The following is a 285746-nucleotide window of genomic DNA, read 5'->3' as shown; positions in this document are numbered from 1 at the left end:
CAACTATTATGTTTTCTGTAATTAAACAAAACTTCATTATTTTTCTAATTAATATTAAAAATACAAATACGTTTTGATTATTAGGTGTGGGCGGTACAAGAGCTTAAGCTAGTGGTGTTTGTTAAACATACTTATATATATTCATTGTTTGTTCAGTGTTTTTATTTTCTCTCCATGTATCATTCTTAAAATAAAAACAGTTATTAGATTACTTTGTCACTTCTATGTTTACTACAGTTCTTGTTTTCTCCTCCTCACTCTCATATTTTGGCCAAAACATGAGATCACCTGGCAGTGCAACATGAGGGTTCAAGTTCCCTTCAGCATCCTCTGGCATACTGACTGAGGGTGTGTGTGAACCCGGTTTTTATATTCTTGTGGGGACCTATATCTGTCTGCAATGTGGGATTGTGGGGACCACGGCTCCTTGTGGGGACATTTTCTTGGTCCCCAAGCAGACTAATGCTGTTTTTGGGTTAGGGTTTAGGGCTAAGGTGTGAATTGACTTTTAGTTAGGGGTAGGGTAAAGGTTAGTTTGTAGAAAATGAATGGAAGTCAATGTAAAGTCCCCATAAGACATGAAAACACAACTGTGTGTGTGGGGAGAGGGGCGTGTGTGTGTGTGTGTGTGTGGGCATCATCAAACTTTATCTCTTGTTTGGGTTTCAGCAGGCTGCACATGGCTGCCAGGAGGAGGTTCTATGACCAGAATCATTCATAGTGCTACAATGAGCTCATCTGATTTCACACACACACACACACACCCACGCACGCACGCATATGCATACACAAAACATGCGTCTAGCAGAGCATAGATGCAGTTGCTTAAAATCAGGATAAAACATGTAACCTTCTGTTTGCAGACCACAAAATGGCTGTAATAACACAAACAAGGTGAGCTCAGCTGCAGTTTACAATCTTTAAGATTGTATGACCTCAATTCAAGTTCTGCTCACAATTGGTGTTTGAAATTTGTTGAACAGGCAACAGTTGTTAGTGAATGGAGGCTTTGTTGAAAACATAAACATTTGCCGGCGGATCTTTAGAAATGGATGGTGTATTAAGTCATACTTTCTTTTTGTACTATAGTTAACGTAACATACCTTATCTTTACAAAATATCTGCAAGAAATTGAGGCAAATTGCATATTTTCCCAAATGTAACCCTTAATCTTTAAAGGCCAATGTGGTAAATTACTACAGGCTGTAAATGACATTTAAGATTCTTGACCTCTATAATAAGTCAAGTTTATTTGTGTAGAACATTTCAGGAAGAAGGCAGTTCAAAGTGCTTTACACCATAAAAGAACCAGCACGTAGATATTTAATAAGAGGGATCCCAGGATTGAACCCTGCGGTACTCCATATTACATTTTCCAGAAGTCCCAGTTCTTTAGGTAAAATCTGAAACAATTAAGTACTGGATCAATAATAATAAGAATTCTATTTCAAGTTGTGATTCAGCAAAAATATGGTAATTTTGGTTTAGTTCTTTTCAGATACATGAAAACCAACGATAACATTTTATTTGATGGGTTGTGAATAAGACTAGGGACAAGGGTGTTAGAAAATGGATGGATGGATGGATGTGAATAAGACGGTCATGACACAGTCATAAACATGACATAACACCTGTCATTAACATGAGTAAGTCTTCATTAATATTTATAACTGTTGTCATAAAGTGTCATTCGGTAATTAATGACAATTTTAATACAAAGTTGACATTATTTAAAATGTCTTTGTTATGACAACTTGACATTATCCAAGAAATCATGATCTGACATAAATTTGTTACAAAAGTGATACTGATAAAACTTTAGCTTTAATAACATTAAGCTACATCATTTCTGAAAGTTTAATCAGTAATACTTTTATAACAAATTTATGTCAGATCATAATTTTTGGTTAATGTCAAGTTGTCATAACAAAGACATTTTGAATAATGTCAACTTTGTATTAAAAGTGTCATTATTTACGGAATGACACTTTATGACAACAGTCATAAATATTCATGAACACTTACTCATGTTAATAACAGGTGTTATGTCATGTTTATGACAGTGTCATAACAGTCTTATTCACAACCCGTCAAATAAAGTGTTACCAAACCAACTGGCCACATTTAAAGGGAATAAATGTGAAATATGATGTACTGGGAGTAAATACTAGAAGCAACATTTAAAGAAAACATTGAAAAGACACAATAAAACCCAAATAAAAGAAACATAAGAGCTTTATGAGTTTTATGACACACTATCAACACTTGGTGTATTTATTTTGTACTTTGTTGTTTTATGTAGTTTTCTATATTGTAATATTATACATTTCTTTCATTGTAAGGCAACATAACTTTTAAGCAACCTGTTCTTCATTTAAGCCATAATTATTGTACTTTAAGAATCTGTTATTGCTATACATTTTTAATATATCTTTTATTCATTGCTTTATGTAGATAAATTCTTTTGCTTTCCCTTTTTCTTCATGATATTCATGTTGTGACTCCTATATGTCCCAGTCTCTTAGGTATGCTAAAATTGACAATCTATGAATGAAGTTAAAAAAAAAGCTAAATAACAAAATAGAAGAATAACTCAGAATAAACAAAATGTAAACTGATCACGCATATTTGATTATTTGTACCTTTTTTATTGTTTAAGTTTTATTTTGATCATTCTAATGTGATGATTGATTTTATTTGTCTTACTTTGTTAGATGTTAGCTCATATTTCTGCCTTAAAAGTGAGATATACATAAAATCGAAGTGAAAGAAACTGATTTCCACATCTAAGTTGAACATTTTCAGACCAAGCCGTATCTTTTGACCTTTTTCCAACTAGATAAAGTTAAGCAAACTGTGAGTCACTTTCGAAGGGCTTCGCTTGACTGCCACATTCCTTTTAGCCACGTTTTGTATATGTAGTAAATAATCAGGGCATGACTAAACCATAAAAGTCATTAGTGAATGTCATTTGGACCTGGTCAGAGAGAAATTCACATGAAAACTGGGAGGGCTGGGCTTAAAATGTCAATCAAATCCAACATGTTATGTTGGCATAGCAACTGTGCACCTCTGCCATAGTAGCAGAGCGTGAAACACTGTGACCTGATAATTATCGGACCACATAGACCCAAGATAGACAGACCAACTGCACCACTATCTACTGTCTGATAAGACATAAGGAAATACCTCTACTGGTGTTTTTATTTACAAACTGCTGAACTGGAAGAGTGATTCAGAAAACGACAGCAGAAACATCACATAAAGACATACAGGAAGGAGAAACGTATGGATACTGTGATAAAAATAGTTCTCAAAAATTTAACTCAAGTAAGAGTAGAACTAGTTCAACATATTTTTACTCAAGTAAGTATCTGTCCAAGGAACTACGTTAGAGTAAAAAAAGTATTTGGTAAAAAGTCTACTCGAGTGACTGATTAAATTATCAATCATTTAATAATTAAAAATTACATAATCAGATGGATCAAAATAAAGGGGAAATTTTTGTAGTTTTTTGACAAAAATGACAATAATTCATAGAAGAAACAAAATAATGGGAGAGATTTTTTTTTTCCAAATCTGTTTCTTTCAATGAAACCCAGAAAAACTAATAAAAACTGCAGTTGTGCGTCTGTGTCTGGTGAATTTTTGGTTAAAACATGTTTGTTTTTCATTCAGTGGGTTAAAAAATCTATAAACTTAATTCAACAGTAGAGGTACTAAAATAATAAAATAATAAATTTACTCAAGTAAAAGTAAAAAGTACAGCATAGTTAGAATAGAATAGAATTAGAATAGAATTAAACTTTATTGTCATTGCACTGTCACAAGTACAAGCAACGAGATGTAGTTTGCATCTATCCAGAAGTGCTCTACGAGATATAAATATTTATTTACAGATGTACAAGACTATGTATGTATGGACTATAAGGGGTTATAGCAAGAGATATAGATATTGTGTATAAATATAAATATGGGAGCTATATGCACAGATTATACAGATTATACAGAATATACAAGAATGTTAGGGAATGGATTATCCATCCATCCATCCATCCATCCATCCATCCATCCATCTTCTTCCGCTTATCCGGGGTCGGTTTTTTTTAACAAATAGAACGCCTTCTTACAAATAACTACAGTAAAATAATCATTGTAATCATCAATACGAAATACAGTAGGAGAAATTGTGACTGGCGTATTTCACTGTTCCTCTGACTGTGACGCTGCGGCCTGACGCCACTCTCTACTGGCTTTTTCTCCTGAAGCCTGTGGTGCAGGTGTGTTCTTTTCGAGAGAAGAACATAGTTATCGGTAGTTGTTGTCGCTCTTTTTACTTCTGGGCAAAAATATTTGCCAAAATTTACCAAGCTGTATATTTAAATACCGTAACGTTATTGGCACACAGGTAGAGAAGAAGCGCGGAGACTGTTTAGCCAATCAGGACGCAGAACACAATGCACTGTGAAAAAAAATGAACAAAAAACTCCGCGAAGCAGCGAGGCCGTGAAAGGTGAACCGCGTTATAGCGAGGGTTCACTGTATCTGAAATGTGAGATTGAGGTTTTGCGTTCTATTTCCCCCGCCCCTTCACTCTCCTTCCCCTCTTCTTTCCCCTCACACACACACACACACCTGTGTTAGTGTTTTCAGGTGTATTTGGTTTGGTTTAGTTGGGAGGGAGGGAGTGGAGCTTGCTGTATTATCGCCCTGAGAAACCTCTGATCTCTAAATGTACTCACTTAAACCCTGCTGCTTGGAGGAGGGTTTGTTCTGCTGCAGACGTTCACACTCATGCACACACACCAACAGGTGTGCTGTGACCAGCGTGAGCTCTGATTTGTTTGTGTGGAGAGTCGGGCAGTGCAGGAAAACGGTCTTGATGAGGAGTAATAAAAAGGTTCTTATTGTAGCTGCCTCGCTCTAATCCTGCGCTCTGACAGAGATTCAGCCGCACTACTTCCGCATTTACAAACACCAACTATCAGCTGCTGGCCTGGATAAAAACATTCAACCATTAATTACCAAAGTATAGGCTTCTTGAGTTATTGAATAGTTGTAAAAACTGTCGTCTTTTAGAAAAAATATGTCAAGTAAACAGAGACAAATTTGTTTACTGTGTTTATCTTTTCAAAAGAATTGACCCAAAATAATATTTGAGTTTCCCTTGATAACATAATTGGTCAAATTGGGATTATGACAATAATTGTTTAATGTAAACCCAATTTTGAAAACACTCACATTGTTCATTAAAAAAGCTTTTGCGTTAGGATGAGGTGGTCTTTCAGCTGTGTTGAAATTAGTGTTTTTTTACATCACACAATTCATGTGAATAGCTGGATGTTAATACTGGCAGAAAATATGAAGAAGATTACTCAGTGTATTTCTGTAACTTTTTATAAGGTTCAAGCTTACAGAGTAAGAAACCCTTGACAATTTCTCGAATATTCAGTCTTGGTTACTTTCTTCTTTTTATCTTATTCACTGTTTTTTTATAGAAAGCAAGTTTGAGGACTGAGGCTCAGTTTGCTAAACCATTTCCCTAACTACCAGTAGGAAACGTCTCCATGGCAACCATTGGATAGTGTCTAACGGTTGTTACGGAGACTTCATGACCCCAACATGCCACTCTTTGTTACTGTGATCGATTATTTCCTTGCCTTTCTATTCTGCTCTCTGTGAATGGTGCCAGTTTAAACTAGGCTCCTTATCCAACTTTGTTTCTCCCAGTTTCAGTTGGTTTAAATTGTTGCAGCACTTATAGATAATCTTACATTTAGGAGAGTCACTATTTTCTGTTAGAAAGTCACATCTGACTTGCATATATGCAATGTTCTCTTGTCTTTCCTGTTTTGACTTAGTATTTTTATCTAGTTTCTAGTGTAAATATTTTCAGCAAGAAATAGGGGCTACTTATAATTACATAATTTCTTAACATTGATTAATAAAACTACTAGTTCTACTGGCAGACTAATTTACTTAAAATATGAAAAGATGTCTTGTAAGTTCAAATAAAGTCAGAGTAACACTGAATGCAACAAAAAACAATGGTGCTTGAATTTAAATGCACAATGTCAGCAATTAAAGTTGAACATGCATCAATTCACCATCTTCTGCTTTATCTAAAATCAATTCACAAGGGAAACTGAATCTAGTATAGAAATTAAACAAAGCCCTGTTTAATGCACTTTAGTCAAACTAGAAGTTGTTTTTCTAGAACATCTAGTTTGTTTATAGAGGTGTGAATGTGTAATTGACCTCTGATCCGCCTAAAACCCTAGATCTCGGTTCGACTGAAGTGAATCCTTTAGAAGTTCAAAAGCATATGTGAACGCCAAGCGGACTAAAGCCCGCTCCAAAAACAGGAAGTATACTACAGTGCAGGGCATTCTGGGTAAATACAACCAAAACAAATGTGCGAGTCTATCGAAGACCAGAAATGGCTCCTGGTCTTTTACCAAAGACCACAGGGAAAACTTACAACCACTAAAATCTACCGCTACTCCATTTTTGTTTACATTTTATGAAGAAGGAAGTTGTGCTATGTGTCTTCTTCAAAAGTTTTTATTTAATTTCCTTCTGTGGTTGTTAGTGCAGCGCCCCAACAGGCAAGGAGGGGAACAAATTTTTCAAATTATTTGGTTTGTTCAATGAAGTGTGAATGAGGCTTGTTCAGTAAGCTGCAGCAGCTGAAAATGGAACAAATGTTGCAATTTTGGTCCCTCATCAAACAAAGTCTAGCAGACTATCATGTGTGAAGACAACCCGAGATGTTGATTTCCCCAGTCATTCTGGGAAAAGTCTTGTTTTCAGGAAATGTGTTTGAATAAACAACCAATGAAAGCAAAAAGTTTGTATCCTTAAGTAACTCAGAAGCATTTTGTGAGCAGATTCTCAAGCTAATGTGAGAAAGGATTTTTCTTGTACACAGTAGTGAAGTCTGTATCTCTGTGCATAAGTATATTCAAGGTCAATTTTTGTGTGTTTTATGTTACATGAAAGGTTTTTTCTACTATTCAGAATAAAATGTTAAGAAACCTTCCATCAACAGTAAGAAAAACAGATTATTAAAGTAGTTCCAGTAGACAATAACTCAGAGAAATTATATTTGCCTCAGAAATCAAAGTTATGGAGCTCAAACATTTTTTTAAAATTAAGTAATTAAAACTGGACGTTCTCTTTCAATCAAGCGTATGCTGATATTGATTCACAACTGGAAAGTTTATTTAAGAAAAATAATCTGCTTTCATACTCGGATAGTGTAAAAAAAATTTATCCTTCCTTCCTCTAGAGATCCTTCTTAAATATGTGCAAGCTTGCATGTCCCCCGATAATTCTCATTTTATAGTTTGGCATGTGTTGAAATGTATGGGTGTGTGTGTGGGGGGGGGGGCGTGTGTGTGTATGTGTAGGCCCACAGTACTGTAAGGCTGAGGTGACGACAGAGGAGGAAGGTAACAGTCGTAGAGCTTTCCATATGACTGCACACACAGATGTCTCAGACTGATATAATACAATAATCACCAGACTGAACGGGTCAGACAACAAGCTGTGTCACCGCAGATAAAAAAAATTCATCAAAGAAAGGCCTTGTTGTTAACACTACAGTGTATAACTTTTTGAAGATGTAGGAAACATTTATATTTTATTTCACCTGACAGCTTCACTGTGTTATAAATTTGTGCTCAGCTTCTGTTTATGCATGAACTTCTCTAAATTTAATGTTTTCAATTGTTGACTGTCTTCTGTGATTTTGTATTTTTGTCTCGTTTTTATGATGTAAAAATTTTTGAAATGATTTGTTGCTGAAATGTGCAATACAAAATAAACTTGATTTGATTTTGATTTAGCAACCCCAACAAAGCCTACCCTGTTACCTAGCAACCCCAGTGGAGTTTTGCCCATTACCTGGCAACCCAAGCTGAGCTCCAGAACATTTGGTCAGCTGGTTTTACCGCTGTACATTGACTGCTGGAAAAGACAAGTGCTTTGTTGTTGACTTCCCATCTAGAAACCACTTGCTGTGTTGGTGGTTGTGCAGGAGGCTTTACTAATGCTTTTTAAAGATGTACGGTTGTATAATCGCACATCTGTTTGCAGCCATTTTCACGGGAGTGTAAACTTTGAGGGGGCGTGATTTTGTGCAAAAAAAAATGTAGTGAACATGTTTTGCATCCTAACTTGTTCAAGGAAGTATTATTGTAGCCTTATAAGGAGATTTTCTAAGTTTGTAGAGTGGAGTCCAACTAATTGATTCCCTCCTCCATATTACTCACTTTGTAATTTGGAGACTGATATTAATTGCAACAATTCCCATTATTTTTTTAGCAAAACTGGTTTCTGCGTTGGATAAAACATTTCACTTTTCACTTCATATATCCAACACAGAGACATCTATTCTGGTGCAATTATCTTCAAGGCTACATTTTATTCATCATACGATTAAAACTAGTCTGTTGCAATAAATTTCTCAGTCTCTATTGTAAAGAGCAACAGTCTGCATGTACGGTTTGCTTTTATTAAACATAAGATCATAGGACGGCCAGTGCGTCTAGCCTGTTCATAGCTGTGATATGTTTTAAAGAGGAAGAGAAGTTGGAAAATTCCATTGGTGGGAGATAAAGTGAAGGCTTAGCTGAATCAGCAGGGCACACAAACAAGCCATGAGCCCACATATACACAAACACACTTTAGTGTGCATACAGACAACTTAAGTGTTGACTAAGGCATTGGGAAATACTGGAGAGAGTGAGCAAGCAAACCAGTTCAAATGGGAAGTTTCACTTTGGATGGCAAGGCTTAAAACCGCTATCCATGGGAATAATTAAATCAGCTTTTCTAAATGTTTGCATTTAGAAAATGTTTGTTAAAAATAAAGTGAGTAGCTTTCTTACTTTAAGTCATTTTTATATGTATTTCACTTAGATAATTCAAATATACATCTTTAATTATGGTGATATTTTCAAATATATTTATGATATTTTTTCATAAATATCACTGAAAAAATTATAAAAAAATATATTTCTGGTCTAGTTTCTACTGAAAATATCTTAGTAAATTTGAAATAACAGAAAACTAACTTGCATGTGATTTTTCAACAAGGTATGGAAGTGTGTTTGAAGTCAATAGTCCCTAATTATTAACTGTTTTATTGACAGATTATTTCATTTTTAACATGGGAAAAATATCTTCATCAGTGAAAGTAGTATTTAAAAAAAACATTTTTAAAAATGATCTTGAACTACTTCTGTAGTTATGCTGCCACTTTTTCTCACTTTGTTCTACTACTTTCCAGTTTGCATTATTTGCTGCTATTTCAACTGTTAACTTCATAATTTCTCAGTTATTATTCTCTGCATAGAAGCTATTGACCATTTGCAACTACATCACTAAATCATTCCATGCACCATGACGGACGTCGGAAGTGAAGGACTGGAGTGTTGAACAAAGCAACTGAAATTGTTTTCCAAAGTTGTTTTTGCCAGTTTATTCGTGGCTTATTCTTGTTCCAGTCGAGCTAATTTGTCTGAAAGTAACACACCTGGTTGGGCCTCATAGACAGCGCGATTTACAAAAGATGAAAATAGCTAGTATAGAGACCGACTCATGCCTTATTTCTAATCAGGGTAAAATTCTAATCAAAATGACTTTCTTACAATAGAAAATGTTAAGTGCAACACAAAGTATTTGTCTTTTTATAACCAAACTTTGTGAATTGGGACTACATAAATAATCTGAATTGAATTTGTTGTTTTTTGTCTTTTATTCTTTAGACTGTTTTAGCAAAGACTGAATTCAAATATACAGAAAATCAATGTTTTATGAGCATTCAAGGTTTCTCTTTATTAATATGCCATTTTTATAGCCTTTAGGAGATTCAACCACCTTCTTGCCTCCATATCAGAGAAAATTAGGCATGAAGGTGAAAGTCTGAATGTTGAAACTATTTACAGAACAGAAGGTTTTTCTTTTTAAATATCCTTTTAATCGTTGTAATGAAAACACAAGCAGAACACAACCACAAGCTGTACTATAGTAAGCCATTAAATATGGATTATAGAGGAACTACCCTGAGGTTCTCTCTCTCATGTGTTTTAATGTTGGGTTGTTCAGTCAGTGAGAGTGAGAGTTCACACACACAGCTGTAATTAGCAGCTTAGGCAGCCAGCCAGCTCTGGAAATGCACTGTGATATCTGTGTATTTATGTGTGTGTGTGCAGGTTGTTGATGATGTATGCATGTTTTTCTCCTTTCAGTGTGTGTGTGTGTGTGTGTGTGTGTGTGTGTGGACAGTGGATGGTGATTCACACATTCATGCGTGGGTTTTCTGTTTGTCTTACCTGCGCTGATGGAGCTGAGAGGTGCCTGGAGACAGGCTGTGACGTGTGCGTGTGTGTGTGCGTGTATGGGTTGGCTGATTGCTCTCTAACACCTGGTATTAGCTCTAGTAATCCTTGCACCACATCGTACTCACGCACCAGTCCCATGCAGATCATATTTAGCTCGTCCTCTGTTCTGTTTTTAAGTGTTTCACAACAGCTTTTTGGTGTGTGTGTGTGCGTGTGAGAACCAGGTTTTTATATGCTCGTGGGGACCTAATTCTGTCTACGATACGGGGTTGTGGGGACCACTGCTCCCTATGGGGACATTTTCTTGGTCCCCATGAGGCGAAATGCTGTGTATGGGTTAGGAGTTAGGTCTGTGATGGTCAAGGTTAGGCTTAGGGTTAGGATAGGGGTTAGGCTGCAGAAAGTGAAGGGAAGTGAATGTAAAGTCCCCACAGGTTATGGCTGGGTGTGTGTATGTGGCAGAGGGAAAAAAACATAGAAGTCCTTCACTTCAAAGATAAATCCGTTCATTGTTCTCTGACAATATTTCAAGCTTTTAAAAGATTCAATTCAACAATTGAACTTTTTGATGGTCAGTGATGGCACAGTGACTGATTACTCCTTGAATAAGTAACTTAGTTACTTTACTGATTACTTGATTTGGAAAGTAACTAAGTTAGATTAGAAGTTACTTTATTAGTTACTTTCAGCAGTTTTATATATAAAGTGCCAAGTTATACATAAAGTGCTGTGGCTGTTGTCAGCTACATTGAGTTTTGCCAATACTTACCATTAAAGTGCATTTTAATGCATCATTAAACATTAATACTTGTTATAAAAACAACAAAATGTTTTTTTCTTAAGTATGAAAAACCAATCACAGGTGCTGATAACGTTATTGAGTTGCCACTTCCCCATACGCATAAATTAAATAAAATAAAATTATTAGAGAAAATAACAGAAGTGGTAATGCACAGTGATTTGGAAAAGTAACTTTAATCTGATTACTGGATTTGAAATAACAAAATGTTAGATTAGTCGATACTGAAAGAAGTGGTCTGATTACTGACATCACTGTTGATGATATTCTAATTTACTGACGTGTGCCTCTACTGTTCAATATGCATTGCATGATAAAAGTAGCTGCCTATAGGGGCATTTTTCTACCATAAGTCAAGAGCACACATTTTCAGTTTAAAAGCAGGACTTCATGTCTTTCTTCTCAAAACTTGTAATGCTTGTACTCAAAACATCTGCCCTCTTTCAAATATTCACTGTGCTTTCTCAAACATTTCTCCTCGTGCTCAAAACTTGTCTCTGCTTGGATCAAATCTTTGCTCGCAAACTTCTCTGCTCGCTTGCAAATCATTTTCTGCTCGCACGTGGAATGAAAAAGTACCGTCGCCTGGCAACTTCTCAGTCAAAACAATGAAAGTGTTATTATGGATAATCTACAGAAATTGCTCCTGGCTCAGTTTTTGTGTGCTTAGCTTGTCTCTTTCCTGGGTAAAGTTTAATAGAAAACTTTCAAAAGAAAAAATAGAGCAGACATAGTACTTTCTTTTTCTTTTTTAATAGAAAGTACTCCTGAGTAAGTATCTCTGTTCAACTGTTTTTGTAGGAAAAATAATGGTGGATCTATAGTTCTTGTTAACTTAGTATATCATTTTTGATTTTCTTTTCCATTGAAAGTGCTCCTGGCTCTGTGTGTTTAGCAAAGTCTCTTTCATGGATAAAACAACTGATGGAGAAACTCCTGCCATTAACTTTGGGTACTTTCTATGTTTTTATTTTGTTTGTTTGCCTAGTAAGTATTACTGACTTAGTTTTTGTGTTTAGTTTGTCTCGTACCTAGATGAAATAAAACTATAGTTACTCATCCTTTAATAGAAAGTACCCCTGAGTAAGTATTTGTGTTTAACTGTTTTCTCAGACAAATCTATCTCTGTATATTCATTTTGATTTTCTTCTCCATTGAAAGTGCTCCTGGCTCTGTGTTTGTGTGCTAGCAAGATATCTTTTTTAACAATTCCTGCCATTAACTTTGGGTACTTTTTATGTTTTGTGTTGGAGGGTTTTTTTGCATAGAAAGTACTCCTGTCTCGGGTTTTGTGTGGTTAGCTTGTGTCTTTCCTGGATGAAACAATTGCTGGAAGTAAACATTGTGAATTATCTTTAATAAAAGAAAGTATTCCTGACCCAGTGCCTGTGTTAAACTGTGTTGTTTTCTCAGACAAAACCAACAGTTTCTATCATTTTTGGTAACCTTGTATACTCTCTTTGATTTTCTTTTCCTTTAAAAGTGATCCTGGCTCTGTGTTTGTGTGTTTAGCAAAATCTCTTTCATGGACATTAATAATGTTTTGCTGCTTAGTTACTTTTCATAAAAGTACTCTTTGCTCAGTGTCTGCACTCAGGATTCCTTCATCTGGACGAGGGATTGCTGTAAAGACAATGATTTTTTTTCTGGATTTAGAGATAATTTAGCAGGTAATGTTGAGAAATCAACTCAATTTCACTGCAGTGGATCATAATATTGATTAAACTAAACTTAGTTGATAATTTGGGTTGAATTAGATTCAAACCCAGCTTATTGGGATTTAGTTATTAAAAAAAGCATTTAATTATGTATTTTACATTCTTTGATGTTCTTTAAAGAATAATATTTTGGATGAGTGAATTAAGATCCTGCTCCATCTTTCTGGTTTTACAGCAGAAAATCAAAAATACAAGTGAAGCTAAGAGAGAAAAATCATAAGAGCTGCATTATATCTATTTTTAATCTTTTTTGTTTTCTCTCTTCTAATTAAATGATTATCTTACCAAACTTGCTTGGGGGTTAGCTACACAACAGGATAGAATACCAGCAGGTTGTTATTTGATGCTCACCTGATTTTACAAGTCAGTCAATGTGATATTTGATGCACGGTTTTAATTCATAATTTATGTCACCACATAGTTTTTGCTCAGATTGCCTCAGCTGGGTAATAGTGCTACTGACTGTGTTTTGTCCAAACATTTGATATGTAACGTTGTAAAAACACATTCAAATAGTAAAATATTAATAAATAAATGCTCGTTGTTTGTAAGATACACCAATTTTTTTCTGTAAAATGTCGAGTAATTGATTTAAATCATAAAAAGTAGCAAAAGATAACCTAACTATTGCAGCTCACCACAATGATTCTGATAAAATAAAACTGAAAACGATCCAAACTTCATGTTCTCTCGTTTTATTTTTCCATTATGAATCAGTTGAAATCCATAAAAGTCCGTTTTGGTTCTGGGCTGCTCCGCATCTCTTCATGCAGCCTTGCGCTCCCGTATTGGATTTGCTCTCTGAATAATTGATGGAGGAGGTGTTTTGTAAAGCAAAAGGCCGGTAATCCTTGGTGTCAAATTCAAAATTAGTTCTTTTTCTATTATTGATGGCCCAGAGGGCATGAGGTTAATAAGAGGAACTCTGTAACCATAGATAGATTGATAGATAGACAGATACGCTGTTAGGTTCAGTCTAGATGAGATATCAGCACTCAGCTGGATGAAGAAAGAAATTAAATTATTTAACTTTGGGAAGGAAGCAGCATGAACCATCTTAGCAAATATAAATGTTTTGGAAAGAGTAGAAAGTATCAAATTAATTAAAAATAAAATACTATCTCTTTGTAATAAAGTCAGGTTGGGAAGAATCCTGCATATCTGCCCAGTTTAATTATATTTTGTCCTTTTTCTAGATTACAATAAAAATTAACATTGTAACATTTTTACAAATAATCTGAAAAGTGTTACTGACTTTAAACTAATAATTCTGTTTTAAAACTCGGAATGAGTCTGAATTTTCTTATAATTTTTGCATTTTGTCTTAGAATTCAGACTTAACCTCAGAATATTCAAATAAGAAATCTGAAAAAATGAGAAATCTGAGATTGAAGTCAGAATTCAGAGGAAAAAATGTCAAAATTCTGAGAAAAAAGTAAGAATTTTGATTTTAAAGTCAAAATTCTCTCTTTTCAGTGGCCCTAGTAATCATCTGTATCAGTCCGTTTGTATTAAGACTAATGGAGTAAATAGTTTATAGAAACATGTTTTACTGCGATGATAGCTGTAGGTATTGTGATATATATGTATATTCCAATTTAACTGAGGTAGAGAATTCAATTAGAAGTCTGCTCGACTTGGGGCAAAATAGAAAAATTTGAAAACTCTTCATCAGTTGTTAGAGGTGAAGTGGTTCTGCTGGATCTTCAATTGTTATTGTCTTCGATAAATTATCTGAAACAGTCAGTGGTTACATTTAAACAAAAATATGAAAAGGTATGTGTAGTTTGCTAAATCTTTACACAGCATTTTTGGTGCAGTTTCTACTGCAAATATCTTACAATTGAAATAAACTTTTCATCAAAATATGGGAGATTGTTTTAAGTGAATAATTCTTTAATATTGATGAAAAAGTACTAGTTTTGTTGACATAATATTTCAATTGTAACATGGGGAAAATGTCTTATTAAAAGTGAAATAATATGCCAGTGAAACTTTTTCATCATTTTTAAGGATTTCTTGTCTTTATACAAGCTCCTATATTTTGCTGAAAAGTTATTTGCAAGCTAGTTTTGTCTTATTTAAAGTGTACTGAGATATTTAGACTACAAACTAAAGCAAACATACTTGGTAAGATTTTGTCTTTTTGCAGTTTAAGAGACGATTAATGCAATCACCTGCTTCACAGTAGCTATTTTAATGATGCAAACATACAAGATATTGGTAAACGACGGTAAACACCGTTACCACCCGTTTATGGCTAAATCCAAACATTTACAGCATATTTTCCACTCCAGCGTTTTGTGTTGCATGCATAAAATAACATATAACATCTCAGACACTGTGTAATCACTCGGGATTTACCTCACAAATCTGAAGCAAACGGTTGACTCAGTATTTTGACTAAATTTTATTTTTGCTGTATGCTGGAAAATCTTTTTTTCTGCAGCGCCACCTTGTTCCGAGAGCAGCCTAATCTAATCTGGGTTCTGCTGGCTTGTGCGTTTGACGAAGACATTTAAGAATTAAGCAGGAGATTAAGGTGTGTGGAGTAATCTATGAGGATGTGTTGATTTGGAAGGTGGAAACATGGATAAGGATGACTCTGTGTGTCTTTGTGTGTGTGTATTCTAGTTACAGAGTTTCAGAAGTAATCTGTGTAAGTTAAGTTGTTTACAGACACACCCACACACACACGTTGACAGTGACGTACAGTCACATGCATATTAAGACATACCCAGATGCTCCGTGATACTCAGCCATTTATTCTTACCGCGATCCGTCTTGGCCGTTAAAATTGGCTGTCACTCTCTTTGTTGAAAAGGTGATTAATGTTGTTAGTTGTAAAGCCTGTTTGGTAGATGTGATAGTGTGTGTGCGTGTAGGGGTGTGTGTGTTTGGGTGCAGCCTCAGGGTGTTCGACAGCTGCAAGAGGCCCCAAATTCACAAAATCATCCAGTCTGAAGGTCTTTTAGTCTATAAATGTGTTTCTATTAACCAGTAAATTATGTAATTTGGCTAGGTTCACTCTGCTTCCTGATTTGACCCAAAACCGATTTTTTTGTCACACCGGATTTTTCTTGCGTGGTCGTTCACATTTTCAAATATATGCGACTTGTATGTTATCTCCAGTGTGAACTGGAAACGACCTGAAAATGTCCCACATGCGCAGTAGAGGGCGCAATAACGTCACACAGAGAGTGTGCTCAGTGTTTTACCAAATGTCACAAAAAAAGGAAGAAGAAGAAATGCTCAGAGTTTGTGGAAGTAAACATGGATGCTAACAGCAGAGCTTATCAGAGGCTGCGTTTACACTGCAGCCTGGAGTGACCCAGTTCTGATGTTTCTGCCTTAATGTGACCCAGGCCACCTGGATATGTGGTTCTAAATCCATTACGTATCAGATCTTTTCATGACAACAAAAAAAATCAGAATTGGGTGACTTCAGGGTGCAGTGTGAATGTAGCTTTTTACATTTCAAAAATAAATTTGCTTAATTGAAATATGTTGATTAAAAAGAAAAAAAAATTGATCAAATAAACCATTGCCTGAACCATTGCAGTTTTGCAGTTTTATTTTACAAAACTGCAATGGAAACAATTGTTTTACATCACACAAGTCACATGATCAACAACAGGATGTTACTACTGCAAGAACCACAAAGAAGACGACGACAGAAAGTGGTGGGAGGATGATGGAGTGGGATGGTTTTTAATCACTTATGACTTGAACAAATTTATTCATGTGTGATTTTAATTCCTTATTTAATGGAAACACAGGAATTGCCAAAGTATGTTTTTTTGACATTAATGGAATATTGGTCAACATTTTTCATGGAAACACAGCTTGTTCTCATCACCAGTTTAATTTTGTTTTGCCAGTGTTTCCAGTTGAGCAGCCTGTACTGTAACAGGTGGAGGTGAAAGGGGGGCAGCGTGAAGGATTGATGGCTTCATGGCTGATGCCAGCTTCACTTCGACACAGAGAGGCAGCTGAAACAGACGTCTCACTCCCCTTTATTTATTTGTGTGTGTGTGTGTAGCTTGTTATGCTGCTTTGGCAGGGGTGGCACAACCATCTGCCTGGCCAGAGCAGGGTGTGTGTGTGGGGGGGTGTGTGTGGTAAGACAGGCAGAGATAAACGGATGATTGAGTGTTTGAGGCTGCCTGAAGTAAATAAATAACGCACAGCAACAGTCGGACATTAGGCTGCAGTTGACCTGCTTGGACATAAAACAACTGTCTCATTTCTTCACACTGATTTTCTTTGTTTATTTTTTATTTTTGTACTAACATAAAACTGATACAAGATGTAGAGTTTTCTTCCTTCCTTAGTATGATCAAAACTTTTTGTCTAAGAGGATAAACTAATGAATTTCACTCATTACTTAAAAACAAATATAAAGTTTCATTCTCACTGAAGTCCAGATGAGGGTAAAATTCCCCAAATTATACTCTAGCCAGAGTAGCACTAATTCAACATATTTCTACTTCAGTAAAAGTAAAAAGTAGCTGTCCATGAAATTACTCAAGTAAGAGTAAAACAGTATTTGGTAAAAAGTACTGAGCAATTGATCAAATTATCAATCATCTAATATTTAAAAATTGCATCATCAGATGGGCCCTGCGACAGACTGGCGACCTGTCCAGGGTGACCCGGAACGTCTCACCTGGAACGTCTCACCTGGACAGGCAGCAGCGCCTCCTGACCCCACTAAAGACCAGGGGGTTAGAAAATAGATGGATGGATCATCAAATCGACCAAAATATAAAGTTAAGTGGAAATTTTGGTATTTTAAGAACTAAACTGACAATAATTCATGTAGTAACAAAAAATAACAAATACAAGGAAAATAAAGTTTTTCCAAATCAGTACTCAAGTAAGAGTAGAGATACTTCAAAAAGTAAATGTTTTTCAAAAAGTTACTCAGGCAAATGTAATTGGGTAAATATAACCAGTTACTACAACTCTGCTGAAGTCGCTTCATCTTCCTAAATATCAGTAAAGATTGGTTTTCTACAATGGATTATAAGAAAATAAAAATTGTAAGTAAAAATTATGAGGAAAAAAAGTAAAAACTACATGAATAAAGTCATAGTATTAAGAAAATAAAGTTGTACGAGAATGGAAGATAAAAACTCAACCTACTACTGAAGCCAAAATAAGATGCAAGTTTAACCTTCTGCAAGTTTTTGCAGTTGAATATAAAAATAAATAGATATCATGAATCAAAATACAGATTAATACACGGAGACATTTTAAAAACCAAAACGTGATAAAAAAGTGATTCAAAGAGCGCCGCATGTCATTGTGTGAAGAGACGATCCAAGATGAAACCTCTGGTCTGTTCTGTCGTCTCTTTTTAACAGCCTTCATTTTCCCCTCAGACACAGAAAGTGAAGCTGCTAAATAGTGAGAGCAATAGTATCTCCTGTAATCACACTTGTCTGTCTGCAGGCTATTGACTTTGGTTAACTGAGACCTACCGTGTGTGTGTGTGTGTGTGTGTGTGTGTGTGTGTGTGTGTGTGTGTGTGTGAGAGAGAAAGACAGACTCAGCGGGAAAAAGGGACAGAGTTTCATGTGTGTCAGATTATCATTTTATGCATTAATGTACCTTTGATAATTTCTTATCTGTCTTTTCATGGACTAAATATTAGCAGTCACACTATCACATATCTAAAAATCTTCAATCTTTCTCTTAAATCTGAAATATTAGTAGCTGAACATGCAGTCAACATGTTAAGGTAAAAAGTTTCCATCCTGCACTTTGTGTCCTTCCCTCTTACCTTTCTTCAGCCTGTCGTCTGTACGCCGCCCCCTCTTTTCCTCTCTACTTCCTTCTCTCCCTCCCTCTCTTCCTACCTGCCAGCTGTTGCTCCGGGGCCTCCTGGCTCCTGCAGTTTGCCCCCAGACAAAAGAAGGGATGAAACAACTACAAAAACGAAAGAAAACCCAACGACAGCCATGAACTCCTTTGTTCCCTCTCCCATCGTTGTTACCTTGTTGGGTCCCGTTGTCTGACTGCCTGATTTCCTGGGGGAGATTTCCTGGATGCTTGTGTCTGCGTTTTATAACGGTCACTTGATCTGCATTCAGGATAAAAATGAACAACAACGAGAAAAACATCTTCAGTTTTTCTGTGAGGGCTCAACAGATCGGCTTTTCTTGGTTAAGCTTCTGTGTTAAAATGTCAGGATTGAAAATTGTAACACGTAAAAACGACTTTAGAGGGATTATTTGTTTATAAACACAGCAGATTTGTAACATGACTGCAGAAGGAGCCGGGTGGCCTTTAAACTCTCAGTGGTTGCCAAATTCAGAAGTCAGAGACGAGTAAAGGACCCAAAACCTCGTCAAGTAAGAACAGCACAACTTCAACACATTTTTACTCAAGTAAAAGTAACAAGTAAAAGTAACAAGTAGCCATCTAAGAAATTATTAAAGTAAGAATAAACAAAGTATTTGGTAAAAAAAAAAAAAAAAAAGACTACTCAAATATTAACTGATCATTTAATATTTAAAAATTACAATTATCAGACAGTACATGAAATAAAATTGTGTGGAAAGTTTGGCATTTTAAAGGTCAAATTTATATAAATATCAGGCAAAATAAACATTTTTCCAAATCAATTTCCATGTTATAAGTGAAATAATCTGCCACTAGAGCTAGTACTTTGTCACCAATATTATTATTATTTTTTTTTTTTTTTAAATTGCCCCGCAAGGGGTCTTTTTGTGGGCTCTAGTGTCCCTTTTTTCAAAGTAGGCTGACAGGAAAGGGGGAAGACATGCGGTAAACGCCGTCAGGAGTCGAACCCGTGACGGCCGCGTCGAGGCCATGTTGCCTCTGAATGTGGGTCGCGCTAACCCCTCTGCCACCACGGCACGCCCTTTGTCACCAATATTAAGGAATTATTGACTAGTTCCTGTATCTTGCTGAAAAGTTACTTGTAAGTTACTTTTGTCTTGTTTCAATCGTGCCAAAATATCTACACTAGAAACTAGATCACAAATACTTGGTAAGATGCATTCAGTGACTCATATTGAGTAGAGAATACAGACATTTTGCTCAAGCAGGAGTAGCGATACTTCATAATAGTTACTCAAGTAAAGGATAAAAATTACAGCGGAGCAAACATACTCCTAAAAGTATATATTTTTCAAAATGTTCCTCAATTAAATGTAACAGAGTAAAGGTAACTAGTTACTACCCAACTTTCTAGGAATATTACAGCAGTTTTGTTCACCGAGGTGGATTAGATTAGCAGTGCCTGTTAATGGTGTCATCCAGTGTCGTCTCTGCAGTCCAGACCTTGAACTCTTGGCAGCAAGTTTCCCTCCATATTTATTTGCCTTGTTATTTTGCTGGCAGCCGTTTACATTCCACCCTCAGCTGTTGCCGATAGTGCATGTGATGTCATCAGTTCCGCTGTTGCTAGGATACGGACACAACACCCCAATGCATTTGTGGCAATATCTGGCGATTTTAATCATGCCTCACTCTCTGCTACACTGCCAACCTTTCAACAGTTCGTCAGCTGCTCCACCTGAGAAAACAAGACTTTGGGTTTGTTTTTCCACAAATGTCAAGGACTGATATGTCCAAAGCAAGACCTACGCTGGTCTCAAATCATAACCTCGTGTTTCTCTGTTCAGCATACAAGTCCTTTGTTCAGAGATGGCCCGTAACAAAAACCGCTGAAAGAAAGTCGAAGCAGAAGAAGCCTTACAGAGTTGTTTTGAGGCTACGGATTGGATTGCTCTTTGCCAGCCACATGGAGATGACATCAGTGCCATGGCTGAGTGTGTGGGCAGCGCCTGAACAGTGAGATGCTTCTCACCAGTGAACTAAGGAAACTGCAAAACAAGAAGAAAGCCTTTAGGGAGCGAGACAGGGAGTTATTAAAGACTATATAGCTTTATAAAGATTAGAGACAGTAAGGAGAAAAGATAGAATAAACTGCAGAGGAACAATATCAGGGATGTGTGGTCAGGGATGAAGATCTCATGCTTCAAGCAAAAGGAGGATCAGATAGATGGAAGTCAGAACAGAGCAAATGAGCTAAATACATTCACCAGATTTAGTTTTTTTGTGTGTTTTTTTTATTCAATAAAGTATTTTTGAATTAGAATTTATGCACAAATGTATTCATACGAGCAAGTTGATCAGCATGGGTTTCTCAGCAAGATATACTGTAGCTCCAAAATATCAAGCAAGTTCATGCAAAACTGACTCTTAAGACACAAAATCAACCCTCTTTTTCTTAGCCTACATATGTAGCTTAAAAGAAAGTTGACTTCACAATTAGACGCCTTGAAATCGGGCCTGTCTCTTTAAGAATCTCCTGCTCTTTTAGACACTGCCTTCAGCAAGTCAAACAATGTTTCTTCATTAAGTAAACATTCTTAGGAGCGTTGGACTGAAAAGCAGTTGGTCTGATAAGCTCAACCAGGTGTTTGCTAATTGCTGCTGCCCTAGTCTGTAGGAGCTGAGTGTGGCAGTGAAGATCTGAGGAGAGTCTCTGTAGAAATAGGGGCGTTTTGTGAGAGCAGGTTGTTAGGTATTCCTGAATGGTTGCCATGGGAGATTCAAAGTACTCCAGGTATGTTTTTGATGACAGAAAAACATTATAACATGATTTATTTTTTTTTAAAAGCTAAAAAAAGGATCAATTTTACATAACACCCTCTGTGAAAAATAAAAAAATATACATAAATTTTAAAGCTTTTTATACAGCTTTGCCAGAGGTGCCAATAAGTGTATGAAGCTAGACAACAGCTTTACACCTCAAGCCACATTCAAACATACATTCATTTCAGCTTCTTAGACTGTGGAGTGCAGCGAGTTTTATGTCACAACATCACATCAAAGCATCCAGAGACAACGTTTCACCCAAGGACACTCCAGCATGCGGAGCGAGACGCTGCTAACCTTGAGAAGAGCTACTCTCTTCTGAGCGCAGTGTGTAGAAAAGCTGATGCTTATTTGTTCCTGGCAGCTCTTCGAAGTTCACATCATGATAAAGTCAACATTTGTTACGAGTGTCTCCTTTCTGCAACTTTCTAAACTGTTACCACAACAGAACTGAAGAAATCAACTTTAAAAGTGTCTCTTATGATGACGAAAAAAAAAATCTGAAATCAAATATTGCAATAAAAAACTAACTTCAATGCAAAACTTTAAAGGAATCTTGTTCTGAAATGAATTTGTGCTCAACATGTATACATGAAGATAAAATGACCAGTTTTTACAGTAATCAATGATTCTAGTAAAATGTGATTTCTTAAACATATAGAACTTTTAAAAAGATTTTTTAAAGAACATGTTGGCCTAAAATGTTGTAATTTTCCTTTTAGACAAAAAGCTGTTTGTGATGCACAAAAACTCATCCTTTAATATTGATGACAGAATATTTTTCATCAATATTAAGGAATTACTGACTTGGACAAGCCAGTTTTCAGTGGGGTTGCCAGGTAACAGCCTGGGTTTCAGTGGGGTTGCTAGGTAACGGAGAGGTGCCTGCTGATGTTTGATGTTACATTCAGAAGGCTTTTGGAACGGCTCACTTTCCAGACACCGAAAAACTTTTACTTATTTTACTAAAAAAAAACGGTAAATGGACTGAACTTTTTCTTTTTTATTTGTTTTTTTATCGCCCCACAAGGGGTCTTTTTTTGTGGGCTCTAGTGTCCCTTTTTCAAAGTAGGCTGACAGGAAAGGGGGAAAGAGAGGGAGGAAGACATGCAGTAAACGTCGTCGGGTCTGGGAGTCGAACCCGCGACAGCCGCGTCGAGGCCACGTTGCCTCTGAATGTGGGTCGCGCCAACCCCTCCGCCACCACAGCACGCCCCATAAAGCGCTTTTTCAATCATTTTGACCAGTCAAAGCCTTTTACACAAGAGTCACATTCACATTTATTTAATTCAATTAAAAAATACATTTAATTTCCCAAATGAAAATTAACATGGAAAAATGTTGTAACTCATCAGTTCAGATTCTTCAAAAAGTCATTGAAGATGGTGAAGATGGTTCCTGTTGGCCGGAAAGATCTCCTGTAGCAGTCTGTATTACAACAAATCTGAAGACCACTCTGACTGAAGATCCTCCGTTTTCCCAAGATAGTGTCGTAAAGAGGAAGGTAGGGGTTGTCCATCATTTTCTTGATCTTATGAAGAATCCTTCTGTGCATGATCATCACTAGTGGTTCCACAGTCATCATCAGAACAGAACAGAACCAGAACCAGAACCAGCCTTCTTTATCAGGCTGTTGAGCCTCTGCAGGTGCCTTGCTCTGATGCTGCTGCCCCACCAGATGATGGCAGAAGAGATGACGCTCTCATCAACAGATTCTGGGTGTAGTGATGGACTCTGACCTGAACCTTCAGAGCCACATAGAGACAGTTACAAAGTCGGCCTTCTGTCAGCTGAGGAACATTTCCAGGATTAAAGAACTAATGTCTCAGAAAGATCTAGAGAAACTCATCCATGTTTTTCTTTAAATCTAGACTAAAACCCACCTGTTGCTTCCGAAACACAATCAATGAAACATTAAGCAACAATCCGGTGTGGCAAAATGTAGTGTTTCAACTGTTGAAGCATTACATTCCATAACTTTGTATTTTTGTGTTTTAATAATGTGAAGCACTTTGAAATGCCTTGTTGCTGAAATGTGCTATGAAAATAAAATTTGATTTGATGGAAGTAGAAATTAAACCTACAAACTTCTGATCACAAGATGTCTACTCCAGTTCAGTCCATTAATTGCTAAAAAAAACAACATTTGGGCGCTTGGCTTGTTTTTATAAGCAGTAGTGACCCAAATGAAAGTCCAAAAACATGCAAAATGTGAGTTCTGTATGATATTTCCCCCTTTAAAGGCAGCCTTTCCTCTACATCCACAGTGTGCAACAACAGGCACGACACGAGGCGTCTAAAGTGTGTTTCTGTGTGTGTCTGTCAAAGGCAGGACCACTAAGCCTGTCAACAAAGGGGTCCGGTGCTGCTGGTGTGGTCTTCCCCGTCTATCTCAGGTGGAGTATGTTACTGCTAATGCCTCCTAAGATTCCTCTGACGCTCTCCCAGAAGCCCCTCTCTTCTCCACAATCCTCTTTGCTCCCGGTGTCCCTAAGCACCTCGGCGCGGTGAAGGTGGCTCGCTGAGGATTGTCTTAATCTCTCCTTTTCCTTCAGAAAATGGCTAAGCCAACCCGAATGTCACTCCAAAAACCAATTGGTTACAAGCGTATATGTTTTCTCCATGCTTGCTTTTCTCTGTGTCTCTTCATGTAACCTTGTCACTTCTTCTTTTCTTATTTTCACTGCAAAAACACAAAATCTTAACTTAATTTGGTCTAGATTCTAAGTTTGTCTTGAAATAAGACAAACCAACTTAAAAGTAATTTTTCAGCAAGATATAGAAGCTTGTTTTAAGTAAACAATTCCTTAATTATAACATAAACTATGTTATAACATCATTTTAAATTAGCTTATAACATGGGACAAATGTCTTGTTATAAGTTTAATAATCTGCCAATACAACTAGTACTTTGTGAAGTATTTACTTAAAACAAACTATATTTTGCTGAAAAGTTATTTGTAATTTACTTTTGTCTTATTTCAAGTTTGCACTAGAAACTAGACCAAAAATACTTGATAAGATTTTGTGTTTTTGCAGCGTTACAAAGAAAGTTGGGACAACTTCCTGAAAAAATCCAATAAAAAATCACTGAAATTTGAATCTATTCTGTCTATGTGGGAGGAGGAAAGTGAATAATATCTTTGCTACTCTGAAACAGAAGACCCCCAGGGCTCCAACATGAAAAAGGCCCTTAACTGTTATTACTGAGGACAAAGACACACAAACTGAAAAGATACAAAACGACCACAAACCGCAAACGTAATTTGTGGTTTCTCTGTTTCCCCAGCTGTGTATTTTACCTGTGATTTTGCCTGTTTCACAACACTTTGTGTTCGCTTTACATGTTTTGTTTAGTGTTTTTCATTCCAGTTTAGTAATTGTGCTTCTCCTTTTGATCTTTTTAGTTTAACGGTTTGGCTCTTATAAGCAGTTATTTTGTTTTTTACTGCATGGCTGACTCTGTGTGTCCTTGTGATCATTTGAGATCTTAAGGTTTGTCACCATTGTGGAAAAAAATGTCTTTGTCTTTTAAGCCTTTTTAGGTCCGTTTTGTTTTATTTGGGGGTTTTTTAGAATCTCTAAATTTAATTTTGCACGTGTCTTCCTGCTGAGGAAACATTTCAATTCAAATCTAACCTCATATTAGTGCTGTTATAGAATAATAGAATAGAATAGAATAGAAGTACTTTATTCATCCCAGCAGGGAAATTACTTCGCAGTTACAGCATAGAGACAAGACACAATAACAACTACCACTGAGTAGTAGTTGTAGACAAAATAAAAATTAAAAATAAAATGCTATAAATTGTAAAAATATGAAATGCTGTTAATATAAAAGCAACTTAAGAGCAGTCCTTGCAAAGATAAAAAAAAAAAAAGCAGATATGTATATGTAAATATATGTACAGCAAGTGTGCCACAGTGCAGTTGTGCAAAATCGGACTGATTAGTGCAGAACAATGATTTAGCTTTTATTGTACAGTGAGAAAGTGAACTGTTTTTATTTTGCTCCATATGCTGACTGAGAACAGTTGAACATCTCTTTTTGCTGCAGTGCTGCCAAGCAGAGTTGAGGTCATTTCAAGGTTGAGGAAGTTCATAATAAACAAAATAAGGAGTGAAAAACAAGAGCAGCAACACGTTTTTGTTTTTTCTGCTGAAGCAGTAAATCCCGAGCCTGCCTTTTTGTCTCCAGTGTTTTGGGTTTTTTGGGATGTTTTTAGCAGAGCTGCTATTAGCCTTCATGTTAATCCCCTCAGAGAATAAACTCATTAGAACATTAATCACTGGATTCTAATTACCTCTCTCTCTGTGTGTCTCTAATTCAGGTACTTAGACAAGCCACCCCTCTCTGAACCCATGGGGGAGAAGTTACAGTAAAATGAAAAAATAAATCAGTCAAGCGAGGTCCTTGGCTACAGGACGGATGTATTGGCTTGTTTTCTTTAAATTTTTAATCTAAACTTTGCACAGCTGAGCATTGAGGCTGATGATTTGAGAGTTTTTTAGCAGTTTTATTCATGTTGCCTAAACATTTTAAGGACTTCTGCATCATCAAAATGCACATATTGAGAACTATCATGAAACGTTTAGATCCGATTATTATTATTATGAGTTACAAATTAAATATGCCCATTTAAACTGTTTACTAAAAGGGATCTATTAGAAAAATTTCACTTTTTTGCACATTTTATACTTCCATTTCAGCCTCAACAGTTTCTAAAAACAGATCAAGCACAAAAAGCAAAAAACATGTTTTGTGCCGTTTCAAAAACCGACAAGAACTGCACCGTTACCTAGCAACCCCAGATGAGCCTGACCTGTTACCTAGCAACCAAATGGGAGTTCCAGCACGTTTGGTCAGCTGTGTTCATGTTTTGTTGTTGACTTAACATTCAGAAACCTCTTGCTGCATTGTTGTTGGTTGCACAGGAGGCTCCACTTCTACTTTTCAAAGATGTACGGTTGTATAATTGCGCATCTCTTTGCAGCCATTTACAAGTCAGAGAGCGAACATAGGGTTGGGGGGCGTGGCCAGCAGCAGCTTATCTGGGTTTAAAATGACAAGATGCCCCAAAACAGCTGCTTCTGAAAGGAGCTAAAAAAAACTCAAAATCTCGTTACCAAGAATGATTTTGTGCAAAAAAATGTAATGAAGATGTTCAAGGAAGTATGTCACCTTAAACCAGTTATAAATAATGCTACCTTCGATATCTGAACAGCAATCTGACTTCTAGGAGGGTTTTCTTCAGGTGGTTCATGGAAAATGTTTTTATTCAAGTGACTGCTGTTTTTAAAACTTTAAAAACTGAAAATCTTCCTTTCAGTCTTTAATAGTAGCTACAACTACTGATGGAAAGCTACAGTTAAAAAAAGGAAGAGAAACACTAATTTAAACTAGTTTACCGATATAAACGTTTTTTTACTCTCACTTCAGATGGTTTTGCAGTTGAAGTGTTTAGTGATGTTTTATTTGAAATGATTTGAGTGATCAATTGTCTACGATGGCGATGAATCAGAAGAGCAATCAGCTTGAATTAAACAACTTTAGAGGCTTTTTTCTGTTTTTCTATAGCTATGGCTTTTTGTTTTTCCTGTCAAAGTCTTTTTTAAAATGTTCTTCAGATTTCTGTGATAGTTGAATTATACCAGAAGGGATTTAATCATGCAGGTCAAAGCGACTATTAAACAGAAATACAGCTCTCATAAGACACAGATCTCACCTTATTATTATTATTATTAAAACTCTATTTAAATTGTGTGACAGGTTGTAAACTTTTGTTTTAATTAATGCCTCTTTTGTCTGATTTTTTTTTTTAAACTGAGAGTGCTTGGGTTTAATTTCCAGCTTGTTTTTGTTGATTAAAACTAAGAAAACAATCAAGTCTGAATGAACGTAATTAAAATGATATTTGGTTCCAAGGTTAACGTTGAATAGGCGTTCTCACTTTGTCTGTCAGCACCAGCTAACCTGCTGCAGCTCCTTACTGGGAGCAGAAGTGGAATACCTCTTAGTGTTTTAACCTTTTGTTTCAGCTGAATATTTCTGCAAACATGTTTACTTCCTGCACAGGAAAACTGTTATTTTTTGATGTTCACCAATGTTTTGCAGTCAAATCCAGAAGGAAGAGCGCCACCTGCTGAAAGTCACTTCTGTCTGTTACTTTGGATGTCATGTTATCAGAAGTGGGTAGAGTTCCCAAAAAGTTTACTCAACTAAGAGTAGAAATACTTCATAATAAAATTACTCAAGTAAAAGTAAAAAGTACAGCGTAGTAAAATACTCCTAAATGTATATTTTTCCAAAACGTTACTCAAGTAAATGTAGTTGAATAAGTTTAACTAGTTAGTACCCAATTCTTGAAATGGGTGACCTTTCAGTAAGATCTACTAGCTTGATTTAAGAAAATAATTCCTTAAAATTGATTTTTTAAAAGTTCTTGTTCCACCTATAATGAGACATTTTCCCATAAATTAAATCTGCCAGTTGGACTAGAACTTTTTCATCAATATTAAGGAATTATTGATTTGAAACAGGATCCTATATCTTGCTGAAAAGTTATGTGTAAGTTAGTTTGTCTTATTTTGATATTTGCACTAGAAACTAGACCAAAAATAGTTGGTGGTATTTTTGCAGTTGGGTAGTAACTTTAATTTAACTTTATATTTTGGTTCATCTGATGATGTAATTTTTAAATATTAGATGATTTATAATTTGATCAGTTACTCAGTACTTAAGTAGACTTTTTACCAAAAATACTTATTTACTTTTACTTGAGTAAAAACACGTTGAAGTTCTGCTGCTCATTCTGATCATTTTTATTTCCTCTGGTCCTCTTCCTGATCGGACTCGGACACGGCGGAGCGTCTTTAATTTAGAGGTTCTGGTTGCGTTCTGTGGTGTCATGGGGCGGGACAGGGGGGCATTTTGCCAGCTTTTTTGTGAGGATGTGTGTGTTTGTGACTGAGTGTGTTTTTGTCAGCTGGGAGGACACTTCCTGCCAACAGGCCAGAGCAGGCTCCGGCAGCTCAGGGAGGAAGGAGGATGGCAGTGAGCCGTGGAGGTGCAGCTCCTTCTCGTCACACGGGACCACACACACACACACACACACACACACACACACACACACACACACACACTTCCTCCCCCCACCCCCCTCCGGCCCTGTTCTCCACATCTTCTCCTCTCAACTTAAGTGGAAACAGAAAATTAAAAGCGGCGTCAGGTTTTCATATTCTGAGTGCATCGCAGGCTCACAGGATCCGAAACCCCGATGCATTTAGTCGGCTTAAGCGTCACTTTAAACCTTAGGGGTGTGTGTGTGTGTGTGTGTTCTGGGTGTGACTCTTTAGCTGTCACCTACACACAACCTATGATGCAGGGTCTTAGCGGTAGCTTCTCATGGCTGAGTGCTCAGGACACACGCACACGCACACACACGCAGCCGGCGTTGACAGGTGAAGGTAAACGAAGCAGAACTCTGCTAATCCGCCTCTGCCTGGGAGACGCAGAACGAGAGGTGAAGCACGGAGAGAGCGACGTCAAGGGTAGCTGTGTTTTCTTAAACGCTAAAATCTCACTGACCGACGTCAGAAACAGGCCGCAGTAAAGCAAAGTCTGCTGCTGCAAAGCTGCACAGCCACAGAAACAATCTGTTTTTAGAAAAATATTCTGGGGTTTCATGAAAACTGCAGGAAAATATGTTTAATCAGAGGATCCAAAAGTTGTACTCAAGTCAGAGTAGGACTACTTCAACATGATTTTACTCAAGAAAAAAGTATCCGTCCAAGGAAATACTTGATAAGAGTAAAAAAAAGTATTTGGTAAAAAGTCTACTCAATTACTGAGTAACTGATCAAATTATCAATCATTTAATATTTAAAAATGACAGTCAGACAAAAATATAAAGTTAAGTGGAAATTTTGTTGTTTAGAGGATGGAAATGATAAATTATATAAAAACTAACAAAAATCAGGCAAAAGAAAGTTTTTTCAAATCAGTTTCTTTCAATAAAAATCTTATGAAACTAACAAAAACTTCAGGTGTGTGTCTGTCTGGTGATTTTTTGGTTAAAACATGTTCGTTTTTCCTTCAGTTGGTAAAAGAACTTAAATTTTACTCTAGTAAACGAAGAAATACTTCATAAAATTACTCAAGAAAAAAGTACAGCCTGGTAAAAAATACTTCTAAAAGTACTTAAAAAAAAAGTACCTCATTCATCTTCAGATTATTTATATTTTCTGGATTAATTTGTGCATTAGGACATAAACTTTCTTCACTAAAGGGATTAGTATAAAAACAGGAATTTGATTATTTCTGAAACTATAAATCTTTCTGATTTCCATACAGACTTCTAGAGTGACGAGATATTAAAGATATTTCCTTTTCCATGATGCGCTGCACCTTTTAACCAGGTTTTGTTGACGTAACTGTGTATTGTAGAGGTTTTATAAACTAATCCTTTGCCCATGCCGTAGTATCCGCTGCTGGTGAAAGATGGTTATTGATGCTGCATTGTCTGAGGAATCAGCCTAAGCTCGCATCCTCTCCCTTTAAGAGCAACATTTCCTCCTGATGGCTGCAGGAATCTTCAAATGAGATGGAGTAAAATACCTCACACTCTACAGTAAATTACATTTCACTCTCAACACACTTTCTGATCTAAAGGATCTTTCACAAACTGGCAGATTACTTTTATTCTTCCCAGCATTGAAAATGATGGGTTCACTGGAGGACAAACTGCATTAAGAATGAAATAATTACATAATCAGGTCCTACATAAATAAACAGGTGTACTTAGCAGACATTTCATTGATTCTAACTGTCCAACTGCTTAATAGCAAATAGCAGGTTTGAAATGACAGCAAACTTCCAGTAAAGATCCACTTCATACCACAACTGCATTTCAAAATGATGAAGATGAGCTACAGCAGCAGAGGACCATACTAGGTAATCAGAAAATCATTTACACAGAATAGATGTAATAAAGTTTTTATTTTAGCTGCAGAACTAAGATGGAAGGGTCATAAATAAAATATTTATCAACAGTTTGGACTGGTGATGTAGAGATGGAGTGAAACCGGAACATAGGGTGTGTTCACATGCAATAGTCTGGTAGAATCAGTTCGATTTGGGACCAAACATCACAACACTTGTTATATTTTCAGCTGCTGCTGTTCTCTTTCACACCGAGTCTAACGGACCAAACTTTTTGTAAAACCTGTTCCCCTCCTGGCCTGTGGGGGTGCTGCACCAAGAACCACTGAATGAAACGACACAAAAACCTCTGAAGACACTGAGCGCAACTTCCTTCTTCACAAAATGTAAACAAAAACAAATAAAAAGTTAAATTAGAAGAAAGCAAAGAGAACTGGCTCAGCGATTGATGAGACTTGAAAATTGGTGGTGAATTTATGTAGATTTTGTGAATAATTTAATGAGATGATAGTTGGGATCACAACTTCCTGGAAGCACTGACTACAGCAGGGGTGTTGAAAGTGCAGCCGATGGCCCATTTGTGGCCCTTGGGCTGACTGTGTGTGGCCCCTAGCTGCAACTCAAAAATTATAGAAATCTGGCTGACAGATGCAGATAATTTGTAAAAAGGGTAAAATTATTATGGACATAATGAAAATGTGAAGTACAGCACAAAGTGTTTGTGTTTTTACAACCAAGCTTAACAAAAGGTAAAATCAAGTTTATACAGAAACTTTTACTGAAAAGGCGACTTTGAAATCAACTTTCATTTAATTTATTAGACTGGACCAAATATAGCAAATGTCTTTGAATGATAGTGACCCAAATCATGTTATTACTGAAAATAAATTTATTCAGTCGAGCCCAAAAGAAACTGAAAATTGGATGTTTTTCTTTAAATACAGCAAACGTGAAAAATCTGCTAAACTTTTGGCAAATTCCAAAAGTCGAAAGTCCAAGCTTAATCTCAAAATTCCTGACAGTTTTTCAGCAAATTAAAAAAATTTCAAACAGAAATTTCCCCTTTTTTTTTCAGAACATTTATGGGTTTCTTAAAGTTTATTACTTTCCCTATTTACAAACGCTTAATCTACAAATGTTCATTCATATTTTCTTTATCAGCATATTTATGAACATTTCTGAGATCTTAATTAAAATAAACATCTAGAAACTTAAATCTATCTCAGTGCTAAACAAACGTATAAAATCAGCTGAAATCAAACAAACGTGTTGCTCCTGTGACAAAGTGCTGAATAAAAACGCAAAAGAAAACCAGAAGAAGCTGTTAAGACTACAAACTGCATTTGGGGATGAACATAATAAACAGAGAAGTAAATAATTCTACAGCGATCATAAACATAACTTTCCAAAGAGGAGTACTGTCATGCAGGTCTGAGAAAACAGCAGAAATCTGCATGTCAAAGCCGGCGTGTTGGTATAAATTTAGAAGCATATGGAGCCTGACAGGCAGGCAGGGGAGATGTTATCATGCCAGCCTCGTGTTGTTTCTTCAGGTGCTTTTAAAGCAAGTTGGACCATGCAGCTCACCTGCCCTGTCTGCCCCTCACACACACATACACACACACATGTTTGCGCAGCTACCTTTGCGGGGACTTTCCATTGACTTCCATTCATTTCTACACCCTAAACCTTATCCTTACCCTTATTCTAACCCTAACCATTACATACCTAACCCTAACCAAAACTCAATTCACACCTTAGTCCTAAATCTGACCCCTGACCCAAAAACAGCGTTTCCCCTTGTGGGGACCAGGCTTCGGTCCCCACAAGGGGCAGTGGGGCCCCACAACATAGTATATGTCAGGAAAATGGTCCTCACAAAGTATTAGAAACAAACACGCGCACACACACACACACACCCATACACACACACAGAAATACCTCACATCTCTTCCTTCACGTTCGCAATTCTTGAGTATCTTTCAGCTTCACCATGCGTCTCTCCTTCCTTTCAAATACCTGTATACATTTTTTCCTCCATCTTCCTCCCCCTCTACCAGCTCTCTTCCATCTTCCTCCTTTTCTTCCTTCAATCACACCGCCCTCACGCCTCTCAAGCCGTTGTTTTAAGTGTCATCAAGCTCACAGATGTTTAGCACCATTTTACCGTCGCTCTATCACACACACACACTTACACGCAACCCAGACACACACACAAAGAGCAGGGCTGCTGCAGTAATCATGTCATGTAAATTACCCAGCATACCAAGAGGCCTCTTCACCTGCAATCAGGCTCTCAGTGCTGCAGAGCAACCCGCATTCAGCAACGCAAAAAATTTAAAAATGAAACTTTTTCCCCGAAATTAAAGTGCAAGTAGGGGGGAATTTCCTCGTCTTCCAGGAATGTAATTTGAGAAAAAGAATACATTTTGTTTGATATCTGCAGTATTACTGTAAAGAAATGTGAGCGATAACCTGAGTTTACATTGACCATAAAGTTGCACAAATTTGGTATTACGTAAATAAATTTGCTTAATGGAAACACAAAACTCACGTTTTTCTGCTTCTCAACTGTATCGAAATTAATGTATTTTGAAAAAGTGCAATGAAAACATTTTCACATCACATGATCAACAACAGGATGTTACTCCTGGCGGAAACGATGAAGAAGATGACAGGAAGTGGTCGTAGGATGATGGCGCTGCGTTTTTTTTACTTATCCCATTAATAAACTTATTCAGATGTAATTTTAATTGCATTTCTCATTTATTGGATACACTGCAACTGCAAAGTTACAGAATAATGACAAAGTTTTGTACATATTTGTGATGGAGTAATGCAGTAGAGTGGGAAAGTAGCGTTTTTATGACTTTTAGATCCTCCATGTGTCCCAATAACAGAATCAATAAAGAAACAAATATCCTGCACATAGTTTTAACTTAAAGTTAAAAACTTTTATTTAAAATTATCTTTGTAGGTTGTGATATATTAGATGTTTGGTCATCAAAGGAAGTGAAACTGTAAGGTTTGGTTTCTAATTGGCCCAGATGCACACAGAACTAGTTTCAGAAAAGTCAAGAGGTTTTAAAAATAAAGCACTATAATGCCGTCAAAAAGGAAATTTTAAACATCCACTTAAATGGGTTCTGTATACTGACTTGAGAAATATTCAAATTGCAAATACCTGCTTATCTGCTCTGTATTTTGACCCAAACAGATCAATATTTTTGTTATTTTGTATTCTAATAAAGAGCAAAACTGAAGTGTGTTAGAATTAAATTTGCTTTCAGATGGCGACCTGTGACTACCAGGCGTTTTTCTGGGATTAGATTTGTGTTGTCTCCCTCTGCAGTTTGCAGAAATACTTGTCCTTACATGTACAGACACTCATAAACCGACTCTGAAACACGGTTGAGTTTTTGTCTCACAGAGAAATAAATCTTTTCTGCAGCTAAATTTGGCACAGAATAGAAGGACACATATGAAGAGTAATAATTGCCAAACTCATTCACAGCTCAATAGTACCCATTACAAAAAAAATAGATTATTTTCTCTGTCATTGTTGGCCTCACAGATTGTGAAAAGCATCAGAAAATGACAAAAACAGATCAATTTACAACAAAATGACTTTAGGTTTGTCTTGATAATCATATTTTCTGGATCCCTTGTTGTTTTCTTTGATAATAACTTAGAAACGAGGATGTGGATTTTCTTTTGCACGTTAGGCTGATTAAATCTTTGTTCAGGTGTGTTTGGAGGAAGTAAGCCTTCTGTCAGACTTTATAGAAAATTAGCTGCAACTGGTTTAAAGGTGACCTTTTATGCATCGTGGAGAGGTTTGAATAGGTCTAGGGTCTACACAAAACATGCTCATCACATTTTTTTGCACAAAAATAATTCTGAGAAGATTAGATTTTACTCTGCTCAGTCTGCCTATTTTGAGCTTGTTAGGGCCTCTGTCACTGTAAATTCAGATAAGCTGCTGCTGGCCACGCCCATTAACTCAACCTTAACGCTCACATGTAAAAATGGCTGCAAACAGATACGCAATTATATAACTGTACATATTTGAAAACCAGACGTGGAGCCTCCTACACAACAAGCAAGAATGCAGCAAGTGATCTCTAAGGGTGTTTTCGGCTGATAGTCCGGTAAGCTCGGTTTGATTTGCTACATCGACTGCTGCAGTTTGTTTCCACTGTATCAACCAAACCAAACTAACTACAAAACCTGTTCTCCTCCTCGCCTGTGGGGGCGCTGCACCAAAAGACATTGAAGGAAACGACACAAAACCTCAGAAGACACTGAGTGCAACGTCCTTCTCCACAAAATGTAAATAGAACTAAAGTAGTGTGAGATTTTAGCAGCTGTAGGATTTCTCTTTAGGCGTTCCTAAAAGGTCTCACCTCTCTCTAGCGCTAGCACTAGCTTAGCACATTTGTTTTGGTTGTGTTTACCTAGAATTCCCTTGCTGTAGTCCACTCCCTGCTTCTGGAGCGGTTTCCGGTCCGCTTGGCGTTCACATATGCATTGAATTCACTTCAAAAGAACTGAGACCAAGGTTCTGTTTTTTGGTCCACATCAGTTTGACTGATGACGTTCACACCTCCCCAAACAAACCAAACTGTGTAGACAAACAGAATGGAGTTTGATTAAAGCAAAAATAATAAACAGGGCTGGTGTGAACGCACACTGACGGGTACGTCAACAACTTAACACTCGTCTTTTCCAGCAGCCATTGTACAGCACATACATTCGTAAAACCATCTGACCAAAGCTGCTGGAGCTCAGCTTGGGTTGTTAGGTAATGGGCTGGACTTTGCTGGGGTTGCTAGGTAACAGGGCAGTGCCTGCTGTTTTGTGATGTTACATTCTGAAAGGTTTTGAAACCGCTCATTTTCTAGACACCAAAAAGCATTAACTTGCTGCCTAAAATCACCTGTGTGGGCATGCTGTGGTGGCGCAGGGGGTTAGCACGCCCCACATTTGGAGGCCTTAGACCCGCGGACGTCGCGGGTTTCACTCCCGGTCCCGACGACCTTTGCCGCATGTCCTCCTTCAAAAATGGCGCCGGCTCAGCTGGCTGCCTGCAGACGCAGCTCCCGTCGTGTGTGTTAATCTGTGTATAAAAAAAACCTTGCTGTAACTGCGAAATAATTTCCCTGCTGGGATGAATAAAGTAATTCTTCTTATTATTATTTATTTATTTATTTATTGTTTTGGGTGTTCGTAGAAGCAGTTCAAACCCAAATGGAAGCACAGGTAAAAATTTTATTTTGCATGTATGTCAATTCTTGATCAATTATAGATTTCCACTATTTTGTATGTCTGCTCTTCCTATTAATTATGAATATGGTGGATATGCAGGGGTTTTTTTAATTAAAGCTTTACTTTCTAGATGTGAATTTTTTACACATGGTCATCTTTATTTTGAAGTTAGCAGCAGGTTTTACTTCAGTGAACATTATCAGAGCTGCACCTCGGCTGAAGTCCTCAGATGGTTTCTAACTTTTTGCTCCTCTGTAAGAAGCTCTACTTTTCTGGCGACAATCGCAAGAGAAGGTGTCAGTTTTCAAGTGGGGGATATCTTTCATTTTTGAAGGAAACACTAAGGTCTGTGTCTCACACTGCTGCCAAATCCAGTCAGGCTTACTGCACTTTACCTGCCACTGGCCATAATGCAACCGCAGCTTAAATTGTGACAGGCTTGGCAAGGCACAAATAAGGATTAGCTGTTTGTCATATGTGGTATATAGAATTGTAGCTGCATGTCTTAGTTAATATAAAATGCAACTCAGCTTTTAATGTCAGCCGGGAACGGTGAAGACATGGATTAAATTAGGAGAAATCTTCAAAGTTATACAGTGATGCTTTTTCCTACATGTGTGAGTGTTTAAACATTTGACACCGTATAATTAGGAGCATTTTTGTATTGTATGTTTCTTAAACATAAGGTTTCTCTCTTGAACTTGAACTAATGTTTAGTTAGTAGATGTAATGCTGGTCTTAATCTGCTTCCTTCGTTTTTTGGGGTATCAATCTGGTTTGACATTTTTGGAAATCACAAAACTGTGATTCTCTTCTCAGTTTTAGGATATTTTAAAAATTTCTCCATTCTTTGATTTAGGTAGCATATATTAAAGGTCAGACCTAAAGTACTGTGAAATGAGACCAACATCAGATACTTACTGTCACATGTAAAATAACACATAATGGTTCGTTTTGCAGTTTCAATGCTAATTATTATCCAAAAAGAAAAAGTTATTCTTCCCAAAACTCCTCAGCAACCTGCCACAGTGTTGTAAAAAATATTCTTCATTGCTTTTCAATGGATCTGATTATGAAGCTCCATCCTGACAGTGCTGTTATTTTTTCACCCTTCATCCCAAATGCACTACATAAAGTGGACAATATCTAAAATGACTGAAGCTCCACATGTTGCCCTCTCTTTGCACATATCTTTGCACATCCTGTATCCTTCCCGGATACAGGATTACCAGATGAAATTCCAACTTTAAAAAATCTGAGTTCAACATTCATAATCACACAAATAAATGTAGCTTCGAACTATTTCCTTGCAGTCTGACCATTTGTGTAACATTTAAGGGGACCTGTGGTGCAAAATTCACTTTTTGTAGGTTTTTTAAAATTCTATTTGTGTCTCAACTCTGTTCTTTGACACTAAGTTAAACTTCTTTGGTGTCTGGAAAATGAGCCATTCTAAAATTCTCATGATTGTTACGTCACATTTGACGTGCGCTGCTGTGTTACCTGGCAACCCAAGCCAAGCTCTCTTTGGTGGTTGTGCAGGAGGTCACACTTCTGCTTATCAAAGATGCACGATTGTATAATTGCACATCTGCTTGCAGCCATTTTCACAAATAAAAGAATATGAATGATAGGGAAGTGATCAGTTTTATAAGTTCAGAACAAGACCTGTAAAACCTAATTCATACCATCCAAATGGCTCTTCTATCTGGCAAACAGTGAATTTTCTGGGATGTAAATTTTATCAATTTTATCAACTGACCCCCATCTCTACAAACGTCCATGAACAGCTTTCAGATTTCTGTGATCATGCTGGCTGTTTGTGATGTTTCAGACAATCAAGAAGCATAAAGAAACGGAGAGGTCAGGTCATAAGCAGAGGAAGAAATAAACAACAATGATGCTTGTTTTTAAGTGTAGATAATTTATCCGTCAAGGGCACAAAATCTCTATTGATATTCTGGGGAGAAATGGCTTTATTCATTCTCTTCAGGCTTTCTGCTCCTTTTCTGAGAAGACAGTGTGTAAAGCATTTTGGTTTGAAATGTATGCAGCAATTAATTTCTTGCCTTCATATCCAGGGCTGCTGTCAGCAACAAGCTTACCAGGACCAGGTCTTAAGTCCATGAAATCCGCCTGATTCATCCAACTCATCAGACCACCTACAGTTGTTGTGCTGACACTGTATTTATCAAACCTATGCCATGGTCACACAAAAACAAATTAATCTGCATGTCTCTGTGAAATCTTTGATCTTTGGCGGCTCGGTGATGTAGTCACCAACCGCTGACACGCTATCCAGTCAGAAACATGCTTCTGCTAGTCGACCTGAAAGTTTGTTGATCTCTTACGCCATTTCCTCCCCAAGGCGTTGGTTTAGTCCTGCTGCACGCTGCGGCGCAGGAGGCCAAACGGTACAGGAGGAAAAGAAAACTGAAAATTGTGTTTTCTGCTACTCATCTTTCATACATTTAGACTAATGCTCCTTTGTGGAAAATGTCACACTTTTGCAAAATCTAAATCTGTGTAAATGAACATTAATTTTAATGTCAAAGTTTAATTAGAGCTTCAATGGTTGTAGTTTGTTTTTTTAAAGTTTTTTATGTCAACTGCAGTTTGCATTGCTTTAGCGCCTTAGCGTTAGCCTAAATTTGGACATTATTTACAGCTGAAATCAGAAATTTACAAATACTTTTTTCTTTTTTGCTGTCAGGAGTTAAATCAAACTAAACTTTTCTTGTTTTTGGTAAGCTGGAATTTCCAAAATTATTTCTATTTGCCAAATACTGAAAAACTTAGTTTTTAGAGGGTTTTTTGTGAGTTTCTTTGTAAATTGTGTTTGAAACATTTCAACAAAGTTAAGCAGGAACATTCTTTATCTTACACCATTTGTATGGATTCCTTAAATGTAATGAATATTTATTACTGCTAACAGCTCAATGACTTTTTGATCTGTGTAAATGAAATGAAGGTTGGCTTATATTTTATACGTTCAAATTATTGAAATTGGGGAATTTTTCTCTTCTGTTTCTGGTCTGCATCTCCATATGGAAGCTGCATTCAGCTTCTATATGCCTCAAAATCTGGAACAAACTTCCAGAAAACTGCAAAACAGCCGAAACACTGAGTGCTGATAAATCTGGACTAAAAACCCAGCTGGTTAAAGCTGCTTTTGAGACACAATAAATGAAACATTGACCAACATTTTTGATGTGTATCGCTGATTTTAACAAAATGTAATGTTTGTTACTGGTTTTAACTGGTTGTGACTGTGATGCGTTTATGATGTTTTCATGAAGTAAAACAGTTTGAATTGTTGCTGAAATGTGTTACACAAATAAACTTCACTGAGTGAGTTTAGTGTTTTATCCTTGGACCGGTCACTTTTCAAAGTTTAGTTTTTTAAGTTTATTTTATCCCTTCTGTAAAATGTAGAATACTATCAGTACATTATTAACAGTAATAAATGAAATAATGTAATAATGAATTACATGTTTTGTGTTTTGTAGTTTAATTGAATTGTTTTATCTCCAAAGTGTGGTGCTGAAAAAGCGTAAAACTACCTTGAATAGTCCTTGAAAGTGCTTGATTTTTACAATATGAAGAGTATGAACCCTGGAACATTGAGGTGAGACTAAGAAAAGCAAAAACCAAAGAGATCACTTTCTATAATTTAACCTAAAACCTCCACCAGCTGTTTGTTTGTCTGTGAGCGCAATCACGGTCATGCACACACACTCGTAGCTGGGTTCAGGCTCGCTCACCTGGGTGGGCCTGTCTGTCTGGCAGCAGTGTGAGGATTAGAACCCAGATTAGGCTGACAAAACACACACAACAACAGGAGGAAGTCAGGGTTGTGCATGCATGTGAGTGAAAGAGAAACAGGGAGGAGAGGCAGAATGCGTGCACTTTTCATGCACTTTCATTTGCGTGTGCGCCGCTTATTTTTGCAGGAACATCCCAGACGAGTTATCCTCACGCTCTCTTCTCAGTCACCCGACCGTTCAAGGTAAATCTCGCATTAATCCTTTCAGTTAACAGTGCGTTCCATTCAAACCTGGCTTTATCGCCGCATGCTGACAGTGGATGCCATTCGCGTCGACTCATTCAGAATGATATTACTTTGAAACCAGACAGGAAGTGATAATTGTTTTTTTTTTTTCCACCAGCTTCAGACTTACCTGAACCTGCCCTCAGCCTAATATTAGACGCTAATCCAGGTTCAGCACGCCCAATCCTGACGCACCCTGAGTTTGACATTTCCCTCGGGTTCAGCAGTGACAGCAACGCTTCAGATGGCTTCCTCCAAGTTGTTTAACCACTTTAGATTATTGCTTTCTCAGTCAAAACAGGAAGCTGCAGCTGGCAACAGATCTAAAGATTGAAATCGGAGTGCGACCAGAAGTAATTCTGAACAGGCAACGTGTTAATAAGCAACAGGATGTAATCAGGAGCCACATCGCAGGAATTGGCCTTTTGCCTGCGTTTCATGTTATAGAACAAAAGTTTCACCAAGTGACAACTTCCACTAAATGAATCAAGTCTCACTCTGCAAAAAACAAAATCATAAGTATTTCTGTTCTAGTTTCTGTTGTAAATGTTTTAGTACATTTGAAATAAGACAAAACTAATAGATGACTTTTCAGCAAGACACAGGAGCTTGTTTAAGGTCAATATTTACTTAACTTTGATTTAAAAAAATACTTGTTCCAATGGCAGATTATTTCACTTGTAACATGGGAAAAATATCATGTGATAAATGAAATAATCTGCCAGTGAAACTAAACCTTTTTCACCAATATTAAGAAATTATTAACTTTAAATAACCTCCTATATGTTGCTAAAACGTTACCTGTAAGTTAGTTTTAACATATTTTCATGAAAAACTAGAACAGAGGTGTCCAAATCTTTTTGTCAAATGGGTCAAAGATGTTGCTTTTTGTTGTTTTTTTACCAACTCAACAATAAAGCACTCAGACTTGTTGCAGGAAATTATTCTAGTTCCAAAACTTTAAAAGGTTTATGCAAATTTGCCTAATCAAAAATCTATCCATCCATCCATCTTCTTCCACTTTATCCGGGGTCGGGTCGCGGGGGTAGCAGCTTCAGAAGGGAGGCCCAGACTTCCCTCCCCAGCCACTTGTTCTGGCTCCTCCGGGGGAATCCCAAGCCGTTCCCAAGCCAGCCATTCCCTCATTCGTGAACAAGATCCCGAGATACTTGAACTCCTCCACTTGGGGCAGGACACCCCCCACCCCCGACCCGGAGAAGGCACTCTACCCTTTTTGGCTCCAGACCATGGCCTCGGATCTGGAGGCACTGATCCTCGTCCCGGCCGCTTCACACTCGGCTGCCAACCGCTCCAGCGAGAGCTGCAGATCACAGCCTGATGAAGCCAACAGAACCACATCGTCTGCAAAAAGCAGAGACGCGATCCTAAGGGGATCTCTACGCTGCGCCTAGAGATTCTGTCCATGAAAGTAATGAACAGAATCCACCAGGGCTAAATTATTTTTAGTAAAAATAATTTTACTAAATTTCTAGGCATCAATTGGGGGAAAAAATACAACACAATTTAACTACCTAAGTACCTGAACTAGGGGCTCAAATTTGCATCGTTATTGAGCTTAAGTCAGTCCAGGGGCCGAAATGGCCCCCGGGCCACACTTTGGACACCCCTAAACTAGACCAAAAAAAATACTTCAATAAATAAGATTTTGCTTTTTTGCAGTGCATATTTGACGTTTGCAGGTTGGAAAACTAAATAATTAGACTGTAAAGCTTGTCAATATTCTACCAGCATTTCCAGAAGCAAAGAAAACATCAGTCTGGATTATTTGGATGGTAATAATTTGTTCTGAATCCTCTATTCTCTCCATGTGAAGTTTATTTTTTCAAAAAGGAGACGTGATCATTTTGATTCCAGCTGTGACAGTGAATGGACGGCCATTGAAAATTACATGACACTCTGTAGTATTTGATACTGGAAACCTTCTTTTCTCATATGTAAGGAAATTCTTTGCTTTGCCGTTTAAACTACATAAATCAACAGTGATCATCTGTCACCAATTATCTGACACATTTCTCTCTAGACTGTTGAAGATTTCACACTTGTGAGAAGATAAGGGCGGCTCAGGGTTGTTTATGTTTCCTTTTTTTAATTCCAGCTCAACCAGAATGTATTTTTCACTCCTTATTGTTGTTTCTTCTTCTTCACCATGTATTACTGCATAGCTGGCAGCAATTTAGCTGCGAGCTGCAGTTTAGACAGGCAGCAACAATGACAGTGTTAGTTTGACTATGGATGCAACTAAGGAATAATTGATCAATTATTCTGATCAGTAATATGGATTTTTCCTTTAACCACTTAAGCTTTTTTCATACTATTTTAGAAGTACATTAAAAGATGCAAATGAACATTTCAGTTCATTTTTTAAATAAGAAAATAAACATTGTATTGCATAAATTGCAATAACTTAGCATTCCTTTAGTAAATCTGAACCAGGTGAAGCTAAAACTGCCACTTGGTGTTTTGGCTAAAACATTAACAGACAAAGGTGTTTTTGTCTGTTAATATACATATATATATATATATATATATATAGTACAGTTTGGGCTAAATTACTGCTCTCAATATGTTGGGGTTTTTTTTTTATCAGCAAACGGCCTATCAAGTTTTTTTTCTAATTTTTTATTTTTCCATCATTTTGTACAGTTTAATTCAGATTTCATAACCAAACTGTAACTCTGCTTGCGAAATCTGTTTATGTTTTCACAGCGACTTGTGGCTTCTCTACCCACCTCTGCTTGTTTTTCTTTCAGCCGCATTAATAGCTCTGTAAGCTCTGCAATCAGAATTTCCTTTAAACATCATAATTGATGCTAATCTTACGTCTTATGACTTTCTCCACCCTAATAAATGAAATCCCAACAGCTCCCCAGTGACTGACTGATGCTTGCGAGCGTGTCTTGATTCGTAGGGTCACGGCGAGGGTCAGCGCTGTCAGTCAAGACGGATGTCGGCGTAAAGCTTCGCCTGTCACTGCAGTCATTGTCAACAAGCCACACTGGACCAGGTTCATTCCAGCAGTCTGGTTTGTAGGCGTGTGTGTGTGTGTGTGTGTGTGTGTGTGTGTGTGTGTGTGTGTGTGTGTGTGTGGGAACAGCCCGGCGGATGAGGGGTGTGGGAGGGATCTGCCATGTTTACCTTGAACATTTAGTTGCCTTGTAAAGGCCGGTAAACACATTCCTGACTTTCTCCTTCTCCTGGGTGTGTGTTCATGCGTGTGTTTCTACAATTACAAACGAAATGATAAATAAAGATACAAGTGAGTGACTGTAATTGCAGGGTTTACCGTCAACATGGCATAAGCTCCTGTAATTTTATTTTATTTTTTTGGGGATGAAGGCCTCCAGTCAATTCTATAGTTAACCTTTTAAACTCCAAAACGCTGCAGAATAAAGACATTTTGAGTAATAAACCAGGAATTTATTTAAGTGTGCATTCAATGCAAAATCCTACCAAATATTTTTGGTTTAGTTTCTAGTCTAAATATTTTAGTGCATTTGAAATAAGACTAAACTAACTTACAGGTAACTTTTCAGCAAGAAATAAGGTATTTTAAGTTAATATTGATGAAGTTCTAGTTCCACTGGCAGATTATTTCACTTATTTCACAAAGGACAGGCACTGCGCCGTTACCTAGCAACCACAGCCAAGCCCAGCCCGTTACCTAGCAACCCAGTTCTAGTTCCAATGACAGATTATTTTACTTCTAACAAAACATTTCCCCCATTTTATAAGTGAAATAATCTACAAATGGACCTAGAACGTCTTTATAACTTATATATAACACAAACTAGAAACCGGACAAGTTTACTTTGAACAATCTTGTGTTTTTACAGTGTATAGGAATATAATACTGAAATATACACTGCAAAAATCAAAAATTATTTTGATTTGTTTGTAATTTGAAAAAATAGCAATATAAAACATTTTGAAAAGTTGAAAAAAGAATTTATGATGTTCTAAATTGATTTTTAGCCCTTAATTTAAAATGACTCAGTGTTTCGGCTGTTTTGCAGTTTTCTTCCAGTTTGTTCCAGATTTTCGGAGCATAAAAACTGAATGCTGCTTCTCCATGTTTGGTTCTGGTTCTGGAGAGGCCAGAACCAGACGGCCTGAGAGGTCTGAAAGGTCTGTAATGTATTGTGGTGCCAAGCTGTACAGTGATTTATAAACCAACACATTTTTTAAAGTTTATTCTCTGGAAGGACTTTAGAACTGTGGTAATGAATGTACGAGTTTCTCTAAAGGTTTTTGGGACTTCAGTCCTTTAATCCTATAAATTTTCTTCAGGTGATAAAAGACAGACTTTGTAATTATGTTTTAGACAATTACAAAGTCTGCCTTTTCACCCTTTGTTAGGATTAGGTGACAGTGTAGTATGTCATAAAATACAAATGCTAGAAAGGAGAACAAGATTTTTCAGCGAGCTAAAGTAAACATCCAATAAAATATATATATATATAAAAATGTAAACATGCAAAATTCAATAACAAAAGTGACCTTAAGGATCTGTTTTTCACTTTAAAGACTACCAAGAAAGTCACAATATAAAGAGTTAGGAGTTCTCCAAAATATTTACATATGGTAAAAATTTAATATTTCAAAATATGGCCCAAATAAGCATCGATTTTTAGTCTGATGCCAACATAAACATGGAAATAACGTTGTGAAGGTCTACCAACATATGAACTCCTGCCCATGCTCACAGCCACGTCCTCTTGCTTTTGTGTAACTCCGTCCTTTTCAAGTCATTGTTGGTTTGTATTGTCTGTCTGAGTGATAGAAGTGGTTTAAGGAAAAGATTCCCAGAAGGCATTTCTCTCCACAGTGACGCCGTTTCAGACAAAGCAGCTTCTCAGGCAAACGCTCAGACTGAAACATCCCATTTACAATACCGCAACACTAATAAAATACATTAGTTTTGTAAATTAAACTGCTGATCAGCTTTAAAATCAAACATAGCTTTATCATTTTAAGGATTTCACTGCAAAAACACAAAATCTTTGTAAATATGTTTGGTTTAGAGTCTAGTTCAAATATCCTTGTTCACCTGGAATAAGACAAAACTAACTAAAAAGTAACTTTTTTTTAGCAAATATAGGAGTTTATTTCAGCATAGAATCGCTTAATATTGATGAAAAGGTTCTGGTGGCAAATTATTTCTCTTACAACAAGACATTTTATAAATAATTAAAATTAAGTTATTGACTAAAAGTAACTTTCTGTATGTTTTTGAAAAGTTACTTTTTAATTAGTTTTGTCTTATCTCCAGTGTACTAAGATGTTTGCACTGGAAACCAGACCAAAAATACTCGGTAGGATTTTCTGTTTTTGGAGTGTAGATTTGTATACTATTCTCCCTTACACTGCAAAAACACGAAGTTGTACCAAGTAAATTTGTTTCTATTTCCATTTGCAATAGTTTGCTACTGGTAGATTTGTTTTTCACATGGGGAAGAAATCTTCTCGTGTTGTAAGTTTCATAATCTGCCAGTGGAAATATAACTAGTTTTTTTATCTTTATCAATAAGTTGTTGACTTAAAATAATCTCTTATATGTCGTTTAAAAGTTATCTTTAAGTTTTGTTTTATTTCAGGTGTACTGAGAAAACCAGACAAATTTACTTTGAACAATTTTGTGTTTTTGCAGTGTATAGGAAATAATTATTAAATATACACTACAAATTCCCCAAATCCAAGTTAAATTGTATTTTTTCAAATGTACTAAGACATTTGCACAAGAAACTAAACCATAGCTACTCTGTGAGACTTTGTGTTTTTGCAGTGAACTGATTGGATTTGAAATGCAGCGGCTGCATCTCACAGCTGAGGCTTCCAGCCTGAATGGAAACGACGCCTAAAAACAGAATATTGGATTTTATATTGTTGCTGCAGGGTGAACAGGTCAAGGAATGTTTTTTCTTTCATTGCTGCTCTTTCAGTGGCTCTCAAGCCCCTTCCTACCCATTAATAACCAACAAGAAATGTTTCGTCACTGTGAGGAAGACCTTGACTTGTTGAATATGTTCCATCGTTTATTGTATCTTCTCCAAAGCATTTGTCCTGTAACATCCAAAATAAAACTTTTTGTGCATAAAAAAAACTTTTAGCACTGCATGCAACAGAAAGTTGAGCTTTAATCAACATATTTGAAATAGTTTTCTTTCTCTTCCTGCCTTCTGGGGTGGTCTGCGCTGATCTCTTAACTCTGACATACCAGTCAAAACACCACAGCCTGTGTGTGTAAGCGTGCGTGTAGCTGTGAGGGTATGATTCAGAACCTGAGCAAAGGTTTTAACATGCCACTATTTAGGGTTTCTGCAGCATTAGGAGTGGAAAGGGTAATGAGGAAACAACCACTTTGTTGGGGCAAGAGGATTTCTGCTCTACTATTTGAGCTTAAACCTTCACTCATAGGAAAGAGAAGATGAGTGACACTTTCTAACCTCATAAAATAAAAACTGCTTGTGGTGTTAGGAAAACTGGTCTACAAGTAGCGGCACATTTTCTGTGAGCAAAAATTACATTTTATCCTCCAGATTAATCTTTCCATTTAACTTTATGGACGGCATTTTAAGGGAGAAAAGAAGCATCACTTAAAAATAACGCCATCAATCAAATTTTGGATCTGGTTCAAGTTCCTACACTGCAAAACTGAAAAATCTTTTCAAGAATTTTTGCTTAGCTTCTAATGGAAACATTTTAGTACACTTCAAATGAGACAAAACTGGTTTACAAGTAACGTTTTGTAAGACATAAGAGCCTGTTTAGGTCACCAGTTCATTAATATTTAGGAAACGTGCTAGTTCCACTGGCAGATTATTTCACTTTTTTCCCCAATATTACGGAATTATGTACTTAAAATAAATTATTTCTTGCTACTTTCTTTCTTGTTATTTATAAGTCAGTTTTGTCTTATTTCAGGTGTACTAAGATATTTTCACTAAAAAATAAACTAACATTTTCTGTTTTGAAGAGTCGACAGGTTTTTGCTGCTCCATACCGATTTCCTGGTAGAAGACCTGAGCTCCAGTCTCCTTTTTTAAGAGTATAAGACATAAGAAACACCTTTTTATAACTTAAAAAAAAACAGAAAAAAAACGAACAGTTAAATACAATTTTTAACCATAATAGGAAAATGTGCTACAAGTCCTTTGAAGATGTCAAAGGTTGGGAGTAATATTCATAGGGCTGCAACTAAAAATTATTGTAATAATCGATTATTCTGTTAGTTGATTAATTGTATACATGGTCACATTTTGCAGATTTTTTAAATGTAACCTCACAGGCCATTTTATACAATATTAAGACACATTAAAAGATGTATAATAAATAACTCAACACATCTTTTAAGTAAGATAATACACATTTTTGTTTGAGGAGGTGTGAATGATAATCAACCAAAAAGTGAATTCTAAAAAAAATACGTGTGACATTCGGCTACTAAATAAATCATTTCTATCAACTAGAAACATTTTGCCCAAGTCCAATCATTGAAAGCTATCATCCTTAGAGAGTGAAATGACTGAAAATTTAGACCAAAATAGTTTGCTGATTTGTCAGAGATATTTTCTTTCTTCTTTCCTACGACTGGATCGTTGAATGTAAAATGGTTTTCAAAGGTTTTTACGACCCCTAGGGCCAAATAACTCGAAGCACCTTGATGACTATGCAAACTAAAAATTCAGTTCAAGTGGGAAAAACCATCAAAGGAAATATCATTGTAATATCAATAATGTATCATAGGAAACCGGATTTGATGTTTTAATCTCTTCCCTGGATCATTTCCAGCACACCTGGCTGGGCTCAAACAAACACACAAACAGGATCAGAAACAAATTGGCAGTGAGGATCGGCAAACAGTCGCATCCGAAGGAAGTGACAGAGCAGAGCTTTACACAACTTTCTGCGGTCGCCGCTTTCTCTCGACTCCTGAATGGGAGGAAGAAAAGGGAGGACCGCAGCGGGAATAAACACAGAGAAAATATGGCCGAGGTAGGAACTGGGAGATTTAAACGCAGACAAAAGGCGGCCAAAAATCAAAGCTCTCGCTGAAAGACAAAGATAATGAGGCGGAGAATACATGAACGGATAAAAGAGAGAGAGAAGACGTGTTCTCCCTCCCCCCAGTTTGTTGACATGGTGTCAGCTGTGACTACTGGGTTAAGAAAACACTCCGGAGATTTGTTTGCTCTGTGAGTAAACTAGCCGCTGCTACGCCCTGAGCCGGCGCTGCGTTCTCACAGACACACACGCACACAAATCGCTCATGTTGAGAAAAACAACGTTCAGGGGGCAGGTCGGCTCTTGCAGCAGTTTGGAGAGCGAGAGGCATTAGGTTGATCCAAGGCGTGGCGCACACTCACTCACCTGGTCAGGTAGGCAGGGCTGCAGGGAGCGCAGCTTTTCAACATACTTTTGTAAAATCCTGCATCTTCTTTTAATCATTTTTCTGCTGATTTCATTGTAACTTATCAGATAATCGCCCTCAAGAAGCACGACTGATCACAGCAATGATCAAAATACTAACTGGCAACAACTAAGAAAGAATAATAGCAAAAAACTGTCTCGTAAATACAGAGTATTAGAGCCACCCTAAGAAACTTCTTTAAAATTTACAAGAATAAACTTGTAGTTTTTCGAGAATGAAGTTGTATTAGGAGAAAGTCACTAATATACAAAACTAACGCAAAGCATCTTTAATAATAAAATATAAATGGCAGGACTTGGACGTTTCCACGTTATTGAAATGGTTAAGGAGGTAGATTGTGTATTTGCCTTTTTATAGCTCAATAAAGTAATTATGTCACCTTCAGTTGTTAGAAAAATGCTGTTTATATCAAATATATTTTCAATCATTGACTGTATGGAGGGTTTTTTTTTATATATATAATTTTGTGTTTTCATTATGTAAAGAACCTTGCTGCTGAAATGTGCTATACAAATAAACTTTATTGATTAACTGAAATATGATTTAAAATAAATTTGACTTTGTAATTTAATGCCTTGAAATTGGGTCTCTGTCTCTTTAAAGACTCCTGCTCTTTCTGAAACTCCGCCTTCAGGAAGTCATCCCAACATGGCTCCTCTGTTATCCCTCCAGCAACGTTTTTACCAGAGTTTCACTGAGATGTTTGCTAATTGCTGCTGGCTAGTCTGAAGGAGCTGAGTGAGGGAGCCGAAGGGACATCACAGAAACATAGAAACTGCAGCTCTGAGGAGGAGCTGCGCCTCGAAGGCGGAGCTAGGTCCACCCAGGCGTCTTGTACAGCTGAATGGTTGCCATGTAGACTAAAGGATTTCTCAATCATGCATGAAAGAATCAAAGCAACACTCCAGGTTTGTTTTTGATGAGGGAATAAACATTATAACATGATGAAAAATTTTGATTTTACAGTAACTTGTCCCTTTAATAAACTAAAATCTGTGCTAAAATGTGATTCTTTTGTTGTTGTTTTAGTAAGTTTTACCTAGCTTTATTTTTAAAAAAGTATGTTTTAGTAAAATTATTCAGAAAAAAAACAACAAACAATTGAAAATAAATGTGCGTCTCACCCCTCACATTTGCGTGACGTTCCGTAAAACTTCAACAAAATATGTTAATGTGAAGGCTGGATGATGGGCAGCTAAATTTATTTTTAGGACATGAATATGTCAGGGATTTCCGTTTCATGTCGGTAATTAGATTAGCTAGTTCAACACGTGCTGAATTTTTTATGTTTGTGAGACTGTTTAACATCCTTTAACCCGTTAATAAGCTTCTGCATGTCGTTAATAACATTTGAGAGGCATTAAAACACTGATCTGCTGGTGTCTGCATGCAGCAGGCAGAGCTGTCATCGGTTTAATGCAGAACTCGTCTGTCTGACATTAGCATTGAACCCTTTTTAAAATGCCGATAATCCCTTCCCATGACATGCGACCTGCCTTTACAAACAAAAATTCAGACACAAACACAAGTCTGTTATTACAGCAGAAAGTGTCATTAGGTGACTTTATCAACAGTCTGTGAAAATGTATCAGTACAAATTACTGACACTCAGAAATAGATATAACTATTTATAAAAATATTAGTGTTTTTATTGTATTTGTTAATGCTGTGGCTTGAAAAGGTATTCATACCTCTTGAACTTTTCCATATATTTCATTGGAAATTAATGTGAAAAACCAGCATAAAATGGAATAGACACGCTGCATGTTACCATTTACAATGTGCCACAACAAGGGGAAAAGTAAAGAAAAACCATCGAAAAATATCTCAAAACCACTTTTTTTTCACTCTCACACTCGTTGTCATAGCAACTGACAAGAAACGCACTAATGCATCATGATCCAACACCAAAAAGCACGCAAACATTTCCCACACAAAGAACAGTCCGTTACAGTTCTATGTTTATTTTGTGATTATTAATAAGTGATCACTGTGGTGGATTAGCTACTGCTATTAGCCAAGCTAACACTGCAGTTGTTGATTAGCTAATTTAAACAACTGCTCTACTGATGATCTGTGGGTCAAATGTTTTTTAATTTTAACTGAACCAAAACACACATAATTCCACAGCACATCTACATGGTAAGATTGTCAAAGTCAAGCTAGCATACCTGAGCTACTTCCCTCTCCCTCACTACTTTTCTTAAATTAATGTTTTCCTGACCTCGTTATCTAGTTGTCATAGTGTTGACAATTAGCAGAAAAGTACTGAATCCCTTTTTTTATATATCAGCCATATATTTAAGATTTAGTGCATTATGTTGACAACTTGACAGCTAAAACCAACGCTAGTCATTGTTGGCAAGGAGCTTTTTACCCTTCAGCATGGAGATGGGGGGAGATCATGTGTGACATCACTTTCCATCTTGTCTATACATAAACCAAAAGATTTTTTTACAGAGAAGAAAACTGGAAAGTTTCAGGGGGTAAGAATACTTTTTCAAGTATATTAAAGTTTTGCTATTCAATCACTTTAAACAATAGGCCAAAATAGATTTTTCTACAAGTCAGTGAAATAAAGGATTATTTATCCTATTTTAATACGTTAGCCTTGTGCTAATGTCTTGGTGGAACGTTAGCACGCCTGATATCAGTAAATCAAATTGTTTTACAAAATTTCTTCAGTCACATCAGTTTTCATACATTTATACACATAGAGCAAAAGAAAACAACAGAATTTCAAAGTTTTACTTCCTACAGTAAATTTAGTTTCTTAATGCTAATTTGTTCATCCAGCTTCACTGAAACTTCAACATTCAAACATGACATGTTGTGATTTGTTGTGTGCAAAGCATATTTTGGTATTCAGAGAGCGCTCTGTCTCTCTCTCTCGCTACTTTAGAAATGAACATATGGAAAGGCGGTGTGAACACGAGAAGAAAAATGGTAGAAGGGGAGTGCCCAGCCTGCTATCTGTCATGCAGAGGGATATATTTATCAGAGCCGCTTTTAAAAAAAGAAAAACATCTCACTCTGGAAGCCGCTATTTGGCTCCCGCCGGGCAATTGCAGCAGTGAGATACATTAGACCTGGTTTGGTTTGTTTTGGTTGTTTGGAGATGCTACAATTATGAGATACAGGGGGGGTTGAGTCTGAATACGGCCAGTTTGCCATTTTTTATTTTATTTTTTTCATACAGCAGAGCCTACATATCATCTCCTTTGCTTTTGCTTCCTTTTTCCATGTTTTGTTTTCTTCTCCCTGATCTTCATTTTACAGTTTAACCCCATTTTTAACGCGAAGCTATGAGTCTGATGAGCCATTAGCTCTGTTTCTATTACAGATGTGAGCAAATCTTTGTCTATATTCTGCTGATGTCGAAAAAACACTATTTCTAAATAATAATTTAAATTAAAATCACATGTGAATAAGTCGTTAAAAATCATGGCAGTAACAGGTCGTAAACAGTTACATGAGATTATATTCCTAATTCAGCCAATCAGAACAGACTTTGGGTCTATTCAGTACAATTTCCCCAAAAGTAGGCGGGGCTTAGTTGGGAGCACCGCCCACTTTGGGGGAAATTGTAGTTGGCGGTTTTAAAGAAGAGCTAATAAAAATAATAAAAAAATTAAATTATATGAGAATTAAGTCAAAATAATACAATAGAGTTGTATTATGAGAAAAAGTTATAATAGTATGAGAAGTCATAGTATGAATATAAAGTTGAAGTATTACAAGAACAAAGTTATATTACGACTTTATTCTTGTGTTATTTTGCCGGTATTCTCATGCAACTTTACGTTATAACTTTATTCCCCTAATACTATGACTTTATTCATGTATCATTTCATCTTTTTCTTGTACGAGTTTGTTCTCATAATATACAATATATTGAAAATGTTCATTATAACGTCATTTATGATGAGAATAATTCTCATTCTCATTTATTCATGAGGATAAATGACTTTATAAATGATTTTATTCTAATAGTCATTTGAGTCATTTATAATATTACAAAGTATTTTGTTCTAATGTTTTGTAATATTTGAACAAAATATGTTATGAGAATAAAATTATTTTAATTTTTAATTTTTTAGTAGTATGGCTATACTACTACATCATAGATTTAGAAAACTTATGTTAAAATCATTTTGCTTCTGATACAAATCAGTCATTTAAGATTGCTATTATGTATCTAAAACTTGGATTCTCCTGCAGAACTAAAACTAAAAACACACAAAAAATTTAAAGACATAGATAATTTTATATCTATATCAAATCACATTTTAAATCTTCCTTTCTAAGCATGAAGTCGGTTTTAAAAAGAAAAACTGAAGCAGGAGGATAACAGTGAATGCTCTGAAGTAAAGTCAGGGTGTAGTTTCTCTAATCCTCTCTCCCTGTAGAGCAGGCAGATGGTTATGACAAATAAAAGGATGCAACAGAAGTGTCAGAGTGTGTGGGTGTGTGTGTGTGTGTGTGTGTGTGTGTGTGTGTGTGTGTGTGTGTGTGTGTGTAGGGGGGGGGGGGGGGGGGTGCGCGCATGTGTGTGTGTCCGTTTCAAAGGCTCTCCTTTAATTCTGCAGCCCAGCAGGACACATTCTCTGGCACACAGTTGCACAGAAATAACCCAGAAGAAGCTAATCTGGAGGAGTGTGAACAGTGGCGTCTCTTCAGGCTGCTGCGACTGACATGCTGAGGTTCAACCTTTAATCACTAATATCACTCTGGTTTTTCTTTTTTTTAAAAGACAGCGATTTACGTCACAGGTTGAAAAGTTCAAACATTCAGAGATTCAGTGACTCATCACTGCAACAAGGATGATTCAGCAAATCACAAAAGGTCAACAGAGACATTTAAATCCAAATGAGTGCTACTTAGCTAGCTAGCATTTAGCCGCTACACACCACAATCTGGAACAGACTTCCAGAAAACTGAACAACTGCTTCAGACTGGTTTCTAGCCTTTCTTTGCATCCTGGATGTGCAGCTGACAAATCTGTAGCAACTGCGTGATGCTATCATGTCAATATGGACCAGACTCTGAGGAATGTTTCCAGAATCTACGCCGTGAAGGATTAAGGCAGTTCTGAAGGCAAAAGAAGGTCCAACCCAGTACCAGCCAGGTGAACCTAATAAAGTGGCCGGTGGGTGCATCTTCTTATGTGGCTGTTTTGACTCCAAAGACAAGGATAAATGAATAACAGTCGTGTGCTTCAATATTATTTCAACAATAAAGTCAAAGCAGTTTTTCTCTGCAAACTGGGAAACAAAGATCAACAGATGTTTTAACGCTAATGCATAATTATGAGTTTATTGCAAATTATCTGCAAAAATAGTCAAGAATATTGAGTTTAAGTGATTCTAGCTACTTCTACTTTGATGCCAAGTTGATCTGTGATCAATGTGGCGAGTAACAAAAATCAACACGAACTTAATTAGCTTTGAAAATATTAAATTGTCAAATGTTAAATTGTAAAGAGACTGGGAACATTTGTTATTTCTCAGGAAAATGTCTGTCTGGACAGTAAAGTCAATATTTCCCATTTACACAAAAGAACATTGTGAATTCCCCAGTTTACTCCTATATACACACACACACACACACACACACACACACACACACACGCCCACACACACAGGAGAGCAGACACAAACACAGGCTTAGGCAGATGTAGGCACAGGCAAACACACACAGAGCAGCTGTTTAAACTCTGTAGAGAATCCACTTCGCTGAGTGACGGCCTCGATGCAAACATGGACAAAAACAAACAAGCATCAACAAAAAGACAAGATTGAGGTCAAAAGTATTAGAAATTACAAAAAACTCTTTTGTTTTTGCATCACAACAGTAATCAAGCTTGTTGATTCTGTAAAATAAAAACAGAAAATCTTTTGGATGAACACTTAGAGTCATTTCAGAAATGTTTAATGTCTAGTTGAATACAAACTGATAGTTTTGTTTTTATTTTAAACGTAGAAGTGATTAAAAGAGAAGATGCTGCTGCAGGTGAGAAACATGCAGGAACACGAACACAACCCAAATAAATAAAAACATTCTTCTGAATGTATTGTCAAGGTTATTTCCTACAGTGGGACACTGAAAAAAACACCTCAGTCAATTAAAAATAATTAAATTTCTAATTTAATCTGCTTGATTCACCTTTGTAGACATAAATTAATGAGAGATGAGGGAATAATCAAATGATAGGAGATGAAAAAAATCACATTCATTAAAGTTAGTCACAAACATTTGCTATTATACATTTATAATCTCTCGTTAATTTATTACTTTCCTGTTATTTTATGACGACTTGGTAACTTTATGTGAAGGGCTGAGAATATGACTCATATGACACGGTCATAAACATGACTTCATGAATGTTGATGACTGTTGTCATGAAGTGTCATCCTGTAAATAATGCAACTTTTAATGCAACGTTGCACTAAAAGTTCAGTATTTACCAAATAATGCAAAGTTGCCCTTAGGCCTGTCAAAATAAATTTTACTGGATGATAAATTGTTCCACAAGTTATTGCGATACACAACAATATTTTTATTTTGAAAGCATTTTCAAGTAATTTAGTTGTAATTATATAATAATTCAAGAACATTCTCAAATATCAATAAACTTTAAATTCTAAAGGAAATTTAACACTGGAACCGGAAGACATTTAAATATCCAAAAAACCTAAAACAAACAATAAAATTAATCATGAAGTCTGTAAACAAAATGATCCTAGTTGTGACCAAAACACTTTTATCATCCAGTTTTGATAGAAAAGAGAAAATCAATAAATTATGCAAATGGAAATTATTGAGTTTGTTCTAATTTATCTTGCAATTGATTGATTTGTTGCTTATTGCAACAGGCCAAGGCACTAAAACTTGCATCAAAAGTCCATAAAAAGTGTCAACATTGCATTATTCGGTGAATAACACACTTGTAATGGATTTATAATTCAAGTTTTAATTGAACTTTGCATTAAAAGTCTCATTATTTCCTGAAAAACACTTCATACATTCATAAAGACTCCCTCATGTTCCTGACGGTGTCATTTTTATGCACATCTCTTCAAATAAAGCGTTGACCTTTATTCTCATAATTTTATTTATTTTTTTGATACTTGGTCCTAGTAAACTGCTTCTTTCTTTAATCAGCTATTTTTAAACTTTTCTTTCTTTACTCAGCACATAATTTATTTAAAAAATGTTTTCACTTTACGTTGAAAAGGCTTGGATAAAGAAACGAGTCACTGATGAACAAAGTAAAACGTAATGAGCCATCGGACTGTAAAAACGTGTGTGTGTGTGTGTGTGTGTGTGTGTGTGAACGCGGCTGCGGTTCAGTGTGCTTTATCTGGTTTTATCTTTCCACCCCTCCTCTCTTTCTCTCTCTCAGGATTAAACATGTTTATCAATTATCACTCCATCTTGCCTCCAGCTCTCAGTACGCCACGCAGCTAATTGAATCATTTAACAATCGCTGCTCCTCTGGGAGTGTGTGTGTGTGAGTGTGTGTGTGTGCGCTAGGGGTGAAAGTGGGGAGTTGTTTGCAAACATGATAATGCCCTCGGGTGCCTGCAATGCACTTGTCAGATATGTTTATTAATTTATGACACACACACTCACAGATGGGTCCTGGCGGTGTGTGTTGGAGCACCATGTGTTGGTCACGGCTGGGGGCCTCCCCTGTTGTCTCACCAGCAACTGGTTGTTGGACGGCTCTTGTATCCAGGATCTGTGGAGGCGTCTGTTGCAAAGGAGCAGAAAAATTTGTCTTTATACATTTTGGGTATGCACAAGCAGCTGCAGGTGGTTCAATTTAATCTATAACCTGATGCTGCATTACAAAAATCTTTGGAAATGTAACTTTCATTTCACCCTGGTAGAATTGGGATTAAAAAACAAAATTTTAAGTCTTTGTGACATCATTTCCTCATCAGATATGTTGGTATGATAAAAGAAAAATGTCATACTGTGGGTGTAAGAAGAAAAGATTAAGTTTATGAAACGTATTAAACAGATTAAAGTCCTAATATTGCAAGAAAAGCTTTAAAATTACAGGAAAAAAGTCAAAATAATATTCAATATTCACAATATAACTATTCTCAAAATGTTCCGACTGTTCTTGTAATACTGTGGAAACAATATGACAAAAAAGCATTTCTCCAAACTTTTTTTATTTTTTTTTTACTTCTTGTGTTATTTTTTTTTTCTTTTTACAGGAACTTGTGCGTTTGAGTGCATCAGATGCAGGAAGCTCATCCTCAGCCCTGTTCGTTTCCTTTCCCGTTGCTCCGTCTGACCATCACATCTCAACGCCATCATTGACTACAGCTGATCCACTTCCCAGCAGCTAGCCTAGCATTAAGCGTTCTCAGGTGAAGTGTGGACACATTAATTGATCGCTGTCGGTGATTGTGAACGCATGAACCCGTTATTAACGGCAGGCTTCATCAACTCTCGAGCAAACACACAATCAGAACTGCTTTCAGTGTCGCTGCACCCTTTAGCTGGAGTTTCACTTTTTTACTCCACAAGAGGGAAAAAAGAAATAATTGTAATTGTTTTTGTGTGATTTGGAGATTCATTCGGCTGCATCATCAGACTCAAACCTACATTTAAAATGCCTGTGGTTTAAATTCTCATGCACATCTACAGTATGTGGGTTTATTTTTTATTAGAAACGTCTGTCACAGTGAAATGAACTATCAAATACTGATACTTTCAGAAAAAACTAAAATCACATTCAATCTGAGTTTTAAATCCGTTTTTTATGACAAACAGGCCGAACTCTGATACCAACATCCCAGAAGTTTCTGTTTCTACTATATTTTTATTTTTGATATATACTGTACATATCATTGTTACTTTTATTCTATTATGTGACTTTCTTTCGAGAGTTGCCATTTCTAAACATTTTTCATTTTGTTGTGCTTTCTTCTATCCACAATGACAATAAAAGAAATTCTGATTGGGACGGAAAAGCAAACTCTGTTCCTCCTACAAACCTCGGTCTCCGTTCGGTTGATGTGAACTCTGGTGCTGTTCAAATGCATATGAAAATGGCAAACGGACCGGAAACCGCTCCAAAAACAGGAAGAGGAATACAGCGCAGGGCATTCTGGGTAAATAAAACTAAACAAACCCATGAATCCAACGGTAGTTAGAGAAATCCTACAACCGCTAAAATCTGACCCTACTCCATCTAGTGAAGGAGGAAGTTGTGCTCAGTGGATGCATTGTCATTATAAATGTGCACAAAACTTTGATAGTTTGCTAATGTCAAAAAACACAATTTCGCAATATCAGTGTTTCCATTAAATAAAATATCCAATTAAAATCACACGCGAATAAGTTTGTTCACGTGATAAGTCATTAAAAATATGTCGCATCATCGTCTTCCGACTACTTCCTGACATCCTCTTTGTCATTTCTGACAGAAGTAACGTCCAGTTGTTGATCAGGTGACTCAAAAAAAGTGTTTCAATCACAGTTTTACAAAATACATGCAAAAACTTTAATGAAAAACATGTTTTTTCCAAAATTGAAAATTTATTTGCATAATTTCCATTTGAGAAATTATATGATCAATGGAAACGTAGATAGTTTCTTCTTCAGAGGTTTTCATGCCGTTTCTGTCAGTGGTTCTTGTTGCAGCGCCCCTACAGGCGAGGAGGGGAACAGGTTTTTCAAAGCGTTTGATTTGTTTGGGACAGTGCAGTGTGAAAGACAACCACAGCAGCTGAGAATGTAACAAATGTTGCATTTTTGTTCCTAACTGAACAGAATTTACCGGACTATCAGGTGTGAAAACGGCATAAAACATTTACAGCTTTGGACATTTTGACCAAGCCTGAAGGTCTTTGGTTTGTTTTGGTCTTCTTGTTGTTGCACCTATTTTGTTAAGCAAAAAAAAAAAAAAAAAAAACACAAAAATGAAAGAAAGCAACTTAAATCTTGTGCTAAATTCTTTCAGTACATAGAGTACGTGTTGAAGTGTCGGCCTGAACGCTGTCCCAATGTGAATCATGAAGAGAATCAGCAGAACTGAAAGAAACCCCCACCCGACCACCTTCTTCATCGTCACCATGACAACCTTCTCCCCACCTTATTCTGGGATGTCCTGTAGTTATGTTCTTCAATTATGTCTCGCTCTTTAATGTTGGTGCTGCACATTGATATTTAGTCAACCGCTGCAATTTTAGCTGCTGCGTTGAAATGTAACTGTCTCACCCGGAAATCAAAGGACTGATAGATTCTCCTGAGGCGACGAGAGGCAGAGATGAACATTTATTCCTGCTTCCTTTCAGGCTACTTCTGCAATTTGATTCGAAACACGAAGGGTTTTTCAGCATGCCAAGCAACTTTCAAGGAAAATGTTTTGTATGGTAATTTATCCCCCATCTGTAAGATATAACATTTTTATCCTCATTTTAACTCCATGAGAATATTTAGAGACAAGAATCTACACTAGATATAATGTGTAGCGTGTACAGAGAAAATATGTGTTGTCATGATATTCATTTACTGTAAGCCCTTTAATAGGAAAATATAAAAAAATAATCATTTAGACTTTAAACATGGGTTAAAATGGGCCCCATGTGAGACTGTCTTTAGGCCCAATCATGGCCCTTTATTAAATGCCAATATAATTTTAAGCAGATTCATTCTGGCTGTAATTTGGGACCCATAATGGTGTTGCACAATTTTAAATAATTTTATTAACTCCCATTTCAGTGATATTTGACCTCTGTGGGGGTCAAATATCACCCCAATATTCGCAGATTTTTTGTAAAACGTAACTCCAAAGTATTCATGAAAAATTAGCCAATTCGCAGACTTTTCTTATTGTACATATCTAAAATAATCAAAATAAATGCAGTTGTGAAGCTATAACACATTGAGACAATGCCACTGGCTGGTGTTTGCAAATCCAGGAACACCATTTATTTTAGTTGGTGCTGATTGGCTGAGATAAAGATAAGGAAGACTGTAGATATTGGTTTCCACAGTTTCTTCAAGATGGTTTCTACTGTATATATTAATGAATATTGAGGTAGATTTGTTGTTCGGTCTATTAAAAATAAGTTGTTGTAAGAGTTTTTGAGAGGGAGGCTCGAGTATTTGTTGAGTTCAGCTCTTTGCTGGTAGTTGTGGTCCATAAAACAACAAATATTGGTGGTCATTATATTTACAAAGTAAGTTCCAGACATGAATCCCAGGGGCACATGGCACAACCCCCTCCAGATGATTGGGTGGTTACCCAATAATCTAGTCTACTAGATGACTGGATAGTCTAGATGATTTGAGTTTATCCACAAATTGCTTAAAAACTGATCAGGCATTTAATTGATATGAATTCTGACCTTTTAAGCAGGATCTTGATATTGTTGCCAATTTTGTGGTAGATTTGTTGCAATGTAAGGCGTAAAATCTAGCCATCCAAATTCACTAGCCTGAGGTGAACTTTTGAAGATGCTCCTTCTTAATTGCCTTGAACACTTTTGTTGATTTAATTTCTCCACTGCAGAAAATGAGCTGGAAATTCTTTGCCTTTCATACTAAACATAAATCAATCTGTAGCTAACATGGTAAAGGATGCTTGCCATGTTCCTAGAAAAGATATGAAAACCAGACACGCACACACTCCACCCACACAAAGGAATCTCCCTCAGCCCGAGGTGGCCACCACCCAACACAGGTTCGCAAATGTTGCATTGTGCGCTGAAGGCGGTCCACAGGTGCGATAGGATGACCTTTCAATCACACGCACACCTTGTAAGACCGACGAAATGAGAGAGATAAAAAGAGTGAGTTCATGCAGAATAGGCCCAGAGCCAGAAAATCCATTTATCTTATCCGGTGAACATGTGTATGTCTCCTCAGTCTGACAAGCTTTGATTTACTGTTTGGCACGTTAGGCGGACAAAAGTTGGCTTGAGATAAATCGAGTCATCATGTCAGAGAGGGAAAGACCCACCAACGTGTCAATTGCAATTTTTTTGGTCACAGCGGCTTTGTTCACCCTGTCATTATCCGCCTTCTTTGTCTTTTGTAACTTAACTGACTTAATATCAAAGTTTATAAACAACATGACATTCATGGTGAATTTAGTTTTATAGCAAATCAAACCTGAATGAAAATAATGTTTATGTGCAACAGCTGTCAGAACAGTGGAGTAATAAAATTCTGCGTAAACTGGATTAGTGATTGAGCTTCGGTCCAACAAGTTACGACCAGCATGTCTGCATGTGCTGAAAGACACAGCGTACCTTGTTAAGCTATGTTAAAATATTTTAATCAGTCACACCATCTATCAAAAATCAGTCAGGCTCATAACCACAACATCAATATGAAGGATGAATTATTTTCTTTGAGGGAGATTTTTCTATATTTTTCAGTATTAAAAACCAAAACACAATCAAGCAAAAATAATACATTTAATTCGACTCTACAAACGTCTACTAAAAGAAAAAGTTTAAGGCTAGGTAAATAAATGTTTGACATTTTTAGCAATAAGTTAACTCCAGCTTACAATAAATACACTGAAGTTTCTTTACAAAAAAGCAGTTCAATCATCCAAACAAATCAGTCTATAATTCAAATTGGTAAAAAAGAAATTGCTGAGTTAACAGCAATTCCTCATGCTTAGCAACCATGGTGCTTCATTTCCGAGGGAAACGGAGAAAGGAGGATGAATCTGAAATCTTACAACACCAGAAACACTGGATCAAAATCTTAAAAAGAAACTAAGACAGACCAAACCTATCGACAAACTATAAGTATAAATCAAAATGCTTCCTAATCACTGAGGCAGTTTTCACATTCAAAGTTTCAAATATACTGTCATCCAAGGGGCAAAAATAACAATATTCTGTCTAAATAGTTACATTTAAAGTGATGAGTTATCATTGTTTTCTTCAAAGCTTTCTTAGTTAGCAAAATAACATCATTCATAGGAGAGAAACTAACATCTATATATTCAAACAGTGTACCACAGGGCTCCGTTCTTGGTCCTCTTATTTTAAATAAATAAATTGTGCTAATTTCTCAAATGCTTTTTTCATATTTTTATGCTGATGATTTAGTAATCTACTACTGTTGTTCTTCACTTTTACAGGCCGTTTAGTTCTCAGTCTGGTTTTAATGTAGCTCAGACTTGCTAACATACTGTGAAGCTGGTTTTGAATGTGGATCAAATGAAACCAATTTATCCAATGCTCTAGGTGCACAAATTGAGTTTGTCAGCAATTAAAATATCTTGATTTTATTTTAGGTAATGAGCTTTCTTTTAAAAAGCACAAAATTTGTCACAAACACTGAAAATGAAGACTGGGTTTTGTTACCGTTTTCTCTCTCTAAGCTAGAAATTGGGATCAGCAACATTCTTACCACTGCTGGATTACGGAGACGTTTTAAACACGAATGCTTTGACTTATCGTTGTGCTTTGAGGTTTGTAGCAGGTAGCAGGCGTCTTACGCATCATTGTGATTATGCAAAAGCTGAATGGCACAAAACATGGTCAACTTGTTTGGTCATGCAGGACATAATGAAGTGGAGAAATAACGTGTTTATTTTTGTGGTTTTATGATGTACAGCACTTTGAACTGCCTTGTTGCTGAAATGTGCTAAACAAATAAACTTGATTGCAGGAAAATTATTGGATGGTTTTTATCAACATAACTGACATTTATGATCACACAGAAAATACAATTACAGCATTTATGGCCTTATGTGTCTCAAAACTACAGTTTTAGCTGAGATTAACGTCCTCACATGGTGAATACGGAGTTGCTGGCTTGATGCCTGTCAAACACACCGTCTTGTCCTCAGGCAAGACACCGAACCCAAAAACGAAACGTTGTGAAGGACTTTGAGTCTAACTGAAGGTGGTCTGGAAGTGAACATGTCTGAAACGAATGAAGCTGGTGGAACCTGAGTGATGATGACAAGTTTTGACAGTGGAAAGATTTATTTCTTTTTAAAAAGAGCACTTATTTCATGAAGTGTTTTACAGCCGTATCGTCCAGCCTTAGCTGCAAATTTTTGGACCCGGGTGCAGAAAGGAGAACAGGACGTTTTTATTGAAAATTATATTTATTGAAAATAATATAACGGTATGATATGTCAACAAAACCCTTGTTTTTCCCAGCAGTCTTTGTACAGTGAATACAGCTGTTAAACCAGCTGGAACTCCACTGGGGTTGCTAGGAGACAGTCTGGGCTTGGCTGTGGTTGCTAGGTAACAGGGCAGTGTCAGCTGAATGTGATATTGGGAGGTTTTTGAAACGACTCATTTTCTAGACATTATGAAATATTAACTTATTGCCAAAAAAATAGCAGGGTGTTTTATTTAAGAGCTCTGGCTGCTTTTAGAAGCGGAGGAAACACAAATCGGAGTATAAATGTGCAGAAATATTGACAGAAAATGAATGAAAATGAAATTATGGCAAATTTGTCAAGAGAAATGTAGGAAATCGTTACGCTCAACTAGATAGTCCTACGTTCAATTCTCCCACTAATTTGAGCTGAAAGTGACAAACCAAAACTATCTTGTCCACCCTGAGTGCGTGGGACAGACGTGTCTGCAGACGACATTCAGCTTGTCCATGTGAACATCTGAACGTGTCGGTTGAGCTTAAAGAGTTTGATTTTAAGGCAAAGAACCAATTTCCTGCCAATGGCAGACTTTAGCTTCGATGGTTCTTCAACATCTGAATGAATTTCTTTAATTAAAATCTTAATTGTTTTAGCCTCTTAGATTTTTAGAAACTTTCTCCAAAGGATTTTCCAACTTATGTAAATCTACAGTTCTTCTAAGAGAGTGCTTAAAAAAACTATTTATGTTGGCAAAGTACCAACTCAAGGCAATAATCAACAATAAAGAGCAGTTAATAGGCCTTGGCAAGTAATGAAAAAAACGAACAACACTACTTGTAGGTAAATGTAGGTAAAGGTATGTGTATATTTTAGCCTACATGACATTGGAACATTTTCATGTTGTGTGAATTGGAGAAAAATCTTTAAAAATCTAACCTGTGCACTCAGCGTTTAAAAATCAAGCCAAAAATAATACATTCTATGTTGGTAAAAACAAAAGTACCAACTCAAAACACTATTGATCAAGAAAGACAAATTAATAAGCCTGGGTCTTAATAACACTCCTGAACAATACTTAAAGTACTTAATCTATAAGGTATGTATATACATATTAGCGTACGTAACATTTTTCATGTGTGAATTTGAGAAAATCCATAAAAAGCATCAAGTTGTGCACCAAGTTTTTGAAAATCAGACCAAAAACAATCAAGTTCATTGTTGGTAAAAACAAAAAATACAAACTCAAGACATTAATAATCCATAAAGAGAAAGTAGGACTTGCTTTTAAGAAGAAAAAAAAATACTCCTGAACTGCTTATATATGTAGGTAAAGTATGTACATATATATTAGCCGCAAAATGTTGCCGCAACTAGCAGTCTAGCCGCAACATTTTGTTGTGTGAATTAGAGAAAATCCATAATTCACAAACTTTTGCACACAGATTATAAAAAACATTGAATTTTATTCAAAATTGTGCTTGGAAAACGAGCCAAAACAAAAAAGTCAATGGTTTTCGTTTATGGTTATGTCCAAATTCTAATTTGTGTTAATTATTTATTGATCACATATTTTTTTAATCAACAGTAATCAGAGCTGCTGCGTGTTGGACCCACAGCTAAGATGAAAACATGCGGGCTGCTCCAGCTGAGGTCAGGTTCTTGTTTATTTTTGCTCCAGTTCAGCAGAAGAAATGAGTTAATTTTCAATTTGGTGATACGACAAAAGTTTGAAACATACACCTGACAGCTGAATGCAAAGTGCGGCTAATCAAGTCTGGTTTAAACACACCTGCTGCACAGTGGCTCCTCCCTCAGGGCAGCGAGTGGGGCTGGAAACCGACACTGTCGGATGGCGGTAATTCTGCCCTGTGGCTGCAATCCTTCTGCCAGCTCCACTGGCACAAAGCCAGCCTGCACTCATTCAGCTCCATGTATTGTGTAACCGCTTTGCAAAATCCCAGGTTCTGAATCAACTTGCTCGACAAAAAAAAAAAAGAAGCAATAATAACCCTTTAATATGCTGTAGCAGCAGCAACACAGTTGACATTTCTGCTCACTCACATCCTCAAAGATCAAAGTTACGGGATTAACTTGAACTGTAGTGGTTACTTCAAAAGACAACAGACAATCACACAGACTGAAGGCTGCATATCAAAGACTGATTTGTGAAAGCCTGATAAGAAACAGAGAAAGCAGAAGGTAATTGATCAGTTTGTAGGCATGTTGGAGGAAGAAGAGTCGCTTCGTCTCCTTCCTCTCTGCAGCACCTGGACCTCAAATGTCAGCAGTTTCACCTGAAATTCTGAAATTAAAGATACTTAGGAATTTCTAAATTTAATTAGCACTGATTTAACCAAGTAAATGTGCAGTTTTTGTCATCCTATACAGCAAAATCTGAGCAGAGTATCCAAACATTGTACTTAAGTAAAAGTATTCCTACCTCAACATATTTTTCCTCAAGTAAAAGTAAAACGCTGCCGTCCAAGAAATTACTCAAGAGTAAAAACATATTTGGTGAAAGTCTACTCAAGTACTGAGTAACTGATGAAATTATCAATCATTTAATATTTAAAAATTATATCAGATGGACCAAAATATAAATATAAGTGGAAATTATGGTATGTTTAGGACCAAAATGAAAACAATTAATATAATGAACAAAAAATAAGATCAGGCAAAATAAAAATGTTTCCAAATCAGTTCCTTTCAATAAAATAAAAAAAACTTATTAAACTAACAAAAACTGCAGGTGTGTTTGTGTCTGGTGAACTTTCTGTTAAAACATGTTTGTTTTTCATTCAGTCAGTAGAAAATTCAGAAATTTTACTCAAGAGTAGAGATAATTAATATTAAAATTACTCAAGTAAAAAGTACAGCGCAGTACAAAATTATTCTAAAAGTAAATGTAACTAGTTACTACAGAAAATCTGCAATTAGCCAAACCCAAGTTTTCTAATTTATACAGGAATAATTATAAAATAGTAGCAAATAAGATTTTAAAAAAGCAACAAATTTCTAGAGTATCATCGGTCAAATTTCAGAAAATGGGCATTTGATGATCAATATTGGAATAGGTTGATTGATATGATCATTCTTTCTGTTAACAGTGTCATGTGGTCTGTAGTTAATATTAGGACAATAGAGTCAGGAAGAGGGTGTTAGCGCTGTCAATCATGTCTGCGTACGCGGCACTCAAACCCTCCTTGTTAGCATAGCCACCAATGACCATTGGTCATAATTAATGCCCATCTCTAATTAATAATAACTAAAACATCATCAGTTTTAGTCTGGATTGTAACTTAAAGCTTCTCTTTCTTTTGCTGCTGTGATATAATGTTTTCAGTTCCTTTATTCTGTTATGTTTTAATCATGTAAAGCACTTTGAATTGTCTTGTTGAATAAATGTTCTATTAAACAACTTTACACCTTTAATGTCCTCCATCATCACCAAATAACCTTGAAATTTAGTGGCACAAAAGGTTCATAATGTTGATGTTGGGTGATGATGCCTTCATGTCAGTACGGACCAGAAGGTTTCCGACACCTTGCGGTCTTTACTGGTTCATTAAGATATTAACTTTCAAGTCTCTTCAATCAGATGTTTGTGTAATAATTCACATTTATATTGTGCTCTGCTAAAGCGTTTTCATATTTAGGCTTGCAGCATTAGCAGGGTTTGTTGTCCCATTAGGAGGCGTTTGGTCCTGGGGCTGACAGGCCATTAATCATCAGGGTTTGCTCAGTTGTCTGATCTGCAAAAACACAACTTATGCTAGAAGCAGCCTAACTGGAAACATGAAGATGCATGGATTTCCAATCACATGAAAATACACATCAGATTAAATATTATTCACCAAATGTTTATTCTGATGAATAAAGGCAAATATTTTCACACCAATTAATCAAAATGAGCAGTTATTAACTTAATGTACAGTTCATATCGTCATTAAATTTGGTTTAGCCAATTAGTTATTAAATACAAATGTCATGTTAGGACTTAGAAGGGGAAAAAAAGAGATATATTCAACTGAACGGATGGAGAATGGATTTTCTTGAGTGATTTTTATTTAATAATTAAAGGCCGTTTTGTAAGTTGTCCATCAGACCCTTCGGCTCAACTCATTTAGTTTTCTTCTTCGTCTCTTTACACAAGAAACAAATGTTTCTACCAATTTTAGGAAGCATTCCATGAACCCACCTGATCATTGGCAGAAATTATAAACATCATAACTTTGATCAAGGACAAACTTTGAGGTTATTGATGGCCCTGTTTTAAAACCCATAATAAGGACAAATCAATAGCAACTTGCACTTTTTAAACTTTCTTGTAAATCAAATAATATTCTAAAAAATATTTAAGAAAAATCACAATATAAGTTTAAGAATGTTCCAAATCTTTTGACATGCAACTGTCGACAGAAGCTTTCTCTGAATTAAGTTGACCCCTAAGTACATAAAATCATTCCTTTCACCGTGAATGCTTTATTCTGTGGTTTTACTGAAGCATTGTTGTATGAAACATCACAGTTTTAAACAAAAAGAAAAGTGAAACATTAATACAAATGTCATGGCTCTCTTAGAATATCATCAGAAATAAAAGTCCTTCACTTAAACAGATTAAATGTCAAAGAAAAGACCGTAAGACCTTTGATCATAATCAAAATCATTAATAAAACTTTCATACACCCCATTTCTGCTTCACCTTAGATACAGAGAAAAATTCATGGTTCCTTGCCAAGAAATAAATGTTGGGATCAAATTGCAAAATCAGGGTAAAAAGACGAAGAGCAACAACATATTACAGGTAAAAGCCAGTAAATTAGAATATTTTGAAAAACTTGATTTATTTCAGTAATTGCATTCAAAAGGTGTAACTTGTACATCGTATTTATTCATTGCACACAGACTGATGCATTCAAATGTTTATTTCATTTAATTTTGATGATTTGAAGTGGCAACAAATGAAAATCCAAAATTCCGTGTGTCACAAAATTAGAATATTGTGTAAGGGTTAAATTTTGAAGACACCTGGTGCCACAAACTAATCAGCTGATTAACTCAAAACACCTGCAAAGGGCTTTAAATGGTCTCTCAGTCCAGTTCTGAAGCCTACACAAACATGGGGAAGACTTCAGATTTGACAGCTGTCCAAAAGGCGACCATCGACACATTGCACAAGGAGGGAAAGACACAAAAGGTTATTGCTGAAGAGGCTGGCTGTTCTCAGAGCTCTGTGTCCAAACACATTAATAGAGAGGCAAAGGGAAGGAAAAACTGTGGTCAGAAAAACTGTACAAGCGATAGGGATCACCGCGCCCTAGTCAAGATTGTGAAAAAAAACCCATTCAAAAATGTGGGGGAGATTCACAAGGAGTGGACAGCTGCTGGAGTCAGTGCTTCAAGATCCACCACCAAGAGACGCTTGAAAGACATGGGTTTCAACTGCCGCATACCTCGTGTCAAGCCACTGTTGACCAAGAAACAGCGCGAAAAGCGTCTCACCTGGGCTAAGGGAAAAAAAGAGCTGGACTGCTGCTGAGTGGTCCAAAGTCATGTTTTCTGACGAAAGCAAATTTTGCATTTCCTTTGGAAATCGAGGTCCCAGAGTCTGGAGGAAGACAGGAGAGGCACAGGATCCACGTTGCCTGAAGTCTAGTGTAAAGTTTTCACCATCAGTGATGGTTTGGGGTGCCATGTCATCTGCTGGTGTCGGTCCACTCTGTTTCCTGAGATCCAGGGTCAACGCAGCCGTCTACCAGCAAGTTTTAGAGCACTTCATGCTTCCTGCTGCTGACCTGCTCTATGGAGATGGAGATTTCAGGTTCCAACAGGACTTGGCGCCTGCACACAGCGCAAAATCTACCCGTGCCTGGTTTACGGACCATGGTATTTCTGTTCTAAATTGGCCAGCCAACTCCCCTGACCTTAGCCCCATAGAAAATCTGTGGGGTATTGTGAAAAGGAAGATGCAAAATGCCAGACCCAAAAACGCAGAAGAGTTGAAGGCCACTATCAGAGCAACCTGGGCTCTCATAACACCTGAGCAGTGCCAGAAACTCATCGACTCCATGCCACGCCGCATTAATGCAGTAATTGAGGCAAAAGGAGCTCCAACCAAGTATTGAGTATTGTACATGCTCATATTTTTCATTTTCATACTTTTCAGTTGGCCAACATTTCTAAAATATCCCTTTTTTGTATTAGCCTTAAGTAATATTCTAATTTTGTGACACACGGAATTTTGGATTTTCATTTGTTGCCACTTCAAATCATCAAAATTAAATGAAATAAACATTTGAATGCATCAGTCTGTGTGCAATGAATAAATATAATGTACAAGTTACACCTTTTGAATGCAATTACTGTAATAAATCAAGTTTTTCAAAATATTCTAATTTACTGGCTTTTACCTGTACTGTATGTGAAACAAAGCGTCCAGAGATTTACAGAAACAAAATTTATTTTTTGGGATAAAATACAGACAGGTTTTGCAGTATTTGTATAAATCATAATGTATATACAGTGTTTGCCTCTCCTTTTGCTTTAAATTGGCCTAAAATCCCGTTAGCTTCTCTTTAAACAACAATCTAAACTGAAGCCTAATGTTTAAACAGTTTAAACTATTAGCTTAAACTGTTTGTTTGCATCTGGATTGTAATAATAATGTAGAAGTGACAACAAAGGTCAACAAAGGAAGCTTCAGCTACATTCAACAACAGTCTTATTGTAAAAAAAACATTAAAAATCCTTCCAGCATCTAAAACCAGAGGAAATAATGGTTCAAAAATACAATGTCACTTCCAAAAATAAATAAAAAACAACAAACGGAGTTACTTCAATGTGCTGCCACCAGCACATTTATCTGGAAATTTGTTTTTCTAGAGAAAAACTAAATTTTTAAGAAAAGTGCAACTACTCTGCAACTCAGCGGTTCCAGTGGCTTCTGCCAAAGATTAGGCCAGGATTTGTTTCCTGTTTGAACAAACCTGAATAATCCATAATATTGTCATTAGCAGGACTCCGTAGGTCATGGTGGCATCCAGAGGACAATATTTAGCTAGTTAGCTCAGGTGTAAAAACAACAAAATAACTCGTAGCTGCTCCTTTCTAACAGTGAAAAACGACCTGTTGAGTAACTTGTGTAGCAGCAGTTTGTTTCGCCACTGATTCTTATAACTGCATAAAAATAGAAAATAACATGGAGTGAAAACTGGATAAAACAGGAAAGGTCATATCACCAGTTTGGCAATATTTCAGATATTTAAAACACACAACTAATCAATAATTATCAATACTGACTGACAAAATTGTTATATATTGCTTATATTGAGTTACGTTTTTCAGCCATAAGACTGAAAAATGTCTATTTTCGTTCTCTTTTACGTTTTTCATACCACAAACAAGCAAAGCTGGTATGACAATTTAAAAAAAAAAAAAATCAATCCTTGTTTAATATGTTGCGACGGCAGTAAAGTTTCAAAACTAAACATTTAAGAATTAAGGCTTTTTCGCAGCTTTTACATGTATGATCTTGTGAACATTTTCAAAATTCAAATAAGCTTTTGAAAGGTTAGACTTTTTGAGAAGGAGGAAAAGAAATAGCCGCACTCTACTTCCTGAAATCATTTAATTTAATATTTGGCCCGTTGCCCGGCTCTATTGATTAGAAGTTGTCTTTCATGTTAGATGTTGACGTTAGCATGATGAACAAGATACAGACACAATGAAAACACGGCGCGCGGCAACTGAATGGTGCAACCGTGACAATGAGCCCAACGTGCAAATGTTTGCCACCAGATAGCGGAAAAATAAATGGCTTGAGATGACGAGAAATATGACACAGAGATAGTTTATTTGTTTGAACACACATTCACACTATCTCTCCCCCACAGACTCTCACATATGAGCAGCAAACACTTGATGAGAACGAACACGAGATGAATGCTTCCTCACTCTTCTCAATTAATAGCATCGCTTCAAATCCATCATGCAATTACCAAACGCAATATCACTGCCCTTTAAAGATACGGTAATGGTGACTACAGGCTCTTCTAAAAACAGATAGCAGCATTCTCTTGATAGATGCTGGGGAACAATACCCAAATCATTTTCTTAATTATCTCCTCTGGAACTAATGTCGCAGATATGTGTGTGAATTAATTATTTTAGCTTGATATAACAGGGGGGAAGCAAGAAAGGGAGGAGCATTATCCACAAAATCTTTATTTTTTTTACGCAGCGCTCATTAAGGCAAAGGCAACTGCCAGTCAGTCGATGAGACAAAACCCTGATTTCTAGAAATCAAATTAGTGCCTAAGAAAGAGATGGGGATGTCAACAAAAGGCGGCAGAGATTTTATTGTGAATGTCGATGAGAGGAACATTGCTGCAGAGAATGCATCTTTCATTTTTGCAGTTGTATTTCCATGTTTTCTGGCGTTTTTCTGAAAGAAGCTCTTTCTGTGGTTGGGCCAAATTCCAAAAGCTTTGCCCTCGTCTGGCTGAACTAACATTTACATCAACACATTCATATGGAGTCTCTCTCATTGCTTGTTTTCTTGTCACTTCAAAACCAAGTAGACACATAAGAAGCTCAGAGCTTATAGAAATGATGCAGCGTGACGTCATGCGCACAAGATCCTGCTGCATAGCTTCCTGCTGGAGGACAAAAAGCTGCTTGCTAACGATGACTAGCATTGGGTTTAGCTGACAGTTGTCAACATAAGGCGCTAAATCTTAAATTCAAATGTGATATATAAAAGAAAAAGGGACGCAGCGCTTTGCTACCAACTGTCAACACTAGATAACAAGGTCAGAAAAAGGTTTTAATTTAAAAACACAAATAGAGGGAGACAAGGAAGTAGTTCAGTTATGCTAGCTTGACTTTGACAACCTTAACATGTAGATGTGCTGTGAAATTCTGTGTTTAGGTTCAGTAAAAAAAAAAAATTTAAATTGAAAAATTAAAAAAAGAAACAAGGCGACCCACACCAACTCTGACAGATAATCAATAATCAGGTGTGTAAATTAGGTAATCAACCACCGCAGTGTTCAGACAATCACTTATTAATAATCACAGAATAAACATCGAGTTTGAAAGCATAAAACTGTAACTGACTGAATGTTTTTTTCTCTGTGTGGGAAATGTTTGCGTGGTTTTGGTGGTGAATCCTGATGCACAAGTAGAGCTGTCGTTAGTCAGTTGCTATGCCAACGAGCCTGCGTGGAGCATAACCGACACAGAGAGTAACAAAAAGGAAGAATAGGAGGGTTTTGACTTGTTCAACGGTTTTTCTGTGTTATCATTGGTAAGCTGAAAATACACACTTTCAGAATCCGAAAATAACTCAAAACGCCCAGAGTGGACGTGTTCATGGCTTTGTCATGGCCATTCACATTTACAAAACAGCATGAACAAAGAAAATAACAATAAGTGTCTTAAGAGACTAATATTTTCATTTCAGGTTAAGATGTTCTGGTACTGCGGGACAACTTCGAATTAGGTGGTCCATCAGTCTTTGTTAAATGGGTTAAGTGCTCCTCACCTGAAAAAGTTTGAGAAATACTGTTCTAGACAAACTAGAGTTTAACTAAGCCAGACTAAACAGGGTTGGTGTGAATGCACCAAAAATAAAAAATACAGGCGAGGGAGTTTTGACATTAACAAAAGACCCAAAACCCATATTTCCATATTCGCACCATCACAAAATGAAACGTAACCCAAATCCCTACCAGCCCACCCTTCGCACACATTTAAGCAGCACTCCACCTTATAAATACCTTCATCTGCACGTGAAGGCACCTTCCACCTTCTATCCCACCCCTTCGTTATTACTTCCCTCTCGAAAGCGAAGGAGAAAGCCCTCCAATTATCTGCGGCTGCTCAGAAGACGGGCTCAGCGCTGCATTTATTAGGAGCTCATTTGGCTAAGCAGGGCTAAACACAGCACATCTCCAAAAGCCATGCGCTAAGGTGGCGACGGTGGCGGTGGAGGGGTACGGGGGCATAAGAGGTAGAAGCCGCATCCGCTCTGTGCGTCTCCGAGACATTAAAAGGGAATATTCCCATATTTTGTCCTAATCCAAACTGATTTGAATTGGTGTAGAGGAGGACAGGGGGGGGTAGAGAAGCAGAGCTCGCTTATTTGTTTATGACTGTGTTAGGTTGGGGTTGCTTACTTCCCCAGATTTACCGTCTTATACCGTCTCGCAGCAGTTAATCGCCTCTCTTCCTCCAAACACAACCCCATTTACAGTTCAAAGCGGCACAGCCTGTATCTCTCGCCAGCTATATTACGATTAGTGTTAATATCATCACCATATTCAAGGCGGAGGAGTCTCTGAGGAGAGCGAGGGGAGATGATCACAACGCGGCTGTTGCTTCCCAAATACAGCGTCCTGTTCTGTGAGAGGTTGACCTTAGAGGGGAAATCTCCTACTTTAACCATGAGTGCAGCTTCAGAGGCGTTACTCAGCACATTCAGTGACTCATTTGTCTCCAGTTTTAGAAATTATAATTAATTTGTGTTTATATAGATTTGTTATCCTTGAAAAGGCATAAGTTTTATTGTTCACCTTAAGTTTAGGTGTGACTTTGTAACCTTGCTGTGGTTTGATATGTCTGGATAAATAAGATTTTAGATTCACTAGATTCATAAAAATTCTGAGAATAATAAGATTACACTCTTGATTGATGGTGATTTGACTGCAAAGCCTTACTGTAAGGGTGTTTTATCACCTAATCCATTTGGTTCAATTTGGGACCAAAATTACAACATTTGATACATTTTGAGATGTTACAATTCTCTTTCACAAACTCTGTGAAAAACTTGTTCCCTCCCTGCCTGTGGGGGCGCTGTACCAAGAACTAGTGAAGAAAATGACGTAAAAACCTCTGAAGATACCGAGCACAACTTCCTTCTTCACGAAACATAAACAAAAATGGAGTGGCGTCAGATTTTAGTGATTGTAGGATTTATCTTTGGTAAAAAACAATGAGTCATTTCTCCTGCTAGCGATAGGCTATGTTTGTTTTGATGGCATTTACCCAGAATGCCCTGCTCTGAAGTCCACTTCTTGTTTTTAAAGCAGTCTCCAGTCCGCTTGGGGTTCATATATGCATTCAAACAGCACCAGAGTTTGCTTCAACCGAACCAAAACCGAGGTTTGTAGGCGGACCAGAGTGCCTGGTTTTGGTCCAAAGTTAAATTCACACTTCCACAAATGAACCGGACTTGCTAGGCTAATGGACTGGAGCAAGAGTAAAGCGAAATAAACAGGGCTGGCGTGAATCCACTCTAAAGTGGTTAACACGGTACAGTTGTTTTGCTTTAACCTTTCTTAATCGGTATGAGTTTTAAAAACTAAAGAACAGCCTTAAATTCCTTCAAAATCTTTCAGAAGATACATTTAGGTGGATGAAGAGAAGGTAGAGAAAACACGACTGTAAGAAGCAAAAATCCACATGGTTACCTCCAGTATGCATGAACATAAAATAAGAGATGTGAAACTTTATTACATTTGCTGTTTTTCTATTAGCCCAATTGATTCAAAGTGTTTCACATACCCCCCTGTTTAAATGCTAAAACCAATGTTTTTAGAACTAAAACTCAGCATAGACATGAGTAATTTTCTGTTTGCTGTTATCACACCCAACAGTTAGATCAGGATTTAATTTAAAAGATGACAAAAACTTAGAAAAAGGGCAGAGAGAAAAGAATGAAAACAGATTCATACAAAAGTGCAACATTTTCAGAGCCACATACAGAGTTGGATAAGAGGGGGGAAAACATGGATAATTACCCTCCCTCTGTGTAGCGCTGGTTTTAAAAGCGTGTTTTTACATTTCTGCGTTGTCGCGCGGCACAGCAGGAAACCCTGGCGTGACGCCAATCTCCATATCTCCTCAACAGGCCCAATAAGTACCCAGCTATCTGCACCTGCGCCAATTATTATCCTATTAGCAACAAATACAGCACAATTACCGCCAGAAACCCTCACACCGAAGCTGCCGCAGGCTGTGAAAAATTAGCAGGGAGCAGCAGCAGCGATCAGACAGCAATTAATCGGCACAGGCGAATCTCTGAGGCTGGAGAACATCAACGGAGACCCAACCTATTTAGCTGTGATGAATGGAGGAACTGCAGTGGCGTTTCTTACATGATGTCAAGGATAAAACCTCAGTTTGCACTGATTAGCAAAAATATCTACTCACCTTCCTTCAGATATTTACACTTGAGAATCGGGTTCACAAGTCAGTGAAAAATATTAAATTTACTTTTTTAGTAAATAAACTGACCTATTGACCTTTTGCACGTGACATCAGAACTCCGCCCGCGCCACCATGACGGATGTCAAACAACCAATGCCTCCTTTAAAGCCTGTCTAGAAACAGACAGCTGGTAGTGTAAAATGGTCATACTATGCTGCGCGGCCGGCTGCTCCTAATTTAGTTTTGATATTGCTGAAACCGTTTGTGAGGTAATGTATTTTTGTAATGTTTACAAGACGTTACAACTGCTGAATAGGTTGATTTGAATTTTGTGTTTAATTTAATTTGTTTTATGTCTTAAGGAAGACAATGACGTCTTTTTCATAATGTCTGTAAAGGATGAATTAATTGTAATGTTTGGTGTGGATCCCAGGAATCCTTAAATTGTATTACAAAAATAGTCATAATAAGACTTAAAACTCATTGTTTCAACTTCATTCTCGTAATATCATGACTTTATTCTCATAATATTAATTTTGCAATTTTTTTTATTTTTTCTCGCCGCCCACAAACAGAATGGTGTCCTGAGTAGGAAGCCCCATCACTCACATCAAAAGCACCAGTGATCATATATCATTACTTCTTTACACTAACAATACTCAGGAAGTTCCTGTGATTAAAGTTCAAAACTAAGATGTTTTGATTTATTTTTAAATCTAAATTTAACGTTTTATTTGTTTTGTAAAGCCAATGCAAACTTCTGATCAAATCGCCATTTTTGTCATTTGATTTCTGCACGTTTTCATTTCTGTGATTTTTTTTTTTCTCCTTCAGTGATGCGTTTCCATTTCAGACTTTGACATCCTGGTGGAAAAAGATTACAGGCACAAGAATAACAGATCACCTAACAACAACATGGTCACCGCTGATTGGCTGATAAGTCCAGCTGCTACAAAAGCAAAAACTTGATGGAGAGAAAATGCTCCCAGCATGCAAACACACACACACACACACAAAACCAACTTGTATTCATATTCAGATGGAAAAATCTTATCTTTGAAATTGTGGCTCTTCCCTTCATTTGGGTTTTAATGCATGTCGGGAAGATTGAAAAGTAGAGGAAGAGGCAGAGGGGAGAATTTGGGTGAGTCCGAAGCCTCATCACCCCCCCAACAATTTATCAGCCGAAAATTTGACAGACACACCGTCTGATCGACAGACAAATTTCTTTAGCTGCCTTTTTTTTTGGCCACGCCCACAATAGCTGTCAAAACAGCAGTTAGGAGGAGAGAGAGAGATGGGCGAGCGAGATAAAGAGAACATTGAGAACCAAAATAAGAGATGTGTTCCCCTGCCGTCTTTAATGAAACAGTGCTGTGTGCCGTGGGAGACAGTTCAAGCTGACAGAAGCACTCAAGTTCTGGCTAAGAGGTCTCACACACACTCACACACACACACACAAATCATTTTTGGAGGCATGTCATGTAGCAAACAAGTAGGGCTCTTTGAGTTTGGGAGATACACTGGGTTCTTTGATATTTCCCTCCCTCTATTTGAGTGTGTGTGTGTGTGTGTATCGGTGAACTCGGTTTTTATATCCCTGTGGGGACCTGTTTCTGTCAACAATGTGGGGTAATGGGGACCACGGCTCCTTATGGGGACATTTTAGGTTAGGTTTAGGACTAAGGTGTGAATTGACTTTTGGTTACAGGTAGGGTTACATTCGTGATGGTTACGGGAAAAGTTAGGCTGTAGAAAATGAATGGAAGTCGATGTAAAGTCCACACAAGACACAAACACACAACGGGGTGTGTGTGTGTGTGTGTGTGAGAATACTGCAGCCTAAGGCTAGACCATCCAGCCATTCTCCAAATTGATTAACACAAGAAAAGGTCACCAGAATTCCTGTAAGGCCTCTGCTTTCCAGTTTGAGCTCTGATAAGTCGGGTTTTTCAAATCCATGTTGTTCTTCTATGTTTTTATTTCCTCCCTTTTTGCACTAGCAGAACATTTTTAGAAATGTTGAGTGTGAAATCATGCTTCAACTGTGTTTTCTATCTTCAAAACACATGGGTGGGTCATGTAAATCCATCATCACCAAGTTTCTGCAGAACTTGATGTTTTGTATCAGTTATAATACAGTAGAAAAATATCTAAAACTCAAATGATAAGTATTTTGGGAGCTGCTATAAGTCAGTTCCTTTTCCTAAATGCATTTCTACATCTCCCTCCGCATTTCTTGTGGAAAGAAAAAACTGCCAAAGTTCACTTTTAGGGTGTTTTTCCATCTGATAGTTTGGTAGATTTGGTCCAATTTTGGTTCCAAAATTGCAACATTTGTTACATTTTCAGCTGCTCTTTCTCACTGTGCCAAACCAAACACTTTGAAAAACATCTTCCCCTCTTAGCCTGTGAGGGCGCTGCACCAACTACTATACAAGGAAACAACATAAAAACCTCTGAAGAAGACATTGAGTGCAACTCCCTTCATCACAAAAATTGAGTGGTGTCAGATTTTAACAATTGTAGGATTTTTCTTTTGTCTTTGGTAAGAGCCTATGAGCCATACAGCGCTAGTTGTTTCGGTTGTATTTACCCAGAATGCCCTGCTGGGTAAATCCACTTCCTGCTTTTGGAGCAATCTTCGGTTCACTTGGTGTTCACATATTCACTCAAACTGCACCAGAGTTCACTTCAACTGAACGGAGACCAAGGTTTGGAGGACAACTAGCATCAGAGCTTAGTTCACACCTCGCCAAATGAATCAGACTTTCTACGCAAATGAAAGAAAGAAATAATTTTTGATTTAACTATTTTAATACGTCTTGTTCCAGTGGCAGATTATTTCACTTATAACTAGTACTTTATCATCAATATTAAAAAGGCAGTATTATGCGTTTTCTAGGCGCATCGTGCCATTTTATAGCATAATCAAGTAACTGTTAACTTCAGTTATAAAAATGCTGTATAAATCAAATATGACTTAAAAGAAATTTGATTTTATGATTTAACACCTTGAAATTAAATCTGTCTCTTAACTCTTTCTGAAACTTCCACCAGGTGTTTGCTAAATGCTGCTGGCTAATCTGAAGGAGCTGAGTGGGGGGAGGAGCTGGGCCTCGTAGGCAGGGCTACGTCCACCCAGGCGTTTTGCTCAGCTGAATGGTTGTCATGGAGATTAGGGGATTTCTTAATCAACAAAAGAATAAAAGCAACACTTCAGGTCTGGTTCTGATGAAGGAACAACATTATAATATGATGGAAGGTTTGAAAAGGTTGATTTTACATGATACTGCCTCTTTAAGGAGCTATTGACTTAAAATAAGCTCATATCTTGCTGACAATTCACTTGTAAGTTAGTTTTGTCTCATTTCAAGTGTATAAGTAAGTAGACCAAAAATATTTGCAGATTTTGTGTTTTCGCAGAGCGTTTTTTCCTGCTTCGTTTGTCTTTTCTGACCTTTATCTTGTACTTTACACTATCCTCTTTCCTGTCACAGAACGAGACCTTTCTGTTGTTTGTAATGCAAATTTGAATCGGAGTCGCAAAAGTCTTGAACAATGTAACTGTGTTCATAAGTGGATCGTTCACACACAATAGAAGAAATGTTGTATTTTATGGAAACACAATGGCTCTCTGGCAGCTTTTGTCCCCTCTCAGCTTCCCTCCCCATCCTAAGCAAAAAAAAAAAAAAAAAACAACTCTAAAAAGTACATCCCAAAATGTTCAAGAACTCTCATTATTATTAGTCGTCATGCGGAGGCGACCCCTTCCATGTGCATCATGGGAAATGAGGGAGGTGTCATGAGAGGCAACCTCTGTCTTGTTCTGTGTGAGTGAGTGGATAAGTGCTACATGTCAGCTTCATGTTTAAAGACGCTCTGCATGATATCTTTGTCATCAGAGCCGACAGAAATCACGGCTGGAGACGAGCGGCGAGCTCGCCTGTCACAACAAACCACTGCAAGCAGAGCGCGCAGCACCACAGAAAGCTGTAATTTGGAATCAAATGAATTATCTATGACTACAGTAAGTTTGTCAGACAGAGACAGAAAATGTGACGGCTTGGGATGGGAAAATGCCAATGTGCAGTAAATTAATGCAGCTCCCAAAATTATTTCGGCTGTTTGTGGAATGCAACAAGATGGGAAGCAGGGCTTAATTAAATTTGCAAAGTGCATGTGAAGATGAAAAGCCGGGATAAGTTAATGAAAATGCATTAATGCAAATCACAATGATGGAGATAGAAAACGTGCATCCAGGTAGAGAAGAGCTGGTATCATGTAACGCCTTAGGGTTTTGATCCAGGCGTTATTGGACCGATTAGTAGGTTAGCTAGTTTTAATATAAGGTATCTGTAAAATAATGTGTAAAACATTCAGAAACAGAATATAACCAATATTTTGTAGGCTACATGTCCATCTTAGCTAGCTAGTTGCTAGTTCAGCAGTAAGTACTACAGTAAATATCACCGATATTTATCTTAGTATTACACAGAGGTGGGTAAAGTATTCAAAAATTGTAAAGAGTAATAGCTGTAATGTATTTATATTGTTCATAAGTTAGATAGGAACAAGGCGAGAGCTTGTTCTAAGCTTCTGAATTGTTCATTGTTGTCATAGCAACTCCACAGCAACTGCCTGAATTTTAAAATCTGTTCTTTTGCGAAGGCAGAAAAACTTTTAGTTTCATATTTTAATTCTAGCGATTCTTGATTCACAAAAATTTCACAGCTCGTTCCTGAAATAAAAAAATATTGTGTGTAAATGTTAAACATGTAAAAGACAGTTAAATATTAGTAAATTTATTTGTTGAAACCTGAGTTTTACCACATAAAACTCAGAGCACAGTTTCAAGCTCTCAGGTACGATTTAAGACTTTTTCCTGAACATCTACTGGTAACTAAACAAAAGTTCACTCCACTGAACTATTAATATTAAAAGAAAATCCTTCTCACGCAGGTGCATACACACATATGCACACAAACTACAGTGTTTAGCATAAAGCTCCCCCTGTTGTATTGCTCCTATAAGAGACATCTCAGGTGGAAAATAGTACATAAAATTTTTTTTTTTAAACTTGTTTTCAATTCAGAGGGAGGCTCAAGCTTGAGTGAAGATTGTCAGAAAGCGAGCGAGATGGAGAGGGTTAGACTGGGAAATTAAAAGAAAAGGAAGGATAGAATGACAAAGAGAAGGAACGAGAGGCAGAGCAAGAGAGATTTGGAGGAGGTTTTAATTGTTTTCCCATGATGCTTTGAGGGGAGCTCAGAGCTCAAAGCGTCGGAGCAGAAAGCTGTTGGAGTGCCTATCGTCCTGGCAACCAAGCCTGACCCAGTCGCACACACGAACACGCGCACGAACACGCAGACGCGCGCATGTTCATTTAGAGTCTGACATCAGCAGGGAGGTATGCAGAGGGGGCCCGGGGGGGGCTTACTCAGATCAGGAGGCTTTAAGTTTTGGAGAAGTGATGATGAGGAGATGATGAAGGAGCAAAAAGAGGACAACAAAAAGCAAGCAAGGAAATAGTTGAGTGAGAAAAGCAAAAAACATAGTATTTTAAGTTCAAATATCTTAGTTCACTTGAAATAAGAGAAAACTAACTTATAAGTAACTTTTTAACAAGAAATAAGAGCTTGTTTTAAATCAATGATTTCTTAATATTGATGAAAAATTATTAGTTCCACTGGCAGATTATTTCACTTATAACAAAAGATTTTCCCATGTTATAAATGAAATAATCTGCCAGTGGAACTGGTACTTTTCCATCAATATTAAAAATTTATTTACTTAAAACAGGGGTGTCCAAAGTGCCATTTGTGGTCTTGGACTGATTTTTTGTGGCCCTGAGCTGCTACTCCAAAATGATACAATTTTGGCCAGTAGGTGCAGATGGAGACTTTTAAATTATAATAAGGATAAAATTATTATGGATATATTATGGATTTCTTACAATGGAAAATGTAAAGTACAGATATTTGCACCAGAAACTAAACAATACTTTGTTAGATATTCTGCTTTTCCAGTGAATTAAAGGTTAACATTTAAGGTTTGCTTCCCCAGCAAGATTATCTTATAACTTTGCATTTTTTTATTATTATTTTTAAACAACCTAGCAAGTTTCCATTTCCCAAGATTTTAAAACTGGTTGCTTTTAAAATCCTGGTTATATTCTGATTCCTAAAAGTCTAATAAGTAAATTAAATTGTCATTTTTCCCTCTTAGTACAGTGTAGGAAGAAGATGACTAATCCTGTAAAAAAGAAAAAGAGACTGATGGACGTAGGAAGAAATTTGTGGAAATTGAAACTTCAGTCACTCACATCGTGACAGTACAACAAAGATAACTTCCATTGTAATTTGAAATAGCTGTTATTAGTGCCACGGGAGTAGTAATTTTTTATTGTCATTGTTGGAAAAAAAATCACTATTGTCAGCAAAAAGTTATTCTCAGCTGACATTAAATGTGGTTGTAGCTCCAAGTAAGTAAAAAGTGCAGCAAATAAAGTGACTTACAAAAGTATTTACACCGCTTGAACTTGGAGTCACATTTTAATGTTGTTTTCAGGAATTTCACGTGATAAACCATTTAGCATCCCAGCTAAACAAAAGACTTCCCACATTATGATACCACCACCTCCATGCTTCACAACAAGGATTGTGTTTCCAGACTGATATGTAGCGTTTGGTTTCTGCTACACATAATATTTCATATGCGGGGCAAAAAGTTTACATTTTCTGAATCTCAACTGACAAATGCCATCTAGTGACAAAATAGATTTAACTATTTAAATCTATTTTTAGTTTGAAAATGGTCTTCCTGCCTTGTTTAAAAAAATACAAAAACAAAAATACTTTATTGATCCTTTAAGGCTCAATAAAGGGTTAATAAGCTTCCTAATAAGGGTTAACAAGTTTCTCTCATTGAAGTCTAGAAGTCTAAAACAACAGTGGTAGCTAACTAAAAAAAATTAGCTGTGCTATCCCTAAAGCACTAATAACCATTAATTCCAATACCGCTACAGCGCTACACCAGCGTGTAATTTAGCAGAAGCTAGTGCTAAAGCTCTACAGTATACAACACAAAATGTAGTCCAAGCTAATGCTAAAGCGCTACACCAACACAGAATTTAGCAGAAGCTAATGCTAAATCTCTACACCAACACAGAATTTAGCAGAAGCTAATGTTGTAGCGCTAATTGAAATTATATTTGCCCTTGGAAGACTACAACCCTCACCAATATAATTTAAACACTGTAATTTACATGTTCTAAAATGCCATCAGATATTATATTTAAGCTTTTATCTTGTTCTCTACTGTCCATGTTTTATTTTGTGCCGGTATTGTTGGAAATGAAGTTTTTGGGGGGTGAGGAGGGGAAGCCAGAAACGGAACTGCTGTGGAAACCGTTTCCACCGCCTTCAAAATAAGAGCATGAATATAAATGTCTAACTACTTGAATTCTTAAAAGTCAATAAAAACACAGATGTTGAACTTTGTTCAACTTCAAGTTTACAAAACAAGCAAAAATATTACCACTAACGCACTTAGCTTAGGGGGAAGCTAAGTGCGCTAAACTTTTTCAAAATTAGCAAAAGCACAAACAATTTCAATAAAATACATTCAGCCTTAAGTTTTCAATGTGACAACATGTAGCAAAGTTTAAAAATATTGGATATTTACAGAGGCCAGTGCTACCATACAATCAAACTGGATGAAACTTTATTGTGGGCATTTTTTTAACACTTCTGGCTTCAGCAGGTCAGCTAAAACCTGACTGTTTTCAGGTATCAAAAATACATTGATAGCTGCTGATTTTATTGCTTTGACAACGTGAATCATCCTTCATGCAGAAAGGTGAAAATGTGGATTAAAAAATTTTTTTTAATGCATAGATCTGCTTTGAAAAATATATGACCAAAGTTTTACATTCAGCTTATAAAACTTTCAGAAAAGGTGTTCAAAAGTGAGTAGCTGCTTTTACGCCATGTAAAGCTTAAATATGCAAATATTTTGAGTCAATATAATTCCAGTGCCGTTTTTCAGAAACCTTCACTTTTAAATGGCTGAAGGTTTGGCACAAATTTTATTTAAAAGACCATCAAGAGAACAATTTATGTGGAAACCTCAATGAATCATCTGGATTTGTAGCATGATGATGCATTTTAAGCTAATTCTTACTTTTAGCTCTTTTGTTCTTCCAATCAGTCAATAAATATCAACTAAAACTTTGTATCTGATACTGTTCATCTGTCACATCTGAAGTTTCATTTCAACTAATAAAATACATTTTATTATTAACTACAGAGAATATTTTAATACCTTACAATTCTGCTCTACACTTTGTACCAAAAGGACATAGTTTACTAATAAACACTGATCAAACGACCAATAATTTGCCATTCACAGCTTATTTTACCTAAAACTAAACATTTGACAGTTGAATGGCATGAAGAGTTTAGGAATGTTTTTAAACGTATGTTAGGCAAAATTGTTTGAAAATTGTCAATGCAAATTCTAAAATCTTAAGTTTTAGTGGTCTAGTTTCTAATGCAAATATCTTAAAGATATAGCAGCTTGTAGTAAATAATTCATTAATATTAATTTTAGAAGTACTAGTACACTTATAACAAGACATTTTCCAGTCTTATAAATGAAATAATCTGAACTTTTTAAAATCAATGTTAAGGAATCCTTGACTTGAAACAAGCTACTATATCTTGCTGAAATGTTACTTGTAAGTTTCATTTTAAGTGTAGTAAGATATTTGCAATAAAAACTACCCCAAAATGCTTTTGTGTTTTTGCAGTGTAAGTTCAGAGTTGTGCAGTAACTAGTTACATTTACTGGAGCAACTTTTTTTTTTAATTTATTTACTTTTAGGAGTATTTTTACTACGCTGTACTTTTTACTTTTACTAGAGTAATTTTATTATGAAGTATTTTTACTCTTACTTGAGCAAACTTTTGGATTTTCTTCCCACTGAATGAAAAACAAACATGTTTTAACCAAATATTCACCGGATACAGACACACAACTGCAGTTTCTGTTAAAGTTTGATGAGTTTTTTATTGAAAGAAACTGATTTGGAAAAATTTTATTGACCTGATTTTGTTACTTATATGAATTATTGTCATTTTGGTTCTTGAACTTCCAAAATGTCCACTTAACTTTATATTTTGGCCCATCTGACGATGTAATTTTTAAATATTAAGTGATTTATAATTTCATCGGTTACTCAGTACTTGAGTCAACTTTTTACCAAATACTTTTTTACTCTAATTTCTTGGACGGATACTTTTTACTCTTACTTGTTGAACTAGTTCTACTCTTAGTTCAGTATAATTTTTAGTTACTAAACTCACATTTGTATATAATTCTGTAAAATATCACAGTTCATCTTAGATTTGTAGTCTTTTGAAACACTTATACTGTATCTGTCGCCTATCCTGCCCCAGATCTTTGCAGGTTTGGAAACTTCCTCTTCCTATTGGAGGACAATCTTGTTTTTGTGGACAAAAAAAGGAGAGAAAGTTTGGCCGTCTGTTTCCAGACCTTGATGTTTGCCCTCTTTTCTCCATCGCTCACTCAGCCTAACTTCTCTCCTCGTTTCCCCTCTTCCTTTCTTTCACTCTCTTTTCACCTCTCCAATCACCTCTCTTTTTTTCAACCTGCTGTCCTTCTGCTCTTTCACTTTCAAGATTTCCTGTCCACTCTTCATCTCTCTTTTTTTTGTGCACCGTTTTCCGTCTCTTCCTCCTCCTCTGCCCACCCATACTGTCTCTGCAGGGAGCCGCTTCACACTGAGAACGAATCAAAAGGCATAGGGGAGAAATATCCTTTCAACACACACACACACACACACACCAGAGGACTGTGTGGGAATGAACCAAGGGGCCTCGCTCAAATCCCTGTCTCTAGGCAACCAGCAGGGATATGCTGAGGGAATAGCATTAAAGTTGTAGAAAAACACACACAGAGAGACTCACACACTTTCAGGCTTACTCTCTTTCTCTCGGTATTTGCGAAACCAATCAGAGATGCTGAATGATAGAGAAAAAAGAAAAAAAGAAGGTGAGCAATGCACGTTGCCAGATTGTGTTTAAAGGACGCGGCGCTGGATGTGGAGGTGAGCAGCAGCGCTGGGCGTGTGTTGGGAGAGCGGTGCATGCGTGCAAATTTCATCACAACAAATAGTCACTTGTGCTTATTTTAGATGTGTGTGTGAAAGGGTGACTGCTTGTCTTTGCTTAATGTGTGTGTGTGTGTGTAAATGTGAGTGTGTGTGTGTGTGTCTTCCACCTCTGCAGCTGGCCCTCCATCAGCAGATTAATAAGCTTTGTTGCCACGCCGACCGGAACCTACTGACAACCATCCAGGCCCAAAGCACTCTGGGTAACGGTCTGACTGGCCGCAAGCTGGTCCTGTTTTTACAGCTCTGTTTTATCCCACACCATGCTCCGGCGTGTGTGTGTGTGTGTGTATGCGTGTGTGTGATGGTTAATTGCTCTTCTTTTGCCAATGACATCACTGTGACCACAGATGGTTTTATTTGTTTTTTTCCTGAACGGACGCACAACACGAACACGTAGATTTAAATAAAAGCTCAGGAAACACTTTCAGGTTTTTGACTCGTGTCTCTGTTCCTGTTTTCAGCTTCTCTTCATCTTTCCTTCAGCTCTTTTTTTCCAGGTTAGAAACACCAGAAAAGAGTAAGACAAGATCTTGTCTTGTCATAGTTAGCTAAACTTTTATTGAATAAAAATATATATTTTTATAAGTTCAGTCTCAATATCTTTATCACCAACTCTAATCGACGGTGCTTTCAGATTTGGTTCGATTGAGGACAAAACTCACAACATTTGTTTCATTTTCAGCTGTTGTGGTTCGTTTTCTCACTGCTCTGACTCAAACCAACCAAACTAATTTAAAAACCTGTTCCCCTCTTTGCCTATGGGAATGTTGCACAAAGAACCACTGAAGGAAACACTGAGCGCAATTTCTTTCTTCACAAAATGTAAATAAAAATGGTGGTTGTAGAATAAATATTTTAAGGGTTGTAGGATTTTTCTACGTATCTCTGGTAAAAGATCACAAGTCATTTCTCCCGCTAGCGCTAACATGTAGTCCACTTCCTACTTTTGAAGTGGTTTCCATTCCACTTAGTGTTCACATATGCATTCAAACCGTACCAGAGTTCACAAACTAAGACTGAGGTTTGAAATCGGACCAGAGTTTGTTTTCTTGATTAAAATCAGAATTCGATTCACACCTTCACAAACAAACCGGAAATAAATAAAATCAATCCCAATTCATATACAGTGAACCCTCGTTTTTCTCGGGGGTTATGTTCTACAAAGAACCTACGATAGGCGAAATCCGCGAAGTAATAACCTTCTATTTTTTTTACAATTATTATACAATAAATTACTCCATAATACATTGAAACCAAAGAACAAAACCTTTTACAGGCCCAAACATTTGTTTAACAAATAAAAGTACTGTATAAATGTTTTGGTTTTTTTTTTACAAATAACTACTGTACTGTAAAATAATAGTTTTAATGATCAATACGAACTGAAGGCGGATTCCCGTGCCCGAAATGCGGAGATCAGCGCCGCCCCACCACGACCCGAGTCATTGGATTAGAACGGGAGAAAATAAAAATGATTATGAAAAAAACAAAACAAAGTACAGTAGGACAAATAGTGACTCACGTGTATTTCACTGCTCTTCTGACTGAGCCGCTGCATCCTGACTCCGCTCTGTAATGGGTTTTTTTTTCTTCTAAAGCCCGCGGTGCAGGTGGGTTTTATCGAGAGAAGAACATAGTTATCGGTAGTTGTTGTCGCTCTTTTTTCGTCTGTGCAAAAAGATTCTTATAAACCGACATGCCACCATCAATTATGTTAAATATGGCAAGCTGTTTGGCGTACGTGTACATATTAAACCGCAAAGTTATTGACACAGGTAGAGAAGAAGCAGAGAGACTGTTTAGCCAATCAGAATGCAGAACACAATGCACGATGCAAATCCACGAAGCAGCGAGACCATGAAAGGTGAACCGCGATATAGCGAGGGTTCACTGTATTAATACAATCCCAATTCACAGTTATTGTTGCCTAACAGCACCTACAAAACAAACTGATTCACTTTACAGGAAGAAGTAGGGTTTTGTAATCAGATTATTCCAATAATCTAGATTCAGATTAAATCAAATGCTTTCAAATGCAGTGAATTTTTAGTCAACCTTCCAGATCAATCTGGTTCTGGTCAGCTCTGCATCCCAAACCAGAACCAAACATGGAGAAGCAGAATTCAGCTTCTATTTCCAGAAAACTGGAAACAGCCGAAACACAGATTAAAAAACCTGTTCAGAGTTGCCTTTGATTAAAAACAGCTGAATAATTTATTTAGTGGTGATTACTCTTGGTGTTGGCATTTAACAAAATGTAATATTTGTTACGTTAGGTTTCATAAAAAAAGTCCTGCCTTGTTGCTGAAACGTGCAACACAAATAAACTTGACTTTTTAAACACCAACTACTAAAACGTTTTCTATAATCCCGCTGATGATATTGCTGATGCACATGGCGACAGTGGAAAGGAACAATTCCCTTTGTGACCAGTTGGGGATTTGAAAAGAGAGAAACAACACAGAAGAACTGGTCTTTCTATAAATAAACTTTTCTGTTAGTAAAGTGAAATTACAACTGGAAAAAGAACAAATGAAGAAAATAATCTGAGACAGAAAGTCAAGAACTCAGATGAAATCTGTCATTTACAACAAAAAGAGCAAAATAATCTCAGTTGATTTAGTCAATTTGATTCAATCTCACTGTTTCAAAACTTACTGAAATCATTGGTTACAGAATAACATCTAAACTTCTGCATGTTTCAGTTTAACAAACTGATTCAAACGAACAAAACGTTAAAATAACAGATGCGTTCCTATTTGACATAAAACTGTGCACATCAGAATTACAAAAATGAATTGGAGGTCAATGCCTCCAAACACAGCCAAAGAAACTTTTAAATGGATAAAAAGGAAGACATTGAGTCTGCTAGAATCATCCAACAATCAGTGAAAGTATCCAGGGAGGAGATAGACAGAGTAAATTAAAAAGGCCCTAAAAACCTTTAAGATTTTCTTAAAAAGTTAAAGTTGTTACCAATATCCGCTGTGATTTCATGTCAATTGCTTTGTTATAATAATATTTAAAATAAATTTTCTAGAATGTATACTTCTGGCAAAAACTATTAAAAGCAAAGAGTAAAACAATCTTTTTGGGATTAGACATATCTTAAACCATCATCTGAAAATTGAGCAACTGTTTTCTAATTATTCTTTGTATGAAGCAACTTTAACTTTCTATAAACTCTTTTTTTCTCTCATGTTTACTTTCAGACTTTTAAAGTCACTTCTACCTCATTTTACGCAGTTTTTAACTTTTTAGTTATACATATTAATTCCTACAGCAAACTGTTGACTTTTCTAGATTTTTTTTCCCTTTAGGCTTTGTGTTTCTGACCTCTGACCTCCCTTGCAGTGGGCCACAAAGTTGATGTTCTCGCTTTTTCAGCTCATTGTGCAGTCTTACCCATTGTTAGTCATTGTTGTTGCTGCAGCAGCAGCATGCGGTTTTTTCTTTTTTGTTCGCTCATAAATGAGAGCTGAGGTTACTCAGAGCTGAGAAAGCAACTTAGAGGTCAAGTCCAAGGTAAAATCCTGAGAAATCATTAAAAATCGCATTAGAAAAATAAGCTTTCAAAGTGGAGGCAACTTTGTTTTGATGCTAAACTCTCAAAGATCACTAAAAGAAAAATTTAAATTTATTATGCCATGCAGCTTGATACCTCTATCAAAAAGTTTGTGGATTGAAAAAAATAAAAATAAAAGTGTGTATTTATAAAGACAGTGACCAAAGACGATGACATTGCCCCACAGCGAATAAAAAAGTTATTTTTTTATGTCTCCAAGAGAAGTTAACATCTTGTGTTTGTGTACCTCAGTTTTCTTTACAGACTTGTCTTTTCTTCGTCCCACATTTTATTTCCCGTCAATCACAGTTTTTGTTTTGTGTCAGAAACTGTCACCACACTCAGCCGTTTCTTCCGCGCTGCATCAGGAGCGCATGCAGTAGCAGTGCCCCCTGGTGGCAGGCCAGCGCTACAGCAGCGGTTTGAAGCAACAACTAGCTAATCAATGTTTCATCTTTCAATAACTTATTATTTGTAGCTGAAAACAGACTGAGGACCTCCAGCTTTCACAGAAAGGAGAGAAAATGTCTAGAAGTGTCTATTTGGAATTTTAATTCTAAAAATAATCCAGGATAAGAAAGAGAAGCGCAGAAAAAATTTATTTTTTACATTTGAATTAATGTTGCAGGAGGAAAATTACTTTTGAATTAATATAATTCGTCTTATTATACAGTAATTACACTCATTTAAAACCTCTTCAGTCTGTTTTAATGTCCTGCCAGAAAGCAAAGCCACATTAAAGCAACCACACCGACAAAAAATACTGACTCCTGTCAAGTCACGAGGCGTTTTTCTGACAGATCATTTCCCTCAGCTCCAAGTTCTGACGGCTTTCCCGTCTTCAATCAGCCTCTCCTCAGGTGGAAAAGTCATGTGAAACCACTGGCAGAGTACTTTTTGTGCTCAGGTGTGATTTAAACACATCCCTGTCAGCACATTTTCACTCCAACTGCGTCATATTTATATGATAATTGTTGGCATTATGGAGCAGAGGCAGAGAAAGAACAGAGCAGAATCAGAGTAAAAGTTGAAAATGACTTGACATTTGGTCCGAGTTAAATTAAGCATGACCAAACGGCGCAGACCTCAGTGAAAGCGACTTTGTCTGACCGAGCTCCGTCTGCCTTAATGAAGCTAAAAGAGTCTTAAACAGCTTAACACAGCGTTCAGGTTTCTACCTGTGTAAGGCTATACAGTGAGTGTAATGATGCACAGAGCAATAACGTGTGTGTGGATGTGCACAAAAACTTTACTGTATGGGTGTATGCGTGTGTGTGAGGGGGAAACGGAGACGACATCAGAGTCCATATTAGAGGATAATTACAACTAAAAAAAGAGAGAGCCTGTTCCCATGAAGGATCCTGGAGGATTATCAGCGTTTATTGCTCCTTTACGTTGTCCGTTTTTTTTCCTCTGTGTGTGTGGATGTGAGCCCGATTGTTTAGCTAGCCTTAAATGGTCTCTGCATGGTCTGGATGAACCTGTTTGGAGGTCTCTGCCAATTCAAAACTTGAAATTTGACTTATTTTTGTCAAACAGTCTGATTTAATAACAGACTGGGACTGTGCAGAACTTGAACTCAAAACATTTCAAGTCACAGAAAACTGTTTTCTCCATCTTTAATCAAAATAACTACAGATATTTACCTACACTGTGAAAGAAAGGCACCAAATCTTTTCCCCTGACTGTTAAATCAAATAAAACTTTGCTTTTAGTCAGTAAAGGTTAAAGAAAGTATTATTTGCACAATGAATTTTTTTTTACATATTTAGCTTGCAATGCCGACATCTAAACGGTTTGTTGTTTGAGCTAAATGCAAACACAACACTTATTATGCTTCCTTGAAATAGTTATACGATTCATAGGTCTATGGCCTATACAAAACATGTTCATTACATTTATTTTCACAGAATCATTCTTAGATAATAAGATTTTGAGTTCCTTTGAGAATGAGCCATTTTAGGGCCTCTGTCACTTTAAATCCAAATAAGCTGCTGCTGGACAAACTCCTCACCCCCTTCAACTCAACACTTACACTCGCACATGAAAATGGCCTCAAACAGATGCGTAATTATACAACTCACATTTTTGAAAAGCAAAAGTGGAGCCTCCTGCCCAACCAACAAGAATGCAGCAAGTGGTTACTGGATGAAAATCAGTTGTCTTTTTCAGCAGCCATTATACAGCACAACCAGCTGACCAAATGCGCTGGAGCTCAATTGGGGTTGCTAGGTAACGGGCAGAGTTCCGCTGAGCTTGCTAGGTAGCAGGCAGAGTTCCGTTGGGGTTGCTAGGTAACAGGCAGAGTTCCATTTGGATTAAAAATATAGATGATTTGTTCTTGATATGGAAAAAAGTTTGACCTTAAATTGATACACTCTCCTGCCAAAATATTGACTAATCACCTTTCAGGTGTACAAAATCCAGAACCCTCAGTGTTTCTAAAAACATTTGTGAAAAAATGGGTCACTTCCAGGAGTTTGGTGAAGTCCAACATGGTTCCATTACTGGACAATTAGCTTAGTTTTCAATTTTCTACTGAACTAAAAATACCACGGTCGATTTTCTGTAGTTTTATAACCGAATATTGGGATTCGGGCTAGAAAAAGCTGAAGTTTGTGATTCAAAGAGGTTGCCAGGTTTCTGAAGCATCAGTGGTGAAATAACTTTAACCTTCAGATTTGCTCAACTACCAACTGCAGTGCAAAGCATCAATGCAGTGGAGTCTAGTGTGTTTCTGCGCTGCCTTGTAATGGACTGGCCAACTATGCAGGGTGTACTCCGCTGAGATTGCAAGTAGGCCTGTCGCAGCAAATCAGTTAATCGCATAATAAATTAAAACAAGCTCAATAATTACCATCTGCATGATTTATCATTTTCCTCTTTTCTCTCTTTCCACTAAACACTGGATGACAAATGTCTTCAGTCTGGTAATATTTTTGTTTTGAAGAGATTTCATAATTTATTTTATTTGTCGATTCCAGTTTTTTTTGTTTGTTTGGTACAAAAAAGTGTATTAATCTTTGAAGATGTGTTAATTGCATTATTATGCCATTACGTCATCTGAAAATGGTTTCACAGCAAAAATGCACTGCAAAAACACAAAGCCTTGAAAAGTGTTTTTTCTAGTGAAAATATCTTCGTACACTTGAAACAAAACCAAGCTAACTTAAACGCAGCTTAACATTGTGGAAAAAGTACTAGTTCCACTGGTATATTATTTCACTTATAAAATGGGGAAAATGTCTTGTTTTATGAATAATTAAAATTATTGACCCAAAAAATCTCCTATATCTTACCGAAAAGTTACTTGTAAGCAAGGTTTGCCAAGTCAAGTGTGTTCTAAGATATTTGCCAAAGAAACTAGACCAAAATTACATCGTAAGATTGTGTTCTTGCAGCGTATTGCCGTTTACCGCAAAGTGACGGGTCTAAATGTAAGCAACAAGAACAGCAGCACTTAAAATAAAACATTCTGTGAAATATTTCCCTTTAATTTTGAGCTTGCTCATGTGTTTGCCGATGTTTGATAGCGATCCGTCAACACGGCGCCCCCTCAGGCAGGGGAATCACTGAAGATAATGAGATAAAGTGTTGTCAGTGTCAGGGAAAGTTCTGGTCTTTTTGCTTCTGTTAGGAAGAGAAAGTCCTGAGATGGCAAGAAATGAAAGAAGTACTTTGTTGTCGTGCACTATAATTTGCAGGATCTCTGCTACGCTGTCAGTCAGAATGTCAAATAAAATCTGGGCTTTCTATTATGTAATTAAGCCATTTATTTACCAGAGTGGAAAAAGTATTTGCTAGAATTGCTTTTAAAACTGTATCAACTGCGTTAAATGTAATGGAAATAAAATCTTTTGACAATGTTTAGCTGAAATTTTGGATCGTTTTCACGTTGAGTTGGGGTCGTGGCCAGCAGGGTGGGCAGAGTACACAAAGATTTTACTCAAATAAAAGTGGCACCACTTTAATGTATGTTTACACAAGTAAAGGTGAAAAAGCATTTGGTAAAAAGTCTCAAGTAATGAGTAACTGATCAAATTATCAATCATTTAATATTTAAAAATGACATCGGACAGAGCAAAATATAAAGTTAGGTGGAAATTTTGGTATTTTAAAGACCAAAATGACAATTTATATAAATAATGAAAATCGGGCAAAAGAAAATTTTTCCAAATCAGTTTTGTCATTAATAAAACATATGAAACCTTAACAGAAACTGCAGGTGTGTGTCTGGTGAGTTCTTGGTTAAAACATGTTTGTTTTTATTCAGTGGGTAGAAACTCCAGAAATTTTACTCACGAGTAGAGATACCTCATAATACAATTACTCAAGTAAAAGTACAATGTATAGTATAGCAAAAATACTCCAAAAAGTATTTTTTTTCCAAAAAGATACTCAAGTAAATGTAATTGAGTAAATGTAACTAGTTACTAACCGACTCTCTCCAGGATTAATGAAGACAGTTATTTTCCTCACAGCAAAAACACAAAATGTTGAAGTATTTTTGGTCTAGATTCGACTGTAAACATCCTAAATATAATATACTGTAAATATCTTGGCAGATTATTTCACTTATAACAAGACATTTTCCCATTTTATAAGTAAAATAATCTGCCAGTGGAACGAGAACTTCAATATTAAGAAATTATTTACTTAAAATAAGCTCCTATATCTTGCTGAAAACTTACTTGTAAGTTAATTTAAGTGTACCAACAGACAAATATACTTGGTGATATTTTGTGTATTGTAAAATTAGCTTTTTAGATTTAATACGATGCTTTGATTAGGTTTTTGGAAACATTGAGCCGTTGTGGGTTTTGAAGATCTTGCCCTCACCTGCACTACAGTTTTTTTGCTTTCTGACTGGCAGGAACATGATACTCATCAGGTATCCTGCAAAAAGGCTTAAATCTAGTCGCTGAAGTTGAAGCTGAACCATTGAAATGTTGAAAAGTTATTGATCCCCCAGAGTCTTGAGCCCTCCCTGCGAGACAAAAGTGTGCGTCCCAGCAGAAAATTAGCGCATTTAGCTGTCATCGCTCGGCTCGCTTTACAGTTCCAACCAGCATTCACACGGAGAACCCCGGCCTCTTTTCTCCTCTTCCATCCATCCTCCCCTCTTCTGCCCTCTGTTACGTGCTCGCTTTTTTTTAAAGACAGAAAGGCGATCCCCTGTATACCTCAGAGATCAAGACAGGAAGGTGTAAACCGCAGATAAATGTGATCGAGTGTCTCTGCTATCACAAGCCCTCACATCGGAGCGGCCGGCTCTTCCCCCCGCTCTCCTCACCGATGCGGATTAGCTGCCCGCTTTCAGCGAAAACAGAGACATAGAGATGAGATGTTGTCTCCCTTTGGAGAGGTTTAATGGTCGAGAGCACTAAACAACACGGACTGCCAAAGCATTGACCCCTTGGCTAGTTTAATGTATGATGTGAGAACAAACCTGACTCCGATGGAGAGTCTATACAGATACAAGTAATAAAAATACAAACAATAAATTACCAAATAAGATTCTGTTTGAAATCTAGAGGTACAGAAAATCTGCTTCAGTCTAGAGTAACTCTTTGCCACTAAAACTGTGAGAAAGAAACACTTTTTTCACATCATACAAGTCACATGATTAACAACTCGATGTTACTACTGGCAGAAACGCAGAAGAAATAAATAGGATTAATGGAAACACACCAAAAAGTTCTAATACTATTACAAGGTGGTTTTTCAGCTGTACCGTAATGTGTCATTAAAACATGTTGATTCCATCGCTCTTCAGTAAAATGGCTAAGTCAGCTTTCTATCACCTGCAGAACATTTCCAGGATTAAAGGACTAATGTTCCAGGAAGACCTAGAAAAACTCATCCATCCATTTAACTGCAGTCGCATTGTTTCCTGAAACAGTCTTCACCAGACTGCCTAAAAATCTAAGCATCAGTCTGCTTCAGATGATCCTGAACGCTGCTGCTCATGTTCTCACTAAAACCAGGAAGATAGAAAACATCACCCGATCCTAAAGTTCTTACACTGGCTTCTGTTAGTTTATAAATCACTGAACGGCTTAGCACCGATTTTTTTTCTGGTTTTTTGGTTCTGGTCTGCATCCCCAGAACCAGAAACAAACGTCAAAAAGCCCCATTCAGCTTCAATGCTCCACAAATCCGGAACAAACTTCCAGAAAACTACAAAACTAACAAACATTGATCAATTTATCTGATGTGTATTGATGATGACATTTGACAAAGTACAATTTTATTACTTGCTTTTATAATTGATGACTGCATAATGTTTTATGGCGAAGCACCTTGTTGCTGAATTGTGCTTTAAAATTAAACTTAAACTTGACCCAGTTCTCTTTTATTGCAATTTGGCTCTTCTCAAACTCAAAGCACTTACACTTCCTCATTTTAGAAGCTACTGTTACCAGGTAGTGGCCACAGAAAATCCCAGGAGATTTAAAAACGGCGCACTTAGCTTAATAAAAACTGTATAGGCTGGTTTAGACAGGTATGGTTAGCTCACCTGGAATTCATGCTAACAGTTTCTCACCTGGTTCCCCCGTAGCTCCGTCCAGCGCCTGTTTCCTCAGCCGTTTTCACCTTTTGTTCTTCCCAAACACCAAACCGTTTATCCTCAAGTCTCCTCAAGTCTGAGTCCTTGGTTTGCGCGACACACCGACAGGTGAAACTTCTCAGCCTAATCAAGCCGGTCAGCTTCGCAGCTTCATTTCTCCGGGTCATTTCCGCTTCGTCCTCCATTTCAACTCACCCCGGTTCAAACTGAAGGACTGAACGTTACAGGGCGCAAAAATTACTGTGCTGACCGAACGGAGCTAGCTTCGGAGCTCCTAGCATACGTTAGCTATACCCAGGATGCATTGCAACGTAAACAACATGGCGACGTACATTTGATTATTTTATTTTATCTTAAAAACAAAAACAACAGCCTGCTACGACGGTGCATTAGGGTCAATGTCGATAGAAATGAATAATAAATTACCCCAAAAATCTGAATTTAAAAAAAAATTAATCTCAGAAATTGTCCAGAAAAAAAACATGAACATTTCCGATTTTCAAAAGTAAACACTTTCAGAATTTTCCACGTTTTTTTCTAGACAAGTTTTGATATTAATATGAAGAGTTCAACGTTTTTTTCAGCCATTTTTTTTACTTTTGGAGCTCAGACATTCCCTTGTTTTTTTTCCTCCCTTTTTCTATCTGCAGTGACCTCAATATGCTATTGTAGTAGGATTTTTAGTTTTTATCAATTTAAATAAAATGTTGCCACAAGGACATCATCATGTTGTTTACATTGCAATGTATTCTGGGTACATGACGTTTGCTAGCAGGGACGAAGCTAGTTCTGTCCAGCCAGGGCAGTAATTTTTGTGCAGTAATGTACAGTAAAAATTCCATATTGCTTAATAACTATTTCTCAGATAAAGTTTGTCAAATTGTAGGGGGAAAATAAATAAAAAATCACTATTTGTTTATACTATTTGAACAGTAGCTTCCATTATTTATAACTAAAATGATTTAAAGATCTATTTTTGGAGAATTCACTATGATGTCCATAACTTTTGCACAGCACTATGGGTAAAATGTGCTATATTTACACCTCTTTCTTCCCTCCATTTCTCGCTCTCTCCTTTTCAACAGTTCACACGTGTGATAAACCATTTATCCCTCCAAGGACGTTTTGCCCATCCACACGTCCATCCAGTCAAATTACACACTCAACACATAATGGAGTCTGTTCCTATCTTCTCGGCACACAGAGACCCAGGACTTACATCTGCTTTGGAATACCCCAGACAATAAACAATTCACCACTCATGTTCAAATCTAATTTTTCGGACAAAGTCTTGACAATAAGAGGAAATAAATTACGCCGAAGTGGAAGGCGCCGCCTTAGCCGTTTTGGAGATGCAGGGAAAAGTTTTCTCAGAGTTTTTTCTTTTTTGGCGACGAGCAGATTCCTCTGAGCTAGCCATTATATCAGGGAGGAAGTTAATTAAAGTAGCCCAGTCTGAATCAATGGGGAAAATTTGCAGCCACACAACGGACAGATCGGGACTGCCGGGAAGAGCGGAGTGACGGCCATGACACCACTTCAGAGGAGAAGATTAGCTCACAGACAAAACTCTCGGCTCTGATCGGCGGTCCCTTCTGCACTTCTCCCCTCCTGGATTATTCCTCCCCCCGCTTTTATTTTCCATCTTTCTATCCATCCTTCCCCACAAGCACTAGAGGGGGAGCTCGTCTTCAAAGCCCGTCCCCTGTAATTCCTCACATCATTACCAAGTTTCCAAAACTTAATTTTAGCAATTACACATGCAATTAATTAATAAATGTGCTGTCATTACAGCCCCCTGTGTGATCTGAGCCCCATGAATGGGAGGTTCGAATAAAGTGATCAAATGAACTGCTTCAGAGAAAGACACAAAGAAGGAGGGATGGAGGGATTGAGATTGTTATTAAGGGATTGCAGAGTTAATAGTTTGAGAGGCTGCTGCCCTATCAGAGGCAGAAGTCTGCAGGGAGCGAGAATGAGAAACAGACCAAGGAAAAGATAGAACCGAGCGGAAAGACGGGATGATGAGAAGGATGGAGAGCAAAGAAACGAGAACAAAAGGAAAACAGAAAAGGGAAAGACTGACAAGAGAGTGATAAGAAGAGAAGAAGAGCTGTAAGCAGCAAGTTTGGTTCAGTCGGCCGGATTATTAACGAGGTCAGAGTTCTCAGGTCATGGAGGCAAAGACAAAACACTTTATTCAGTTAACACAAATAAAAAAGGAAATACTCATCATAAGCTGTAATCTTTTAAAAAAAAAAAGAACGTTTTGGTGAAAGAATTAATCATTTCTATTTCAATGCTCATTTTTAAAAATATTCAGCAAAAGTTGTTTGATTCCAGTTTAAGAAAAATCTGATTTCTGTTGTTGCACTGAGATTCAATCTTAGGGAGTTTTCACACCTGATGGTCTGGTAGACTCGGTTGGATTTGGGATCAAAGTTGTAACATTTGTTACATTTTCAGCTGCTGTGGTTTTCTTTCGCTCTCCATTGTGTGAAACAAACCAAACCCTTTGAAAAACATGTTCCCCTCCTCACCTGTGGGGGCGCTACACCAGAAACTATTGAAGAAAACAACACAAAAACCTCTGAAGTAGAACTTCAGTGCAACTTTCGTCTTCACAAAATGCAAAAAAAAAAAATCAGATTTTAGCAGTAAAATATGTCTTTAGTAAAATATCACAAGCTGTTTCTAATGTTAGCACTAGACACGCACATTTGCTTTGGTTGTATTTACCCAGAATGCCATCCGCAGTAGTCCACTTTTTGCTTTTGGCGAGGTCTTCGGTCCACGTAGCGTTCACATATGCATTCAAACTGCACCAGAGTTCACTTCAACCGAACCAAGACCGAGGTTTGTAAGGGGACCAGAGTTCGTTTTTTTGGCCCACATTAGAGTTTGATTACAGATTTAGTCCGTTTTGATCAAACTCCAATCCGTTTGTCTAGAAAGTCTGGTTTATCTATGCTAACGTGATTGTAAAATCGAACTCTGATTTGGACCAACGAAATGAAGTCTGGTGCGGTTTGTATGAATATGTGAACACCTAGCGGACCAGAGTCCGCTCCAAAAACAGGACCACAGCACAAGGGATTCTTGGTAAATACAACCAAAACAAAGACTAGAGTTTAGCATTAGTGGGAATTAGAGCTCTTTGTCTTGTACCAAAAATAAAAGAGAAATCTTCCAACCGCTAAAATCTGACGCTACTCCATTTTTGTTTACATTTTATGAAAAAGGAAGTTAAGCTCAGTGTCTTCTTCAGATTCCCTCAGTGGTTCTTGCTGCAGTGCCCCAAAAGGCCACAAGGGGAAAAGGTTTTTCAAAGGCTTTGGCTCATTTGTCAGTGCAGTGTGAAAGAGAACCAACAGGTGAAAATGTAACAAATGTTGCTGTTTCTGTTACCATTTAAACCGAGTCTATGCTATATTACCCAAGAGCAGAACAATAACTTCACGAAGTTTAATAAAGTACAGATACATCAAAAACGAAGCAACGGAGTACCTGTACTTTGCTGCAGGTTTTGGGAATTATGTTGGATTATAATGTGAGAATATTTGTCGTGTTATCATATGTAGTAGCATGTTTTCAAATAAAAAAAAAAAAAAGTGTTCTCATCCATGAAAATGACCATCCCACCACACCTGCCTGTCAAAACAACAACTCTCCCACTTTTTCTTGAAAAAAAGAGAGAAAAAGGGTAATTCTGTGAATTAAAATGCTTAAAGACAGTCAATCAGGCTTGTAATTCCGTCTCGTATAATTAGAGGCTGGGAAAACTAATTACAGCGGAGAAACCTAACTCTCCTCTCGCTACTACAGCAGCCCCTCATCACCGAGATCAGGTGACAGCCATCAAACTCGTTAGGCTGCCATGCATCGCCACACACACACACACACACACACACACACGCAATATGTGGTTGAGCAAGCAGCAAGGCCAAAAAGAGGTAGAGATGAAGCGGAGGAAGGAGGAAAAAAATAGCAGGTAATCAGGAAAGAGGTGCAACAACAACAGGTTGTGTTCTTAATCAGCAGCACAGAGAGAGAGAGAGAAAATGGAGGCAAAACAGGCGAAAAAGAGAGAAACTCGACTGTACATGTTACAGGAAGAGGATATAGGCAGTAATGTAAATTACTTTAAATGCATCAGGTTGATCGCCGCCTGATTGCTGCCAGGAAAGGATGTTTGCAGAAGAAAAATTGCTACTGATTTGTTCCTGCGACTCACTTTGAATTTATCTGAGTGGCACTGCCAGTTGATAATTAGTTGTGAGTATAATTAACTGTCTAAAATGCAGGAAAAACTTAATTTCACTCAAAGTGCTGAAGGAGAGAGTCTTGTGAGTGTCACAACACTGACAAAGTACTTCAGGAGCGGCCGCCTCAGGTCGCTGAGGAGAGAAATGTTTAGAGCATTGGTGCAGAAAAATACAGATGTTATAACAAATCATTTTTATTAAGATTTCAGGAAAAATCTGGTTAGTTTTTGTTTTATTAATTACTTCAAGTCAAATCTATTTGTAGATTTAAGAACAAGTGATGTCGACCAAAGCAGACATGGCATTAAAGTACAATAAAAAGAATTAATAAATGTAAAGAAAATTTTAATTCAAATGGTATCTGTTATGTAATAGTCACATATTGCACTTATTTGTATTTCCATTCGGGTTCATGCTGCTCCTAAAAACAGAACAACTGCTTAAAAGTAAACACCTGGCTGTTTTTGTTCGATAAATGAATGTTTTCTGGTGTCTGGAAAAAGAGCTGTTTCAAAAACCTTCCAATTGTTAAGTCACACTGTTACCTAGCAACCCCAGCTAAGCCTAGCCTCGTTACCTAGCAACCAGCTGCTGTTATTGCTGTATGTGCTGTATAACGGCTGCTAGAAAGTACTTTGTGGTTGCCTCTCCATCCACAAACCACTTGCTGCATTCTTGTTGATTGTGCAGGAGGCTCCACTCATGCTTTTCAAAGATGCACCCTTGTATAATTGTGCATCTGTTTGCAGGAATTTTCACATGGAAGTATAAATGTTGAGTTGGGGGACTGTGGCCAGCAGTAGATTATTTGGATTGAAATGACAAGACGGTCTAAAATTCATCATACAAGAATAATTTTGTGGGGGGAAAATGAAAAACATATTTTGCATCAGCTATAGCCCTATAACTATTTCTATCATTTCTTTTCCCAGAGGAAAATGTCTTTATGAAACAAGGCCTTTAAAATGACCTCCAACAGTTAAATTTCATTGGAAGCATTTAGTTGTTTCTAATGTAAACCAGACTTTCAGCCCATCGGTATAAATGGAGACAGGATGGAGATGGAGCCAGATTTAAAGTTTCTGGGCAGCTGGATCAGTGAAGACCCGACCTGGAACGCTAACGCCGCTTCAGTCCGGATGAAGCCACAGCAGAGGCTGCGGTTCCTGAGAAACATCGTCCAGAGACTGACTGGCTGATCCTGTAGATCTCTGGAGGAGATCTCCAGAACCCGCAGCATCACCAACGACCCGTCACACCCCGTCTTCAAACTCCTGCCCACAGGGAGGCGCTGCAGGGTAATGAAGTCCAGTACAAACAAACTAAAAACAGTTTCTGAACACAGTAGGTCCGTCAAAAACCTGATCATCATTTATTTATTTATTCAGTTATTTGACTAGCCTTTCAGAGTAGACATTTTTTTTATTTCGTATTTTTGTGCACAGTGACACTACGAGGAATTCTGATTCTGAAAAACAAAATCTTTCCGAATAAGTTTTGTCTAGTTTCTAATGCAAATATGTTAGTACACTTGAAATAAGATAAAACTAACTTACAAGTAACATTTCAGCAAGATATAAGAGCTTGTTTTAAGTTAATAATTTCTTAATAATGATTAAAAAGTTTTAGTTCCACTAGAAATTATTTCACTGATAACACAGGAAGAATGTCTCATAAGTAACATAATCTTCCAATAGAGCTAGAACTATTTCATCAATACTCAGGAAATATTTACTAAAAACAAGCTCCTACACTGCTCTAAAAAGTTACTTCTAAGCTAGTTTTGTTTTATTTCAGGTGTATGAAAATATTTGCACTAGAACCTACTTGGTGAGGTTTTGTGTTTTTGCAGTGTACCAAAACTAAATGGCCTTAAACAACTTTGTTAAAGTGGGAATAAACTCTGATTCTCACATTGAAGCAACAAACTAAGAAAAATAGGAAAATACCAACAACAACAAAAAAAAGTTTATCAAAGCTTGTCTGTTAATCTCTTCTTCTGTGAATTTACCTGTCCGTCCTCAGAAACCGGCTAAATGTCACCTTGTTCTTCCTCCCAACCGCGTCGCGGCGGTGGGAGGGGCTGAGGGGGGCACCTCGTTTCCAAGGTGACGAGGGTCTCGTTTTTCGCCAGCGGCCCATTCCCAACCTGTTACCAAATGAGCCGGAGCAGCAGCGGCGAAGCTTCAAAGAGCCGCCACGGGGTCTGCTAATGTCAGGAAACCAAACACCGCAGAAAGCCGGAGCTGCAAGATTTCAGCGCGCAGATGGCGAGGCCGACAACTCGCTTCTGCACTTCCTGGATTCAGAACAAAACAAAACAAAACGGCTCCCGTCTTCCATCTAAAGCCACTTGCTCCCATCAGCTTCCACTCCTGCCGATGGAAGCGTGCCCAATTTTTATTTTACTTTCTGAGAGTTTTCTAAAGTTTGCGTAAAATTCGCTTGATAGTTGGATGGAAAATCCTGAGTAACAAAGTCTTCCTCCTCTTCTTCATTTCCCTCTTCATCTGCTGACATTTCTTGCCGTCTTCCCGCGGCGCCTGGAGGTTGCAAGGCTTCAAAGTTGATTTCCCTTCATGTTAACTTCTGGACAGATGCTTGAAATGAGGAGAAGAGAAGGCAAGAGAAGAGAGGGATTCGGAAAGAAAAGGTCAGACTATGTAAAAAAAAAAAAAAAAAAGAGGATATTTTAGGATTTAAAAAAAAATCACAACCAGAAGTCAAATTTTTTTCTCTCGTTTGGGTTGGAGCAGATTGAGTACCATCAAAGTTTTCAGTTTGTAACATTCACTCTAATTGCTTTTTTAAGTTTTTTAGTTTTAGAAAAACACTTGACCATCATTACAAACCTGAGTGAAGTTCTTCCCACCTTCTAAAAAAGCAGCGTTAAACGTTTGTGCTGCAAACATTTTGGTTCGTGCCGCTATCATCGTAAAGATGCTAAATGTTTCCAGAGGTCATGAAAGGTCAACCAACCTCCCGCTTTCTTCAAATAAAATAAATCTGATGTCAAACAGTTCGGCTACGTTTATGCTGCAAATGTTTGATCATGCCGATATCAATAAAAAATAATAAATGTTTCCAGAGTTCAGGAAAGGTCAACCAACCTCCCACCTTCACTCAGCTACATTTGTGCAGCAAAAGTTTTGTTTGTGCTGCTTTTGTGAATCAAGTAAAAGTAAAAAGTTACTGAAGTAAAAGTAACTAATTACTACCAAACTCTGGTTAAATTCGTGTTCAGATTTGGGTTTAAAGTCTCCTGTTCCGTTTGCCTTATGTGCTGACTGAGTTTCATCGAACCAGACTTATCTGGTGTGTGTGAACCAGGTTTTTATATCCTTGTAGGTGTGTGTGTGTGTGTGTTCTGAAACGACAGCTGGTAAACAGAAAGCCTCCACTTCCCCTCCCTCAGCCATGTTTTGTACCAGATTTCAACGTTTTAGCACAAAAAACCCGATAAACTTGAGGAAAGTTTTAAACCCTCGTCCCTCAGGAAAGCGATGAACTTCCCTCTTCTATTGACGTCGGTTTGTCCCTGCGGACGTCTCCCTGTCCTCCCTGCTTGGCCTGGATGCGTCCGTCCGTCCTCCGCTCACGTATCCGCCCGGCTGTCTGCGGACCCATCTATCTGTCTGGCCGTCCAGGTATGCGCTCTCTCACCGGGGTTTGATTTCAGGCTGAATCGACGCCTTGTAAGACGAGTCGAGGCCGGCGGCTCCTCGGAGGCGCGCGGCCGGGTTTCATCCCACGCAGGGTGCGGCGTTCTGGGGTTAGGAGTGGCCCCCAGGGGCCCCTGGGCACCAAGGAAGGATGGATGGGTGGATCCACTGACTGATGGCTGAGTTTCCCCCAAGGCGCAGTGACACAGATCACAGCGAGCCGGACGGACTTCAACCGTTTCATTCTTCATGGAGGCCGGATTTGGTCCCATTTGGGTTTATTACCACCAATATTTAAACCAAGTTCACAGCAAAAAGTATTTTTAGTCTGGTTTCTAATCCAAATATCATAGTACGCTTGAAATAAGGCAAAGTTATCTTACAATTACTTATTAGCAAGATATAGGAGCTTGTTTTAAGTAAATAATTCCTTAATATAAATCGAAAATTAGTTCCACATATAGATAAATGTCTTTTTAGAAGTGAAATAATAATAGAGTTTTAGGACCACACTAAGAAAAATAAAAAAAATAAATAAAATTATGAGAATGAAGTCATAAAATTGCAAAAATAAAATAAAATTATGAGAATAAAATAGTACAAGAATAAAGTCGTAATATTACAAAGATAAATTCATAAGATAATAACGCTATAATATTATGAACATAAAATCATTTCAATTATGAGCATAACATGCAAATAATAGAAAAACAGTCAAAACATTGAGAATGAAGTCAAATCACTAAGAGAAAAAAAGTCAAAATATTATGAGGATAAAGTCCAAAAAAATATGAGAATAAAATCATAATATTGTGACTTTATCCTCTTGTTATTTTCACTTGTTTGCAAGAGCTAAAAAAGTCTAAACTGAACATTTTGTTCTTTAATTTTGATCAATTTAAGTTACTTTGAGCGTAGACTACTGATAATTAAATAAAAGAATCAGTTATATATTCAATAAAAATGCGTAACTGCAGCAGGAATAAAACAGAATATGTAGCCAAATACTTTGGTAACGAAACACAAAAATCACATCCAGCATCAACTGTGCAGCTCAGCTTGGTTCATTTTTCAGTGGTAAAAAATTAACAGTAGAAGAAGAAAAAGTTCTTCCTCTGTGGTTTCATTAGAAAAAACTCCACTACAAGTTCAACACTTAAAAGGACATTCTTCTCACTAGTCAAACTTTTTCTCAAACTTTTCTGACTCTTAATCACGTTTAATATGTGGCAAAAGGTCCAAACTTCCAAATATGGTGTTAGCTTCTGCTAACAGGAAGCTGCTGTTGTCAATAAAAGCATCAGAGTCTTGGCACAAACAGAGCAGCAGGAAGAACAACTCAGACAAGAGGAACTATTCTCTGATTGTCTGATATTTCAAACCAATAATTAACGACTCGTTAATCTGGCTGGAAACGTTTGGCACAAACTTCATGTGAATCATTTTCCGTCAATAAAAGTCAGGACTTTTATGTTTGATATCCTGTTGTTGTGCTTTCATCCTGCTTCTTTTCAATACATAAAAAGAATATAGTTGTGTGAAAATGTTGGATTTTTTTAAACAGGAAAAGCTTCTGTACAAAACAACAAGACGTTTAAAGCAGGAAATGAAGAAATCAGGATGTTCATTCACTATTATTCTGGGAGGTAAATGGATATGTGGCTTTTAAGATCAGAGGTTAGAAGTTTTTTTGTTTTGTGGATGTGTTGAGAGGAATTTATGTCTAATCTAAAGGCTCTAAAATTCACAGAAAAGCTAATAAAACATACATGTGCATCTCAGTATGTTATAATATAATATAATTTAGTTAAAAGTTCATTATTGTTTTTAAAAAATCTAAAGAATCCAAAGAAGCGGGTTGTGCTCTGAGTGCTGTTTACAAGTTTACAATGGAAGGTTGAGTGAAAGGAAAAAATGCGGCATAAAAGATGTACGAGTCAAATGGATCATCGAAGCAACGTTTTTGAGATTTAGTCAAAAACCCAAATACCTGAGAATGAAGTCATAAAATTAGAAGAATAAAGTCACAGTGTTACAAAAATAAAGTCTAAATAATTTTTAAAAAGCCGTATTATGAGAATAAAGTCATAAAATTACGGGAATAAAGTCAAACTAATGAAGACAAAAATCATATTACATGATTAACGTCGTAATACAAGAAACAAGTCATAAAATTACAAGAATAAAGTCAAACTAGTAAGAGAATAAAGTTGTAATATTAACAGAATAAAGTAATACTCCTATTATTTTATTCTCATTCAAACTTATTCTGATGATATTCTTATTTATTTTTGTAATTTTATCTATTTTCTTACTATTACCCTAATATTATGCCGTTATAGATTTCTGATTTTTTCAAATTTTTCTGACAATGGATGACTGTCTCACTTTACCTGAAGGAAGAGCGGTCCCAGTCTAAGGCCAGTGTGTGTGTGTGTGTGTGTGTGTGTGTGAGTGTGTGGGTGTTCGTGAACATGGAGTCAGAGGCCAGGGGGCGGTTTGTCTCAGCTTTGAAGCCGTTTCAGGTATCTGTAGATACGGAGCCCTCAGCCTATAGCCAAGGATAACCTCTTCACATGTAGGGTGTGTGTGTGTGTGTGTGTGTGTGTGTGTGTGTGTGTGTGTGTGTGTGTGTGTGTGTGTGTATGTGTGTATGTGCGTGTTCATGCTAGGTCTCAGGGGGGGGTCTCTGTTGGTCACACAGCTCTGATACGTGAAGGATGGTGACATCTCCCTCCCTGTAAAACTCACAGAGCGCCATGAAAACACCTGGCATGCATGACTACAGAAGACAAAAGTTTGTCAATATTCTGTTAATGTAGAAAAAAAAACACAATTTCATAAGTGTGAGGTCACCATTAAATAAGAGACTCAGTTAAATTCAAACCTGAATAAATATTTTCATACTGTAGGTAATTAAAAACATTCCGTGCTTTCATCCTCATCCCACTTCCTGTCGTCTTCTTCGTCATTTCCACCAGTAGTAACGTTCAGTCGATCACGTGACTTGTGTGATGTGAAAAAAGTATTTCAAAAGTACTTTTGTGAAATCCAGTATTTCTGAAAAACTACCTCATCCAGCGCAAAACCTTTTATTGAAAAACGTGTTTTTAAAAAATTGCTGAATTAATTTTTGTAATTCCAGTTTGCAAAATCTTAAGGCCTGTAGCTGCGTCTCCATTACAAATTTACGCCAAACTTTGTCGATGTTCCACTACTGTCTGAAAAACACAATTTCACAATATTAGTGTTTCCATTAAATAAGAAACACAATTAATAAAACTACACAATACTTCATCCATTACGCAAAATCTCGTTTTACATTTGTGGTTGTAAACCAACAAAATAAAAAAGATAACAGTATAAACACTTTTAGAATGAATGTATAAAAAGTTTTTCTTAGTAGAAATCATATAAAACCCCTTAAAATACTTTGCAGGAAACAGAAGACTTTGTGATGTTGATAAAAACTTTCAAACTTAAAATCTCAACAGATTTTCTGCTCATCTAGTCGTTTGTTTATAGCTTTATTGGCAAAATAATTTAATAGTCTACACTACCCCTACAAACCAAACACATTAATATTTATTTGCATCAACTAATATTTACTGTATGCAAACACAAAGAAGCCGTAGAGATAATATTACTGACAGTTGTGCTGCACAAATGGCCAAATGTTGATGTTCTCACCTGCAGGAGAGACAGTTACAGCTAAATTATGCAAAAGGGACAATTTCTGGTTTAAGCCTGACAACTGTCGTCTCTCACAGCTGGTTAGCTGAGATGCTTTTCCATCTCTGATGGAACAGATAGAAAAACAGAAACAATAACAAAACTGGGTTTTCTGCTGAAACCATCAAACTAAACGCCAAAACGCAAAACCTCATTTTTACCTTTCACTATTCTCATTCCACACAATTATACTTCCCTTTACTTTAGCTAATATGCAAAACTCTTTAAGTAGTGAGTTAGTTTGAAAAGTGCTTCTTTGCTGTTCTTGTTTTCTGTCTTTTCCGCTTCTACCTAAAATATCTGCGATCCAAAATTAATCAAAACAAGGAATATTAGAGAAAGGAAAAAAAGAAGTTATTTTTATTTATTCCTTCTCTTAACTAATTGGTTATTTGTTATTTTATAGATCAATACCTCTATGTGTCAGTCTGTAATATGTGTTTTATTTGCACTAGTTATTGTTTTTTACACAATAAAATATAGTATGTAGTTTCAGAAGAATGAAGAAAAAAGTTATTTTTTTCCTTTTCAAAGTGAAACAGAAAACTGCTCACCGCACATCGCAAACAGCGGCAGGCGGAAACGGCCTGAGGCGGCTGAAAACCGCACCGCGTCAGCAACAACAATCAGCCAAAAACACTGGGGAGTGACTCATCTTCTTCATAGAAGATCTCTTACGCGAATTTTACTGTCATCTAGTGGCAAAGCTGGAAATTGCATATAAACATTTCTTTGCTTTCTGTTCTCCAAGTGTTTAAATCTATGGTGGAAAAAGAAAAATAACCATTTTCTTTCCTTTAGCCTGAAAAAATATTCATCTTTTTAGTAAAAACGTGTCTACCAAGAGAATTTAACTGAAAAGCCGACTTTTCTGCACCAAATTGAGCTTTTATCTAATTTATTAAACTTGGCTTGATGTAGAAAAGTGTTTCAAAAGAAAGTGAAACAAAATCCTGTTTTTATAAAACTGCTCACCGATGATGACTATCATTGGTTTCAGCTGTTATCAAAATAATCTTAAATGTACGGCTGATGTGTAAAAGAGAAAGAGACGCAGTGCTTTGCTACAATACGACCTCTAGGTGACATGGTGAGGAAAACGTTTTAATTTAGACAAAACAATAGCAATGAAGAGGGAAGTGGTCTACCACAGAAATCACTTATTAATAATCACAAAATGAACGTCAGGCATGAAAATGTAAAACTGTAACGTACTGAATGTTCTGTTGTTTGTGGGGGAAATGTTCGCGTGCATTTTGGTGGCAAGTCCTGATGCACTAGTGGAGCTCCTGTCAGTCAGTTGCTATGGCAACGGGTGAGTGTGTAGCACACACAACACAGAGAGCAAGAAAAAATATGAGTGTTTTTGAGTTGTTCAATGATTTTTCAGTTTTATTTTTCCCTTTGCTGTGGCACACTGAACTACACTAATGACATCTGCATCTCCAGGTTTCGATTTGTTAAAGGACACGTCTTACTGCGGCGATGCGGCTATGGACAGCAGGCTAAAGAATCGTTTTTCTGCCCTCCGGTGTTGAAGTTTCTGTGTCTAGAATCCACTTCCTGCCTTTGGAGCGGTCTCATGTGGTTTCAAACCGCATCAGAGTTCACTTCTTTGGTCTGAATCAGAGTTCGGTTACATTCACACCTCCCCAAACAAACTGGACTTTCAAATGAACTGGAGTCAGAATAAAGCGAACTAAATCAGACTGGTGAGAACGCACCCTCCGTTTCCATCTGGACCTTTTCGCTGTTTCTTGTGTAAAGTCGACATCCTCCATGTTGCGTTGGTGTTTAATAAACCTCCACCTCAGCCTGTCAGGGTGTTTGTTGCCATGAATGGGACTTAGTGTCAGCCGCAGAGAACCACGGCTTCTTACAGCGTGTTCTCACACACCCCCTGTCCGCTCCCAAACCAAGCTGCATGTGTGTGTTTATGCGAGTGTGTGTCAGGTAAGTTAATGCGGCTCTGTCATCAGAAGCCTTATCACAGTTGGACAGGATTCAGCGCTCCACCTCGGTGTCAGCTTCACACACACGCATGCACACACTTAAAATAACACGACTTGTGTCTTGGCACCTCATTACGGGAAAGCAGAGGAAAACCTTATTTGGTTGCTCGTCAAACGTGTCTGTGTGTTTTTCCAATCAGCTGCTTGGACTGAGGAAAACGCTGAAATCAAGGTCGGAAAATTAAAGATAAAAGGTTCTTTGAACAGTGACATCGATGTGAACTTTTACTTTTAAGGAATCGTTGGATTAAATAGCAATTTGTGGCTTCAGTACTTTAACGAAAACGATAAGAAAAACATAAAAGATTTTACTTACAATGCACTTTTCATCTTGAAATTTCAAATGGCTAAAAACAAAACAAGCAACTACAATTGGTAGAGAAAAATAAATAAGAGGTTAAAAAAACATCTAAGTAATGCTAAAAATAATATGAAAAATAATACGACCACTCAACGTAAATATGGACGTAAATATGGTTTTGGAAGCAAATTAAAAACACGCCAACATATAAAACTGGGTTCTAGGATCTATGCAAATGTTTATTTTTCTATTTATCTGACTGCAAAATATTAGAAGAACATGAAATATGCAATAATACAAAAAAAAATTATATTTACTCAGCAGTGTAATTATGTCTATATGACAGGATGTTAGGGCCACACTAAGAAAATGAAATTATGAGAAAACTCTCATAATTTTATGATTTTAAAGTAAAAATATTTTAAGAGTAAAGTCATAGCATTAAGAGTTTAAATATTACAAGGAGATAAGAGACAACATTAGAAGAATAAAGTCAAAATGGATTGACCTGTCGCAATAACTAATTTTGCTGGACAATAAACTGTTCCAGAATTTATTGTGATAAACGATAATATTGTTGTAGTAGGATATACTACAACTGTGTTGTGTTGGAAAAATATTTTTGTTGTTGTTTTTACCAATATCAACTTGTTCTCATTGCCATCTGGTCATGTGTGGGCTGACAATCAGCAATATTTCACTTTGACCCCAAGATTTGACCTTGTGAGACCATAACTAAATACGTCCTGCAGCTAAAATCACTTTTAGGACGATTCTGTGAGTTAGAGAACCAGCAGAACTGGTAGTTTTGGTTCAAACTCCTGATGAAACAAAAGAAAAAAACATTTTAATTTGAAAATGGTCGTCGCCTTGCTTTTCACTCCACTGCCAATTTTTGACTATTTTGAGGTGAGAATGTCTTGCAGGGAACTATTAGTGCTCTCTTAAAATGCAGATATCAGAGGACAAGTCAGGGGCAAACAGATGCACAATATTTATTTCTTGGGTGCTGAAAGTCTTAATTAAATAACTAGATTCAACTTGTGCGTTGGCTTCAGTGCATGAGAAGGAGAAAAAAATGGCAGCCGATCAAGGTCGTTTCCCCTCGGTGTTTATCAAAACATGCTGGATGCCTCTGAATGGAGGAGTGACCTTGACGCTCGCTGAAGCTGCCAGCAGGAGATGGAAGATTTGCCTCTCAGTCACCAAGGACCAATCAAGCAGTTGAATTTGTCCTTGTTTGTGTTTGTGAGCGAGCGAGTGGCGGCCTACAAGGATGACTGCCCCTCTGTCAGGTCAGAAAGTGCATCTGCATTTTAATTAGAGATGAAAATGTGACAAATAGTTTCTACAAAGGGCCTGAATTTGCAGAGTTAATCACAGATGGGAATGTTTTTATGTGACGCAAGGTTCAATGCCGTGTGGGGGAACTGCTCTGCTTTCACCAGGCCGGTCAAAGTGCAAACTGCAGTTCATGCACACTCAGACCTCATCAATTTATTAGCTGCACTGTAAAAACACAAAACATTACCAAGTCATTTTGGTCTGGTTCCTTCTGCAAATGTATTTGAAATAAGACAAAAACTAACTTCCAAGTAAATCTTCACCAAAATATAGGAGGTTGATTAAGTTAAAATTTCTTAATATTGATAAAAAAGTTATATTTCCACAGGAAGATTATTTTACAGGACATTTTTCTCATGTTATGTGAACTACTACTTAAGTAATTATTTACTTAAAATAAGCTCATATATCTTGCTGAAAAGTTTGCACACTAGAAATAGGATTAAGATGCTCGCACCACAAACTAGACTAAAAACACTTGGTAAGATTTTATGTTTTTGTAGTGTATAATATAGATCTTGTGAAACATCAGGAGAAATAAATCGGTGCTACTTATATGGGTTTCTCATATCCTATCCTCCAATCATAGAAGACTGGTGAACAAAAACAATCACAAACACAACGCGTCACAAAACTATATGCAGCAAATGTAATGAAACAAAAAACAGTTGGGCTGTTTTCACACCTGATAGTCTGGTAGACTTGGTTCGATCGCAGACATCGTTACATTTTGAGCTGCTGTGCTTCTCTTCCCCACTGCAGTTAAACGAACCAAACTCTTTGAAAAACCTGAGCCCCTCCCTACCTGTGGGGGCGCTGCACCAAGAACCACTGAAAGAAACAACAAAAAAACTTCTTAAGAAGACACTGAGTGCAACTTCCTTCTTCATGAAATGAAAACAAAAACAGAGTGTCACATTTTAGCAGCTGGAGGAAATCTCTTCTGTCCCTAGTAAAAGACCACAAGCCATTTTTCCTGCTAGCGTTAGGCTAATGCCTTTGTTTTGGTTGTATTTACCCAGAATGCCCTGTGCTGTAGTCCACTTCCTGCTTTTCTTAACGCCATCTTTGGTTCACTTTGTGTTCACATATGCATTCAAACCACACAAGAGTTCACTTCTCGCACATTCACTCCTCCATAAACAAACCAGACTTTCTTATCAAAAAGTGAATATGATCACAGAAATTGTGTATTTTTGTATTGTGTTGCATTTTTCAGCAGCCAGTCTCTTACAGGTTTGTCCCTCTGGTGACAGATCTTCATCCTGAACCTGGGTGTTTGCCACCAGGGCATCCCGCCCCACTGAACCCGATGGAAAAGCAGCGTGATGTTACCACGACCCTTCTCACTTTCCCCCGTCTCCCACTCGATCTTCAGAGTCTCCCCTCCATCTGGCTGTGCGTGGTTTCCGCTGGTCCGGTCCGTTCTTTGTCTCTCTGTAACTAATATGACACATAAAAGAACGATGACAATAGAAATGGCCGCCCAAAAATCAGGCTTTACCTGATACCAAACCTTTACTGGTTTGCCCCGGGGTGTGCACAGCCTTCATGGGGAAGGAAGGAAGAAGAGGAGGAGGCAGTCAGAGCTTACTTATCTTTTTCATGTGGCTTTTTCTTTTTAAGAAGCTATCAGACTCCGTCTTCAGTAGTTATTCTCTACAGGAGGATGTTTTGTTCGACAGGAGGAAGGCTTTAACACCAAGGCCCTCGGGGTTAATAATAGGTTTGACCTGACAGATAAACTTGTGTGTATCAGTGTTTGTACATGACTGCGCTCTGCCTCGCCTCCTCTTTAAATTCAAAGTCTGTGTAATAACTTGTTTTACAGATAATGCCAATTGTCTTTGACTGTAGAAGCTCAGCGATAAGCTGCCAAACATCGACGTGATTCTAATTGTTCTGCACGGCTTGCTTTGGTGCAACGCCATGGTTACGATCAAAACCGGATACTGCTGAGTGTGCTCCACTGTCACTAAAGGCTAAAACAGATAGTACGTTTTATTTGGGCTGGAATAATCCTCGTGTTCTAGATAAGCTAGCTCACGTTAGCTGTCATGTTAAAGGGAAAAAAAAAACAAAGAACATAAGAGCACATTGGACACATTGGTCGAGTTTCTAATGCAAAGATCTCAGTTCACTTCAAATAACATAAAACTAATTTGCAAGTACTTTCCAGCCACATAAAAGAGCTTTTTTAAGTTAATTATCCTTTAATATTGAAACCAGAAGCTTCCACACACTTTTTAAAGACACACAGAAACATTTTTTAAACAATTGCATAAAATCAGAATAAACGTTTCTCGTTTTAGGTGAATTAAGATTACTAAAATGTTTTCTATTTACTAAAGCTCATCTAATGAACTGCATAAACACAATTTTACCAAGTATTTTTGGTCCAGTCTCTACTAAGTAAAAACTAACAAGTAACTTTTCAGAAAAAAAGCTTTTTTTTATAGTAAATAATACTTTCATATTGTTGAAACTATGGGAAAAATGTCTTGTTACAAGTGAAATAATCATCCAGTGGAACTAGTACATTTTCATCAACATTTAGCAATTATTTACTTAAGTTAGTTTTAGTCTGTACTAAGATATTTGCACCAGAAACTAGATGAAATATACTTTGATTTAAGATTTGTGTTTTTGCAGTGCAGCCTTTAAATGATTTGCAATGGGTCATTCCAACATTTGTAATAAATCATTTAAAACCTTTTACAGCTTTAATGTTGCATATAATTTCTATATAATTTACACCTAGACAAATGTATTAGGGGAAAAATGACAGAAATTCACATTTTGCACATTTTTGTATTTCCACTTGAGTTCCTGCGGTTTCTAAAAACAACCCCCAAAAAACAAACAAACAAACAAAAAAAAAAAACACACCAGGCCAGTTTTTGGCAACAGGTTCATGTTTTTTGGTGTATGAAAAGTGAGCAGCTTTTCATACACTGTATAAAAGGGTTATACACTGTTAACCCTTTAACAACGCTGAAGGCTTTTCACTGAGAAGCAGCTCCTGTAATGAGGTCAGCAGATCCACCAAGTGTTTGCTAATTGCTGCTGGCTAGTCTGAAGGAGCTGCGCGGGGGAGGAGACAGAAATTAAATTAAATTAAATTTAAATTTTCCCATGTTGGGAAAACCTTCGAAATGTAACGTCACAAATCAGAAGCGCTACGCCGTTACCTAGCAACCCCAGCAAAGCCCAGCCTGTTACCTAGCAACCCTGGCAAAGCCTTAAGAATCAGGGAATTCCTCTTTGTGGTTCAGTTAGCCACACTCCAACAAATGTTGCTAACACAGCAGATGCAATGCCGTTTCAAAATGGTGGGAAACCCTGAGTTCACATTTTGTGGCAGCAGGAGAGGTAGGCAATCAATTATCTACAGAAATCACATTGCTTTTGGTAATAATTACATTCCCTCTTTACTGCAGAAGTCTTCATTTCAATTTTATAAACCTTAAAGGGGCAGTTTTATGACAAATCGACTTCTTTGAGCTTTACATCATGTTATACACATAACTGGACTGTATCCTTGATTCTTTCATGCATGTTTGAGAAATCCTTTAATTTCCATGGCAACCTTTCAGCTGTGCAAAACGCCTTGTTGGACTTAGCTCCGCCTTTCAATGCCCATCTCCTCCCCCGCGCAGCTCCTTCAGACTAGCCAGCAGCAATTAGCAAACACTTGGTGGATCTGCTGACCTCATTACAGGAGCTGCTTCTCAGTGAAAAGCCTTCAGCGTTGTTAAAGGGTTAACAGAGGAGCCATGTTGGGATGACTTCCTGAAGGCGCAGCTTCAGAAAGAGCATGAGATTTTAAAGAGACAGGGACCTAATATCAAGGCCTTAAATTACAAAGTCAAATTTATTTTAAATTATATTTGATATATAGAACATTTTCATAACAATTGAAGGTAACATAATTACTCTGCTGTGCCATAACATGACGCTATATGTCTGGAAAATACATAATACTGCCTCTATAAGAAAAGTACAATAATTTTAACCATGTCAACGAGTTTTATCCCATGTCCTTTGTACTTGGGACTTGCTAGTGACTATTTTTAACCTTTTTCATACTTCAGGAAACAGAAGACTGTGGAAGAAGAGTCGGACATGGAGCTCTTAGGAGAAGGTCAGACGGTCGAGCAGAAAGGTGAAACTTCAGAGGAAGAAGCAACAGCTGAGGAGTCTGAATATTACAAACACTCACCAGCCTGAAGACCAATGTGTAAGCTAGGGCAGTGTAATTTATTGAGTGATAAATTGATTGATTAGTAACTATAAATTGAAATTTGTAGTTTCAAAATTTTTTTCTTGAGAAGACGTATAAACAAGGTGAGGCCTATCCTACAGATGGTGCAAAAAGGCTGCCTCAACCTTCCTACGTCAAGGTAACTCTCTTCACATGCTGGTGTCATGTTGTACCAGGAAAAGCAAATCCCACTGGACTGAAAGTATTTCTGCTTCCCAGTCAGTCACAATGGTCTGGTGCTGGAATCTGAGGTTCACAAAAGCAGCAAAACATTCACTGATCTGCAGCTGGGAATTTGCAAGACTGCGGTTGCTCGGAAGACACAAGCGGAAAACATCAGTACCTTGATGACTATTTTATCCTTGATCAAAGCTTTGAGTATGCTGAAAGCATCTGGTCTTCTGGTAACAAGGAATATAATGGAAAATTGATTATTGACCGCTACGACCCATTGGTTAAGTTCAGCTGAAGCTGCAGTATTTAACTTTTTACATGTTGGTTGAAATTGTCACCATGTTGTGACAGTTTGTCATGAGAGAGATAATCTGAGAAAACATTGATCTCCTCCACCTCCTCTCTGAACTACTACTGCTGTCTGAAGAAATTCTCCCGACCAAAAACAACCAATCAGAGCCAGGAGGAGGGTCTTAGCGCTGTCAATCAATCTCATTTATTTGCTGCTAAATGTGCTAATGGCGGAGAAACGACTTAACATTACAGGAAAACCATTTATCCGCCGCCATTGGTGGCTATGCTAGCTAGTGTAGCATTCAACCACCGGATCTACTCACGGGGAAAAGCTGTAGCGCTAGCAGAGGCCAAGGGGCGGAGAACGAGCGGTGCAACACAAAATTATGATTGACAAACGGTAAGACCCGTTTCTGGGCTCTGAATGGTTGTTTGTAGTTAGTACTGGGAGAATCTGTGAAAAAATAAAATAATATAAATCAAGCTCTACTTTCTTCGAGTCATGCAGCGAGTACATGATGTTGATTGACAGCGCTAAGACCCTCTTCCTGGCTCCAACTCGTTGTTTTCGGTTGGGAGTGGTGCATTTCTTCAGACAGCAACAGTAGCTCAGAAAGGAGCTGGAGGAGATCGATTTATTCACAGATTATCTGTCTCATAAACTGTGACAAACTGGTGACAGTTTTAACAAAACATGTTCTTTCTAAAAAAAAATGCATACTGCAGCCTTAAGTAGTGGTAATATTTTTCATAATTTTTCATTCTGGATGTCTTCTGCATTACAGGCCTAATAAATGTTCAATACTCAAGACACCCAGTGAGTTTAATAAATTATTAGACTGATTATGTGTGATGAATTTCCATTGAATTGGATGAAAGAGACATGTTTTTCCATCACAAATGCACGTTAGCTTTCATGTCCCTTTAGCCGAATCTGGCCTCTTATTTCAGAGATGAACAGCAGAGAAAAAAGTTTAATTATACCTGGATTTAACCGTTTGATGCAGGCTCACTTCCTCTCCCCCGCAGCGCTCTCTGGTTTCAGCAGGTTAAGGTGGCATGAGAATGACCTGGCAGGTGGGGTCAGAGGTCTCAGGGTCAGGGCTACGATCAGGTACTGGAGTCCTGTTGCACATAAGGAGACAGGAGAGGAGGCTTGTCACTCACTGTCAGCAGATCATAGCACTGATCCATAACCTTCACCTCTATGACAAATCTCTCAGCGCCGCAGCCTGCGCCTCCACCGACTGGGAGGAATATGGATCAATATTAGGTTACTGACCTGCAGATGATGACTGTACAGACTCTGGTGCAACTTCGTCTGCTTCAAGGTGCATGTAGAGGAAGAAAACGGGCCAGCTACCGACACCAGTTACACCTTCGGAATACAATATAAACTTGATCTTCCTATGAAAAGACTATTTGTTTGCAAACACAAAGAGCTAGTCTGACTTTAAACCGTCACTGGTTGCCATGGCTACCTGCCATCATACTTCTGAATTCGCTGCTACGTTGTCAGCAACTACAAATGTTTATCACGTCGTGACAAAATAAGTTATGCTACCAAACTGAAATTAGTGGATAAGATGAATGACCCAAACGCATGCATGTAGCAGCCATGATTCATGTCAATACTTCTTTACATATTTGAATTTATTCAGATAAAAATCCTCTGTTTTGAGTCAAAAGAAGTCAAGCAACTAATTTCCTTTTAGGTATTTTTGCAGAGATTCTGCCATGTCTGAAAATAAACAAGATTTCTTTTTCAAATGATTTACTAGAGTTTATACCCAATTATGTAAATGAAATGACCCCAACATGCTGATGCTGCAAAGTTCATTATTCTTTACAAGATTTAAAATGTTTCCTTCCCTAATCTCATCCTCTGTCTCCCTCTAGTGCTAACCGACCCACGACTGATAAAAAAAAAAGGATTTGCTCATAATTTTTATATGAACCAACTCTTTAACAGAAGATCCTGAGAAACATTGGGTAGGTCTCAAACTACTGTACAAATCTCCGTCTCAGCAGCACAGTTCAATAAAAATAGATCCTAATAGACAATAATTCAAAGAAAGAAGTCAAAACGGTGATTAAAATGGAAATTATTCATAATACTACATTATGTTGTGGACAAAATAACCTAAATTAAGTCCTAAAATGCCAACAAACCAGGTAAATAAAAGAAACTCAGCAAAAAAAATATATAATTAATATGTAAATTTTCTTGAAAATCTAAATCTACAGAATCTAAATCTTTTAACCTGAGCTCTAAAAGATTACAAACTACTAAAATCAAGTACGTTTGTTGTATTATTTACTTTTTTCCCCATTCTTAGAGGCTAATGATCTGTGAAATGTGTAAAATAAAGACAGAAATGTGGATTTTCACAAATAAAATAAACCTTTCCAGCTATTGGAATGATATTCACAATGAAACAGAGAACGCACTGGTCCTCAACACAACGATAAAACAATAAAACGCAGTTATCAAAATAAAATCACAACCTGACAAAAAAACTAGGTTCACAAAGCAGGAGAAATACCTTTTTCATCAGTATCATCAAGTGAATAGGATTCTGAAAACCTAGAGTCGGTCGGGACACGACAAATATATTCATCTAATCTGTTTCACAAAAACTGTTTAATACTGATATAAAAACAGCAGGCGGATTTTTAAGCCTTTAATCCTTAATTGAATACAGGAAATTTAATAAGTATTTTTATTTTTAAAAAATTCTGCTCATTTTAAAAAAATATTTTATGCATTATCCTAATAAATAAACGTTTCTTAAGTCAAGTCAAGCTTATTTGTATCTGCAACAAGGCAATTAAAGTGATTTACATGATAAAAGCATAAATAAACTAATCAGAAGTTGTAATTTAGACAAGAATTAATCAATGTCCAAGTTACTATCAATCAAAAGCAAAGACAAACGGGTGGAGATTTTATCCTTGGTTTGAAAAAAGTCAGTGTTTCAGCATCTTTACAGTTTTCTGGAGGTTCTGGTTCTGATGCAGAGAAGAACCAGAGCCTGAGCTGTCTGGAGGGTTGCTATGACGACAACAGACACTTAATGTATGTTAGTGGTTATGAGGACACTGTTTCAATCGATGTGAATAAACGCATGGATGCATTTCTCAGTAAAAAAAAAAACAACCAAGAAATTCAGAGGAATAAAGATGGAAATAATCCATTTAGAAACTAAATTAATTTCTCAAAAAAATATTTTGTAAGTAATTGCAATATGCTTCCTTACTTGGCTTGGAATTTAAAAAATCATGCATTGACAATAATTATAAAGGTTATCAGGTTGTTACTGGTTTAGCAGCTCAGTAACTTAAACTTTGGCTTTAGCTTTATGCTAAAGTCCAGTTAGTTTGGTTGCAGTTTGTTCCAGCAGGACCAGGAGGAAGCTGAAAACATTCGCAGTAGATGAGAAAACGAGTCGAGATTTCAACATCTGGTCAAACATAACAGTCCAGAAAAGTTTTACCTAATAGAATATCATTGCATTCAAGCAAAACCAGCATCTTCACTACAAGTCAATAAATCTCAGATTCTTATTAAAGCTGAGGTTTATTAATTCCTTACTTTAAATCAATTAACAACAAAATGTTGCACATGTTGATTTTTGAAGAAACCTTTTTCAAATGGGGATGTTTTTCAAGAACAATATTTGTGTTTGTGGCGCAATAAATAATAAATACATTTTTCAATTAAGAAAAAGTAATAAATACGTTTATTAAATCATATTTATCATTATCACAATATGGCGGCATATTAGGGCAACATCAAGAAAAGATAAGTCTTAAAATTACGAGAATAAAGTCGCATGAGAATACAGTTGTAATATTTTGAGAATTATAATATTACAAGAATAAAGTTGTATGAGAATAAAGTCAAGTCATAATATCATGAAAATAAAGTTGTAATATGAGGAAAAAAGTAATTTTACAGGAAAAAAAAGTTGCACTTTGACTTTATTCTCATATTATTTTGACTTTTTTCTTGTAATTTTATTACTTTTTTTATTTTCTTAGCATGGCTCTAATACTCCATTATACAATAATAAAATATGGAGTCCATCTCTCACGCTCCTTTATGAAACTTGGACTTTTCCACTCAGACAGAAATAAGGAGCAAACTTTTGTTGTTGGCTGTTCACACGTCAAAGTATTTAACCCAAGAATAACACACACACACACACACACACACACCCAGTCCCAGATTCACCAGGCTTTGGGATCCAACAGCTTAGCATGAAAGCAAATGTGAAACAGAATCTGTAAATTGCAGAGCAGGGGAAAGGAAAAAGAGGGCGAGAGGGAAAGACAGAGATTTGTTATCAGAGCAGGGCTGAGCGTAACCTCATCCCGCCGATAGAGTTTCCTGATCGGGTCACATGACTCAAGACTAGGGGTGCCATTGGCTGATTGGCTCCTGCAGCCAGGTAATGATGTAAGGTGAGTGTGTGGGAACGAGAGAGGGTGATAACCCTATGTGTGTGTGGTGTGTGTGTGTGGGAACAGGGTAGGCTGATAACAGCTTTTCCCACTGCTGCTATATGACCCTCTCACCTGCCCACCTAACACTAGTTATCACCAAATCCTACACTGCAGGAGGTCTGCGTGCGCGCGTGTGTGTGCGTGTGTGTGTGTGTGTGTGTGTGTGTGAGCGTGTGTGTGTGTGTGTGTGTGTGTGTGTGCGTGTGTGTGTGTGTGTGTGTTCATACTTCTGAGTGTTTGAACAACCCGAGTAAACAGAAAATTTGACACAGAAAAGGAAACGTTTCACAACCGAGAAACAGAAAAATGGATCGGAGTTTCACATGGAAGAAATGTGAAACACGAAGTGGGCTTAGGATTGGCCACTTTTCAAACATTTTCAGCTCCAAGCTTTGGAGATTACAACGGAGTGTTAGGGTCAAACTGACAATAAAAGTAAAGAAATAAAATTACCAAAAACGTCATAAAATTACAGGAATAAAGTCAAACGGCAATGAAATTAAAATAATCTGAGAATAAAGACATAATATTACAATAAAAGTCATAATATTATGAATTCATCTTCACAATGTTATGTGGCACAAAGCTAAAACCTATGTCAGCCAATCAGATTGCTTCAAAAGAACCCTGAATTAAACATGGCGTCAGGAGGTTCATTTGAGTGGACAGATACTTTTAAATATAACATAGGAAGGGCTGGACAATAAATCAATAATATATATTATTATAGATGTGATCAATATCAATAGATAATACATCTGGTACAATATTCAATATATTCGCTGAAACGAACGGCATTCTGGGAGACGTAGGCAGAAGAGAGACGTTAGCTGCTCAACTCACTCCTGGTTACCCAGCAACCTTTTGGTTACTTAGCAACAACTTGTTGAGTAACTTGAGCAGCAGCAGATTAAGGTTTCACCACTGTCCTTCAAAATCACTTCAAAATAAAAGACAACGGTATGGAGGGAAAACTGGATTAAACAGAAATGGTCAAACCACCAGTTTGGTAGCATTTAACATAAAAACTAATTAATAATTATCAATGAACTGATCTGAAACACTTATACCGTGATATGTTGTTCAGTCATATCACCCAGCCCTATTAATAATAATAAAACAACCGAGATAATGAGATAATGTGTGGTTATAACTGCATACATTTTTCCAGAAGTTATTGCGATAAATGATGAAATTGTGGTTTTGAGAACGTTTTTAAATAATATCATGGGAGTTGCATAACAATGCAAGAACACTTTCTAAAAGATCAATAAACTTTAAATTCTAATGAGCATTTAACACTGGAACTGGGAGACATTTTAAATATCCAAGAGATAAACTAAACAACAAATAAAATAAATTGTGGAGTCTCTATTAAAAAAACTGGCTTAAGACTGAAGACGTTTGTCGTTCAGTATTTCATAGAAAAAGAAAATAGAAAAATGCTAAATCATGGAAATTATTGAGCTCAGCTTAATTTCTGATGTAATGAAGTGATTTACTGATTTACTGCGACAGGCCTGTCATCATGTACTCACACAAACACACAAACTGAACTTTCTAAATCTGCTTTGGTCAGTTTTTGTAAATAATTGTTTTTAGTGACATTAAATGAAGTTTTTGTGTGAATGTTTTTGTTTTCCCAGATATCATGTGGACTAGTCCATACAGAGTTAAACAAAAAACTTCAGTTTGTTTCAGTTTAGATCAAATATTTTGGTTTTGCTTCTGATTCACTGCAAAAACGCAAAATCTTCCCAATTAATTTTGGTTTAGTTTCTAGTTCAAATACCTTAGTACACTGGAAATAAGACAAAATGAGCTCACAAGCAACTTCTAAGCAGTATATAGGAGCTTATTTTAAATCATTAAGTGGTTCCATTGGGAGATTATTTCATTTATAACAAGACATTTTTCCCATGTTATAAGTTCAATAATCTGCCAATGGTACAGGTACTTTTTAATTATTATTAAGGAATTATTGATATAAAATAAGCTCCTATATTTGGCTGAAAAGTTACTTATAAGTTAGTTTCATCTTATTTCAAGTGTACTAAGATATTTGCACCAAAATGACTTGGTAAGATTTTGCGTTTTTCGCAGTGTTCACGTTCTGCGGTTGAGTAAAAGTGCGACATCCGGTTTCTACGGCCACATTCAGATGCAAACATTATCACCAACAGCAGCTCCCCGCTCCCCTGCTGCAGCCATTGGCTCTTTCCAGCGCCGTTCCCATCCTGGTTGGCCAAAAACTTAATTGATCTTGGCCTTGGGTTCAGTTTGTGTATATGTGTGGTTCCCTGACAGAGGGCGAGTCAGAGGGACTGACAGCCAGTGGGAATGGATTTCTGGGAACCGGGAGCCCCCCTCCCCCACACGCTGAACACACCATCACATTTAACACACTCCTTCCCCCATTTTGGCCCCCTTGCAGTGGAAGAAGCTGGCTGGTTCTCAGACACCTGGTCATTACCATTGCTAATTAGGTGCCATTAATCAGGCCTGTACAAATGTCTAAGTGCATGTGAAAGTGCATGTGTCTGTGTTTTTATGTTTGGGTGAGACAGAGCAGAAAAGCGTAAGCAGAGATTTTTTTAAATTTATTTAGCAGTGGTGATGAAAGTTCAAACCTTTCATCACCACTAATATTCTAATATTCAGTAATATTTTACTGAAATGTTAACATATTAGGTTTTATGTTTGTAATTAATGATAAATCAGATAAGACAGTTTTATCATTATTCATCTGCATGTTGGCCAGAGGAAGGTAAAATACCGAACATTAGACTCAACAAGAGTAGATCTACTTCAACACATTCTTAAAAGTTAAAAGTAACCGTTCAGAGTTGGGTAGTTACTAGTTTACCTGAGTAACTTTTTTTATTTTTACTTGAGTGATTTACTATGAAGTATCTCTACTGTTTCCTGAGAAACATTTCTGGATTTTCTACCCACTGAATGAAAAACAAACAAGTTTTAACCAAAAATTCACCAGAAAGATACACACTTGCATTAATTACAAATATACGTTTTATTTTTGTAATAAATGACAAAACAGGTAAGAATTTTTATAATTTATTATCTGGATGTTGACCACAAGTATTTATATATTTTGTATTTTTAGTACACTGTGCATTTCACGTGTGTATAACTTTATTATGAAGTATCGCTCCTCTTACTTGAGTAAAATTTCTGGATACTTTATTGACTCAGTAACAGACCAAAAAATTCACCAAACAGACACACACACACACCTGCAGTTTTTGGTAACTATCAATATAAAAGAAACTGATTTGGTAACATTTTTATTTTGCCTGATAGTCTTATTTACTCCCGTAGTTTGAGTATGAAGAACCTCTATTTGTTACTTGAGTAAAATTTCTAGATACTCCTTTCACTGTGAGTGACTTAATTTGTTTGACTAAGTCAGTTCACCAGTGTCTTGAGTTTTATTGAAATTCTTCATTTGAACTTTCGACTGAAATCTACAATGGAATTTTAGGGTCACGCTAAGATAACAAAATTATTCGAATAAAGTCATAAAATTATTCAAATAAAGTCATAAAATTATTCAAATAAAGTCATAATATTGCAACTTTATTCGTGTGAAATTCATAAAAAGAATTTCAAAACATCATGATTTTATTCTCATATTATTATGACTTTATTCTTGTAATCCTGACTCTCGTATTACACATAACTGTATTCTTGAAATATTACTTTACTCTTGTCATTCTGATTTTATTCTTGAAATATGACTATTCTCATAATTTTGTGACTGTTCTATTTTTATATCCTATTTTTGTGACTTTAATTTTATTATTATGGCCCTAATACACCGACGTAAAAATCCATCCTCAAAATAAGATTTTCCAACTGCCTAATATCTGTGTTTTATTTTCATTTTGAGCCTTTCCTATGAGAAATTTAAGTGTGTGTGTGTGTGTGTGTGTGCGTGTGTGGGCGTGTGTGCGTGTGTGTGTGTGGGCGTGTGTGTGTGTGTGTGTGGAGGCGTGTAGGGGTGTGTGTGTGTGGGCGTGTGTGTGTGTGTGTGTGTGGAGGCGTGTAGGGGTGTGTGTGATGATGTTAATGAGTGAGACGCATCAGTGAGCTGTGTGATGGGTGTTATGGAGAGACTTGCTTTAAGAACCAGAACACACACCTCCCACTTGTATCCGTCACATTCCTGCGGTCTTAGCAGAGGCTACGCTCCCTCAAACCCAAAACAATTTAAAAACTGGACCAAAACATCATGAAGCCCGACACGGTCACTGGAATCCAGTGAGGCAGATAAATCACTCGAGAACCAGCTTAATGGTGATGGTATGAAAACAAGTGATGGCTAATTTTAGTTGTTGACAGTGTTGGGTAGACTAGCCCAAATTATATTGCAGGAGAAGTAGAACAACTTCGATATATTTGTACACTTTATACTTAAATTTGGGTCTCAAATGCTACTAAAAACAGACTTTTAAAGAAAACAGCAATAAGTTAATGTTTTTTTTGGTTTCCGGAAAATGAGCCGTTTCAAAAACCTCCAGAATGTTCCACCAGCACAGCCCCGTTACCTAGCAACCCCAGCCGGGCGGAGCAAAGCCCCGTTACCTAGCAACCCACTCCTTTACTGCCCCACAAGGGGGACATTTTGGCGCAACAGCAGCAAAGTGACAGATAATCAAAGCAACTTTGCACTTTATTGTCAGCTTATTCTCATTTTATATATATTTTAATGTCTGTTTTTGTTATTTCTCGTCTGTTACGCCAAGTCGCTCTGGTGAAAAATTAAATGGGTTTTAATCTGGTTAAATTATGGTTTAATAAAATAATAATGTTAAAAGAAATAGGTTTACACAAAAATATAGAATATAAAATATACAAAAACAGAATAAATAAATAAACACTGTACAGTCAGGTCAAAATTTAAAAATAAACACTCTGCAGTTAATAAAATGTTACTAAACCTAAAATTATGCTATTGATCCCAAAGGGAAATTAAATGTTGTAAAATAACTAAAGCTGGTAACTTTCACTAACCTAAAACAAGAGGCATTTCATCTGGTGTAACTTGTGTCTTTTCTTTATTTGGTGTATTTAAATATCTGATTTTAACCAAACTATGGCCAATGTAAGGTCGACTTCTCAGACAACAGCGGTTGCTGTATACAGTAGTCATTTGTTCACATTTTCCTCTGAATTTCCCAAATTAATGAGGTTTTCCTGTGCTTCAAGAAACTTTTTAGCTTAAGGTTTTTCATACATTCTAACAGATTAAGGTCATTTACCACTAACTCTTGATTGAGGCTTCATGAAATGTCTGTCACGCACTGAAGAAAAGTTCAAGGTGGCAGAAATGCTGGGCATTTTCTTTCATACGATCAGATGCCCTTAATCTGCAAGAAATGTGCTCTATGAAACTGCAATTTGCAGAATTCCCCTTAAAAGGCAAAGCTAACCGTAAAGCTGTGTTAGTCTCTCTTTCTTTTCAGAAAATCCTAAACACTTAAATCACGGTCATGTGACCTTACGTTCCTAATGTAGACAGAAAGAATAAGAGAAACGCTGCAGAGCTTGGAAACGTCATATTTTCTTGATTAAACAGATTTTGCCTGATGACCTCTGGCTATGAAGGTTATTTTCTGCCTCGCTTACCTACATTAAATAAATCTTTTAACTGGAAATGAGTTATGAGTAGATTTATTTATGACGTTCACTAAAAAACAACTTCATTCAAGGTTTAACATCCATTTGCTTTAAAAAAAAATATGTAAGCGTTTTTTTGTTAATCATGTCCGAAAATTTTAATGTGGTTTCAGAGCAGACAAACATCAAGATTCATGTCAAGGTTAGTCTTACATTAAAATAAATCTGCTGTGAAACATGAAAATGTTCATTGGTTACAACAAAAATGCTTTTCTCAAAACATAAACAGCATTAATATACAGTACTGTACTGTAAATTTGTTAGAAGGCATCCACCTCTATTTTTAATCCAATATTGATAAAAATTACTTTCACCAGTTGCAGATTATTTCACTTATAACAAGAATTTTTCCCATGTTATAAGTGAAATAACCTTCCAATTGAACTAGTACTTTTTCATCAAATTAAGGAATTATTGACGTGAAACAAACTCCTATATCTTGCTGAAAAGTTACTTGTTTTTCAAAATACTAAGATATTTGCAGCAGAAACTCAACCAAAATATTTGGTATAATTTTGTGTTTTTCCAGCGTTACCGAGAAATCACAGTCAAACAAAACCTTACCACATGCAGATTCAGCAGCTAAACATTTAAGTTACTTATTCATATTTTTTTTGCATATTAAAGCAGCAGCCTCACAGATAGCAATATTCATTATCAGTAACTGTACTTGAACAAGCTGGATGTATTAGACACGGGTTTTGTGAGGTCTGTGAAAGGCCACTTGGATCTCAAAAGCAGTGCAGCCCATTAAGTCATTTATGTGAAACTGTAACCTAGTTAGCGATGCATCTGCGTGTGACCAGAAAAAGCCCTATTCATTTTATCTACTCAAGGGTTGGCGGCTTCATTTGAATGAAAAATCAAATCAAATCTGCATAAGCCATTTACTTTTCGTGGAGGTAAAATTTTCACAAGTTAATAAACCTTTAAAAAAACACACATCAAAAACTGCATGGATTTCTGAACCTCAAAAATCAGATGCAGAAACTTGATAAGGCTAATCGGTTATATAAATATTTTGTGCATAATTTTCCTTCTAACTGACTGGAGCTCAGCATTAGCACCAAATTACAACATGATCCAAGGCATGTGGGAGCCAGATTACCAAATGCTCCACACTGTATTAGTTCCATATTATACGAAAATCACAGCACTTTGGGTTTCATTTCCAAACATACGCAGAAATTAAAACATTAATTACTGTAATGATGGTAATCTGGGGAAATGTGACACCGCGTTAAAGCATGACAGATTTAGAGTATTTCTGAACGAGGACCAATTTAAAAACGCTTCAGTTCTTGTTGAGGTTTGAATGTGTGAGAACTCTGGGGGGATGGGGGGGTTATCTGGCTCCCTGCTGTGATGACTGTCCCGTCCCGTCCAAGTTCTACATTTTACATCTGATCACAAGCAGGAACACCAACGGGAATTTACTTTGAAAGATTTGCTGCTTTATAACCTCCATCCCTTCATTTTCTGCACCCGATTAATGTGGTTTGGGTTGACAGGGAGGTTCATGTTGGTCATCAGTGGCCATCAAGAGGTGAGTTATACTCTGGACAGGTTCAGGGAACAACAGCTATAAAACAGGAGTCGCAAAGATAACAACACAAAAAAATATATGTTTTCCATTGCTTATCGGGATGAAGTGTTGTTGTATAAAGTTCCCATCTTTATGTTTTTCTTAGGGTGTTTAAACACCTGAGGGTCCTGTAAACTCTGTTCAATTTGGGATGAAAATTGTAACATTTGTTACATTTTCAGCTGCTGTGGTTTACTTTCACACTGCTAAACTCTCTAAAAAAATCCTTTCCCCTCCTCACCTGTGGGGGCACTGCACCACAAACTACTGACAGGAAACCACATGAAAACCTCCAAAGACATGAGCGCAACTTCCTTCTTCATGAAATAAAAATAAAAAAACTGGCATAGCGTCAGATTTTAGCGGTTGTAGGATTTCTCTTCTGTCTTTGGTAGAAGACCACAAGCCTGTAATGACAGTAATCTGGGGAAATGTGCTGGCTCTAAACTAACACGTTTGTTCTGGCTGTATTTACCCAGAATGCCCTGCGCTGAAGTCCACCTCATGGTTTTGAAGCAGTTCCCGTTTGGCGTTCACACATACATTCAAACCGCACCAGAGTTCACTTCAACCGAACTGAGATTGAGGTTTCAACAGGATCAGAGTTCGTTTTTTTGGACAATGTCAGAGTTCGATTGGCATTCACACCTCCCCAAATAAACTGGACTTTCTAGACAAAAGAGCATGTGATCGGTAAAGACGGTAAAGCACCAGAGTCAAGCTTTGGTTGGCCCATGTTTGTGTGTGAATGGGTGAATGACTGAATGTAGTGTGAAGTGGTTTGGGTCCCTCTGGACTTGATAAAGAGCAGTGATTATTAAGAATGTTTTCACACCTGAAACTGATAGACTCTGTAAGGCTGGTGGCCAAAATTGACATATTTGTTACATTTTCAGTTGGGATGGTTCTCTTTCACACGGCACTACCGTTTGATAAACCTGTTCCCCTTCTGGCCTGTGGGGGCGCTGCACCAAGAACGACTAAAGGAAACATCTCTGAAGAAGACACTGAAATGTGAACAACAATGGGATGGCGTCAGATTTTAGCGGCGTAGGATTTCCCTTTTGTTTTTGATAAAAGACCAAATTTTTCCCACTAGTTCTAGACTCTTGGTTTGTTTTGGTTGTATTTACCCAGAATCCCCTGCGCTTTAGTCCACTTCCTGCTTTTGGAGTGATCTCTGGTCCGCTTGGGGTTCACACATTCATTCAAACCGTCTCAAACCAAACTGAAAGTCTGTTGTTTTTTTTTGTTCTGCGTCAGAGTACGATTACGCATTCACACCTCCCAAAACGAACCGGACTTTCTACGCAAAAGAACCGGAGTTGGAATAAAACAGACTAAACAGGACTGGTGTGAACGCATCTTTAAATGTGCTGTACAAAATAATCCACAAATGGGCGGGAATAAATCCACAGAAAAATCTGCTGATATGGATGATATATAACAGCAAAAATGTTTGTTTTTTCCCCCCAGATTTGCAGTTAGGAATAGAGAACCATTTGTAGACGAATCCTGAATGGGTCTCACTGGAATACGATGCAAAGGGGAATCAGCGCGGGAGCCACCAAACGTCATGGCCGATCATTGGAGTTGGAGAGGAAAAGCCCTAGAGGCCATGATCTGACTGGACTTGGCATGGCTCTGCAGCTCGAAGGCCCCGTCAGCGACAGCCAGGGATCACACATGTTGGTTAAAAGGATTAATTGGAAAGGGTTCTCGATTTCATTCAGCGCCTGTGAACAGTAACAGACTGTAAAGCACCAGAGTCAAGCTTTGGTTGGCCCGTGTTTGTGTGTCTGAGTGTGTGCGCGTGTGTGTGTGTGTGGGATCAGAACCAGAGGTAGTACCAATTCGCTAAGTAGTCCAGTTGAAGTGGCAGAATGACTAAATGGTCCAAAACGGCCAAACAAAGATCCATATGCCCAAACTGTGAGCATGCCAGCTCTTGCTTTCAGCAGGCCAAGGCAAATCTTGTTGCTAGGCTTTACATGCTGGCAACGGTCCAGACCACTCATACATCGGAGTGAACTGTTGGACTTGGTTAGTCACACAACACACACACACGCACACACACACCACCACCATCATATTTATCATGCTAGGCAAAGTGAAAGCTCCCACTGATTGAAAAGCCAGGCTGAGATGGTGGTAAGACAGGCAAAAAGAGAGTGGGAGACATTTCTTTCCCCTTAACAACCATTATCTTTAATCACCACCTCTAATTTCTCCTCCTGTCGCCGGCTTCAGCCTCCAGATTCATCTCTTCATCTGTGCCATCAGCATTTTGGAAAGTGAGAAAAAGTTTGGTGGAAGAAAAAGCCTCATGAATAACCACTAAGAAACCTACAACTAAGACATGAGAAATTTGACCGTTTTCCCCCTTTATGACAGTGAAACTCAGACAGTTTGAGTTGGTGCAACTTTTTTGGTTTTATCTGACCTTCATACAGGTTTTCTCATTAGATGCTTTTCCATTGACATTGAAATTGCATACATTGGAATTACAAATCAATCAGTGACATTTATTTGTGTAGCACATTTCAGTAAAGTTCTTTACATCATAAAAATACAAAAACACAAAGTCATAGAAAACAATTGAAGCATTACATTTAGTAAAGTACCATCGTTACACATCAGAATATTGACTGTTTCATTTATGAGGTTTTGGGTTTTTATTGAACATTATTGGAATATCAACAAAGTTTTAGGCACATTTGTAATGGAAACTCAACTAGCAACTGCATTTCCACTGACTATGTTTGTGCAAAATGGAATGGAAATAGAAACAAAACAATTTTGAAAAACTCTAGTTTTTTGGTAAAGTTTGGCAGTACAATGAGGTGTTTTATTTTTTTTTTTGGCTGTGTCGAAATTATTGTATTTTGCAATGGGAACATATTTTTCACATCACACGAGTCATGTGATCAAAAGCCGCATGTTACTACTGGCAGAAATGACAAAGAAGACGACAGGAAGTGGTGGAAGACGATGGCATGTTTTTTAATGATTTATCACATGGACAAACTCCATGTGGTTTTAATTGCATTTCTTATTTAGTGGAAACAATGCAAGTGCAAAATTATTCATTGAATATTGGCAAAGTTTGTAATGGAAACGTTGTTATTAGAATCCAATATCTCATTCACAATAAACAAAGTAATTAAGAAATTCAACTCAGTTAAGAAAACTAAATCAAATATCTAAAAATAAGACCAAGTTTCATAAAGAAGGTTTCTCTTTTTGTCTTAAAAGAAATGTAAATTGTCCCAAGAGAATGATGAGATCTTCCTGTAAGATTTTAAACTAATTTGGATTTTGTTGAATATAAATATGTTCAAAAATATGCTCCAGATATAAGTATAATCTAGGTAGTGCTTAAAATTTAAATCTCCAATTTTTAAAAAACCAAATTAGATTTACGATTTGGATTAAAAACAAAAATACAAATGACGGTTAGGATCACTCTGGAAATCCAAGACGTGAATTGGGGGGAAAAAAACAAATTTTTCAAAAATGTATTCAAAAGCGGAAAATTTGATCAATCGATAAAATTGACTCATTGCCTAGCCCTAAATCTAGGGAAGGCTGTGAAAGTGTTTTACAAATAAAGTAGAATTTACCTTATGAGACAAAAAGAAACTAACATTTAACCAGATTCACCTCACGTTTGGAAAATGTTTTACTAAAAGGTATTGACAACTTTATGACTTAAAATTTGACCACTTTTGTTTCCTTTTTTTAGTTTCTCCAAATCCATATTTACCTGTGAATTTTTCTCTACCAGCACTTTTTTCTTAACTGTTTTAATTTAATCATTTAAACGAGTTAACCGGTCAGTAGTTACAATAACATTTACATTTACATTAACTTCTTTGCTCCAATCACAAAGAAAAAAAACTTTTCACGAGTTTCAAAGTCAAGCCAAGGAGAAAAACACGCTTGGATGGGATTTGGTGGCAGAACCAGTTTGAAATTAAGACCAGTTCCATCCATCAAAATGTCCAAAACAGGACTGCCCTTTAACCAGCCCTCTTTCCCTTTCTTCTCTTTTTTATCCAAGAGAAAGAAAAAATTCCTTCAAGCTGTTCTGTGCAAACAGCTTACTGCTGTAATGGTGAAAACTAAAAGAAGCAATGATCTCTAAAGCTTTTAAAAAGCAAATATTTGCTGAGTTTCATAGATCAAGGTGCTGCTGCCGCGTGTTTTCACTTTCAGACTGGGCTTAACGTCCTCACAAAGAAACAGCAGCTGGCTCAGAAAAACAAGAACATTTCCTGTGTACATTAAACGCAAAAGTAAAGAGTTCAGCTACCTACAGGTGTACAGACCGACACGTTGGGAGGAGTTAAACAACTGAGGACAACAAAAGCAGTGGATGTTACTCATTTTTATTAATACTAATAAACATGTCACTTACATTGATGTGTTGTGGAGAAAAAATATAAAAAACTTTAACAAAATCACAGTATTTCTGTATTTCAAACTCATCTTTGTAGTTGCAGATATCTACTACCAATAACCAGCAAATAAAATCGCTGCAGGAAACCTGGCAACGACATGAAAACCGAGTTCCGGTTAATGTTGGATTGCCTTTTTTGAATATTTGTCGCCATCTGGTGGTGGAGAAAATAACTACTGAAACTCAGTTGAAAAACAAAAAAATACTGCCAAGTTTTAAAGACTATGAAGCAAAAACCGCAGCCAGTTAAATCCTATTAGACATTTTCTACAGTTCATTTAAAGGTTTCTTAACAGATCCCCAAACTATTCCTGACTTAAACTTTCCAGAATTCTTCAGTGTTTGTAAATGTGTCTACATACGAAGGTTTTCCAGAGACTGAGAACAGATTTTCAGTGATTTACTAAAGATTTAATTCTATATTATATTATATTATATAGTTCAATTTTACCTGAACGCCTGAATGATGTCCATGAATTTGGTGTTTTGATGGGGAAGCCCAGTGTTTTTCATTTATATTAAAATTTCAACATCCATCCATCCATTTTCTGTCCCCCCTTGTCCCTAATGGGGTCGGGAGGGTTGCCGGTGACTAATCCAGTTACGTTTCGGGCGAGAGGTGGGTTACACCCCGGACAGGTCGCCAATCTGTCGCAATGAAAATTTCAACATAGAATTTTTAAATATTAAATGATTGATTTTTTATTATTCAGTACTTGAGCACTCTTTTTACCAAGTACTTTACTTTTACTTGAGTAAAAATATGTTGCACTCTTGACTAAAAATTGTGGCTTCTCTATTCACTTCTTTTATGGACTTGCCATCCAGAAACCACTAGTTTGTTGTGCAGGAGGCTCCACCTCTGCTTTTCACAGATGTACAGTCGTATAACTGCGAATCTGTTTGCAGCCATTTTCATATGCAAATGTAAACGTTGAGTAGGGAGGCGTGGCCAGCACCAGGGACTACAGCTCATTATCTAAAAATGATTTTTGTGGAAAAAATGTGATGAACAAATTTGACCTTTCCTACCTTGTTCAAGGAAGCATAATAGGTCACCTTTAATAATCCCACAAGCCAAAAACTGTATTTTTTGTTGCTATTATCACCTCAAGCCTTGAGAAAAGGATGAGAATCCTTCCCTGCTTAGTTTTTCGTGGCTGTGGGTGTTGGGTGGCACGCTGCCTCTTCAGAGGAACATATATGAGGGTGGAAAGACGGACGGCTTTGAAAAGGAAGAAAGCAGGAGAAGCAGGTAAGCCTCATGTTTGGTCTGCAGCTGATAGTGGTTTTGGATAAACATACCTGAGCTGTCTGCCTCCAAACACACACCTGACTCCACATGTAGCGCACAGAAAAGGAGCGACCACCTGACCACTCAGACTCTTACTTTAGTCGTCTTTACTTCATAGAAAACTGAAGATTTTGTTACATAAATAAAGAAAAGCATTACAGCCACCAAACTCAGAATTCTGAGGAAAAAATGTTTGAATTATGTGGAAAAAGTCACAATTCTAAGAAAAAGAATTCCAACAAAATTAGAATTCTGATAAATTTGTATATTTCTAAGCTTTATATTACTTTCAGGCTGGTATTTTTTTTCACATAAAAAGTAATAATTAACTTGGAAAGAGAATTACATAAATATATACTGTTAGATGCTATATTAAAAGGTCATCCACATGAAAAATTTTCAACTTTTTAAACTCAAATTTCACTTTTTCTTGAACATTTCTGAGATTAACCTCAACATTTAGTTTTTTCTAGCAAATTAGACTTTTGGAGCTTAGAAATGTCAGTTTTTCTAGAAAATTTCTGAGAATAATCTAAATATTTCTTAATTTTTTAGCACATTTTCATCTTTTCAAATGTCCATGTTTTTTCTAAAAAATATTACATTTTTAGGCAGAAATTTACTTATTTCTTTCCATTGTAACGTATTCCTTGATTAATAAAAAATTTCACATTTCTGTCTAATAAAACCCAGAGGAAGAATCAGTATTACTTGATGTGCTGAAACATTTTTGCACAATTCCACCACAGATTTCTCTCCTAGTCCTGCACACACAGTAGCAGGGGTATTGGCAGTATCAGGCATTACTTCAGTCGCTGCAGATAAGAGAAGTTGTGAAACGAACTGTGCAAATCTTTCCACTTCAGCTCCGACTCAGTCTCATATCAAAGGTGCGGAGCGATAACGGCCCTCTCCGGCTCATACACACGGTTTCAGATAGACTCGCTGCCTCTGTTGGTGGTCTCCCCCCTGCTCTCTTAGATTAGCTCACTGACTGACTGGTATGTATGTCTCAATTCCCAGACATCAGACTCAGGTAATGAAGTTAGGCCAAACATGTTGCAGCAACAGTTCCTGCATTGAACCTGCGTTATTCAGGGTACCCACATGTTTCAGCAAGTCAAATTTAAGACTTTTAAAGACCTTTTTCATGCCATCCTGAATTAAAGTTAAGACTAAAAAACTTAATATGGGGGATGGTTGAGGGATTTCGCTGCATTACAATCAAATTAATAAAAAACAGTGAAATTTCTGCCAGCAGCTTTGAGCTTCTCAAACTGCTTATGAAAAGTTTTGCCCCCATATTTGAAACATATTTTGTGCCTAACCTCATATGGTTTGACAACAGAAGTGAGCCAAATAAAATTAATGTCGTCCAGCTAACTGACGATAAATTAGAATTTTACCCATTATAAATGCAAAAAAGCTAGCTAGCAAGAGCATATTAGCAGCTGGTTCCCAGTACTCTTAACCTACGGCGACCAAGACGTGTCAACAACATGTAAAAGCTACAATACAACAACAAATAGCCACAATGGAAGTTATGCTAGAATGGAAGTAATAATTAACTTGCTAGCATAGTTTGGCATGACACCCGTTGTAGCTTTTATCATTGTGGTATGGCTTTTCGTCTTTGCATTGTTGAATTTCTTGTTGCGTTGTGGCTTTTGGTTGTTGCTTTGTGGATTTTGCATTTTGTTGACCTTGGTTACCATATCACAGAACAAGGATGAAGATTTCTGCGTGTGACTCAAACTTTTGCTGACAAAAATCCCACAAAATGAATAAATAAACTACACATATTAGATATACAAGTTTGATTATTTTTAAGGATGCGCGAACATCCTTTTATTTCTATTCCTGGATGCGTCCTTTAGGTTTAAGTAGCTATAATAATCAAAAAACCTTTTGTGCAAAATTCTGTATTATAAGCTGAACTCAGGTCTCTAAGTTTGTGTTAATTTGCAGCTTTGAGACAAAAAACACAAAGCAGAAAATCTCCAGGCTTGATGTAGATCATAATCTCTCCATCTACTGATAAAATAACTGCTCCTATCCAAACAGGACGCAATAACTTCTGCTTCTTATGCACCTTGAGCGTAGAGAGTGTAGTGCATGCATCTGCAGGTGTGCCGTAACTGCGCACACATACGTATGTGAGTGTGTGTGTGTGTGAGACATTCTCTCCTGGTGCTGGAGCAGAACAAACATGGATTAGAGCCACGCCACCATGCAGGTACCAACAACTCCCCGTTCATCGACACTCAGTCAAACTGCAAACAGTCCTGCTCCGAGCGCCCAGCTGCTGCGGCTTACATGATGTCAGGGCCATTAAAGTTGTGTAGCCGCCAGATGAAAGGCCTGTCATTTACACAGAGCTCGCTATTAGGAGGCTCATAATCACTCACAGACAGACAGGTTCGCTCCCCCGGGCATGGAGGCATCAAAGGCCTCCAACCGTGATGGCCGAGGGGAGACTTTAGGTTTTGTTTCTACTCTTATATTGATAATTAGCTCATTGGTCCTTGTTTTCCCCTATTATCCATTAATAAACTTTACTGTGTGATAAATATTGTGCTGCAGGCAGAGAGGCCGTCGTCAGCAGGAAAGATTAATGAGTTTATTGAAAGCCTCTACGCTCATGAGCTAATCCACTCCCATTGGTGCAAATCACCAAACACACACAAAGGTTTGCCATCTCCAGTTTACACACAATGCGTTACCGCTGACCACATAACTGCAATTTGACATTTTGAAAATAAATTTGCTTCATGGAAATATGACAATTTTGAAAAACCAAGTTTTTTGATAAAAAAGTGTTTTTTTGGCTGTATTAAAATTGGATTATTTCACATCCCAGGAGCCACATGCTCAACAACAGGATGTTACTACTGACGAAAACGACAAAAAAGACGACGACGGGAAGTGATAGGAGGCATGAATTTGTAGAAAATTACAAAAATCCAAACTTCTAGCTTAAAATATTAAGTTAATCCTACAAAAAAAATCTTGATATTTTACATCAACAGGAAAATCCCACTGAGATTAGAAAATCTCTTTTGCAAGAGAATCCTGACCGAGACTGGCAAAGACTTTACACAACATTCACAGCAAAAACATAAAAAGTTAATCAAAGCCATCAATATATTAGTTAAAATATTCCTCAGTTGAAACAGATTGTTCCTTTTCAAAATCAGAACTGCCTTAAAAACATTTAGTGAAAATAGCACCTTTTAATTCATATATTATTTCACTTATAACATGGGAAAAATCTCTTGTTGTAAGTGAAATAATCCGCCAATGGAGCTATTACTATTTAATCACTATTAAGAAAGTATTTACTTAAAAACAAGCTCCTATATCTTTCTGAAAAGTTACTTGAAAGTTAGTTTTGTCTTATTTCAAGTGCTCTAAGATATTTGTACTAGAAACTGGTCCAAAAATACTTGGTAAGATTTTGTGTTTTTGTGGTGCAACTAATAGTATTAACTTTTAGCCTGCAGCAAAACAAAATAATTTACCTGTATCCCATTTCTACTCATATTTTCCACCATTTTTAAAAGATCATCTGACCAAAACAACATGGCTGTGATTTTTCTGGCTCCACTGCCTGTTCGTATTGAAACTAAAATCTACTTCTCTGTACGTGGATAATTTATAGCGCTTCATTCGGCGGTGGTATACTGAGCTCACACACTCGAACAGATTCAATTTGTCACCCATGACCGGGTCTGGTGAGGTGGATGAAGAACTGTTCGGTCCTTTCCAGGTCACAAACTAAGCAGACCAGGGTGTCGGATAAAGAACCAGCTCTGCAGGAAACCCAACACTTGGCCTCGCATAAACACACACACTCAATCACAAAAACACACACTCAACTGGAACCACCCAAGATATGTAAACTGGACTTATTTACCACTTTAGCCAACTGATTTTAGAAGTCTGGCTCACAAATAGAGTTGTTCAATTAATTCATTCAAATAATCAATTATTTGAATTTTTGGTTTTTGAAAATGTAATCTTTGGAAAAAATCTGGATTTTTTTTTTCCGGCAATAAACTCACTGAATTTTTATAGTTCAGATAAAACCAATATATCTCAATAAACACATTACCAGTATCAACAGATAATACATTGATAGAATAGTCAACATAAAATCTATTAAATATTCACTGATTTCCATCGTGAACCACACAGCATTCTGGGACATGTAGACAGAGGAAAGATTTTAGCTGCCAATCTCCTCACAGTGGCATCGACTAACTCACTAAGTCTTTGGCTGCCTAGTGGGTACCAAGCAGTTCCAAGTTTCCCCCAACTTTGGTTCCCTAGCAACAACTTGTTGCTAGGGGTAACTTGCGCAGCAGCAGTTTCAAGTTTCACCTCATAACTTCTTAAAAGTAAAAAAAAAAAAAAAACAGTGGAGTAAAAACTGAATAAAACAGGGACGATCACGGCAGCAGCTTGACAATATTTCAGATATAAAAATTTTTTTTTAAAAATCAATAATTACCAAAATCAGCTTATATAAAACGCTGGGGAAGACATGCAGGAAAGGTCACCAGGCCGGGAATCGAACCTGCGGCAGCCGCGTCAAGGACTAAGGAGATGTGGGATGTGCTTAACCCCTGCGTCACCACAGGACTTTAATCATGATACGTTTTTCAGCCATATTGTCCAGTTCTAGGTGGATAAATTGGTAGCTCGGCCAGGGCGGCCATCTTGTTTGATAGCTGCCCTGTGTTTTACAGCTTCTATTTATTTGGACGTTGAATCCGGGTCAACTCTACAATGAAATACAAGAGTCAGGCTAAAAGTTATTTATTCATTTTCTTACCAAAATAAAGTCAGACTGTTAAAAGAATACAGTAAGAATATAACAATTATATGACGATAAAGTCAAAAATAATAAGAATAAAGCCGTAATATTAGAATGAAGTAATAATTTTATGAGAAATCAAAAAACAACGTATCATCTGAAGATTTTTTCTTATAAAAACCACTTTTTCTCATAATTTTCAGACCTTCTTCTGGAAAAATTGTGTCTTTATTCTGCTATTATTATGACTATAGTCTCATAATTAAACAAAAATCCTCATAGTCTGGTCCTAATACTCAGTCTCACAGAAGGGATGGCTGAAATAACAGACACTTTTAGAAAATACTTCCTAGGCTACCATTTGTAATTTATTTTTTTAAGAAAAGAAAGTGAGAATCTTTTTTTTTTTTAAATCTGAAAGTGGGTCTGGTATGGGAAAAGATAAAAAGTCATATTTCATTTCTAAGCCATTATCACATTTTCTCTAAGCAAATGTTTGGACAAAACACAGAAAACTGCCAGATGCAACTAAATTATTTTATTTCTAATCCTCAGAATAGACGCCTCTGTAAAACACTGTAAAAACAATTTTGTTTTCCATTACTGGTGGCAATGATGCTGAAGTTGGTATTAAAACATTTATTAAGGAATCTGGACTCACTTGACCAATTGTACTTAAAAATATTTTACATATAGACTCTTCAGTCATCAATTTAACTGTTCTATACTGAAAAGAGATTTTTCAAAACAGAATATTAGAGTGTTGATCTTTTATACTATTGACTGGACCAGTAGGAAAAGCACAATTGCAAAGCTAGAATAAATTATGTGAAATAGGTGCTTTAAAATAAGTGTTTTATTTTAAAAACTTGTAAAAAGGTGACTCCAAAATGATGTTAAACTCCATCTTTCTGTCCCTCAACATGAATTAATATCAGATCGATATTGGCATGTTGTTGTATTGAATTTGTGCGCTTTGTTTGCGGATTGAGGGCTTATTTATGCTATGACATCCATCTGCAGTGCCTACATTTGTCCACAAGATGGAGACTCACTATCTGAAAATAATCCACTGCACAATCCATCCCCTTCTGGATACATTTCCCCATTTTTCTGATTTGAAAGCTTAGTTTTATTTATTTATTTCACTAATAGCCATTTGGTATTGATCCAGCTAGCCAATAAAAGATCCAATCCATCAATTTTCTATTTCTTTAAGAGGCAGGACATCCATTCCGGCCAAAGTCTCCGTCTTTCCAGTTGGACAAATATTCGACATGATACAACAAGACACCAACATAGGAGCTGCATATTAAAAGCAGTAGCTGGCGGCTGGGGAAGAAGGTGATTTCTGCAGAGAGAAAGGAGGTGGGCAGCTTGATTGAGAGGGAAACCCTGTGCTGTAAGCCAATTACTATTATTAGGGATTCTTGGTATTAAAGAATGAAAGCCTCTAACCACGGAAATATTGAACAAGAGGCTCAGCTACTGCATGGTTAAACAAGCTGGGTACGCTAAAGCAGTTCAGTACAGCAAAAAAGGGAAGGAAATTATTGTCATGTATGTGGAGGAAATTATTTACATCTGCAGCACAAACAGTCTGAGTGACTACCATTGTTTTCCCAAGTTGTTTTCCAGTAAGGCCAGATGCAACCAGTATAGACGTGGCTTCTACTGGTTCATGTCAAGCTCATTTCTCTGTGAAAATAAATCACAGACTAGCTGGGGCTCAAAGACATACAGGCATATTTACAAAAGTTGGAAATTGCTAGCTTATGTTGCATTGCAGTTACCTTGGAAATCTGAACTTAGAGCTGAAACAATTAATCAGATTAATCAGTTATCAAAAATAATTATCGACTGATTTAGAAATCGATTGTTAACTTGAGAATACAGACTCAATAAAGTCCTTTGCTCAAAGAATGACATAGAGCAGCAATTAAGCCAAAACTGTGCAAAAAATATATGTTTTGTATTTTAATATTTTAAAAGAAAACACTTTCTATTAACAAGCTTTTCATATGTTACTACTGTTCATGTAAGGAGAGGCCATATTAAACAAATTTTCTATTTCTAAGAAATGAAAGGCAGCATTAGAAACACTTTCTTCCCTCTTTTTTTATTTTATTAAATTGCTAACTTATGGCATTCTGTTTTAAATGGCGTCCTAACTTACACCCGAGCAGAAAAAGTAAAAAAAAAAGTCTAGATGATTTTTTTTTTTTTTTTTTTAAGTTGGCCTACATGATGATGGGGCATTTTCTCCATGGTAACCAATAATTAGACATAATTAGACACATACTTTCTCCATAATGCAATATCTCCTTGCATCCTAGAAATCTTACTTACTTATGAAGTATGAAAGTTGACGTTCTTACCTTGTAAGAAGTGTTCTTTGCGAAACCACCCGGTAAAAAGGGCTGCCATCTCTACGATTAATGGCAGCTGTCCATCGCCATTTTCTTTCTTTATCAAAAAGTTCAGATAAAACGGACACTTTGGTTTGCATCCATATCTGTTTGCGCAGTACCCTACGCCACTTTTAGAATGAAATCAACTAAATAAATTAACTAGAATATGAATTAACGCACATATAGGTTGTTTAGACGTCCATCGCGGCGGCGTGGGCCGCTTTCGTCACGTACAGAGACCCTGATGTCTGATTGGCTGCTTCAAACAGCGAAGAAAAACCGAGTTAGCTAAGACTCCGAGGTCAAGATTTTTTCTGAAAGTGCATAAATAACCTCAACAACACAATTAGATCTTAGCCCTTTATTTACCACAAACCCGGGTGAGCAACTCCGGCTTCATTTTGGTCTGAAATGTCGCTAAACGGTCCAGGACAGAGCGTTAGCCGTTGTTAGCCACTGGGCAAGGCTAACGTCGTCTGTAAGTCTGCGGCAGCTATTTTGTAAACTTATTAGATATTTCAGACCAAATTAGAGATACAAAGACTGGAGTTTCTCACCTACCAGTGAAAGTGACCCCAGAGTCTACCAAACATTGGAGGAAGTTGCCGTTTGAAGCAGCCAATCAGACGTCAGGATCTCCCCTAATCCCGCCCACAATTTGAAGGTTAATGTCTTCAGCACATAAATTCTTAAAACATTAAATTATTCTATCTAGTTTTTCAAATGAAATTAATACATTTAATTAAGGCACATATATTGTACAACAGCTGTACAAACTGCAAAATTTTATACTTAATTTAATTTTAAATAAAATTAATTAATCCTTAATTTTAATCAGACCTTATGTCTGAAAACCTTTAATCTCAAAAGAACTCCTACAAAATCCATATGCAAAGTTGAACTATATGGGTCTTGCTGGTTTTTCTTGATAATCTGCCACTTAATATAAAAACTCTGAAATGGAATATAATCTGGATTTGTTTAGTAAAATGGTGTTTCCCTCAAGTCAGTAGTGAAATAAAAAAACTCCAACAATCGTTCTCATAAAAATGTATTTATTTAGTAAGTAATATTTTAGCTCTAATGAATACAGACAGGACAGAATAATTGATCAGTTATCTGCTGATAACTCATGACACGACGCTGCACAGAACTGTTAGCTTTGACATTTTCATTCTGATTCTCATGATTCAATTAAGGAAACTATCTGATTCGACTTTTAAAATGCATTTTGTTTGTTTTGGGCCAAGAAGTTTAAACTTGGCTTGATTCTATTACACAAATATCTAAATGCAATCAAAGATAACAGAGGGGAGAAGTCAGCAGCTGATAAAGGGAACCATCATAATTTATTTCTGATGGATGATAAAATATTGAAGAACAATTTGTTTTTAAGACATTTTAAGGTCATTATGAATACAATTTAAGACCTACTGTATGTCTCCAGAGAAATGTACCAAATGGCAAATAATTTGCACTTATCAAACTCTGGTTTGATAGACATCTAGCTAGCTAGTGCCAACTAGCTGCTAACATTGCTAACTACCGTAGCTACTAGTTAGCGGGGGCCTCAACCGTATCGAGTCACTGAACGACTCAAACTTTTGCCTGACCAAAAAAAAAATCACACAAAAAAAAAAAAAAACAGAATATACGAAATTAAATAGTTCTGTTAACAAAATTCAAGATGTGTGATTAATAAATCAAAGACCGAATTTTTAAAAATTAATTTATGACATTTTAATACAACAGAGTATTAAGGCCATGCAAAAAATAATAGTTTAGAAGTAATGAGGATAAAGTCAATATTACAAAAATAAAATTAAAATAATACAATTATATGAGCATAAGGTTGTAATAATGAGAATAAAGTCAATATTACCAGAAGTTATACAAATCACTTTGTTGTATTTTTAATTATCTTAATTTTGTTCGACGGATTATACTAAAATAAAAAAAAAACATTCGAGAATATTAGAGAATAAGTTATAATATTACCAGAACAAAGTCAGAAATCTGACTTTGTTCTCGTAAGAGTTTATGACTTAATTCTCGTAATCTTTATTTTCTTAGCATGACCCCAATACTCCATTGTATTTAAAGGCCATAATTTAGACAAATTGAAGACTTTTTAAGTATTTGTGGACACCTGGCAGTATTTATTTTTAGCTATTTTTGGCCAGCAGCTCTACTCACTCTGGCCACAAGGGGGCATTAAATCTGCAGCCTCATGTATGGTTCTGCCCTCATCCTCCATCTGCAAACTTCATGCAAAAAAAGGTACAGCAGAAATGCAGAAATAAGAAACATCCAAACCTGAAGACGGTTCTATAGTCCTGATGGATTTCTGTGAGATGGAGACAAGTTTGGAGCAAATCTCAGGATTTTGTTTTCCACACAGCCGAACGAAGAGCTGGATTTCTGATTACATTAAAGGAAAAGGAACGATCCCTGACCTCTTTCATCATTCAGATGCAAATATTATGATAAAAGGGGAACCCACCATTTAAACAGAAATGTTTAACAAGAAATGAGGAACAGGAAACAACCGTCCGTCAGACAAAAGATGCTTTTGAGTTGCATGATGGGAACTGTAGTTTACACACTTCAAACATTACATCTTAAACCGAGCCACCAAATGTTTTTAAATCTGTCCAGATGTCAAATCGATACAGTAAAACTAAAAAGGTCCAAATTGTAACAGCGTGTAAAAATTTAAACCAACTGAAATTAGAAAAGTGAAACTCCAGCAGATGTTTTATGAAAAATGTGTTTTGTTGGTTTATTCAGCTTCTCAGAAAACAAGAATATCAAAACCTAAAATGCTTGACATTTGTTCAGCTGTTAGTCAAAGCTACCATTTACAAAGAGGGTGAAGCCATAAAAGCTGGCTGCACAAAAACCTGGCTCTTCAGAGTATGTATGATTTATTAATGGATAGTTAAGTGGAAGGAAAATGTGTGGCAAAGAGAAAAAAAAAAAGTTATGGTTTCTGCCGGTTTCACAAACTCACATTTAAGACATTTTAAGACCCGTGTGAATGAAATTTAAGACATAAAATTACAAATTTTATATGTTAGTGCCACGCTTTTTTAATTGTATTTTATTTTTTACTCTGAACGAACGTTAGCAACAGAAACGAGAAAGTGGAAAAAACAAACGACATCTGATCAACTGTCAGAAAATTCTCACAAGAACACAACAAAATTTAAGACCTGTGTTTAACGGCAAACTTTCAAAAAATTTACACATTTAAGACCAACATTTTTGATAAATGAATTCAAGACTTTTTAAGGATGTACAGACACTGAAAAACAGCCTTTACACGTTTTTCCTTCCGGTAAACTTTCCTTTAATGTGATTGGCTGGATCGTTCAGAACAACTAGCCTCTTTAGCTACAATCTTAGGGTGGCTAATTGATGACATAATTTCTATATTAAACGTTTCTTTTAATTGTCTTTAGTAATATTTTTGTTTTCTGCAAAACTGTTTTAAATATCACTGGATTTAATTACACTTCCCACCAATGGAGCATCTACTGTATATCTACCTGCAGGAAGGTAAGATTGTAAGAATGGTCCATGTTAACTACAATACCCATGATGCAACTCAGTCAGCTGGTTCTACTATGGAAAGATTGGCTTCAAGTTCACTTTAACTGCTTTTTAATGTCACAAAAATATTTTCAGGAGACTTGATTCAACTGCTTTCCACAAAACGCTCCAAGAAACTTGATAATTTTATTTAAACAGCATCAATGAATGAAGGTCCATCCTCGTAGATCAGCAACTATGAGGTCAGCTGGTTGAAAGAGCATTTTAGTAAATTATCATTTAATTATTCAAACCGGACATTTACCTTTAAGCTCCATGAACCAATAAGGTGATATATGCAAGAAAAACAACAAAAAAAACTTTTTACAGCTATAATAAATACACCTTCCCATCATCAGTCGCACCTATTTGTGTTTCTTACAGAAAATAAACAACAATATTCAAATAATTAGCAAATGGAAACTGATTCCTGTTCTTCCTGGGTGTGCTGAGGCTTCTGGTGTCCAGTTTAAACCAGTTAGTCGTCTTGGTGGGAATTAGTAGCCTTCAGGAAGCCTCAACACTCACATTCACACACACGGAGGAAACGTATGTGGCGAAAAGAAAACAGCAAAAACGTGACGTGGATGATTTCTAAGAAGGTGTTAATGAATTTCTTTTAAAGCAATGAGAAGCAGGGAAATGTGATATTTTTGATATGTGGTTTGTGCAAACGCTCAGCTTTTCTTTCTGAAGGAATTTTCCTGAACATGAAAACATTCTTCTGTCTACTTTCACTGCAAAAACACTAAATATTACCAACTAATCTGGTTTCATTTCTAGTGCAAACATCTTAGTACGCTTAATATGAGACAAAACTAACTTACAGGCAACTTCTCAGCAAGATCTAGAAGTTTGTTTTGAGTCTATTCCTAAACATTGATGAAAAGGTTTCACTTATAACATGGAAAATTTTTTTTGTTATAATAAGTGAAATCATTTGCCAGTGGAACTAGAACTCGGTTGCTAGGAGACGGGCTGGGCTTGGCTGGGGTTGCTAGGTAACGGCGCAGTGCCGTCAAACTGATTCATATTTTTATTAATATTAAGTTATTATTGACTTAAACAAGCTCCAACTTTTTGCTGAAAAGTTAATTGTAAACCAGTTTTGTCTTAAATCAAGTGTAATAATATTTGCACTAGAAACTAAACCAAACTTGGTAAGATTTTGTGTTTTTGCAGTGTTAAAGAACATCAACACCGACTTCCATAAGCTTCTCACCATTACGCAGAACGATAAATTATTACTCTGGGAAACGTTCAGGAACCTGGTTCTGCATTTTCCTGCCTTGTATCCTTAAAATAATCCCTGCGGTTTGTGGTTCTGTAACGCTAAGAGGCTTTTGGTCGCCAGGCTGATGGAGAAAAGGCATTTTTCACTTCAAAAACACAAAATCCTACAAAGTATTTTGGTCTAGTTTCCAGTGCAACTGTTACTAATGTACAAGCAACTTTTCAGCACAATATATGAGCTTGTTTTAAGTCAATAACTCTTTAATATTCATGAACACTGCTAGTTATAAGTGAAACAATTGAAATAAGACGTTTTAGTTCCCTTATAAATGGTACTTTTTCATCAATATTAAGCCATTACTGAGTTAAAACGCTCCTGTCTTCCTGAAGAGCTACTGGTCAGTTAGGTGTGTCTTATCTTATGTGTACTGAGATATTTGTATTAGAAACCAGATCAAAAATACTTGGTGAGATTTTGTGTTTTTGCAGTGCAGGGAACAAGAACAAGGAAACAAGAGGCTCTAACAGTTTAATCTGCAGCTCCATCACTTGGATTAATTATATGGCTTTTAAACATCCGGCCTCATCCGGGGAGACAAGAGGGCACAACAAAATAACTACAACTATATCAGCTTCAATCAGGCACAAAAATAAAGAGCTACACTGCAGTCTTGATCCGGTCGGTCTTTGGTACCACAGTAGATTATGTTGCAGGTCCCGGCAGAACCTCTAGATGCTACAGAACTCGTTCCCGTCTGACCGGGAGTTTAAAGGTGCAGCAGTGGATCAGACAGATTCCTGGAAGCAGCAGGATCTTCAGCTGAGCTCCGAGCATTTCTCACCGCAAAAGCAAAAAAAACAAAAGCTTACCAAGTATTTTTTGTCTAGTTTCAACTGCAAATGTCTTCGTTCACTTAAATTAAGACAAAACTAACTTACAAGTAACTTTTCAGCAAGAAGTAGGAGCTTGTTTTAAGTCAATATTTCAGTTATATTAATGAAAGTGTTCCACTGGCAGCGTTTATCTTCTGAAAAATGTCTTGTTATAATTGAAATAATCTGCTTAAAATAGAGTGTCAGGGCCAAAGTAAGAAAAATATAAAATCAAAATTTAGAAAAAAAAAATTTGGACAAGAATAAAGTCAAAATAAGACAAGAGTAAAGTTCTTTATTCTTATAATATAACTTTATTCTCGTAATTTAATCTTTCCATAGTTTGGCCCTAATATTGTATCATCTGATGGAACTTGTACTTTTACGTCAATCAATATTAAGGCATTATTTACTTTATAAAAGCTCCTATATCTTGATGAAAAGCTTCTTGTAAGTTAGTTTTGTCTTAATTCAAATGTACTAAGATATTTGCAGCTGAAACTTGACCAAAAACACTTGGTAAGATTTTGTGTTTTTGCAGTGTTGGCAACATTCGTAGAAAAAAGAAAAAGGTCTGGATCAGAGTAAGTTTGTTAAGATTCAGGTCTGTTTTCTGTCCAGAGGAAAGAAACCGATGCCTTTCTTGTTTTTTAAATGTGTTTTTCGGATCATCTTTCAGGAATCTGATATTTCCTGTTTGTGGGCTGATCGCATCTTCTGACCCGTTTCATTTCCTCTGATGCTCGTCTCATTCTTTCTATGTATCTGTGAGCCGCAGGGACACAAAGACGCTACGGACCCAATCCTGGCTGGTTCCCACTGATTTTAAACTGGAGTGGGCTCGCAAAACGGTACCGGTGTGTGTGTTAGGGGTGGCGGCCGTGGGAGTCAACAGCGGCTGGCCTCGATGGGCGACAGAGTCAGGATGGTGCGGTCATTGGAGTAGAAGTTCTCTGTGTCGTTCCAAGACCTGGAAACAGCAGTGACTGAAGGTTAGGAGACAGGCGCAGTGCGTTAGTGTGTGTGTGTGTGTGTGTGGGCGTGAAACAGGAGAGCTGAGGTGTCAGTAGCTATAAAAAACAAAAATGATCCCAATCAATCAGGCTGGAGGAAGCAGAGAGGATGGGTGGATGGATGAGGGAGGAGTTAGTGATGGGTGGATGAGTTAGCGGTGAGTTCCTGAAGTCTCTCCTCATTAAACCATCGCTCAGCTTTTACTGCAGAACGCAGGTTTAGTACGAGAAACGTTAGCAGCCAGTAACAATTAAAAGAATTGGTAATTAAGCTTCTGCAGCAATTGAAAGTAATTACAACTGTAACTAACTGATTATTCTGACGATTAATCGGATACAAAATTGCTGAGTAATGCTGAGTTTTTCATTCAAGCATTTCAATTCCTTTTTTAAAGTAAAAAACAAACATTTCGTATAATGCAACAACAGAGCATTCTGTTAGTGTACGCTTGTTCATTTGTAGCAGGGCTGAAACGATTAATTGATTAATCAGATAAAGTATTGGAATATTCTGCTGAGTTTTTCATGTAAGCAATTCAATTCCTTTTTTAAAATCAGAAAATTAACATTTTATTCCTTAAAATGCAACAACAAAGTGTTGTGTACACTTGGCCATTTGTAGTAGGGATAAAATGATTAATTGTGATTAATCGACTATTGAAATAATTGTCACTGTTTGAACAACAGGAATCAATAACTAATAATGTATCAACTTTGAGGGGAGGAACATTTTGGGTCACCAAACGAAGGAAATGAGATTCAGTGTAAAAGTGGCCTGCAGACGTTTTGTTTTTTTATTAGTGACACCTGTGTTAATATCTGATCTGCCTCTGAGCTGATCTCTGTGGAGTTGAGATGAGACTTGATTCACTCAATACATGAGTAATAAAAAAAGGAGGAGAAATAAAAAAGGAGGAGAAAGTCATGATTAACGAGCAGCAGATCGCTGCCTCCTGCACAACCAACAAGAACGCAACAAGGTTTATCTCAACCATAAGTCAACACCCAACTCTTGTTTTTTCCAGCAGCCATTATACAGCGGTGAAACCAGCTGACCAACCAGCTGCTGTGGTTGCTAGGTGACAGGGGCTGGGCTTCACTAGGGTTGCTAGGTAACGAATGACAGTTAAAAACTGGGAGGTTTTTGAAACAGCTCATTCTCCAGACACCAAAACACATCAACTTATTGCCAAAGAACAGCTGGGTGTTTCTTTTAAATGCTTGGGTTGATTTTACAAGCAGTTGAAACTCAAATGGAGCATAAAGACAAACAAAATGTGAATTTTGCTTTAAGAGTTTAAGAGTTGGTGAGGGGAAGAACGAGGCCATCCAGGGTCTTTGACTTGGCCTGTGACTCAGATGGTGAATTAACCGGAGGCGCTCACATGCGCTACATCACTGTCTGAGCTCGTCTAACAGAGGGAGGAGGAGGAAGATAAAAAACAAACATCTGAGCTCTGAAACCATCTCTAAGTTAAGACGACCCTTAAAAAGCTTCAGGAACACGAACCGAGAACAGAACAGGCCGATTTCTGACAAACTCACTGGGGACATTAGCAGCACATGAATAATTAATCTGAGATTAATGCAGACTTTAGACACAAAAGGACAAAAACACACAGAGGAGGAGAAGGAGAGGGAGAGTGACATAAGCAGATCCAGGTAACATTGTATACAAAATATTACAGGTAGGCCCAATGCAACAAAATGGTTGGATGTTCTTGTTTTGTACTTCCTGTCGGATGGGGGTAGTTTTTCCAACTCCGCTCAGCTGGAACATCAGAAATTATAAAACAAGCGCACCCTTTGTGTTGGCCTCTTCCCAGAAGCAGATATAAGGCTTCAGGACCCAATAAAAAACCGTCAGTAGATACAGGAAGTAGCAAAAAGAAAAAGAAAATAAGAAAGAAAAGTGCTCCAGAAGTAGAACTACACTTCCTAGATCCCATATTCCTTCACTTTCCAATTTTCACCAAACATTGGTTCTTAAAACAAAGTGAGCCAGCTATGACTCAGATGATGCACCACTAATAAATTTAATAAATAAATATTTCTGCTACATACTACCATACGTTTCCTCTATGGCAGTAGCCAAGGATTAAGGCCAAATTCACTCTACATTACCAAACCATTAATAATCCTTTTTCTCAATCTGAAAAGAGAATTGTAGATGAAAGAAGGTATTTGGTTTGCATATTTGGATACTATAACTACTTTTCCTCCATCTGCAGACAGTTAGGAGAGAATGCAGAGGAATAAAACAACTGCAGATTCTATTTATTGACTTCATTGTTTCCATTATAGTAAAAAGCCGACCGCTGCAATATATATTACGTCTGCTGGTTTTTTCTTAAATCCTGTGGGAGGGAACAAATTGGTTGTGATTTGTCACTTGGAGGAAACCAATTGGTTGCTTCGTGCCAAGGTCAGAAAACAAATCAATCAACCCCACAGGAGCCAATTCATCTAAATTGAATCATCATTTAATGGGACAATCTCAGCCTGAAGGTCTGTGTTTGTTTCAGAGAAGTGATCCGGACAGCAACACCTCACAGCCGCAAGCAGGGAAACATGTTCACCTAAAAATACTGTCAATATACATCTGCTGTAACACAGAGAGAGACGCACCAATCAGAAAATGGAGGCCAATTCCAGGTCTGCAGGTTTTGTAGAGCTTTGGTTTTGTTTTGTTCTTTTAAAAAACTCCATTCATAAAACTGTTTTTTACAAGAGTTATATCAGAGCAAAAGGAAAGTAAAACTGCTGCGTCAGAGTAAAGTCACTGTAGTACGAGTTTTTACTGGTAATTTAAACAAAGACACTAATGTATTTCCATTCCAAACTATCTATCCCGAAATGAAGGTTGTTTAAACACCTGACAGTCGGTAGATTCAATTTGATTGGAGACCAAAGTTACAACATTTGTTTTATTTTTAGCTGCTGTGGTTCTCTTTCACACTGCACTGAGTCAAACGATGCAAACCCTTTGAGGAACCAGTTCCCTCCTCGCCTGTGGGGGCGCTGCACCAAGAACCACTGAAGAAGACACTTAGAGCCACTTCCTTCTTCACGGCATATAAACAAAAATGGAGTACTGACAGAAATGAGTGATTGTAGTGTTTCTCTTTTGTCTTTGGTAAAAGACAACGAACCATTTCTCCTGCTACCGCTAGCTTAGCAGATTTGTTTACCCAGAATGCACTGTGTTGTAGTCCTCTTCCTGATTTTGAGCGGTCTCTGGTCTGCTTGGTGTTCACATATGCATTTCCATTAACTATAAAATTAACCAAATTGAAAGTAAGAAAATGAATTTACTTAAATAGAAATGTGCCAATTTTGAAAAGCTTTTACACTTTTTTCCCGGCTGTATGAAATTTTGTGTTTACCGCAAAACTTTTTCCCATCATGCTAATTTGTCTATAGCAGCAGAGCTTATTTATGGCCACTGGACTCTTTGGACAATGTGGAAAAGTGTTTGCATCCGTTGTTATTTTAACTTTTTCTCTCTCACAGCTGAAAAGAAGAGAGCATCAATAAAAATGACAAAAACTATGATCAATAATTAAGCTACAAACTGATCAAATTGATCAAAGTTAAAATTTTTGGGCATTCTTTAATTTCCACTGCATATTTTTACCGTTACAAATACACACATTAATTAAAAAAGAAAGGAAATTTGGCAACAAAAGACAGGAATGCGACATCTTCATTACTGATCTAATCAATATCTGGAGTCCTGAGACATTTTGAGAAGTATTGACAGCTCAGCAGAAAGGGCTGGTCACATGGTCTGATCAATGACCCACAGAGTCGCCGGGATTCAGGTGGACACAATTATAGAAACTGCAAAGACCTGCAAACTGAGAGCTGAGCCTCCAAACCGTAAAACCTCAACATTTCATAAAATCACCTGGATCTGCAGCGTTGATCAGCTGAAAGCTTCCAAACTGCACTGAATGGATGTCATGCTATGTTACCATCATTCCTAAATATCATCTGGGGACCCACAATGCATTGCTGCCCAGTGAAATAAAAACATTAATAAAAAAAAGAATCTACTTCCCACCACTTTTTGTAGCTAAATATTTAATGTGTATAGTGTCAGTAAGCATTTAATATTTGGATATTTTATGATTATACCAGCCAGCCATTATCACTGTGATGAGGTTTCAGCTACAGATACAGCGTTGGCCGAAGCCGATCGGCTACTTCATGAAGTAGTGATGTTGTCTGTTAAAGTGCATAACAAACTAAAGGATTTTCCCTAAAAAACCCGCTTCCCATCTGGACATCAAACGTTCATTTAAGGATGGATCACAGAAGAACAGGAGACAATCAAGACAGACAGACAACACCACAGATCATAGCACATGGCAGAGACAGACAAATGGCAAATACATTTGCAAAGGAGTCGGTTTTACAGACAAGACAGCCGAGAAGCTGCGTCTCCATTGATTGTGTAACCGCGCAAAGTGGAATCGCAAAAATAAATTCGCTTAATGAGAGATACCAATTTAAAAAAAACTCAATAAAACTATTATTATTTTTACTGTTTTTCAGATGCATCAAAATTTGTTTTTCACAAAACTGGAAATATTTTGGTAACACTTTATTTGACGGGTTGTGGATAAGACTGTCGTGACACCGTCATAAACATGACATAACACCTGAACTCATGAACAGGAGTGAGTAACTTTAAATGTTATGTAGCTTTATGTTACTAAAGCTAAAGTTTAACCAGTAATACTTTTATAACAAATTTATCTCAGATCATGATTTCTTGGTTAATGTCAAGTTGTCATAACAAAGACATTTTAAATAATGTCAACTCTGTATTAAAAGTGTCATTCTTTACTGAATGACACTTTATGACAAGAGTCATAAATATTCATTTAGACTTACTCATGTTCATGAGTTCAGGTGTTATGTCATGTTTATAACGGTCTTATTCACAACCCATCAAATAAAGTGTTACCGATATTCCTTTGTGTGATGCTGGTTTGTCTACTGCAGAAATCGTTTACAGGTAGTAACTGGCCTCCTTAGAAGATGCACATAAGTGTTTACCTTCATCGCCGCCATGATTTGTAATGATTTATTACGTGAACAAACCTGTTCATGTGTGATTTTAATTTAATTTTTACTTAGGAGTAAGAAATGCAATTGCAAAATTGCATTTTTTAGAAATAAGTGCAAGTTTTTCACACATTTTTATAGGAAATGCAACTCATTAAATGCATTTTGTGCAAGGCACGAGTATCAATAGCTGCGATTCAGTTACAAATGTGCGAAAATGTCGAGAAAATACAGTTTTGTAATTGCAATGTTTCAGTTAAGTAACAAATTCAATTAAAATCACATGTGAATAAGTTTGTTCACGTGATAAATCATTAATTAACACGCTGCACCATCATCCTACTACTACTTCCTGTCACTTCCTCGTTCTTTCCGCCAGCAGTAAGACCCGGTTCATCAAGTGACTTGTTCACTTGTCACCATTAAAAAAAACTTGCTAGATGATAAATTGTCCCAGAAGATATTGAGGTAAACAATAATAATGTTGTTTTGAGACCATTTTATAGTAATGTAATGGCATAAAAACACATTCTCAAAGATCAACGAACTTTAAAATCAAATTGACTGGAAAGAGAGAAAAGAAATCGATAAATCATGCTAGTGGAAATCATTGAGTTAGCTTTAATTTATCGTGCAAGTAAATGTTTTCTTTTTTATTGCGACAGGCTTAAAACGTGTTTCCATTGCACTTTTGTGAAATACACCAATATTGAAAACACTTCATATTAGCACAAAAAAGATTTTTTCTAAATTGACTCATTTCCGTTAAGCAAATTTATTTTCGTAATTCAAATTAGCGCAGTCATATAGCCAATGGAAACGCAGCTGCTGATGTGTGAACTGCGATAAATAAAAATATCGTACCGAATTCTCCCTGGTCACAGGACAACCGTCGTACTCTGAAGCGTTAACCTCTAAATTTTTGGTTTCATTGCCTTTCCGACTCCAAACCCGTTGGATGTGTGTGTTTAATCATGCTGTCACAGAAGAAGTCTATAAGTGTTTGATCCACTCATCTTCAGCCTCCAACTCTTTCCTAAAACCAGCCTTTAAAACCCACCGACACTCTGCTTCCACACAGCTCGGCGGGATCACAGGCTAAAACACTCGGAGCTGCTGCCCAAATCAAAAGACGGTTCATCGGGATTCACAATAATCGTTTCTCGTCGACGCTGCAGTCCTCCCCACCTGTTGCTGCGGCTGGATGTGTGGCAATTGTTGACGCCGGCCTTGCATTGTCCCGTCATTTGTTCCAGGAGGCGGGCCAGGCGGGAACAGCCGCTTTGCCCATGTTGGTAGCAGCACAGGGACTCCACACAGCTGAGGGCCTGCGGGGCGGATAGAGACTGGAGGAGAGCAGAGACGGTGAGAGCAGAAAGAGCCAGGACAGATGTGTGAAAAAGAGGAAGCATGGGTTAGTGAAACATCATGAGCAGAGGGAAGAGAACAAGACAGCAGAAGAGATTGGTGGATAAAAATGAGAAGAAAAAAAAAAACAGAAGTTAGATCAAATAGATTCAGTTGACCTGTTTCTGTGTTATTGTTCAATAAGAGCGACGGGAAGATGATGCCGCATGCTGTCTGGGTGACGATGAATTACAGGGAATACACACAACATGCAACAACAAAACGGGACAAACAGGAATGTACAGACTGTCACACCGGAAAACAAAAGACTCCTAAATAAAATCCTGAAAGTATCAGGTAGTATGAGAGCCACGGAAAGAAAATATAAAAACAACATAATGAGAAAAAGTTGCATGAGAATAAAATAGAAAGAATACAAGAATAAAGTCGTAGTTTTCAATATAATATTGGAGGAGAGGCGCTGATTTTTACTGCTTCTTATCCAATACAGGACCATCTCCATGAAGGTCATTATCTGCCTACAAGTACATTTATTTTAGTAATTTCATTTAATAAAGGGAAACTCATATTGATTTATTCCACAGAGTGATACTTTTCAACTTTGATTATTGATTCCAGATAATGAAAAACTTCAAATTAATTCCTCAGTAATTGTGAATATTACAATAAAAATAATTTCCATCAGACATTACATAGATATTGACTTAATAATAATCACCTTTGCAAGTAGGTTAAGCCACAAAATGACACTGTAATGGATTTTGTTGGAAAGTTTGATGAAAGAAAAAACTCAGGTAAAAAAAAAATGCTGCACAAGCAGCAACAAAGTCCTGTAAGTACCAATACCTGGTTCAACGACAATGGTTTCTTTACTGGCCGGAACCCAATAAAGAATCTGTGGGGATTATTGTTGAGAGGAAGATGAGAAACATCAGAGCCAACAGTGCAGACGAGCTGACTGGCGGTTTTAAATCAACCAGGGCGTTCTCAACACGTCAGCAGGAAACAAAGGCTGATTACCTCCAAGGAAAGCTGCAGAGATGCAGCAATTTACGTAAAACACTGAGGTCTGAGGTATTCAGTGTATACAACACATAATTCATGAACAGTTTTCAAAAGGTCTTCATTTCTGTTTAAAAAAAAATCCTGTTTCTCACCTTGCAGAAGACAGAGTTTATAAGCTAAAATACAACATTTTATGTTTTATATTCTCTCTCACACCTGACTGGTCCAAGAAATTTACCAAAAAAAGTCTAAAGTATTGTCACTAAGTTTTTCACATATACGTGTAATCTAGAAGTCGAGGTTTATGCAAGTTTCACTGACTAAAATTTAAGACATTTTAAGACCATTATGAATAATATTTAAGGCAACTAAAAAAAGAAACGCAGGAAACCAAAACTGACATTTCTGAGGTCTTTTTGTGGCTCTTAGTTGCAGTTTTGTGCTTCTCATATGGATTATTGCTCTCTAGCTAACTAGCTAGTAAATTAGCTAGCTGCTTCCAAGGACTAACCAGCTAGCTAACTTCAGCTAGCTGGTTAACTCTAGCTAGAGAGCCATATGCTAGCTGGTAAAGACTTGCTAGCTTGCTAGACAGTATTATCAGTTTGTTACTGGTCACCTTAACCACCTTTGAGTCATTAGAGAACGCAGCGAGTCAAGACGTCTGTGCACAACTCAAACTTTTACTTAAGAGAAAAATCCTGAGACAAAAACTACATAGAATACATGAGATTAAATAATCCTGTCACAACTAAATATTAGACCCATAATTAATGTATTTAATGTCAACTTACATTTTCTTTAATGGATTTCAGACATTTTAAGGCCCTAACTCTAAATAATTTTAGACTTTTAAAGGATGCATGTAAGCCCTGGAAATTGTACCACTGAAATTAATCAACTTTTCATTGATAAATGCACTTTTAAGCAGTGGATCGTAGTGGAGGGACTAAAACTAAAAGTCCATGTTTGCATTTATATTTGTGATGGATTGCTCCACATGGTTTAAAATTAATTTACGATGAAGCAAGGCCTTCTGATCTGATTAACAAGCAGCAGCTCTTTGCCTTTACTGGACGGGACTCCAACGTTTTGTATGAAATAGATTTTGTTGCTAATCAGATTTATCTGAGATCTAGTGAAGCATGGGTAAACACAGCTGGCCAGAAACATCTGGGATCAGATTGTTCCTCTGATCTGAGTCAGCACCCCGGAGACGGCGAGTGACGTAGACGAGGCAAAGCCAGGATTAGAGAAACGGAAAAAGGAGCGGAGTCAGGTTACACTCTTTGGTTGCTCACAACAGAATGAAACTGGGGAGCATTGGGATTTAGTAATTCATTGTTGAAATTAATTACAGGAGGACAAAGAGGCATAAAAATTGAAAGTACCAACTGAAAGTAAATTCATAAATAACTAAATAACTAGTCCAATTTTGCACAACTGCACTGTGGCACACTTGCTGTACATATATTTACATATACATATCTGCATTTTTTTTAAATCTTTGCAAGGACTGCTCTTAAGTTGCTTTTACATTAACAGCATTTCATATTTTTACAATTCATAGCATTTTATATTTTATTTTTATTTTGTCTACAACTACTACTCAGTGGTAGTTGTTATTGTGTCTTGTCTCTATGCTGTAACTGCGAAGTAATTTCCCTGCTGGGATGAATAAAGTACTTCTATTCTATTCTATTCTAAAAACTGAATTTTCCATTTTAAGATGATAGAGGATATTTGAGGGAGTTTTATTTAATCTCTTTGAGGCCGTATTTGCTAAAGGTGCAAGCCACTGTCCTCTGGTGTTTTGCTGCACCAGAAATATGAGGCGCTGGCGTCAAGCCAAACTTTTGCTTCTTGGCTGCAGACAGCAAAACACAAACAAATCAAACTCCACATAATTTATTCTCAAACTAAAGTGCTCTTAGGAGGAACTGCAAGTAGCACATTCCTCTGGTTATGGGTCACTCACTCGATGGGCATCAAACCATAAACGTTAAGCACTAGTGTTTTTGTTTTTTGTTTTAAATGTTCCACATTTCAGTCAGCAAAAATCAAGCATTGCAGGTCGACAGGCGACTGTTAGGTTGCGCTCGCAGTAAAACCAAACCAATGGGATTAAAAGAGAAAACAGACTGAAGAGTGAAGTACAAGTATTTTGAGGGAAACCTGAAACTGCTGCTGCACACGTTACAGAGCAGGGTGTTGCTAGGCAACCAAAGAGTGGGTGAATTAGTCGACTCTACCAGCCTTGGTTAGCTAGCTATGGGAGGTTGAGCGCCGAAAGCCTTTCCTCCGCCTACATCCCCCAGAATGCAGTGCGGTTCTGCAGAAGACTTCAGTGAAATGATATTGATCATTCCTCCCATTTGGGACAAAACCAAAACTGTGATCCAAAGGGAAATAAAAGTAATTTATTTATATTAACCCTAAAACAACAGACGGCTGCCTCTAACATTAAAAGCATTTAAATTCTCATACTGGCACAAATTTGGTCATTTAGGAGAGAGAGGGCTTTTTGTGTTTCGTAGTTAATGATGTCACAGACTGCTGGTTCACTATTGGTCAGAGGGATTTGAATTTTCTCCAAAACATTTGTTATTGCTTGACTTTTGCAAATGCATTTGCCTGGCTCTTCAAAGCAACAAACCAAACTACATTTAATAGTCAGTTTCATATTTTAACTTATTAAAAGTCAATTCTACAGTTTGATTATGTCTGTAAAGTTTATCTGACTATTGGAAGGAGGGTCAGAGTCCAAGGCACAGGTTACCTGCGTACTATGAAGTCCCTTTCAGATGTTGGGATGTTTTTTTCTTGGAATTGTTTTGGTTTAAAATTGCAGATTTTTTTTTTCAGAAAGTTGTGGTCAATTTTTTTCAAGCTTTATATTTGCCATAAAATGGTCACATAACTTTTCCTTTCCTTGTCTCTTGCTCATCGGGTTACAATCCCTCCTTACCTGAGCTGACCCTGCATCACCGTCCTGCTGCTGGCCTCGGGTCTAATGTCTCCTCCCTGACTGTCTGCGCTTTCTATTGCAACAATAAAAATTTACTTTCAATATAACCAACAGTGAGAACAACTTCTGTACAGAAATTACAGATAACATTAATATTTTTGTTAACAAGTTTAATAAGAGATGGTACTGGAGAGTAACTAGTCACAATTTAGCTAAGATTATCTCAACTTACGCCGTTTGTTTGGAAGAATACTGCAAAGTTTTCTTTCGTTTGGCACTGGCTGGTTGCAGGTTCAGCTTTCAAGAGACGTCATGAAACACAAAATTAAATTATAAGCGCTAAGCGGATTGGTCAGAAAACAAAACAAAGGCCAGATTTAAGGAAACGTTGCGATAACTGGCGAAAATTGCAAGTCTGTGCAAAATTTGGCAAAAATTTGTTACAATCACAACTTCCTGGAGGTAGGGGCGGCCATTTATTGTATCGTTTATTATTTATCGTGATGCATTTCTTTGTAATAAGAATTTTGATTTATTCTTGTCACGATAAATTCCAATGAATGATGTTTAAAATCCTCCAAAACTGTCAGGATTATTAGTTTTATCACTGTTTAATGAAAGTAACAATAAGTATCAATAAATGTAACAACATTACTAAATGTAGTTACTGTGTGAAATAAATCACACTTCTTTATGCGACTGGTGTCCTAAAGAAACGCTTCACATATGGTGCGTTTTTTTAAGTATTTGTGTTAGTTGGGCTGTGATTGGTGTGTCATGTAGTCACAGACATACAGTCACCTAAAGAAGAAATAAAAGATAGTTTGTAGAGTCACTTTAATCAATATCACAAAGGCACCATGAAATATTGTGATAAAACTTTAAGTCCATATCGCCCACCTTAAGTGTAGCGATAATAAAAATATCGTGATTACGATTATTTATCGCAATAAATCCCAACCATGTTCACCCCACCCAATGTTAAACTATAAAAAAATTAAATATAAAAAAAATACTTAAAAAATGGAAAAATAAAAGGATTTCATGAGACACCAACAAATTATAAGCAAACAGATGATCCAGTGAGTTTCACATGGCTGAATGAAAACACAACCAAGACGATGAAGCCGGCATGCCAACAGCATTCTCTCTTCGTCTGAAACCTGATCAATAACAGCGATTGGTGATCTGAGACCAGGCTAGGGAACGTCAGGTACTACCATGGAGGGGCATGTCTCAGTAGCTGCGTTTCCATGTGACTGGGCAATTTGACATTTTGAAAGTTAATTTGCTTAAAGAAACATGGCAATTTTGAAAAGCTAAAACGTTTTGCTTCAGGGACGAGTTTTTTTTTTTTGGTTGTATTAAAATTGTTTTATTTCACAAAACTGCAGTAGAAATACTTTGTCACATCACATAAATTATGTGATCAACAACCGGATGTTACTACTGGTGGAAATGACAAAGGAGATGACAGGAAGTGATAGGAGGATTATTCCGTGGTATGTTCTTTAATAACTTGTTGCGTGAACAAACTTATTTACGTGTGATTTTAATTGAGTTTCTTATTTAATAGAAACACCAAAATTTCTTAGACATTAGCAGAATATTGACAAAGTTTTGTGCACATCTGTTATGGAAACGCAGCTACATTCAATAAATCATAAAGGGAGAGATGAGTAAGTAGGACAGGAAACTGGACCATGAGACAAAGCGTATTTCTACACAACAATTAAAATAAAACAGCAATATGAGAGTAACTGCCACACAGAGGCATGGGGGAATGACCAGGTCTGAGGCAAACAGTGGGGCTGTGCAGGTTGCTGTAGTTGTGAGGAGGTGGACAGGGTTAGTTGGACCTCAGACCAAACAAGGCCAGTGACGGTAAAATGGGGACAATGGGAGAGAATGCAGTACAGATCAGGGTACTACCTAGGGGAGCATGAGTCTGGGCCGGGGGCGGCAGGGGGAGGATAAGCAGCTAGCAGGTGCCAATTGTCCTCCCCTGGGCTCCGCTGGGCTTTAACAGGGTCATATTCTGGGCCGACTGAACCCTCACCCTGCTCCATCTGAAGGACACAAGATGCTCACAGTCAGCCCTGCTGGCTTATCGTCAGTCAACCAGGTAGACTGCAGGTAGGCCAGCGACATACAGACGTAACCAAACTGCAAAAACATATCCATGTTCGTCATTTAGTCCTTTACACATTTACCACGCAGGAGACAGCAGCCATACTTTGAATCTGTGTTAAAACATCTTGGACCAGCAGATGCCTTGTACAACAGAGTGTTAGGGCCAGGAAGAAAAACGTTATTACGAGAATAAAGTTGTGATATCATGAAACCTCAAGACTCAAAAAAGCAGTCAAAATGAGGACTGTTGAGTGGATTTATACTTTGGTATTGGTTTTACAAATTATTTATTCTCATAATTCCACTTTTTAATGTTTTTCTGGTAAGCCTGGCTCTAATACTCAATGGTAACCTTGAAACTGATAGTTGTTGTTTTGGGATTCGATAAAAGACTAAATAACAGAAGAGTGGATACAAATTCAGTGCTGCTCATTAAGCAACTAGCAAATTAGTGGATAAGCTGTTAATCAGTGAGTCAGTCTGGGCTGCAGTTTGGGAGTTTAACTGATTAGGGGAAGAAGTTTCGGTCTTGAAGATCTGACCTCTGCCAACACAGCAGCTGAATGCGAAGCAGCCTGTTATTTCACAAAGGAAGAGCGTTTGTTTACTTACTGGTTTCTGTAAAAGTGTGTCAACCTGACAGATCAATAGCTGCTTTAGAAAAGGGCTTAAAGAATTTGACAAATAACTGAAGGACTCTTATTTCCCACAACAGAAAGAACAAAAACAAGCAAACAAAAAAGAAAACTGAGCATACTGGCTGCAGGTTGTGGAGAGTTGAAAGAAGCTAAAAAACTAAGCAACCAATGAGCTTAAGACAATTTCTCACGGGAAAAAGGGGATAAAGGAAAATCTACTAGCATCTGAACAAATTAACCTGCTGCAGAGCCATGACAACCCATGAGAGCCGTCTGCCTCATGTTGTCACTTATCTTAAAAAATTAGAGATAACTAGTGGTGCACAGATTGTTGTTTTCTGCTAATTCCAAATAATTTCCTTATAACTGATATAACTGTTATGAGGTCTGTATCTTATGAAAAAAGTTGATGGCGAGATCTGAAAAGTCACTAAACGCAGCAGAAAGTAGGCCGGTCATCACAATAAATTATATTAGATGATAAATTGTCCCAGTAATTGTTGAAATAAACAACAACTTTGTTTTGAGACTACTTTCAAGTAATAAATTGAAAAGGGCAGTAATAGTGGAAGTTTGCCCTTTCAAAGACCAATAAAACATTTAGCACTGGAATTGGAAAATATTTTAAATATCCAAAACCAAAAGCAATAAATACAACAGAAGTAAAACAAAAAACAACTAATTATGATGTCTCTGCAGACAAAACAGCCCTTCAAAATATATTAGTCATCAGAAGTAAAATGATCACGCTCATTTTAATTTATCGTACAATTAATTAGTTAATTGCTTATTGTGACGTTGCTAACAGTGCAGACAAAACAAAAGGAGAATCTGGCTGATTTTCAGACCTTAGCAGAGATAAATATCGGTTTCATATCCATCGCTGATCACCTAAAATTAACGGTAAGCTGACCGATAGATCGGTGCACCCTTAGAGATAACGAGACTGAATCATCAAGCAGAGGAATATGCAAAGTCTATTTTCCTAGAAAAATTTACAGACATAGTTTGAAATATCCAAATTAAACAAACCAACCTCTTCAACTACAAACCCCCGCTATTTTTTTCAGCAAAACCTTATGCTACTCTGAGCATTTCTCTTAAAGATTGCAACACGTTGCAAAAACGTACGCCATTGTTCAAAAGATTCCCACAATGACAGCAATCTGTCATGCTCCTCATACTACAGAATCATGTTGCTCTTTAACCCAAACAAAGTTGCTCATGCAGCTTTAGTGAGCAATCAGTCCAGAGGTGTGGATCTGTCCAAACCATGCAGGAGGTCGACTCCGAGAAGAAGAGGCCATCTCAAAACGTGGAATCAGTCCAAAGGATAAAAAACAAGCCTGGGATGCACCAAGACATAAAAACTACCATGTGTGCTTCATGTTCTGCTTATAAAACTACGGCATGCCAGGTGAGAGGTCAGACCTGACCACATCCAAGCGTAGAGCAGCAGAGTTATAGTTTAGAGACTACATGACCTCACATCACGAGGTCCACGATTTGACAGGATCAGGAGAAAAATAAATAAAATAAAAATCAGTACACAGACACTAGCTGCGTTTCCATTGACCATGTAACTGCGCAAACTGTAATTACGAAAATAAATTTGCTTAATGGAGCAAATTTATTTTGCTCCATTGAGCAATTTAGAAAAAACTTTGCGAACGTTTTTGTACTCGGAATTGGAGATTTTTTTTATGGCTGTATCAAAATTGGTTTATTTTGCAAAACGGCAATTGAAACAGTTTTTTCACATCGCATGAGTCACCTGATCAACAGCCAGATGTTACCACTGCCAGAAACAACAAAGAGGAAGACAGTTGGAGGATCACAGTGCAGCATCTGTTTTATGTGAACAAACTTATTCACATGTGATTTTAATTTAGTTTCTTATTTAATAGATACACTGCAATTGTGAAATTGTTTTTTCAATACTAGCGGAATACCAATAAAGTTTTGCACACATTTGAATGGAAACATAGCTAATAATTATGTTTCCATTTACCTTAAAATTGTGCAACTTGGAATAACAACAATAAATCTGTTTAACAGAAACACGGCAACTTCAAAAACACTAAATTTTGTATAAAAACTCTTTGCGTTAGGTTAAGGTGATTTACCAGCTTTATCAAAATGAGTGTATTTCACATTTTTCCCATCATGTGTCGTGATAAACAACCGGACGTTACTACTGGTGGAAAAGACAAAGACGACGACAGGAAATGGTTGGAGGATTATGGTGCGGAATGATCTTATAACAAACTTATTTACGTGTGATTTTAATTTAGTTTCTTATTTAATGGAAACACCGCAATTATGAAATTGTGGGTTTTTTTCAACATTAGCGGAACATCAACAAAGCTTTGCGCACATTTGTAACGAAAAGGCAGCTAGTCAGGGTTTTCATGAGAACATAAACTGATTTATTCACTCGCTCACACATGCATTTGCTCATGCAGTGGGTGGGTTGAGTCATGGCATGCTGTGAAGAGGCAGTCTTAAGACACAAACGTCTCAGCATTTTTCTATGATGCAAACCATGCAGAATCTAAGTCTCTCATTCTGCTGTAGCACCTGAAACTGGTTGAAGTTTCCCCGACCCGAGCGACAGAGAATGCTGGTTGGCTTGTTTGGATCATGCCGTCACAGAAACAACAACGCTAGAGAAAACGCTGGAGAACGACTGATGCCGAGACTTATGAATGAACATGTAGAGGAGCACTCGTTCTGCAAAGCAATGTTTCTCTCTGAATTTCATGACAGTCTTACATTCTTAAGTAAACCAATTTCTAAAATACTGGAACGTAATTTAGCAAAACAAAAACACCTAAAAAAAATACAATTATTTAACTAAATAAGACGCAGTTAAACATTTAAATAACATCTTTAACAATAGAAATATTGCATTTGCATGAAGCGCTCCTGCATTTAGTTAGTTTTTTGTTTTTTTTCCATGAATGGATTCATTTAAGATGGATGAAGTCCACGGCTTAACGGATCTCAAATCCTCTACCTAATTTTGCCCAGCTGGCCCTTGGCTCTGGACAAAGGCTGCAGAGCGAAGTCGTCACCTATGACCACTCGGTTGGAATACATCTACACCGGGAGAGCAAATACAGGGGCAAGATGAAGAACACACAGACAGAGAGGTTAGAAATCAAGCTCTTTCTCTCTCACACACATTACAGTCATGTTCAGACAAAACAGGACGGAGACTGAAGCAGAAGCTACAAAAGGCACACAGGACTGGAGAAGTTGGCTCATTTTCTTTTCTGAGAAACAAGCTGAGACGATAAATCATCTCCAGATGGACGAATCAATACGGAAAGAGAGCAGAGGCGACACTGTGTGCTTCTCAGTGCGCTCGTCTGTGATCAGATGGCAGTCATGCAGAGCAAACATAAACATGATAACGTTCCTGTTTAGAAGCAGAAAAAACAAGGCTAAAAATAAACTAAAACACTGATCACTTTACAGACCGTCTAGATTTTGTATTTCTTCTAAATAAACTTACTTTTTAAGACTTATCGCATAATTGTTGCCAATTTTGTGCTTTGTGTAGGAATATAAATTATGTATTGCTATATAGTAGGGGTGGGCATTTATTGTAATGTTTATCACTTGTTGTGAATAAGAATTTTGATTTATTGTTTTGATAAATGTCAATTAATAATGTTACAGAAAAAAATAAAACTAACAGTATTGTCATTAATATTTTTACTATTTTCTCTATAGTTTGTTCCACAAGGGCATCAATATCAGTAAATTTAATATGATGCAGTTTAGTCATATAAATCACTATTAGTTCAGTAAAGGGCGTCCTGAAGAAGACTATTAAAAATAGGATTTGTGTTAAATGCTGTCATGCACTCACCTAAGAAAAGTTTTCTTTTCTGTTTTACTATAATTTCCATCCTTATTATAATTTCACCACAAAATATCATGATAAAATTCTAAGTCCATATCGCCCACCTCTACTACATAGTGCAGCAGATAATTAAATATTTCAGCAAAATCTTTCACATGAGGATACAAAACCCCAACTTGGCACAGATGTTCCCAGAGGATTACTTAAAAAACAAACTGTTAGCCACTGACACAGTGGCTAACAGTTCAGAGACAGAGACACAAAGTTCATCCAAGTGCAAAAATAAGCAACATTTCATGTCAATAATAGCTTTAAAAGGCTCAAAAAAGGCAGCCATTTTGAAAAATGGAGGTAATCTTGAACTGGCTGATGGAAAATATGAAAAACATAACAAGCTTCTATGCCTGTTCCCACATCTGAAAGATTTTTATAGATATCAGCACAGAAACAAGCTGCACTAATATATCTATATATGGTAATAGAAGACAATAGAATACAAAGTGTCTTTTTTCCCTTTCTAGTGCAATTTCTTTTAAATTCACTAACATTTAGAATTGAATTTGTTCAAACCTTTTACAAAACATCCTGTAAAACTTTTTCATTTGTAATCAGCAGCAAAATAAAAATGGTGCAGCTGATTTACATATACAAACCCAACAAAATGCATAAATCATTTAGTAACGTTTAGGAAAAATAAATGAATTTAGAAAAGTAAAATGTTGGGCTTGACAACAGCAAAGAGAACTGCTTTCCTGCTGGTAATTACCTGGCTCTTCTGTGTACTGGTGGGACACAGGTGTCTGTAGAGGACCTTCTTCATCACTTCAGGAAACAGGCAGGTGAGGACGATGATGACGATGGCGAACCAGGCCGAGCCGCAGGACAGCAGCTGGACGAAGACAAAGTACATGTCCTGGGTGTGCAAGAACGGCCTGGAGGAGGTTCAAACAACACAAATGTTAAACTGGGATCACTTTTTATTTATTTATTTAATAGTACTACTTTATTCAGCCCATCCAGGAAGTTGGGATACCAACTATTTATGCAAATTCGCTCACCATCTGCAGACTTAAAATCCCCGGTCACTGCAACCTTTCTACAAATCTGACCAATCACCTTAATGTTTTCTGTATTTCCTTCTTTTCTGACCAATCACTGAAACTCGGCTGAGTTTTGACCAATCCCGTTAGATCCCTTCTAATTTAACTTCCTGTTTCAGGACGTCTCTTAGAGACCAAACCTGTAAGATGTGACACTAAACGCCAACATTTACCTTTTTTTTTGGTTGTTAAAACTATTTTGAATCTGTTATGAGGGATTTGTTTATAATGTTTTCCCACCAATGGCCAAGTTAACGATTAATTTATTATTAAATTAGCTGATTAATTATTAAACTCATAATTAATTGTTTTGATACATACAAAAACTATGTTATATGTAATGAAACATAGATATATACTATTTAATTGTAAATATAGTATGTAGTTAATTTAAATTACATTATATGAACAATTATTATTTCTTTAAGTTTCACCAAAAGAGTAACAGTAATTGACTTATAATTTGATGTCGGCCTGCCATAATAACAAATTTTGCTGGACAACAAATTGTCTCAGAAATTATGGTGATAAAGGTTAATATTGTTCTGTTGACACCATTTTCAAGTAATATAATTGCTATAATGCAAGAACACATTCTCAACTTTAAATTCTAACAAACATTTAACACTGGAACCATTTTAAATATCCAAAATAAATAATCAGAACAACAAATAAAAAGAATCATGAAGTCTCTGTGAACAAAATTATCCTTCAAAAAAAGGTTTTGTTGAGACTGAAGACCTTTATCACTCAGGTTTTGTTAGAAAAAGAGAAAAACATGCAGACATGCAGAAGTTTTTTCTGGTAGTTCTGAATTTCCATATTTTAAACTCTGATTCACTCTCTTGACTTAATTTTGACTGTTAGTTGTTTTTTTTGGCTGCAATTATCATAAAAAAGAAGCATAACATCATGTAGTGACTGACTGATTGTATCTTTTAAAACCAACAGAGTAGAGCGGCAGACAGACTCGGAAGGATTTGACCTTTCCACTGTAATTTCAGGTCCTACCATCAGTTCGAGTCGTGCACTTAGATAATGTTATTATGTCCTAACGGCAGAGCTTAATGACCAATACAGATTCTATCAATAATGGCCCAATATGGTCACGACGGCTCCCAGACGGTTGATCGGTCCAGACTGGCTCATGTGGTTTAAACTGGTTTTATTGGTTCGACCAGGTGGCAGATAATTAACCAGGATTAAATCTGAGCTTCTGAGACGCTGGTGTGAAAATAAACAAAAGTTTTCCTTACTACAGCACAAATAAAAAATATTAGCTCAACTGGCAGCTTATTTTATTTATAACATGAGAAAAATGTCTTGCTATAAGTTGAACTATCACCTTTTTGAAAATCAACATTAAGAAATTATTTACATAAAACAAGCTCCTCTATCTTGTAAACAAAAGTTACTTTTAAATTCATTTTTACTTAATTCAAGCGTACTAAGGTATTTTTGCACCAGAAAATAGAGAAAAGTACTTTTGTTTTTGCAGTGTGCGCTCTCCGCTTTGTTCAAGTCTGTTATTGTTCTCAACTGAAATAAGTAACACAAAAATCGCTCAGACTTTGACCTTGAATGACTACGGCTGTAATTAATAAATGTGGCAGAAATCCGTCGTTCCGAATAGAAAAATAATTTGAAGGAATATTAACACACTTGTCCGAGATTATTTTCCTGAGCTGATGAGACCGACTCAACTTTTTAAAATCAAAAAGATTTCAAAACTTGACAGTAAATATGAGCCATTTTTAAGAATATTCTCACCAGATGATGCCTCCGTAAAACAAAGAGAAGATGAAATAGAAAGCGATTGAGCCCCATGTCACAAAATGGTTCATCCAGGTCCAGAACTGAGTCTCCAACGCGAGCTGGGAAAATAAATCACGTTAAGAAATTGACGCCGGAACGTTCGGGACAATCTGCTTCTGTGCTATAAAAGAGGCCTTGCTCCCTAACAACCTATTACAAATTATCTGCTGGAGTTAATGGCCGCTGACATCATCCTCCTCTCCACATACTTTATCTCAAATAACCCATCTGTCTCCACAGGTTACTTAGCTAAGAGACAGTGACGATAATTCAGACCAAAGTAAACAAACTGCAGGTGTAAAAACTTACTTAAACTGGTTATTAATTCACACAATAAACCGTTAATTGCCTTGCGTTTACCTTTAGCGTGACGGTGATGACCATGACAGTAAAGACGAGCGTTCCAAACGTCCAGTTCCCAAACATCTGCAAGAAGCGACAGGTTGCGATGTCAGCACTCAGCTTTGTCTTCAGCTGAATAAACTTTATGATCAGAAAGAAACAGAAGCTCAGCTCACATGCACAGTCTTTGTTAGTGGTGGAATATCTGATAAGTTTACAGCCTCTTCTGTTCATTTAGATCACAGACGGTAAAAATCTCAGGTGCAATTAATTTAACTTAAAGTACTATTTTAGAAAAATTAAAATAAAAACGTGTGGTGTGGTGACAGGGAGGAAAATGTGAGCGGATCCACTGCTTTTGGATTTGGATATTTAGAAGAAAGAAAAATCTTCTTAAAGGCTTAAAACGTTTCAGTCCAATGTTCAGTTTATGTTTTTTGTGCCATAATTTTCAGCTTAAACAGCCAAAGACAGTTAATGTTCTGTAAAATGTTTTTCTCAGTTACAAAAATGATTTTTAGGAGTGCACAGATTAATCAGAATTGGCCGATATTTACACGTGAAATTGATCTAATTCACTGATTTCGTCTTCCTCCACAAAGGTCTGAAGATCAGCCACTGTCTGAGAATCGCTGTTGCCGTTTAAGTGACCACAAAAAACAACAACAACAAAAAACTAATAAACAACAACAAAAATTGATTAGCTGGAATCAGAATTGGCAAGTCAGACTTTTTAAAAACTGCTGATCGGCCAGAAAACTGCAATCGGTGTACTTTAACTTAATAAGGTTAAAGTTATGGCTTATTTTTATTTAAAGTGCATTGATCAAAAATCAATAATTTAAGAAATTATGCATGCACTTAACTTGTGTTGCTTGTAATTAACATGTTAAAATATCCATAGTCCTTGAACCTTTTAACTGTTTGTCAAACTACAAACAAACTATATGGTATTTTATAGGGACTTTATGTGTAAAACCAAAACAAAGTACCGTATAAATGTCAAGCTTAAAGGATACATGGTGTGTCATTCAATCTCAGTAAAAATGACAACGGTGACCTATTATGTTTCCTTGAACATGTTAGGAAAGGTCTACGGCCTATACAAAACATGTCATTACATTGTTTTGCAGAAAATCATTCTTCAATAATGAAATATTAGTAGTTTTAGGGCGTCTTGTCATTTTAAATACAAATAAACTGCTGGAGGCTACGCCCCCCAACTCAATGTTTACACTCGCACATGTAAATGGCTGCAAACAGATGCACAATTATGCAACTGTACATCTTAAAAAAGCAGAAGTAGGGCCTCCTACACAACCAACAAGAATGAAGCAAGTGGTTTCTGGTTGGTAAGTCAACTATAAAACACTCGTCTTTCTCAGCAGCCGTTGTACAGAGCATACAGTGGTAAAACCGGCTGATCAAACTGCTCGGGTTGCTAGGTAACGGGCTAGTTTCCGCTCGGGTTGCTAGGTAACTGTGCAGTTACCTAGCTTCCAGACACCAAAAAACAATTAATTATTCTGGGAAAAAAAACAAAAAAAACGTTTTTTTATGGGCTTGGGTTGTTTCTAGAAGCAGTTAACATCCAAATGTAAATATAGAAATAGGCAAAAAATTTATTTTGCATAATAGGTCTCCTTTAAAATATTTGCAGATGTAAAATCTTACATTTCTTTCCACTTCACAAACATGCGCTACTTTGTGTTGGTCGATCGCAAAAATTTTAAGTCAATAAACTGAAGCTTGCAAATGTAATGTAACAGAATTTGCACAGAATTAATAAGAAATTGAGTTCAATAAGAAATGCAACTGAATCCATATTGAAGAGAATTATTGACAACATTTAAAGAGTAAACGGGATGTTGATGAATCCTCGAGTCCTCCTATTAACCTCCCAAGGACATGCATTCAACTGTAGAGCAGACTCTTACCAGCTGCCTGTTAGCTCGCAACATCTGAAGACATGCACAGCAAGAAGGCAGAAGGAAAAAAGCGTAATCAACAAAAGATGGAAGGAGAGACAACCAACAGGGAATAATCAAAGTGAGGGCATTCAGAAACAGCAAACTACCAACTGAAAGAAAGATGGAGAGAAATGACGCGGGGAAAAAAGAGAGAATGAACAAACTGTCGAATAAAAAAGGGAAGAAATAGAGAGATAGAAAACAGCAACATCAAGTCAACAGTTGTGAAATAGCAGCAGGTTATTTCTATATCCAATAATAACAATAATAATAATAATAATAATAATAATAATAATACTAGCACTGAAGCACACAAACACAAATATCCGAGCTGAATTTATCACCAAGGATTTATGGCTTGAACTACTGTTTTCCAGCTTAATAGAAGCAGCTGTGGAGCGCGTCCTTGGCAAACAGACCTGTCCGTTGCTCATGAGAGAGGTGTCCTCCCCCATCAGGAGGTAGGAGCCAAAGAAAAACGTAAAGGCGTGAGTGAAGCCCAACGCCGTCCAGTACAGGAACGTCCGGAACGACAGCAGAGAGTTCTTGCTGATGTCTCTGTGGGAGACGCACAAATAGCAATTTTATTCCCCATCGAGCTTCATGTACACTGCAAAACAGAAAATCTTACCAAGTATTTTTGTAGCTTCTAGTGAAAATATCTTGGTACAGTGAACTACAAGTAAGTTTCTAGCAAGACATGGGAGTTTGTTTTAATTCAATAATTCCTTAATATTGATGTAAAAATACTAGTTCCATTGGCAGATTCTTTCACTTATAACATGAAATTTTCCCAATGTTATAAGTGAAACTTTTTGATCAATATTAAAGACTTATTGACTCAAATCAAACTCCTGAATCTTGCTGCTAATTTGCTTGTAAGTTAGTTTTGTTTTGTTTTCAGTGTACTAAGATATTTCCACCAGAAACTGAATTGGGTTAGTGCTCCTTAACAGCAAAAACACAAAATCTTACCAAGTCCTGCCTAGTTTCTAGTGCAAATATTTAATACACTTAAATTAAGACAAATTTAACTTACAAGTAACTTTTCAGAAAAATGAAGTTCTAGGTCAGTAATTCTTTAATATTCGTACTAGTTCCACTGGCAGATTATTTCTCATTTGAGAAGGTAACAGCACTGCGGCGTTACCTAGCAACCCCAGCCAAGCCCAGCCCGTCTCCTAGCAACCGAGTTCTAGCACCACTGGCAGACTGTTTCACTTAACAAAACATTTTGTCCCATGTTATAAGTGAAACGTTTTCATCAATATTAAGAAATTGACTTAATACAAACTATTATGTCTTGCTGAAAGGTTACTATTGAGTTAGTTTTGTCTTATTTCAAGTGTACTAAGATATTTGCACTAGAAACTAGACTAAAAATACTTTGTAACATTTGTTTTTGCAGTGCATCTCCCATTTGGCTTTGTTTAAATTACATTTTGGAGTTTTTTTTCTTAAAAAACAGTTGCTAGTGAGTAATACTCCATGTTGCGTAGACAGGGCCTCACCTGTAGAGGCCAGGTTTAGCCTGCAGGATGTCGGGGTGGACCAGCTGCTCAAACAGACTGTACACCAGGATGGGCAGCGAGGTGAAGCAGATGTTGTACAGCGTCAGGTAAACACTGTCATACAGAGTCTGGATGGGACACAGATCATTTCAACAGCAGATTATTAGACAAACAGGGCGACTAACTGTACACACACACTGTTTGGGTGAATGGGAAAAGAACTGCAGCTAATAAAAACAAACATTTATAAAGGTGTATGCACCTCCTAAAGAAAGGTAGGACATTATAATGTGATCATTGGTTCTGGTGGACTCGGTTCGACTGGAGACCGAAATCGCAACATTTGTTACGTTTTCAGCTGCTGCGGTTCAATTTCACTCTGCAGTCAAACAAAATAAACCTCCTGCAAAACCTGTTCCTCTCCTCGCCTGTGGGGGGCGCTGCACAAAAAACACTGAAGGAAAAGATATGGAAACCTCTGAAGAAAACACTGAGCATAACATCCTTCTTCACAAAATATAACAAAAATTGAGTAGTGACAGATCTCAGCGGTTGTAGGATTTCTCCCGCTAACGTTAGACTCAAATGTTTGTTTTGGTTTAATTTACCCAGAATGCCTTGCGCTGTAGTCCAGCAGACCAGAAAATGATTGGTGTTGACATACAGTATGTAGGTCTGTCACAATAATTTTGCTGGATGATAAACTGTCCCAGAAATGATCACGATAAACAATAATATTGTTATTTTGAGACCATATTCAACTAATCAATAATAATAATGGCTGATTAATAAAATTATGCAAGTATAACCACTCAAAAATTTTAAAAAATACCATTTCTAAAGAACATTTGAAGTGGAAATTATTTTAAATATCAAAATAATAATAAATAAAATGGATTATGAAGTGTCTGTAGCCAAAATAGCATTTTACAAAAGTAATGATCATTCTGCTCAGACGAGGAAAACAGGCAAAAGCAGCAGGTAGTGCAAACCAAGTACTTCAAAATGGCGGTTTTTCAAAAATAAATGGGAGCATTGCTTTACTAAAAACGTATTGCGCTCATTTTAATTGATCATGCGATTAATTGATTGATTTATTGCGACACGCATGAATTCGAACTGCGTCAGAGTTCACTTCAACCGAACCGAGGTTTGTAGGCCGACCAGAGTTTGTTTCTTTTTTGGTTCACATCAAAGTTCGATTCACTCTTCCTCAAACTGGACTTTTAGTCAAACCAACTAGAGTTTGATTAAAGCAAACTTAACAGGGCTGGTGTGAATGGAGCCTTATGTACTTGAAAAATTAGGAAAACTAAACTAGATGTCAATGGGAATATAGTTAGAAACAGAAGAGAAAAATAAGACTTACTTGTTGTGAAAACAAGCAGAAGAACTGGTATAAAAACTGTGGTGTAATAAAACACACATTCTAGAAAAAACAGAGTGAAAAAACATATTCAGACATACTGGAGAGAAAACAGATTATTATAATTTTTTTAATTTAAGCCACTAAAATGGAAGCAGGGGGAACAGTGTTGGTAAATCCTACCTTGTAGAAAAAGTACTGTACAAGAGTAGCAATTCGAATGTAGTAGAAGTGGCCGTGGACCAGCAGGAGTTTAGCCAGGAACTTAAACCTGGCGATTGCATAGTCACTGTTTCTCACGGCCTGACGACCCTCCTTTCCCATGATGCCTGGGGGTTTGGGCAGGAACAGCTTCAGGTCGGGTTTCTGGTTTAGATGTGTGTGTGTGTGTGTGTGTGTGTTTACCTATGCCTACATGAGCTTCCTGTATCATACTGACGTCATTGGCTCCGTCCCCAACAGCTAATGTTATTGGCTTTTCTGGAGAAGTCTTTAGCAGGCGAACAACCTGAAAAAAAAGTAAAAAATTAGCCTAACCCTTATATTTTGTCGTAGAGTTGAACTGAATTCAACGTTCAAATAAATAGAGGCTGTAAGACAAGATGGCCGCCCTGACATCACTCTGAACTATGGAAACCCAAGGGATCAATTGGTGAAAAGAAAATCCTTATTTAATAAAAATGTTATTCAATTAAAATCTATTTATCATCCATTTTCCACATTTACATAAAACAAAGTTAACACAGCAGCTCTTGTTTTCCAGTGTTGCTGTTTTTTCCTTTAAACAGAAAAAAAACTAACACTATGAGATTAGAACAAGTTTCAGCAACAAGTGGCTCCAGAAAACGTGATGAGATTCACCAATTTAACCTGCAGAACATTTGAGTCAGTGAGACTAAAGTGTAATTTAGATACCTGAGCCATAATTCATAATCTGTAGTTAATCTGGAGTTTTTTCCTGCAGCTCGGGGCAGTCTGTGTTTACCTTGGCTTTTTGCAGCGGGGCCATGCGGCAGCAGAGCACAGCTGAGCAGCTTTTACACACTTCCATAAATAGCTTCTCATGTTCCCTCAATGCTAACGACAGACTAGCGCCGTCGACCACCAAGCCGTGCTGGATGACGTGGTCTTCCTTTATCCTGCAGACGAAGACGAGGAAGACAGCGGCACACACAAAGCAGGACAGGAAGTGAGTCAGAAATATTAATACGCTGGATTCTACTGTTCACTCATCAGAAAATAATATTTTAATGCCGAATGTTATTCCTGTTCATCACCAAGCTGGAACTGTAGACATTTTGTGCATAAGTAAGTGGTTTTAATTTCAATCATCCTTTTAGAGCAACAATAATTTTTGTTTAATTATGAGAATAAATTCATAAAATTAGTAAAGAAAATGCACAATTTTAACAGAAAAAACATGACAAAAGTTGTTTTAATGAGATAAAAGTTTAGATTTATCGGCATCTGATGTGATAAGTTCTCAAAATAGACAATTTTGTTTAATTATTTTAAAGTCCTGCTACTGATAATTTGCTACCGACGTGTTAAAAGTCTAAATATTTTTCTAAGTATTACTCATTTAAATTTTTTTGTGTTCCAGTTCTTATGAATTTACAACTTTATTGTGGTAATTTTGACTTTATTATTATGCTATTTAGAGTTTTTTTGTCATATGACTTTATTCTTATTTTACTATGACTGCATTTTTGTGACGATATAACTTTATCCTTGTAAAAATGTTACCCTGGCCCTAATATTCCATCATCGAGATACGAGTTAAAAATTTAGAAAAATAGAAGCGGTAAAACAAACAAAGATGGCCGCCATAGCATCACTCTGAACTATGAAACCCAACGGAGCGCATCGGTGAAAAAAATAAAAATTAAAAAAGATTTTCAAAAAATTAAACCTTCAAAAACCAAAAATTCAATCAATTGATCCAATTGATTTATCGCCCAGCTCTAATTGAAATTATTAGAAAAAAAGCACAGTTAAATAAAATCACCAACAGGAGGCATAAAATTAGTATTGTCATTGTAAAATTAGCCATGTAATCTCCTTCAAACCTGATTAAAAACATAAAACCTGCCTGTATTTATGATTTACTAAAACAATAAATAATAATAAAAGTGGAAGGAAATGGCAGGCACCTGCGGGCCAGCCTGCGGAGCTGCTCTGCACACTCGTTGTCGGAGCGCTGCTGCAGAAGCTCCAGGATGTTCATGGTTCGGTGGAAATGGCCGCACGACAAGCTGACGCTGACCGCCGTCTCGTGTTTGTCCCCCGTCAGCACCCATACTTTGATTCCCGCCAGACGCAGGACTTCGATCGTCTCCGGAACTTTGTCTTGAAGCCTGAGCAACACAAGGAGGAGAACGTGTTCAGCGTACATCACGCAGGGACATTATGCACTTTCCAGAAATTTTCAACGCGAGTTCTCAAACTTTGCCAGCAACGCACTTTGGGGATTAAAAACAAAACAACTGAACTAAAGAACACGGGTTCAGTTCACAATAATATATAATTTATTACTCTGATATCTTGTGATAGAACTTTGCATTTTCCAGCAGGGAGAATATAGACTAAAATATAAGAATTTTATGTTTTGAAATGTTTTTCTTACACACACCTCATACACCTGACTATCAAGACAAAAGTAACTGACAAGTAACTTTTCATGCAAATGGAAATTATTGCACTCGTTTTAATTTATGTGATTAATTGAGTTATTGCGGCAGGCCCAATTACAAGTAACTTTTCAGCAAGAAACAGAAGCTTGTTCTCCGAAAATAATTACAGTCCACTGGCATTTTTTTTCACTTATAACAAGACGTTTCAAGAAGTTTCAAGGATTTCAAGCTGCGGTGTGAACCCTGTACATAATATTCTGCATGCGTGGAAAAGGCCGAGAGACGTTCATTTCCCCTACAACTCACTAATGTTCCTTGAGAGATTAAGGACACTTTCTATTACACGCAGTGACTTTTCATATCAGCCGCTGTTTTTTATGTTTCATATTAGGCTGAAAACTGAAGGGAATATTAGTCATGACTTTCATAACATAAGAGCCTTTGATCGTGACCAAGAGAGAGACCGGGAAGAGAGCAGAGATAAACGAAGTGTGAGAAGCTGAGGCTTAGGAGCAGATGGTGAGTGGATACACACACACACACACACACACACACACACACACAGCAGTTACACCCAGACAGACTCACAGTCATGACTAGAAACTGTATAATAGGTGTTAATAAGTCAGCTTCGATCAAGCATCTGGAGTTTCTGATTTAATCATACCAGGCTTCATACTGGAATCACGCTGATCTGTTTGGTTTGGCGTCGTAACTTTTCCTAATTATATTAAGTGAGGTTAAAGTGCAGCCAGGCCAACTGGGATTACTGGGAGGCTTTTATGGGATCAGAGGTCGGCTGAAACGGGAAAACACTGATTTATAATGAGAGAAAACAAAATTTAAGAGCAAACTTATTAAGATTTGTTCAGTCTGGTGTTGAAATGTTCAAGAAAATATATGTTCAAGTCCTGATCTCTGGCTGATTAACTGGCAAATTTCTAATCAGAATGCCATGATCAGCTTTAATAAAACGCAATAAACTCGATCCTTTTCATTTCTGTTAGATGGGATATTAATGTTCACTGTAAAAACTGTTTGCAGCAGCAGCAACATTGTTGGGAATCCAGTTGAAAATCTCCGTACTTGTCTTCGACGCCGGTCGCTCCCAGGACGTGCAGATTGTTTTCGATGTAGGCGAAAGCTTGCTGCAGTTTCTCCTCACGCCGCTGCAGAGCTGTGCGAGCAAACGTCAGCCGCTTGTTCACAGCGATGTACTCCTCCGGACTGAAGTGACGGCATGCGACAACGAGGGTACGCAAACCTTTCTGCATCCGAACAAAGAGACGAATAAAAACAGGTAAGATGGAGAGTAAAAAAAAAAAAACCCAAAGGCATTTGTTCATTTTTAAACATGAATTAAGACGATAAGGTGGCTCCATGTCAAACGGCAAAAATCAAGTGAAGCAGATGTGGAAGAGACGAGATTCATAACGGAGGAGAAAGGAGGAGAAAAATTCTCAAATTATCACAACTTGGGTTTAATTCAGCGAAGCGGCCTGAAGGCTTGATGACCACAACTCACCCCAGACTGCAGCACCGAATCTGGGGGCCGACACCTGATGATATGATGTGGAAGACGGACGTGGGTGTGTGTGTGTGTGTGTGTGTGTGTGTGTGTGTGTGTGGGTGTGTGTGTGTGTAAAGAGCACCAGAGCATAAATTAACAACTGTATCATCTCTAAATGCCAGACTTACACACAGAAACAACAGAGGCACGACTCAACAGTCAAATATATTCACATTCGAGTTTAAAGGTTTAAAAGATTCAAAAATAAAAATCTTTAGATTTTAAGTGTGTGATTTTGAAACATCTACTTTCATAAAACATAATAAAGTGAGTGGATAGTTTTTATACTCCAACGTTACTCATATAGGAATGAAACGATAAATGGATTAATTATGTTGAATTGATTGATTAATTAATTGGAGACTTTTAAAGAAAGGCCATTTGCAGAAAGAACAATAAACTCAGAGCAACAATTAAGACAAAAATGAACAAAAAAGCAGACATTTTGCATGCAAGATAAAAAAAACTTTGTAAACAAGTTCTGTCAAAAACTTCACTCAGTTCAAATTTAAAAAAAAATTCCTGTTAATCACCATTAATCAAAATAATCAACAGATTATTAGATTAATCAATACACTTTATCGATGTTAAATGAAGCAGAAAAAGCTTTTCACATGTTGATGTTAAAATTATTTTTAGCTGCAGATGCATCCACTAAATGAATTTTCTTAATGCATCTTAGACAATAAAATGTTTATTTTCTCATTTAAAAAAGGAACTGAACTGTTTAATTAAGTATTTTAATGTATTTCTAATATTGTATTTAAAAAAAGCCTGAAATGAAAATTTGAAGAATCTGCCTTTTGTTTTTATCCGATTAATCGTTAGTTTTTATTGCAGCCCAGCACTAATAAGTTCATGTCCGTTGAACGAGAAAATAATTTCTCACCAAAGCAAACTCGTCCACATGCAGCCTGGTTTTTTCAATCTCTCCAGTCGTGGCGAAAGGCAAGACGGCCGACTCGGCACCCTTTGTGAAAATCACTTTCCCTCCTTGAAGGGAAACAAAAAAAAAACAAAAACATATTAATAAACACATTACCCTGCCTTGTCTGTTATTTTCCTGTCTTCTTAACGGTTTGTGGCTGAAGCAGGTTAACGTTACCTGAGGGAGTCTGCAGTATGACGCTCATCCTCCTGCGGTTTGGATCAAACTCCAACACATGGAGCAGTTTATACCTGAGGCAAAGAAACGGGTTGTTACCGACGATATCTGACCAAAAACAGCAAATAATAATAAATTATTCTGACGATTAATCGAATACGTAAAAAAAGGCACATGCTGCAAATGTTTCATCTAACCACTTAAACCTTTTTGTACGGTATTAGAAATACATTAAAAGATGGAAATAAGCCAATCGATAAACATATTATTGACTAAAATCCAATAAAAAACTATTCCTTTAGATTTGCTTTACAGAATTTAAAAGAGTGAAGCTAAAACTGCAACTTAAGGAGTTCTGGGTACAACATATTCAACGACAAATGTTTTTTATTGTATCTAAAATACTAAATATTTATGTTTCTGTGCAGTTTTCGCTTCATTACTGCTCTGACATGTTATTTCAGCAAAAGGCCTTTTTTGAGACTATTCTCCAGTTAACAATTAATAAATTAATAGACGATCAATTTCAGACCTACAACATACAAAAATTAAAATCCTAGAAACTTTAAACTTAGATCAGATCTAAATTTAAAACTGAAAATATTGATCTTATGCTGATTGATCTGTATGATTAAATTGACTTTTTTCCGTGAGACGTCCTGTGTTGTGAATTGGTGCAGTACAATTAAACCGAATTGATCCGTTTTGATCGGCTGTGTGTTTGAGGCGTCGGCTTACTTTTCAGATTTCCCAAATGTATTTATTTCCATGGTGTCCCCGGTGCAGCCTGTGAACGCCACGCCAATTCTGAAAAGAAGGCAGTAAAACTTAATCCAAGACTCATTAACAGACAGAAATGTTTGAAATATCCCAATCAGGAGGAACAAGGTCACAGTTTCTGGCCTTTAGGTAATAAAAAAAGAGAGTATGGTTGCCATGATTATCCCAAATAAATGTCAACAATTTCAAAGGTCAGTAAATTAATTATAAAATTATTGCACGCCTGCTTTCATGTGACTGGAAGTACTTTAAAAGTTTTGAAGTGGCTTAGCCAAAGTCCTGAAATGTAAAAATTAGGTTGATGACAAGGAGGCTTGTCACCTTCAAAGATCTGAAGCTCTAAGAAATATTGAAAACACAAGTGAAGAAAAAAAACTGCTTTGATTCCTGTAGTACCAATAAATAATTTTCCATTTATGATTTAGAAGGATGAAAATAACTTTATATAATATTTACTAGTACGTGAAGCATGAGTAAAAACAAATATTCCTTTAAAATTGTTGTATTTTTTGTCTCATTCTATATTTTTATTTGGTTAAATGAAACAAATTTAAACCTAAATGCTCCTGGGGTATGCATAATTCTGGACCTATTATACTTAGCTTAGTAAAAGACATCGGACTTTGTTCTAAAATATTTCCTCTCTATTGTTGTGAAATTACTGGGTCTGTTAGTAGCTCAAATATTTTGGTACTTTGAACATGGTGGCACCATTTTACAAAGCGTTATTTATTTATACGTTTCCGCCGCAGGCTGCACGAGTCTCCAGACTCTCCAACAAATTACTGCCTGCATTAAATTTCTCAGGCACCAACATGAACAAGTGACTGAACACCAGGCTGCGATAAAAGCTCCAGCCTCTGCTTGTATCTGACACATTTAAAAAATGGCAGGCAAAGGATGAAGTTTGGCTTCATGTCGAAGGTTAAGAGTCACATATTTCATTTTAGGCAGTTAAATAAATAAAGACATCATGTGTTTTTGTCTACATTACTAACCTTAGCAACATAGCTGCCTCATTTAAAGGCAAGGAAAAGAAACTACAATGAAACTAAACATTTTTCAAACGCATTATGGTAATAAATATAAAGCCAGGTTATATTTTTAAGCTTTCATGGCTTAAAGGGGCAGCACTGTGAATGTTCCAGGCACATATTTTATCACAATAAATTTTATAGCACAATCAGGTAACTGTCAGTTTTTACAGAAATGCTATAAATTTCAAACAGGACTTAAAAGTAACATATTATCCTTCATTCAACAGGTTAGGATCGGTTATGGGCTAAATATGTTCATTACATATTTGCATAAAATCATTCTTAGATAATGAGGTTTTAGTTTGATCCTTTCAGAATAAAATGTTTTAGGGAGTCTTGTTACTTTAAATCCAAATAATCTGCTGCTGATCATGCCCCCCAACTCCACGTTTACACTCGCACCTGAAAACGGCCTCAAAAACGTGCAATTATACAGCCGTACATCTTTGAAAAGTAGAGGTGGAGCCTCCTGCACAACCAACAAGAATGCAGTAACTGGTTTCTGGATGGTAAGTCAACAACAAAACTCTTGTTCATTTCCAGCAGCCAAAAGTGGTTGGGCTCAGCTTGTGTTGCTAGGTAACGTGCTTGGCTTTGCTGGGGTTGCTAGGTAACGGCGAAGTGCCACTGGAATGTGACTTAACATTCGAGAGGATTTTGAAACGACTCGTTTTCCAGACACCAAAAAACATGAACTTATTGCCAGAAAATGTTTTTTAAGCGTTTGGGATGTTTATAGCAGATGTAGAAGAACAAAAATGTGCAAAATGTGAACAGAAATTTGCCTTGAAATTGGCCTCTGTCTCTTTAAGAAGCTCCTACTCTTTCTGACACTTTCAGTGCATCTTTATGCCATTTAAAACAGTTCTTAGGAACGTTTCAATGAGAAGTAGTTCATACGATGAGCTCAGCAGATGCACAGTTCTATCAGATGTTTGCTAACTGCTGCTGCCACTAGTCTGGAGGAGCCGATTGGGGGAGTTGTATGGGACAGCTGCTTTGTGAGAAGGAAGCTTGGTCAAAGCTCAAACAAACTTGATTTTACATATTATTCTCCCCTGTAAGGCAGTAAATATTAGAAAAAAGATTAGTTTAAAGTTGTTCACCTCTTCGTTCCCTCAACCAACGCCTTCTCATCCGGTGAGGAGGCGTAGTACTCCATGTGGCTGAAGGAGAAACTGTTGGTGTGGGAGAACGGATCCCCTCCCAGCCAGGACTCTGACTGGTTGTAGCTGATCTGGACGGTGTGACACAGTGACACGGCCTTGAGGAATAATAACTCCTCAGTCATCTGGACGGAAACACGGTGGAAAAAAGGGACAGATTTCACATCTTGTTCTGTAACTTGTGTAGAACAAGCAGATTATTTTAGTGCAAATTAATCAGCCATGATGGGGAACCAGAATCTGCATAAACAATGTGGTAACTAAATTATATTTAAGTCACTGATTCAGAAAAAAAACTACATATACACAAAAAGAATAGAGAATAAATTAATCCATTCTGACATGGATTAAGAGCTAGAAACAAAGATTTTTTTTTATGTCTGACACGATTTCTGAATTATTTTTTTTTCTCGCTTTCTTTTCTAAAAACAAAAATATTTTGAAAAATGCAGCTTTTACTTCACCATCCCTTCTCTGACTTGTATCAGGACCAGGTTACAATATTTTTTGTTTATTTAGGAGATAATAAATTAGGATGACATTCCTTTGTCAGATTAAATGTACCTCTTGAAAATAACCTGTGAGCAGATTTTAAATTAATTTTTATTATGTTCACATTTCTGTAATAAAAATGTCCTAATTCTAAATATCATACCTTAACCTAATTATCATTATGAAAAAATCATCTCAATGACTTAAGTTACTGAAATAAATTAACTTTTTCCATAATATTGTAATTCATTGAATGAGACTAAATGAAAACAATGAGAAATCTGGACACTTTAGCACAGAGAGACGGAAAATTCTGCCTTGATGTAATCAGTTTTCATATTTACACTGGAGCTATAAAAACAGTTTTGTGCAGCAGTTATTGATGTGAATTACCAGCTGAGGTGAAGAACCGCTTGGTGAATCCCCCGTCATCCCCTCTGGTACCAGTTTGCCGTTCATCTCCCGGTACTTGATGCCGTTTATCGAACACTCGCGGAACTGCATTTCATTTTCTGTTAGCGTACCCGTCTTGTCTGTAAACAAATATTCAACCTGCAGGGAGAAAAAAACAAAAATCACAATAAATCCTTCAGAATCCATTTTATTTATGGTTTCAGTTGTTTTTACTTCCTTGTTATTTATCGTTTTTGGTTGTTGTGTATTATTTTGGATATTTAAAATGTCTTCCAGTTGCAGTGTGGCGCTTTCTGTATGAGAGCACAAACTTGCATTATTATTACACCATTATTATCATTATCTTACCTGAAAATTGTGTCAAAATGACAATATCATTGTTTGATTGCAATAATTTCTGGATCAATTTATCACCTGCAAAATATACTATCATGACCGGCCAAACAATGAAGCCCTTTTATGGGAGGATTGCTTGTTGGCGTTTCCTGTAATAGTTTAATGCTCTTGTGTTTTGACCAGATAATTTTTGGTCAAGTTTCTAATGTAAATGTTTCAGTACACTTGAAATAAGTTAAAATTAACTTACAAGTAACTTTTCACCAAGACATAAGAGCTTGTTTTAAGTCAATAATTCCCTAATTTTGATGAAAAACTGTTAATTCAATTGGTAAATTATTTCACTTGTAACATAGCATTTTTCCTGTTTCAAATTAAATAATCTAATGAAATTAGAAGTTTTTCATCAAAATTACAGAATTATTTACTTAAAACAAGTTCATATATCTTGCTGAAAAGTTTTTTGTAAGTTAATTTTTTACTTATTTCAGATGTACAAAGATATTTACACTAGAAACTTGACCAAAAATTACTTGATAAAGTTTTGTGGTTTTGGCTTGTAACCGAACAATGTCAAAAAAAATTATCATTCTGAGGATTATAACATTTTTCCTTTAATAAAAATTTTAATTTAAGATGTGTGTGAAATGAAGCTGTCCTGTAATTTTCTACAATGTGTGGTTTAGAAGAAACTAAATGTTAAAATAAATAAGTGATGGACTGGAAAACATTGGTGTCAGCCCATATTAAAATTCACATACTGGGATCCTGGATTGAAACATTTCTAATTTAGTTTTTGTCTTTTTCATACCTGTCCCAACTCCTCATTGAGGTCAGACGTGTTGACCTGAGCTTTCTGGTTACTCTCCTCGTGGTACAGGTCCATATCCCAGCCAATGAAAAAGGAGCCCAGAAACTTCTGCATCTCCACAGTAACATAGAGCGAGATGGGAATGATGAAGTTGTAGAGAACCAGGAACGCCAGGAAGTCTGAGATGAACTGAAGGATCTGGAGAAGGACAAGAGAAAATTTAATTTGTTAAAAACATGATAAAAAGACGCATTGAGAAAGAACAAAAGAAAACAAAATCAAAGAAAAAAGGAATAAGGAAATAGAAAAGGAAAACAAAATAAAGAGAAAAGAAAAGAAAAGAAAAAGAATGAGAAAACAAAAGAGAAAAACTAAAGAAAAAGAAAAATGAGAAAACAAAAAAGAAAGAAAAAAGAAAATCACTGATCATTCCTATTATGAAGTTAATTACTGTTTGTGAGGAGCGAAAAAAGAAAACTGATTATGAGACAACAGCACCAAAAATCAGGTTTATACGTTCAAACTTGAATAAAATTTCAGATGCAAGTAAAAGTAACTACAATTATTTATAAAAGAAAACAAAAATACTTTGAAGTGTAATCTGAAATCAATAAATAAAAAATTATGATTGTTTGAATATTGGGTCTTCCACAAACAGGGACGGCCAGCCTGCAGGTCATTACAATGGGCATTACAATGATTAGAAACTAGTTTTTATACTTTATTATCACTGAATCTGCTCTGAGTGCTGGGAGGTTTGATTACCATCTAATCAGAAGTAAACCAGGTCTGGTCTGTTTTGGTGACACACAAGTGGAAAATGTGAAAAGAAAGTCAGAAACTGAGTCTTTTCAGCAACAGAGTAGAAAATAGACGCGTTCTGTGGTTGGTCAGACTGACCGGGCTGCTGTTTCTCTCCTGCTCGGTCTTCTGGTTGTAGAAAGGCTCGTTCCACTTGTCTTCGGACTGCCAGGCGTACTTCAGGATGGTGCTGAGGATCGCCTCCGACAGCAGGATGACCAGGTAGATGATCAGGAAGGAGTTCATCGACCTGCCAGGGAACAGCGGTTTCAGTGTTTACCAGGCCTCCAACAGAAACGCTTCCCCAGTCAGCCAGGAAGAAAGAAAGCGCCATACTTCTCAACAGCTGAGCGTTTCTGGGACTTGCACTTGTAGTTGAGCGCCATCTTGGATTCCATCCCCGTATAAACGGCCACACCTGCAACAGCACAGCAGGTCCAGGTAATTACACCAACAAAACGGTCAAAAAACACCAGATAATATCGCTCACAAAATAAGACTTTCATATCAGTCGATATTGATAAGTATTGCTTTGTTTTTTGTTTTAAATATCTGAAATATTGCCAAACTTTCCCATTTCATCCAGTTTTCTCTCCACTGGGTTGTTTTTTTATTTAAAACAGTTAGGAGGCGCTGTGGAGAAACCTGAAGCTGCTGCTGCCATAGTTACTCAGCAGGCCGTTGCTAGGTAACCGGAGTTAGGGGGAACTTGAAGCTGCTTCTTACCTAGCATGTTGTTGCTAGGCAACCAAAGAGTGAGTGAGTTAGTTGAAGCCACCAGAATAGCTTGGCTAGCTATTAGAGGTTGAGCTGCTAAAGTCTTTCCTCTGCCACCAGTGAATATTCTATATATTGAATTTTCTTTCAGACATATTATGTTGATCATATATAAAGTTATTTATTTAGCTTTTTCTTTTCTGGGACAATGTATTTTGTTTTTGCTCTCTTTTTCAGACTCACCAAATATTTCTTTGGTATTTTTCAACCTGGCTCCTCGCAGCAGCAGGTTCTCTGGACCCAGTGGTCTAAAAACAAAAGAAAACAAACACAAATCCACAGAACTGGTTTAGAAAGAGGATATTCTAAACAAATATTCCCATTTATCTTTAATGTTGGTCTAATCTGGCACTAATTTTGTAGCAAATTTTATGTGTTGAATCTGCTTCAGATTTGAGTTTAAAAGATGTTATTCTCAGTGTTTTTGTTGGAGTGACTTGACTAAAAACAAGTTACAAATACGTTAAGCAAAATCAAACAGATGCTAATTGAATTTGTTATCAGTTTTTTTAAAAGCGATACTTTAGACAACTCCTCCTATCAGTTGATGGTGTATTACTGTTTATTTAACCTTTTAAAAGGAGAAATAAATGTGTGGCACCAGGTTGTAGCAAAAATATGCCAATTTCCACCTGCAGTCGCTGGACAGGTTGATGTAATCAAGAATGATTTAACAGATTATGAATTTAGATCCCACTACAAAACTACAAAACTACAGACGACTCAGAAAATGATTTCTTTGTCTTCACCAGAAGGAGTAGAAATCTGGCCATATTTTTGCCAAACGTGCAAACATTTTGTGACCCACACTAAAACATGCTGTGGCGGTATTAAAAATTTTCTTTTTCTTACATTTTAATTAACACATTTATTTTTCCTTTGAGGTTTCCAGTGTCTCGACTTCCAAAAGCATTAAAATGCATCAAAGCAATCACTTAATCTTAGATGTTGTTTTTATCAATTATTTTGGGCCAAATATACCGAGATGCTTAATGTTTTTAACTTCTCTCTACTGCGTCAGACTGTTAATTTAGCATATTAATAAAAAGCACAATTACAAGATACAAGCTGTACTAGCAATCAACCTAATCTCAGTCTTATTTTGATTTATTTTATAATTTCCTGCTGGTACAATAAATTGGACATTAATAGAAATACAGTAGACCAATCAGGCTGATCTGGGCCGACAGTTTGTTGTTAACTTTGACGTCTAAACTGACAATTATGGTTTAGTTTGTTTTTTCTCAGGACTTTAGCACAAATGAGTAAAATATGAAGCAGGTTCTTTAGAATCCAAAAGAAAACGAAGGATTTTCTACATTTGTCCTAATTTATTTCTCTAACCTCCATCTTGTTTTCAATTAACTCAAATATATAACAGTAATTAGTTCAGATGTTTATAGAACAGAAAATGACAGGAGCACTTTGTTATTTTGTTGCATCCATTAGAATAAAAAAAGACTTTCCACCTGCTGATCCATGATTAGAACCAGTTAAGGAAATAAGATCCGTTGATGTGTTGAACTTTAGAGAGAGGAGTAACTGGATAAAACTTACCGGACGATCTCTTCGCCATGCTGCGTGATGGTTACACGTCCAACAAACCTGGAAGACAGAAAACACATTTTACCACTGAGTGGAAACGCAAATAAAAAAAATACAACCTGAGGAAAAATAACTATTTATAAAGCAACATGAAAGGCATTTTGAAATTGTTTCACTTTAACATTTAAACAAACATTTAAATAAACCGCCTGACCATGAACTAATAAAGACAAACATATTAGTGAATAAATACATTTCATGTAATCAATCTCAGTTTCTACTGAGTAAATAAACACAGAAACCAATTAGCATTAAAGCTTATATGCACAGCAGCAGGTTACTATCATAAGGCTTTTGTATTTGGATACACTGATTAGAAATTGCATGTTTACAGTTATTTAATATTGTAAGAGCTGCAGCAGATGTTTAGAAATGATGTAATTTTGGGCGTGCCGTGGTGGCGTAGGGGTTAGCGCGACCCGTATTTGGAGGCCTTCAGTCCTCGACGCGGCCGTCACGGGTTCGACTCCCGGACCCGACGATATTTGCCGCATGTCTTCCCCGTTTCCTGTCAGCCTACTGTCGTATAAGGGACACTAGAGCCCACAAAAGACCCCCTGGAGGGGTAAAAAAAAAAAAGAAAAGAAATGATCTAATTTTAGCATCCACCAGGTATTAAGCGGGTTTGATTTTTTTTTTTTTTTTTTTTTTTTACTTTTTCAAAAATTGGTAAAAAATCGAGATCAGCAGGTCAGGCTTTTTAAAAATCGGTAATCAGCGATTAAAACTCCATCACTAGTAGAATGATGTGCGGATAAAAGCGTAGATTACGTTTAAAATGTATAAATAAAAGCATAGATTACCTGCAGAATGACGTATAAATAAAATACTATAGATTATGTTTATAATGACGTGCAAATAAAAGCGTAATTACCTGTAGAGGTCGGCCTCCGGCTGCTGACACTCCACCACGGCGTGCAAGGCCTCCAGCTGGGACACCGACTGACACACCGACGTCTCTGGCACAGAAAAATGGGTCTACAAGCAAAACAAAGTTTAATATTGATGTAAAATTAGAGAAGCTTTTAAATAAATATATAAGCATATTGACAACTAACAAATAACATGAAAAAAGTTTTTGTTTTTGTGAAGTAAAAACCTTATAGGCATCAGAATCCATTTTATTTATGGTTTCAGTTGTGTGTGGTTTCTATTTACTTTTTATTGAATGTTTTTGTGTTTTATTTTGGACTATGCTATGTCTCCCAATTCTGTACAAAATTAAAGTTTGTTGGAGAGGGTGAACTTGCATTATTATGCAATTGTCAATATTACTTGAAAATAGTCTAATAACAACAAATATTATCATTTATAGCAGTAATTTCAGGAACAATTTATCGTCCAGTAAGATGTGTAATCGTGGCCTACAGTTAAACAAAACACTGATTGCATGAATTACATTTCAAAAAGAATTTATGTGTGCATATAAATACTAAAACGTATTAAAGCAGACATGGTATGAATAAGAATGAACAGTATAAATAGATTTGAACAGATCGATCGGTCCTAATCGGTTCCTTTAAATCGGCGATCAGCCAATAATTTCATGTGGAACTGATCTTACTTTCCTCTGAAAAAGTCTAAAAATCTGCCGCTTCTCTTTTGAGATGACTGGCGTCTGGATTAATAACAGTCATCTCACTGCTGCCAACTTAACTTTGTTGCTTAATTTAGAGACTTTTCAGAAGTCTATAACTTCCTTCTCTCCTTCTCAGCAATTAGCCACAAACATAACGACTTTTTTCTGTGTTATTGGAAACGCTGCCAAGATGTTTGTCGTCGTCTTGATTTTATCTGTTCATACTGTGCAGGTAAACATATTGTTTCTTTCTATAAAAAAACAATATGTTTCTTTAAAAAACATTTTGCTCTATAAGTAAAATGGAAAATAAAAACTTTAATTTCTAGTTCTTACACGTTTCATTTCAACATGACTTCATTTCAAACGTATCTTTATAATCTGACATTTCAGCATTCTGGACTTTCCTCCTCCAAAGTTCAGCTACAGATGCTGACATCTCAATGCATTACACTAAAAATCAAACAAATCACACATAAACAACTAACTGAAGCTTCCTTTAGATAATTTATCTATTTATGTTCTTCGATCACATGAGGATCACATGACTTAACTCTGCATCTAATCGACTGTATGAAGGAGTTGCTGGTCATTAAAGATCGAGATAAAAGGTAAGAGAGGCTCAAAGATCATCTGAACAGAGTGAAGAACAGACCGGCACACTGCAAAAAACGCAAAATGTTACCAAATATTTCTAATGCAAATATCTTAATAGACTTGAAATAAGACTACACTAATTACAGCTAATTTTTTAGGAGTTTATTCTAAGTAAATAATTCCCTAATATTATTCCCTGTTTATATTCTAGATTTTGCCGTCTTTTTGTGCTGATGATGATATTATACATTGATTGAAGCATCATTTAAAAAACCCAGACATTTTATGTTTTACACTGAAGATTTTGTTTTTCCACAAAAAACCCCCACAAAAACATGCGAGTGTTGTTTGTGTTTTGAGCATTAAATGAATCTGGAGGATGAGGATCATGAACACTACTGAGTTACAAACTAAAACCTAAATCACCTGAACTCTATAAGTGATGTTTTATTTTGAAACATCGGAATAACACGTTCGCGTTCCCACACTTGTTTTCCAGGAGACGGACCCGTCCATTTGAATGGCACTGAAGGACGCAGAGGCGTGCATGCAAAATGTTGATTTGATTACAGTTTGCAAACAAACCTTAAGGTTGGTTTCTCCATCAAGGCTGGCTGTGGTGATGTGACAGGTGCCGTCCGCACGATCCGACGACAGCAGCACCAGGTCAGCTGGGAACGTCTCATCCTTAGCAACACGGACAATGTCCCCAACCTGAACATGTAGAGTTAAAAAACAACAACAAAGGTTGGTGCTATCCCATATTTTTACTGAGAAAGGTTGTTTATTGCACTGTTGTGCTGTTGAAATGTGTTTCAGTATCATAAATCACAATAAATACATCGATAGTTTGCAAAGATTCAATCCTGTTGCACAAATCTTTTAGCTTTTATTATTAGAAGTATTTTAACAGATAATATAAAGGCAAAATGTTTCACTTAAAATGTTGACTAATGAAAAGACAAATAAAAAATTATCTAAATGATCAAATCAGAACAAAAAACATTACATTTCGCTGGCAAAATAAAGTGATAAAATTATAATCCAGACTAAAGTTAGTCTGTGTTCTAGTTAATCTAAATCAAAAGCATGATTTGATTTAAAGGGGCAGTGTTATGTATTTTCCAGCCACATAGTGACATTTTATAGCATCATAAAGTAACTATGTCGCCTTCATTTGTTATTAAAATGCTGTATATATGAAACACAAATTAAAACAAACTTTACTTCATAATTTAACTCCTTGAAAACGGGCCTCTGTCTCTTTAAGAAGCTCCTGCTTTGTCTGAAACTCTGCCTTCAGGAAGTCATACCAAGATGGCTCCTCTATTAACCCTTTAACCTTTTGACCAGCATTACTCTGAGCAGTAGCTCCTATAATGAGCTCAGCAGTTACACCAGCTGTTTGCTAATTGCTGCTGGCTAATCTGAAGGAGCTGAGCCTTGAAGGCAGAGCTAGGGCCATCCAGGTGTTTTGCACAGCTGAATGGTTGCCATGGAGAGTCCATAAACAGACTCCAGGTCTGCTTAATGATGAGGGAATAACATCATAACATGATGCAAAGCTCAGAAAAGTTAACTTTACATAATACTGCCCCTTTAACGGGAGTCAGTGCTTCAGATGTTTTGCAGTTTTCTGGAAGTTTGATCCACATTAGTGGAGCATAAAAATTGAATGCTGCTTCTCCCTGTTTGGTTCTGGTTCTGTGGATACAAAGGAGACCAGAACCAGAACCTCAACTTAAATAAATGGTATAAAAAATATTTGTTATGTTTTTTTTGCAGCCTCACCCTGATATTTTTGGATCTTGTCTGGACCAGACTCCCACTGCGAACCACAAACACTGGAGCTCCGTTCACCTCGTTGTCCGCTTTGTGCCTCAGCCAGTCCTCGTAGCCCTGCGGAAAAAAGAAAAGTAACTTCAGCATATTTAACAGTTCCTAAAGGTTTAATAGAATTTAAAATTTATTCATATTTCAGAATGTGTTCTTCCATTATTGTATCGTTATTATTATATTATCACTTATCGCGATAACGTCTGGGACAATCTACTGTCCAGCAAAATTTGTTACTTATTTGTTCCTCATTTTAAGTGTACTAAAATATTTAAACAAGAAACTAGACCAAATAATATAGTGAAATAAAGCACCTTGGTTTTAGTTCCACATTTTCGGCACAGGCAAGAGGAAGCGAATGTTTACTTCTGTTCTCACCTGTTTAATAGCTGTAACTGTGATCACGAAGAAGAGAGGCAGCCCGCTGGTAACTGGGGAAGTTGGAGTGTCTATCATTAACTGCAAAGAGACAGAGAGATGATGGGAGTGGAGACGCGAATGGGGCCGTGGAGCAGCGAGCCGCTGTCATAGGAGCGGAGGTGGGCGTGTTCTTTCACAGAGAAATGAGCCAGACATGCAAGAGAAGCAGCGGCTGCCGCATCAAACAGGAAATCTCTACAAACTTCCCTCAAGTGTTAACTTGCACAGCTGAGGAAGTGGCCACACATGCATATGTTTATACTCTGCTTTCTTAAAGTCTTTGAAGAGGTCACAGCCGAGTCAAATGTCCCAACAAAAACAACAGTTGGAACACTTTAAATATAGTGATCTAAAATATCATTAGATTTTAAATAAAGAGATGTTAGATTTTAAATTCAAGTGAATTTCTAAAATAATGTGACAGTTCAGCTGTAAGCGAAAATGTAAAACCTTGGCTAGGATTTTTGTTTAGCTTTTAAAGTCGTCTGTCCTGGGCGCATGAAGGTGGTTTATGAAACAGGAAATGCAGAGTGAAGGCGACTGAAAAAAGAAAAAAAAAATACAGGTTGTGAGTTTGACACACGTCTGGTTCTTCAGAGCTGCTCGACCTCCAGCTCTTATTTAATTTCCTGCAAAGCTATCAGTTTCTGATACATTTTTCTAACATTTCCTTGATTATTGAATTGTCTGCATACAGTGGTGTAAACAAATGTGTGTTTTATGTTAGTTTTTTTATTATATGACAATGTAATGTTCTTAAATACTGCACATATCTCCACTTTTACATTAAAAAGATCTGAAAGGTGTAAAATAAGTGTTGAATGTATCATTTCTATTTTATTTTCTAAGTAAACATGTTCCTAATAGTGGATTTGACATGAAATCATCATCAGATGTTGTTTAGTAACAACCCATTCAATCTACCCATGCAAAGAAATCAGACCACAGACATCCAGGATGGAAAGTAATGAATGAACACACTCAGTGAAATGTATTTACTGCTTGGTACAAAAGTCTTCAAAATGGCTCCGGTACGGAGAAACTAGTCGCATGCATTCAGGCGGGACTTTAATCTATTCTTCTGAATCCTGAATGTTCTGCCGTTTGGCTGAAACATGGAGGGATTTATAAAATAAAACTGCTGCCATGACGCGTCGGAACAGTCGGTGGACGTTGGCGACGTCTTTGTATCGGGGTTTTTTCTTGCCGTCACTTCTTCCCGGTCGGCCATGTTTGTTTACTCTGAGCTCACTTTTGGTCTTGAGATTTAGCGAGATTTCCCATCTGACCTCTGATTTTTTTTGCTTTTCAGAGTAAAAATGTAAGTTTCTAGGAATCCCTTGGAGATAAATTTGACCGAAAAAGCTCAAACTGTCCATTTCAGAAAATGTCCCCTTCACTTCTCCCCTCTTTTCCTTCAGATTTCAGGACAAGATGTCTTCAGTTTCACTGAAAGTTTGAGTGGGTGAAATGACAAATCCTGAGACGAAGCCAAGCTGATTTCTTTGGAGCATCAGGGCCACAGCAGAAACATCTGAAAGCCAAATCCATCGTCTACGCAGGCTGAGTGATTAGCTGTGAAGGCACGGCGCTTTGGGCCGGACGCAGCGACACAAATATTACCAAACATGTGGGTGCAGCGTTTGTTTTTTATGTTTTTTTAAATGAAAACACAAGGTAGACATCTCTACCTCCAGGTCCTCAGAGTTAATGACACGTCCGCTGATGCACAAACACACACACACACGCCCACACGTAAATATGTGCAGCAGAGGAGCTGAGGTCACACATGACTCATCACCAGCTGACAGAGGAAATCATGCACTCGCTGAACCGATGTGTGAATTTACCTGCACAAGGAAGATGATGAGGAAATAGAAGTTCGCTATCCTGCGAAACTGCTCGAACAAATTCTTGGGGACAAAATTCCAGATTGTGTACTGAGAGAGAAGGAATAAAAAGGTTTGTATATCTGGATTACATCAAAAATAATCCAAAATACACTTTAAATTACTCTTCCAGCACAGCATTCAACGTTTTCAAAATCTTTTCCTGTTAAAATCAAAATAGGTCAATAGATCAGACATGAAAAATCACAGTCTGTTGGCAGCAAGCAGACAGTCTGGACAGTCCGGACTAATTCACTTTCCAACACACAAGCCTTTTGTTTGCGCTTTGCTCAGCCGTCACCAAATAAAGCTGGAAACATTCACTTTAAATCAAACTACAGGCTAATTAATTCCACATTGGAGATTTCCCTGGATCATTCGTTCCTTTACCGGAGCTGCTGAGGCAAAATAAAATAAAATCAACTTAAACCAACTTATACTGAAGGAAATAAAATATTTTTTCAGTTTATATTGTTTATGACATGGAAAAAACAACAAACCAGGATACAGTAACAAAGCTAAGCTTAAAAACAAAGCTAAGCTTAAAAAAGGGACCATGTCAGAGACTAGCTTACGCTAAAGGATAGTTTAAAAGTCTGAATCAGAAAAGCTAATTGACTAAGAACGGTTGGTCCTCCAAAATGCTAATATTTATGGCTGTAACAGATTCTGATACCTTGGATGAGATGATTCTGTTGTCTGCGAAGCGCTGCGGTATGTAATGGCCATGCTCAGGGAAACGGTTTGCTACATAAACAGTCCTGGTGTCACTTTGATGAGGAGGGTCAAAGCCCTGAGAAAACAGAGACAGAAGGGAGGAGAAAACAACTTACTCTGGTTGTTCCTATGGCATGAACATGTAGATGTTAAAACACAGAACAAACAGCAGCTAGCAGTAAGAGTTACGAAATACACAACGATTATATTTTAATCAGAGCCATACCACAGGAAAGTGGCAAAACAGAAACAATGGCTACAAAATTAGAGTGTAAACTTATTTATTTTATTTTTGCAGCAAATTATTCATTTAACTGTTTTAGCTATTTATATATATTATTAGAAACACACTAATAATCCAGTTTCTTTTTTAAATAAGAAAATAAACATTTTACTGCCTAAAATGAATTCCTTTAGTAAAATCATTTGTAGCAAAAGATGAATCTCCAGTTAAAAATACTTCTAGCATCAACATGTGAAAATCTCAGCACTTTCTGCTTGCCTTAGCATAATTACAGCACATGGCTGATCTGATGCAAAATATTTGGTTTAACAGATTCATAGTTTGATTAAGGAGGAACCGATCTACTTTTACTGATATGTGAAGTTTAGTATTCGATAAAACAGCTGAATTAACTTGAAATGTTTTTGGTTTGTTTTGCAAACACAGACATAAATATGATAACTGCACCGGTACAGCTCCCTTAAACAGACCGACAGCTTCTCTAGTTTGGTCAAACGTGAAAACATCTTTAATTTGTTCAGTCAGCTCAATTAGCAGCAAAATAGGAAATGCAAAAACAAATAAAGAAACGGAAACTGACAAAAACAACAGGTTGACTACTTTGGTCAAACATGTGAAAATAAACAGCAACAAACTTCAAATGGTTCAGAATGTAAAATTAGGAATTCTAGATATGATGTAAAATAAATAAAAAAGGCACGACGTCGCTCAGAGCACAAAGCGTAGAATAAGACTGGATAGATCTGCACTTATAGATCAGGTACATTGTCTCCAATACCCGGTCTAGAATTTTTTCAATATGGAATCAATACGGATATAAATATTGGATCGGTGCATCTCTAAATCTCTTGATATGAGATTTTTTTTTTTTTACTGAATTTGATCCAGGTGAAGCCAGAACTACGCCAGCTGAGTTTCGGGTAAAACATTTCCGCAAAATGTAAATATTTTTTCTACAGTTTTGGCCTAATTACTGCTCTGACTGTGTTGTCCTTTGAGCAATTTGGCTTTCTTTCTTCAGTCTGCATTTTCTAGTTAATTAGAAAATGAAGTTTATAAATTAGTTGATTCATCTGGTCTCACCAAACCAACACAGGTAATAAAATTATTGATGGCAAACGGCATCTCCCAGTTTTTACTTTGGATCTGTGATTTGCAGAAATTTCTCATCTGGTCAGAACTCTAAAGTCTCACAAGGTGGTAAAGAGCAGTAAAGAAACAGCTTCCTAAATGATAAGACTAGCATAAAAGAATAAAAAAAGCTACGCAGAGTAACATCCTGGTTATGAATGACCTACACTGAGACTGATGTACCTGATTCGCCTCTGTGCTGGGGACTGCTGCGGGTGATTCACAGGAAAGGCTCAATTTAAGATGAAGCTGAACTCGAAGGCTGAGGCGCTTGGGACTCATGATTTACTTTGGACACCAGAGTTTCTGTTTTTGAAGAACCTGCAATTGATGCTGTTGGATTTCAAAGGGAAGTTGTGAAATAAACTGAACAGCTTGGCACCAAAACGCATGAAAGAGCCGCCGTCGTTGTCATAGCAACACTCCGGACCGCCCAGGTCTTCTGGTTCTGGTCCGCTCTGTGTCCCCAGAACCAGAACCAAATATAGAGAAGCAGCAATCAGCTTCTATGCTCCTCTAATCTGGAGCAAACTTCCAGAAAACTGCAAAGTTGCTGAAACAGTGACTTCCTGGTTAGTGTTACAGGTAACACTTTATTTGAAGGGGTGAGCATAAAACTGACATCACAAACATGGAGGAGTCTCCGTAAGTGTTGTCATGAAGTGTCATTTGGTAAATAATGACATTTTGTTTTAAAGGTGTCATTATGACATAATGAAAAGCTATCACTTTTAAGGCACCTTTCTATGCTTTAAAAGCAGGGCTGAAACGATTCCTCGAATGATTCGAGTACCTCAATTATTAAAATTCCTCGAGGAAAATTTATCTGCCTCAAAGCTTTGTTAGATTATGTTTTATTATTTAGCGCACTGTGTTCCGGTCTGGTGATTATTTGTGTTGCGCAGCACTGTCACTGATGCGCAGCACTGTCACTGATGCGCAGCACTCTCACTGATGCGCAGCACTCTCACTGATGCGCAGCACTCTCACTGATGCGCAGCACTCTCACTGATGCGCAGCACTCTCACTGATGCGCAGCACTCTCACTGATGCGCAGCACTCTCACTGATGCGCAGCACTCTCACTGATGCGCAGCACTCTCACTGATGTGCAGCACTCTCACTAATGCGCAGCACTCTCACTGATGTGCAGCACTCTCACTAATGCGCAGCACTCTCACTGATGCAGCCGACAAATCCTGCATCAGTGCAGGGGGTTTGTCAGCTGCATCAAAATTTGTGTATTTTGCTAAATTGCAGTGGAAATACCTTTTTCGCATCACACGTGTCACATGATAACAGGATGTTGGTACTGGTGGAAACGACAAATGAAGGCAACAGGAAGTAGTTGGAGAATGACGGCATCGCATGTTTTCAATGACTTATCGTGTGAAAACTTATTCACGTGTGATTTTAGATGCGTTTTTTTATTTAATGGATATTGTGAAATTTTATTTTTTGACTAGCAGAACATCAACAAAGTTGTAGTAGAAACTCAGCTACTGTCACAGAAATGCACTAAGCAGAAGTGGGTACGGAGGATGCACATAAACCTGACAGGCTGAGGTCAAAGGTTATGCTAACTATGGCTGGACCGACAAAACAAAAATATACTGTTTCAAGAAACTTAAAAAGCGGTTTCTGTCATTGCAAAGCCAAAACCGTAAAAAAATATTTGCATATTTTTACACAATAACTTCAACATCAACAGAACTTGACAAATTTTACTTCTGAATGTGGCCATTAAGTCAAACTCAGGAACTAAGACAATGTTTCTGACCACAGCTTCTACAAAACATTCATCATTTCAGAAATACCTCCAAACTCAGAAGGCTGATGTCTAAATGGGAACTTTAAATGTTTTTTTGTCTCATCTAGATTATTGTAATGCACTTTTTACATGTTATATGTAAAAAAACGCTTTCTGTCCGTCCTCAAAACTTGAATAAATCTATTTCTATGCAAGCTTCCTTTGGTTTATTGTTATTTTGAGTCTAGATTCATTTAAAAAGCTGCTGAAAAGTTCTTATTCAAAAGTGTTGTGGCTTTGTGAAGCCAATTTGTAAATATGCATCTACCAAAGGAGCCATGAAGAAAATTTACCTTACTGCAACATTTATTGCCAGTTTGCAACTTTGCAACAAAGAAAAAATGGCACCCAGATAATAATAAAAAAATTTAATAGTCCTGCAAATCATAGAGATGCAAAGTAATGCTAAGGAAGATCATCTTTAAATATTTTCTAGAGTACAGAAAGAGGTGAATGTAGGAAGCATTATTTTTAAACAGTTTTCACTAAACATTTTTTTATTAATCTTACAGTTTATGAATGGAAAAAGCGAAAACAACCTGTACTGTAAATTAATAAACTGTAATTTTGCACAACTGAATTAAAAGTAAACACAAAGCGGCTGACATTAGACTTTTCAATCTTTCTCTTCCAGACTCAGATGCCCACATCAATTTAAAGGCAGACAGATAATTACGCCCTGCCCAAAGCCTACAAGTCCCAGAGCGCATTGGTGGAGCCACAGCCATGACGAACAGCACAGAAAACAACCAGAGCTGAGCTAGGAGTGGTGTTAAAGACAAAAAGGTTTTCCGTCTAAAACAGAAATCATAAAAAAACATAGTGGCTTTAAACCTCATGACTGATGATAACTACAATAATTGCAATGATGTACATAAATGCAACAACATGGAAAGACAAAGCTGCACTCTCTGAAAGCAGCTACTTTATGCCATCCTTTATTGATACAGCACAGTTATAAAACTTGTTCTGGAATGAACTGGGTTGCAGCCACTCGTAGTAATATGCTAATATTTTCTTTCTCTAGCGTTTCTGTAGACGTAGCAACAATGATGGAGTGGTACAAGATTATTTTCCAGTTGTTTTACTGCTTTCTGACAACAGATTATTAAAGTTTTTATGACAATGTCCGTAAGAGATCCTGCAGGAAACTATAAGTAACGACGACACATAGGAGGTGTGCAAGTCAGTAAAATTACTCTTTAGCTCACGGCTTTGGAGCAGAACCAAAAAGATCCAACCAAGAAAATGTCAGTGTGAGTTTTCACAGATGCTCGTTGCATAAGCTATGATTACAGAAGGTTTTTATGGTGTAAATGCAGAAGTCAACGCATGATGTCTGCTCTGCATATGTAGGAAGTTTGACACTAAAAGCCAGTCGAACTGCCACTCCGACATCTTTCTCCTCTTTACTGTGTTAAAAAGAAACTAAAGGAGAGAGAACAAGCAGCAGGCATACGGTCGCCCTCCGACAGGCCTTTTAATTAGGCCAGGTGTGCTAAGGTGCAATTTAATTAAACTCTTAATTAACTGGGCAGGTCAGTTATAACAGAGAGGTTAAATGAGCCGGGTTTATCTCAAATTACGACCCAAACTCTCTGGTCAGGTAACGGCTGAGGATTAACCTCTGAAAACAGAAAAAAAAAACTAAAGTTTGAAATTTAAACACAGTCAAAGAGTCGGTGTTTCCAACTAAAGCAGCAGGAAGCAGTCAAGGTTATTATACTCAACTAAAATGGACAAAATAACAAAAACTGAAATTGAGAAAACATTTCCGTTAACTGAAATAATTAATGACTGGAACAATAACTGGAACTATAACCTGCGTTTAAAACATGCTAAAATTGTAGAAGTAGTATTTTTCATTTTTGTGTTTGACTATTTATTAGCCTTTTAATTTTTCTTCCCCACACACACAATCAGTTTACAGCAGGTGTTGGTAAATTACAGTCGCTGGTCTACAAAATGACAATGGCAAAAGTTGGGAGAAAACTCCAGAGTCTGTTGGTGGTTCATCAATAACTGAGACCATTTTTTGAAAATAGTATTTTTTTCTGTTGAGTTTTTATTATCGATGTTAACATAAACACAACACTTTGACCTTTTTGAATTCCAGGGTTTCCCTCGGTGTATTTTAAGCCTGGCGGGCCTCCAGGCTTTACTTTAGCCCCAGCCAGGCTAAGCATTGTTTATTTATCTTAGCTTAATGTTTGTCTTTTTAAAGTTAGAGATTTAAGAGTTGGAGTTTAGGTTAATAAAGTCTTCCAATAACATATAATAACCTAGTGACATTTTCACATTTCCTGTTAAAAAAGAAACTAGCAAGTTTTCTGGAGGGAAACCCTAATTTCTGCACCTAAAACTTAACCAAAGCGTCAAAAAACTAAAACTACTACTACAACTAATAAAAACTAAATCTAAATATTTAGATATTTAGTTAGAGTGAGACTAGAAATCACCTTCTAAAAACTAAATAAGACCAATTGAATTAGACAAAAAGTCACAATGAAACAAAACTAAACTAATGAAAGACCCAGTAACCTGGAACTGATCAGTGATTAACAGATGGGAGTTAAAAAAATCAACTGAACTCATTCTTTACTGTGACATCATGGTTTAAGCATGAGTAACTTATCTCACATATTCACACACCCTGCAACCGTCTCTCCATTTATTAACCGGATACTAAAAGTCAATGAAGGCCTGTTTTGATACAGGCTGTAAAACAAAAAAAACCTTGCTTACTTAAAACTTGCTCCTGGTTTTAACTTGCTCAGTTAAAACCAGAACTGCAACATTTCTCAAGCAAAATCTTATAAATTTAGTATCCAACAATGCTCTACAACTTAGAGCAGCAACTTTAAAATGGCAACATGCATTTCTGTAGTACTACTGCTAAATTTGGTCTGAGTATTCTGGTTACTTTAAGATTATTCTTTTATGACTTTAATAAGTCACAAGCTAAAGCATAAAGTAAAGTATAATCAGCGAGTCTGGGCCTGTTGGCGACTACAGTACCGGCCGTGTCGTCCATTCAATAACAGCATTTTATTTGTTATTCTGGTTAGCAGAGTTGGTAAATATTTACTTGAGTAAATTTTGAAGAAATTTACTTTTAGGAGTATTTTTTACTATGCTGTACTTTTTACTTTTACTACAGTAATTTTATAATGAAGTATCTCTACTCTTGAGTAAACTTTCTGAATTTTCTACCCACTGAATGAAAAGAAAACATGTTTTAACTAAAAATTCACCAGACACAGACACACACCCGGAGTTTCTGTTAAAGTTTTTTAATGAAAAAAACTGATTTGGAAAAATTATATTTTACATGGTTTTGTTATTTTTTGTTACTTATGAATTATTGTTGTTTTGGTTGTTTAAAATGCCAAAAATTCCACTTAACTTTATATTTTGTTCTGTTTGATTGTGTAATCTTTAAATATTAAATGATTTTTAATTTGATCAGTTACTCAGTGCTTGAGAGGACTTTTTACCAAATACGTTTTTACTCTTACTTGAGTAATTTCTTGGCTACTTTGTAATTTTACTTGAGTACAAATATTTTGAAGTAGTGCTACTCTTACGTATAATTTCTAGGTACTCTGCCCAGCTCTGTTAGTTAGCAGTTTAAAGACCTTTCTGACTTTTGCAGGCTCCAACTTTTAAAGATATTAGCATTTTCATTTCAAGTCTAATTTTTATACCACATTTCAGCAACAAAGCAGTTCAGAGAGCTTTACACTGTAAAACCATAATACAGTAACCAATTATGAAACAAGTAATCAATATAACATTTTGTCAAAAGCCACCATCAAAATCAACTGATCCAGTTACTAGGAACCAAAAGCAGCTCTAACCCGGTGGGTTTTAGTCTAGATTTAAAGGAACTCAATGTTTCAGGCGTTTTGTAGTTTTTTGGAAGTTTGTTCCAGATCTGTGGTGCATAGAAGCTGAATGCTGCTTCTCCATGTTCGGTTCTGGTTCTGGGGAAAAAGAGCAGAACCTGAACCAGAAGACCTGAGAGGTTTGGAAGGTTGCTATGACAACAGCAGCAGGTCTTTAATGTATTGTGGTGCCAAGCCATTCAGTGATTTATAAACTAACATAAGTATTTTAAAGTTTATTCTCTGGAAGGACTGTAGAACTGGGTGATGTGCTCTAACTTCCTGGATTTAGTCAGAACTCCAGCAGCAGCTTTCTGGATCAGCTGCATCTGGAGGATTATTTTTAGACAGACCTGTGAAGACACTGTTGCAGTAATAAATGTGACTAAAGATAAACGCATGGAGGAGTTTCTCTAGATCCTCGAAATGTATTTCAGCTGCTAGAAGGCTGAATTTGTAACCATCTTTATGTGTCTTTGAAGGTTCAGGTCTGAGTACTTCACTGCACATTTCTAGCTGTAATAACTGAAGCTGTGTGCTGACTCTAAATCGTTCCTATTTAGGTCCAAAGATAATAAAATTAGTTTTTTCTGCACAGCAGGATAAATTTATGGCACCTCCATGCACTGGTTTGTCATAAGTATTTGTTCTAAGTATTTTTAAAGGTTTTATGAATTTAAACTTTGTGAGTTTTGGCATAAAACTAATTTCAAAATGTTGCTAACATACCAAATACAATGGAATCAACAAACAATTTCAAAGTACTTGGAGGAGAAAGTAGCTGCAATTGCAATGGGGTCACCTGTAAAACTTCAGCAGGGGTGGCTATTTTATTTTATTTTTTATCAATATTGTCAATTTAAAAAATCCAACTAAATTCAAACTGCCTCATTTTTTGGTTTGGCTAATCTTTTATTAAATTTTATTTACAAATTTATCGACGCAAATATGTGGAAAATCATTTCATATATATTAGGCCAACAGTCACATGATTAGGCCTGTCACAATAAATCAATTAATCGCATGATAAATTAAAACAAAATCAATATCCATTTGCATAATTTCTCTCTTTCTACGAAAACTGTTTAATAAAAGTCTACAGTTTGGTGTTTTGGTCTCAACTAGCCCCTTTTTGAAGGACAACTTTTGCTTACAGAGACTTCCTAATTAATTTTATTTGTTGTTTTGTTTATTTATTTTTGATATTTAAAGTCTTTCGGGACTAGTGTTAAATGTTCATTAGAATTTAAAGTTAGTTGACATTGAGAATGTGTTCTTGCATTATTACCATTATATTACTAGAAAATGGTCTAAAAAAACAAAAAACAATATTATCAGTTATCACAGTAACGTCTGGGACAATTTATCGTCCAGAAACATTGCATATCGTGACAGGTCGACACATAATGAGCAGTAGCTCGTAATAATGATTTAGCTGCTATGTTCTAATGAGTGTGATAGTTTGTGATTATTGGTTAATTGGTTTTTATTTTGCTGGTTTAGCCATTTCATCAAAGCCTGCTTCCTTTTTGCTATTGAGGATCTGAATTTGGATTTGTTTTTATTACTATTATAAAAACCACACTGATAACATCAACTAAATCTACTTACTTCCCAGGACATAGCATCAACCAATATAATGGAGTCATCCACTGTTTCTCTCTCTCCTTTTAACTTTTTAATTTTAATTAACATAAAAAGTGCTTCTACGGGTTTCTTCCTGTTAAAGGGGAGATTTTCCTCTACACTGTCGCTACATGCATGCTCAGTATGAGAGATTGCTGCAAAGTCAACGATTTTGGTCCAGAAGGAGTGAATGCTGCAGTCAATGACTTTCTGCAATGTTTTGTTTTTCTTAAAAATAAATTATTACTCAGTTAAATTCCTGAATGTAACCTCATGTCACTAAAAGAAATGTATAAAAGCCAATTACAAAATTAATTGGAGATAGATTTTATTTTCTGTCATGCTCCCAACTATTTACATATTTCACATAAACTGAGAAGCAGAAATTTAACATTTCTATTGTTTTATCTCGGAAATGGGCTTTCATTCAAACAGGTAAAATACCGGGAGATTTTATTATCAATGCTTTTTTTTTTTTTTTTTTTAGACTTTTTCGTTTGTTTTTAATCCACATCTGATCTCAATAAATTTGAGCCATTGTGTGCATTAACAGCTAACACAACAATGGCCGTTTAAAAGTCATCTTGAAAGTTAAACAAACAAACCAAACGTTTTAAAATATTCTACTGAGGGAGAGCTAATGTGCAACCAACTGCTAAACTCAAGCTAGTTTGAAAAAAACAGGAATAAAAACGTAGTTTTTAAGTGCTGTATTAAAAGTTTGAGAGGACTCGGTGTAACTTTACCTACTTTTACGTTGTTAGCCATCTAGTTGGTCCATATTCCACAGAAACCGGTCCAAGCTGGATTAAAACTGTAGCAAATTGTCACTTAAAACTGAGTTTAAACCTGAACGCGACCCGTTGTTTAGTTCCAAACAGCTGAGCCACCAACCGCCAGCTAGCTCCGTCAGGTAGACGTTAGCCAGCCGTAACGTCTACCTGACGGAAGACGACAATGTTTTAAACACCTCGACAACAGCTAAAAAGGCTAGGTTAGCCTGCTAAAATCCAGCCAAATAAAGTTCGTACGTCTCTCCGAGAGCTGAGGCGTGCGTTAAATTCGGGGTATTGCTGGAAAGCGACGCTAATACAAGGCAGAGAAAGCGTTTTTTTACCAGCTGCTGCCGGATCCACCGCAGCATCTTGACAGGATACGCTCCGGAGAAGCCAGCACAAGACGTTAGCCCCGCGCTAGCACCAAGCTACTCCGACTAAGCAGTCCAGAAGCCGCAATATATCCTCCGAGAGGCAGCTCTCCTCGGTCGCATTGCGTGGCTCACTCGTATAATGCGACTCCTCATAAAGCAGGCGCTTCAAAACGTCCCCATTGCGCCGTGGATGGCGCCGGACAGATGATTACAAGTAAAAGTGACAGAGGAGAGTCCCAGTGCTACATCTCTCTCTCTCTCTCTGTCTCTTTGCTTTGCCACGATCACTTTACACGGACACACACGCCTACTGTCACACACCAACTTATGGCTCGGTGAGGAGCATACACTGGCTGCTCTCTCTGCAGCCTGTGAACGCCCCCTGTCTGTAAAATTAAATATTTATTTAATGACAAACCAACACACAAAAAGCTCACATTGTTAAGGAAGAAGGAACAGGAGGCACCAACTTCACTTTTTTGTTCACAAACTAAATTATGAAAAGTGTGGTGTTCAGTCTCCTTCAGCATGTAACCTTTGTAGCTAAATACGTTTTTGCATATTTGTTGAAACTGTAAGTTAAGAGACAATCTGTGAAAAAACTGGGGCCAGTGCTAAATAGAAGCAACCAATCAGAGCCAGGAGGCGGGTGTTAGTCCTGTCAATCACTAGCTTCTTCCCTTGCAGCTAGCATAGCCTGTTGTGAATGCTCAGGCTAGTTCCTATAGCCACAGATGACAACAAATAAACGATTTTCGTGTAATGCAAGTTCTTACAGGAAAAGCATTAGCACAATCAGTACAAGAGATTGATTGACAGCGCTAAGACCCTCCTCCTGGCTCTGGTTGGTTGTTTTTGACCAGAGCGGTGCATTTCTTCAGCAATAGATTAAGGAGTAGATGGAGAAGTTCATTCCTTTCACAGATTATCTGTCTCATATGTTATGATGTTATGTTATGGTGACAGTTTTAACAAATATATTAAAACCACAGCTGCTGTATGTACCTTTTATATAAAATGTTTTTTTTCTCTATCACCACCTTTTTAAAAATGTCTTTTTTGTTTTTTTACAAATGTAGGCAAAAAGAAAAAATCTCTCAGGAAGGTGATATTTCTTAAACTTTCACCATGTCCTGATGGTTTAAGACAGACAATAAGTGAGCCATTATTATTGTCTGTAGAAATGTCCCAAAAACAACCAATCAGAGCCAGGAGGAGGGTCTTAACGCTGTCAATCAACCTCATGTTGCAACTTACCAGAAGTCTGAGATTTTCATGTTTGAGTATTTTTGCTACAAATGATCAAGGACTAACAGAATGATGTTAAAATTAAAAGTTTTATTATTAAAAAAAGAAACTATTTGCATCTTGTAATGCATTTCTAATATTGTATAAAAAAAGGCCTAAGTGGTTAAATGAAAATCAGCATAATGTGCCAATTTTAATCCAATTAATCAATTAAAATATTTTTTATACTTTCAGATTGTTTTATGAAGTATGATAGACTTAAAGTCTAAATAACTGCATTATCTGTGAGACGTTTGTGAATATGTCCCACTTTCAGCCATGTTGCATTTGACTGAAAACATGCAGTCGTTAGCTGCAGAAGGAGCTAATGCTAATGACCCGGTGTAATCGATGTGTGCCAGCAGCTATATTTGGAGCAGAACAGCTGCAGCCGCCTGCCTCTATCTCTCCATCGCTCTTTAACTCTGGTTAGTGGACAAGTTTGGATGTTTTCCACTGATCCAAATGCTGTTATTCTTGCTTTATAAGGCAACCCATTCAGCAAATTGTTTTGTTTTCCAATTGGATCCCTATGTGGGCGTTATAACAAAATAAATGAAAGTATGGGGTTCAGTTCAGGTTTATTGTCAATGTGATGTTGCAAAACTACTGAAGCGTTTTTTTGTTGTTATTGCAAAAGCAGACATGTTACAAACTCTTTTTAAAAAGGTAGATTTCCTTTGAAAATCCAGGATTTAATCCGCTGCCTGCTGCGTTTCCCCCCATGTGACAGTCAGTGAAATCTCTAGTTTACGCCGACTTACGTAACAGAACTGCAGCACCAACATCTGGGACCTCCTTTCCTTCTCACATCTGGGCTAGAATGAACCTGGAGGTTTCAGGTGGGAAAATGATACGTAGGTGACCTATTACTCTTACAAAATTTAAATTAAAAAATGCTTCATTGAGAGCTTAAATAATCTAATAAAACTATGTTCATTACATTTTTGGACAAAATTATTCTTAGATAATGAGATTTTAGTCTGGTGAGTTGAGACTGTTTGAGCTTCTTTCAGAAATAGTCGTTTCGTACGATGGCATATGACGGACATCACAGATAGAAAGAAAAAAGGGAGTACATTCCTGCCAAACCCCAAAAATATTTATATAAAAAATCTGAAATTTTGTAGATTAATCTCAAAATTTTTCTAGAAGAAACAAGGACATTTCTGAGAAAGTTTCAAAATTGAAAATTTTCAGAAATTTCTAAAAGTTGGACAATTTTGAATTTTGAAACAAGATTTTAAGATTTTCTAGGAAATTTTTATTATTCTAAAAGTTTGAGTTTTTTCTAGCATTTAAAAAAAAAAAACCGTTAAAATTTCTGACATTAATCTTGAAATTTCAGATTTTCTTTTTCTAGAAAATGTTTGACTCTTGGAGCTCAGAAATGTCCTTGTTTTTTGCAGAATTTTCAGAAATTTTGAATCTCAAAATGTATAAGTTTTTGGGGGGAAATGTACTCTTTTTTTCCTTTCTATCTATACAGACCCTTGTATTATTCGGGCCTCTCTAAATCCATTTAAGCTGCTGCTGGCCACAACTCTATACTCAATGTTTACACTCACACCTGAAAATGGCTACAAACAGATGTGCAACTGTACCATCGTCCATCTTTAGAAAGCAGAAGTGGAGCCTCCAGCACAACCAACAAGAATGCAGAAAGTGGTTTCTTTATGGTAAGTCAATAACAAAACACTTGTCTTTTCCAGCAGCCATTGTACAACGCAGTAAAATCAGCTGACCAAATGTGCTGATCTCTCCTGGGGTTGCTAGGTAATGGGTGGAACTCACCGCACGTGTAATGTGGCTCAACAAGCAAGAGGTTTTTGAAGCGGCTCGTTTTCCACCAAAAAACGTCTTATCACAAAACGATTGAATGTTGTTTTTTTTTAAGTGCTTGGATTGTTTTTAGAAGAAGCTGAGACCCAAAGTTCAAAAACATGCAAAACTAAGACTAATAAATCCATAGAAATAAAGGGGGAAAATGTTTTTATCAAAGTACTCAGTCATTTATTTTGATTAGATTTCTTTAGTTTATTTCAGGTCTTTGTAAGCATGAGTTTGTGCCGATGGTCACAGACAATTGGCTATGTTTTTGTAACGGAGTCAGGAGAATGAGAGCCACTGATCCACAACAGTCTCAATGTCGTTTATGGAAACGGATGATGGCAAGGCACAAGATCATGTCTGGCCGCTGTCCCAGCTTTGTGCAGAATTGAATTTAAACTGCAGTCTTGCAAGTGCTTGGAAGAGCTTTTGGCTAACATTTTAACATTCACTGCCATGCTTCACAGGAGACTCCAGTTGTCCTGCAGGTGTGGCCTCATTTCTACCGTTAGACAACGTCTTCAAGGTTTTGTTTGGGGAGTTTCTGCAGTTATTTTCAGTCAAAAATAAAGATTTCTCACAAGAAGTATGTCATTTTATTGGAAATGGAAAAATACACTAGCATAGCCAAACAGGAAAGTATGTGTTTGTCAAACATAATATATATATATTTTTAATTTTGTGAAACTTTATCCCATGATGCACCAGTTAGGTCACATTGCCAATCCAAAAGCAAATTAATTAATTATCTTACAATTTAGTTTTCCACCCAACATTACAGTACCTTAAAGTATTAATAGTGGGATTTTATTCACATTTTTGCCATATTATAATTACAAAATTCAATGTATTTTAATGGGATTTTATCTAATAAACACAATGTAGTCTGTATGTGTGAAGATAAAGGAAAATAATTACATTTATAAATAACATAATGAAAATTGCTCTTTTGAGTAAACAGTGTAACATAATGAATAATAATTTAAATGTCAATTTATGAAAACTGGAAATAAATACAAATAATTTACTAAACATAAAATTGATTATATACAGTGTTGGTGTTGTAATAATACAGCAGATATCAATGTTTTTATTGTCGTTTCTAAGTTCTGTCTGCAATTTTGTCATTAAATATGTTATTTTGACAAAATTATTATTACATAAAATACTCTTACACAAGAAAGGTCAAACAATTCATATTCTGGATTTGCAAAGTTAGTAGACAAGATTTATAGATTTAAAATACTGCAAAAAAAAAAAAAACAGTTCAAGAAAGCATCGTGTCAGGAAGTTTCCAGGTTTTATTTTTACCTCTTAGTGTTGGTGAAATAAAAGCAACTAAAATTTGTGCAGAAAAACAAAAGTTTAAGGGATTTAAATTATTTTCTGGTGATTTGGGGCGAGTTGTAAGATTAAATAAATTATGACAAAATTAAACTGCAAGTCGGTTTTTATATTAGATTCTCAATTATATAAAGTGAGAAAAATGTAAAATAAATAATCCTACAAAATTCTAAATTGAGGCAACGTTAAAAGCTGCGTATATAAAATTAAACTAACATGAGTATTGAAGTAATAATTACAGAAACAAAACCAAAACCTGCAGTGTTTGTGACACTGTCAGCAAATGGGTGCAAAGCAGTTCACAGAAACACCAAATAAATCTTAATTTGTATTTTAAAACATAAATAAATACAAAACGGAAGCACAGAAATTGAATTAAGGTAAGATTTTAACTCTGCAATGACATTTTCTGATAAAAGTTTCTTAATTTTGGTTTGTGATAACTCACCTCTGCTGTGTTTTTATCCCAAATAGCCTCGTTACTGAGCAGATTATTAATTACTTTTACTTAATTACTGCTTTTTCTGTCTGTAAAAATCAGAAATAAGAACGTCCCGCTATGAGATCCAATGTTTTAAACTATCAATTAAATGACCAGTGAAGAGTTCCCTCCTTGAAAAAACGAAATAAATACACACTTTTTAAAGAGTATTTGTTATAAAACATCACAGGTGGCTGGGTGTATTTAGAAAAGAAATCTTTTATTACAGTATTTGACAAAACTAACAGTTATAATCAGAACACAGAGAATAAGGCCTCACCGTTGGTAAGGAGAGAGAAATCCGTCAGACCGTCCTGCGTGCGATAATCATCCGCTGGCGGAGAGAAACAGAAACAAACATCTGTCTGCCGAAAGCAGCGACCCACTTATCGAGCAGCACGGGGTCAATCTGGGGTCAAAACGACTGATTTAAACCAAAAATAAAACATCCTTCCACAACATCACTCTGGAGTGTTTCTGGTGCGAACTCTAAACTTCTGACATCAGGATTAGAAAAAATGTTAGAGTTTGAGGTTTTTCTCATGATGGAGGTTAGGGCCACGCTAAGAAATTATAAAAAAATTAAATTGCAAAAATAAAGTCACAAAATTAAGAGAATAAAGTTATTTAACAACTTGTATCAGTTTGGTTTTATGTGCGGAATATGGCTTTATTCTCGTATTATTTCAACTATTTTAATATTACAACTTTATTATTGTTTTATTTTTACTTTATTCTCATATATTTGAAATATAAAGTCTCGTATTTTGAGACTTTAATCCCAAAATATGATTTTATTCTTGTATTATTCCAACTTTATTTTCTTAATTTTTTTTTGTTCTTAGCATGGCACTGATACTCCATCATATTTTCAGACAAAATGAAACCTTTGTTTTTCTGGAAACTTTAAGTTCAGTAACAAAGAACCTTAAATACCTGCTAAGTCGTAGAGATTAGCTCAAATTTCATCTGTAAAAATTATTATTTTTCATCTCCGCAAAAGGCAACTTTGAGCAGAGTTGGAAAATTATTTAATCCACCAGTTTCTAATGAAACTTCTAATAGCTGTTGTACTTCCTGCTATTTTTCTTTTGTTTGCCACTTTTCATGTTTTGTGCTTCCTTTGATGGAAAAACTGCACATTATTTTCACATCTTTCCCTCTTTCATGTATTGAGCAAAAGCAGAAATGACACCAGACTGAAGAAAAGAGGCTTCGTAACACACTGACTGCATCCTGAAGGTCCTGCACATGATTCACTTGAAAAATAAACTGGTTCGGATTTTGATGCATTCGTGTGAGTAAAAGGGAAACTCTGAAAAACTTTGCTGCTCTATGACAGGAGATTCTGACTCTCACTCAGCTTGCCTCCGGCTCTTCTTCCTGCCGGGGGGTTTCAACGTTTACTGGCTGCTCCCCTCTTCCTCTTTCTTCTCCTCTTCCTCCTCCAGTTCCACCAGAGCGGCGTGCCGACTGGCCTGAGATCCCTCCACGAAGAAAACCTTCTTAATCACACCTGACTTTGGCGCCCGGATTGTGTGCTGCAGAGAAAACACCAGCACCGTCACAAACACACACGCTAAACCAGAGGTTCCCAAAGAACATTAACCTTTGACCTCTGACGCTTCTACAAAATATCTAAAGAAACGTCAACTTTTAGAATGTTTTTAATCATTATTAGTTAATTATTTCATTCATTTTGCATAAAAGCTGCATTACAAAGTCTGATATTATTTTTTTATTTTAAATGTAAGTTAAAATTAATTATTTTAACTTATATTTTATTTTACAAAAAGCCTGAATAACAGAAAACCGAAATTAACAAAGTTAAGATGAATCCCTTTATTTTGTTTTTGCATTTTTTTCCCCATCTTCCCTCCAACTTTCTAAAGCCGCCACAGCGCCCCCTGGTGGCTCCACTTAGAGAAGCATTGTGTTAACAGGCGTGTGTGTGTGGGTGTGTGTGTGTGTGCAGGTCGGTCACCTCCATCTTCATGGCGATCATGACCATGAGCGGGTCTCCAGCTGTCACTTTATCTCCAGCCTTCACCAGCACCTGGACACAAACAGGAAGTAGGTCAACACGTCTGAGAGACTGAAATGTAATTTCAGACCTCTGCGGCCGCCTCGGTGCCCCAGGTAAACATTAATAAACTCAGAGATTCAAATAAATGAAAAATAATAAAGAGAAAGGCAAAAACTCTACTGAGTTGTAGTTCAAATAAGAGCAGCCAGAACTCAAAACCTGCTGTTTCACTGCTTTTACATTTTAAAAACAGACTTTTCTGATACCACAGCCTTAGAGGAGCCATATTAATTCTTCCTTCACCGGGTTAGGATGGATCTACAGAATATGCTTATTAATTTTTTCCAGCAGCCATTGTAGAGCGGTTAGAAAGGTTGACCAAACCTGCAGGGTTCCGTTTGGGTCGCTAGGTAACGGGGCTGGACCTGGCTGGGGTTGCTAGGTAACAGCTACCTAGCAACCCCAGGTATAAAATCTATCAAATCTACTATTGGGAATAGTAAATGTTAACTACATTGAAACGATCCAAAGTAATGGTGTTAAAACACAACGTACAAAGAAAGTTACACAAAAATCTGTAAAATTTGCTCTTGCTAAGTTTTCTGACACACAATTTTTATTTTTTTGTTGTAATTTTAACTGAAATAAAACAACAGAGGTTTAGTCATATTTAACTTCAGGCAGTGAGAAAAAAAACTATCTACACTAAACTTCTACTGTTTTATTTCAACTAAATTTATTAAAGTTATTTTGATTTGCTAAATGCCAGAAAACAATGCAAGAAATCTTTTTTAGAATGTTTTATTATTATATTATATTATATTATATTATTTATTTATGTTTTCAGATTTTTCAAGCATCTAATAAAAAAACAGAATTGAGTTTTTTGTTTTTTTTATAGGTGGTTTCAGTGTGATTAATGTTTTCTAAACTTAGGCTTTTAACCCAACATTAGATTGAACTTTAATACCAAACTGTGCAGTTCGAATATCAAGCTCTGTCAAGGACTTCATACAGAAATCAGAAACTTTCCTAATTAAAATTCAAGCATTTTTCAGGATTTCAAGCAGAAAATCAGCCAGATGTTCTGCGAAGGGTTCGACAGTCAGTACATATGGAAAACAACAACTAGCGCCATGTTACGTCATGCTGACCTTCTCTATGGTTCCCGTCATGGGGGCCACAGCGCCGCCCTGTGGGCCCGACCCGCTCACACCGGCCAGGTACTTTGGCACAGGAACAGAAACCTGAGCGCTTCCTTCCTGTAAGATTAGACGATCCAATCAGCTTCAAGTCTTCATTACCGTCTCAGATTATTTCAGTACTTTATGTGTTTACATTTGAATTTCTACAAGTTCCAACAGAATTTCTTCTGATTTTGTAGGTTCTGATTTCAACAAACCAGGAGAACGAACCAATAAACAAAAGAGATTAAAATGTAACCATTAGTAACAAGCTTTTAAAACTAAAATCTGAATGAATGAAACAGAGTCAATTTCCATCTTATCTTGTGTTTTAACTCTGAGCAGCAAGCAGTGTTTGGAGTACGGTTGAAATGATTAATTGATCTTTCAAATATTGAAATATTAGTAATCGATTAATAATATTTCAATATTTAAAGTGTTTGGGCTTGTTTTACAATTTCTAACAGAATTTCTGATTTTGTTGCTCCTGATTTCAAAAAATTTGGAATAAATCAGAATAATCGTGATTAATTGATTATTTAAATATTCGCAAACTAATTTAGTAATCGATTAATTGTTAACTAAAGTGTACAGACTCGTAAAACGGTCATTTGCTGAAAGACCAACACTCTCGGAGCAGTAATTAAATCAAAACTGTACAAAAAGTATATACATTTTACATTTGCGATTAAAAAAAATCTCACTTCTGAAGTGGCAGCGTCAGCTTAATTTGGTTCCAATTATGTAAAAAAAAAAAAGAATCTATCAAGCATCTTTTGATATGCAATTATTAATAGTTTAATCCAAAAAAATAAACAGATCAGCTCTACACTGTACTGATGTTAAGTCAAGCAAAAAGGCTGAGTTTTTCACATGTTGATGTTAGAAGTATTTTGTTTTTTGCTGCAGTTGAATTATTTCTACAAATGATCAAGACAAAAAAAAAGAATTAAATTATTTATTAGCATTTTTATGCATTTAAACATTGTATAAAATATGTTTAAGTTAAATGAAAATTCTGCAGAATGTGTCTTTTTTTCATCCAATTAACTGATTAATCATCAGAATGATCAATAGATTAATTGATTACTAAGACAACAGTTATTTGCAGCCCTGGTTTGGATCGTACCGTGGAGAACAGGTGAACCGTGTCGTCCAGAATCACCAGTTTGGGTCGGGACTTCACTCCGTTCACTGAGCAGTGGAGGAACGTAGCTCCGCCCTCCAGCTCCACGGCGCCAGTCACATGGTACACCGCTTCTCCAACCTGAAGCAAGAACCCACAGGTTCACTCAACACACAGACCGAGTTCACATTAAATGTACATCTATAAGTCGTATTTTTTTAACGGTACGCACAATTAGAAGAAAAACACTTTTCTACAAATTTCCCACTCAGAATCCCAAACTTTTCCAAAACATAAATGTCCAGTTCTCTAAGTTTACGATGGCTGATTTAAAGGTTTTTACTTTAAAAATGTCTCCGGCTGACTATTTTGTTTAAATACGTATAAAAATAATATTACCCATCACATATATTAGAGCACAGTGTGGACAAAATCTGTGTGACAACAGATCAGGCTGAGACTCTGGCAAAGAGCAAAGCTTTATTTGGTCTGCAGACGGAGAACAACACAGCAGCAGCTGCTCTGAGGTCTGACTTGCAGCTGCAAAGCCCTCACAATATATAGAAGTCATGACACAATGTGGTCGTTCCAGTTTCAGTTGAACAATTTTCATGCAGGTCACGTATCCATAGGGTGGCTCAGTTGGATGATAAACATCTTCTATGTCAAATATGTGAGTTTCCAACAATCAGGTTTGCTAATGGAACAATTTTGCATAACAAAAACATTGTCAGAATAAATGTCTCAAAACTCTGAGCTGGTGACATTCTATAGAGAAACTTGTTGAGCCTCAGGACTTATTCCATCACACTATAATTATCTAAACTATCTGTAAACAAATACTGGACCTTGCTGTGGTATGTATGGTGAGGCGTTGTCGCCATCAGCAATCGCTGCAGGGACCCCTCTGACTGGTTCTACAGAAACTCTGGCCTACATACTCTAACAGATTGAGCAATACTAATGTGGTTAAACGAGTAAAAGAATTAAATAAAACTGTTAAAAGAAACAATACAACAATTTTTACTTCACAACCGAACATAAAGGACAGACAAAGCTCTATTTCTAAGTTTATTTCTACCATTTCCTTTTAAAAATCTATTTCAGTGCTAAAATATTAAAACTGTTGACATTCATGTAAAGAGTTATTTCATTTAGTTATTTTTCTTCATTATCAGAGAACAGAATGAGCGTAGAAGTTATTACGTTACTAATTCGCTACTTGTTGAATAATCTCACCACTAAAAATAGGAATTAAGTCCTCATTTCGTAATGTTTCTCCTAAAACAAGAAGCTTAGAAAGAAGATAGTTTGTTAAATGTCTTTAACTTACATGGCAATTAAAACAAGCCTGGATTTGTTAGTTAAATAACTTTTATTCACTAAACAAACAAGTCACTCTTAGAAAAGCAGAGATGCTGATTTCCTGACATGATTATTCACATTTTTATTTGTAAAAGATCATAAACAACTTTATTTCCTTTAATCTTTTTTTAGTTCAGTGATAAAATGTAACAAACAGTGGAGGAATATAACAAATGTCAGACAAACCTCTCAGATTATGATAAAACACCACAAGTTTAATCTGTTTTAAGGCATCAACAGGGATGGCGAGAAATAAATAGGTTTTACACTGATTTCTAATCACAAAATATAAAAAGCAGAGACTTTGCAGCTTACCTGCATTCTGTAGCTTCCATCCGAGTTATATGTCACGACAACATCAACCTCTAGAAATAAACAAGAAAAGGAAACAACTTAAACTCTGGTCTGAACAGGAGTCATGCTCAGCACAACGCAGCATTTTTAAGAATGTCTGAAGAATGGATGAACGTTCTAATGCTCGTTCAAAACTAAACAGAAAAAGACAAAATAAATACCAAAAGAATCCCACAGAACAGCTGGGAAACATGCAATCAGCTGATTTTAACATTCATTTTACTTTTTTCTTAAGTATTTTGGTCTAATTCTGGTAGAAATGTCTTAGTACACTTGAAATCAGACAAAACTAACCTATAAGTAACTTTTCAAAAAGACATATGAGCTTGTTTCAAGAAGATAGTTCCTTAATGTTGGTGAAAAAGTACTAATTCACTTATAATTAGTATTTTTCATCAATATTAAAGAATTATTTACCTAAAAGAAACTCATATGTCTTGTTGAAAAGTTACTTGTAGGTTAGTTTTGTCTTAGTTCAAGTGTACTAAGATAATTGTTAAAGAATCTTGACCAAAATACTTGGTAAAATTTTGTGAAAGATGCCGTAAAACAACCTCTGATAGTAGAAAACTGCATGTTTGTTACTCACTTTTGTCTCCCAGCTGCAGCCTCATATTTCTGTTAAACTGAATGTTGTTCCTCCAACCACTGCTGGAGCCAAATGGTGAGAAGGGATCTAAAATAAAAACATCAGAAAACATTATCTTCTCTGCCTGTTTTTGCAGAAACGAAACGCCCTCTGTATCCTGCTGACCTGTGGAGGCCTGGGTGAAGGCCTGGGTGTGTTTCTGTTCCTGCAGCAGCAGGCCCAGGGCGGCCTGGCAGAGCGTCTCCCCGGACGGCGCTCTGGGAGCGGGGAAGAGGTCGGCGTAGTGCTGAGGGATGAAGCTGGTGCTCACGCGTCCGGCCTCGAACTCGGGGTGGCCAGAGAGGCTCAGCAGGAAGTCTATGTTGGTGTTCAGACCTACAATCTGACAACACAACAAGCAACAGAGATGATAGACATCATCACTGTCACATTCTTTCAAAATATGATTTTTTACATTTTTAAAACCTGATTTTGTATGCGCACATTTGTTTAGCTTATAAAATTCTCCATGATGTTGTTTCTCCATCTTTAAGAAAGTTAGTCTCTTTGAGATCAGATAACATAACTAGAGTTACAAGGGCGCCCTCTGGAGGTGAGTGCAGCAGTTTTATTCATAAAACTGTCCTATTTTATTGAAAGGAGTCATTTGAATACTTTGCTAAATGACTTTTTAAGATGTTTTATACTGCAAAAACAAAATCTTACCAAGCATTTTTGTCTAGTGTTTCAGTGCAAATTCCTTAGTTCACTTGAAATAAGACAAAACTAACTTACAAATAACTTTTCAGCAAAATATCATTGTCTTAAGTCAATATTGATTTTAAAAATAATTAGTTGAACTGGAGGATTTTGTCACTTACAAAACGAAATTTTTCCCATTTTATATATCAGATAATCTGCCAGTGGAACTAGTTTTAAAAATCTAATTTAAGCAATTATTCACCCAAAACAAGCTCCTACTTGTAAGTTAGTTTTGTCTTCTTTTAAAAGTATTTAAAAAAATGTATATGTCAGTACACATTACAAACTCAACCAAGCAATAGTTGGTACAATTTAGGTTTTGCAGTGTAATTATAAAATTTTTGGACATTTGGCAAAATGTGACTGTTAAATATGTAGATTTGTTCTGTTGAAGGCAAATAAACAGTTTTATGAATTATCTGTATCATGCATCTCATGTTGAAATGTTAATGAGATGTTGTATATTGTCGCTGTGTAAATAAATAAACAGTATCTTACGTTATATTGTCGTAAACAATATCTCAGTTTCTTCAGGGCAGCAGATCGGTCTTCTCCCCAAACGACAAGCTTGGCGATCATCGGGTCATAGTGAGCAGAAACCTCATCACCTGGAACCAAAGCAACAGGAGAGCTTCAGGTTTTCTGCACAAGTTCATAAAAAAACAAGTCAGGCTCTTCACTGCCTACTGGGATGCAAGTTATTGACTAATGAGTTCATCTAAACTTGATTAATTGCATTCCTCCTGAATTAATATTAAAACTTTGCGGCATTAATTCATGACAGCCCTCAAAATCAACTGTGGTTATCAGCGCCATGTTTATTTTTTTTCATGTTACAATTTTTCCTCTGCTTTTCTGTCATGATATAATCATATATAAATATATAACAGCTCTCTTGTTGTTGGAATGAGAGATGTTTACAATGTACTGCACAGCCGCTTTTTGAAACGCCAGAAAAGATGGAGTAATATGAGTAACTTTACTCTGACGTCTTAACGCCTTTACCTCGGATGTGACGTCAAACCCACCTTCGAGTTTCCACTTCCCAGGTAACTAAAACGCAACATTTGGTGAAACTTCAGGAACCTGTTTTGTATTTATATTTCGAAACAGAACCGCATAAAGTGCATTTTGCATCCAACATCGGACACTTTTAGGACCGTTTGTCCTTTTAGTTTCATAATAGCACCATCTTTAATTTCTGTACCAAAGGATGAGCAGAAATTTTTGGAAATAATTTTAATCTAATAAACCACTAATCGATCATTAATCCTGTGTTAATACCTTCTCTGACGCCGGTTTCTATGCGGGTGTGCTGGTCTGCTGCAGGCGTGGACAGGTGCAGCAGGGGCCCCGCTCCAGGCAGGAAGTCGTTGTTTGGGTCCTCGGCGTAGATTCGGGCTTCAAAGGAGTGGCCGTTTAAAGTAATGTCCTCCTGGAGGAGAGGCAGCCGCTCCCCCGCTGCCACCTGGAGGAAATGTTTCAATAAAATAATGTATTATCGTCTGATAAGACCTGAGTGAAGTTGCCCCAACTTCATCTTCAAATCAGACAAAATTGGAGTCAAACGTTCGTGCAGCAAACGTTTGACATTTATGCTTTCCTTTGAAGATATTAATGAAAGTTTGAAAGGTCAAACAGCCTCCATCATTACTCAAATCTAACAAAATCGGTGTCAATAAGTAAGTAAAAGCAGTAAAAAAATTCTGTTTGCGCCACTATCATTTTAAAGATATTAATAAAAAGGTTTCCTCAAAGCAAAAGCAGCACAAACAAAAACTGTTTGCTACACAAACATAGCAGAGTTGCTTGACACAAGATTTGCTTAATTTTGTAAATATGAGTGGGGGGTAGAGGTTGACCTCTGATGACATCTGGAAACTTTTTTAATATCTTTAAAAAGATAGCGGCACAAATGTAGCACAACCATTTGACACCAATTTTGTTAGATTTGAAGAAGGTGGTGGGACTTCCCTGCGGTTCTGATGGTAAACAGAGTCTGGGTTTGGTGGTTCTGCCTCACCCGGAGCTGCCACTCCACCAGGTCGGTTCCTGTGATCATCTCACTGACTGGATGCTCCACCTGCAGCCGGGTGTTCATCTCCATGAAGTAGAAGTCATGCTGGGCGTCCATTATGAACTCCACCGTGCCTGCAAGACGATGAACAGCATCCGTTACTGCGATGTGTTCCACGCCAGCAAAGAGGTCAAAGGTCGCTGCAGCCTAACCTGCTCCCACGTAGTTCACAGCCTTGGCTGCTCTGACGGCGGCTTCTCCCAGTTTCCTCCGAACATCAGGACCGATTCCAGGCTGGGAGGAGATTCAGAAACAAAAGAAAAGAAACATGAGGATCAGAACTGAAACACACTTAGACTCAATGTCTGGAGGGAGGGAGGGAGGGAGGGACAAAAGAGGGAAGGAGGGAAGGGGAAGTTAAAGGAAATGGAAGGATGGAAAGAAAATAGGAAAGAAGGACAGAAAGGGGAAGGACGGAGGAAAGGAGAAAAGGGAAGGAATAAGAAAAAAATTTAAAGAAGGAAGGATGAAAAATTAAAAGTTAAGACGAATGGGAAGTAAAGCCTAGAAATATTTTTTTTCTTACAGATCTTTTGGGTTTTTAATAAAAACTTAAATTTCTGATTTTTTTCCAGATTGCATAAAAACAAAATGCAAAATGTGACTAAAATCTGTTAATGCATTTTTCTATCTAGACGCTTTCATCCAAATCTGACAAACAATGACCAAACATGACATGAACACGCAAACTTCTGAAAACACAATAAAGATCTACAAGTCACTTATTCCTGAAAAGTTGCTCCTACTTCCTGCTGAATGAATGAATGAATGAATGAATGAATGAATGAATGAATGAATGGATGCCCAGCGTTCCGTTACCCCTGGAGCCTCCTCGATTATCTTCTGATGTCTCCTTTGGACGCTGCAGTCCCTCTCAAACAGGTAGACAGCGTTTCCATGCATGTCCCCAAACACCTGAACCTCTACATGTCTGCAGGAAATAAATAAATGAAAAGAAAAAAAAAACAGGCATTCAAACACAATCCAACCGGAAGTTAATGCCAAACTGCGAGCTTTTCCTACCTGGGATCTTCAACAAACTTCTCCACCAGCATCACGTCGTCGTTGAAGGACTTCCTGGCTTCCCGTCTCGCCGACTCCAGCTGTTCCAGGAAGTTGGCGTCGGACCGAGCGATTCGCATTCCCTAAAATATTCCAGGTTGTTTTATAGTGGCAATAGCAAAAATTACGAAGTTCCCTTTAGTTAACGGTTCCTCTTACTTTCCCTCCTCCTCCACGGACTGCCTTGATCATAACCGGAAACCCGATCCGGGAAGCCTCAGCTTGCAGTCTCTCATTTGATTGGTCCTCTCCATGGTAACCACCTATGATTGGCACCCCAGCGGCAGACATGATGTGTTTGGATGTGCTGTGAATGAAAATAAGTACATTTTTCTCAGGCTGTTTAAATATTTCCAAATAAAACCCCAGCGGAGGTGGGTCACCTCTTGATGCCCATGTCTCGGATGGCAGAGGATGGAGGTCCGATGAAGATGATTCCTTCCTGTTTACAGGCCTCAGCAAACTCTGTGTTTTCAGACAGAAAGCCGTAGCCTGGATGGACCGCCTGGAAACATAAACACAACCTATTTTGGCAAATGCAAACCAAATCTGCTTTTTGGGGGGTTTTGCCCAAATGTGACTTACATCCAGAGTTCGGTAGTAATTTGTTACATTTACTTGAGTAATGTTTGGGTGAAAAATACCTTTGGGGTATATTTTACTACAGTCTACTTTACTTTTCCTTGAATAATTTTATTATGAAGTATCGCTAATTTTATTTGAGTAAAATTTCTGTATTCTGATCTTTTCACAGCCCAAATAAATCCGATGTGTGTCACTTCCGTATGTGGTACTAAATCAGATGCATCCGATTGCTTTCAAAGAGTCTGCAGTCTGATCGGTCATGTCGCATTTTATTCGGTTTTTACGTCATTGACGTGAGACAACCATTATAATTCGGCACCAGAAAAAGCTAGAAGCGGTAAATCAGGACGAAAACAATGGCTAAAATTTCTAATTATGAAAGAAGAAATGATCTGATCTTAACTCCGGGACAGTGAAGGGCGTCCCATCACATCCCAGTCCCGCCACTCCGAACAATCTTCCCTGCAGAATGTTTTGTCAATTCTCCACAAAAAGCCGTCGCTATTAATTCTGCTTTACTTTTATTAGCTTACTTCGTCTTGTTATGATTTTATAACAATACTGTCGGCTACCTTTGATGAACAAACTTTTTAAAAATCGATCCATAAACGGCGGAATTCATTATTACTTCTGTAAACAGAGCACTGACGTGTGACGTCAATGTTCTTCTGCGCATGCGGGTTGCTTTGGGGGCCTAAACCGTTAACACAGAAGTCTGATTTCGGGCGGAAAAACGAAATTGAGTATCAAGGCTTGCTGTGTGAACGATGTAACCTTAAGTTACAAAATATACATGAAAAATGAATATCTTAATTAAGAAGCGTTACTCACATGTGATCCGGATCTTTTGGCCACTTCCAGAACTTTCTCCATGGAGAGGTAACTTTGTTGGGAAGGAGGCGGCCCGATGTGGTACGCTTCATCCGCCTGCAATAAACAATGTTAAGACCTGATGGAGAAAATAATTTTAAAAGACGAGAGTATAATGAGGATATATCTGATCTATCACCATGGCAACGTGCATGGAGTGTCTGTCTGCGTCGCTGTACACCGCCACAGAGCGGACGCCCATCTTTTTAGCCGTTCGCATTACACGGCACGCAATCTCTCCTCGGTTGGCGATCAGAACCTTTTCGATTCTTCCCACCTCTGCAGATGTTCAAGAAAAATAATCCCTATTTATCTGGAATCCTTATAAGCACACATTTATTTTGTTTATCATAAAGACATGCTCTAGTATTAGGTTTTTTCGTTATAAATGTATAGACCTCTCTGCATATTTTCAGGATTTAGTGATTCATAAGAATACACTGTAATGCCATAAAGTTTCATTAATGCCGCAATGTAAAAATGAGAATAAAAAAAAAAAAATTATTATTTGGGGACAAACTTGAAAAATTTAAAACATACAAAGTGAGAATCAGGACAGAAGTTTTACATTGCAGAAATATTCATACCCTTTAATTTTCTTAAAATTTGACAATACAAACATGAACTGCTTTGTATTTTTATTAGGATTTGATGTGACAGACTAACACAAAGTATAGTGCGTAACTGTGAAGTAGAAGAAAAATGACACATGGTTTTATTTTTACAAATATCAACCAAAATTGTTTGTAACTCTCCATCTTAACTATGTCTCTCCTAAATCAACGTAAGCCTAGTGACCAGAGGATAGCTTCAAGACAGAAAGTCTTAGATACATTTGGAGCTTTAAAGGAGTTGTTTAAATCAAAACATAAGTATGGCCTAGTCAAAGTCCAAACCTAAATGCAATTAAGTACTGTAACAGCACCATTTTGCAAAAACAAATGAGTCCCTAGATGTGCTGATAGAGACGTGCCTCAAAAAGATGTTTCTACAAAGTATTGATTCAGGGATACTGAATAAAAACATGTTTTACTTTCACCTCACAATTATGCATTTGGTCAGTCACATTGAATCCTAACAAAATACACTGAAGTTGGCGGCTGTAACATGACAAGTGAAGTTAAAAATTATGATTACACATGGAGGTCAGCCAAGGAGATTTCTGTTTTTAGAAATTAGAAGGCATATAACATAGACGCGATAAGCTAAACTGTAATCATATTCATAGTGATGATTATGCATCACTTTTATGATCCAGGAATTAAACCATGTGATTGTTCTCTCACCTCCTGAAACAAACCTCACTCCTCTTTTGGTCCATGACAACTTCCTGAGGAAAGAAAACAACATCCTGGGGTTAGTTTTTTAATCTACATCGCTGTGAATATGAAGGATGATAAAAGATCACATCTATGTGGCCAAGATGTTAAATCAGGTAATTTAAGCACGAAAACCTCCAGATGTCAGAAGTAAACAAACTGCAGCAGCTACTTTAGCATTCTGCTAACTTTATTTAACCTTGCTCAGTTCATCTCTCATCTACTGGTTTTCACAGTTTGAAATGTTTGAATTACATCTTAATTCATGATGGAAAAACAAACTCAATTAGAGGAGATAATAAGTTGTGACTGTTGAAAGGTAAATGGTGGTTTTTAGAGCGCATCTGAATCCTTATCTCAGATAGAGGATAAACTGCGTGCAAACTCGTAAGCTAACACTGAAAAGCTAACAATTAAAACGGAGGAATGTTGAGAATTTCTAACCTAAGTTAACCAGGTAAGCTTTTGTACTCACTGTGAGAATATCCTCAGACCTTGCAGTGCTGGAAAACTCAGAATAACTGCAGCCATAGCTACCAGCTGCTGCTAAGGCTACCGCTGCTAGCTACCTGTTTGTTAGACTGAGAGAACAACAGAGGAGCAAAACGCAAAACTTTAATCTAAAAACAAATTATTTACAATCAAATCCAATAGTAATAACTGCAAACAACTCACTTAAAGAAAAAATGAAACGCTGTACAATTAAATCTCATTCAACATGTTCGATTTAGCTTTTTTAAATTATTTTATTCATTTCAGACCCTACTGAGCACCCGTAGAGTGTTCTAGCCAATCAGAAAATGCGCTGCGGAGGCGGGGAGGATAGTGTAGTTACAAAGTGTCACCACAGGAGGGGGGTGTTTTTCTGTTTCTCTGATGGCAACGATAAGAAACTAACTCAAAACTTCCGTTTATCAATACCTATTTTTTAAAAATATTTAATATTATGGACAAAAATTAAATTCAAATTTGTATCGAAAATAAAATCACTTAACAAAGATTACCTAAATCACGTATATTTTTTAAGAAGAATAGATAATGAGTAAAAAATTATAAATATTTGAATAGTTTGTGGACAACATATGAACAATTACTTTAAAATTTCTGGCATCTATTTCCGGAGATTTTGAAAATTTCAAAATTTGATAGAAAAAAACCTTTAAAAAACAGAAAAGTTCAGAGTTCTAAAAGTCAAAATAATTTGACTGAAAATCTTGATTGAAATATTTTGAAGGTTGTGATTATAAACCGATAGAAACTGCTAGAGTTTATGGGATTATGACTGTTATTCCTTTAGTTTTTTCTAATGGAGTTCCAAAGAGGAATAACAAAAGTTACTATTGATATTTCTTTGTACTTTAATGTCTATTTACAGAGTAAGTTCCAGAAGTGAATTTGGCTTTCATTTTAATGTTCTTATAGAAATTTTCCTTTTATTCGAAATGTGAGTTGAAAAAAAAAATGCAATAATGTGCTTTACATGAAGCAATATCTCCATACTTTAACACTGAAATTGAGCAACAATGATAAATAAAAATGCTTGTTAAAAAGACAGAAACATAAACATTGATATAAAACTGTAAACTGTAAATTTTAGACGTTTAGAGAGTTTAAAAAAATGAAACATTAAGTTCAGAGTCTCTCATATCCTGGTGTGTGGCGATCTCTGATGATCAGGAAGCTCAGCACGATGCCGAGGAGGACTCCGGTTGCTATGGACCCGATGATGATGGGAACCGCTCTGTGGTTAAAATCAGCCCAGCACTCATCCTCTGACACACAAGAGAGGGAAAAACTCAACATTTAAAAATACTCAGCAGTTTTTGGTAGAGTAAAAAATACCATCAGATAGAAAAAAAGTAAAATTACATCCAAATTCTGGAATTTCAAAGACTAAAATGAAAATAAATAATTGTTATACTAATGGTAAATAATTACCATTAGTATAACAAAGGTTTTGCACAAACAAGACGTCTCACTTCAACTTAAATTGTAGGTGTGTCTTTAGCTCATAATTTTTTAGTTTTTTTATTTGTGAAGTTTAGTTCCTCACAGTGGGTAGAATATCCTGAAAATTTACTCAAATAAAAGTAGCTATACTTTATAAAAACATTACTAAAAGTAAAAAATAGTGTGACAAAAGTATTTAAGTAAATGTAATTAGTTACTACCCACCTCTGCTTATTGATACCTTTTGATAATGAGACTCTTATCCCTCCAATATTTTATAAGCTCTAAGTGGAACATAACTTTAGTGAACTTTAGACATTATCTATCTCTTGTCACTATAAATCCAAATAAGCTGCTGCTGGTCATTCCCCCCTACTCAACGTTTAAAGTCGTGTGTCAAAATGGCTGCAAATAGATGCGCAATTATACACCTGTTTATCTTTGAAAAGCAGAAGTGGAGCCTCCTGCACAACCAACAAAAATACAGCAAGGGGTTTCTGGATGGTAAGTCAACAACAAAACACTTGTGTTTTCGTGTAGCCATTGTACAGCGAATGCAGCCGTAAAACCAGATGACAACACGCTGGAGCTCTGCTTGGGTTGCTAGGTAACGGTGACAGAGGTTTTTGAAATTACTCATTTTCCAGACATCATACAACATTAACTTATTGTTAAAAACCGTCTGGATGTGTTTCTTAAATGCTTGGATTGTTTTTATAAGAGACCCAAATGGAAATACAAAAACATGCAAAATGTGAATTTTGAAAAATAGGTCCGCTTTAAAATTACTTTTTATGTCCACTAGATACATTTTTTGAAATCATTTTACGATGCGTCAGGTTTTCAGCCCTCCTGCTACCTTCTCTGAACTGCCCATCGGGGACACCAAAGGCCTGCATCTGCAGACGAACCAACTTGATCCGCAGCTCAGAGGAAACCGACAGGAGCGACTCTGACGTACACTTGAAGCTTTTGTCATTTGCTGCTTTGAAAAGCGTCTGGTTAGATAGAAACCCAGAATATGTTTTATCTGTGAAGAAAATAAAGCCGTAAGACAGAAACAATTAAAGCTTTCCTTTTACTGTTCCAGATAAAATGCTTTCTGTAATATATCTGAGCTCTCACTGGGGCATCCTTTGCAAACAGGTAGAGGGAACAATCCAGCCGCCAGTTTGGTGACGTAGAAATTATCTTCATCCTGTAGGAAAAATAACCGGACAATGAAATTTTGCACACAAATTAACATGTGTTAAGAAAATCCTAAGCAGTTAAACTGGTTTCTGTTTGGTTACTTTTCTGAAAGTGAACTCCAGATGTGCAGAATTATCCAGCAGCATGAGGGAGAGAAGAGCTTCATCTTTGCTGCATTCACCGCTCAGCATAACCCTGGAAGGATCAAGGCTGAAATACCAGTTTGTCTAAACACACAAAGAGAGAAACGCTTTGGGTTATATTCACTAATAATTCCTGCATTTCAGTTATAAGAATCTCAAAACTGATGCTGCACGGATGTATTTAATCCCACGTGTCAAAGATAAGGCGCGAGGGCCAAACGTGGCCCACCATAGCTTCTAATGCAGGGGTGGGCAACTCCAGGCCTCGAGGGCCGGACTCCTGCAACTTTTAGATGCATCTCCACTTCAACACACCTGAGTCAAATAATGAGGTCATTAGCAGGACTCTGGAGAACCTGACTGCACTTGGGAGGTGATTCAGCTGCTGGATTCAAGTGTGTTGGACCAGGGAGACTTGCAAGAGTTGCAGGACACCGGCCCTCGAGGACCAGGATTGCCCACCCCTGTTCTAATGTCTTGAGAGGGAAGCATAAATATAACTTTCAAGACAATAATTGTGTGCTTAAATGTTATTTTGTCAATGAAATCAAAGCCGTTTTTATCTGCATATTGCAAATTACATCACGCAGTCCCTCCAATGTTTTTGCAATTCTGCGATTAAGTAGGTTCACAGAAAATCAACAAATTATGAGTTTATTGCAAATTTTCTGCAACACATGTCAAAAACATTGAGCTAAAGTTACATTTACTGTCATACATAACAGCAAATACCACAAAATATCTTTGAAATATTTAGAATTAGCACCTCAAAAAGTGATTTTGATTCAAAATAAAAACAAACAAAATAAAACAATCGCAAAATTCTGGAGGGGCGGATCAATGTGAAGCGATGTTCAATATTTAATTTTAAGAACTACATGTCGAATGCAGACACAGCTATTTATTAATACTTTAACAGTTTCAATGTATTCTGTCAGAACCGACCCAGAAGGAAAATGAGTTTGACACACACGAACACACACTGCTGAATCCTTCAGAGCTTCTCACCTTGTTTTCGATAACAACATACTCTGCTCCCAGGTTGGCTTTAATGCACGGCTGCCCAGCATAATCTCTCAGCATGTAGCTTCCTGAGGACGCAACAAATGCAAGTGCATCAAGTCTGTGGTTGGATAGGTGGCTTGAGACAAACAATAATTTACTGTCTGAATATATTTGTTATGTTTCATACTTTACATCATGTTAAGCTACACTGAACAAATAACCTTGAACAAATCTCACTCAGGTTAACTAAAATTCTTCCACTAGGTGTTTTTTAAATCAAATTTTAGGTGTATGTAGTATTATTTCATACATAAAATACAACATACAGAAGGTTGAGTTGGGGAGGTGAGGTCCACTCAACGTTCTCAACGTTTAAACTGGCGCATGAAAATGGCTGCAAACAGATGCAGTTATACAAACATCTTTCCTCAATGGTAAGTCGACAACAAAACACTCGTTTTTTTTTACAGCAGCCACTTTAGAGCGCACACAGTGGTAAAAACCAACCAATCGTTCTGTAGCTCTACTCGGGTTGCTAGGAAACGGGCCTGGGCTCGGCTGAGGTTGCTAGGTAACGGTGCAGCGCCCGCGGGACAATCTGGAGGTTTTTCTAACGGCTAAAAAAACACATTAACTTATTGAGAAACAACAGCTGGGAGTTTTTTTTTAAAGTGCTTGAATTATTTTTAGAAGCAATTGAGACCCACATGGAAATTAAAAAATGTACAAAATGTGAATTAAAATGCTCCAAAATGCTAACATTTTCAGCCCTGTAGCTCATTCTTCTGGAAAGTTCTTCCGAAGAAACGTCCAGACAGTTTGAGAAAACCTCAACAATGCCGCTAACACTTCCTAACACGGCTTGTGCCATCCTCTTTGCATCTTATTGATTATTTATTAATAGTTGTTCTTGTCATAATTCAGGTGACTGGGCTCACCAGGTGTGGGAACGGTTTCGATGTGTTGAAGAACAGGCCTGTAGAAATGAGCCGTAGAGCTGCCATTTCTCTGCAGGCGGAGACCTGATGAAGAAGGAACTTTATCACTTTTTCTTCTGAAAGTTTATTAATTTGATGCCAAAGCAGAAACAGTGTGAGAAAATGTGAGGATGTCAGTAAAATGCTTAAAATAGATTATATTTTAATATCCCCTAGGGAAAATTTGTCCCAGTAGCAGCTGCTCAATCAAAAATAAATACACATACAATACATATAAACAGCTAGAAATGTAGACTAAATACACAACTGTTTAAAAATAACACACACATAATTACATCAGAAGGAATACGAATATATCTTGTACCAGGGGTCTCTGAAATTTAGACACCTATACAATTCAAGAATTGTCCCAAATCTTGTCACCGCAACAAATTGTTGGTGCAAATGGACAGGTTTTATATTTTTATAGACTTTTTAGGAAAGAATTTCACTAATATGAGTTTTTTTTTTAAAGATGTAGACAAATCCAAATATTCTAAAAGTGGAAAAAGTTACAAAAAGCACAAAATATTTGTCTCTAGTTCAGCAAATCTTTATTTACTTATTAATTTGATAGTAAATGAATCACAATCGTGCAGTCAGTGTTTATTACACTAAAAACAGGAAACTGGTTTTGAAGATACTGACCCATATCTTGATGTTGCTAAGGATAAGACCAATTTAATTATTTTCCAAAAAAAATGGAGAACAATGGACCAAAAAAACTGCCAACATTTTTCATGAGACAAAATGTCTGCAGACCGCACACATCCTGGACACAAACTGTTTAAACTTTTACCTTCAGGTTGGCACTAGAGAGCTGTTTCTCTCGTGAAGAGAGCCAACATCAATATGATTCATATCTGCATTAACTCAACCTCGTCTTCCTCTTTGAAAAAAAGAACACTGTACATATCCATACTTCAAAGAAAAAAAAAAAATATTTTTAAAATTTTCAGATATTTAATTCAATGTTTTCATTGAGAGCAAAGCAAAGTTAAGTTATATTTCTTGTTTCTGTACACAAAAATGACGAATGAAGCAGATTCTGTGGAAACACTGCAGTTGTTTTCATGTGGCTTAAACCCACAGAGTGAGAAAGAACAAAACTGAGAGCTATTATTACTGTAGGGGGAGAACAAAACCAAGATTAAAGTGAATATTTTATGCATGAACATGGATTTGTGTAACAAAGTCTGATATCTGACTTGGTAAATCGGAACCAGAATCGGTATTTCTACCCTTTAACGGTTTTATGAAAAGATGTACTCGCAAATCAAAAGAGAAACCACAAAGTCTGACCTGGTTTCTCATTTTAAACCAATAATGTAGTGAAAAAGCATCAAACTTACCTGGAAGAAAAGCAGTTAAAAGGAGAACAACCAGTCTGCTCGTATGGGAATTTAGCTGCATGGTTAGAGAAGAAATGTGAAGGTAGATTGGTGACAGATAGGAAGTGCAGCTGTGGTTTGCTTTGTAAATGTGAGAGCAGCTCAACACTTGAGAGGCTCATGAAGAGAGACCACAGAAGCAGAAAGTCAGTTGAAAAGTTTGTCTGCATCATCTGAATTTTCCATTTAATGATCATGGATGTAAAGAAATCGTAATGCAAGATGGAAACTTTAACTCAATAAATGGTAAAAAAAAACAAAAAACATTACATGTCAAGTTTAATGCAGGATTTTCCTTTGCCTTTAAATAGACTCAGCAGCGTCGGTAGAGAGGAGAGAGACAAAAAGTATCAGCTTGTTGTGTGAAGAGAAAGTTTGTTCTTGTTTGATTACTTTGGTCAAATTTAACTTAATAATATACTTAAAATACCAAATTTCATCTAGTTTTGTTTTTTTGTCCAGCTTAAATGTTTCAAATCATTAAATAAACAATAAAACTTGAACACCTACAGAATTATGTTAAAATGCTGAATTAATTTAATGGCAATAGTACGGTAGCTGAAAGAAACTCCAAAACACACAAACACACACAAAAACAAAACCAGATGAAAAACGCTCAAATCACAAAAAAAAAAAAAAAAATAGAAACCTGCAACCAACAAAACAAATACAAAAGAGACATAATGCAACCACAGAACAATCCTGTCACCACACGAAACACAAGAGAAATGCTGCAAATAGCAAAAATAACAGGAAGTGCAAAACGCTTCAAACTCACTCCACATAACAGAGGACCTCCAGACCACTAGGGGGAGTCGACCACCGAATCACATGGAACCAGACTCTCAGTAAAGACGATAAAAGTTGGAGGAAGAAAGAAAAGGAGCGACACACTTCATCCCTTTTCAAACATTCAATATTATACAATATTATAGAAAATCAGCGTATTTACGGGTTTTTATCCACTCTGAACCAACATGGGCTGAAAGGAAGAAGCCATTACGCTAATATACAGCTGGCCGATAAACTGATTTAATTAATCACATTTGAAGATTTCATTTTTGGAAAATCAGGATTTTTTCCACCAGAGCACTCCTTGCGTTTTCATAGTAATGTGTGACGTAGGCAGGTCCAGGACGGCCATCTTGCTTTATAGCTTCTATTTATTTGGACTTTGAATTCAGGTCAACTCTAAAATTGAATATTTGGGCAAGGCTAAGATTTTGTTTATTTTTAATTGTAGGAATAAAATCATAATGTTACCAGAATCAAGTCATAATTTTATAATATTTTCATGATAAATATAATTATATATTCCATAATTAGTGGAAGTACAGCTAGGATCAAATTATTATTAGTAGTATTTCTCATTAAAACAAGGTTTCACTCACAATTTTAAGATGAATTTTCTGGTAAAATTGTGTTTTTTTTCTTCTACTATTATGACTATATTGTCATAATTAAGCACAAATTCTTATAACCTCTGTTATACAACTCAGACTGAAATGAAATCCACTTTTTAAAAATATTTTCTGGCCACAACAAGAAGAAGAAGAATGCTTGAAGGAATAAATCTCAGGTGTTCAAACCTAAGGACACTACACACTGTCAAGCATGGTGGCGCCACTATCATGCTGTGGGTCTATTTCAGTAAAATTGGTCACAAACACACATTAAATCAGATTTTGATTAATTAATTCATATGAACTCTATCAATTATGCCAGGAATTTTGTTAGCATATTCATCCAGATGAATCCAACTGATGCTTGTTATTGGAATTCTTTTTTTAATAATAAATTTAAATTTTGTGCGCTAACTGCTAGCTTTTAGAAATCAATAAAGTTGTTTGTTTAAATATGGAAATTTATTCTCTACCTGGTAGTTTTCCTAAGCTTAAAGGTCATGTTTCTAGTGATTCTGTATAGCAAAATTTATCATGTAAGTGTTTTAATTGTTTTTTCTGTAAATATTTAAACTTTGAAAACCAACAGAAATCTGTCTACAGTGAAAAAACTAAATTTTACCAAGTATTTTTGGTCTCATTTCCAATGCATCTTAATTCCACTGAATTAAGATGACAGTGTAAGAAAAGAGATAAACGACTGTACCCAACGAATCACAGAAACCGAAACATGTATTTCTGATGCGGAGAGTGAGATAGAAATGCTACGAACTAAGGTGGATAAGCCAGAGTCCAAGAAGAAAGACTCGGAAGATAAAGTTACGATCTGGAGGCTAGGTCAAGACAAAATATGTTGTGAGTTTTGTTCTGTTGTTTAAGCTTCTCAAATGTTCATGTTTGTATGTGGTAAACTTTGTTTTTTATTTCTTCTCCATTTCTGGTAATTTGGTGGATCTTACATGTCACAAGCCTTAAATCTTAAAATAGTTACATGGAACTGCAGGGGCCTATAACGTCTAAAGAAGGTCAAACAAGTCAGTAATAAACTGCAAGATTTGGATTCCAGAATAGTTTTTCTACAGGAGACGTATCTTATGGAAGAGGACGAGGGTCAGGAGGTGAGGCGATGTATTCACTTCAACATTTTCTTCTCAAGCAAGAGGAGTTATGACTCTTATCCACGAATCTGTCCCATTTCTTGTAAACAATGTTATGAAGGATAAGAAAGGTAGATGTTTGATAGTTCAGGGTTCTTTACTATCGGAAAAAATTAACCTAGTTAACGTCTATGGTACTAACTCAAATGATTCTGGGTTTTTTCAAAACTTGTTCCTCTGACTTTCATCGTTGCAGTGGCGCTTTGTGATCGCAGGGGATTTTAATTGTACTCTTATTCCAGAAATAGATAGATCCACAGGGTCAGATCTGACACATAACATCTGTAGAACAACTATGTAGATGTTTATGAAAACTCTTAGACTGGCAGACATCTTTAGGGAACTTCAGCAACAAACCAGAGCCTACTCATGTTATTCAGCAACATTTCAGACATACTCACGAATAGATTATTTTTTATTTCATTAGAACTAATATCCAAAATTCAAAACGAATGGAAACATAGTGATTTCAGATCACGCTCCATGTTGTCTGAGCTACTGTGATAAGAGTCTTACCAGGGATCCCCCTAGATGGCGCTTTCAGCATAAATGGTTGCAGGATGAGGATTTTGTTTAATATATAGGAATACAAATCGATGAGTTCTTTCAGTTGAACACAAATCAAACAACAGCATGCATCAGATGGGAGGCCTTTAAAGCATTTATTAGAGGTCATATTATTAGCTTTACAGGCAATAAGTCCAAGGAAGCCAAGACTAAAAGGCAGCACCTAGAAAATAAAATAAAGAACATTTAGGAGACGGTTTTTCAAACAAATGATACTGAGTTGAAAAAACAGCTCTTGATCGTCAGAGCAGAATATGACAAAATGTCCAGTCTCTTAAGATTGAAACAAAGTTTTTACGAACAGGGGGACAAGGCTGGAAAACTTCTAGCTTGGCAGATTAAACAGCTTGAAACAACAACCTCGATTACATCAACTGAAACACAGGATAAAACTCCAATAGATCCAAGGGATATTAATAATGCTTTTAAAGATTATTATCAGAAATTATATGACTCTAAAGGAAAGTTAGACCAAGTGGAATTAGACAAGTTTTTAAGTAGACTACATCTCCCTGTCATTGCAGAGGATTGTAGAGTAGACTCAAATATAGAAATAAATAAAGAGGAATTAGCACCGGCCATTAATGGAATGAAATCTGGAAAGCAACCAGGACCTGATGGTATCCCCATCGACCTTTACAAAACATTTAAGGACAAATTGCTCTCTTCCCTTCTAGACATGTTCATGGAGTCATTTCAAAATGGCACCTTGCCTCCCTCTTTCAATCAGGCTCTAATTATCCAGCTGCCAAAACCGGGTAAACCTCCCAATAAATGTGAAAACCTGAGTCTACTGAACTCTGATCTCAAAATCATCTGTAAACTATTGGCATTGCGACTGCAAAGAATCTTACCAGATATTATAAATAAAGATCAAAATGGGTTTGTAGTTGGGAGGCAAGGATACCACAATATTAGGAGGGTCCTGAATATTATTTGGTTCAAAAAGAACGCTAGTGACACAGCTCTTCTTTCAGTGGACGTTACTTTATTAAATGGGTTAAAATATTATATAATAATCCAACTGCAGAAATAGTATCAAAGGGCAATTCAGATCAGGAAGGGTTGTCGCCAGGATGCCCTCTCTCTCCCTTACTATTCACACTGGCAATCGAGCCTTTGGCATCAGCTGTTCGTCTCCATCCACGAATCTCTGGATCACGGTGGGACCCACAGAGCACAAAGTTTCTCTATTCGCTGACGATGTTATTTTATATTTGGGTGTTCAGATTTTCCCAGAACTACAGCAGAAATACAAGCATGTAATTATCCGAACAGGTTCTCTTTGTAGTTATTACATGACAGTAATTATTTTTACTCAACTCAGAGAAATAAAAATGTGAAAAATCTCAATAAAAAATATATTGGTAAAAAAAAAAATTCAGGTTCTGCAGCATCTCAAATCCCAACTAGAACTTCTTCAGAAGAATTAAGCTCCTTTAATTTACCACATTTCTATGATAAATTACATTGTAATCTTATACTTTCCAGTATGTTTTAAATCTCTAAATGGCACTGAAGTGACTTATGAACTGCAAACAGGCAAACTGGGGGCAGATCCACAGTGAATATTTCGTAATCTGTTGATCTTGGTGCATGGGAGCTCTCCTCAGCTTGTTGACAGACAGTTGGTGGGGAAATCAGAGTGGCTGAGGTTAAAGGTCGATGGGGACAAAGTTCCACGTAAAACTGACTCAAAAAACACAGCGATCGTGCTAACAGTGACATGTAAACACAAACGTTAGAGAAAAATTCAAATCTGTGTTTTTAGGCGTTGCTTTGTGTCTGATTCAGAGCGTAATGTTTGTGCGTCTTGCTTTGCGTTCCCTTTGCCTCTGAAATGGCTGATGTATTGACTGGGAGGGCAAACAGAAGAGCAAACATTTACTCCTCTTTTACTGACTGAGCGAGGCGAGCGTTGGGTCTGTGTCCTTTGTGTCATCATCTGAAGAGGACAAATTCACTCAATCGTCCGGAGAGAGGAGTCGGGATTTTCACTGTAAGCTAGCTTTGGAACAATTCGACTGGGGGATGTGAAGTAAAAATTGTTGTATTGTTTCTTTTAACAGTTTTATTTAATTCTTTTACTCGTTTAACCACATTAGTATTGCTCAATCTGTTAGAGTATGTAGGCCAGAGTTTCTGTAGAACCAGTCAGAGGGGTGCAGCGATTGCTGATGGCGACAACGCCTCACCATACATACCACAGCAAGGTCCAGTATTTGTTTACAGATAGTTTAGATAATTATAGTGTGATGGAATAAGTCCTGAGGCTCAACAAGTTTCTCTATAGAATGTCACCAGCTCAGAGTTTTGAGACATTTATTCTGACAATGTTTTTGTTATGCAAAATTGTTCCATTAGCAAACCTGATTCTTGGAAACTCACATATTTGACATAGAAGATGTTTATCATCCAACTGAGCCACCCTATGGATACGTGACCTGCATGAAAATTGTTCAACTGAAACTGGAACGACCACATTGTGTCATGACTTCTATATATTGTGAGGGCTTTGCAGCTGCAAGTCAGACCTCAGAGCAGCTGCTGCTGTGTTGTTCTCCGTCTGCAGACCAAATAAAGCTTTGCTCTTTGCCAGAGTCTCAGCCTGATCTGTTGTCACACAGATTTCGTCCACAGGGAAGCTTGGTTCGTGAGGTGAAAGCCCTGATAATTAGTTTGACGTTATCTTTTTCTGTGGTTTGCAGCTGAGTAAAAAGGCGAAGCAGTCACCAACGTGCATGATGAGCAGCGCAGTGGGGCTGTTTGTCGCCGCTCTGCTGTGTTTCTGCAGCTCTGCGTTCGGGCAGGTAAGAGAAAAGAAAACGTTCGAAAAGAGAGAAGAGCTTTGAGATATGAGAAACTCTTCAATGACTTAAAGAAACCACAACATTTTTTCAGTTTTTTGATTTATTGATTTATAAAGAGCTTAAAAATAACCAAAAACAAAATCTCACCAAGTCATTTTGGTTTAGTTTCTAGTGTAAATATCTTCGTACACTTGAATTAAAACCAAACTAGCTTAAAAGTAACTTTTCAGCAAGATGTAGAACAGGGTGTTCAAAGTGCGGCCCGAGGGCCATTTGTGGCCCTTCGACTGATTTTTTTGTGGCCCCCGACTGCAGTTCATGAATGATACAAATTTATTTATTTTAATCCATGGTAAAAAATTATTTGGAATAGAAAATGTTAAACATAACATAAAGTATTTGTCTTTTCACTTGCATAATTCGACTTTTATTGAATGTTTAAAACTCATCTAAACGTTTTGAAATGACCCAAATCCTGCTCTTATAACTAATTTGTTCAACTAAGCCTAAAATAATTTAAAACTAGATGATTTAATACAGCAAGCGTGCAAAATTCTTTTGAAAATTTTTGTTATATGATGAAAAACAAACTTCTTTCAAGAAAATAAATAAAAAATAACTTTATTTACTTGATTGTAGGTTTATTTTGTTCTTTTGACTTAACGAGTTTGACCCATAAGAAGTTTGGACACCCCTGATTTAGGAGTTTATTTTAAGTAAATAATTTATTAATATTGATTAAAAAAAGTTCTAGTTCCACTGGCAGATTATTTAATTTAAAATAAGATATTTTCGATAATACGGAAAAAATGTTTACAACCTGCCCAGCAGGAGATCTGTGATTATATGTTGAGTTGGTGAGTTATAAGCTAATTTTATTAGCAATTAGATCCAAATGAGAAATCAAATTTTCATGAAACTCGTCAATAAATGCTAGGGTTGAAATGAAATCTGTAACGTGGAAATAAAGAAATAAAGAAAACCTTAAATATTAAAAACATATACATAGATAATACCTGAAATTGAGCATTTTATTGTGGGTGCCTTTACTCCAAAATGATTTTAAACTGCTGATGTATTTGTGAAGCAAAAAACAGTTTAAATTTGTTGATGCTGTGACTGAATAACTTACGTATAAAATTCCAAGTAATTATATCTTATTGTGTCTTTCCAAAGCTAATTATATTAAATGTGGTTCCTAAAACTGAAGTGCAGATTGAGCAAACTTCATTCAGTTATTCACAAACTACTTATAACGTTGTTTTTTTAATGACACATAATAACACCGTCATCAGCATAAAAGGAAACCAAAATATGAAAAGATAAACGGTGAGAATGTGATTTTCAGGCTTGTTCACTGCAAAAACAAAATGTTACCCACTATTTTTGGTCGAGTTTCTAGTCTAAATATCTTAGTACACTTTAAATTAGACAAAAATTACTTACAAGTAACTTTTTCCTTAGTGATAAAAAGAATTCTAGTTTCACTGGCAGAGTATTTCACTTACAATGATGGACAAAGAATACTTTTAAAAGTATTTTTTTTTAAATAACAGTCATGTAATTTAGTGTAAATATCTTATTACACCTGAAATAAGACAAACTAATTTACAAGTAACTTTTCTGCAAGAAATAGCAGCTTTTTAAAGTGAATAATTACTTAATATTGATTAAAAAGTTCCAGTTCTTTTGGCAGATTAATTTACTAATAACATAACATTTTCCCATGTTATAAATTCAATAAATCCATTGGAACTAGTAATTCTTAATCAATATTACAGAATCAGTAACTTGAAACAAGCTACTTTTTCTTGGAGAAAAGTTACTTGTAGGTTATTCCACTTGAAATAAGACAAAACTACGTTTGCACTAAAACTGGACCAAAAATACTTGGTAAAATGTTGTGTTGTCCGAGTGTCACATCAAAAAAAAGAGAGAAAAATTATGATTATGTCTTAGGAACCACATGAAATTGTTCCCTTACAGATGATTTCATGAACCAAGTGGTTTCACTTTATCGCTTCCTGTGACATCTTAAATAAAGAATATACTTTATCAAAACAGGCTAAATTTATCCCACCTTCAGTTTTGTCATAAATGCCTCAAATGTTAAAAAGAAATTCGCTTTTCTCTCTTAAAATAAAGATTTAATCTTTTGTGTGAGAGTTTGCCATTAACGTTTCTTGTTTTATTGGTTGGTCCAGACGGGCGTGGACGGCCAGCGAGGCGTTCTGGTTTTCTGCGATGACCCGTCAGTGCAGAAGGCCGTCACCAGCGCCTTGCATGAGTTCAACAGCAAGCTGACCGTCGGACAGAAGCTGGCTCTGTTTGAGATCAGAGTGGCCAAGAAGGTACAGCAGCTGGAGAAATAATGCAGCTTCCTGCAACATGCAGGAAAACTCATGATCTCATTAATATGCACGATCTCATTAATATGCATGATCTCATTATTATTATTATTCCGTAATTCAGACAGAGTCAGATGTGATGAAGTCATGTTTCCATAATCTTGATTTAGACATAAATTGCAGCTTTTGTTGAATTTAGAAATTATTTTTCAAAACAAACTCCTGAAATGGCTGACAAATTCCTGGAAAATGCTGTTTGACCCTTTGACCTTTGCTACATGCTGATTGCAGAGTTGTGTAGTAACTGGTTAAATTTACTCGGGTACGTTTACTTGAGTAACTTTTTTGGAAAAGAAATAATACTTTTAGGAGTATTTTTACACTGCAAAAACAGAAAATGTTAAAAAGTGTTTTTGGTTTTGTATAATGTATAGTAACATGATCATCAACATAAAAAGACGCCAAAATCTAATAAATAAACAGGGTGAATGTAATTTCCAGGCTTGTTCACTGGATAAACACACAATCTTACTAAGTAATTTCCAGTCTAGTTTCTAGTGCAAATGTCTTAGTACACTTGAAATGAGACAAACTAACTTAAGTAAGTTTTCAGCAAGATTTAGCAGCTTGGTTAAAGTAAATAATTCCTTAATATTAATGAAAAAGTTCTAGTTTCACTGGCAGATTATTTCACTTGTAACAAGATGGTTTTTCCCATTTTTTAAGTGTAATAATCTGCCAATGGAACAAGTATTTTTTCATTATTATTAAGGAATTATTGAATTAAAACAAGTTCTGATATCCTGCTTTAAAGTTACTTTATGTTAGTTTTGTTTAATTTCAAGTGTACTAAGATGTCTTCATTAGAAACTAGATTAAAAATATGTTTTAAGATTTTGTGTTTTTGCAGTAGTGCAGTAAAAATACTCCTAAAAGTATATTTTTTACTCTTACTTGAGTCATTTCTTTTTTTGATATTTTAACCCCCATTGAGAGTAACTTTACAGATTTCTTTTCTTGCCCAATTTTATGTTGTATTTATATGAATTATTTTCATTTTGATCTTTTAAATGCCAACATTTCCACACAACCTTACATCGTGGTCCGTTTGATGTTGTATTTTTTTCTTGGAAAAAACTTCCAACTTTTGAAACTGAAATTTCTAGTGTGTTTGTTTTTTTTTAACAGAAATTTATCAGATTATTCTCAAAATTTCTGTGTTTTTCAGAGCAAATTTTATACTTTTGGAGCTCATAGATTGGAAATATATTAATTTTTTTGGCCCTAATATTCTGTTGCATGATTGTGAGGGTTTGTGTGCAGACAGAGGACGGATCCGACTCCATGTACTACCTGGAGTTCACCAGCAGGAGGAGTGACTGTCCAGCAGGGGGCAGCAAAAACTGGACAGACTGCGACTATCTTCCCACCGGATCTGTGGTAACGACATTAAAATTATTAAAGGATATTAAATAATAAAAAAAACTCTCTCTATCTTAATATTTGTGTTAGAACAAAGTTTAAGTTTTAAAACTTAAACTCTACGATGTTTTTCCTCCAGGCAGCGATTTCATGCAACTCTACAGTCCACATGAATGAGAAAGAGACCGTCACTAAAGAGGTGTATTGTAATGTTGGTGAGTGAATGATCTTACCAGAAACTGGAAATGATCAACTAGTTACTCAACTTGCATCCTGCAGTGGAGCAAAAACATTTAAATCAAATAAATTATGGTACATTTGCATTTATTTAGCCATAGAAAATCTACAAAAAACATACAAGGCATAAAATATTGAAATAATACAATATCTGAAATAATAGACTTAAGAGGTGAAGGTCAAAGCAAAGAAGATTTTATCAAAAATGTCTCAAAATTTGTAAAAGCAAAGCAGTTTTAGAGAAAAGTTTTTCTTATAACAATATTTTTCCCAAAAATAGAATAATCTGCCAGTGGAACTGGTAATTATTCATCAATATAAAGTAATTATTGACCTAAAACAAGCTCCTATATCTTGCTGAAACTTTACTTTTGGGATAGTTTTGTCTTATTTAAAGTGTAACATGATATTTTCTCTAGGAACCAAAATAAAATCATTTGGAAACATTTTTTCCTTTCCCACAGTTTAACATATTTGTAGCATGATCTTTGCATGTATAGCGTACAGTAAAAACACTAAATATTACAAAGTATTTTGTTGTAGCTTCTAGTGCAAATATCTTAATACACTTTAGATAAAACTAACTTACAATACGTTTCAGCAAGAAATAGGAGCTTGTTTTAGGTCAATAATTACTTTATCTTGATGAAAAATTACCATTTCCACTGGCAGATTATTATTAACAGCACATTTTTCCCATCTTATAAGTGAAATAATCTGTGGTGGTTCTGGGATTTTTCCATCAAAATTTCGACGCTTCTGGTCAAAAAATCAAAACAACAACATCGTCCAAAAGGTTTTCTTTGAGACAATATTTGAACTTTTTCCACATGTTGCAAACTGGACATCAATATGATCTCTCCATTTAATTCTCATCAACATTCTCACTGCAGTCTTGAATTAAGAAAGATTACTTTTGTTTATTGTGTGCAAAAAGTCAGATATCTGAGTGCTCCTACAGAATCACGAGTTAGATTAAATAAATATTCCTTCTTGTGTTCTTCTGTCACATCATTTTGCTTTAAAAAACTTTTTCAAATAAGAAAAACATGTACTGGTGGGTGTGGAGAAACCAAGATTGTGAAATACATTGAAGCAAATACAAAAAGCCCAACATTAACCTATCACTGCATGGAAAGCGGCTGCATGTAGACTTTAATCTGTTTGCTTTATAATCCCCCGGCGGAGGCAAATGCAAACAGATTCTTTCAAAGCGTGAGGCAACAATTTCCAGGATCAACATGGAAAATTCCTTCTTTTATAAAATACTTTTTTTCTGCTGAAGGATTTAAACTCCTTGTATTATTTTGTTCATTATTTGAAATTATATAAGTTGATTCTGAACTGCTGATGTTTAGATTTTACACATTTTGAACTGATCTGATCTATTAGAAGAAAAGTAGATACCAGTTACTAAACATATAAACGTTTGGCAGAAAACAGTAAAAGAAGAAATGAAAACACAGAACTTAATTAAACAGTTTGGTGGTTTGATGCCTTCAAGTGGTTTTTCTCATTTATTTTCTGTTATCTTGTTCACTTTAAACACTCAAAAGATCCTAAAAATTATTGATTTACCTTTTGAACACTCCTCAAACAATAAATCTTAGCATGTCATTTTTGGCTAGTGCAAACATATAAGTACACTTAAAATAAGACAAACTAACTTAAAAACAATTTTTCAGGAGAAAGGAGCTTGTTTTAAGTCAATAATTTTTTAATATTGATGAAAGGTTACTAGTTACAATGTCAGATTATTTAGAGGTACTTTTTAAATCAATATTAAGGATTTATTGATCTAAACCAAGCTCATATCTCACTGAAAAGATAATTGTAAGATAGTTTTGTCTTAATTCAAATGTACTAAGATGTTTGCACCAGAACTAGATAGAAAGTACATGGTAAGATTTGGTGCTTTTGTTGTGAACAAGCTTAGAAATAATATTCTAGTCTTTGGTGTCATTTTATGATGATGACAGTGTTATTATACATTTTTTGTGCGTCATTAAAAAACAAGACATTTTTCCCAATGTTAAAAGTGGAATAATGTGCCAGTGGAACTAGTACTTTTTATATCAATATTAAGGGATTATTGACATAAAACAAGCTCCTGTTTCTTATTGAAAAGTTAGTTGTAAGTTAGTTTTGTCTTATTTCAATTGTACTAAGATATCTGAACTAAGATTTGTGTTTTTGTAGTGTTCCAGCCTGGAAATTACATTCATCTTGTTTGTTTTTGAGATTTTGGTGTCATTTTATGCTGATGACAGTGTTATTATACATTTTTTTGTGCGTCATTAAAAAACAAGACATTTTTCCCAATGTTAAAAGTGGAATAATGTGCCAGTGGAACTAGTACTTTTTATATCAATATTAAGGGATTGTTGACATAAAAAAAGCTCCTATTTCTTGCTGAAAAGTTACTTGCAAGTTAGTTTGTCTTGCTTCCAGTGTACTAAGATATTTGCACTGGAAATTAGACCAAAATGCTTGGTAAGATGTTGGGATTTCGAAGTGCTCAAGCCTAAAAATTACATTCACCTTGTTTATATTCTGGATTTTGGCATTATTTTATGCTGATGACGGTGTTATTACACATGGTTCGTTACAACATTAAATTATTTCTTTTCTTCAGACGGCTACATTTCCTCAGAGAAAGCGACGTGTTTGGGCTGCCCTGTGGAGATTGAAGGAAACTCAGAGGACCTTAAAGTTCCTCTGTTAGCATCAGTGTCCAAGTTTAACTCAATTTCCAACTCAACTCACCTGTTCACCCTGAACAGAGTCAGCCATGCCACTAGACAGGTACAGACTGAAAGTGGGAGGCAAAGACAAAACCAGTAAGAAATTATTATTCCTGCTCTGAACTTACTGTGCTTATGTTTGCAGGTTGTTGCAGGTTTCAGGTACAAGCTGAGATTCGACATGAAGAAAACGACGTGTGCAAAGGCTGAGCACAAAGATCTCAACGACCTGTGTGTCCCAGATGAGGATAATATGGTAAAAACATGAAATAAATCAACTGAATCTAGAATTTTTTGGATATAATTGGGTTTTTTACTTTTTTTAAAAAAACGTAATGCAGGAGTTTGCTAACTGTAACGCTACCGTGGATATGGCACCGTGGAGACTGGAGCAGCCGGGTGTCCTCCTGGCGCAGTGCGAAAACAGAGCCCTACCTTTGGTGAGACACTTACTTTGGTTTGCAATGACAAAAAAATATATATTTTTGACATTACCTTAAATGAGCTGCCTGTTTACAGCATGCTGTGTTCAAGCTGTTAATGGAAAGTTGAGTGGAAGGAAAGCTTTTTGGAAAAAGGAATATAAGAAAAAAACATCAGCTTTGGAGTAATTTCAGCAAAAACCAAGTCTAATATCCAAACATAAACCCTGCAGTAGGCCAAAACATTTCTGAATTATGAGCTGCTTTTTAAAAACTTAATGTTTTGATTTTATGAGAATGCTGAATTTTCATTAGCTGTAAGCCCAAATCATCTAAATCACAGGTGATCAAGAATGTCCTAAGAAAGGCAAATGGTGGCAGAAAATATTGGTAAAACTTCCCAAGATTTCAAAAGATTAATCTGAGAAATTTTCTTAAAAAAAAGAAAAAAAAGGAAATTTGAGCATGTGTGACCGGTGGACTTCTGCGTTGTGTGTTTATAGGACAAACCATAAAAACACCGAGTCTGGGTTTGGAGGCGGACTCCGTTTATTCAGCCTGTCAATCGGGAGATATTAGCATTAGCACGTAGCATGTGCTCCAGTTCTCCAACCCAATCTCTTCCCAGTGGAACAATTAACAAAAGGGAAGAGGAAATGAACAACTTAACATTTATAATGGTGCTGGAGGACCCTGAACAAAAGAAGAAGAAAGTAGGGCGGAGCTGGAGGACCAAACCCCTCATAGCAGACACAGAGGAACACAAAGACAGACAAGTATAAGAGGGCAAATAAATTAAAGAAAACATTTTGTGAAAATATACAACAATATAGACCCAGTTACACATGAAACATAAAAATTTGGTAGAAAAATACATTTTAAGATAAATATCAGAAATTCTCTTTAAAAAAAATAAATAAGAAAATTTATGTTTGAAGTAAAAAAAAAATTGCTAGAGAAAACTCCAATTTTGAGATTAAGCTCAGAAATGTAAAGAAATCTGCAATTTGAGTATGAAAAGTTGAACATTTGCTTGAAAAATATTCCAAAATCTTATAGAAAAACAAGAAAATTTCTGTTTCAAAAATCGTTTCTTTTTACTTTTGAAACTTTTACACTGCTGAGATTAATCTCAAAATTTAAGATTTTCTAGCAAATTTTTAACTTTTCAAAGTCAAAAATGTTCTTTTTTTCAATAAAATGTGTATTTTTTGGAAGAAATTTACTCCTCCTGTTTTTCCATCTATAACAGCCTCGTAGTGAAGTAATTTATTCGTCTCCATTTAATTGTTTGTACCTTCCCCTCAGCCTCGGCGCCGTCCTCCCGGCTGGTCTCCTCTCAGGAACCGGGATCCACCTCCGCCCGCCTCTTCACCGTCGCGGTCTCCTCCATCGATACAATCCCCCTCCAAGGCTCCAGCCAAAGAGGAATCATCCGAGGAGGACACGACGGCCTCCAAACCGTCAGCCTCCCCCAACGCCAACAACCACCCCTTCCACTGCCCCTCCAACCCCTGGAAACAATTCAAGCCGGTCCAACCCGTAGCGCCCTCCCAGAAGCCGCCATTGGCGGGAGAATTTAGTGATACTGACCTGCTTTCTTAAGATTCCTTCTCAAGAAGCCGCATTTATTGTATGTTCAGGTTTTTAAAAAGTGTCCTCAATGAATTATGTTTAACTGTTTTTTTTTCTTGTACACAAGGCTCTATTGATGATTTAAATCTTTCCAGAACCACCTTCGGGGCTAAAGGCTGTTAGCAGACATACCTTTATTGTAACCCCTGTTTCTATATTCTTTGGTTCAAAGTAACCAGATTTTCTATTTAAAAGTGTTTAAAGCCTGATATAATTCAGGCTTTCAGTGAGCCAGTAGCAGTACTACCAACTGACTACTCAATGATAAATGGGAAAAAAGGCTAGCTAGGGTGCTAGCGGTTAATTAACAGCTAGTTAGCCGTAGCATCAACGACCATAGATATGTTGCGTCAACGGCACAAAGTCACAGAACATAATGAAGACGTCTACGTGCGACCCAAACATTTGCCTGACAGAAAAGCCTCAAGACAAAAACAAACTGCATTGAATATGTCAAAACTAAGAGTCCTAACTTGTAGAGGAAATTTCCTCAAGTAATTTTCGTAGGAATACGGTACATATCTTTTTAAGGCAATTTAACCCACATTTGTGGATCCTTCAGCCATAACTTCTGATTCCCAAAGATCAACTATTCCACTCACTGAGGCTAGCACCAATTGGATGGACCTCTGTTGAATTGGGTCACTTTAAAGGTGTGAATTTTGCAGAAATCTGTTTTTTCTTTGGCATCAAACAAAATTGTTAGTAAAGTCAAAATTTGTAGCTCATGATTGATTTGTAAAGAACATAAAAACAATAAAAATAAAATTAAAAATAACATTTAAGAGTTGAATATTTGTGGAAATCTGTGAAATGTAATCATCTGAATGACTTAAAAAATCCCAGTAGACGTAGCAGTGACGAGCAAAAGTTTGCAGGAACAGTTTGAACTTGTGGACAGCACAGGAGCAAACACGCAGGTGAATGTTTAACAAATTTATTTACACAACTTCACAGAATGCCCTGGTGACCAGTTAGTCGGTCGGTCAGGGAATATAACCGTCGCCTCTCTGAATGTTGAGCAAAAGCAAAACAAATGTACATCCATAAATAAACCAGCAATAATAATGCGACTTAAATACCAAATGTCCCAAAACCTACAGGGAGCAGACTTAAGGTATTATGTAATAAGGTGAATGTATGCTTATCAAAATAAAAAAAAGGGGGAAAACAATTATAAAATCAGGAAAATAAATACTGATCTCATGCAAGTAGGATGTGAAAAAGTTCTGGCAGCACAGTACATTACTACACTAACTCACAGAGCTGCACACAAGTAAAATATTTTATATTCCAGAGAATTTGCTTGAAATTTAAAAACAGAATTTTAAATCCATTTTGTAACATTTTCTCCGTTCATGGCTCAATCCGAGGCTCAGTAGAAACAGTGCATTTAAACAAACAAACAAAAAAAAAAAAACCATCAGGCGACAATTGAATTCAATACAAAGACAAATGGCTTACATGGTAGATTAAACATTTTAGTCCAACAGTCACAATGAAAGCCACTAAAAAGGCAAGATTACGGCTTATTGCACTTTATTGTGATGAACTTCCTAAAGTGTTCTCGTTTTATGGATGAAGGTGCACTGCAAAAGCACAAAATCTAACCACATATCTTTAGTCTAGTTTCCAATGCAAATATCTTGGTACACTTCAAATAAGACAAAATTAACATGCAAGCAGCTTTTCAGCAAGATATAGCAACTTGTTTTAAGTAAATAATTCCTTAATATTGATGAAAAACATACCAGTTCCATTGGCAGATTATTTAACTTCACAATGGTCACTCTGCCGTTACTTAGCAACGCCAGCCAAGCCCAGCCAGTCACCTAGCAACCCAATTCTAGTTCTACTGGCAGATTATTTTCGCTTATAACAAAACACTTCTCCTGTGTTGTAAGTGAAATAGTCTGCCAATCGAACTAGTATTTTTCCCCCCAATAATAAAGAATTATTCAGTTAAAGGTAATTTATTAGATAGTTTTGTCTTATTTCAGGTGTACTAAGATATTTGAACTAAAAACTAGACCAAAAATATTTGGTAAGATTTTGTGTTTTTGAAGTGTGATTACTTCCAGGAGGAAAAACTTGGATTTTTCCTCCATTGGTAAAACAACCACTTTAACCAACCATGCTTTAGAAAACTGTTGGAATCTTATAATAACATTTTTTTTAGTCTTCAGTTTATTTACCAATCCCTCAGATCAAGATGTAATTGAGTCTTCACTGTGGCACAAATAACATTCACTACTCGTATTAAACAATGCTTCAGCCATCGGTGCTTATGTACAGTACAATACAGACTCTCATAATTACTACTAATTGGACATAATCTCTCCAATTCATAAAATTTCAAGTAACACATGAATATACATATATAAAAAAAAGTTTGTTTCCCCTTATTTATCTTTCCTTAGAAACAAATAAAAAAAAATGCTGGCAAATATTTCCTGCCAGTGGAGACGGGTTGTTTCCAAAACATTTAAAGACACCGTTATTGCAGGTGTCATGGCACATGCGTCGTTTTCCACTGGAACCTGCCAATGAAGCTCTGCAGCCTGCACAGAATGACTCAGAGGATGCATGGGATGACAACACACAGCATAGTTGCCACATCTAATGACACATTTTTTGTCAAACACTCGCTAAGCTATTTGCAAAACATACATATCAGACTAATGTCCAAAAAAAGGCAAGAATAATTCAAATTATTTAGCTTTTTTTCCCCCCCATCTTGTAGTGCTTTTACAATATGAGCTTTCACAGCATTCACTCAGAAAAAAACAACAGAAGGTCCAGGCTAATGATGCTGCATAAACAAAACAAAATAGCTGTACCAAATTAAAACAAATCGTCACTTTGGCCTCTTAATACACCTGGCTGGTCTGGTGAAGCTCTTCAATGTATTCATTTACCATAATGGGTTTTTAATTACCCTGATGATGTAAAATATTCTAATTTCTGGAGCATCACAAAGTTCATAGTTCAGCCCATTGAGAGGTTTAGTGTCACATGTTGAAGTTTTCAGCACTGATTACATGCCAAATAACTGAAATACTGAAAACATTTTACTTTCAACAAAGTTCCCGTTACACTTAATGTAATCATTAAGTGTCTTCACATTCAACAAACGAAGTTTTAATCCATCTTAAGTTGTCTTTTTGGCCATTTGAATACTGGTTGTGCAAAACTAATCAGCCATATTTCAGAGTCGGAAAACACCAACTGTTGAACGTGTGAAGCAAATTTCAATTCATGTTTTTAAGGCTTTTAAAAGTGGAGCCGTCTGTGAGGATAAAATATACAGTTTGTGTTGTTTTGTCACAAATTACTTCAGAATTAGCTCTGCTAGCATAATTTGCTTAGCTAAAGTTGCATAGAATTAGCCTAAAGTGACAGTTTTAGGGGTAAACAGCATTTTATTGTGGGTAAACTATGGAGGGAGCTAAAGACTGATGCGACGGGTAACATCCTTACGATAATACATGTGTTAAACTCTCAGGTAAAACTACCTATATGGAGAAAAGTGAAACATGCATACTCAGCACAACTCCTCATTAAGAGGACAGTTTGAGGCAAGGCAGCACCGGCTCAGGCCCGAACACAGAGGGGAACAATGCAAACTAAATGTCTCGTAAATTAAAGACAGATTTGGCTTGTCATAGAGGGCTTTTAAATCCTTCCAGAGGGTGCCGGTTTTTTATCTCTCCAACCTAATGCTTTTTTATACTGTACTTCTGCTGGCTTTCTCCTTGGCACTGAATAGCAAAAGGTTGTAAATAGGTTTTACTTTCTCCTACTACTATCCAATCACAGCACACAATTGGTTAGTCTGGACAGTATTTTGGGATAGAAAAACTCTCTAGGTTGAAAATATGTAGTCAGAGTTGATTTTTATGTTACTTGTCAAAAATATTGCTTGACTAAATTGACTATTTTCTATAAACCTCAATTTGTTTTGCGCTCTTAGTTCAGTTTAATTTACTCAGATTGTGTATTTTGGGACTTAACCCCATGTGTGTGTGTGGGTGTGTGTGTGTATGTGTGGTGGTGGTGGTGGGTGGGGGGGTCAAAGGTGTGACAATCTCTGTTCCTGTTTGCACACAAAGTGCCGGTGTGTTTTCTTTCCTCACTTCTTGTACATGTAATGCAAGACCAAAATGTTCCCTCTTGCAGTTTTGCTTCTCTAAATAAATGATTCTGGGCTGGACATAACAAATAGGCCAACTTTATAAATAAAAAGGCATCAGCATTATGTCTAGTAAGAAAAAATCTGCAGATCAAATGGTGCTAAAAGAGGCTTAAAGTGACAAAATTCCAAACATATTTACAAAATCAATAGTATCATCTGTTATATTTCTGACGTTCAAAATGAAACAAAATACATAAATTAATTTAAAACGTTGTAAATCTGTACACATTACGTTTTTACAGTGCTTTTTTTATTTTCAAGGAGAGGCATCTTTGCCCTGAAGTTTACGACAAGAAGTCGCCGGAGAAAGAAAATCTCAGGAGATCATCTCTGATGCTTTTTAGTCTTTAAATTTCTGCTCAAAAAACCCAAACAATGAAAAAAGGTAAAATTATCTGTGGAAGACATAGTAGATGGGAGATGATCCACAAAATCTGTGCACCGTTTCCTGTGCCTTCCCTCTCTCCAGCAAAGTTGAGAAAAAGTGCAGCACTGCAACGACTGAAGGTCAGCAAGTCAGACTTGCTTTGCAGCTACATTAACACCTTGGCGGACGTGGCTTCTCCAAGTTGTGTTGAATTTATTTAAAGCGCAGCAAAATAAGGGAAGAAATTTCCTTTTTCTTTTTTCTTCAAACATGAAAGTCTGGGGAAGGTTATTACCGTCAGGGTCCTGAGGAAAATTTGACACACTGACAAAAGCAGCACACCCTGAATAAAGGCAAACAAAAAGGAAAATGGAGGAAAACCCAGAACCTCGTTTACAAAACAAGGGAAAAAGTGCTTCAAAAATTAATCAAAAGGCAAACTTCATAGAGTTTCATAGAGTTTGCCGTGAATGGAAAAATAAATCCCTTCAAAAAGTGTAGTAATAAATACTCCTTGTTGAGTTTAATACGTTTAGTTTAGTGCATGCTGCCGAATCGTGTGGAAAATCCAGTCCATCTTGGTGGTCCAACCTCCATGGTGGGCATCGTTCATCTGCTTCATGAAATAATCCAAAGCCTCCTGCGTCACACAGGAAACAAAAACCCACAAAAAAAGGAGACTCTGAAGTCAATCTGGACGATACGGCTGAAAAACTTATCGTTATTAGCTTTTCATGTCAGACGATTTTTGTTTTGAATATCTATAATACCGATAACTGGTGACCATTCCTATTTTATCTACAGTTTTCACTCCAAGACGTTTTTTTTTTTCTAAAGCACTTATGAAATATGGGGTGAAAATGTAATTAAAAGATAAATACTTTGTTATATCTGATGTTTTTGTGAGAAGATTTTAATTTGTGGGTCCTAATTGAAAAAAAAAGTCTTGCACCAACTACCTGAGACACATTTGTATAATTTAAAGGTCACATAAAATCAATCCAGGAGCTGCAAATGGGCCCCGGGCCACACTTTGGACACCTCTGAGCTAAAGACTTTCTTCTGCCTACATCCCCCAGAATGCTGTGCGGTTCTGGATCAGAGCTCAGTGAATATTCCAACAGATGTATTGATATCGGCCATTTTTTTATCGCAATATATATTGTTAGATTTATTGTCCAGACGTTTCCTGAAGTTCCTTCTGACGTAAAGACGGAGAAGTCCGGACTCACCTGCTCGGTTTTCTCCAGCGCCAGCGTCTTCCGGATGTAGGCGATGTCGTCGAACGACTGCAGCTCGGGCATGCCGGAGCCCAGCATCATGGAGAACAGGTTGATGAAGAGGTTGGCGTGCTGGCGGATGGCCAGGTACGCTTTGTAGCACATTTCCTGGAACCTGGAGCCAAAATGGCGACTGCATTACAACATGGATGGGAAGAGATTGACCTCCAGAGCAGAACTACTTCAACATATTTTTACTCAAGTAAAAGTAAAGAGTAGCCGTCTAAGTAACAACTCAAACATAAAAAGGTATTTGGTAAAAAGTCTACTGAAGTTCTGAGTAACTGATCAAAACATCAAACATGTAATATTTACATCATCAGACAGACCAAAGTACAATATGTAAATTTTGGTATTTTAAACACTAAAATGAAAATAATTCATATAATAACACAGTTACAAAATCAGAAAAATGAAAAATTCCTCCAAATCAGTTCTTTTACCTTGGTAAAACCTTTAACAAACACAGGGTTTTTTTACAATTTGAAGTTTTTACTTCAAAAATAAAAATGTAAAAGTACAACGTAGTAAAAATAATCCTTAAATAAATTTTTTTTAAATGCAATTGTAACTGAATGAATGTAGATACTACCCAGTTCTGCTTATTTTATGTTCCACATTTTTATTTCAGTATTATCTTTGCAGAAATCATTTTAATCACTTTCCTTTGATATTAAGACATATTTTTGTAAAACAGTTTTGTCAGAAGAGCCACATTTTGTTGATAATGATTAATTTGTGAAGGCAATAGAACATATTTACAGAATAAAGTTAGTTTTTTACCTTAAATGAAAAAGCTTTTTGTACAATTTTGGCTTAATTACTTTAGTACTTTTTACTTTAGTAATTACTTTACTTTACTATTTAGCTTAATTTTTGAGTATAAACTCCAGTTTAATCGATTACTAAATTAGTTAATTATTTAAATCAATTAATCACGATTAATCTGGTTAATTGTTTCAGCCCTATTCTTTCAAATCGAGAGCCGATTCTCCCTCCACGTTAAGGCTGCCTAACAAAGAAATAAGAAGCAAACCAAACATGTTCAGTGGCTAACAGGTTTCCAAACATCATCAGATTTAAAGGGCTTGCATGTGTGTGTCAGACCAACAAAAACAGTCATAATAATAAATCAGAAAGAAAAAAAATAACCTTTCAAACTCTTTGGTCTTTGTGCACTCCTGGGATCCCTTACTGATGACGATGAGGAAGTCTTGAGTCAGTACGAACGGGACTCGCTCTCTCTTGTAGCCAAATTTCTTCTTCTTGTGATCCAAGAAATGGCCAAAATCTATATGAAACAACTGAAACAGCAAAAAATACCAGCTCAACTACCAATGTTTTACTGAAACTCAACTAAAGCTTCATCTAGGAACGATTGTTTTAGTCCGATCGATTATTCTGACCATTAATCGAAATAAAAAATAGCACATTCTGCAGATTTGTAATTTAACCCTTTATATTCACAAATAGAAATACATTAAAATTTCAAATAAATAATTCAATTCCTTTTTTAAATGAGAAAAGATTTGCTTGATTATTTGTAGCAAAGGTTGCCTTTGCAGCGAAAGAGAACTTCTTACATCAACATATGAAAATCCCAAACCTCTCTGGTTTAACACCAGTAAAGTCTAGGAATTATCTCTTGATTATTTTTTTAATTAATAACTGGATAGCAAAAGGTGCTGAATAAGAGATTTTTCATTTTTTTGTACAGAATTTGAATTAGATACATTTAAAACTATGCATTTGAGAGGTTCCTTACAAATGATTTTTTAAAATCAATTGCTAAATTAGTACACAATTATTCAGTAACTTCACACATCCAGAGGAAAACAAGCTGCAGGAACATCAACGTTGCTTCCAGACATAAAACATTTCAGATATTTACAAATGTTAAATAAAATAGAAGATCGGCGAATGTCTGTTTGCATGTGGGAGTTACCTGTCCGTCATCTTTGACCATAATGTTGCTGTTGTGCCGGTCTCCGATCCCCAGAATAAACGTGGCTACACAGTAGCCAGCACAGGACCTTGTAAACAGATCCACAGCCATGTCATACCTGCACAAATACAGAGAAAAATTTAAATATTAATCAGATTTTAGCACAATATTTTCTGGTACAATACTGCTAACAATAAAAATTATGATAAACAACTATTTACTTCTTCTTTGTTAGGTAGCTGTATGGTTATGACTGCATAGCACAGCATTCATAGCACCAAAAACAAATATTCCTCTTGAAAAACATTTCCATTTGAGACCAGGTTCTTCATATTTCCACATTTTTACAGCAGTATGATTCTAAACTGCAAAAATTTATTACATTTAATCACATTTTCAAGTTTACTGATATCTACTGATGTTCTTGTGGAACAAGCAGCAGAGAAAATAGTAACAACATTTTTGATGTCAGGTTCTTTCTAACATTAATTGAAATTTAACAAGATGGTAAATCTAAATTCTTATAAGAAATTTTCACAATTAATAATATAATAAATGCCCACTCTAAAGAGCTACTACAGATTCTCAATCACTAAGCAAATTTAAAGCAACAAATAAATGTGAAACAGACATGAAAAAGTCCTTCTGTGGGAATAAGACGGACGTTAATTATGTCTTCATTAATAGGGACACACCGATCCACTTTTTTCACTTCTGATACGATATCTGAGGTTCAGTATCAGATGATACCGATCCAATACAGAAAAACAGATTAACTGACTAAAAATGTTTCTTTTTTAAGCAACAGACATAAATGTACTGAATTAAAAATGTATTTGATAACTCTGCACCAGTACAGCAAACTGAAATACATAAATAGCTTCACAAACTTGGTCAAACATGTAAAAACAACTTTAATTTGTTCAGCCAGTGCAATTAGGAGTTTAACAGTCAATGTAAAGTAAATAAACAAACTGAAACTGATAAAAACAATAAGTGGACTGCAATAAACCTTATTTCAAATGGCTCAGAAAGTGCTCTAAGAAAATCTATATATAATGTAAAGTAAATAATAAAGCATAGAATAGATATGGATCAGAAACCTTGTCACTGATTCCCATCTAAATGTTTTTAAATATTGGGGCTGATACAGATACTAACATCTGTGAATCTCCAGTTAAAACCAGTGGAAAACTCACGTCTCTCCTTTGTTTTTGTCCTTGAGCCACTGATGCAGCGTGTTGGAGTTGAACTGCAAGGCTCCTTTCAAGCCTCCTTTACACTGAATCTGCATGATGGTGTGGGAGTTTCGAACCACCTCTATCAGGCCCACGCAGTCTCCCAGAGACAGACAGCCGTAGGGGAGCATCCTGAGGAAACAAAGCGGACCCGATCACACCAAAGTACCCAACGAGAGCGACTCAGACTGAGATCGTTACTGATTGCTGTACCGTAGGTCCAGTCCCTGGTTCTGCCAAATGTTCTCCATGATTCTGATTATCTGCAGCGTCAGCATATCCTGCCGCAAATCTGTGACAAACACAAATGATTACAGATAGAAAAAAAGATGAAGCCAAACTGCCACTTAAGAAGATCTGGATAGAACATAATTACAGAAAAAAGTTTTGTTTTTTTAATTCTAAACGCAAAATCTAAATATTTTTGTACATTTTTAGATTAAATACTATTCTGAGTCTGTTGTTATTTCAGCAAATTGCCTTTTTTAGACTCTGTATGTGCCAGTTAAAGATCAATTACTAAATTAATTGACGATTATGGCAATAATTTCTTAATCACGATTAATTTGATTAATCGTTTCGGCATACATTTCAGAATACGTTTAAAGCTATTCGTGTGGACGTGTGTCATTGTAGGTTTCCATAAGAGACTAGGAATGTTTGCTAGAGAGCAACATGTGTGAGATTGTTACCATCTCCGTTTTTGAAGATGATCTCATTATTCTGAAACAGTAACTCGGACATGATGTCAGGATTCTCCCAGTTGAGCCACAGCGGTCTCTTTGCGGATGACATGATCCTGCACTCCTCCAACCTGAGACAGAAAAATGTTTACAGACATCAGGCGCTGTCAGTTATTTTCCCCTCGTCCACATAACTGAACATAACAGCTCATCATTTTGCAAACCTCAGATTTCCCAGCTGATGTGCAGGGTTGAGTGGAGAGGTGAAGCTCTGCAGAGCGTCCATGTAGTCGGGTCTCTTCATCTGGTCTACAAGAAACTTCATCTGGACCTTTACCAAAAACATAAAAACAAATATTTACGCTTAGATTTAATTTCCCTTTGGGATCAATAAAGTATTTTTGAATTTAATGTCAGGGTTTATAAAACTCTTATACTCAAATTTTCAAGGCTCAGGGTTTGTAGATTGTATATTATATCTATAAAATAAATAGTTCAAAGCATATTTATTATGGATGCAAGTTATCAATTAATGAGTTAATCTAAAACTGATTGATCTTAAATTATTGACTATTACTTAATAAGCAGCCATTTTCTTAAAAACGCATGTTTATAACATAAAGGACGAAACTTTTTATAATGTGCTGAATTTAAAAAAGCACACACATTACAACATTATTTTCCGTCAGGTGTTTACTGAAAAAAGAGAAAATTGTGGCTTTCTCAGATTGATAAACTGAAGACATGTTTATAAAATATAACAAAATAAGTTTCTGAATAGAAAAATAAGGGACTAAAGTGTGTTATAATTAATTCCCCATGAATTAATTCCTCCCACCATCTGTTTTTGAATGAATGTTTTCTCCGCTTTTCTTTGCCTCCGTAGCACATCAGTCATTTTCTGTCGCCCCTGTTCCGTCATGAAAACGGTCAGAATGAACGCTACTAAGGAAATTAATTAAGAAGTTTGTCGAGTGTTTATGTTTCTAAGCCGAACCGCATAAAATTAGTTTTCCATCCCACACCGGACTCTGTTTAGACTCTCTCTTATCCGTTCTAGAATGACTCTGCCGCCATCTTTAATTTCTGCATGAACGATTCCGCTTAAGAATGACCGGCGGCGTCCTCTGCTGGATGGCTGCCAAACTACAACATTAACAGAAGCTCTAAGCGGACGTTATAAATCAATTGGAACTAATTTTAAACTAGTAAACCATTAATCGACGATATAATATTTGTTTGCATCCCTACTAAATATTGAAACAGAAGAATTTAAAAAATATACAGAGTCTTGAAACAAAGGGAAGACTCATGTGCTAATGGTATTTAACCTTTTGTGTCTCATCCTTCTTTTCCTGTTTGAGTATGTCGGTGAGGTTGATAAGCTTCTCCATGGCTTCCACCTGCCTGCTCAGGTGTTTGAGGTACATGCCACAAGCCCTGCAGTAAGCCTCCAGCAGCAGCCCAAACCTCTGGCTCACAGTTTTGTTGTGCATTTCTGACCTGAGACCATAATCACATGCAGGAATCTTAGCATGAAACAAAGAATCAATAACTTTTTTAATGCAGGAAGTGAATAGATGACTCACTTGAGATGCCAGAAGAAGAAATGGCCTATCCTTTGATTGGTCAGGGCCTTTTTGAGGAGAAAGCGAGCTAGCGGACTGTCAAGATACTGCTCGTATTTTAATACCTAGAAGAAAGGTGTGCATGGTTGTCAGTTATTCTGGAATCTATATCTAACTTTAAAGGATTTATATACTGTAATCTGTCAAAAATAGGGCTGGACAATAATTCAGTATCAATAGAAAATAGAAAATACATCTGATAGAATACTAAATATTCAATGCATAAAAAATTCACTAAAGTCTGATCTGCAACCGCACAGCATTCTGGGAAATGAAGGCTTTGCGGTTTCTATGCTGGAAACTAGTTGCTTCCAACATAGAAACCTTTTGTAGCTCAACCTCTCAGCTACAAAAGGTTGGCAACATCAACTAACTCATTCACTCTTTGGTTACCTAGCAACAACTTGTTGAGTAACTTGCGCAGCAGGAGTTTAAGGTTTTGCCACCATGCCTCGTAACTGCTTAAAAATAAAAAAACAACACAAATTTTGAGATTAATAGATTTGATCTGAATTTGATTTGAATTTCTGAATTTGAAAGTCAAAAGTTTTCTAGAAAAAACTCTGAAATTTTGAGATCTCAGAAATTTTCTAGAAAAAAAAACATGGAAATGTCTGAGTTTCAAAAGTCACTTGTATTGTGATGTCATTTTCCAACCCCAGTCAAAAACTAGTTCCAGTATGAGGAACTATTTAACAAAACATTCAATAAACATCTTGGCAACTGCCTTAGGGTACAAATTGAGTGAGGCGAATTAAAAATTTTCTGCTCCTGCAAACTCCCTTTTGTTTACTCATCATCCACTAATGCATTATATTAAATGTAGTCTATGCAGACAGTCTGTATTTAAAACCTTTTACACATCGACAGATTTGGAAAATTTCAGATAATTTATTTTAAAATGTTAAGACAAGTAAACCAAGAGTTGTATTTATGTTCTGTACTAGACTGAGACCAACCTGAACAAGCTGGATAAGGTACTGGGAGAGTTTATCGTCGGTCAAGTATTTGTCAAGGCAGCGTACAGCGAAGTGTCTGACCATGGGGTCTGGGTAATTACAGTCCAGCAGCTCCATGGCCTGTTCTGGACGGATCGATGGCCATTCCTTCAACAAACAATACATCTGGCACGAAGGAAATAAAATAAATTGACTGAGGAGCAAAATAATGAGGTGCACTTAAGTCATATTTAACATCAACAAATAAAATGGTGGAAAAATATCTTTATAAAATAACATGTGCAATATTTTTTTCGAAGAGTTGCATATGTAACACATTTTGAAGGAATAAAAACTCATAAAACAATTAATTTCAAACATAGAAAGGCTTTAGAAACTTTTTTTTGCATTTGAAATAAAGTTAAATTTTCTGAAAATAAGTCTTTGCTTCCCAAATCAAAATCATGGTTTGTGCAATTCTCCCCACAGTAAAATTCAAGGACTTTTCAAGCATTTTCAAGGTAAGTTTTCAGATTTTTCCAGCACCATACTTTGGAATAGTAAAAAAAAAAAAAAAAAGACTGTTTCAATTCACTCTTATATAACATCCTTTATTACTGTTATTAATAATTCATTGTGATAGTATTCTGTTTATACTATGTTTATTTTGAGATTATTAATAAGTGATCACTGTGGTAGATTAGCTACTGCTGCTATTAGCTAAGCTAACACAGCGGTGGTTGATTAGCTAATTTAAACATTGCTCTACTGATGATCTGTCAGAGTTGGTGTGTGGGTTGCCCTTTTTTTGTTTTTCTAATCCAACTGAAACACACTGAATTCTGCTGCACATCTACATGTTACGATTGTCATAGTCAAGCTAGCATAACTGAACTCTCCCTCACTATTTTTTCTTAATTAAGACTTTTTGCTGACCTTGTTACTAGTTGTTGTAGGGCTGACAATTGGTAGAAAAGCATACATTTACCCTTATTTAATGCGTTTTGTTGACAACTTGACAGGTAAAACCAATGCCAGTCATCGTTGGGGAGCAGCTTTTTGCCTTCCAAGCAAACTGCAATGTGTCTACAACTGTGCTTTACCTGCGCTACATCATCTCTGGAGTTCCATTTGACAGCAAGAAGTATCTTGGGAAGGATCTCTGGGATGTTCATACAGTAATGCCTGGCAGAGGAAGCAGAAGCAGATGATTGTTATGTTTTGGTACGCCATGTGGTTCCTGTGTGAACGAGTTGCTTACCTGTGTCTCCAGAGGAAGTCTTTCTCCTGCTCAGTGATTTCAGACAGAGGGTCCCTGTTACTCAGCTGTCGCATCTGTTCGCTGTCGCTTTCCGTCAGGGCGTGATCTCTGGCCACCCGACTGCTCTGAAACCGAACAGAAGCGACGCGCTGAAACACTTCATCACCACCCACAGTAACCATCCACACTGGAGAAGTAATCGCCAATAAAAACAGCGTATAGATCCCAATACAGACCAAACGACTGTTGGAAAAAACAACCCAACATGCACTGCAATCATTAAAACAAGAAATAAAATGTTATCAGTTTGGCTTTTATAAAAGAGTGGCAACCTCAACAGCTTATAAATTTCTCTATAAAGTTCTTGTTCACAAGAATTTCACTAAGCCAAATAAGTCCAGTTTATTGGCACAGGGTAATTTAAACGGTTTTACAGGACATAAATGGACAGAAGTTAATAAAAAATATACATATATCTATATATTCATAATGAAAATGTAATTTGTTTATAAGACATGACACAAAACAACAAGTGAATGCTGCATCCCCTTAATTTGATGTTATGCAGGAAAATGAAAGAAAAAAATAAGTTTTTTGATGACCTAGGGTACATGTGTCAAACTTAAGGCCCGTGGGCCAAATCTGGCCCACCCTAACTATTTCTGCGGCCCACTGCACTCTAAAAAGCCACAGAAATAGAAGTTCAGGATAACAACTGTAAGCTTAATTATTACTTTAATAGTGAATTAGTTTCTATTTGTGTAGTGCCAATTTATTTCACTGTTGAATATAATTTAAATTTCAGAATTACTCATTGAATGCAAAGGAAGATATTTTAACAGTTGGCTAATAGATGGTTTTATCAACACATTCTGTCACAACCAAGCCTTTAAAAAGATTATCTGTGTCATATTCTACTGTCAGGACACAGTGACCATTTTAACAATTATGTAAAAAATATATTTCTATAAAAGTTACCAACTGCAGCTTTAAGTTGGAGAAAATTCTGACCAAATCCACTCATTGACAATATGGACTTCCTGGCTCAGGGATCACACACAAAAATAAAGTTGCGTGCCATTCGAATATGTATGATGAAAGAGTTAGTAATCCAAAATCTGAACTAAGTTAGTAATTAGATACAGAATGAGAGGAGCCCGAGAATGGAGCCCTGAGGAACCCCACATTTGATTTTTGCTTGTGTAGACTTAAAAATGACAAAGTAGTTCTAATCGGAGATGTAAAATCTAAACCAACCTTTCACAGTACCAGACTATCTCTTGTGCTTTTCCTGTAAATCAGTGAATATGTAATAACTTTGTCCAAAGAAACACTGAAATCCACCAACACAAAGAAAGAAACTTTATATGTTAAGATATATTATTTGAAAATGTTAGAAATGGTGTCTCAGCGTTGGGATATTTAAAAACAGAAGAGATTTGTTGAGTTTTTTGTTGGAAAAATGAAAAAATCTGATGATAAACCCACAATTCTCCAAATACATTACATTAAACCAGCTTTTAAAACTATGAATTAAGTATAAATCATGTTCCACCATATAAAATTATCCTGCTATGAAATCAAAGACTGACACTCTTACATCTGCCAAACAAAAAACAAAAAAAGAGAATAGCAAATCAGCTAGCATCATTCATGTCCTCTTCCTTGGCCAAGTTTCTTCAATGTGTCACTTCAACACGGCAGAAGTCACGGTTTTCATGCCCCACATCATGTAGAAATCTGATAAGACAGAGCATCATCTACACCATCATGAATAACTGAAGAGAGTAATCTGAACTGGCACCTCTGAGCCACCATTCTGGTGTTGGAAGTAACAAGTTAGCAAAAGGTTTTGTAGTTAATTATTTATCCCTCCATCCATCCATCCATCCATCCATCCATCCATCCATCACACTCTTATGAATATTAAAACAAAAGCAAAGGTCAAAATATAAATAAATCAGATTTAATTCTCATTTCCTATTCGATTTTTTTATTTTGGACTTTTCAAACTATAAAGGGAAGCAAACCTCATCTGACATTAAACCAGTCAAGCTTTCTGTTTTACCAGTAATATCGAAAGCAAGCCTATGTTTCCTAAAAGTAATAACTCTGAATAAACGTGACCCTTTTTAAAAGTTTCATTGTACATATACAGAAGTGATGTGATACACAGAACGACATGTGAGAGGTTGTGAACAGTGTGAGGAGACGTGTTAATTATAAAGCTAGTGTAAAATATGAGGAGGCAACATAACGTGTTATAAAATCCTCAGGCTTAAATCACAACTCATTCAGCAGATTTTCCCTTCACACGTTAAACATTTAACAGCATTACACCATGCAAAATATGTTAATTCATGTAATTTCATTTATGGAAGGGGAAATTCCATTAGAGCGGAAACTGATGTCAACTGCTGACATTGACATTGCTTGTCAATTTAAACACAATTTCAGAAAAAATTAAATGCCTATTTTTGACAGACCTGTTGAGTTCCCGAGTGGTTGACTGAGAGATTGAAGTTAAACCCCAGTTCCCTGGAGATGATCCAGTTTGCATGATCTTCCACTGCATTCATGTCTGGGTATTTGACAGGACAGCTGAAGTGGTCAAACTCCAGCTCCAGACATGGCGTTTCCTAAATATACATTAAAATAAACCAAAAAAAATACTCAGATACCATGCAGACTGCTGTATGCCATTTATGGTCCATTATTTCTTATGAAAACATGTTAAATACCTTATTGGGATTAGATCCAGTGACTCCTATTGGGTTGAGGAGGTCTTCAAGGCCATGAGGGACTGGCCAGAGGTTCAGAGCCATCTTGTTGGCCACCAGAGTGTGAGTGTAGTCAAATAGGTTAATGTTGCCCCAAGCTAGTGGACAGTGTTCCTGGAAAACACCACAAAATTAAAATAAAACACAAACTGTAACTTTTACAAGATTTCACTCTAATAAAAACCCAGAAGAGTGTATAACAAGGTTTCTACAGCTTTCAAAACTCAAATTTAAGACTTTTAAAGACCATTATCAATGAATTTAAGAACTGTATCACAAAAGAAAAATTGCAAATAATGGCTATTTATGGGTGCGGGTTGCCAACAGAAGTGAGATATTGTCCAGCCAACTGGCAATAAATTTGCACTTACCCACAAAGGATGTAGAGAAAACTAGTTAGCTTTACCCTTGCTAGCTAGCTATCTAGTAACCAGCTAGCAGCAACTCCCTCAAGTCAGAACGTAATGAAGATACAGTATCTGTGTGCAACGCAAATTTTTTAGTAACATTAAGTCCTTTGAGATAAAAAAACCCCGAAAACTACACAGAATATATAAAACTAAATAGTTCTGCCACAACATTTAAGACCTGTGACTAACATATTTAAGGCCAAATTAGTTTTTTCCCCAATGACTACAAGTCTTTAAGGCCTTAACATTAAAAACATGACTTAAAGACATTTTACAGATGTCTTAAATTTTGTGACAATATGCGTCAAGTTTTCAGTTTCATTAATTCATTCATTAATTTCTACATTGTTGAAATTAGAAACGAACAATTATTTTTTCATCGATTATTCTGACAATCAGACAATAGTTGTGAATGTGACAGTGGCAGCTACCTGCAGCCAGCAAGTCAAAATGCACCTGTTTAGACTAAGTGCTGGGACAAAGGGCTGCTAAAGAAAGGTGTTTATCTTTAATTTAGACAGGCCATGAAAGGGCATCCGCTACTCTGACATCAACCTAGCTCTGCGGGTCAGGAGACGGGACTCACCTTAGGTGTTCATTACAATATCCATGTCTGACTTTCATTGATACACTCCACCCACACAAACCTCATCTAAAAATATTTCTAGGTATGATTCTTAATCTGCATTTGTGTTTTCAGTAAAATTACAACAAAGTGAGTTAAAAAAAAACAACTTTTCAACATAAAAAAATCCCAGTTTAAATAAATGGTCAAGTCACTTTAGCTGATTCAGTTCCTGTTGATGTTTTCTGCCACCAAGGTGCCCATGACTGATTAGTAATTAAACAGAGCCAAAGATGACGCCACAGCTTCCATTCACCTCAGACTGATGAGGAGAAGAGGACTTCCAAACAGCACACACACATTATACAAATATACTGCTAAGTGTGTGTTGTTTCTAAATGTTATCCTATGTAGGCAAAACTAGATATTTTACTCCCCCTGCCATCATTTGACCAATGGTGGAACCTCTAACTAAAACGTTAGCTAACCCTAAAAGCACTAATCAGAATTTACTATATTTACTTTTTAGATGGAGTAGCTTGTCAGCAAATAAGCTAATTTCCCCTTGGGGATTATAAAGTATATTATATTCTAGTCACATGAGTTCTGCTAATGCTAAAACATTACTTTAGCATTAGCTTCCACTACATAGTGTGTTAGTATTTAGTGGAAGCTAATGCTAAAGCACCAACTTCAATTCTAATAACATCTGGCCTTGAAAGACTACAACCCTAAAGCACCAATTTAATTTAATTTGGATATTATAAATTAGACAACTATTGTATTTATGTTTATACATTGTTCTAGATTAACCATTTCTTATTTTCTTCCTGTATGTTTGAAATAAAACATACTTTGTATATTTGAGACAGAGGGGAAAAACAACAGCAACATGGAGAGGAAACAATGTTCTCCCCCTTCAAAATAAGAGCAAGAATAACTACTTGAATTCTTAACAGTCGATAACAAAACTTCAGAGATGTCAAACCTTATTCCACTGAAAGTTTATAAAACAGTCCAGTTTCATAACTGTTTTCCAGATTAAATTTAATCTGGAAAATTAAAGGAAGCCAAGTTTGCTAACAGTTTTCAAAGCTAGCTAAAGAGCAAAACAATTTGCACCACGATGCAATCAATTAATCAACCGAGTTAATTTGTATAGCACATTTCAACAGAAAGGCTGAATACATAGTTCCCACAAGTCTGTACCGGATGTCAGCCGCGCCACTGATCCACCATCTTTGTAGGCAAATGCAGCGCAAAGCATTGAAGAACCACAACTTCAAGACCAAGAAAAAGAAAGTAGAGTACTCAAAAAAAGTTACAATGTACTTATGTTGTTTATAAATTAGATAGAGGCTAGTCGAGAGCTAGTTCTTAGCTAGTGTCTTGTTTATTGTTGTCGTAGTAACTCCATAGCAACTGTAAAGACGGTTGGCAACAGATACCTACCAAGATGGCTGTCAGCTACAGTGTTCCTGGAAGTGTAACATCAAAGGATGCATAGTCCTCATGTGACTACGCGTTAGCGGATTAGCAGAAGTTTTTTTCACTGTCCTGCGATTTCCACCGATAACTTTGCAGTCAGAATTTAAAACAGAACCATTTCTGTTTTCTAGTAAACGCAGGTTAAACGCAGAGGTGTCTTACCTCCTTGGCTCCCTTTCTGCCTTTAACAGAGCAGATGGAGAGGCAGAGCCTGGCAGCTCGGGGGATGTCCGGGATGTACATGTCATACGGGAGCCACTCATTCCACCTGCACAAAACAGAAATCAACGCATCTGACAAGGAATGGAAACTTCTGAAAGCTGAGAAAAAAGGTCTGGTTCAACAGCAATATACAGTAATTTGGCAATTTAATCTCACCATCCTGCTGTTAATCTATCCTCCATCCAATAACTACTTAACTTGATAGAGTATGATATATTTTTTTAAAGTAGTGACCACGTACCTGGGATTAGAGCAGGGTACTCTCTGTGTGTTGACGTTGTCACACATTTGTTCACCTCCATGGTAAATTCCAGTCCTCACATAAATCTACAAGAAAAGAGGAAATTCAAAATTACATTTAAAGGTTGCATAGGCTAGAATAGATCTATGGTCTATACAAAACATGTTCATATCATTTTTGAACAAAATCATTTTAATACGAGCTGTTTTAGGGCATCTTGTCACTTTAAATCTAAATAAGCCCCTGCTGGCTACGCCACCAACCTCAACGTTTACACTCGCAGGTAAAATGGCAACAGACAAATGCAACTATACAACCATACATCTTTGAAAAGCAGAAGTGGAGCCTCCTGCACAAACAACAATAATGCATCCAAAGGTTTCTGGGTGGTAAGTCAACAACAAAACTGTCTTTTCCAGCAGCCATTGTAAAGAGCATTCAGCAGAAAAACCAGCCGACCAAATGCGCTGAAACTCAGAGTGAATTGCTAGGTAACAATCAGGAGGTTTTTGGAACAGCTCGTTTTCCAGAGACCAAAAAACACTAACTTACTGCCAAAAACATCTGGGTATTATTATTTTTTATTAAGGGCTTGTGCTGTTTGCTACTTAGTTTATCTGCATTTTTTCCAACTGAGTTTGGTTGAACTCAGTTGGAAGCTCCATAATGTCCGTTTATTTCAACAGGAACAAAGGAAGCTGTGCAAAGTTTTAAAAAAAAGGAAGAAAAGAAAACAGTCAAGTGATTTTAGATAAGATAAGATAAGATAAGATTTATTTGTCATTGTCATCAACAGATTACAACAAGATTGAGATTTGCTCGACTCGAGTTAAGATGCAGGTTATGTGTACATAGATAATATACAAGGATAAAGAAATAAATAGTACAACTAAATAGAGCAACTAAATAATTAGTTGCTCTAAAACAAAGTTTAGATTCTGCTCCGTTTATTATTGGATGTAAAAGCACTGATGTAGTTTTGTCCCCACCTTGTCTATGTCCCGTATGTTCACGTTGACGTAGGTGGCGCAGAGGATTCGTATTCGCAGAGTCCCATTGATGCTCCACAGCGACTTGGACGAAGCCTCTCCATTCATGTACGACGTTGCCGTGGAGATACGTCGAGAGTATGATGGCATGACGAAGTTATCAGTAGGCAGCTGAGTGTACAGGCTGTCCTTAGCCATTAGCATCAGGTTTGGCATCCTGGTCAACATGATGCAACTACGGATGTACTGCAGGAGAATAAAGAAACAGTTTGTACGATACTGTGGAAGACAATTAGTGCCACTAAAGAAAAAAAATAATCCTGTCTTTAATCTCAGAATTCTAATTCTGTATCAATCATGGTCAAAATCCAAGTAAATAAACATTGTACCTTCCTTGTTATTGGATTAGTAAACCTACAATTTATTCAGCCTGTTCCTAATTTATTTGGGCAGATTTGAGTTTTAAGATTTGGTTTGCCAGATGGTGTATAATAAATTTAAACAATTCTGATTCTGAGAAAAAAAAGTCTGAATTCTAAGACAAAAAGCAGAATTCTGAAAAAAAATTCTAAGGAAAAAAGGTTAAATTTTGAAGAAGAAAAAAAGGTCAGAATTCTGAAAAAAAATTCTGCGAAACAAAAGTGAGAATTCTGAGAATCCTGAGAATTCAGGGTAAAAATTCTGACACTGAAGATAGAATTGTGAAAATATAAATAAATTCTGAAAACAAAAATTCTGAAGAAAAAAATCTATGGAGAAAAATAAACCCTCAGAATTCTGATAGAAATAAGTGAAAATTCTGACACTGAAGTCAGAATTATGAGGAAAAAAATTCTCCATCTGAGAAAAACTATTTTGAGAAAAAAGTCAGAATTCTGAAGAAAAACAAAGAATTCTGAGATTAAAATCAGAATTTGTATATCTTTTTGCAGTGGCCTTTATATTCTTCCACAGATGCCAAACAGAGCCACTGGGATTAAACAGTCCCATCTCCTAGAACCAGTCAGCTGGGTCTTACCTTGTACTGGCTTATGGGATACTTTTCCAGCAAGTATTCGTCACAGCCACAAACTTTGAGGATGTATTTTCCCTGATATTCTTGAACACACATCTTCAGCTGCTCTGGGGACAACAGCATGCTGCGCGTCTTCTTGCGAATGGCCTCTGCAATCACCTTTAGGGCCCGATGCATTCAAAGAGATTATGTTGGAGTTTGGTTTTGGACAAATCAATAAGTGAACTACTGTCTTGAAATGCAGTTTGCATTTCAGTCAATAAAAAAAAACATTAAACTCAAATTATATAGATTTATTACCAACAGACTGATCAGTCTTGTGTTAGTTAACCTTGTTATTTGTGACTCCCTTTTCTACCAGTTTTTCCTTCCATTCAACTTTTTATTAGTAGTCAGCAGTCTGAACTACCAGTTTCTGTAGTAATGGTCTTTTGCAGCTTCTCCTTGTGAAAGATGTCAGTAATTATGTGCTGGACAAGTCTGCACGTTTTTCAGGGACTGTGTAAGCTGTAATATACTTTTTCCAGACACAGAATTTTGGGCTTCCTGTAGCTACTAACCATAAAAATAAAAAATATCATAAAGAAATGTTTGAAATAAATATTCAACAATATTTAATGTAATGAAACGCCCTATGCACTCTTTCCTGTTATATGTTATAATTACGTCAGCTTTAAAAATGTATTTATAATGTGTGGTTAATGAAACTCACCTGTTCCGGCACACAGTCATGGTTGATCTTTAGTGTATACTTTTGCTTGTCATTGTTTGGGGAAACGATCACCCATATTACAACAATAATCTGACCTATAAGACCAGCAGAAAATGAATACATAAAAGAAATCATATCAATACTATTAAACGAGAAAGTATGCAAATTTATTGTTAAATAGCATGGGGCAAACGGATGCAATATGGTATTCTGGATGTTTTCTACTGAATTTATACAACAGCTGTACGGGTATCCTTTCAGTTACTCCTTTGATCATCATTGTCTGATTGGGTTGTAAATCTTTGTTTACCTTTGTCCAGTTTGCTATAGATGTGTTTGGGAAGTTCCTGTGTCGACTCGACGCTGGGGGGGTAAACATACAGCGCTCTGCTGTGGGGACCGCTGGCGTTTCTCAGCTCCACAGAGTCTTTACAAACATTCAGGATGTTTCTCCTGAAGTCCTGGACCTCTGGGTCCTTCACCAGGTCGAACTCACACACAGGCATGCCGATGGCAAAACCTTAGACAACACACACAAAAAATGGAGGGTAAATTCGTTTTAAGTTGATTGTGGCCAACTAACAACAACACAAATCCTGAAATTGCAGAAAAATCCATCATTTATTCTATTTGCGCCAACAAAATTATGTTTATGGATTTAGAAAAATCCTTGTTTAGTGTTTTATTAGAACCCAGGATCTCACCGATCTCTCTGTTCAGGATCTTTTCCTCTCTGTTGCCGACCGGCTCGATCACTTTGAGGAAAGGCTGGAAGAGTCGAAGGTCACACAGCCTTCGAGTCTCATCGTAGAACTCCTCCCGCTCAGCTTCCTGTTGTTTTAGAGCAAAAGAATAAATAAAACTTTTAAAAAATAAATAAATCAGAAGTAATACACGTAATTCAGCTTTAAAGTGGCCCATTATTCTCCCTTGAACAGGTTAGGATAGGTATCTGCTTAGGTTGCTAGGTAACACACTGGCCTTCGCTGGGGCTACTAGGTGATTCGTGATGTTACATTCAGAAGGGTTTTGAAATGACTACTTTTCCAGACACTAAAAAACATTAAATTATTACCAAAAATCAGCTGGGTTTGTTTTTAAGCGCTTGGCCTGTTTTTAGAACCAGTATAGACAAAAAACATGCAAAAAGTACATTTTTCAAAATACTTTTGCTTATTTTTGCAGAGAAAAAAACAAAACATCAATCACGTTCTCACCTGTGTAACACTGACAAAAATGTAGGAGGTTTCCTCCTGCAGGAGGTGATGGAGGGGATATTTTCTGGCCTCCTTGAACAACTCATGCTTGATGGTGATTAGCGTGGCCTCTCGGAGACACTCCAAGGTCAGAATCATCCCATTGGGCAGCAGGCAGTCCACTAGGATCCTAGTCACAACAACCAACATTACCAGTGCTTTACTGCTGATATTTCTGTTTGGAATAACATAAATGAATATTTAATTTCAGATCAGGAAGTCATACCTTGGGGGCATCAGGTGGATGCCCCATAGCTCCCCTGAGGACGGCCTTGGAGGCATCTTCTGCTCTGTCTCTCAGCTCTGCTGCACAGGTAAGCTGAAGAGAGCTACCTGAAAACACAACATCGCAAAGCTTGGTTTTTATGACTTGAAACTATTTTAAATCAGATGTCAAAGCTGATGGGGAATTACTGCAGCATGTCTGGTCCAAAATGTTCTGCTGCAGATCACCTTTCATATCCCACAAAAAGCAAACAAAACAGCACATTGTATGAAACAACCAAAGTCACAAAAGTAGGAAATTGAAAAATGACCAACACCTATGTAAAACATTCCAGAGTTGCATAAAGGGAACTTGTGGGTTTACATAACACGGTTGTGTATTTATGACTTTAAAACTTCCATAATGAAACATAACCTTTTAAGTACTTAAAATAAACTATTTAGAGAGTTTCTACCACATGCTAGAGAGGATACTAGCAACAAAAGAAAACAGAACTAAGTTTTAACTCAAAGACATACAAAAGCATTCATGTCACTTGGACGCTGACATTTTGTCACAATAAAAGCTCAAACTTTATTATAAAATAAACCATTCTACAAAACTTAAAAAATTGTTTTCAATAAATATTTCGTTTACATTTTCTTTTCCTCTTTCAGTCGCATAATTTAAACAGAATCTCCAGACTGTTTGAATAGAAAAATTGGTTTCTGAATCAAAAATCGTCCAATAAAACCAAAACATAATATGAGTTTACAGCGAGTTTCTCTGTTTGCAGAAAGAAATCACCAGCATTTATCATTTTGTTCCCCAACTTTGCATTGACCTCTTGCATTAAAAAAAATTTAAACGCCTTAAGAAACTTCAGTTTTGTAGTAATGCCATCAGTTTTCTCATAGTAAAATAAGAATATGGGGGAAAATTTATGATTGAAATTCAACAAAAATGTACTTTTTTAATATATTTAGCTTGGAGAACCTAAACTTTCAAAATTCAGAGAGCATGAAACAAGATGCTTTCCCTCTAATTCTTTGAAATAAATCACGATCAGGACCTGGAAAAGAATTGGACCAGATCTGTCCGTCCAGGTGAGAAGAGTAACGGTGAGACCGAATCATTTCGCTCACAGCTCTGAGTTTATTTCAGGAGAACAAATGAATGGAACGAAATGGTGATTCAGTCCAATTACTGCTACATGAAAGCTGCGTCACATCAGAAAACTGAAACCCAAATGTGTGATTCAAGAAGTATTTATTATGAAATATGGATTTTATCTTTTGCACTAAGATTCTCACAATACTAAGAAAAAAAACTTTGTCTTGTTTTCCTTAAATACAGCCAAGTTTATTTTATTTATAAGCACCTTTAAAATGAGCAAAACTGACCAAAGTGCTGAACAGATAGTATACAAAAACACCAACATAAATAAAGGTGTGATATCACCAGGATAAAGACATAATGTTAGGAGAATAAAGCAGCAAATTTGTGAAATTTTGTATCAGGAAAAACAAAAAAATAAATAAAATACTAAAATGAAGAATGTTGATCATTGTTCATTTCATTAAGAGAAAATCTTTTAACAGCATCAAAATATTTTCAGTAAGCTTTTAAATAATCAAAATAACCTTTTTCTAGTAATTTTAAGACATTTTTCTTTCAAATGTCTTTTTATTTATTATTAGCAACATGTTGACATGTATAGACCAAAGGTTTGGACACAACTGTGTCTCCAAACTTTTGGTCTGTACTCGGTTCAGACCAAACGTTTGGACACACAGTTGTGTCCAAACGTTTGGTCTGTACTGTATATGGTACAAAATTCATGCATAACAATCTAATTTTAGCCATTTTTAACCCCCAAATAAATGACTGCAGACATACCCAGGAAAACTGAACTGAAGTAAAAAAAAAAAATAGAAAAGAGATACCACAAATAAAGCCATTTGAGAAAACACTGCGACAATAAAATATGCTATCCACAAATGGGTGTGAAAAGATATACAAAACTTAATTATTTTTAAAAAAAGGAAAGGGAGGTTTTAAAATAAATTTGTCCAACAAAATGTAGTCTTTTTTCTGCAAGTATTATCACTTTATTTTTGTAATTAAACAAATATTTTCATAGTCATCATGCAACTCAGAGGGACGATTGAAATATAAGCAACTTTTTAAAAATACTGTCATTTGAAATTTCTGTTTAAGCAAAGAAAGTAAGCAAAAGAAGGGAAAAAAGTCAGGAACTCAATCTTAAATTCCAAACAATGTCAGAAATCAAAGAGTAGAAAGCAACTCAACACCCAATTAAAAATAAAATAAATAAAAACAAGACCATGACAGAAGATGCACATTATGAGGAAATTATGCAATTGGTCAGAAACAGCCGATTTCAAATGGCAAATATTTATAAATAAAATGAGCCAGGATGAACAATAATTCTGCATCTTAGTTACCAGTCATGATTGTCTCATTCGGCTCTGTGCTGGGAAATTAACAACTTTAGACAGTCTGCTAAGGTCCAACACTCATAAGCACAACAACACGGTGAGTCAGCTGCAGCCGAGAGCGATGGGAAAGCATGCCACTTTCCGCCATTAACACTAAATAATAATCACTGTTTTACACCATTCTGGATGTTTTACTGCAGAGCTGAAATGGTTTATTTACATTTAATAAATAAATGAGAACAAAAGAACAAACCTTCCCTCAGAATATCAGTGGTATTTATGGTGTTTAACTTTCTGTCTCCTGGATGGGTTCTGGGAAGAGATCCGGGTCCATAAATGGATAATATTTAATCTAGTTTCCTCAAGAAGGCACAGGGAAAAAAATGCAATATTTATTTTAGTGCATTGAGCAAAAAGAGCACATACATTCGTATATTTCTAAGGTTAAAAAATAAGAATCTATGATTTTCAGCTTTGAGTCGGCACATTTAAGCTCGTTTGTACTCGGAAATTCTGCTGATGTGAAAAACCCAAAAGATTAAGAAACAAGCTACAGATGTCGAAGTCACTTCCTTCCTTTTCTAAAGGAACACAAAAGGATTTAACAATACAACCATATTAATACAAAAACAAGACAATGACAGAAGCTGCATATTATGAGGAAATATAATTTGTCACAAACAGCAAAATTTGACAAATCTGCTGAGCTCGCCAACATTTTTTTAGTTAAAAAATAAAATTTTTAAAATTATGTTCCAAAACGTTACCAGTGTTTTCCTTGAGGAAAGCAAGAGTTCACTGCAAAAACACAAAATCTTACCAAGTATTTTTGTCTTGTTTCTAGTGCAAATATCTTAATCTACTTGAAATAAGACAAAACTATCTTACAAGTAACTTTTCAGCAAAACGTAGAAGCTTATTTTACGTCAATGATTCTTTCATAATGATTTTTTAAAAAGTACCAGTACCACTGGCAATTTATTTCTCTTATAAATTATTTTCCATAAATTAAATAATCTGCCAGTGGAAGAAATACTTTTTCACAAATATTGTGAAATTATTAACTTAAAACAAGCTCATATTTCTTGCTCAAAAGTAACTTGTAAGTTAGCGTCCTTGAAATGAGACTAAACTAAGACATTTGCACTAGAAACTGGATAAAAATACTTGGTAATTTTTTGTGTTTTTGCAGTGTAAAGAAAAGAAAAAAACATTCTGCCAGGTTGTGCACTGCATTCAGTACATGCTGTTTGGTTTCTCCATCTTTGTTTCAAAACAAACCAGGATGATAAAGCATCTGCTTCACTGTCAAATGAAAAGCCACGTTTTAAACGTTATCTAAAGCGCAGAACTGCCTCAAGTTAGGCGAAGATAAAAAAACTGGTCTGGACGCTTGGTAGAGTTTTTCTACGAAAAACTGCAGCATGAGCAACACATGAGATTAGCATCTGCAGATATGACAGAAAGTGTAGAGATTTTACTTTTAAGTTGATAAATGTTAGACGTGCGAGTCTGCTACATTCCCTCTAAAAATGCTAACTTTCAGAATCAAGATGAGCAAATTAATTTAACTTCATCCATTTAAAATTACAAATTAAACTAAACTCACATAATAGATACAGTTAACAATTAATGTGACATTTTAACTAAAAAGCTCTAAATTGCACTCATGATCAACACCTTTAGTGCTCATTTATAATTTAATCTTATTACATTCTGAATGTTCAGCCTATTTATTAGTAAATATGCCTTCAGTTTAAATAGTTTCAAAGTCCAAATATTTACTTACATTTTATTTAAGGCTTATAAATACTTAATTTATTGTAAAAGAAAAAAATTATGATGAATTGATCGATCTAAAAAAAAGAGGCAAATTATTTGGGGGGGAAAAAAACTCTTAGGCAGCGTTAATTGTACCGTTTTGTGTCTTTTAGTTACACTAATATAGCCAATAAATGCCTTACACGTTAAAGCTGTACATACAAATATGCCCTGCTTATAAAAAGGGAACAAAAATATTTTATTTCTACATTTAACAGCCAGTTAATCCAGATACTTTGTTGGCATTCTGGATAAATGCAACCAAAACAAACACGAGAGTCTAGCACAAGCGGAAAAAATGGCTCAACAAAAAAGAAATCCTACAACCACTAAAATCTGACACTAATCCATCTTTGTAAGTAAGTTGCGTTCAATGTCTTCTTCTGAGTTTTGGGTGTCATTTCATTCAGTAGTTCTTGGTCCAGTGGCACCACAGGTAAGGAGGGGAACAGGTTTTACAAAAAGTTTGGTTCATTTGACAGTTCATTGTGAAAGCAAACCACAGCAGCTGAAAATGTAACAAATGTTGTAATTTTGGCCCCCAATCAAACTCTGGAAAATTCACGTCAATCAAGACTTTCTACCCATGTTAAAGACAGAAGACTTCTCCAGACATACACATAAACAGAAAGAAACACTTAGGAGAATTAATCTCTGGCAACTTTCCGGTAATAATAATTATATTTTTAAATTCTCCTTACATGTTTACTTAAAATAGAACACTCCCAAAGGAAATGTACACAAAAACAACCCAGAAAAACCTTCATAAACTAAAAAAAACACTACAATTGAGTAGTTCTGTGACCTCTGACCCTGGCCAGGATGTAGCAAAGTACTTTAGGACTAAAGAGGAAGTTTTCTTAAAACACAGGATGTGGGCAGTGGGGAAATATTGACCTAGACAAGTTTTTCTTTCTGTAATGCCATACAGCTACACAACAGATCTGTGGTCAGGCAGTGGAGATCAAACATCTGTTGAGGCTTTGCAGGACACAACTCGATATATTTGTGGGCAACAGAGGGTTTAGCCATTTGCACCACTCTGCATGACGAACTGGGCTCAATGGAAACACTTGTGACACAGTGATCGGGTTACACTTTGTTCATAAAATTAGCTCTGGAGTTGAAGTTAATTGAAGGATGACAACAGAAGTGATGTGAAAGAGAAACATACCTTTGACAGAGAGAGATATGCCCTCCTATTTGGATGATTAGACAGTCCCGCCCTTCATTTTTAATCCAGTTTCACGCCGTCGCTGAAATATTTGCAGAGAGGAGAAATTAAAATCCCCAAACAACCTGAGACTGAGTCTGAATAACAGAAATGGTGATTCATGTTGGCTAGTGGAAGCAAGTTAGCTAACGATGACAGCACACAAATGACACCACATACAAAATAAAACACTATTAATTTAAGTGATGACACTAGCAAGTTAGAAACCCCTAAAAAATTACACTTTTTCGATTCTATAAACACACATTGAACTAATATTATCCAAATGTTTGCCCATCACAGCTAAAGGCCAATGCTATGCCTATCCTCCCTTTGTGGGAAATAAAATTCCCCAAATAACAATAAAAATGCACTAAAATATTAAGAGAATTTAAAAACACACATATATTTCAATTAATTAAAAACCTACCCGCTGCTTTCTATTCAAAGCTCAACTGAACGGATATCCTCGGTTTATATGCCTGTTAGCTTCCCAGCTAACCGCCGTTGCGGTTGGTTCCCTGCGGCCGATCCGGGGTTCGTGTCTGCCCGGCGCCGGGAAAGACGCAGGGAGGTGTCGGTCTTTCCCCAACCGCCGAGCCTTTCGCTTCCGCGCCAGCGTTCAGTGACAAGCAAGCCGAGCTCACTCTCACCCTCCCGGGGTCACGGAGAGCGCAGACTGACCGGCGGCATGTCGACTCGGACGGACGGACGGACTCGACCGTTGGAGGATGTGTTGTAGAAAAGCAGCTGCCCAACTGGAGAAGTTGTGTTACTGCGACAAAGCTTCGTCCACTTCCACTTCCACGCTGTCTCCTCCTCCCTTCCTTCCTTTAAAATGCACACAAACACAGCCAGAGTGAGAGCCAATGACGTGTCGATTCAGTTTTACCTTCAGACTATGGCAATCACTGGAAACAGCGGCGCAAAGCATGGGCACAGGGGCGCTGCGCTAGAGGGGGCGCCAAAATAAAGGTGTAAAATCAATTTCTAGTCAGCATTGTGTGTGTTTAGCAGCTGTCTGTGCATGTGATCTATAGCAGAGCCAGGCTTGTAACGTGTTCGCATAGTACAACAGCATATTAGGACCGCTGTGGATAGAAAGAAGAAAAAGGAGGGGCACATTTCTACCAAACAAAATGAGAAATTTTCTAGAAAAGAACAAGGAAATTTTTGTGTTGGAAAAGTTGAAAATTTGCTAGAAAAAAAACAGAAATTCTGAGACTGATCTGAGAAATTTTCTTGAAAAAATAATTCTGAGATTGAAAAAAAAAATTAAAAGAATTGCTACAAAAAACTCAGATTTTAAGGTTAACCTCAGAAATTTTCTTGAAAAAAACATGGAAATTTCTTTTATTAGAAAAATCACAAATTTTCAAGGAAAAACAGAAAAAACATGGAAACTTTTGAGTTGCAAATTTTTTGAAAAGTTTTATATTGAAAGAAATTGATATTGTTATTTGGTAAATATAGTTATTTATATGAATTATTTTGGTTTTGGTCCTTAAAATACCAACATTTTCACATAATTTTATAACTGCAGGTGTGTGTCTGGTGAACTTTTGGTTTAAACTTGTTTGATTTTTACTCAGTGGGTAGAAAATCCAGAAATTTTACTCAACTGAGAGTAGAGGTACTTCACAATAAAATTATTCAAGTAAAAGTAAAAAGTACAGCACAATAAAAAATACTCCTAAAAGTAGATTTCTTCAAAGAAGTTACTCAAGTAAGTGTAACATAAGCGGTTACTACCCAACTCTGTATAGATGATGTGATGTGGAGCCTGTTGGCAGAGGAACCGCCCCTGGCGATAAATTGTCCCAGAAGTTATTGCGATAAATGATAATATTGTTATTTTCAGACCATTTTCAATGCATCCTCAAAGATCAATAAACCTTAAATTCTAATGAATATTTAACACTGTCACTGGAAGACATTATAAATATCAAATAAACAAAAGAAACAACAAAGTAAATTATTTATGAAGTCTCTGAAAAAAACTGTCCTTCAAAAAAAAGGGCAAGTTGAGACCAAAACAATAAAACATGCAAATAGAAATTATTGAGCTCGTTTTAATCTATCATGTGATTAATTTATTGCTTATTGCGACAGATCTAAACAAAACTGTAAGTATGGAAGATCATAAGAGATTCACATTCACACTTTTACTCTTTACTTTAGCAGTCAGAAGTTATTTTATTGGTTTATTTTATCGTTATTATTCATTTATTATCTTTATCTTAATGCATTGCCTTTTGTTTACACGCATATCTGAGAACTGTTTAGTTATAATTTGCCAGCTCGGTGGCTGGACTTCACCACAGAGGTGCAGCATATTTATACAATGTGTCATTATTGCCACCCATGCAAAGAAGCAGCAGTGGCATCGGAAATGGGCCGTACCAAGACGGAAAGGGATGCTGGGCAAACCTCCGGGGGCATTTAAACAATCCCAAAGCGCCTTCACAAATTACACGACATTTTCCGATTATCTGTGGCAACAACAAAACCAAAACGCGCAGTGGACGATGAACGGCGTGAATTTGTGCTTTGGGTTGGGAACCTTTTGCACCCTGTTCCCCTTCCGGTGGAAGCCGCGGTGTGCGCGTCCTGGTCGGGACTGTCATCCTGTCTGACCGCCCGCCCGGTTTTTCAGAGAGGAGAAGTTGGCAGAGGGATGTTCCGGCGATGATGGCGCTGCAGCTGAGATGCGGGGATGCTGCATACTACCAGAGCGCAGAATACTGCAGAAACTACACTTCGCCGCCTGTCGGCTACAGTGACAGCAGCCATTATCTTGCACGATTGCCAGGTAAGTTGAGGCTGACGTGCAAAAACTCTCCTGCGTTATTCTGCAAAAAAAAGAGAGAGAGAGAAAAGAAGAAACTGGTGAAAGCCGGTGTGAGGTGATTGCAGATCGCTTCGCGGTCCGTGGGTGTAGAAACGGGGGTTGCCCCTGACGCTGCCGCTGTCATATTTCATGATGTTGCTGCTGGGCTGCACCAGCCACCATTCTGTTCGGCAAGATGCTGCGGTGCAAAAATCTGTGGACAGCTCTAGGAAATACGTGCACTGGAGAGACTTCAGATCCGAAGTCGGAGAGGACCAGGCAGAGCTGTAGCTCGATCTGAACTGCTGACATGTGACAGCCATAAAGAAAATGCTCCCTGATGAACCTGCGTAGCCGCCTTCCTGTGAGAAATCAGAGACATCGGGCCAAAATCTGTCATGCTGCAGCACTGACCATGTTAACAGCGAGAGACTGACCAATCCACCTCTTTATTCATGTTAATAAACCTCCAATTACTCACTAGGAACCCTTAGATTACCTTTTGGATTTAATTATTAGATTTTACAGTGTATCTGTTTGTCACTTTGGTGGATTTCTCTATCTGTGTAAAACACCACTGATTACCTGCAAAAGCAAGTTTCTTTCCAAAAATCCTTTGGTGATATCTCAAAATTAAATATCTGTGTCAATGAACTGAATGGCAAGTCCTTGCTTCATTGACAAATTGATTAGTCATGTTTTCAATATATCAGGATTTTCTTGAGTAAAGTTTTGAGGACAAATAATGTGAATTGCAACTGAACAACAAGAGATTGGACAACATGCATGTTTTTGCTTTTGTTGTAATTTGTTGACAGAAATGTTATTGTGATTCTGAACGGAAAAGACAAAAAAGTAGAAATGGGAACATGAGAGAGTCTCTGCACCGTTTTTCTCAGTTGCTTTGGTGCATTTCTTGAATCCTTTTCAACCTTTTCAAACAGTAAGTGCATTCCTGGAAACAATTTATGCAAGTAGCAAAATATAATGAATTACCTGTAATTTATTTTACAAATATACTGAGAAAACCACAATTTTCTGTTTATTCTGAAACTGACAAAATAATGTTCAAATGTGTTTTTTCTTTTTTAAACTAGGTATATCATGAAAAGTTAGTCTTTTGTGTTATGAAAAAACAGTAAAACCTCTTAATACAAGAGAAATCTCAAGATTTTAAGAAAATGTCAGCTTATCAAAGATGATTGATAGGATCAATCATCTTTAGATTAACTCATTAATTGATAACTTTCATCCCTACAAGACTTCTTGCTCTGCCAAAATCACTGTTACACACAATCACTAAAAGGGCAACATATCTCAGTTAATGTTGAAGTTAGTTAAATTCCTGAACAATTTATCAGGAGTAAAAATAAAATGAAGAATTTAGCTACAGTAACCGACGGTTACAGGGGAGGCAGTGAAATGTCCGGATGGATTCAGTGCAGAAGGCATGTACTTCCTGTCGCTCCATAATTGATGTGACACAACGCGGCACCTACAAAAGAAACTCAAGAGAAAATGAACAGTTGGCCTATTTCAAGACTCTCAGAGGAGAGAGTGAAATTAAAAAAAGGCTTGAAGACTCTGTTTTTGCGTTTTGTTTCTGGGCGCTCAACCAGCAAGCTGCAAACTCCTGAGTCAAGCTCAAAGAAATATGACAAGTGATGGCGCGTCTGAAATAACATCAAGGATTTTATCTCTGGCAGCTCCTTTTGAGGCTGTGAGAACAAAAAAAAGGCTGAGGAGAAGTGTGATGGGTGGATAATGAAGCATTGGAAATTGGGCTTTATGTAATCCTGATTTTTGACCTGCAGCTGATTGCCTTGTCACTGCAGTCAAAACGGTGAGTATTTATATGACTCTGCAGCCAGGAATAGCCATGTTTCTGTGTTTCTGCTTACAAAGGGCAAAATCAGAAGTGAATAAAATGCTAACCTTGACCTATCTAGCCAACATAAAGTCTACGGGAGCTCAAAGGGGCCAAAATTATAGTGCAGACAACAGAGGATTTTACTCAAGTAAACAAACAAACTGCAGCGGAAACACTTTTTACCATCACAAGTAAAAAAAAGTGATGCTAAAAACAACAACATCCAGTTGTTGTGATGAGATGTAAACATTTCTTATGTTACTACTGCCAGAAATGACAAAGAAGACAAAGACAGGAAGTGGTAGGAGGATGACAGCGCAGAGTGTTTTTAATGACTTATCTCATGAACAAACTTATTTACTAGTGATTTTAATGTATTTTTTAGTAGAAACACGGAAATTGTGGGTTGTTTTTTTTTACATTAGTGGAATATCGACAAAGTTCTGCGCACATCTGTAATGGAAACAGTTATTTTCAGCATCAATACACTGGGAAAAAATAACTTTGCTAACTATTTTTGTCTAGCTTCTAGTGCAAATATCTTAGTACGCTTGAAACAAGACAAAACTAACTTAACTTTTCAGCAAGAGATAGCAGTTTGTTTTAAGTAAATAATCCATCAACATAGATGAAAAAGTACTAGTTCCACTGGCAGATTATTTCACATATTTAAAAAAATTATTGGAAAATGTCTTGTTGCAAGTTGTAGTGACCTAGTCAAAGTCTGGACCAAAATCCAATCAAGAATTTGTGGTGAGACATAGAAATCGCTGTTAACAGACTCCCAACTGAGCTTAAACTAGTTTACAAAGAGGAGGAAGCCAGAGTACCCAGAGAGAACACACACATGCAAACACCATGCAGAAAGACTGCGGGCCGGGAATCGAACCCAAGACCTTCTTGCTGCAAGGCAACAGTGCTACCAACTGCGCCACTGTGCAGCCCAAATTCAAACACACTTTTCAGAAACATGGTTTTGCCTGAAAAACAATCATCCACTTCCCAATTTTGCACCACTTTGAGTTAATCTGTCATTTAAAATCTAAATAAAACACATTGGATTAAGTGGACATAATTAGGAGAAGTCAGTATTTCTGCTCATAATATCTCTCCTGCAGTTTTCCTTAATGTCATCTCTAAGCAACAAGAGCAGAACTTCCTCTACTGTGGCACATGTTCCCAAAAATACAAATAAAACGCATCAAAACAAAGTAATATTTCTCCCCAGTTTCTTAAATCAGCCGTCAGAATCCAACTGGGAAATAAAAATGAAGCTGGTAGACTATTGTGCATCAAGAGACTACATCTATTGATTTCCAGCTCGAGTACAATAATAGGCTGCAAGGTATCTATTGTCTGTGTTGTTCTCCTATATATGCAGTGTTTTCAGCCAACTAAGGGTTAATTATATTGGAGAAAAGCAACTAAGAACAATGTGGTATAGAAGAAGAAAATCTGCCTGAGGTCTTTGTATTCCTCATTCAAACAGACTCGGGCTGCAGTTTGTAATTATGTTACATGATTTTAACAATCGAGTCTGGGATGTAAGAGGTTTCATGTTACATGTACAAGAACAGAGATAGTGCAACAGAAAGCCTGGATCTTCCTGGTTATGTTGAGACATGTGGATAATTGCTCTGTGTACATTTGGGCTTAACTAAAGACGACAGAAACGGCGGGAATAAACCTCCATTTGTTGTTTGAATTCACATTTTGCATGTTTTTGTACTTCCGTTTGGGTTTCTACAGCTTCTGAAAACAACAAAACACAAACAAATAAAACAGCCGGTCATTTTTTTGGACAGTAAATTAATTATCCATTTAAAAAAACCTTGAAAATGTAACGTAACAAATCAGCTGGCACTGCCCGTTTCCTAGCAACCCCAGCGGAACTCCACCCATCGCCTAGCAACCAAAGCAGAGCTCCAACACATTTGATCAGCTGGTGTTACTCCTGGAAGAGACAAGGGTTTTGATGTTGACTTACCATCCAGAAACCGCTTTCTGCACTCTTGTTGGTTGCGCAGGAGGCTCCACTTCTTCTTTTCAAAGATGTACGATTGCAGCCATTTTCACGTGAGTGAAAATGTTGAGTTGGGGGTGTGGCCTCAAAATCTCATTAAGAATCCATCCATCCATTTTCTTGCACCCTACAGGGGTCAAGAGGGGTGCTGGTGCCAATCTCCAGAGAGACATTTCGGGCGAGAGGCGCGGTCATCTTGGACATGTCGCCAGTCCGTCTCAGATTATTTAAGAATAATTTTACGCAAAAAATCTTCAAATTAAAAAATGCTTTATTGATTCCAAAGGGAAAATAAATGTAACTCATATTAATTCAAATTCTTTAAGGATTTAACGGCTGTTGGTAGCGGTCTGTATAGTGAAAACATTTAATCAACATGTTTTGAATAGGCCATAGACCTATCTTAACCTGATCAAGTAGCATAACGTGTCACCTTTAAGCACTTGGGCTTCTTTTCAGAAGCAGTTGAGACCCAAATGGAAGCTCAGAAATGTGTCAAATGTGAATTTTGCACAATAGGTCCCCTTTAAACCTAATTTTTTTTCGAGATTACTTCAAACAAATCGGTGTTAGAAGACTTAAAAACATTTCTAAATAAGCAGCTCCAAAAAACAAAGGCCACAAGGGCAGGACTCAAAATATCAATAAAGAATGAAATGGATTGAGACGGTTCTCCTTGTTGGCCGTGTGACTCGTCCTGCAGCTGATGTGACTAATAGTAAGGTCAGGGGCTTGTCTGGCGTACCTTTCTCCTGAGGTCAGCAGGACGGGGCGGACAGAGAGACGGACAGGCAGCGGCGCTCGGAAACACAAACAGCCCAGGCTGTTATTTTGGGTCTGGGACTCACTGCCAATGGCGTTCAATCGGATTTTCAGATGAAAGCGTTCAGCAAAGTGGGTTTTGACACAGCTGTTTGCTGAGTACTGACCTGACAATTTAGAGTTATACATACAACCCCCACCTCAAACACACACACACACACACACACAGGCGGTGACAAAGCAATCCTGAAAACAGGAGTGAGAATACCTAGCTAAGCCAGAAGATGTGTGTGTGTTTGTGGCCTATAGGATGAAAAAGGGGGAGGGTGGGAAACATGGAGTTAGAGTTGGTACTGCGTGTGTGTGTGTGTATCTGATGTCCTGTATGCTTGACTGCAGGCGCTGCATGCTCAGCCTGATCTTTCTGAAGCCCATTGAAGTGTGAAGCTCAAAGCTCTGTCCAAGAATGTGTTTCTATTCGCTCTTTGTCCATTTTGCCTCTGGGCTTTAAATCTGCGCCATCATCAGCTGTCAAAATCCACCTAATAGACATTTATCATCATTTTAATCAAATGGAAGTTATTTTTATCTTCAAAAAATACTTTTTGTTAAGTTTAAAATAGTTTTTGGATTCATGTTTGCAATAACATTGAAGCTTTTAGCTAAAACCAGAATTGTGTGTTTGGCTTTTTATGCTGCTTCTTTGCTGCTGAGTCCTTCAGGATTCATTTCACTGTAAATAATAGCATTCTCTAAAACCTACGGCGGCGTATTAGAGCCGCTGAAAATAGAATAAAAGGAGGAGTCAATTTCCACCAAAACAATCTAAAATTTTCTGAAAAAAACATGAACATTTCTGAGTTTGAAAAGTCACAAATTTTCTAAAAAATTCAGATATTTTAGGAGTTTCAGAAATTTTATAGAAAAACTTGGGAAAACTTGGAATTTCAAAAGTTTAACATTTTTAAAAGTTTGAAAAGTAAAAAAAAACAGAAATTTTGTGATACATCTAAGAAATTTTCTAGAAATTATGTGGACGTTTCTGAGTTTGAAGTCAGAAACTTGTTAAAAGACATTTTTAGAGAAACATGGACATTTTATGAGTTTCAAAAGTCAAAAAATGTCTGAAAAAAACCCAGAAATGTGAGATTTTGCTAAAAAAAAAAAAAAAAAAAAAGAGAGAAAATTTCTGAGATTCAAAAATGGAATATTTTTGGAAATTTTCTGATTTTCAAAAGTTGAACATTTCTAGCCAATTCCAGCTGAAGGTTGCTCAGACATTTCATAGTTAACAGAAAGGGTCTCAGGCCTGATAATAAACAAGACTTAAACATGTTCATGTCTTCTGGCCTCTGAATGTGCTGAGACGTCTGCACACAATGTTACTTATAGGCCTTTAACTCTTCATGGACTTCACTAAACACATAAACCAGTTGACAGATTACGTTTGGGTTTTCTCAGGTCCGGACGCCATGTTGAAGCCTCCTCTCAGTCTCTTCAGTCATCCCCAACAGCCCTTCCATTACATGGACTCTCTGCACCATTTAGGACCTCCACCCATTGCTGCTACCCAACCAATCAGACCCCCAACTCTTCCTCCCACTCAGAGTCTAGGGCCTTCTGCCCACACGTTGAGGCCTCCATCCATTACGCCGCCGCACACCTTAGCCCCACCTCCAATGCCCCCAACCCAACCAATGGGGCCTCCTCCAATGGCGCACACTCTAGTTCCTCCGCCTGTAGATCCAACACAAGCAATCGTACCTCCAACCATTGACCTCACCCAGCCTTTAGGTCCTCCACACCTCCGCCCAGCTCAAGCACTGGTCCCTCCACCTGTGGTGCCCGCACCCAGCCGCTTCCCGCTGCCCCCCAACTCCTTATCCTCACCCCCCGCTCCAGACCCAGACCTGTCACAGATTACCCCACGGCCCCCAGGACCAGCACAGGTATCCAGCTACCCGTGTGGGCCTCTACCAGGCCAAGCAGCTCCTGCCGGCGAGCAGCCCCAGGATGAGGGCTCCTTGCTGGGGGTGGAGCAGGACGACCCTCTGGGTCTGGAAGAACTGTGCAAACCACTGTACTGTAAACTCTGCAATGTTACACTTAACTCCGCTCAGCAGGCACAAGCTCACTACCAGGTGAGTGGAAACACACTCCCAATTTAAAGCTGCAGTAAGCAACTTTTACAAAGTTATGTTTTGTAAAAGTTGTTGTGACTTGATGTTATGACCAGGCCTGTCACCATAACCAATTTTAACGGGACGATAAATTGTCCCGTTTATCATTGTAATAAACAATAATATTGCTGTTTTCAGAGTATTTGCAATAATGGTAATGGCATAATAATCTGAAAGATCAAGAAACGTTAAATTCTAATGAACAATGATCAAAAATAAATAAACAAAGCAACAGAAACAACAAATGAAATGAATTATGAATTATCTGTAAACAAAATTGTCCTTCAGAAAAAAAAGGCAACAGACTGAAGACTTCAGTCATCCTGCTTTTGGCAGAAGGAGAAGAAAGAGAAAAACAATAAATCATGCAAACGAAAATTATTGAGCTTCTTTGCTAGCCTTAGCATTCGTGGAAGGCTCTGTTGTAGCATAGCAGCGAGCAAGGAGGAGAGTGCATACACAAGAGTGATTGGCGGCGCTGAGACCCTCCTCCTGGCTCTGATTGGTTGTTTCTGACTCAGTGGTGTATTTCTTTAATTAGCACTGGGAGGAGGTAAAGCTAAATTTCTCCACAGTCTTATATTATATTGTCACGACATGTTAATAATTTTAACAAATATGTAAACATCTTTTTTTATTAAGTTACTTACTACAGCTTTGACCAATGTAACCAACATAAACATTCAGCTGCCCTTTTACTTTATGCTTTATGCCAACACCTGAATTGGGTAGCATCTAGTTACGTTTACTTGTAACTGGCCACAAAAATACTAACTTCTGCATCTTTTCATCCAGGGAAAGAACCACAGCAAAAAGTTGAGAAATTTTTATGCTGGCAGCCAGCAGCCGCCTGCCATCAGGATACCAGAAGCCCTGGAGGGCGCCGGTCCGAACGCCGGCTCAGGAGCCGCTGATGCTGATGGAGGCAGACAGGTTAGGCCAAACTACATCATTTCTGCACCAACTTGCCTGTTTAATCTGAGGAGGTGGGAGGCAGCTGCAGTCGATTAATGGTGACCTACTACGCTTCCTTGAACAGGTTAGGCTTGAACTGTAGCTATAAAAAACATTTTCATTAAAATGTTTTTGCACAAAATCCTCCTCAGATAATAATTGTTTGAGCTCCTTTTAGAATGAGCTGTTTTAGGGCGTCTTGTCACTTTAAATGCAAATAAGCTGCTGCTGGCCACACCCCCCAGCTCAACGTTTACACTTGCATGTGGAGCACAGCTTGGGTTGCTATGTGACGAGCAGAGCTCCGCCGGGGTTGCTAGGTGACGAGCAGAGCTCCGCCGGGTTCCTAGGTGACGGGGAGTGCCTGCTGATTTGTGATGTTACATTCTGAAGGTTCATTTTCCAGACACCAAAGAATCGACTGGGTGGTTCTTTTAAGCACTAGAGTTGTTTTTAGAAGCAGCAGAGACCCAAACAAAAGTACAAAAACATTCAAAATGTGAATTTTGCATAATAGGTCTCCTGTAATTGTGGATGCATATTCTTCTCTCAGCACCGAACAGTTTAGATTTTCATCTTCAGTCCTGATTTTTATATTGAAAACTCTTATTTAAACAATTTGTTTATATCAGACATCTGTTTCCTTATCTCTAAATGGTGGTTGGTGTATATTTTGCAGTAAAAGAAAACAGAGAGAATGACTCAGAGATCTGTTTTTCTGCCTCTCAGTGGTTCTGAACATTTCTTTTTCGTCTTTGCTTCGTGTTTGCTCCCCAACTCCTCTCACCACAAACAGTGCGATGCTTTGTCTGGTGTTTGCAGGCGCTGTATAAAGGGGCTCCCCGGGTCATCCTGGCCACTGAGAACGACTATTGTAAACTGTGTGACGCCTCCTTCAGCTCGCTGGCAGTTGCGCAGGCCCACTACCAGGGCAAAAACCACGCCAAGAAGCTTCGCCTGGCGGAGACCCAGCAGAACTCCAGCAACATGTGGGTTTGGGTCGAGAAACGTTTTCTGTGTCGGCAACTGTTTGTCTGAAAGGGATTTTTGTCTTCACCCTTTTACAGGGAAGGCAGCAATGAGGGAGCGCCGAGAAAAAATCGGAAAGATGGCAACGAGTACCGACTGGTGAAAAACCGCCGCAGCCCCCAGCTGCCCGCCGCCATGCCAGGTGAAAAGTCAGGAAGAAACTAAAACCGGTTTTACCTCTGAATGAAGTTTTTTTGATCAAAGCTTGTTTGGTCGAGGGAAAAGTTTCAGTTTTGAATCTAAAACCAGCTGACCTGGGGTTGCTCAGCCTGGGTTGCTAGGTGATGGGCGGAACTCCACTGGGGTTGCTAGGTAACAGGCTGAGGCGAGGGGCAGTTTCTGCTGATTTGCTACGTTTCATTCAAAAGGTTTTTGAAACAGCTCCTTTTCCACACACCAAACAACATCAAATTATTGCTGTAAATCAGCTGAGTGGTTTTTTAAGTGCCTGGGATGTTTTCATAAGCAGTAGAGACCCAAATAGAAGGATAAAAAATGTGCAAAAAGTAAATTTTTCACAATAAATTCCCTTTAAAAAGCAGACAACTGATCGAAACGTGTTAGTGGAACACGTTTAATCATTTATAAATAAATTGAATTTATACTCCAGAGCAACATTTAGTCCAGAAAGTACGGTATTTAGTCCTGTCATAAGGCATTCTGCTGGATGATAAATTCTTCTCAAAATTATTGCCATAAATGTTAATATTGTTGTTTTAAATAATATAATAATAATGGCATATTAATGCAAGTATGTCAAAGATTGAAATCACTTTGATTTCTAAAGAATATTTAGGAAAACATTTTAAAAATTCAAAATAAAAAACAAAGCAATAATTAAAGTGGAATATCTGTAACCAAAATTGCATTTCAGAAAATATTAATGAACAGGCAGGAAGTGCAAACTAACTACTTCATACAGTGTTTTTCAACAAGTTTCAATGAGAGCATCTCTTTAATAACTGCTGCTCTAGTGGAAATTATTGAGCTCATTTTAATTCATCGTGTGATTAATTAATTTATTGCAGATTGTGACAGACCTAACGGTACGCCCAGCCTTCCCTTCTGGACTTTCACAGCTTAGACGCCGTTTTCCCTGCCGTTAATGTGGATGCATGCATAATATATAACGTCTTCTCTTCAGCATTGTAAGCTTTCCCAGCTGGCTTGGCGTTTGCAAATGTCCTTGATGCATGGAGCAAGAGAGAAAAGACTTTAAATCTGCTGATTTCAGTCAACAACAAAAACTGCCTCATAATGAAAAACAGGAAACGCTTGACAACTCTGTTGGTCAGGTGGGGCCACAGAGGAGGCCCCCACCTGACCACCTCTGTTGGCCAGGTGGGGGAGTGTTTGCTCTTTTTCAACAGTTTTTAAAGAAAAATGTTGGTCAGGTGACTGGTGGCGATCAGTCGTGTTTGTTTTCCTGCTAACCTATAGGGTAACAGCTTGCTGAGAAAAACCTCCACAGTATTTGTTTTCACCTTTTGAGCTTGTGTGTGTGTGTGTGTGTGTGTGTGTGTAAGCAGATACAGCATAAGAACGTCAGACCTTGTGCTGACGTCAACATACCCTTCTTGCTGTGTCTGATTCCGACTCTTTTTTACAAACTCATTAGCAAATCGGCAAAGAGTTAAAGAGAATAAATGAGAGTAAAAACAATCAGTTTATTCTTTTCCACAATTATCTGCTCATGTCAGCAGATTTTGTGATGGAAATATCCTGGAACAGCTGACCTTGTGCAGTCTGGTTGCTTTGTTGCTGTCATTTTTGTCTCTTTTTGACAGTTTTCTGCACTTTCTACACAAACAGTGAACATTGTCCTGAGCTGTTATTTCTGCGCACCGAAGACGGTTATTTTATCAGAATAAATGAATCATTCTGTCTTTTTTCCTATCCTATGATTAAACTTGCTTCTGTTTGCACTGAACTTTAAGAAAAGCAGAATTAGTTGAGTTTAGAGGTTGATTCACCAAGAATGCTCTGCTCTGAAATCCACTTCCTGCTTTTGGAGCGGTTTCTGGTCTGCTTGTTGTTCACATAAGCATTGGAACAGCACCAGAGTTCACTTCAACCGAACCAAGAGCCAGGTTTGCTGGACCAGAGTTTGGTTATTCTTAGTTTGACTGGACTATTTTTTTTCAGAATGAGCTGTTGATGGGTGTCTTGTCACTTTACATCCAAATAATCTGCTGGATTGAACTTGCACGTAAAAATAGCTGCAAACAGATGCACAATTATAAAACACGTTTGAAAAGCAGAAGTGGCGCCTCCTGCACAACCAACAAGAATGCAGCAAGTGGTTCCTGGATGGTAAGTCTAAAGAATATTTAACACTGGAACCGGAAAACATTAAAAAATTAGAAAATAAAAACAAAACTTAATAATTAAAGTGTATTATGAAGCCTCTGCAACCAAAATTGCAATTCAAAAAATATTAATATTTCAACTTAGACCATTATAACTGTTATAACAGTGCAACAGTTATATATTATATAACATCATGGTATAAAGCTGACCAAACTAGCCCATGCTAGGTGATGGGCTGGAACTCTGCTGGGGTTGCTAGGTAACGGTCTGTGCTTCGATTTGTGACGTTACATCCCGGAGGTTTTGGAAACGGCTCATTTTCCAAACTCCAAAAAACAATACATTATATTAATATTACAAACAATACATTGCCCAAAAATGGCTGGGTGCATTTTTGAGCACTTGGGATGTTTGTAGAAGCAGTAGAACCCCAAATGAAAGAACAAAAACGTGCAAAATGTGAAATTAATGCTGCCTGTTTGTCATTCCGCCCCGTCCAGGGCCGTATTACAACCCGAGGCCGAGGCAGCGCATCCCCAGGGACCTAGCCATGTGCGTGACTCCCAGCGGACAGTTCTACTGCTCCATGTGCAACTGCGGCGCCGAGCAGGAGACGGACTTCCGGCAGCATCTGGAGAGCAAGCAGCACAAAGCCAAAGTGTCGGAGCTGAGATACCGCCATGAGATGGAGAACCTCGGCTACAGTTAAGAGGGAAGAGCCGACCCAAACAGATTCAAACATCCAAAATGGAGGCCAGATCTCACCGCAGATCATCTAAGATTTAATTTAAATATCAAATCCAGACAGGAGCATTTTAAAAAGTATTACAGCAGCTCAAACAGTAGATCAAGTAGTAAATAGTTACATCTGTGTTTTCCTCATTTAAGATGTTTTGGCTCTTTACACTGCAAAAACACAAAATCTTACCGTGTAATTTTGTCCAGTTTCTAGTGTAAATATCTTAGTAAACTTGAAATAAGAGAAGATTAATTTACAAGTAACTTTTCAGCAAGATATACAAGTTTAAGTCAATAATTCCTTAATTTTGCTGAAAAAGTTCTAGTTCCACTGGCAAATAAATTCACTTATAAAAAGACATTTTTCCCATGTTATAAGAGAAATAATCTGCCAGTTAAAGTAGTACTTTTTATATCAATATTAAGAAAATTATTTAGATAAAACAACCTCCTATATCTTGCTGAAAAGTTACTTATAAGTTATTTTTTCTTATTTCAGTTGTACTAAG

The 285746-nt window shown here is 36.8% G+C and overlaps 6 protein-coding genes and 1 long non-coding RNA gene across 12 annotated transcripts; 2 read left to right on the top strand and 5 right to left on the bottom strand.

Annotated features, from left to right (window-relative positions):
- Window positions 1–110598: 110598 nt before the first annotated feature.
- LOC114150567 (uncharacterized) lies at window positions 110599–116294 on the bottom strand. The gene is made up of 3 exons (XR_003596781.1): window positions 116197–116294; window positions 115899–116039; window positions 110599–111625 (listed from the first exon to the last, which is right to left on the bottom strand). It is a non-coding gene; the product is annotated as an uncharacterized LOC114150567 (long non-coding RNA).
- A 27049-nt stretch (window positions 116295–143343) lies between these two features.
- On the bottom strand, window positions 143344–202292 carry atp11b (ATPase phospholipid transporting 11B). 4 transcript variants are annotated; one of them, XM_028026988.1, is made up of 33 exons: window positions 201586–201707; window positions 193697–193846; window positions 192098–192214; window positions 191383–191472; window positions 189491–189571; window positions 189068–189175; window positions 187862–187990; window positions 185975–186078; window positions 185053–185100; window positions 183679–183743; window positions 183055–183136; window positions 182818–182968; window positions 181918–182115; window positions 180750–180908; window positions 179805–179989; window positions 177620–177688; window positions 176882–176955; window positions 176666–176769; window positions 175293–175474; window positions 173727–173930; window positions 172559–172712; window positions 171979–172081; window positions 171757–171902; window positions 171577–171636; window positions 170208–170335; window positions 169116–169254; window positions 168664–168687; window positions 166745–166810; window positions 166340–166443; window positions 164236–164401; window positions 152672–152829; window positions 146250–146364; window positions 143344–145362 (listed from the first exon to the last, which is right to left on the bottom strand). In XM_028026988.1, the coding sequence occupies exons 2-32, from the start codon at window positions 193793–193795 to the stop codon at window positions 146283–146285; spliced, it is 3579 nt and encodes a 1192-aa protein (XP_027882789.1). In that variant the 5' UTR covers window positions 193796–193846; window positions 201586–201707; the 3' UTR covers window positions 143344–145362; window positions 146250–146282. The 4 variants fall into 4 exon arrangements, with proteins under 4 accessions (XP_027882789.1, XP_027882792.1, XP_027882790.1 ...); XM_028026991.1 differs by lacking the exons at window positions 143344–145362; window positions 146250–146364; window positions 193697–193846; window positions 201586–201707 and adding an exon at window positions 201953–202292 and having other exon boundaries at window positions 152089–152829; XM_028026989.1 differs by lacking the exons at window positions 143344–145362; window positions 146250–146364; window positions 168664–168687 and having other exon boundaries at window positions 152089–152829; window positions 201586–201706.
- A 4834-nt stretch (window positions 202293–207126) lies between these two features.
- On the bottom strand, window positions 207127–221127 carry mccc1 (methylcrotonyl-CoA carboxylase subunit). Of its 2 annotated transcripts, XM_028027022.1 has the most exons (20): window positions 220901–221127; window positions 220701–220806; window positions 220193–220236; window positions 219046–219185; window positions 218868–218963; window positions 217835–217956; window positions 217611–217758; window positions 217413–217534; window positions 217209–217320; window positions 216542–216623; window positions 216336–216463; window positions 215597–215780; window positions 214811–214920; window positions 213737–213953; window positions 213572–213658; window positions 212944–212993; window positions 211267–211404; window positions 210108–210215; window positions 208912–208983; window positions 207127–208468 (listed from the first exon to the last, which is right to left on the bottom strand). In XM_028027022.1, exons 2-20 carry the CDS (start codon window positions 220754–220756, stop codon window positions 208331–208333), a joined length of 2154 nt encoding a protein of 717 aa, XP_027882823.1. In that variant the 5' UTR covers window positions 220757–220806; window positions 220901–221127; the 3' UTR covers window positions 207127–208330. The 2 variants fall into 2 exon arrangements, with proteins under 2 accessions (XP_027882823.1, XP_027882822.1); XM_028027021.1 differs by having other exon boundaries at window positions 220701–221127.
- Window positions 221128–221529: 402 nt separating this feature from the next.
- On the bottom strand, window positions 221530–226972 carry lamp3 (lysosomal associated membrane protein 3). The gene is made up of 7 exons (XM_028027050.1): window positions 226844–226972; window positions 225453–225536; window positions 224518–224600; window positions 223468–223593; window positions 223301–223373; window positions 223035–223205; window positions 221530–221997 (listed from the first exon to the last, which is right to left on the bottom strand). The coding sequence occupies exons 1-7, from the start codon at window positions 226902–226904 to the stop codon at window positions 221858–221860; spliced, it is 738 nt and encodes a 245-aa protein (XP_027882851.1). The 5' UTR covers window positions 226905–226972; the 3' UTR covers window positions 221530–221857.
- Window positions 226973–231794: 4822 nt separating this feature from the next.
- Window positions 231795–241899, top strand: kng1 (kininogen 1). Of its 2 annotated transcripts, none has more exons than XM_028027045.1 (9): window positions 231795–232008; window positions 232718–232819; window positions 235024–235170; window positions 236491–236607; window positions 236729–236804; window positions 239462–239631; window positions 239716–239826; window positions 239912–240010; window positions 241301–241899. In XM_028027045.1, the coding sequence occupies exons 2-9, from the start codon at window positions 232751–232753 to the stop codon at window positions 241595–241597; spliced, it is 1086 nt and encodes a 361-aa protein (XP_027882846.1). In that variant the 5' UTR covers window positions 231795–232008; window positions 232718–232750; the 3' UTR covers window positions 241598–241899. The 2 variants fall into 2 exon arrangements, with proteins under 2 accessions (XP_027882846.1, XP_027882845.1); XM_028027044.1 differs by lacking the exon at window positions 231795–232008 and adding an exon at window positions 232167–232222.
- Window positions 241900–242548: 649 nt separating this feature from the next.
- Window positions 242549–271543, bottom strand: pik3ca (phosphatidylinositol-4,5-bisphosphate 3-kinase, catalytic subunit alpha). Its single transcript, XM_028026993.1, has 26 exons — window positions 270972–271543; window positions 270503–270584; window positions 265067–265173; window positions 264802–264970; window positions 264289–264415; window positions 263895–264104; window positions 263585–263679; window positions 262876–263031; window positions 261858–262103; window positions 260869–260954; window positions 260568–260673; window positions 257904–258056; window positions 257649–257801; window positions 255163–255287; window positions 255005–255086; window positions 253923–254087; window positions 252925–253028; window positions 252667–252838; window positions 251560–251666; window positions 251345–251466; window positions 250866–250944; window positions 250614–250784; window positions 249415–249532; window positions 248622–248773; window positions 247422–247584; window positions 242549–246829 (listed from the first exon to the last, which is right to left on the bottom strand). Exons 3-26 carry the CDS (start codon window positions 265120–265122, stop codon window positions 246722–246724), a joined length of 3225 nt encoding a protein of 1074 aa, XP_027882794.1. The 5' UTR covers window positions 265123–265173; window positions 270503–270584; window positions 270972–271543; the 3' UTR covers window positions 242549–246721.
- A 1181-nt stretch (window positions 271544–272724) lies between these two features.
- Window positions 272725–285488, top strand: zmat3 (zinc finger, matrin-type 3). Its single transcript, XM_028027039.1, has 6 exons — window positions 272725–273353; window positions 279488–280167; window positions 281002–281139; window positions 281983–282149; window positions 282228–282331; window positions 285000–285488. Exons 1-6 carry the CDS (start codon window positions 273230–273232, stop codon window positions 285206–285208), a joined length of 1422 nt encoding a protein of 473 aa, XP_027882840.1. The 5' UTR covers window positions 272725–273229; the 3' UTR covers window positions 285209–285488.
- Window positions 285489–285746: the final 258 nt, after the last annotated feature.

This window comes from Xiphophorus couchianus, chromosome 9, assembly GCF_001444195.1.
Source record: "Xiphophorus couchianus chromosome 9, X_couchianus-1.0, whole genome shotgun sequence".
In the NCBI taxonomy this organism is placed as follows: Eukaryota; Metazoa; Chordata; class Actinopteri; order Cyprinodontiformes; family Poeciliidae; genus Xiphophorus; species Xiphophorus couchianus.
The sequence above is the reverse complement of the archived record's forward strand: the minus strand, read 5'-3'. Positions and strand labels throughout refer to the sequence as shown.

Excerpts from the sequence above, each read along its gene's own strand:
- kng1 (XM_028027044.1), top strand. The coding sequence starts at position 232,187 with ATGGCGACAACGCCTCACCATACATACCACAGCAAG. Across the intron at positions 232,223-232,717 it reads ACCATACATACCACAGCAAG|CTGAGTAAAAAGGCGAAGCA; the intron begins GTCCAGTATTTG and ends TGTGGTTTGCAG. Across the intron at positions 232,820-235,023 it reads GCAGCTCTGCGTTCGGGCAG|ACGGGCGTGGACGGCCAGCG; the intron begins GTAAGAGAAAAG and ends TGGTTGGTCCAG.
- zmat3 (XM_028027039.1), top strand. The coding sequence starts at position 273,230 with ATGATGGCGCTGCAGCTGAGATGCGGGGATGCTGCATACTACCAGAGC. Across the intron at positions 273,354-279,487 it reads TTATCTTGCACGATTGCCAG|GTCCGGACGCCATGTTGAAG; the intron begins GTAAGTTGAGGC and ends GGGTTTTCTCAG. Across the intron at positions 281,140-281,982 it reads ATGCTGATGGAGGCAGACAG|GCGCTGTATAAAGGGGCTCC; the intron begins GTTAGGCCAAAC and ends TGGTGTTTGCAG.
- mccc1 (XM_028027021.1), bottom strand. The coding sequence starts at position 220,756 with ATGGCTGCAGTTATTCTGAGTTTTCCAGCACTGCAAGGTCTGAGGATA. Across the intron at positions 215,781-216,335 it reads TGGTGGAGTGGCAGCTCCGG|GTGGCAGCGGGGGAGCGGCT; the intron begins GTGAGGCAGAAC and ends CATTTCCTCCAG. Across the intron at positions 212,994-213,571 it reads GCTGCAGCTGGGAGACAAAA|AGGTTGATGTTGTCGTGACA; the intron begins GTGAGTAACAAA and ends GTTTATTTCTAG.
- atp11b (XM_028026988.1), bottom strand. The coding sequence starts at position 193,795 with ATGAGTCCCAAGCGCCTCAGCCTTCGAGTTCAGCTTCATCTTAAATTG. Across the intron at positions 171,903-171,978 it reads GGAAGCTCATGTAGGCATAG|GCATCATGGGAAAGGAGGGT; the intron begins GTAAACACACAC and ends CCAAACCCCCAG. Across the intron at positions 169,255-170,207 it reads GCTAAACCTGGCCTCTACAG|AGACATCAGCAAGAACTCTC; the intron begins GTGAGGCCCTGT and ends CGTCTCCCACAG.
- lamp3 (XM_028027050.1), bottom strand. The coding sequence starts at position 226,904 with ATGCAGCTAAATTCCCATACGAGCAGACTGGTTGTTCTCCTTTTAACT. Across the intron at positions 224,601-225,452 it reads CGAAACCGTTCCCACACCTG|GAAGCTACATGCTGAGAGAT; the intron begins GTGAGCCCAGTC and ends TTGCGTCCTCAG. Across the intron at positions 223,374-223,467 it reads TGGAGTTCACTTTCAGAAAA|GATGAAGATAATTTCTACGT; the intron begins GTAACCAAACAG and ends TTTTTCCTACAG.
- pik3ca (XM_028026993.1), bottom strand. The coding sequence starts at position 265,122 with ATGCCTCCAAGGCCGTCCTCAGGGGAGCTATGGGGCATCCACCTGATG. Across the intron at positions 262,104-262,875 it reads ATCCCATAAGCCAGTACAAG|TACATCCGTAGTTGCATCAT; the intron begins GTAAGACCCAGC and ends ATTCTCCTGCAG. Across the intron at positions 248,774-249,414 it reads TGGTCAAAGATGACGGACAG|TTGTTTCATATAGATTTTGG; the intron begins GTAACTCCCACA and ends TTGCTGTTTCAG.